General features: G+C 35.2%; 4 protein-coding genes, 1 non-coding gene and 2 pseudogenes across 5 annotated transcripts; 3 read left to right on the top strand and 4 right to left on the bottom strand.

Annotated features, from left to right (window-relative positions):
- Positions 1 to 3,644, bottom strand: part of LOC148952320 (glycerol-3-phosphate dehydrogenase [NAD(+)], cytoplasmic pseudogene) — a 21,458-nt pseudogene extending 17,814 nt beyond the window's left edge.
- Positions 3,645 to 24,441: 20,797 nt separating this feature from the next.
- On the bottom strand, positions 24,442 to 24,996 carry LOC148952319 (zinc finger protein 862-like). Its single transcript, XM_089089174.1, has one exon. The coding sequence runs from the start codon at positions 24,994 to 24,996 to the stop codon at positions 24,442 to 24,444; it is 555 nt and encodes a 184-aa protein (XP_088945300.1).
- A 2,372-nt stretch (positions 24,997 to 27,368) lies between these two features.
- Positions 27,369 to 39,690, top strand: LOC148952318 (nudC domain-containing protein 2-like). The gene is made up of 3 exons (XM_089088929.1): positions 27,369 to 27,573; positions 37,435 to 37,638; positions 39,305 to 39,690. Exons 1-3 carry the CDS (start codon positions 27,382 to 27,384, stop codon positions 39,398 to 39,400), a joined length of 492 nt encoding a protein of 163 aa, XP_088945055.1. The 5' UTR covers positions 27,369 to 27,381; the 3' UTR covers positions 39,401 to 39,690.
- Positions 39,691 to 44,764: 5,074 nt separating this feature from the next.
- On the bottom strand, positions 44,765 to 143,759 carry LOC148952317 (mitochondrial disaggregase-like). Its single transcript, XM_089089760.1, has 12 exons — positions 143,597 to 143,759; positions 105,995 to 106,141; positions 104,782 to 104,836; positions 100,599 to 100,789; positions 66,953 to 67,027; positions 62,628 to 62,773; positions 61,153 to 61,354; positions 57,964 to 58,142; positions 56,597 to 56,758; positions 52,938 to 53,094; positions 50,786 to 50,979; positions 44,765 to 45,146 (listed from the first exon to the last, which is right to left on the bottom strand). Exons 1-12 carry the CDS (start codon positions 143,718 to 143,720, stop codon positions 44,811 to 44,813), a joined length of 1,968 nt encoding a protein of 655 aa, XP_088945886.1. The 5' UTR covers positions 143,721 to 143,759; the 3' UTR covers positions 44,765 to 44,810.
- Positions 143,760 to 155,119: 11,360 nt separating this feature from the next.
- On the top strand, positions 155,120 to 276,328 carry LOC148952314 (uncharacterized). The gene is made up of 19 exons (XM_089089759.1): positions 155,120 to 155,219; positions 177,375 to 177,942; positions 189,371 to 189,441; positions 191,409 to 191,486; positions 193,738 to 194,128; positions 206,215 to 206,337; positions 212,397 to 212,637; positions 213,755 to 213,944; positions 219,306 to 219,483; positions 220,926 to 221,059; positions 229,650 to 229,804; positions 239,686 to 239,902; positions 247,033 to 247,198; positions 250,940 to 251,105; positions 252,484 to 252,641; positions 256,349 to 256,493; positions 262,128 to 262,237; positions 263,455 to 263,588; positions 271,180 to 276,328. Exons 2-19 carry the CDS (start codon positions 177,396 to 177,398, stop codon positions 271,507 to 271,509), a joined length of 3,534 nt encoding a protein of 1,177 aa, XP_088945885.1. The 5' UTR covers positions 155,120 to 155,219; positions 177,375 to 177,395; the 3' UTR covers positions 271,510 to 276,328.
- Positions 196,962 to 203,009, bottom strand: LOC148952316 (protein kinase C, brain isozyme pseudogene; annotated as a pseudogene).
- TRNAM-CAU (transfer RNA methionine (anticodon CAU)) lies at positions 248,968 to 249,040 on the top strand. The gene has a single exon. It is a non-coding gene; the product is annotated as a tRNA-Met (tRNA).
- Positions 276,329 to 288,358: the final 12,030 nt, after the last annotated feature.

Raw genomic sequence — 288,358 nt, 5'->3', positions numbered from 1 at the left:
TCAGCGTAAAGAGCGAAGCGTTGAGGAGGGAAGAACCCCTTTCGTATACGGAATAATTTCTGTTCGTTTTAAGTTTTAATATTGCTCCTTACTTTCAGTTAAAAAAAAACTTTTTTTTATTTATTTTTTTTTATTTTTTTAGTTTTTTTTTATTTATTTAATTTCTGAACGTTTATGAATTAATGCAGGTTTTGAACTTGGTTCACCGTACATGAATAATTAAAACAAAATTTACATATTAATTTTAACTCTTTTTTTTAACTAATAATAACCTTTAATAACCTAAGTTTGATTTTTGTTCCAGTTATTTAAGTGACTCTTGAATCTCAAAGGCTGTTTAAATAGAATAATAACCTATTTTAAAATTAAAAAAAAAAGCTTTATCGTAAGAGCGAGCTATTGAGGAGAAGCAACCCCTCTTATATACTTAAAAATTTCTTCTCGTTATAAGCTACAACGTTACTTCTTATTTACAATTGAAGAAACTTGTTTTTTATTTAATTTCTGATTGTCTTTTATATAATGCTGGGAATTCCAGCACTCCCATCATGGAAATTCTCTTCCCCCATGAAAATTTCCTCAATGGAAAGATCCTGCCTCGTACCTTCCTCCTTCCAACCCGTCCCCCCCCCCCTCACCGGGAAAAAACCCTGACTATATGAAAAATCTCCCATACTATATGTAAGCAATGGGCTAGTTTATAACTTGCAGCCCTTCCCCCGGGAACTGTGGAAAATTAAGTCGTCCTCAGAGACATAGTCATTAGATTTTACAACTACACTGAACAAAATGACCATCAGGAAATTTTGATCCGGTGACTTTGGGATAAAAATGAGCGCGGGAGGGTGCCTAGTTGCCCTCCAATTTTTTTTTGTCACTTATAAAAAGACCACTAAAACTTTTAATTTCCGTTCCAATGAGCCCTCTCGCTACATTCTAGGACTACTGGGTCGATACGATCACCTCTGGGAAAAAAACAAATAAGAAAAACAAATAAACTGCAAAAACTACAAAATTCCACATTTTTGCGGATAAGAGCTTGAAAACTTTACAGTCGGTTTATCTGATACGCTGAATCTGATGGTGTGATTTTCATTAAGTCTTAATTCTATGACTTTTAGGGGGTGTTCCCCCCCTTTTTTCGAAAATAAGGCAAATTTTCTCAGACTAGTAACTTTTGATGGGTAAGACTAAACATGATTAAATTTGTATATTTAAAATCAGCATAAAAATACAGTTCTTTTGATGTATCTATTGGTATCAAATTCCGTTTTTTAGAGTTTCGGTTACTATTGAGCTCCTTGCTTACAGTTCGTTACCACGAACTGTTTGAAAAGGATTTTTACTGAAACCTGTACAACATTTAAACATTTGGATATAACAAGGGGGGGGGGTTACTGTTTCATATAGCTGGCATACAATTTTCAGTAAACATAGGCCTATGTCAGAACTGAAGAAAGTTGTCGGAATAAGGTTCCGAGGATTCTTTTTTTCTTTTTTGTCGTCCTGGTCGTTCATATGAGACCCCCCCCCCCAAAAAAAAAAAATTGATTGGCATCGTGTGACTTACTGATTAGCATGTAAAAAGGTCGACATTCGCTTTTTTTGAGCATTTTCTTAGCTAGCCGCTTGACTTCACAAATCTAATGGGGGGGTTAGTTTAGGTTGGTTCACATGGGGGGATTTTTATTTTGCGTTTCCAAATTGGGGTTTTCTACTTCTGTATAGTGAGGCTATATAAACTTTATACCATAGTTTGAGGGGGAATTTCGTGTGACGGGGGACAAAAATAGCGGGTCAAACAGGGAGAGTATGTTAATGGCCATACTGAGTCGAAATAAGAGTACTAGGATTCAGGTTCCCTAGAGAGCGGTTGGAGCCACAAGGACTAATTATCTTGAGAAATACTAACATGGAGAGATAAATTCAAGAAAGTAATGTATTTATTTTTACTCACATTAGCAATACAAAGCTGATTCAGGGTCATCAAATTATCTGCAATTAATTCACTGTCATAGGCACTTGGATAAAATTATATACTGAGATGTATGTAATGCAACATGGGTCTATCAATGATCTCAAATAAATTGTCAAAAGTTATTAATAGTTAGATCATAGGTTCACTTACATTAGACTGCTCTCGACTGCCCTAGACTGACGCCTCTAGACTGCTCGAAATTGCCAAGTTCTAGCTAACTATACTATCCAATTTCGCCAGAGGTGACATCAAGGTGTTTCTAAAAAGTGTATTACGTTGGACCTATTGGTCAAATAGCATGTCCTATATTCTTATTGGACAAGGAATACACCAATCGGCTGCATGAACTTTCATACGATTTATAGCTATAAGATTTGCATTTTTGAATTTTTCTTGACAAAACAAAGTATTACTTTTGTAAATTTATTGCTGACGACTTGTCACTTAGTTTCCAGGTAGCTTATAATTTATCGCGATGAAAATTGTTGCAGGACAATACAACTTGGTTACATTGGAACACCTGACTCTAAACTTAGTTTCGAAACAATGTAACTAGATTATGTAAACATACTTTGTATCTCTCATGGCTATTTTTTTGTCCAATAAATTCTACCTACTCTTGAAAGTTCGGAAATTCAAGCTCTTAAAATTTAAATATATTGTTGGTCACCTGTCGCATAACATTTGGTCACACTGATATTTATTGCATATTTTTGTGACACAGAGATGGATTTATTTATTGCTACTACATTTTCTGTGGGAAAGATTATACAAAGTTTTTTCAATCAAGATACATCTGTTTGCTTTGTTTAAAGCAGCCAAAAAATCGAGAGTTATTTGATCTGTGGGTTACTTGAATCTTTAGGTTCATATTTTGGGTGATTCTATTTTACATGGGTAACTTTAATTTGGAAGGTTTGAGTTTTTTTTTATTTTGATCCCGTTACATATCATCCTTCCCATTGTTAACGATGTCCTCATCTGTCGATGTCCTATCTGTATTCCTTGGGCTTAACTTTGGATACCGTTATGTGATGATATTGTCCTAGATTTTCATCTTCAGGGGATTCAAGGGTCCAAGGTAAGGTACTTTGCCTTGTTATTATAGGATAATTGATTATGTCCATAGCTTCTCTCAAATTTTTCTTGTTTGTGTCCTTGGGTGGAGTTTTCTTTATTTTTACACCAGGGGTTTCCATAGCTTTATTTAATTCATCCTGTAACGATAGGGGTCTCTCTATCGGGGTTGCTGGTGACACCATATCATCTGGAAACCTTTTGGTGGGACAAGGGGTCGAAATTCTATCGGGAAAAAATTGGGTTTTTGGGGATAGGGTAGTCTAACTCTTCTGAGATTTCTGCCCATGAACTTTTTGAACCCTTTGGGGTTTTTATTGCTACTGGTATTAAATATTTTCTCTCGGGGACAACTAGATTTTTCATAGCTAAGAACTCTTCAAAATTTTCCTCGTCACTCTCATTTTAAAAAATAATATTGTTTGAAATTGAAAGATTTTAACTCGGCTAGCCTTGACTTGGGGAATTCGTCTTCCGCGTCTGACAAATCTGTAGATAAGGGTCTCGATACCCATCTTTCCGGGTATTTGGCTCTTTTTATACGGCTAACTTGTGCCTTATATGTTCTTCCGTTGTCGGGGTTTATCATTTTAAAAGTAAAATCATTGTCGTATTTTTTGATTATTCTGTAAGGTCCAGCATATTTATTGTAAAAGTTTTTTGCCTTCCACCTTTGCCTCATTTTTTAGATAGACACAATCTCCTATCTTAAAATTCATATTCCCTTTGACTTTGGGTTGGTTTCTCAACTCTTGGTTTATTTTACATTTTTCTAACTCTTGTCTAACGACCTTATAGGTTTTCCTCATCCTATTTATAAACTCTTGTTTATAATCCTCTGTATTATTGTAATACTGTATGGATTCTATAACTTCCTGATACGGTATTTTAAAATCACGGCCGAATAATAAATAAAAGGGGATTTCTCTAGTCACTTCCGAAAATGCGGTATTTATCACGTTGGTTAAGTACGGTAAGAATTGGTCCCAGTCATTTCTTTTGTCTTTTGTATAAATGCTTAAGACATTAGAAAATATTTTATGCCTGTTTTCGATTTTTCCATTAGCTTCTGGATGATAAGGAGATATCACCAATTTCTCTATGTTAAGGAAACTCATTAAATCTTTGTTACCTTGGAAATAAAATTACTTCCATTATCGCTTATAACCTTGTTAGGAACGCCAAATTTTAAAAATACTTTCACTAACGATTTACTCGTAGCGTACGCGCCTTGATTTCTCAATGTTTTAGCAAAAGTGAATCCGGAAAAGTGATCTAGAACTGAAAGAATGCGAGTATGGCCCCTGTTGGAAACAGGTACGCCTCCACTGGTTCCATATAAATCAAATAAAACAATATCGAAAGGGAACCTCGCTACCGGGACTCTTCGAATTGGGGGGGGGGTTAGGATAAGCTTGGGGATTTTTTCTTAAGTTACACGCTTCGCATGTACGTACAAAATCTTTAAGTTTTGTTAACGCCGACGGTACATAAAAATATTGTTTTAACTTGTGGAAGGTTTTAGTTATCCCTAAATTTCCACCTATATCCGAATGAAAATATTCAAAGGCAGGTATTATTAAGTTTTGGGGTAATACTGGGATTATTAAGGTTCGATTTTTATTCGTATCGCCTGTTACTATCCTGCAAAGGATTTCTTTGTCTAAATCATAATAAAAATTATCTATTTCCCTTCTCAGGGCTTTGAACTTATCGGGCAGGTTATCAAAATTCACAAAATAATTAATGAGAGTCAAACACATTTCATCCTTAATTTGGTTTCTTTAATGTTTGCCAGCGATAAGGGGCAATGATTAACCTCGTTTTCTTCTATTTGAGTTTTAGGTTTATTCTTCTTGTGTTTTCGTTTACTGGGATTGATGGCATTTATTTCTTTGTTTTCATTATCTAAGGAGTTATTTTCGGGGTATCTACTCAAATAATCCCAGGGGGCATTTTGTTTACCCGTCAAATGTTCAAATTCTTAATCCAGGTCTTAGATTTTCATTATCCATTTAGCTAAAATTCCCGTTGGATTTTTGAATGTGCTTAGGTACTGCAGGCATTTATGGTCCGAACGCAGCTTAAATTTTCGACCCACTAAATAATGTCTAAATTTTTCTAATTTGTAGATTATAGAAATTAGCTCTAATTGTGTAGCAGAATAATTGCTTTCGACTTTTGGTAAAATTCTACCTAAATAGTATATGACTCTCTCTATATACCGAGGGGGTTTCTTTAGGGAATCGGGGCTGTCTTCTACGGCGATTAACTGGGAAAGGATTGCACCGATGCCTAGAGCCGAGGCGTCATTGGTAACCACAAATTGTCCTTTTTCAAAATCAAGTTGCGACAATACTGGCTCAAAAGTAGGTGCTTTCTTGAGAGTCTTTAAGGAGTATTGAGCTTCCTGCGAACAAGTAAAATTTCGGGGGATCCCTTTAGTTAGGTACATTCGAGATTTTGAAATATTGGAGTAATTACGCATAAATTTTCTAAAATAATTTGTACAACCAAGAATTACTCACAACTGTTTTATAGTTTTTGGGGATTTGAGATTTTGTACCCATTTTATCTTGTCAGGGTCTGGTGATATTTGACCTTGGGTCACTATCATTCCCAAAAATTTTATTTTAGGTAGAAGTAACTTTACTTTTTCAGGTCTACATTTCAGGTTGCCTTCCCTGAATTTTTCAAAAACTTTGGCTAATGTGGCTAAATGATCCTCCGGGTTTTCTCATACGTAAATTACATCATCCACAAAATGAATAATGTTCTCTACGCCTCATAATATGTGTAACAAAAGTCTACACAGTGCATTCGAACTAGTTTTAATCCGAAGCGTACTCTTCAATATTCATAAGACCCGAATTCAGTTGTAGAAAATGCCATATTATTAATGCCATTATCTGTTATCTCGCTCTGATGATATCACTTTGTAACGTCAAGAAAAGTAAAATTATTATTTTTGTTTGAGACGATGTCCAGGATCTTGTCGATTCGGGACAAGGGAAATTTATCACTAACTACTTGCTTGTTTAGGGCTCTATAGTCCACTACGAGCCTAAGGTCCTTGTTCTTTTTTGGCACTAATATAACAGGGGCTGAATACAGGCTTATACTTAAGCGTAGAATATTGTTTGTCTTTAATTTGCTGGTTTTACTTTTTTAACGGTGTTTATAGGGATGAGGGGTGCGATAGGGTTGTTCAGCCACAGGCAGCACTGTGTTTTGGGCAGAGAGTTCATAAAAGGGTAATAACCCAATATCTCCTTCACACGTAGAAAATATATCTCTAAGGTTCCAGAGCAGTTCGCATAATTTTACTCTTAATTCCGCATCTTGGATATGATCTAATTTAAATTTTTGCAAAAATGGGGTCATGTTAGTGGGTACCTATCTTTTGGATTACCAACACTAATGCTATTAACTAAGTTCCTTTTGGAGTTTTTCCACTCGTCTAGCTTGCGCTCAGAAATAACTTGTATTTCAACGAGACATGTTCCCTTTTTTAATGTAATTGTATCATTTTCATGGGTATTTGTCAACCAAATAAAACCTTCTCCTTTCTCATATAGAATGATTTGTTCTTCAAAAAACAGATTTTCAGGGATTTCTTGCCACGGGGATGCAAACTAAATTTCGGAATTTTCAATTACGGGTTGGACCATTTGGGAGGATTAGACAATTTGTATTGTTTTTGGGGGAGCCTTTGTCTTACGCATTACAAATCTATAATGTTTTTTTTCCTGATTATTTTCTATTAAATTAAGATTGGTATTTGGTTGCGCCAAATCTTTCGCTAGTGGGGCTTGTTGTAATGGAACGGCGTTGAGGTTGATCACCTCGTTCCACAATTCTGCTATTTTCTTAATATCTCTTTGTTTATACTTCTGCATTTTCCCTTTTTTCGCTTTTATTGACTCGATCCATTTGTCGCTGAAGTATCTCCTAGAGTACAAGAAATGGGATACAAAAGTTTTTGTTCTATTCGCTATTGTTTCCCTTATCTTCACGCGTCAGAGAATAGGATTGGATGAATATACGAGTTTGTGATTGGCTATATCTAATAAAACTTTCTTAGATTTTAAAAAATTGGCACCGATTATAGCCTCGTACGGAAAATTCTTACATATTATGAAGTTGGTAGGAAAGATTCTATTATCTTTTGTCACATCTAGGCGTATCGAGCCTATTACTTCCAGCCTATGCACTGTAACGCTAGTTAAATTGAGGATACTAAAATGATTCCGCCGCTTGATATATACTGGTAATTTGTTGAATATATTCGAGTTTATTATGTTAACTGACGCACCGGAATCTATTAGCGCCTTGAAATAAGTATTTGCAACACCAAAATCATTTAATATAGGTAACATATCATTATTATCACTTAAAGAAGATACGGCTACTGGAAGGGACATTTAAAAAATACTGGCCTCAGGGGCCCCTGTTGGTTTTCTTGGGGGCCAGATTCGTTTTTTTGTGTATTGATTCGATAAGTTTGTGTTTAACATTGGGGCTTTGTGGGAAATTCTCTAGTATGCTGCTTGACATTTGATTGTCTTGATTGCCAATTACTATTGCGCGGGTTGGCATTTCTTGTGCCGACGGCTCGCGGCATTTGTTCATTTTGCATTGACTAAAAATTTCTACCGGTCGGGAAAAAATATCCTCTGTTATCACTCGTATTCCTGTTAAATCTAGTAGGGTACACTGTCCGTGAATTAAATTGGTATGTGTTTTGCCACGTATTTGGGTTGGGGAATCGATAATTATTTTGTCTGTTGGGGGGAAGATTTGCATATTCCAATCCCCGTTGGTAGGAGTTGAGGAACGATGGCAGGCGTGGAGGTTACTCCTATAACTTCCTGACCCATTGGCATTTAAGTTTGTTCTTCCGAACAAACGCTTGTTATCACTGGGGGTTATTAGTGCGTAATTGATTCTATAAGGGCACTCCCTGGCAATATATCCTTGTTTATTACATGCATAGCATATAATTGGGGGGTTATTTACGTATCTTGTCTTGTCCGTGGGTTCAAAACGCACAGTTCTTCGCCTGGTGGGGGTTGAAGGTCTATTTTGATTCGGTTTTGGTGAATGATCTCTTGAGAAAAGTACGGGTGAAATGTTTCGTGATCGTCCCAGCATTGATTCTCCTACATTATTTATTCTTGACTTATTGTGGTTGGCCACAATCGTTTCGATTTCAACTATTCTTTCTACTTCTTGAATTGCTAGTTCTAATGTTTGAATATTCTTAGATATTATCATGCGGTATAGTTTGGGGCTCATTCCTTGTAAGAAGGTGTTTAGCACAATTTTATCATATAAACAACCAGATTCTTTCCCATATTTTGCTTCTATTGATACCATTACATTGTGTAGGTATTCCCTAACATTTTGGGTTTCGTCAAAACATACTGTCCCGTGTTTTAGTTTGTGTGGTGAACTGGTCTCAACAGATCTTTCTCGGAATGTTTTTAGCAATTTTTCTAAAGAGTTTATTGGAAGGTTGTTATCTTTTCCTATAGTGTTCTCTGCTTGTTTTAAAAATGTTAACGCTTGCCCTTTTAGTCTCATTAACAGCATGCCCACCAATGATTTTAAGTCCGTTTGAGTTACTTCTACAAATTGGTTTAATTGGATACTAAATTCATCTACGTCTGAATCTCCATTGTATGATGGAAAAGCTTTTGAAATTTCCACTGTTTTAACAATAAGTTTTTGTTTTAGCAATTGCTCATTTGGATCTAACGACATATTGGCAGTTATTTCAAAAACAATCAAAACTTAGCACTTGTTTTTTTTTTATGTTACTTAAATTTGATACTTTCAAATTTCGCTTAGCTTATGAGGGGATTCTACTTCTTTTTCTTATGGGTGTTCTATTTTTTGCTACTATCTTAAGGAAACTTAGGTTTAACAAAATATTGCACTTTCTCTATGCGTAGTATTTCTCAGTAATCTACAAATTTTTTTTTTAAGGGAAAATTTTGTCCTTGTGTTTTGCTCCGTTAAACTGAGCCGCGTCAATTCTAATGGGGGGGGGGGTTTGTTTAGGTTGGTTAACAAGGGGGGATTTTTATTTTGCGTTTCAAAATGGGAGTTTTCTACTTCTTAAGAGTGAGGTTATATAAACTTTATATCATACTTTGAGGGGGAATTTCGTGTGACGGGGGATTAAAATAGCGGGTCAAACGGGGAGCGTATTTTAATGACCACACTGAATCGAAACCAGATTACTAGGATTCAGGTTCCTTAGAGAGCGGTTGGAGCCAAAAGGACTAACTATCTTGAGAAATACTAACATGAAGAGATAAAATCAAGAAAGTAATGTATTTATTTTTACTCACATTAGCAATACAAAGCTGATTCAGGGTCACAAAATTATCTGCACTTTAATTCACTGTCATAGGCACTTGGATAAAATTATACACTGAGATGTATGTAATGCAACATGGGTCTATCGATGATCTCAAACAAACTGTGAAAAGTTATTAATAGTTAGATCATAGGTTCACTTACATTAGACTGCTCTAGACTGCCCTAGACTGACGCCTCTAGACTGCTCGAAATTGCCAAGTTCTAGCTAACTATACTATCCAATTTCGCCAGAGGTCACATTAAGGCGTTTCTAAAAAGTGTATTACGTTGGACCTATTGATCAAATAGCATGTCCTATATTCTTATTGGACAAGGAATACACCAATTGGCGGCATGAGCTTTCATACGATTTATAGCTAAAAGATTTGTATTTTAGAATTTTGCTTGACAAAACAAAGCATTACTTTTTTAAATTTATTGCTAACAACTTGTCACTTAGTTTCCAGATGGCTTATAATTTATTGCGATGAAACTTTGTTGCGGAACAATACAACTTGGTTACATTGGGACACCTGACTCTAAACTTATTTTCGAAACAATGTAACTAGAATATGTAAAAATACTTTGTATCTCTCATGGCTATTTTTTTGTCAAATAAATTCTACCTACTCTTGACAGTTCGGAAATTCAAGCTATTAAAATTTAAATATAATGTTGGTCGCCTGTCGCATAACATTTGGTCACACTAATATTTAAAGCATATTTTTAAGACGCAGCGATGGATTTATTTATTGCTACTACATTTTCTGTGGGAAAGATTATACAAAGTTTGTTCAATCAAAATACATTTGTTTGCTTTGTTTAAAGCAACAAACAAATCGAGAGTTACTCGATCTGTGGGTTACTTGAATTTTTAGGTTCCTATTTTGGGTGATTCTATTTTACATGGGTAACTTTAATTCGGAAGGGTTGAGGCTTTTTTTGAATTTTGATCCCGTTACACATATAGTTCCAGGATTGTTCCTCCCGTAGCTAAAACCTTATTCATGGCCAAAGCCACAGAAACGGTTTAAGGGAAGAAGTCCGTCGACATTTGGAGACGCCACAGTTCGGAGTGCACTTATTGAAATGGAGGTAATTGATTTTGGAGGCGTAATCACCCATGGTGATGTTGACTTTGGGATCTCATCATTCAGATGAACAAGGATCTAAAATAGAAGATTTTGTGACAAACATAAATATACTAGATAGCTAGTTTATTAAAAAGACCAACTCAGTTATATTTATTGTAACGCTGAACATTGCAAAATTTACAGTTAAAATTTCTGAAAGGGAACTGGTAAATAAAACATTTATAGTTAAAAACTAGCTAAATTTGCTGCATTTTTCAAAATTTTGAGTAAAGTAAACAATAAATCCCAGGGGAAAGAGAGGGGAAAGGTTAAAAGTTTTTGCTTCTCTCATGTTATGAATGATTTATTTTTGTTGATTTATTTATTTTCCGGCTTTGCTTCATGTGAGAAAACCTATTCTTTAATTTAATCTTATCCGATTAAAAGAAAAATTTATGATAGGTAAATTACAAGAACAGAATAATAATTAAGCATCGCCTAAGTGAGAGCATGCCCTTAGAAATCAATATAATTTTATAAGGCATGTCGGTATTTTAAGCTTAACACCTTTCTTTTAGTTTTTATCCGGTGATATTTAAGCCATTTTAGGATAAAACTAGCGAAAGTGACTTTTATTAATGCAAGGTCTATTTTCCTACCTAAAAAGGACGCTAATATAAATACCACTGCAGCAAACCCTCTCTTTTCCCTATTAGTTTGATGAGGTCGTGTGTGTGATCATTCTACATCTGAAAATTAACAAAAAATTAAGAGATGAAGTGACACCCTAATATACAAAAAAAGATTTCTAATAATATCTAAAAATAAAGTAGAAAAAACACCAACTCAAGATGACAGGAAAGAAGTAATGAAAGTAGACTGATGGCTTAGTGCATAATAATATTAATTCCTGGAAGTCACAGCAACTTTTTATTTTATAGTCTTATAACTATAACAGAGAAAACATATTCAGCTGGAATCGTCCGCGAGAAACTTTTCTAGGAGAATTTTCAGCTAGAATGGAATTTTCCATGGAAGAGTTTTCTGTGGGGGAAGGAATTTTCTATGGAAGGAGAGCTGGATTTCCTGATATTATTGAAAAACAATCAGAAATTAAATAAAAAAAATTCAACTGAAAGTAAGGAGTAATATCAAACCTTAAAACGAACAGAAATACAAATACAAACAGAAGTACATGAGTGGGATTGCCCCCTCTTCAATACTTTGCTCTTTACGCTAAAGTATTTTTTATAAATTTTAAAGAAGCTTATTATCAGAGGCAACGCTATAGCGTTGCCTATAGTAAAGGTCATTTGGCTTCAATGTTTTATTATTTATTTATTTTTTTCCCTAGAGGCACTTCATATGGAAGAGGTGGCTGTATAAACTTCGGAGGGGGCTCATTTGATTGGAAATCAGAAGTTCTAATTCACTTTTTAAGAGTCAATAGTGAACGGAGGGCCAGGGACATATAAGGCTCTTATGTAAGGAGTGGTCGTATTAACTTCAAAGGTGGCTCATTTGATTGAAAACTCAAAGTTCCAGCTACATGGCTTGAGTCAAAAGAGATCGGAGGGCATCTATTCCCGCCTGCCACAAACACCTTCTTTTCCCAAAATGTTTTGGTCCAAAATTGTGATATAGCCAGTTTGTTTGAAATAGTCCAACGATCAGATAACAATAACTTTAGGGACAACATACGACCGCCCCCCCCCCGGCGCCCAGGGTAAGGGCAGTAACTTATGCCCCAGGGGCATATAATGTTTTTATGAAGGAATGGTCGCATAAACTTCAGAGGGGACTCGAATGAGTAGAAATTAAAAGGTATACTTCCTTTTTAAGAGTCAACAGTGATACGATGACAAATAGCCCTCCCCCAACTCTCTTTTCCCAAAATGTGTTCGATCGAATTTGTATATAGCCGTTTTGTTCAAATAGACCAAAGATCAAACAACAAAAACTCCAAGGATAATAAACCCCACGAACCCCCCAAGAAGGGGGCTCATTCGATTGTAAATCAGAATTTCTAGTGCCCCTTTTAAGAATAAAAAGTAATCGCAGGGCAACTAGCCCCCCCCCCCGTGGTTGTTTTCCTCCAAATAAATCCGAATAGATTTTGAAATAGTGTTTTGTTCAAAATAGTTTTAATGATCAAATAACAAAAAACTCCGGGGTTGACACAACCCCCCCCCCCCCCCAGAGCCCGGGAGAAAGTTTTGTAAGTTATGCTACGGGGGCATTTAAGGTTTTATGTAAGGGGTGGTTGTATAAACTTCAGAGAGGGCTCATTTAATTGGAAATTGAAATTTATATTGACCTTTTGAAGAATCATTAAAATTGATCGGAGTGCATCTATACTCCCCCCCCCCACCCTCTTTTCCCCAAATACTCCCGATCAAAATTTGAGATATCCATTTTGTTTGAAATAGTTCAACGATCAAATGACAAAACTTCGGGGTGTTGTGACAAAACTTAGTTACACTATTAAGGCTTCGAAATAATAATTCCAGAATTTATCTCTCATCCTGAAGAATTTTCAATTGCATATCACTTATACACTAGAATCTATAGGTTTCATCTATTTGCCTATGTGAAGCCATATTCATTTCCCCTCTGTATCTATTACACTTAGAAACATCTTAAAACTAGGTTTTAATAATCCTTACAAGTCAGGGCTAGGTTTTTTTCACTCCCGTTAGTGTTGTAGCCCTCTGATTGGCCTAGAAAAAGGGCGTGTGGCTGTGACGCCATTCCCCCTGTATCTTTATATCTCCCTCTACTGGTATTTACTCAAGAGGTGTTTGACACGGGTGGAGTTTTTTCAAGAGCGTTGATGAGGATGAAGAGCAATCGTGGCGTTAATTTTTCATTTAAAATATCCGAGAGCCTTAAATCAGATTTTTCAAGGCCGTATTTATTAATTTACGAGTTTTGTATTTGTCTTGAGAACAGGGTTGCCACCCCGAGCAGTACCTAAAGAGCTACAATCTTCCGAATTTGGATGCCACACAGCAATTTTCGGTGCTGCAGTAAAAAATAGACTGTCAGTGTTAAAATAGCACTTTCGTGCTACAAGTGGTAACCCTACATGTGCTACACATAATGAAAAAGTGCTGAAATAGTACTTTTGTGCAGCATTTGGCAACTCTGCTTGTATAGGATAGTTTTTTTTGCACTCCTAGCTCTAGTTCCAATTCTAGCAGTGGCGCCATTTGGGGGGGGGGGGCAGGTTTTTTTACTACTTTTTTGAGGGGCCCAATTTTCAACTCTGAAGCTCTTAGTTTATTCTTTCTTTTCCGAATTTTTTTTGCTTTCAATTTATTCCTGAAAAACCAAAAACCCGGTCCTTTGAAAACAGCAAATTTAAGACACTCAAAGATTTGCAGCGAAGTCACCCATTTGAAGAATATCTCTTTTGGCATGCTTTCGTCTGATTCAGCCTGTCATATTATACTGTCTCCCATAGTTTGTGATATGGCGTGCTAAAGACATAATATCATATGGTATTATGATAAGATATGAAGCAAGAGCATTCATCGACGTAGGATTGAGAAAGTGAAAGACATTTCAGAGCTGATGAGGGAGCACGAAAGCAGTGACCGGCATAAAGCATGTACCATTTCCTGGACCAAATTTAAAGCTATTCAGACGGAGACGGCCGAATCTGTTGCCTCATGCCTCTCCAAAGAACGGGAAAAGGACATATTAGAGAACAGACGCTAAATAAAGGTTCTGCTAAAAACTACAGCCTTACTTGAACGGAAAGGTGTTGCGTTCGTGGCTATGATGAAGGAGAGTCCAGTGCCAATCGAGGAAATTTCGTTGAGACGGTAGGTCTTTTAACGAAAATCAACCCGGACCTGATGGACAAGTCTCGCTAGGCCTATGGCCATTACTTGTCACAGGAGTACCAAAACGAATACATTTAGGTCATAGGAAATAAAATTAAAAGTTCTATCGCGAAAGAAGTCAGAGAAGCAAAATATTTTGCCGTTCTTGCTGACAAAACAAAAGACCTCTAAAAAGAGGAAAGACTTGCGATCTTAGTGTGCTATGTTCATGATATGAAAATACAAGAAAGAGCCATAGGTTGCTACCACATGCGCACGCTGAGAGATTGGTCCGACTTTATTTACAACGAAATAAAGGGTATTAGCCTTGACTAGTCAAAATTTGTCGGACAGTGCTATGACGGGGCGAGTGTAATGAACGGGCGACTTTTTAGGAGTACAGGCCCGTCTCCGGCAAAAAGAACCCCAATTGTTTAACACTCACTGTCATTCCCATAGACTTAACCTTGTTATTGGCGATTGCATGCAGGAAAAAATGAAGAATTTCATTAGTATTTTCAATTTTGCAAATAGTTATGTTTTTTTTCTAACAGCAGCACTCGATACCAGCTGTTTGTCGAGGCTCACAAAACTACCAACGTGTCCGTGCTAACGCTTGAAAGGACATTTGCGGCACATTAATCTTACTGGTAACATAAAGAATCAATAAAGTTCATCATAAATTGTATTAGTCAACATGATTTACACAAGGGATCGTTATAGCTCATTATAAATGGGGACTATGTAAGTTTTATCACATATAGCTGAAATTAATTCGGGTTGTAGCGATAGCTAGTACCCTAGTAAGAGATTATCCAGGTTGCAGTGGTAGCTAGCAACGAAGTAAAAGACGATTTGCGCTTGTAATAAAACCTTAATTTCCTTAAAACTAGGAATATCCATTTAAAATTAAAGGGAAAAATTACCCCGGGTGAGGCTCGAACTCACGAACTTAGGATTATGATACCTACGTTTTAACAACTAAGCCATCGAAGCTTGTATAATATGAAAGATTTCCGGGTTGTAGTGGTAGCTAGCAACGTATTACATAAAGGATCGATATAGTTTATCATAAATGGTGTCAGTCAAGAGAATCTCATGTAGCAGTCACCGCAGTAAGAGCGAGTAAGACGTAGTAAAATACATCAAAGGAATTGAATTTTTATGCTGATTTTAAATATTTAGGTTTCGTCAAGTTTAGTCTTGCCCATCAAAATTTATGAGCTTAAGAAAATTTGCCTTATTTTCGAAAAAAGGGGGAAATAACTCCTAAACGTCGTAGAATCTTAATGAACATCACGACATCAGATTCAGCGTATCAGATAACCTTACTGTAGAGGTTTCAAGCTCCTTTGAAAGGAATATAAGAAGTCCAAGCAACTAGTCGTGAACTATAGCTGACTTTACTGTAGTCAAGTCAAGTACCGTATCCTAGTACAGCGAAAAATAAAATGGAAGCAGAAACAAAACGGATTTATCATCATTCAAAACAGCACACAAAATTGCGTGTTTATTGTATTTATATTTGCATTTTATCAATTTATGCCTCGGTTTCACAGAACAAAGTTGGAAACCATTGAAAAAGAGGTAAACGAGTGTTCACATCTCCAGATAAGGCAACATTTGGACTTAAGCATTTGAGATTTTCTAACGTTAAGCCATTTTATTCAACCCGTTTGCTCGTCTGTGAGCACAATTTCAAAAAACAATTAAGAAAGCTCATCTGGATGCAGTAAACCTGCTGAGCACTTAATAGGCCAGTGTTTTGCAGGCTTCCCATGAGGCACAGCACATTTGGTCCCAAATTTATACAATCAAGTGCAAGAAAATGAGCTGGGCTGAACCGAAATTTAAATGGATCTTGTACGCACCCTATTTCTTCCTTTTTAACAAAGCACTTGAGGAGAACCAGATACGTCTGTCGCGAATTTTACAAAAGCCTGTGAATCAGTGTTCCCTCAGCTTGAAACTCTTTGTTTAGTGCATTGATCTTTCGTAAGACAAATGAAAGAAAATACTAAGTAAGTTTCACAGAGGAATCACGCATAAAAGCAAGAATTTTATTAGCCTTTTCTTTGACTCTCCAGCGGAGTCACCTTCTCCATGGTTGGGAAAGAATAAAAGGAGTGGGTTCCACTGCTCAAGGATCCGCTTCAACGGAAGCTTCAAGGGTGAGCCATCGCGTACTTGAAGTTTGCAAAAGCTTATGGTTTTCCAAACGACAGAAATTTTGGTAGATCTTCATTTTCATCCTATTTTTTTGGGCTATATGCCACATGCAACTACATTACGAATAAAAATGTCAATTCCATCTGGCAATATCTTAGCTGCATATGGAGAACAGAGAGCAAGGGAATGGCTTGTGCAGCCTAGCACAAACAAATCTGGCACATATTCTTTTAATACTACACCAAGACCTTTTTGATGTCCAGTGTTGACACTGGCAGTGTCAAAGCCAATCGCCACTAAGACAGTGTGCGAAAGTATTTCAAGTCTTTCTAAATATCCTGGTATTAGACGTTTTTGCCCTTCTGAACTGGCATCACTTACTGGCAAGATCTCTGCTGCATTAAAGAGCCCTAACTATATTGGTGTAGTGAAACGAGTCCCCTCTGACGTATCGGCGGATGAGCTAACTGCGCTGATCCCCAGAGCTACGAAGTCTGAACAGCTTTGCAGTACCCGCACGTTCAAAGTATTTTTCAGCTGTCGATCGGATTTGGATAAATTTCTTAAGGACTCTGTGAAGATCTATAAGGAAAAACTACCCACTGATGAATTCTTTTTCTTACCCCGTCGTTGCTACTCCAGGACACAACCCCGGTCACATAACTGCCGAGTGCTCCAATAGCCCTGTCTGCTCAAGATGTGGCTCGTCTGACCACGTCTCCAAAAAGAACGATGCAGAAAAGTGTACTCGTGCTATGTCTTGCGTTTCCTACAAGAAAGCGGGTCATACCTGCTATAGCGTAAAGTGTCCAAAAAACCAGCAAAAGGCAACTATGTAACATGATGAATAACGAAATCTCTAACATTTCACTAATTTCTTGGAATATAAATGGAAATTTTTCCGAGCGGTCTCTTGTGGTTGACCAGTTTGTGAATAAATATAATGTGATATGCCTGCAAGAACTTTTCATCACAGAAGCTGGCATAAACCTACTATCTCTCTGGCCGTCCTACTCTGTGTTTTCCGTCCCTGCAAAACGTTCATCTCCACGGGGCCGTCCATCTGGCATTATTGCCACGTTGGTTAGCAATCGTCTCGCGTGCGAAGCAAACGAGAACAGTGACAATTTTCTTCCAACTAGACTAGATAACCTGCTAGTTATAAATGTGTACCTTCCAACTGATTACCGTGACGACAAATCTGATAGTGCTTTTGCTATAAGTGCTGCCAAACTAGCCTGCTGCCTTAAAAAATTCGAACGCGAGTCCCTTGAGTGCATAATAGTGGGCGACTTTTAACTGTAATTTAGAAGTTGATATTAGTGCCCAAAATAGTCGTTGTTGCATTCTAATAGGGATACTTGAGAACTGTTTTACTATTCACTGGAAGAACCAGAACTTTTCGTATATTCACCAATCCGGTTCTACGTCCAATCTAGACCATATAGTTAGTTTTAGTTATTTGTCAGTACGTGATGCTCTTGTCCTTCCGAATAGTTTTACTTCGGATCATTTCCCAGTTCAGTGCATTATCAGTAGGCCTGCCTCGTTTTCCGCTATGAATAATTTGTCGATATTCACTCAGAGGTGGCATGACGTTCCGGTTTGCCGTAAAACTGGTAAAGCCAAATTTCAAGTTTCTCGTGATCTTTATTTGTCAAAAATCCATGTACCGATTAACATAGTTATGGCACTATCTCATCTTCATGAAAAAGATTTGTGTCTACGTCTTTGAGCTTACTACGGTCAACTGACACATGCTCGTCTATTTTTAGAATCTCAGGGAGCACCCGAGTCTCGTGCCAGACAAAAAACTCAATAAAAGGGATGGTCTTCTAACCCATCCCTTATATTAGCATGCGACCGAGCTACCTTCTGGTACGGGATATGGAAAGAATGGGGTAGACCACACTCAGGAGTAGTTAAAGAGATTAGAGTTGCATCTAAGCGTAGGTTTGGGAAGGAACTTGCTCGTCACCGTGTGCAGTTGAAATCAAAGCTTTCTGGAAAAGTCATTAAAAATACTAATCTGTTTTGGAAAAAGTTTGATAAGAAAGAGTCAGCAGGTCCCGAGTCAGATATCCCATCTTTAACATGGATAAACAATTACCTTGATGAGTTTTCAGCCCCAAAACAGGATCTTAACATTTCTGTTCAAGAAAAGCTTTCGTCCCTCCTCTCATCAATTCCAGATACAGATTTCCTAGTTACCCAATCACAGGTTGCGTCCGCGGTTCGACGGTTGAAAAAGAAGAAGGCGGCTGGCATTGACCGTGTATCTGCCCTTCACATTAGCCATTGCAGCCCAACTTTCATGGGGCACCTAAATCTTCTCTTTCAGATGATCTTCACTACTGGACTCGTACCATCGGCATTCAGTACTGGGTCGCTTAGGCCAGTCCTGAAGAAAGGAACAAGTACTTCAGAATGTGCTTCGTTCAAACCGATCACAGTAGCACCAACGCTTTGCAAAATCTTCGAACTTTTGGTCATTGATGATATCCAGGAAAAATGCTGGACACCCCCTTCCCAGTTTGGGTTCCAGAGGGGTCTTGGTTGCGGCAACGCCATTTCTGCTTTGGTTTCAGTCTTGATTGACGCTGATGAATCAAAAGAGTCCATTGTTATAGGTCTACATGACGTCTGCCGTGCCTACGACTCACTTCTCCATGACCAACTTATTCTGGATATGGGAAAGAGAGGTGTACAGAAGGACATCCTACTACCCATTAAAGATATGTACGACCACCTACAGGTTGAACTCCTACTTCTTGGCCATAGTCGATCCCTCACTGAATATACATCAAACGTGCTGCTTTCTTACCGAGGGAATTTCGTTGTCCTGGTAAAAAAGGGTAATCAACAAGAGTAATTCCTCTCTCCTCGTACCTTTATTAGCTTTATTAATGAGCAACAATCTGCAAACGATGCACTATGTATAGCTCGTGGGATAGACGTTTCAATAACAGCCTACGATGACAACAGTTTGAGCCCCCGCCGCACAGTTACAGGTACAGAGACCACCTTCTCCACACTACAATCAAATTAAAGTCGTATTGGCCTTGAATATAACCCACAGAAGTCGGTTGTTCTTCTGTTCAACTGGCGCCAAGAAGAGGTCTCGTCTGTGAGGCTGGGAGAACTGTCTGTAGCCCCTGTCCCAAAAATTATTTACCTTGGTTTACCAATTGGAAAGGATCTAAAAACTACCCGCTCCCTTCTTATTGATCATCTCCGTAAAAACCTGGCTTTTGCTTACAGTAGAGCAGTCTCATCTAAAATTCGTTTCAACCGTTTAATTCTGGCTCGACTTTATAACGCAATATCCCTTCCCCATTTCCTGTATATAAGCCCGTATTGGAGAATTTTTCCCGAGCCAGAGAAAAGAAAGCTCAGATCCACGTTTTTTAAGTATGCGAAGTTCTTGTTGCGGCTCCCGCCGTGGACAAGAAATTCGCGCCTTGTTAAAAATTTTAAAATTGCGGACCAAACGGTTGCTATAACTGAACAAATCAAACGGTACAACGAGAAAGTCTCTTCCCACCCTTGGTACCGTTTGCTAAGGCAGTAAATCCCTGTCCATTTCATTTTATTTGCACATCTCTTGTCATATTTAGTCTTTTTACCGTCTCGTATCATATTTAGACTAGTTGATTGAGTCCGTTGATTATGAATTGAAGTTATCAAGTATTTTGCTGTAGGTTAGGTTAGTTGAATTGAAGTTATCAATCATATTGCTAAAGTTTCTTCAGTTCTTGGGAGTTTAAAAAGTAAAATTTCTTACGTACCTGCAGTGCAGTGTATAATTGAGTTTTTGTTTCTCGTCTTGTAATTTGTTCGATTATGTGTAATGTGTTGTAATTTATTTTTTGTGTGTGTTTTTTCTTTTTAGTGATACTCCGTCTTTTGTACCTTTTTTTGACGGGTAATAAATAATTATATATATATATATATATATATATATATATATATATATATATATATATATATATATATATATATATATATATATATATATATATATATATATATATAATATATATATATATATTCATTCATTCATTCATTCATATATATTCACTCACTTCATAAGAAAAAGGGGAAATACTACATTTTGCAAGTAGTACCTTTAGGTCACTCATACATGTTGTATTTCACTGTATAGTTTCCATCAAGATGGTCCCCTTTTTAGGGATAGTTCCGTTCCTGTTTCCATAAATTATACGACATTTCATGTGCTAATAGCTTTTAATGAGTAACTTTAAAATTAATACATTTTACAACTAAAATTTTTAAAACTTCGGTTTCAATTGACAAGGGTGGCTTTTTAATTACAGTTGTTATTACGGGCAGGTTGACCCAATGATTTTTTAAATTTGAAGTTGAGCTACTACTTCTTTCTTCAATTCCATTTTTTACATTCAAATTTAATATTCATAAAACAGTTTTTGAGAATAATATTAATCCATAAAAAAAATGCATCCCTCGACCATATGTTAAGAGCTTGGGGGTTTGAATGGAAAAAATTATTTATGGGCAAAGTTTCCAATTCTACAGATTTTTTTGTAGATCTACGGAATTAAATGTCTGCAGATTGTCATACCCAAATTATGATACAGTCTAAATCTTTTTTCGTCTGTGTTATTGGACATTTGTACTGTTTGTTGCAAGGGATTTGGACAAAACCCTTGCAGAAAAGAAAAGAATGGAGAACCTAGTATTACTTCGTCTTTTCCCGAGCTTTTGTCATTCCTATGTGAATTTAAAGTAAGTTGACACTTTTATCTTCATAACTTTGATTCTTCTATGTATAAATATATATAAGAAATAAGTGAGGATCCCGTTGAACCTTTTTCTCACTTTCCCCGCTGGTTGCAGGGGAGAGGATTCACTTCGTATAATGTGGGTGAGGACCAGTCATGATTGGGGAAAATACTTGAACAATGTGCTCTTCTATTAAACAGTGGCATTAATTTTCAGAAATTAGGGGGGAGGGGAGGGGGGTATTTTTTCAATGAAAATGCCAAAATCTCATTTTTTTTTTCAATGAAAATTTTGCACCGATAAAAGAAAAAATAAAACAAAAAAGAAAAAAGTTTCAAATCTGGATTAAATTTCTATCTTGTAACCGTGAACGATTAGGATGGAAAAACTGCCTGGTTTTTGCGGTCATGTACTTTGACCATAAGACTTTTGTGGCACCTAATGACTTACTGAAAAATGGCTAATGGCTAACGCCACGAAGACTTCCAACGGTTAACAGGTTTTAAGAAGGATCTAGTGGAAGCACTTTTTATGGGGTCACCATTTCTGCGGTTTTAAAGGCAGATTCATAAGGAAGGACTGTTTAAGGAAAGTGTTTTATAAGGATGTTCCCCATGGAAGCCAGTAGGGAGTCACTGCCCCGGAGAAACAAGAAGAAATTAAACATTGTATATGAATTGGAAATGACACACATTACCATTTAAACTCGCTGAAAAAAAAGTTCTAGCCGTACTTGCCAATCCCCCCCCCCCTCAAAATAAATCTGGTGAGGTTTATGATATCCCGCCCTCCCTTTTCAACCTCTGTGCTGGTAAGCCTTTAAATATGATATTTTATGCTTCATAGAAAAAAGATTGTTGCAACAGAATAGATACTCCCAATAATAAAGGCGTGGACCGAAAATATTCCTGTGAAACAAGATAAATTAAATATCAATTTCTACTCCCCTCCCTTCTCAAAAACTTATTCTGTATTTACCTGGAGGCACAATGAGAGTTAGAAAACTTGAGCATTAAAATGCACTCTTTGAGGCATCCCCCTATCCGCATAATGATCCCGCGCCCATCCTTCGTAATAGCTGATGCAAACTTATACATCTAAAACCAAAAAACTTTTTCGCATGCTGACTAATGGTCTCCGTCACGCAGATATCCATCTCCTGATTCGATGCCTTCGGCTAGGAGTGCAACTCGTGGTTGGGGGTAAATAATCCGATACTTTCTGTGATTTCAATACAGATTTCTCCAGGCATCCATTTGGAATAGGGTCGACTCTGGCTAAGCTTACAGAATCACGCTAATGACCCTCGTTCCAAACCAAACAGCCGGCAATCATCAATGTTTATTGCTTTATGAAATATCAAGCGAATCATTTTATTTCAACGAGGCTTCAACATAAATTTCAGAAATATTTTTTTCTGAAATTTGAAGGGATATATCATTCCATAACAACCTTTTTTCAGATTTAGTATACATGAAGAAATAGCGATCTTTCTTCAGGAAAAAATAAATCGAATTTCCGCATTTTTGTATATAGGAGCTTGAAACCTCTACACTGTAATGCTCTGATACGTTGAATCTAATCGTTTGATTTTTGTCAAGATCAATTGCCTTTTTGGGATGTTTTCCCTATATTTCAAAAATCGCTCAAATTTTCTCAGACTCATAGCTTTTGGTGGGCAGCTTTAAACTTAATAAATTTTACATATTAAGAATCAGCATAAAACGCCAATTTTTCTTATGTAATAACTGTTATCAAAATTCTACAGTTCACTACCAAGAACGTGATGTTTCATCCCTAAGAGCCTTTTTTTGGCATACTGTACCCGTTGGGATAGTACGATGACAATCCTGCTGCAGGGTTGCCAACTGCCGACGTCAAAAAAGTGTGCAAATCAAGGCCAGAAAAGTGTGCAAGTTGTTAAAAGCGTGTGCAAGTTAAAAACTTTCGCGCGCGTGGCTGTCGCCCCGCGCGCAGCCCCTTTCACTGTTCTGCCCATTTTTACGCCATTTAGACATCATTATCAGTACTCCTTCGATCGATAAACATATTATCTTATAATTTTTCAAATGTATTTTAAATAAAGTTAGGAAATCAGCCTCTAAATAAGAAGTTAGATAATGATTATCATTCTTTTCTTAGCTTAAAAGGTAATGCTCTACTTGAAATTTGCGGGTATTTATTTTGATTGCTTAAATCTTTAACTGAACTCTAGTAAACCGCATCCAATGTTTAGTTAAAGTTTTTTCTCCATTTTATCTAAACGTTTTGAAAGGAATATAAGAAGTCCAAGTAACTAGTGGTGAACTATAGCTGACTTTACTGTAGTTAAGTCAAGTACCGTATCCTAGTACAGCGAAAAATAAAATGGAAGCAGAAACAAAACAGATTTAACATCATTCAAAACAGCACACAAAATTGCATGCTTTTCTGCATTGATATTTGCATTTTATCAATTTATGACTCGGTTTCACCGAACAAAGTTGGAAACCATTGAAAAAGAGGTAAAAGAGTGTTCACATCTCCAGATAATGCAACATTTGGACTTAAGCATTTGAGATTTTCCAACGTTAGGTCATTGTAGTCAATCTGTTTGCTCATTTGTGAGCACAATTTCAAAAAACAATTCAGAAAGCTCATCTGGATGCAGTGAACCTGCTGAGCTCTTAATAGGCCAGTGTTTTGCTGGCTTCTCATGAGGCACAGCACGTTTGGTCCCAACTTTATACAATCAAGTTCAAGAAAATGAGCTGGGCAAAACCGAACTTTAAATGGATCTTGTGCTCGCCCTAATTCTTCCTTTTTAACAAAGCACTTGAGGAGAACCAGATACGTCTGTCGCGAACTTTACAAAAGCCTGTGAATCCGTGTTCCCTCAGCATGCAACTCTTTGTTTAGTGCATTGATTTTTCGTAAGACAAATGAAAAAAATACTAAGTAAGTTTCACAGAGGAATCACGCATAAAAGCAAGAATTTTATTAGCCTTTTCTTTGACTCTCCAGCGGAGTCACCTTCTCCATGGTTGGGAAAGAATAAAAGGAGTGGGTTCCACTGCTCAAGGATCCACTTCAACGGAAGCTTCAAGGGTGAGCCATCGCGTACTTGAAGTCTGCGAAAGCTTATGGTTTTCCGCATGACAGAAATTTTGGTAGATCTTTATTTTCATCCTGTCCTTTTGGGCTATATGCCATATGCAACTACGTTACGAATAAAAATGTCAATTCCATCTGGCAATTTCTTAGCTGCATATGCAGAACAGAGAGCAAGGGAATGGCTAGTGCAGCCTAGCACAAACAAATCTGGCACATACTCTTTTAATACTACACCAAGACCTTTTTGATGTCCAGTGTTGACACTGGCAGTGTCAAAGCCAATCGTCGTCAAATTTTGCAAAAGTATTCCTAGGCTTTCCAAATTTCCTAGTATTAGACGTTTTTGCCCTTCTGAACTGGCATCACTTACTGGCAAAAGTCCCAGAAAGCCTTCTCGCACTTTATCTTTGGAGTATTTATACTTTGCAATAAGGACCAAGACCTTCTGCCAAGATTTATCGGTAGATTCGTCAACTAGTAAAGAGATATGAGTTTTCTTCAGTTCACAAGAGAGCATATCTCTTTCTGCAGGGGCAATGACGTGTCTACTTATCCCACTAATTTTAGTTCTGCCCTGAGTGAAGCTTTTACGAAGTTCTAAGTCTCCAAAAGTATTTTTCGGGACTGGGATTAAAATGTCCATTTTTGTAATGGGAAAGTATTCCAAAACGACCCACGACGTAAGCTTCAAGCTGACTTAAATTATAGACTCAGTATATAATTTTTTGGGAAGGTCTTCATGCTGCAGCATTGATGTCTGATTGTTCTGAACCCTGCTCTTGTGGAAGTTTGTCCGAAGATGGCACCTCACGTTTGCCACACATCCGACTATATCTTTATAACACACTTTATAGTAAGCTAAGTCCTAGCGTCATTTAAAAAACGATCAGACATTAAATGAAAAAAACTAGTTTTCTCAACTGAAAGTAAGGAGCAACATTAAAACTTCAACCGAACAGAAATTGCAACGTATATGAAGGGGGTTGCCTGCTCCTCAGCACCTCACTCTCTACGCTAAAGTTTAAATTTTGTCCAAATTCTTTAAAAAAAAGACTCCTGAAACACAAGGGTTGTTTAAGTAAAGTAACAAGAAGCTTTTTTAAAAGGACTAAAAAACTTTAGCGTAAAGAACGAGGTCTTGGGGAAGGGGCGACCCTCTTCAAATACGTAGTAATTTCTGTTCGTTTTAAGTTTTGATTTTGCTCCTTACTTTCAGTTGAAAAAACTTCCTGTTTTTTAATCGTGTTAAAAACCAAGGCTGAAATAATTATGCAAAAAAGGAAAAAGGCTTGGACAGAAAGACTAGCCATCTTTTTTCTCTTTGTCTCTTGTACAAGATTACTTGCTTACTGTATAAACTCTCGGGAAAGTTAAAAGGGGTGATTAGCCTATTCTACAATCAGTTTTGCTTAATATTGAAAATATAAGCACTTAGTACTTCTGCCAAGCTTTGTTCATAAGCCATGCTTGGCAAAGACAAAGCCGTTTTAAACTCAGTCCTACTTAAAATTCAGCAAGTGAAATAGATGTGGTGGATTTTAATACCTGGTCACAGTTTGCCCCCCTCCCCCAACTGAAATTTCGAGTCTTCAAAAATCTTATGAAACCTAAGATAGGCCCGCATAATTCAAGCACCCACAGAAAGGATCATTTTTTAGTATACCTGTATTTTTGATACTATATTTCTCATTTTTTGGTAAATGTTGAGCAGTTCATATTATTGACCTATGAATAAAGTAAAGATACCACTCGATGCCTTTTCTTATGTTCTTTCCAAATATACTAATTGCTTTTGGCGTATATTCACTTTACTCCCATACCCTAGGGTATATATTTACTCATTAGAGGGGGGGAGGGCTTGTAAAGTTCATTTCCGACGCAAAGGAATGTTAAATTTGGATTCAAGAGGCAATTCTGACTATAGAGGTAAGTAAGAACTTCACCCTCACTCCCACCCCAATGTGCAAATATATACCCTGAATTGGTATATTTGGGTGGAGGGAAGTGAATTTGCCCCAAAAACTATTATTATATTCGGAAAGAGCAAAAGAAAAGGCATCAAGTGGTATGTTCACTTTATGCAAAGATCAAAAATATGAACTGTTCAATATTTGACTATTTTCATTGTCATTTTCAATTGGTTCGAATAGTTTTGGCCCTGGATTCATTTCTGAAAGTGTCATTCATCTAACTCAACTGCTTTCCAAGATAGCAAAAAGTGTCTAAAGTCTAACTACAATTTTAGGCTACCCCAGATTTTCCTAATTTACCCTTTTTTATCATTTTGATAGTATGGGTCCCATCTAAAGCAAATTCTTGAACCCCTGGCTGGTAAGATGTTAATTTCAGAAAAAATGGCTATCACAAGAAGATATGGGTCATTCACGCTTTACAATGGTGCACAGGCCTAAAGTCTTTGCAGAACTTTATCAGTTTGAGATTAGACTTTAGTAGGTTTATTTTGGTTGTTGCTTCTACATCTCCTTACTTCATGTTTCATACTCACTTTTCCATTTCCATGAAGAACGGTTGTGCCCAACAGCTTTCAACGTCCTTCTATGAAACTTGATTTGAATTTACCACGTTTTCACTGGTTACCTATGCTTTGATCTACTTCTTGGTAAATGGTGGAAAAAATGAGAAAGACGCCTGGGGGACGGCCTAGAGATCATACTGGCTAACTGTTCTATCTTTTGCACTTAAATTGTTTAATCTTAATTTTCTATTTCGCTTAATACTTTTTCTATCATCATTTCATAAAAGTGTGCAAAAAAGAGTGCAAAGAGCAAATAATGGGCAAAAAGAGTGAAAATCGGGTTAGTGGGGTGAAAGAGTCCAATGAAAAAAAAGAATGCGTTTCACACGAAAAGTGTGCAAGTTGGCAACCCTGTTCTGCGGATGATTTCAGTCTCCAGTGGCCAGCAATTGCATCGCTATACGCAGGCTCTTTCCCCCTTCTCTGTTTTAAAGGTCTTCTCTCATCAATATTAAGCCTAAGCTGAAACAGTCTTCCCTTAACGATAAAAGAATGAAGCTATCCTTTTTTGACGAGAAAGCGGGCATTGTCCGATGTTCAACGCCATGGGGAAGCTGGTCACAAACGGTTTACGATGTAACTATCGAAATTGAATTGCCCGAAGGGACTAAAGGAAGAGATGTAACAGTGACATTACTTTCCAGGAACATTTGTTGCAAGAATGCAGGGAATATTATTCTTCAGGTGAGAGACTCATTTTAACAAGGAAGTACCTATAATCAGGGTTGCCACCCTCCGGGATTAATCCTGGTTTTCCGGGATTTTTTTGCGGGCCGTGAATTTTTTTGTGTCCGGGATTTTCGGGATTTATGTAAGAAAACCTGGATTTTTTGCTAAAAACTGGGATTTTTGCTAAAAAGGGGGATTTATTTTATTAAAAAGAAATTTTCAATAATTTTGGCTGATAGTATACTATTTTTTTCTGTACTGTATCACGAATATTCTCGGTTTTTGTTTGTTGCCTCTGAATTTGCGCTATTACAATGGGACAACGATTTTTTTGCTCGGGATTTGACTTTTGAAAATTCGACTCCAATAAAATTAGTTTTAATTCGGTGTTTTGCAGATGAAACTTCGTGAGAAATTAGTTTTATAAAGTCATGACCAAATGATCTGCCAGCATTCTCTGATTTCCTTAGGTTGTAGCAAGTTTCAATAGTTTAGGTTCAATATAGGTACATTTGTGTTGTTTAAAGAACGTACATCAATTGGTTTAAAAGATCGCTATCAGCGTATTCCACAGATTTTTCTAATATTTTTAGACACTTTCATGCGCATTCCACTCAGTATTTAAGTTCCAAACTTTGAAAATCGCAGATGAATCTCCAGATAAACGAAGAAAAATTGAAAATGTTTGTCTGGAAGACTTGGTGTTTATACTTGTGCGAACCGAGCTTAGTTTGATTTACTGAAGCTCATTTGTCCAATTTCTTAGGGTTTTCATTTGAGTTGTGATTACCGAAATGATTAATGTACCGTACCAATAAATATCATAGAAACTAATTATTATTTAGTTGCTTGCTTTACTTAGTGCTTTTTACTAATAACTCCGTATTAACAGTTTTTTTGGCTGTTGCTTTATAGTTTTATCTTCAATTACCCAAAGGCTGGGTTTAATAATAAGAAATTTGGATTCGATATACCCAGATTCAGGAAAAAGGGGTCTGTTTTTCTTCCGGATTCTTTCGTGTGAAAGCAGCTGATTCCTTTTTTGCACACACTGGAGAATCCGCGGACTGAATGTTTGAATGAAATCGTTTGGATTTTTCTCAGATTTTAGTACGTTTGGAATCCAGGTTTTCTGGGTAGTGAACCTGGATTCCGGGCCTTGTCGGGCCTTGAGATTTCAAAAGGATGCTTTTGTAAGATGAATGATAGTTCCACTGTCCACTTCTTGATTGGCGAGACTTTCGCTAAACAGAAAAGCAGTATGGTAAAAGGGAAAGGGACGTGCGGAGACGTGATAAAAGGCAACTTTTACCACTTGCCCAGCCATATTGAATATTAGTGTGTCCAGACTATCCATTTTCTGGAAAAATGGGACGGAAATCTGGGAGTGTGGACAGGTCCTCCATCCCATTTTTCCGTTTTCTGGGTAGGAATTATCAGACGGCCAGAAAACGGAAAAATGGGACGGAAGCGGTAATGTAGACAGCTTTTCTGGAAAAAATGCTAGAAGAAGGAGACGATTAGACAGGACAAGTGATTAATAAAAATAGCTGTCTAAGATGGTTTTGAAAAGAAAAAAGGTAAATTGTCTAAATGAGGCTCTGAATTTGTTTTCTATAGGTTTTGGCTCAGAAATCAGATTTGATGCGGATGGCTGATAAATTTGTACATATATTTTTTGAAAAAACCACCAAGTTTTTTTTTAAAGAAACCGTCTAGTCTGGACGACTATTTCTTTTTTGAGATTTCCATCCCATTTTTCCAGAGAACGGATAGTCTGGACGCGCTATATGGCTGCGAAGCGTGACGTCAATTATTTGGCGGTAAATTCAAATACGATGAAATGTGGGTGCGTCGACACGTTTTCTCGATCCTTGGCGAATTTTTTGGCCTAAAATGTTCGTCGTTCATCCTACTAATCCACCAAAACGTTTTCACGTCGAAATAATATTAAGAATATTGACAATCAGTTGTTAGTTACAACTAGAAACCACGTTTCACCGTGCTACGTGTTACGCGCCTTGAGTTTTACGTCATCACTGTGTAGTCCTATGTAGTATAATCTAAACACTGTGTTCCAGAATTTTTTTTGAAATTCCGGGATTTTTTTTGAAGAAAAATCGGGATTTTATTTTTGAGCTGGTGACAACCCTGCCTATGATGTAAGAAAGATTAAATTAGTACTTGAACGTATCTCATGTAGCCACAAAGACTGAGTGCAAAGATAATTTTTGATAAATAATTTTAAAAGGGAAAAAGAGAATGCTCGGAGACTAGAGTGTCAGACAAATAGTGACTCGTATTGACAGTAAAGAAAAAAATTTAGATTTTTATCCCTCAGAATACCCCCCCCCCCCATAAAAAAGCGAAGAAAAAATTGTTAGACCTTCAAACTTCTTGAAGTAGGGAAATTAACTAATCATAAAAAATGCTGTATCTAAGGCAAAGCAAATAGGAGACTAAATAGAAGTGGGCACTTAAGACTGTAATGGATAGAATAGTAACTGAAAATTACAGGTGTTGTATGAACTATAGCGTTACTCAATGAATTGAAAAAGAAAGTAAGATCTCTTGAACAAAAACCAGCAGCTCTTTAATAACCACTGCTACTACGGGTATCTATATAAATATCGATATAAGGCTCTACAGACTGCTGTTCTAATACTAGCACCGAATAAAATGAAATAAGCACAGATTACTTTGGTGCATTGATGGGTATGTTTAGACGGAGCTAGTTATTTTTATTTTTTTCATATAGACCAACTTAAGTTTCTACTTTTGTATGCTAATGTCCAGAATTCCTTGACCTCAAGAGCAAAAAAGGCTTTGCAGGTTATTTAAAGTGTATATTTTTTGCTAAATTTTGGTCTTGCGTCTAAATAAGATATAATTACTGTGACTTAGTAAATGACTGCAAGTCCATGACGAATGGCCATAGGGTGGAAATTTTGATTCGAGGTAGCCTACCGTTTACAAAGATCTAAAGCTAAAAAATGCAGTGGGATATCGGGAAAAACTATGGCATATATAGTCGGAAGTATTCAATTCTTGCTTCTAATGTCTTAGTAACTAATTTTTGAGGGGAGTGGGAGGGGGGTTGGTATCATGTTACGAAAGGCTGCATTCCGTTAAAGTCTCCGTTAGTTTTTTTTTATTATTATTTATTAAAAAGTTTCAGATCCTCTCTCTGGAGAAAAAACTTTTTCTCTGGTCAAGTTGACCTTTTAATAAGTCCTCCAAAAAATATCTAAAATCGGTGCTTTGATACCCTGGTAGGACCTCTAGAGATCTAAAATTAAGGCAACAATTTACTAATTTCGGTGCCCAGAAAAATCAGTAAATGTGAATCGCATGACAGTACATACGATAGTTTAGTTTAGTTTTATTAATAAAAAGTAGAACTTGACGAAATGCATACATAGCCTATATATATATATATATATATATATATATATATATATATATATATATATATATATATATATATATATATATATATATATATATATATATATATATATATATATATATATATATATATATATATATATATATATATTATATAATACATGAAAAAAAACAAGTCTTTCAACTAAATCTTCTAGCCTGCCCATGAACCTGCTAAGGCAAGATGTCCTAGAGGCGTGCCAGGAATAGAAAAAAAGAGAAAATTTTAGTACTAATTTATAGCACAAATTAAGTATACCAGAAATACTGATAATATAAAATATATATATATATATATATATATATATATATATATATATATATATATATATATATATATATATGTATATGTGTATAAATAAAATACATAATTCCTTGCTGAGTTACTACTGGAGTCACCGTAACGACAACAAAAAAAAGGAAAAACTATCCAAATAATCCACTGTACTCCTTCACACATCTCAAACAACAAAAGAAGAAGAAAAAAACGAATAATAGCTTAGGACTCATTAATAGAATACATTTTTTCCTTAACTCTTTACTTCTAAATTTTTCCAAACCATTTTATACCATTAATAATCAAATTATTACTAATCCATAAATTTATAAGTCAAATACAAATAAAAATGACAAATAATAATTTAAAACTCATTATTAGAATACATTTTTTCCTTAACTTTGTTTCTAAATTCTTCAAAACTTGTTATGTCATTAATTGTCTTATCATTACTACTCCTTAATTTTATTCCCCGATAAATAAAGGAGGACTTAGACCTTGTAGTAATGGCAATTGGAGCAGACAGTGCCTTGCTTGTTCGAGTATTATAATTGTGGCAATCAGACATAACCTTAAACATGCCTGAGAAGCAAAAAGGTAGATTATATTGTTTTACTTGAACGTAGATAACTGGTGATAAAAATCCCGTAAGCAAGCAGCTGGTAAATTTTTTTGTCTTCTATACTCCAACCTCTAGAAACCACTATAAGATTTATTACGAAGGTAAGCGGACCAAATAATTTTGGAGAACTTCAATTTGATTCACCATTGGCGGAAATCTCCCAAACCTTACCAAAGAACAATACAAAATATACGGAAGTATTATAGAGAAATACAACAACCTTAAACTGCGATGCGGGACAAAGTGTGCTAGTTCTCTAAGGATTCCAATGTTCCGTGATAAAATCGCTGACGTGTTCCCAACATGTTTCCTAAACGACAAAGTTTCATCAAGTGTAATATCTAAATACTTGACACAAGACTTCCTTCCAATCTCGCCATAACTGTATTTTAATCGAGAAATCCATGGGTAATATTTAGCTATTCTTGAGAATATGATAAAACTACTCTTAGCCGGGTGAACTTGTAGTTTATTTACACGCATCCAAGTTGAAACTCAGTCAAACGATTGTTTACCTAATTCAAGTAATCCCTTCTCAGTTCTTGCGGGACAAACAAGCGACATGTCATCAGCTAGCATCAGTACTGTCAGTTCCTGTGGATTACGGAATTATTCACTAAACTTGTTCTTTATATTAGACATGTTTACGGCTACACTATTTGCAAAAACTAAGAAGAATAATAGCAAAAGAATAGAGCAATGTGAAGCTTCGCATGTAATAGAAAAGTTTGATGGAAGCTTTGAGTTACTCTAAACATACTGTCATCACTCGTCTAAAAATACCTAATGAAAGTTAAACCCAGGCTCTCTTATGCCGTAAAAATCACAATTTAGAAGTAGGAGATGATGATCTACTGTGTCGAAAGCTTTAATTATATCTAAAAATATTTCTAAAACACTGTAACCGTCATCCAGCGCTTGATTAACTACGCTGCTTAGATAGGCAACTGCTTGTTCTGTTGTATAACGAAGCCGAAATCCGAATAGGGTAGGATTTTACACATTATGACGCTCTAAATATGCATAAAGACGGGCAGCAAAGAACCTCTCTAAAACGCGTGACAGCACAGAAAGAACAGAAACCGTCCTAAAATTTTCTAAGTTAATTGCCTCATCCACTCTAAAAACAGTAATAACACTGGCTACTTTAAAGCTTAAAGAGAAAAAAACCTATTTTAATAGAGAATTAAATATGGACAAAAATAACTTATGAATTAGTGGCAGAATAAATTTAACCACTCTTAATGATATAACATCACTACCAGAAGCATTAATTTTCGTTTTGTAGATGATCTGTTTCATCTCACTTAATGATACAGGTGCTAAAATATATTGACACCTCAGATTCATAATCACCAAGGTAGTCAAAAATGCTTGGATCATGTAACGTCGGGCAGATTCCTTCGGTATCACGCTTTCCTACCGCTGAGATGTAATATTCGAATATCTCCGAGACAGCATCAGCACTTTTGGGCATTTCGCCTTCTTGGTTTACTATTTCAAGTGGGATCGTTTTCCCTGGCTGCTGGAGTGCTTCCTTAATCATGCGCCATGATTTTGACGGACATCCTGATACTTCCTCGAACTTCCTCGAGTAAAATTCTCTTTTTACTTTTCTTAATAATCGATTTGGTGCAATGCTATAATTATTATATATTCCATCATTTATATCACATTTGTGGTTGAACTTTTTTTGTAAGGTTGTCTCTTAATACGCATTAATTTTAGAAGGTCTTCAGTAATCCATGACTTCTTTGGGGTTGTCCCACGCCGTTCTTTTTTCCTTTTACAATGCTTTTCTAATTCACTTTGGATAATCTGGTAAAACAAATTAAATCTTTTTTCATTATTAGATGCAATTGATAAAATATTATCCCAATTCATTTGAGATAAAACCCTCTTATAACGCAAGATAATTGTTTTATTCACATAATGCCAAGAAAACTCATTCATTAACTTGCTACTATTTCCCAGAGGAGTAGTATATTTAGTAAATACACCAAAATGATCAGAAGTGTCACTAACAATAACACGGGGGGAATCAGGATTAACATTAGAGAATATATTATCAAGACATGTCACCGATATATCCATGACCTTTGTAAGTCAGTCAATTGCTAGAAGTAATACGATTGATATGAAAATATTCGATAGTCAGCTGCTGTTTGTATGTATTCCAATCATGTCAACGTTTAGATTACCTACAAGAAAATATGGGAGATTCACAGGCAACTTCTAAAGCAGTTTCCCAAGAAGATCAAAGAGTTCATTATCTGAGGAAGTCGGTGGGTGGTAGAGAACTATTAAGTAGCAAAAATAATTAACTAAACAAAGATGAAGCACGAGTGACTCAAACACCATCCCCCTATAAATAGTTAAATCGCTCCGAATGGTCACTTCAATATCGGATATAATACATACGGCAAGGCACCATTTTGACGTAATTGCCTATTTTTTGTGTAAAAACTATACCCCTCTAGACCAAGCAACTCTGAATTATGAACATTAAGCCATGTCTCAATTAAAGCTATCACTTGAAAAACAGAAATATTAGCTAAATCTTCAATAAAGTTATAACTTGAATTTAGCCCTTGGCAATTCAGATGAAAAATATTGAAGAAATTGCCAGGTTTACGGAATATAGGACCAACCTCCACGGTAAAACATAATCTGTATCTTTGAGCTGCAAGTGAATACTGCAACCCAGGTCCAAATGTCCACTCGAAACATAAAAATATATACACACAAAATATATTTTATTACTCTCTAATTCCTTTAATTTCTGAAGTGATGAACAAGATTGAAATATACTATCCATAACTAACAGTTACATGCCATATCTTACAGTGACTCAATCTTTGACACAAATAAACACTGAAGCTAAATATATCTATTAATCGTCTAACTACTTCATGAACTAAGAAAAAAAAACTCAAAATTAACTTCGGTATTATTAACAGAACAATACTTTGCTTTTGATTTAGTCGCCAAGCACACATGACTGTTCTAACCATGCAACACCTTCCGTATCCCTTTCGTTTCCTAAATACCAGTATCATTACTTGCAAATCGTTTTTGTGGTAAAAAAAAAAAAATAATATAGAAAGATGAAAGCAAGGAATGAAGACTCGCTTATGTAATAGCTTTGCCCCTTCCTCCAAAGTGCTAGAAATATAACACCATAAGAATAAAGCACTTATTTGTGCTAAAAGGTATCCACGATTGTCACCTTATTGCACTTTAAGATGGGGTTATTTAGACAAGTTTATAAAAAACATTTAGATATAAGGATTAGCTTCAAATGATCTTTTTAACAGCGCTCTACGGGGTTCTAGTGCTCTGATAGCACCGGAAAAACAAAAGAAACATCAGTGAGTCAGAGGCTAAAATACGATTTTCTATGGTTTCCAAAATAGTAGGCTAAAAACACCTAGTTAAATTTTTTAATATGTTGATGCCAATATTGCGCCTTGCATTTTAATTTGATGCCATTTTCAAGAGGTTTTGGCCTCTTTTTTCAAATTTTCGTTTAAATACATTGAGATTAAAATGTTTCTAGCTTTACATAAATGGCAGATATCATTATTAAATCAAATTTAAATTAAAAATTTCCTACTGGTCAGTTGTTGTTTTAATGCAATTTTAAAATCCTGGCTACTCTGGACCATTGTTTGCCCTTAACTAGGCTGCAGCTGCTGCTGCAACCATGAAAATGTGGAAAAGTTGGGACATTCGAAAACATCGTAAAGATAGAATGGACTTGGGAATATGTTCTTTCAGTGATTTTTGAAGGATCACACAAAGTCAAGTGAGGTTGAGTCGTGTTTTTTTTCTTTACTCTATTTCTTTTTCTACTTCAACGCTCTTTTTCGTTCGATCTTTTTTTGGGTTGATAATAATATAAATATTATGTTTTTCGTTTAAAAGGGTGTTTAACCTAAACAAATTTGCGGGTGGTTGATGTATTTGCTTACTTAATTTAGTAAAACCCTTACTGATAAATCGAATCAAAAAAAAGATGAAAAAACTTTAAATAGACACGATTTTACATAAGAATCCCACGATGTTGATTCAGGGGAATCCCTATTTCTAAAGATATTCCTAAGTGTTTCTTTTTAAATACTTTAAAGGTACTAAAATCTATGTAAACACAATCAGCAGACAAATTATACATTTTTCCTTCTCCCACGCCAAAAACAAGATAAACGAGGAACAATTTACTGAAAGATCGCTCGTCTATGCCACAGTTACAGCTGGCTATGTGTCTCAGACCTCGCCTCATGTTCATCTAGATGCTGGTGACCAGATGATACACATCGCCAGTCGGTACTCAGATTTTTTATGTCTATTTCCTTAATTATAAAAGTCAAAAGAACTTGTTTTAATGATTTTTAGTTAGAGGCTTCTGAAAAAAAAAGTAGGAAAGGAGCTTTCAATTGCTTTTTTTATTTTGAAAGTTTATTTTAGGGATTTTAGAAAGTTCAATGAACTCGCTATACCATGGAACTTTGTCCCTATGCATCCAGTCGACTTTTACATGTCCTCATCATGCAAGCACTTCTGGTCCCCACGTTATTCTTCTTGGCTGTTTATCTTGCCCATAAGTTCATCTTTAGCCGACAACATCCCCCATTTTCAGTCAATCGCACTTTGGAACTCCATCCTAGTTGATATATCCCTATCTTTTCTTCTTTCAAAACTATAATTATAATTCTATTTAACTTCTAAGTTGCTCATCTTTCATTCAAATTATTTTCTATAGCTTTTCTTTTCTTCGTGATCTAAAGTTGAGCATGATCTAACGGAGCAAGAGGGCTGCTGCTCGGTTCATTATTATTTTTTCTTTTGTCAATTTTCTTCTTTTTTTTCTGGTGCATATTTGTTTTACTAGTAAATTTGAGTATGCTCTTCTTTAAATTTCTATTTTGGTTTCTATAATATATGTGTTCTCTGTCTCTTTACTTTGCACAGCTTGTAATCAAAAGCATTTCTTTCTCTATCTGTTATGTTTTAGCATTGTGCTTTTAAGACTCCAACAATCTAAATTTATTTGGCCTATCAACCATTAGTGGTGCTAGTTGAATATTTTTCTAGGGTGAATAAATAATTAACTGAATAAATAAAACAAAGATTCAAGTGCTTTGATACTTATGTATGAAAAAGTTTTTTTTATTTTTCAATTTTACTTCTGGACAAGTCCTGACGTGGGGAAGGTGGCAAGAGCTTGGGGCCCATCCCTTCTCCGAATTTGTCCAAATTTCTGGAATTTTTTTATTCAAATTATCAAATAAAATTTGTTTTTATCATCCCCCCTCCAAAAAATAATGTGCTTGCGCCTGAGCCACTGAGAATTTCTACAAGAGCCTCTCTTTTCTTTTAGCTTTTCGTCTCTTTTGGCATTGATGTTTCTCTATAGCTACTATGCGAATGGTATATTAAATATGCCTACTTAGTGTTTTCTTCATGAATCAATTGTGTTTTTATTGGTCAAGATTTTACAGAAGAAATACGTATTTGCTTTTCTTTATAGGGGATTCTATTCGGGCCTGTAAAGGAAAACGAAATAATTTGGACAATAGAAGATATGAAAATTCTTCGTGTTGTTTTGAATAAAGCTGAAGCTTCTGTGAAAGAAAGTGTTTGGACTTCACTGCTGGAAGACAATTTTGAAATCCCCAAAGATATCCAATTTCAAGTGAAGGAAAAATTGGACCTTGAAAGGTTTCAAGCTCAGGTATTAAGGCTATACGGTCAAACTTATGAATTTTATTTTCAAAAATAGGATATATTCGAGTTGATAATTTATAGAATACTTGTCAGAGAAAAAGAGAAGAGAAATATTAGAGCTTCCTAAACAGTTGTGGTTAAATTAATTCACTGGAGAGTGTGAGAAACGAATAGATGCGCTATAACAAATGTTTATTCAAAATTAACCTACTACTGTAGGTTAAAATCAAATTGCAGTTTGCTGGGTTAGTGTAGGTTTAATAATAATAAAAAAGCACTACTAGCATCTCTGACAATACAACAATTCTGGGCAAAACTAGAAAAATTCAACATGATTAAATTTAAATTTTAAAAGAAATTTAAATTAATGAGAAAAGATAGATAAAAATTGTGAGAGATAAAGATTCTAATGAGAGAAGATTTAAACATCTTAAATCTAGTCAGCAGCTCAGTTAAAGTAAGCTAATTATTCTGTTAAAAGAAACCTCGATATTAAATAGTTAAGGCTAGGTAAGTTTGTAAAACTGGCAAGTTAGACAGAAGAGGTATTCTTTCACAATTCTTTCCCTTCATACCCAGGACAAAGCAAAAGAGAAAAAACAGATTAAATCAACAAACAAAAACAAATATTCTTACTTTATACTTCACCTTTTACCAAAGGCATATCTAGAGCAAAATCTTAGGGGGGGGGGGGGCAATTTAACAAGGGCCCCAATAATTAACCGAATTAACAAATTTATTTCAAAAAAGATTGAAAACAGAAAAAAAACACGGAATAAGGGCACCAGAAAAAATCTTAGGGTTCCGCCAGTGTTTTTTGCACCAAAATGGTGATGGTGAATAGTTATTTTCAGTTTTCGGCTAATCCTCTTTGAATTACTTTTGTCCTACACTATTTAGGCTTCGAAGATTAAATTCAGGGGTAAACTTCACAGAAACACGATGATTTTTGGCAATTTATATAGAAATAAAGAATGAGTTATAATTAGAATTGGCTCATGCCTCCATCGCTAAAATAATAAAGATCCATCTAACGCTTTTATTGAAAATGAACTGGAATTCAACAAAGACTTCTGCAGTAAACATTTATCCAGCTGTCCCTTTTTCAGAGGCTTTTTGCTGTTTGGAAGGTAGGAAATCATCAATGAGTAGGATGGACACAATTCAGCAATTACTATCTATATATGAAAGCCAGACATTCAAGATCTTTTCTGCTCTGAACAGAACCAAAGCTGCTTCATTAAGCCATAAACTATAAAAATTGGCTCCTTACCTCTTTTAAATAAAAAATTTATAAAACTGCCCTCCAAGAGAACTAGGAAAAGATGAGCTATATCCTTTCATGTTGTACACAGTGGCGAATTTCCAAAGTTGGATGAACAAAGAATGAAGGTTTTTTTTCTAAAAATTTGAAAATTTTTACCTGTTAGAAAAAATTCAAAAAACATTTTCTGTTTTCCTTTCTCCAACACATCTTTATGCTGATTAAGGTTCTATTTGTGGTGAGAAGTTTAAAACCATAATTTAATTTGATAGCAATTGTGAATTTAAGGTAAGTGGAAAAAAAAATGAAATACACAAAAATAATGAAGCACAATCTAAAGTGCAGCTCATGAAGTGACAAACAAGAGTTCGAGTGTGAGATGAAAGTGAAATAGACTTTTTTTTTTCAGAACCCTGAATACAATTTTGCCAACTGGAAATCAACGTCCTACAATTATCCAATCTCTCTGTCCTTCGAGCAACTGGCAAATCGAACAAATTTATGAAAGAAAAGAACAAATTACTTAAAGTGAAATGAGAAATGATTATACCAGACTTCTTAGAAAGCCAAATGACTTTAGTCCCATGTGTCCGTGTTAAATTTATTTTTGAGGTGTTCAATTGTCAAATCGATTCTATCCATTAGAGCGAATTCTGAAATTGCAATTGCCCATCAACTTAGAGGAAAAAATAAGAATTATTGTGTTTTCTTAGGAGATTGAGAATAGAGTGTTCTAACTAAATTTAAGAGTCGAAATGTGTAAATTGGCTTTGTATAAATATGTTACATTACTCATTGATGAGTTTTTTTTTTCGTTTTACCGAACTATACTTATCTAAGAAAATCATTTTTAATATTTAACGTTAAGGGTAAATAAAATGTATACATATATATATATATATATATATATATATATATATATATATATATATATATACATATATATATATGCGTGTGTGTGTGTGTGTGTGCAATGCGCAAATATATATCCCAAATTATATATTTCCTATTTTGTCACTTGTCCTTGTCTAGTCTCGCGCTAAGCTGAAAGAAACTAACGAAGAAACCGGTTCTACAGTAGGTCAATGGATGAAGAACTTAACATAGGTGCTATAGCAGAACAGTACCTAATTATGTAGAAGAAACAGGAAAAAGCCTAAGGAATTGTCTTATATGGAATCTAGCAAAGATCTTGCTCCAAGCCTGACACCCTTAACCTTCAGAGCCAATCCTTGTCCCAAAGTTAAGGATCCAATTAGCCCAATTCCCCTAACCTAAATGCATCTATAGCCTAGAGGCTGTTCACTTTAGAGACCTGATGCGGTTATCGGCCAGGATGTGATAGGTAGCAGGAGTGGACATGGTGCTCACCATGGTTTTCAGGGACCGACAAGAATGCACAGACGTTGCTCAAGTGCAACGCTCTCCACAAGCTTAACCCTATCTATCTGCGGGAGAATTCCAACGCTTATATCTCCCTTACACAGACAAAAACTCTTCCCGGCTTCCCATGGCCAATTCTCGTTGGCAAGACGAATACGAGGGTCCAAACGTTACCCCAACTATGTTCCCGAATAAAAACGAGGTTCCCTTTGACCCTTACTATAAGTCTCACGATCCCCCGCGTCACTACCTCCCTGTGCTGGGAGCAAGTAACTTCCGCGTCTGCTGCCTTCCTTAGATATGCTTCTCGCAGGGCCCTCTCGCCAGCCTCCCACGTTCCATTCGCATTGCCATGACGGATATGAGGATCCGAACGCTGCCCAAATCGGGTTTCCAAATAAAAACGGGACTCCCTTTCACTCCTGCTACAAGCCTCAAGTCTTGCGATCAACACTTCAACTCATTGTGTCAACTCCGCTGAACGATCTTCTTGTGGTACCATCTGAGATTTGGCTTAAAACCAACTGACTCATGTCCAACCACTGTTCACCAGGAACACTTTCCCACGTCAGGCCTCAAGGATCTCTCTCGACCATTTGCAGCTATCACCAAGCTCTGTGCCACTCACCACTCCACGCAGGTTCATACCAAACCCTTCAACGCGACTGGTGCGACCTCCCTACTCACCAGCGTGACAGTAACGATCACCAAGGATTGACGAGCTCTGCAACCGGTGGTACTGTATTAGCAGAATGCTAAAGCGCTTCCCGCGTTAAGGGCTAGTTGCTTCAGGATTAACAATAAAGAACGATCTGGCCTTTGTGCACTAAGTGGAATCTATAAGATGATATTGTAAGTATTAAGCGATAGCGATGTCAACGATTAAAAAGGATAAAGTTCAAATGGCTACAAGAACAATAAAGATTTTAACACAATTTCCGATAAAAACTCATTGTAAAGTATGTCTCTGTCAAAATCCTCTTCATATGTTCTTGTGTTCAACACCCTTGAACGGTTCAAACCTTTTTTAAAAGGCTTATTGATTGAGTCAGGAACTTTACAAGACATTGGGTGTCCTTCTAAGGACACAGGACAGTGCCATAAGGCGAATTTTCTTTTAGCGAAAATGATTTTTTGTGTCACGGTTGCAACAATACAAACAACCTAGTAAAGAACGAACCACGGTCCATCCTAACCAAAACTTAAAAAATACATTTAAAACAAAACTATCTAATGGAAAAAATTGCCATTTGTAGGTGATTCGGGATATTATTTTTAGACAAGAGCACCAAAGAGACACCAAACATCAAAAACTCCAAGAAAAATAAAATATGCCAGGAAAACCGGCAAGGGCGAAAAATTGCCATTTGTAGTGTATATTGTAGTTTTATCGTAATGTATATTATATAAACTAGTCTTAATATTAAAATGGTATTTTGAAAACAAATTTAAGGGAATTTCAAAAAATAATTTGAAACCCCTAAGCAAGGCGTTGGATCGAAACAAATATTCAACCACTGGAATCGTCATGGCTGAAAACCCTGTTCAGGAAACTCAAGGGTACCCTGGATTGAACAACAGGGAAAATCATTTTTTTCAAAAGTACACAATTGGAATCGCCTCATTTTTTACTTCTTCACAGCTAGTGAGACACTGGAGCATCATAGAAAACTGTTTAAGGGCTCATTTGAAAGAAAATAATTTTTTTTTGGCAAAAGACTGCGCTTGAGTAAACAAGAAGAAAGGGACAGGCAACAATTTCAAAACAAGGTCATTGAAAAGATCTAATAAAGGGAAGGAACAAACTGCGGTGAGCAAAACAAACATCCAGTTAGCCAGTCTCGCTGGCTTAAAATAGCACATAGCCAAAATAGGAAAGTTATGAAATAAAAATAACATGCCGCCCTCCTCCCCTCAATTGGTGCCACTGTTAATCTATGGCGCCATCTTATAAAAGAAGGTAGTTAAATTTTGAAATTAATGAAAGTTAGCATATAACTGCGGTTACCCAAAACGTCCATTACCTTACACTGATGTATTTATTATCTGTTTATTGACCCATATATTCCCCTACTATGTTTTTTAATAATGCAAATTTGTTTGTTGTTATCATTTGGTAACTGATTTTCGCAACGCTGGATTTTTTTGATTTTTTTTATCTTGTCTTGACTAAAATTTAATGTTATGTACAGCCAAGTAATGAGGCAATTTGCTATAATACTTGCCATCATTGGAATATGAATCCAGGGACTTCTCTGACCAATATTGTTTCCGATCATCTCTGAGACGATGACAGTGACATGTCACCATCAATGACTTTCTGGCTAATGACAAATTCTTAATAACAATTTTCGTTATTTTGTGAAGCTTTAACATTCGTAATGATCAACTGAAATGAATTCAACAGACGTATTTGAAAAAATATGTACAAATGCATACTGGTTAAAATTAAACATACTTTAATAGATCATCCTCAACGTGTATTAGCGAATGATTATAGGAGTTGAGCATTCCAACGAGCGAATTCTAGAAAACACAATTGCTGAAAAATGATCTTCCATGGTTAATATCTATATATATTTTTTAAATTACTTTCAAAGCATCGAATTTGAAAAACCCTTATAAAAAATTTCGGGTATAAGTTGTAACCTAGATGGTGATTTTTCTGAAATTTTAGCATTTTACAGGTTCAAAGCGCAACCAAGCTTGTTCGCAGAAAATAAAAATGTACCTGTTTCTTTTTAATGCCGTAGCTTTCATTTCATGACACTCTACTTATAAATAATTTTTCCAATAATAAATGGTATAGAAACTGATAGATAGAACAATTGCATTTTATTAAATTTATAGAAGACTTTGAGAGAAACACTACCAATATTATCTTAAAGGCCAAAGAAGTAAAAAAAAAATTGAAGTGATATATCGAGGACAAACTCAACTTTCTATGCCCCCCTCCCCAAACTCTTTGAAACTCTGAGCGTTCAATAAATTTATTGCTGGATTCAAATTTTTCGCTTTTCAAGGTTAGGTGCTAAAAAAAAAATTATTTATTTAATTTTTTTAGTGCGTTGTGAAGTTCACCCGGTTAAAAATTATTCTTTCAATTTTCTGTTTAAACCACAAGTTATTGATTTCACCTTTCACTTTAGCAAAGGGCCAGCAGTTAATTTGGCTTGTGGTATCTCTCTGGTGAACTGTGATTGACAACATATTATTTATATATTGTTTATAGTTTTTTTTAACAGGTTCTTTCCCTTTTTGATTTACTTTTTGTCTACGGGAATTTTACTTTTCTGTAAACAAGACGCAAATAGTGTCATTCAAACCTCAAGAAGGAATGTCAATGGCAGGTCGAAGGACACGGTCCTGTGTTTATCTATCGACCGTTTCTCTAATTTAAGGACAAAATAAATAGGTCAGTAACGCGGTGCTTATTCAAACAAATGTGTTTGATTGTTAGTACTCTTCTTATTCTCTTACGAATTCCTTCAATACCTTTAACTTAATTTGACAAAGCCATTCAATCTGCCTCAATGGCTTGTTCCAATAAGATCCTAACTTGAGTCGTAAGTGTCCCAAAAGAACTAAATAACGTCCTCTTTTATAGGTATACTCTTCGTTGCGCATTTAAAAAGAAAAATTGTTCTTTGCATGTTTTACATAGTCTTATTAATTTATTGTTACGATTCTACATTTAAAATCAATTTTAACTTAGATTATAGCATTCAATGGTGATCATCAATATTTTTTGTTCTTTTTCTCGTGTCTTTAGAAGTTATTAGACTTTTTTTTTCCAATGCTGCTTATTTTCTAATATTTTGTAAGCGGAATGAGAATAAATTATTATTATTGTTATTATCCCAAAAACATCAAAAGTAACTGACACAGTAGTGAACTTTAAAACAACAGTAAAAATATAGACTTTTACTGACTGTGCTTTTATTCAAGCCATCTTTGTCGTAATATCAGTTATGAAAAGCTCTATTTTTCTTTTTTTTTTAGTTCCTCTTTTACTATTGACTCGCGTAGTTTTGGCATTTTTTGACAATTGCTTTCTAATACCACAATTTCTTTAAAATAAAATTGAATACGATGTCGCATCAAAAATTAATGGATTACCTATATATCCTAAGACCACTTCTATTATCCCTTTGTAATTGCAAGTTGTATCAGCAAAAAGAGGTGCGAGGAAGTATTGACGATTTCAATTTGTGTTCTATTTAATAGCGTATCTGAGGTTTAAAAATTTACTACCCAAAAATTCGTTGGAAACTTGCCAATAAGTGGCCTAACTTTGAATTCGTTAGTAGCATTATACTTTCATCCCTCAACAAGAAAGTAAAACTTGCATCTTCCTTTCTGAACAACAGCAGTTTTTTCTCTTTCCTTTTGTTTGCTATTTATTACCAAGAAGACCTTTTAGAAAGTCCATTAGAAATATAAAACATAACCTTAAATTAAGTATTCCAGGAAATAAGTCATTAAAACATTACATTAATAAAATACAAAACTATAAAACCATATCAAAACTATCACATAAACTCATATTTTGCAGGCAAGCTGCTTTCATCGACATCCCTATATAATTTTTCTCCTTCTCGTTTCACCTTTAGTCCTATTTTAGCCCCACTAGCCAGGATATCTTCAATAGTAGGGTCCTTAATGTCCGTGCCGATGTCCACGAAAATCTTCACTAAACTTCCCCTAGTAATCTGCAAGGACTCATGAGCGGAAGCTAGGAGGTTCACAACTCGTCTTTCTACTTCATGTTTAATCGATCTAGCACCATAATGGGGATTATATCCGTCAGCTAGAGCATCCTCTACATATCCGTCCCACTCAATCGTAATTCCATGTTTCTTCATAGCCTAGAATTCAAATTTAAAGGGAAAAAAAATAATAAATAAACAGAACAAGTAAACATAAGAAACTAACGCTCCTCTTCCCTCAAATATAGAACTACTTACTCCTCTCCCCCTCAAATAAAAAAAAAAATAATAAAATAGTAGAATAAATTGAGACCCAGATTTTTTTTTATAAAAAAAAAAAAAAAAAATTCAAACGATGTACCCTCTTCTCTTGAGAATCGTTGCAGGTTGGTCAAAGCCCGTCCCGACCAGACAATTCAATTTATGTAGAACCAATGAAAATAGCGATTCCAATAAATCTTTAAATAAGCAAATACTAAAAACAGTAAGAATACAAAAGTAGGACAACAAAGTCAAATGATAAACGACATACAACAAAATATGTTAAAATACAATACGAATTATTAGTCCGAATCTTTGGCTTTGGTCCGATCGCAAAATCATATTTCATGTTATAAAGTAGAGCGCTCCTCTATCTAAACATTTTTTAAAAGGGAGCCGGCGTTTACCACCTTGGAAAATACCTCCTCACGGGTCACCCGCCTGAGAATAAGGGGGACGGGCCTATTAAGCTTAGATCGCTTGTTCACCTGCGAGTCCAGGCGACTTGTCGGTCAACCATTTTTTTAATTAATTTTGTGTTAGTGTAACTCAGTTGCCCGCCTGAGACTCTTAGGCTTAGAGACTCGACGAGCCTATTAAGCTTAGGTCTCTGGTTCGTCTGCGAGTCCAGGCGACTTGGTGGTCATCTGTCAATCCTAAAACTCGGTTGCCCACCCGAGACTCTAGGCGGGCAGGCCTCGCCCGCCTAGTATTTGAATAAGAATAAGTCATAGTATTTGAAAACGAGAACCATAGTTACTCTCGCTGTTTCTCGCGCCGTTTCCCAGAACAGTATGACAAATATATTTCGCCCCGTTCGCCTGTGAGTCCAGAGGACTTGTTGGTCACGAATCAATTTGTTTATAGATCGTCTATCATCCATCCTAAGCCAGAACTGAGGCAGATAGGCATAAAGTAAGGGTAATTTAAATGGCCTATCAGTTCTGTGAGCCACTCGAAGGCAATCGGAGACCACAAAAATGACTCAAAGACTTACGACTTAAGACTTACGTAGTATTTGTAAAGAGCTCCCTACCTTGACATTCATTCGTTTTAGGTGATCAGCTTAATTCCAGCCCTGCCTCTTACGACTATCCCCAAGAAAAATTTCGTTTTACCACACATTATTCTAACCAAGCGTTTTTGATTTACTAACAAATAGTTGTAGTGTTTTACCCAAAACTGTTCAAGACAAATTGCATAAATGAAATATCACGACGATGGAAGATTGCACCTACACAAGATTCCTGGGTAGAAAATTGCAAAAACTTCCAGTTGATTACTACCAATGAATATTTCAACCAAGGGAGATCTATGGATAATTGTAACGATAGGTGACTGCAGTCTTCCGTGTGCGCAACACTCCAAAATAAAGTCTTTTATGGGTGCAATTCACCAAGTTATTCGTTTTTGACTCAACCTTCAGCAGGTATGAAAATCTCAGCATTTTTTGTAGCAACTTGTGGTGAAGCACAATATCCCTCTGGGATTTGGACAACAAAACGCACCAGCAAAATAAACTATGACAAATATTAACAAGGTCCCTTTTTGCAATAACCGAGAAAAACAGAGATGCACAAAAATAAATGACATTTTTCTAATGGCCAGGGTAAAAAAAAAAAAAAAAAAAAAAAAAAAAAAAAAAAAAAAAAAAGTATAATCTAAATACGCCAAAAATAAATATACTTTTTACAACGAACGAAGAAAGCTACGGTGTTTACAATGAAATAATAAAATAGTGAAACTTAAAATGAGTAACCTTTTTCTAAGGACTTATAAAACCAATGTCACCCAGAAAGGATTGTTCTGACAAAAGATCTAAACTATGGAAGATTACTACAGAAACAAATGCGGGAATTTTTGGGAGAGGAGTGTCAACACTTCAGTGGAGCCAAACTCAATTTAAAGAATGCATAATATATGAAAAATATAGAAAAACCATGGGAATATTGGAACAATCATGATGCTTCAAGGACAAGGATGGTCTAAAGGCCACCTCCTTGGTATCTTTCTAGTGATCCAAGCCGGAGAAAAGTGCATCCACGGAAGACTATCTCGCCAAAAATCACATTCATGGACAATTCCGGTTACAAATTATCTGGATGGAAAATGGAAAACAGGTGAAGTTTCAATAATCCCCTCACCCCCTCATTACAAATGAGAGGGTGATATCCCTCACACCCTCATTAAAAATGAGAGGGTGATATCCCTCACACCCTCATTAAAAATGCATCCGTGAGTTAGAACGGTATTTGTGGGTGCACTTCTCCGTCCATGAAGATATATAACGCTGTAATAATCCACTGGATCCTTTCTACTGAGGGTGCAATCTTCAATGGTCCCAATCTTCTACGGACGCCAATTTCATGGTTGTCATTCTCATTGTAGCCCTTAAAAATCGTACAATTGATGAATATAACTTGGCATGAAACAAGATGCCCATTGTTTGTGTGAAGCCAAGCTTGACCCCAACAGAAAAAATATACAAATAAAAACGATGACACTTCTTATTTATACGTAAATCAAGATTTTTTTCCAGTGGCTTAAAAAGTCGCCATAGGTGTCCAATGACAGAGATAAATGTTGCCTCCCTTATCGTTAGCACTTTTGGCAACGACACACAGATCATTGACACAAAAAAATGATGAGAAAAGTGGTCTAGAAGTGAAATACGACTAAATGCTAAGCTCACAAAAAAAAAAAAACTAAGGATAATTTCCCCCATGAGTTTGATAATCAAAAGTACCCTCAAAGAGCCAAATTCAGAAGTGGATGAAACACTTTGAAAAAGTGTGGGACGGTGGTGAGCCTCAAGCGAGCCAGTGAAAACAGCGCAAGCCACTTCGGACACCACTGTTCAAGCCAGCAATGTCCAAAATGTTGTGTATGCAATCAAAGTCAATGCCACGATACACCAAGTAAGACTAGAAGGAAAATGACAAAATAGCCACTTGTAATGGAATTCTGGTTCTCAAAAAAGGAGACGGCTTTTACAGATCAAACCTTATTGGAGATTGGCTGAAAGGGAACTTTGGAGGCCATGCAGTCAGTCTCAGGCTGATTTGGGCAGGGAACTCATGTCCCAGCACTTGGTAACCAAAGATTCTATTCATTGGATTGCTTAGAGATTACAATAATCAACTTAGAGATAACTCACAGTGCATCTGAGGAGCATTGTTAGACCCAAGGAAACCATTATGAAAGAGAGCAGAGCTACCCCATAGTGCTTTGCAAACTGGATCCTATAAGTGGGCATTTGAGAGCTAAATTGCGGGTCGTCTTGAACATATGCTCTAGAATGAATATGAAAAGTCCTATGGTTCTCGAATTTCAAGGTGATGATTTAAATGCAATAAACAAGATATTCCAAAAAATTTTACTTAGCCTTGGCTATCAAACGATGGTGCCCGTTTTATTTCCTGTTTTTATTTCGTGAAGCTGTATGAAGCAGCTATGCACAGACCAAAATTTTTGGCAGACTGATAAGAAAAATATAGTCCTTAACATGGCTTGTACTACTGACAGTGTAGCACTACCCACCTACACCCCATCAACAACTACTAGCACTATCCACTAGTTAGACGTATTTTTAAAAAATTTTTTAATTTTTACCTTAATTTCAACGGCAAATTTAGGTTTATGTAAACCTAACCAAAACAACTTTGATAGCACACAAATTGTTTTTCAACTATAAGCTGTAATTAGAAATTAGTCAGCTTTAAGCTAGCAAGCGGAGCTTAGGGCTAGAAACAAAATAAAGCATAAGCCTAGCAATTGTATTCTTTTAGTAAAAGTAGTTCTTTTGCCTCCAGATAATTAGCTTTATAATTGTGTTGGGTAATGTTTGATGTCACTACTTGTCTTCTTTTTCTTTCAGAAACAAACTTGAGCTTCCTCTCATAAGTTTCTATATTTTAAATCTTACGGTAAGCAATGACCAAAGTGAATTTAACAAGCACCCTCGGGCTTAAAATACAAGCTTACTTGACTTACTTACTTACTTGACTTATGTCTCCTGCCGGGCGCTGCTCGGCGTAGAGAGTGACGTCTGCCTCCTCTATCCACTTCGGTCCATGGCAAGCGTTTGCACATCGCTCAACCTGATATTTGCCATCGCCAGGAACTCGGACAGGCTGTCAGACCATCGTTTCTTCGGTCGGCCGCGAGGTCACTTCCAACCGGCTTTGACAGGGTCGAAGTCATGGATCGTTTTCGCAGGTATGTGTGGAGGCATTCGAAGTAGGTGTCCGAACCATCGTAGTGTTCGCTCGGCTGCTTGGGTGGAAAACCGAGACTGCTTGGTGAGCTGCAGCAGCTTCTCATTGCTGACAAAGTTGAACCATCGTAGACCTTCGATCCTCCTCAGGCTCTTCGACTGAAAGACATCAATTGCCTTGAGGGTTGCGGCTGAAGCTTGCCACGTCTCAGCTCCATAGAGCATCACAGAACCGACGAGGGCGTTGAAAATCCGCAGCTTCGTTGTGCGACTGATGTTCGGTTTTCGCCAGAGGTGACGGTTCAGTCTGCCCATGGCAGAAGACGCTTTGGATCTCCTGCCATGAAAATACAAGCACCACATTCAATATGGTTACACTCAGTTATATTAAAAATGCTCTATTGCCTAGATAACTGCATTATAACCAAAAATGGCTACTAGATCACGTTGGTTGGGGATGATAAATTCTAACCACACTTCAAAGCTTTCCAAAAATGCAAATTAGACAGGACCAAAGCAGTCTTCAGAGCACTTTATAGCGTTCTATAGTGTTTTACAATCTTTATAGAATAAGGAAAGTGGAAAACAAGAAGGCCGTCCGAAGATTTGATGGTGTACAGGAAGTATTTAGGATGAGTAATTTCCCTTAACGACCGGAAATCTAATGGCTACAATGACCATTTGAGTAATGAGAATCCTGCATAAGACCACACGATAATGCAAAGTTTCACTGTCTATTCCCTTTCCCCTGGCAGCATTCTCCTTTCAAGCGTCATTGCCCTAATTAACATGTAAAAAATGAATAGTGTTTGACTAACTAGTAATGACTAATTATGTAATGTTTGACTCTCTCTGAGAAAGTAGAGAGTGAGAAAGTGAGAAAGTAGTTGATGGACTAACCCGGATAAGGCAGGAAAAACAAATTAACTGCTCGATAGCTTTTATTCAAGTTTGTGTGGAGTTCCACTGAATAAGGAACAGACACCTATAGCTTCCCTCGGGAAATTTCAATTCTGAGGATGAAATACGACGTGGAGGCATATATTCAAATTATTTTAAAGATAAAATCAGGAAGAGTTTTTGGGAAAAAAGAAAGATCCGATACTAAAATAAAAACAACAAAATACTGAAGAATCAAATCTACATTAACTGAGGAGCTACAACGGTAAACTGGAGCCAAATATTTCAATTTCTCATTTATGAGCCAAATTTACTCTCTTTTCAACCCCCTCCCCCTCCCATCCTGGGAATCAGTTGAAATCCTAGACAAAGACTCAACAGATATAAGAATGTGATATAAAATTCAGAAAGAACAACTCACCTTTTCAGCCCAGAAATCAAGCTCTCTTTTAACTAATAATCTTAGTTCTGATTTTGAGAATGGTAAGAAATAGACAATTTCATTAATTCTTCCAAGGAATTCATCACGTCGAAAGTGTCGCTTCAAAATCGGGCGAACGACATGTTCTCCAAATTCCTTCGATAAACTAATGTCTTCTTCCAGGCTTTCTTGACCTTAAATGGAAAATATACATTTATCATAATTAATTTTGTAGCAACCAGTTCTTCCCTACGACTAGAATTACAACACTTACTAATTTATCTCAAGTTCTAATTAATTAGTTTTGCTGTTGTGTTTGCATTTTTCTTGATAGTGTAGTTGCATGGGCTTTTTCAGTCCCAAAAGTAAAAGTGAAAATTAACGAGCAAACTTTACTCGGTTCTTTTATAAAGCAGTCAAATGAGAACAGAATCTTGGAAATTTGTTTCTTCCTTTTTATGGTCTGTTTCTTATTTCATTTGTTTCTCATTGAGAGATATTCCAACAATTCCCCAAGGGAAACAAAAATCTTTTCATATTAGGAAAATAAATAAGTCAACAGCAATACTTTTTAAAAGGGCCACTGTATTGGATACTCGTTTTTCCAGTATGTACATATCTTTTAGCGGATATCGAAAGGACATTGTAACAAGACAGATAATAGCCAGAAAATTGAGTAGGCTATTACATTTGAATTTTATTTATCAGATTACAAGGAGCAATACCCAACAGCGGACGGTCTGTTTTAAGAGAAGTTTACCTTAATCAGGAGGTCAAGCTCATGTCTTTTCAAGGGCCAATTTACCTTTTAACATACAGGGGAGGATTAGAGTTTAGTTCGCAGTTACTCAGTTTAAAAACAAAAAGGCGTGTTTCATCAATCTTAAGGAAAACATCTTAAGGAAATCTTATTAATCTTAACAATCTTAAGGAAAACAAACATACATGAACTCTAGATATTACACAATTGACAAAAAACTCTGCTGATTATCTACTATACACAAGTGGCGGTGCCGGAAACACTTACCAGCCATTAGCTAATCTGAAAACTATTACCAGTTGCTAAAATGAAAAAGTGAGAGCAAATAACAGTTTCCTCCATGAGCGAAGAGTTACAATTAGATCACTCAACGGGTTTTAGGATGTTCACAAGAGAGCATGCGTTTTTTTTTTTTTACTTTTTTATGCCTAGGGGCAAGAGACTTTATTCTGTTATAGAAGTTAGATTCAGTTGTCTTCTCTCGTCTGCTGGGTGCTGCCAGATACGGTAAAGAGTCGTTTCAGGCTGAAGGTAACAACAAATACCTGATCCTAAATCGATGGCAATTGGCTTCTGGTATAAACACTAATCCCTTTGTTGATTCATGTGACTAAACAAAAATTGTAGACTTAAAACTTAAAAGTTCATCTAGCTTTAATTATAACATAACTCTCTCTTCATTATTTAACCATTAGCATTTTTGGTGATGATGGCAAGGGTATATCCCATGACTAGAGTTTTTGTTGATGCAATGGCCGAGGAAGGTGGGTCACCAGCCCAAGGTCTACATGCAGTTTACTTTCATATGAAAATATCGAGCAACAAAAAAAACTCAGAGGAAAATAAAATTATAATATGCAGTTGAATAATACGGTTTTAATTTGGTAAGATGTAAAACCACCTTCAGAATAAACTGACGTTGATACTTTAAAGAAAGTAGTTGAGCTGAATGAATTAAATTTTCAGAGATTTTCGAAATTTGATCTTTGAGCTGTAACATAATAAATTATAGTGAATAAGCGTAAAATTGCTAAAAATAGCAAATATTCTGTGGAATGGAAGTACTAAAAATATTTTTATCACAACCATTGTTATTCTTACCTACATGTCATGAAGTAAAATGCGCATTTGAAAGCATGACCAGATAACAAAAACTCGGCAAAGTAATTGTTTTGTACCTTCCTTTTGGAATCAAACACATTTTTTCTGTGCTTTATGCGATTGAATGTCTCCAAAATAAAATTCCACTCGCCACGTGAAAATATCACGCTTAGAAAATGCCAAAATCTGAGAAAAAGACTCTTAGAAATGATTTAAGAGCCACTTAACTAGGCTTCCCTAAAATTGTCAAATATGTTTGTACTCACACACCAGATAGGTAGTTTAGCAAACCTTTTTTTTGAGAGTCTCGATGTCTTGCTTGAAGTAAAGCTTCTCGACGTAGATGTTCACCATGATCCGCAATCTCCTCGTTGGCCAAATTAGACGTCATTATAAATAGTGCGTCTTTACATTCAACTGTATCTCCTTTCCCGTCAGTAAGCCGACCCTAGAACCAAAAAACTTAAGCATTATTATTATTTAAAAGCCGTTTTTCTTTCTGCTCTTCCATCTTTGGTTTTTTCTTTCTGCTCATCCATCTAGCCATCGCAAAGTATTTTCTGAAAATAAAAAGCCCTTATACCTATAATTAAGAACTAAGCACTAGAGTCACTGCTTTAAAACATGGAACTGTACCCTGCTGAACGTTGCTCTGGTCGTGTAGGCCAATTTGAATAGAATTAACAGAATCCATTTAAATAACAATAATTAATTTATGTCCTCTATACATGCAAGAATCTACACAGAGGAGTATAGGTTGTAAAGGAAAAGAAAATTGAAAACTACAAAATAGCACTTCTGAAGAAAAGAACGATAATAAATAGCTCACAATACTCATAACAGCTCATGAATATATAACAAATAGCTCGTAATAGCTTGATAATAAATAGCTCATTAACACTCATAATAAATAGTTCAGTTTTATCAAGGCTATGGCGACAAAACTATTTATCCATCAAACAAGACAGTTAAGGGGAAAATCGATTCTATTTTCTCTAGATCACCAAAGAAATCGATCGTATTGTTGATCCATTTTTGCAGTGATATCCAATATTCCATACTTTCGGATAAAGTACCTGTTTCTGAACCATAGTAGGATTCCAAGAACATATTTACAAAACCGGAAAAAGTACACACGGATACGCTTTCTATCACTTTTACTTAAAATCTTCAAAAATGAAACGATGAAAAATACACGAGGTGCGAACATTGAATGATAACTTTTAGAAAGTTTTTGCTTATCAAAACGACCTTTCAACCAAGCTAGCAGGCCATAAGTTTTTCCAATACAGACGATGATACCAACCCACACGTTGCTTTAACCTTTAGGCCGAAAGGCAACCCAAGGTGTTTAATGGATTCTTTTTTAAATAATTCCTGTGATCCGACCCTAATTGAATGACGCTGGAAATCTTTATTATTATTCGCCACTAGTATTCTGTTTATAGTAGGTTCAGTCACCGATCCTACCTCCCGTAAATGTGATTGTAATACAGTAACTGCATTCTGCATCAATACTAATTTTCTAAAAACAACAAAATATTATCATATACGGCATGTGGCTAATGTCAATGCCACCTATCATATATTTGGGTAGGTACCGTATCGCTGTTCTAAATGTGCTCATATATAACGGGACTAAGAACAGACCCTTGTTTAACTCGACAATATATAGAAATTCGGTCTGAAAGGTACCCAAACCCCTGAAAAAAATTCTCACAGACGAATTACTATACCAACCTGTTAAGCACTTGCTTATGAATTGGTTCATTCCTATACGCAAGAACGATAAGAAAGCGTGGTTATGCAACATACTATCGAACGTTTTTGAAATATCAACTCCACACGCAAAAAAGTTGTTGTTTGAGGTTACGGTTGTACTCCAATATTTCTAGAAATTTAGCATGTGGATTTTGAATCCCTACACCACTTCAAAAGCCCTACACCAATCCCTACACCACTTCAAAAGTGTATACTATAGAGCCATCCTTGTGGAGTAAATGACAGAATGAACTTACAATCCTGTCTTACGAGACGTAGGTTCAGCCAACCTCAAGTCCTGGCTTCGAAAGGGAGACAGTGTTGTGACTCTGCAAAAATGGCCACCAGAAGTGTGGAGGCAATGGGCCTTTGATGCCTGACTCTCGATCCAGCTGAGTCCAACCCACCACAAATAAGAAAATACAATACATTTTGTTCCTTCTATGGCTTCCTTGTGCCTTCAGGCGCATTTATAAAACTACTTTTCTGTCTTTGCCTAACTTTTTATGGATATCCATTAAGACCGGATATCAAGTACAACCTAAATTAACAAAATGGTAATTGTAATTGGTAATTGTAATTGTTATGGTAAAATGGTAATTGTTCTCATCTGGAGTAATTGGATATAATTCAGTAACAACCAGGCAGGTTCCATAGCACCTACCCTCTGAAATATTTAAGTTACGCATTAGCATAATTATCCTGTTATTCTTTAGTTTTAAGTCATATATATAAAGGAGAGTCAGATCGATTTTACCTTGTTGTACCAATTACAGCAATGTCTATTTTACCTTATTTATTCATTGTTGCAGCAACAGCTAAAACCTAGTAAAGAATACGAATAAAATAACGAATGATGTTAGGTTTGGTTAAAGAAAAGGAATAGGCAATTATAGCCTAATATTTACAGCATTTGCCGCAACTTGGTAAAGAACGAGCTCTAACCCATTATCATTGAAAAATCCAAAGACACGTTTTGAAGATAAAAGAGAAAATGATCAAGAGAGGGAAAGTCGCCATTTAAGCTGATACAGGAATTGTAGCAATTTTTTAGATTGATCTTAAGTTTAGATGTGTTTATTACAAGATACAATAAAAAAAAAAAAAAAACTGCGTGGGTCATGTCCAAACATACTATAACCTTAAACGTGATGATACACCGCCAATTAACTGTTAACACAGTGCAGTAGTTACGAAATTCTCCTCTGGAAAAGGAGGATCGAAATTCAAGTCGCTCTTTAGTAACAAAGTCTAAATCCGATGTGCTGAAATTAAATACTTTAGCCAAGATTGCAAAATTGTTGCTTTAGTTCAAATTTGCTTAAATTACATATATTTAAAAAATATCAAACAGTGGGGATTAGTAAAAAATGCTGGAGGCCAGACACCATGCAAGAAAATAGTGCAAAAAAATATGTTTTAGTCAGACAAATGAAAAGTATCCCTTTCATCATCTTTTTCTTTCGATGCCGAGGTCATACAATCTGTTACTATTGTTGATCTTTAAGCTTTAATAGGCACAACATAAGCTATAAATCCCCCAGACATTCTAGCTTTGCAGCAAAGGAAAAAGAAATGTAAATAGCTCAAACCAAACAAACCAAGTCCATGTCAACAAATCGCATGTTAATAGTCGGTATTGTGACTCAGCTACTTCTTGCATGTAGCTCCTCGCCTTAAATATTTATCGTACTCTTATATCATACCCAAAGTTAAATATTTGTAAAAAAAAAATAATAAGGATAAAGAAAAAAGAAAAAAGAAAAAATAAGGATAAAGAAAAAAAGATAAAAGAAGAAATAAGGATAAAGAAACAAAAGATAAAAGAAAAAAGAAGGATAAAGAAAAAAAGATAAAAGAAGAATGAAGGATACAGAAAAAAAGATAAAAGAAGACAAACAAATAAACCTAATTTAAAGGTGTTACGTCAAAGATAAAGAAGAAATAAGGACAAAGAAAAAAGATAAAACAAGAAATAAGGATAAAGAAAAAAAAAATAATAAGGATAAAGAAAAAAGAAAAAAGAAAAAATAAGGATAAAGAAAAAAGATAAAACAAGAAATAAGGATAAAGAAAAAAAGAAAAAATAAGGATAAAGAAAAAAGATAAAAGAAGAAATAAGAATAAAGATAAAAGAACAAATAAAGATAAAGAAAAAAAGATGAAAGAAAAATAAGGATAAATATTACCTCATCAAATAGCTGCAAAAGAGTGGTAAGGACCTCGGCATGGGCTTTATCGACTTCATCAAAAAGAACAACAGCATTTGGACACTCTCTAAGTCGGGTGGTCAACTGACCACCCTCGTCATAGCCAACATAACCTGGTGGAGCACCAATGAGTTTCGATACCTAAAATTAATAAAAGTTCAAATATTGAATAAAGGAAACTATTTTGTATTGTAAGTAAGAACATTTGGGTTACTTAAAAGCGAAGATAATAAGGCTGATTTTTTCTCAGTATCAGAGGGAATTTCTGATACTGAAAACGGGTGGGACATGATCATAGAAGCGAACCCTTTATCACCAGTATTTAACGGTAAATTTCACTCTTAAATAATAGTGCAACAAACTTCGTTTTCTATCTTGCATCGATATCTAATTGGTCATAATTTACTTTAGCACTAGAATGTTACTTAATTTCCAATGCGTCGAATCCTCCCCCTCCCCCTTATACGTGCGTGGCTATGTGGCTTTCTCGAGAACTTTTTGAAAACAAACCTTACCTTATAGTCTTTTAATCTCAAAACATACGAAATAATAAAAAAGCCCTTTTCGGGCAAGATTCTTCCCCTTGAGAAAATCTTGTGAACCATCCTGATTTCTTTTTTCCTAAACATGACGCTTCACTTTTATTTTCTTAGCTAAAGAAATTTTAATTTCAGAAACATCCATAGAAAAAGTATTTTATAATAATATTTACTAAAAAAAAATTCTTTAGAATTAAAAGGCTGCATGGTTCCTGAATGCTGCCAATACCATAAATGCCCATAAATTGTACACAGCTGAAATATTTACTTTAGTGAAAATTCCCAGGCAAAACACGACTAATGATTCTTGCCCGATTTGGAACAGAAAAAATTACTCACCAGAAATTGTCTTAAAAAAATATTTATCCTATTTACATTTTCCGTGGGATGAGCAAAAAAGAACAAAAGAAAAGAAGAAGATACCAACTGTATGTCAAACGAAGTAATTTATGTCAAAATGACTAAAAAATTATTCGCGGAACAATATCTAGATATCAGCTAGGGTACCTCACGCAACAATTCATTTATACCTCAAATAAACGAATAAAAACAAATGAACTCAAACGCGGAAAATTTAATTTTTATCTTCTAAAGGCAAGAGCTTGATACCAATTCATGTGTGTTACAACAATCCTAAACTACCCCCCCCCCCCTAGGTAGTAAACTGGTAAACCGTACACTATTTTTATTATTTGGCTTAAAAAACCACTTAATTTTAGATAATGGCCCTCTTCCATAACAAAACCTTCTGATTTCCCTCCATAGGGGGTTGGGGGTTTAAAATGTCAATAGCGTAATGCATAGTACCTCATGCTGTTGCTGATATTCGGACATATCAAGACGTATAAATCCTTTTCTATAGTCCCCGTGTATATGCTTGGCAACCTGTTTGGCCAGCTCGGTTTTACCAATTCCTGAAGAGCCCAAGAATAGAAAGACTAAAGGATGATCTTCGTCCTGCCAACCACTTTCTTTTCTACGAATCGCTGCAACAAAAAAAAACCTTATTCTATAGCAAAGTCTTCCAAAATCCAGGATATTTTGTAATTTTCTAACAGATGTTGGATCAATTGCGCTACGTATGGCTATTGCATCGAAATTCAATGTCAACAAATGAATAAAAAACCACTTGATGTATATCTTGAGTCGTGCCAATGTGAAAGATACTATGTACTTCAATTTACGCAATATGTTGAAAAAAAAGAAAAAGAAAAATTCTTTTGAAACCAGCGTAACAAATATTGTTTCTGTAACCTTGTCCCTCTTCCTACAAGAATAATTCTGACAGCTTGCCGATTCCTTATTCTACTTGCTTTTTTACTAATACCTTATTTCAGTGGTTCTTAAACTGTAGTACGCGTACCCCTTGGGGGTACACAAAATTTTTTAGGGGGTACGCAGCCGGCCAACATGATGCGTAATTGAGTTTCAAAGATTAAGACTTCGAGATTTGTTTAATATTTTAGCTATCAAACAGTTCGTGGTAACGAACTGTAAGTAAGGAGCGACCCGGCTCAATAGTAACCGAAACTTTAAAAAATGGAATTTTGAATCCAATGTATATATCAAAAGAATTGGATTATTATGCTGATTTTAAAAATATAAGTTTTGTATAGTTATACCCATCAAAGGTTACGAGACTGTGAAAATTAGCTGTATTTTCAAAAAAGGAAGGAAAGACCCTAAACGTCATAGAATTTGAATGAGAAGCACACCAACAAATTTAACTAATCCGAGAACCCTTCTCTAAAGGCTCCAAGCTCCTATCTGCAAAAATGTGGAATTTTGTACTTTTTGCCATAAGGAAGATCACAGATGCGTGTTTTTTTTTCGAGGGTGATCATTTCGACTCAGAGGGCCTTGATCATTGGGAGAGGGCTCATTCTAACAGAAATTAAAAGTTCTAGTGCCCTTTTTAAGTTACCAAAAAATTGGAGGGGAACTAGGCCCCCTCCCACGCCACTTTTTTCCCCAAAATCATCCTATCAAAATTCTGAGATTGCTATTTTGTTCAGTATAGTTGAAAAGCTTAATAACTATGTTTTTGGAGATAACATGACCCCCATAGCCCCTGGGGAAGGGTCTTATAAGGTATAAAATTTGTCCATTGTTTACGTATAGTATTAGTATTTTGGAAAGTATGCACACATTTTTCGGGTGAGGAAGGGAGGACAAATTTTTTGCTGGGGGGACTTTCCACGGGGATAATTTTCAATGAAGAGGGAATTATTCAGGGGGTGAACTTTTCAGGGGATATTGTATACTAAGGGAATTTGCCAGAACTCCTCTACGAAATGTCTTTATATGGCATGCTTTCTCTTTACTGAATCAATTTTATGCGTGGAGCTGTTAAGGTTAATTGTCCGGGCTAAATTTTCACCAGGATTGAATTGCCCTGAGGATATTTTCATGGCAGGTGGATTTTTCTGTGGAGGCGGAGCCAGATTTCCTGGCGTTATTTGAAAAAACGATCAGATATTAAATAAGAAAAAACAAGTTTTTTCAACTGAAAGTAAGGAGCAATATTAAAACTTAAAAAGAAAATAAATTATTACGTATACGAGGGGGATTGCCCCTTCTTAACACCTCGCTCTTTACACTAAAGTTTTTTTTTCCAATTCTTTAAAAACAACTCCTGAAACAGAAGGGTCATTTAATTAGAACAATAAGTAACTTCTTTTTAAAATGTCGAAAAACTTTAGTCAATCTACTTCAGAAAACTTAATAACTAGATGGCAATACTGTTTGCACTTTATAATTATATATTTGTCCTATATTACAGTAGATTCTAGTTAAACTATCATTATTTAAAACCAAGGCCACGTTTTAGGTGCTAGTAGATGGAAAGTCAACTTATAAGATAAATAAACAACAAAAACATACAGATGATTGGTCAAAACCATCAAACAAGTTACACTGGTCAGGTAACTTTTGCACTAGTCGTCTATTAGCAATTTAAAGCATTCAATCGAAAAGGATACTTGCATATTTGTAGAATATGCTTCCGCTACTGCAAACCTGAATAAAGGCCAATTGCACCGACAAATCAGATAGCAAGTCAGCCAGAATATACCGTTCTTCTGAAAATCAACGTTATGAACATAATATTCCACTAGCAATCAGGATCGCAAGTTCATAATCCAGATCATGGATTCAGCAATATTGTTGGAAAGTAAGAATGGGGCTCTGGATTTTGGCTTTTCACGGGTATTCGACTGGGAGTTTTTGAATCTTGTTGTTCCACAGTTCGTAATTCAACAATTCAGTGGCATTAATCAGTTTTCAAGCTTCTTTGTACTAGTCACAATTCTAGATCTCGATTGTCAGTTAAAAAGTTAATGTACAGAAATATGCCAATACAAAGCATGAAGCTTGGTTAAGACACTCCTTAAAAATTATTAGTCTCAAATTTATCCAAAGAGTAAATTTGTCTCCAAGGCTAAACTTTCAAGTAACACCGGATTTTGAAGGATAATCTACCCCTAGGGCACCCATAATTTAACGGAATATGGAGCCCAACCAGTACCTTTCGACTTCAAAGCTCAGTCCTAGCGTATTTCGTAAATCAATGTGTTATATTCAAGTAATACCAGCGTAATACTATAGCTTAACCGCGTGCAAGCCTCAACGGCCAAAAGATAAAGCACGGAACAAGAGAAAAGAAACAAAAACCTGTTCCTAGTCATAGTAAAATAACACTATCAGCAAAGAAAAAGAATTATAACATAGATATCAAAAGTTCCTTACTATTACAGAAACAGCGTCATGACTCAGCCTCAAACAGACTTTGACTCAGCTCATGATGGTCCAAGAGAACGCTCGAGTCGCTTGATCTTAAGGACCTCCTTCCCTTAGAAATAATTGTAATATAGTAGTCTAAAATATAGTCGACTATTTCCCAATTATGACATCCCAACCTTCCTCCTCAAACCCCACCATATTTTTTTTTTTTTTGCGAAATTTTGAATAAGGAGAACTGAAAAATCATTCCTGTACCTGAAGTGACAGCAGCAATTGCACCTCTTTGACCGACCAGATTATCTTTCAATCGTTTTTCTAGAGGATATTTTCGTCTTTCTTCAATTTCTTTCTCTTTTTGAATAGTTTCGTATTTTTCAGAAAATTCATCAAGAACAGCGAGCAACTCTTTTTGGTTTGGACTTGCGTAGTCAATAGGCCGATGCAGACTCAAATTTTCCTGAAATAATTTTTAGGCTTGAAAGATCCTAACTTAGCATTTGGTAATAAAAAAGCAACAAGTTACAGAAGCAAAGAAAATATGCATTTCAATCAGGAACATATACACGAGGAATGGGAAACACAGCCCCATGCCTCTTGCCAAAATCTGGAAATTCTTATATTATAATTTCTTACGTTTTCCATATATTACGTTTCTCTTTCTTTTTTAACTTGTGCTATTACACGAAATAACTTCAAAACTATATGTCTGATTTTCTTACATGTGACTGAGTTTAAATAAGGCATTCGTAACATGAAAATCTCAATACACGGTGTCATCAAAGACATTCTCAAGAAAACAGCAAAAAGTACCTTCGACTTCAATGTAAGTTAAAAGTAGAGTTTAAGGCAGCTGATGGGACGTACCAGCTTCCAGCTTACAACAAGCTTACAACGAGAATTACAACGAGAATTATGTTTCGAATACGGCCGAAAAAAAGTAACTTAGTAGAGTTGAAAGTGAAAATAGAAGTTATAAGGATTACCAGCCAAACATATACAATAGAGTACAAGAAAGGTTAAATCAGGGCTATCAACTGATGAAGGCCAGGGGGCACTTTCCCCCTATACCCCCCCCCCCTTAGATCTTGGAAAATGCCTTTATTTGTATTTCATTGCAAAATGCCTTTTTTTTTGTATTTTCCATAAGAAATACCCTTTTCTGGTATTTTCATTAAAAAATGGCCCATTCCCAGATTTTGAAAAATGCCCCCCCCCTACATTAACACAAAGTGGCGTCAGAAACCCTAACACATTCTACAGGTTAAAAAACATCCTTTTCAGAGGTCAGTGAGTAACACGAAGTCTAGCTAATTTTGAATAAAAGTTTTACTTTTATTTGAATAAAAGTAAAATGATGTTAAATAATAAAATATATAAAATATTCAAAACCTAAAATATGGAAAAAAACAAACATTGGTCGAAACAAATATATAGTATTTATTCAACTTTGAAAACAACCCACACTCATTTCTAGTGAAATCGCTCCTTAGAAATATACTTTTTCAAACTTGGGGCAAGCATTAAAAATTATGTATATGAAGTTTTATGATCATAAAAATAAAGTTTTATGAACACAAAATTCGACCATTCTTTTTCACATTTTGACACACGGGCCTTGGATTTAAATTTCAGAAATTCTTTGTAGATATTAATTTGAACTAAATCTTCTATTTTTTGTTTTGCTTTTTTACTTAATGTTTCGTTATTTTTCTTTTCATTCTCACGCTTACCTTGTTAGGATTGGCTCCAGCTTCTAATAAGGCTCTAACAGTATCTAGATTTCCAGAGAGAACACCATAATGCAGAGGTGTAAATCCACGAAAAGAGCCTTCATTTGAAAGTCTTTCAGAAAACTCTTCTTCACGAGTCACTAACACTGCAAGACAAAACAGCTTTAAGCAAAATTAACAAACAGTAATCCACGAATTAGATGTGCAGTATAACGTATATGTTGGAGGGATACATACATACAGATAGAGACGGGTCAAGTAAAAATAGCAAGCCAAAATCTAAGAAAAGGTTAAAAAGAAGTACAATTAGGATAAAGTCTTATTTCCAAAATTTATTCTTATAAAAACAATACATTAAAAAAAACAAAAGTTGAAAAAATACATAAATCTAGATAAAGGAACAACAATAAAAGTTAGTCAGAAAAATGAAAATCAATATGAAATAAAACTTCGTAATATATTTATTAAAAAAATTGAAAATTTTTAAAAGGCCAGTCAATAAGATAATTGCAATATAACAGTCCTAAATCATGACACAGTAATTACGGACTATATTTCCCAAACAGTGTTTGATTTTCATCAGAGTTAGAGCTTTTGAAGTCACTAAGTTCCTAATTAGAAGATAAAATAACAATGTGAGTACCCCTCCCCTCGCCCAAAAAAAAGACAACAAAACAACATAGTATGGTTTCAGATGCTGTTCGATGTTTAACAGAGTTTTTACTATAGGATGTTTATTCTTACTGAATATAAATCAGAGATCAATTTTTTAGCACAGGAGTCCAAAATCACAGCACAATCGACAAAGATTTCGCAAATGGTGTTTCATTTCCAATAAAGCAGGTTTTATGGATCTTTGAAGTCACGAACACTAAATATGAGGATGAAATAGAAATTTGAATATCAAAAAACCGTAGAATGAATAATACTTGGATGCCAAATGGCGTTCAATTTCTGCCATAGATTGTATTAAGGGATTTTTTAATTTCTTGATTATAAATCTCAGGCTAATATCACAATGTAAAAGTCAAGAAGGCAAACACAATGAGTTTAAATTTCACAGAGGGCGTTGGATCTCCAGTACAGAGGGTATTGAAAGGGTTTAGAATTGAAGGGTATCAAAGGCCAAAATTCTTGAAATCTGAGCGTCCTGAAACACAACATAGTATATAACAGAAGCCTTACACTTTCACAAGTGGATTCACATTTCCACAGCCTACTTATATTAAGGCATTTCTTGGCGTGTTGATTTCAAATGAGAGGCTAATACTGTATTATATGAGAAAAAAAACCTAGGCAGAGTAAGTACTTATTTCAAAGTACTTATTCATACACAGAGTAGATGGTATTCAAGGGTTTTCAATTCACTTGCTACAAGCTTCAGGCGGAAATTGCAGCTTCAACATCTTCAAATATTTTGCAAGTCATGCAATTTCTACTATTATAGACTTGCTGGTGTTTGATAGCTGGTGTTTGATTGGATTTTCATTAAAGTTGGATATTTAAGCCAGTTAACAGTCATTAGTCACAGCCAATGCGAACTGATTGGACCATAAATCACAAAACTGGTTGGATCGCAAATTGTAAGATATAGTACCGCTTTTAACGCACTGCTTGTACAGTTTTATTGAACAATCTTCACTCTGTCCTAGACTCCCTTTTGATTCCTACTGCTTTATTTCTGGATGTTCGTAAAGTCTTTGATTCTTTAACCCACAGTATTTCTCTTTCTACAACTTTCACATTTTGGCGTCAGAGGTAGTGCGTTTCTTTGGTTCAAGTTTTACATGTCTGGTAGAATAATTTCTGTTAATCCTCTTTTCCGTTCACCATCAAATGTTGACCATGGGGTCCCTCAAGGGTCAGTTTTAGTGCCAGTATTGTTCTTAATATATGTAAATGACCTAATTTTAGCAGTTAGAAATGAAAATCATATATAGTGTTGTCGTCTATGTCATCCAACATTCTCCGGTGCCCATAACAATAGTTTGAATTCCTAGGATTCTATTGTTGTTTTTGCCAACGATACCACCCTTGCTGCTTCTGGTAGAACAGAGGAAGAGGTTCGTAGAAGATTGGTGGACCTGTTTCAGAGAATTTTAATTTGGTTTGATGCTAACTCTCTTGCCCCAAAATGTGTCTGTCTAGTTTCTTAGTTTTTTCTCTCAGGTTTATCCTTAGCTATCTGAAATTTATCTACCCAAAGGCTCTATTGGTAGACCAAAGAATGGCCATGTCCGTTTCCTAGGTATCCTCCTAGATGAGAATTTATCTTTTAAACAGCATATTGACTTGAAATTCCCAGAAAACTATAACAATAACCTTGGTATTCTAAGAAAACTCAAACATATTTTTCCTGGACCAATTCTGAAAATCCTATTTCACAGCTTAATTCATTCATATGTTTATTATTGTCCCGTCATTTGGATGTCTACTTTTCCTTCTTTTCTCGAACCTCTTTCGAACACTTACAATAAAGCTATAAATCTTATCCAGGGTGTAAACCGTTCAGCAACTAAACTGTTACTTGGTGTCGAAATGTTTTTTTTTTTTTTTTATTCTTTCCTGTGCGTCTTCCGCTTTTCTTTAGATCCACGGTGATATTGCCAGGTCCTATAAATTTCCTGCATCTTTTGTATCTAATCGGTCAGATTATCAGCTCTGTAATTCTCAGAACATTCAAATTCCGCATACACCAACAACAATATCTGACTGAAAATGCACTCTGATTGAAAATGCACTCGTTTGGCACCTTCAAACGACTTACAAAAAGTTTTTTGGTTTCCATATGATTAGTATTTCTTTGACATATTTAGTGTTGTCGAAAGTTTTTTTTTTCTTAGAGGTTTGGTTACTGTTAGCATTAGTCACTCTTTTTAAACAGTTCGTTACAACTATCTGTATGTTGACGTTATCAAATTACCTTACCTTTTTTTTAATTATCTATTATTATAATTTTAGATACTGGGATCAATTACAGTTGTCATAAAGCATATTTAATTAACTCTCTTTCTCTTTGTCTCTTTTCTTCTTTTCTCCATTTTTATATGTAAATGTTACCTTTTTTTTAAATTATCTATTATTATAGTACCAGATATTGGGATCAATTACAGTTGTCATAAAGCATATTTAATGAACTCTTTCTCTCTTTCCTTTTGTCTCTTTTTTTCTTTTCTCCATTTTTATGAGTAAATGTTTTGCATATTATGAGTTTAAATGTTTAATAGTTTAATGTTAAGTTTTATTTCATGTTCCCCCTCCTTACAACCCATGGAGCCTTTGTGGGGTTTTGAGATTGTACTATTGATTATTTTTTATGATTTTTTTTATTGAAACATATCTTATCTTAGCTTATAAATGAAACATAGATCCAAAATTATATACACTAAAATAATTAAACACAAAAAACAAAAAGGAAAAGCCGGGATTGTGACGTTATGGTAACAAGAGAATGACGGCACACTATATATACTATACAGGGTTCTTAGTCTAGAAAAAAAGATGCTGCATCTCAGGCTTTTAAATAAATTTACTTGAAACATGTTGAAAGTCCGTTGAGTGAACAAGAGTTTCAATTCAAACAATCGACGAGGCTTTCAGGTAAATCATTAACAGCATTCTATCTTGTTAGCGGATTTGAAAGGGTGGCAACAACGCACTTACTCGTGCTAATTTATGGTCGTTTGAAATTGGACTTTATTGTTCACTGTAACTGCTCGCTTTAAGTTTTATTGCTTCATTTCTAGTAGTTTCTGTTCATTTATGTTTCCCTTTTACATAATCTCGTTTTAAGTTTAAATTCGCTGTGACTTTCCAGAAAAAAAAGCTTTTTTGTCAGTTTTTTTAAGGATACAATTTACTATTTCAATACTAAAATGAAACTAAAGAAACTTATTCACAATTACACAAACAAAGAAATACAGATACAAGTAAATATTTTGGTCTTTAATATGAATGACGTATGGTACAATCAGCTAGTCGTGTGACTTCAATGTCATAGAGAAACAATATTCAAATATTAAACTCAGATAATACACAATTTACTATCAACATGCGTATCCTTATAGTAATGAATTTTATTGTACTCGAAAATTGTGACAAAAACCAGGTGACACAATTTTATTCTCCTCGGTACATATAAAATATTAAGTACTTGTTCTCAGAGCTTATTTTTTAACTAAATAATTTCTCAGTCAAAATAAACTGTTTAATTAAAAAAAAAATTATTTTGAAATATCTTATTCTTTCAAATAACGTTTCTGTTTGATGAATGTAGGCACAGATAGATTTGATAATTCTTTAAGGCTATAAAACAGCTTACATACCATCAATGGGGCTGATCATCCCTTCAAATACTTGAAAGAAACCACCAAAAAAATTTCTTGTTTGACTTTCAAATCCTATAGCATAAACGAACATTAGTAAAAAAAAAAAAAAAAAAAAAAAAAAAAAAAAAAAAAATGCCGCCAATCAGCTGGAAAACAGGAAAAAAAGAGCAATGCAATAAAAAAAATAATAGAAACAGTTTACAGTCTTAAAAGAATGATAAAAAAAAGTACTTTACATGGAAGAAAGGTTATATTTCCTGAGCATAAAAAGAATAAATGTAAAATAGAATATACAAGACTTTTCGTACTTGCCTTAGACTTGAGCAAACTATTAAATAGTTCCTATAGGAAATTTAAAAGCACGATTATTTATGTTTTTGTCTAATAGATACTATTTAGCCAGGTCAAAACTCATGTAGAATATTGTAAAAAACATAACTTCTCAATAAAATACAATGACTGTGTAGGGGTAGCGACCAAGTAGCAGCCCTGTTATTGAACAAAAGACGCAATTCACAAGATAGAAACAGCATTCAACGTTTCAGGCAAAAAGTCATGACATCAGCTACAGTAATTCAAAAGGCAAGAGAGTAACATTTGTGAAATTAAGATTCGTACTCAACATTTCTATAATTACACGCTTTATTGATGGGTCCAATTATTATGCAATTCAACTTAACAAAAAAACCTTTTTTTTCCGCTCTCTGCTCTTAATTACTTTGTTTCTTGCTCTTTTAGCGCGCAAAATTACTCCATATTGATTTTTCAAAATTTTTCAACCTTCTCTTTTTTTGCAGTTTATATAGTAAATAGCTATTCACAGTCAAACAGACAAGTTAATTGCCAACCAGACAATGAAATTCATAGATAATATATTGTAACAATATAATACGTCAATAGGATATATCATACGGATAATACAAACAATACGATATGAAGTTAATTGTCTGTTTGGCAGTGCATATTTATTCCACCTTACGAATATTTGTACCAGAACAATCAAAGAAATTACGTTGACGAATAAAATTACTCAAAGCTTAAGAAAAAAACAATAAGAAAAATCGTTTCGTCAAACCTAGGGTAATTTATTGCGTATTTATTTAAATTCCAAATGCTGTTTCTGATAAAATTACAGCTATACCACATCAAATTCATATTGTGGATCCCTCCCTTCCCCATTTGAAAAGGAAATGATTAAAGCACCAAACTAAAGAGACACTGAAATGGGTAAAGACGGTGTAAGTGTTATTATGCGTATGTGCACTCTATAATAGGATTATGCCAAAAGGGAAAGGCCGTATTTACATTTTCTAATTTTACAGATAGCGAAAATAAGGGCATTAAGCCTTTCCCAGAAAACTTTTTATTTTCGACGATTTCAATAAGAATACCGGCAAAAATTTGTTGCAAAATAATGTGGCTTCAATCTAATATATACATATTGTCTAAATTATGGTAGATAACCTTTAAGCTAGAAGTGCTGATACATTTGCATCCCTATTATGACCTGATCCCTAAAATCAAATGCCTCTACAAATACGATAAGTAGATAAACACCCAACAAATAAATCTTTCTAACTTCTGAAATTAGTATTAAAAAAAAAAAAAAAAAAAAAAAAAGTTTTCATTTTTCATACATGTAAAAGACACAATACAGAACTGAAATTTCGATATGTTTTCATCATGGATTAATAAAACTTTTTGCAAAAAATAAGTTTTTACAAAAAAAAGTAAAGAACTCCATTAAACCAAAAATGAACAGAAATAGAATCAAATAATCTACCAAGCATACAACAACCACAAATCAGTATCAATAAATAAATGAAACCCAAGACAACAGAAATTAAAATAAGTCTAACTCAAAACGAGCAGAAATTAATCTGAGTAGGGTTCTAAATCCTATGCTTTCTAAAAGCCAGAATACAATTTGTATTTTACTAAAAAAATTCAAAAGAATTTAATGAAAAAAATGTGCATTGTCAGTTTAATATACATATGCTGATATTTATTCCTTAAAATCTTAATTAATTTTTGTTATCTTAAAATTATAAACGAAAACATTTAAAAGAATTTTTTCAGTAAAGTACAAAATATATTCTGGCTTTTAGAAAGCATAGGGTACATAGTCTTTTTCAGGGAGAAAGAATTAGCCTCTTCTGAAGTTAAACAACCATCCCTTCCATAAAAACCTTTAATATCCCCTGGGCATAACTTAAAACCCTTGCCCCTAATCTCTGGGGTTTGTTTCAACCCCAAAAGCCTTGTTATATGATATTTAGACTATTTTAAATAGAATGGCTATCTCAAAATTTCTATTAGACGCATTTCGGGAAAATATGACGTGTGTGTGGGGGTGAGAGGGTAGCTGCCCTCTGATCACTTTAACTCTTAAAAAGAGCACTAGAGCGTCTGATTACCAATCCAATGAGCCCCCTTTGAAGTTTATATGACCTCACTCTTTATAAAAACCCTATATGTAACCAGGGCACAACTTACAACCCTTGCCCTGAGGGCTGGGGGGGGGGGATTTTTCATCCTCACAGACATAATTTTCAGACCTTTCTGATAGGCCTAACAAACTGGCTATATCAAAATTTTGATTGGAAGTGTTTGGGAAAATGATAGACTTGGAGGGAAACATTTGCCCTCTGATCACTTTAGACTAATAAAAAAGGCACTAGTCCTCTCAATTTCCAATCGAATGAGCCCTTTTTGAAGCTTCTACGAAAAAACTCTCTTTATAAACGTCATTTGACCAAACGGTACAACGTACGACCTTGTCACGAGGGCAAAGGGAGGAGGGTTGTCACCTTCAAGGATATAATTTATATACGTTTTAACTACATTAAACAAAATAACCGTATACCATATTTGATTAGATATGTTTTGGGAAGTGATGGGCGTTGGGTAGGGGGGATTCTCCCTCTGATTACTTTAGACTATTAAAAAGGGCAATAGACCTCTTAATTTCCAATCGAAAGAGCACTTTTCGAAGTTTTTATGACAAAACTTTCTATATGACATTGTATATCCCCAGGGCATAACTTACAACCTTAGCTCTGAGGGTTGTTGAGGTTTGTCATACTCAAAAACATAATTTCCGGACCCTTCAACTACGTTAAACAAAATTGCAATATCAAAATGTTGATCGGAAGTGTTTGGGGAAATGATGGGTATGGGGGAGGGGGCATTCGCCATCTGATTACCTTCGACTACTACTAAGGACACATGCCCTCTAAATTTCCAATCGAACAAGCCCTTTTTGAAGTTTCTACGACAACGCTGGCAAAGACCTAATTTCCAGAACTTATAACTACGTTGAACAAAATGTCTATTTCAAAATTTTGATTGGATGTGTTTGAGGAAACGGTAGGCTTGAGAGGGGCGTTAGTTGCCCTCCAATCACGTTCAATTATTAAATAGGGCACTAGCGCTTTCAATTTCCAATCGAGTGAGCCCTTTTGAAGTTTCTACGACAACGCTTTCTATAAAACCCTATATGCCCCCATGGCATAACTTTCAACCCTTGCGCTGAGGGTTGTCATCCTCAAAAAACATAATTTCCGGACTTTTCAACTACGTTGAACAAAATTGCTATCTCAAAATTTTTTTTGGATGTTTTTGGGGAAATGGTGGGCGTGGGAGGGGTGTTAGTTGCCCCCCAATAACTTTCGATATTAAAAAGACCACTAGCCCTTTGAATTTCCAATCGAATGAGCCCTTTTTGAAGTTTCTACGACAAAGACTTCTATAAAAACCTAGTATGCCCCCAGGGCATAACTTACAACCCTTACCCTGAGGCCTGTGGGGGAGTGTCCTCCTCAAAACATAATTTTTATCTGGAAATCAACTACGCTGAACAAAATGGCTATCTCAAAATGTTGATTGGATGTGTTTGGGGAAATGGTGGGCGTGGAAGAGATGTTATTTGCCTTCCAATCACTTTTGGTTATTAAAAAAGGCACTAGCCACTTCAATTTCCAATCAAATGAGCCCTTTTTAAGTTTCTACGACAACACTTTCTATAAAAACCTTATATGCCCCCCAGGGCATAACTTAAAATCCTTGCCCTGAAGGCTGGAGGGGGGGTGTCATGCTCAAAGACCTAATTTCCTGAATTTTCAACTACGTTGAAAAAAATGGCTATCTCAAAACTTTGATTGGATGTGTTTGCGGAAAAGTTTGGTGTGAGAGGAAGGTTAGTTGCCCTCCAATCACTTTCGACCATTAAAAAGGGCACTAGCTCTTTGAATTTCCAATCGAATGATACCCTTATAAAGTATCTACGACAAAGCTTTCTATAAAAACATTATATGTCACCATGGCATAACTTACAACCCTTGCCCTGAGGGCTGTGGGGGAGTGTGCTCCTCAAAAACATAATTTCTATCTGGAAATCAACTACAATGTAGAAAACGGCTATCTCAAAATTTTGATTGGATGTGTATGGGGAAATGATGGACGTGGAAGGGTTGTTGGTTGCCTTCCAGTCACTTTCGACTATTAAATCCTACGCAGAACTTAAACTACGCAAAACTACCAATTGTAATACAAGGCTCCTAAAATTGTCAATCTCTTTTATTTTTGTTACACTACAAAGAACAGCCACGCTATTCCGTTTCTTAGATCTCGAAAAATTTCTCAGATGTCGAAAAAACAAGCTGTGAAAAAGTCTAATCCTTTCGTGTGGTACGCATAGCAGAAATAGTACGCTATCTTATTGACACACTTCACATATGCCAAATGCATTAGATTGAACTTGAACTGTCAACATTATCAGCCTCCGCTCTTATTTTTTCCATTTCATAACTCAGCAATATCTTTTTTTTGGTCTTTGCTTGATTTTTCAGTATTAATTAACGTTCTTTTTTTACTCTATATACCAAACCTAACAAGTCAAATGTCTTCTTAGTAATTCGTACATACTCTGTTCTTAAGAGTAGTTACACCTGTTCAAGCAAATGAATTCGTGTCTAAACAAATAACATTCTCGAGGTAAAAAAAAACAAGTTCTGACAAAATATAATTCTTTTGTCATAACTTATACTTGTGGCAGAAATAGCAGCCTAACTTATTGATCAGCTTCACATGTGCCAAAGACATCATATTGGACTTGAACCTTCGACATATTCAGCCCCCGCTCTTACTTTTTCCATTTCATACCTTAGCAGCAAAAATTCTTTTTCTTTGCCTTTGCTTCGATTTTCAATATTAGTTACCGTTCTGTATTTTTATTTAACTCTATGTACCAAACACAGCTCATATAATTATCCAGTAAGCTTATCGCAGATCATTTCTGGTCTTCGTTCTCGGTGCGAACAAAAAGCTCCTCCCACTTCTTTCTGCATTAGCGGGTTAGTGTGTTGACTCAATGAGAAATGGTTACAACGTGCATTATTCGTAATTGCGAAAGCAGAAAAAAACTTGGTGAGCCAGCCAAGTGGTTTGCAAGTGTCCCATCTCAGAGGTATGACTTAATTTATATACAAATTATGACTTATTCTATTATTTACATACAGTGGACTCAAATGATTGGCCTATGTAGGATTTTGTAAAAAAGGAGGCGGGGGGTTGATGAAATTTGTGAAAATAAGGAATTTGTTTTTCTTCTAATGACTGGTGGAATAGGTGTGATGTTTTCAGGGGCGGATCCATGATTTTTTTTAGGGGAGGGGGGCGCAAAGTAGGTTGATCCGACAAACTAACGTTAGGAGCAAGTCTAATTAATTCAAACTTGCGTTAATTAGGTGATTTACACTACTTTAGACTACTATGAGGGAGTAACCTTTGCCCCCCCTCTGGATCCACAACTGTATAGTTTATCATTTTTTTTTCACGTTATTATATTTATTTTCTCAGATAGTAGTTCCTGTGATATTTGAAAAGTCTAGTTACCTGTTTTGGCGGAGAGCCTAGATAAGACTAGTTTTGTTTTCAATCAATGTTTTCATATGAAATGGGCAGACCTTGCCTGAACTTTAAACAATAAACACCTCTGTTTGAAAATCTTTGCACTTTCTGAGTTTAGATAGCGATAAGGGTTCCTGACTGAGACCAATTTTAGGAATTGGGTTCTGATTATTATATAACAATGCGAAGCCCCAAATATCATAATCAAATGTCATCGCTTTATGGCATTGTTCAAATAAATACTTGATTATCGTCGTAAATTTATTCTTTGTCTTTCTTTCCATTCTTAAACCAATGTTATATTTACCTTTTGCATTATTACAGCCCACTATATATACATTCATATAAATTTATGTGCAGTGTTACCGCCATACCAATTATTCTCCTTTCCTTTTTTATTCTTTAATAATAATTTCTGGTTGTTTTAAGTTTGAGTTATTGTAGGCTTCTATTTCAACTGATCTTAAGTTTAATATGGCCTTTACTTTTCTTAAAAAAAAACTTTCTTTTTCGTAAAGTTTTCGTAGTATATAAATATATATATATATATATATATATATATATATATATATATATATATATATATATATATATATATATATATATATATATATATATATATATATATATATATATATATATATATATATATATATATATATATATATATATATATATATATATATATGTATTTATATTGGCGCGTACAAACAGCTCCTCTCATTTGATGTGCCATCAGCGGTCCAATTACCCTGGAACACGTATTTTAGCAGAAACTTTCTCAAAATGCCTTTGAAACCAACTTGAGACTTCGAAACCTATTTTTAATTCCTAAAAACATCTAATAATAACATTACACTACTAACTACCGATTTTCATGTATGTATTGGAATAAATTAATTTAAAATTAATTTCTTCAAAATTAGTGTTCCAACGTTGAAGCCAAGTTTCGCGTCCAAGAGAAATCTGACTTGTCTACCCGTGAAAAGATCTGATACCACCTATGTTTCTATCTGCAAAAACGTTCTCCGGAGCGCTCGCACCCCGGTCCGGGTTTTTATAATGGGTGAGATAGGGAATGATCATACTGGATAATTATATGAACTGTGGTACCAAACCATCAAGTTAAATGTCTGCTTGGTAATAGTACATACTCTGCTCTTACGAACATGTACACCTTTTCAAGCAAATAAGTTCCTGTCTGACGAAAATAAATCCTCAAAGCTCAAGAAAGAAGCTGGGGAAAAAAGTACAATCCTTTCGTCAAAATTGGTGCCCATAACTGAAATAGAACGCCATCTTATTGACACGCTTCATACACGGCAAAAGAAATATATTGAACCTGAACTATGGACATATTCAGCCCCCGCTCTTACTTTTTCCATTTCATACCTTAGCAGCAACAATTCTTTTTCTTTGCCTTTGCTATGATTTTCAATATTAGTTACCGTTCTGTTTTTTTTTTTTTAACTCTATATACCAAACCTAACAAGTCAAATGTCTGCTAGGTAATACGTAGATACTCTGCTCTTACGACTATGTACAGTTGTTCAAGCAAATAAATTACTTTCTGACGAAAATTTTTTCTCAAAGCTTAAGAAAGAAGCTGTGGAAAAAAATAAAATCCTTTCATCAAAACTAGTGCCCGTAAGTGAAATGAAACGCCATCTTATTGACACGCTTTACACATGGCAAAAGCATTATATTGAACTTGAACTATCGACATATTAAGCCCCCGCTCTTACTTTTTCCATTTCATACCTTAGCAGCAAACATTCTTTTTCTATGCCTTTGTTTTGATTTTCAATATTAGTTACCGTACTGTGTTTTTTTAACTATATGTACCAAACCTAACAAGTCAAATGTCTGCTTGGTAATACGCACATACTCTGCTCTTACAAGTACATACACCTGTTCAAGCAAATTAATTCCTGTCTGACGAAAATGTGTTCTAACACCTCAAGAAAGAAGCTGTTGACAAAAGTACAATCCTTTCGTCATAATTGGTGCCCGTAACTGAAATGGAACGATATCTTATTGACACGCTTTACATATGGCAAAAGCAACATATTGAACTTCAACTATCGACATATTAAGCCCCCGCTCTTACTTTTTCCATTTCATACCTTAGCAGGAAACATTCTTTTTTATGCCTTTGTTTTGATTTTCAATATTAGTTACCGTTCTGTGTTTTTTTTTAACTCTGCGTACCAAACCTAACAAGTCAAATGTCTGCTTGGTAATATGCACATACTCTGCTCTTACGAGTATGTACAAATGTTCGAGCAAATAAATTCCTGTCTGACGAAAATTTATTCTCAAAGCTCAAGAAAGAAGCTGTGGAAAAAAGTGCAATCCTTTCGTCGAAATTGGTGCCCGTAACTGAAATGGAACGCCATCTTATGGACACGCTTCATATATGGCAAAAGCAACATATTGAACTTGAACTGTCGACTTATTCAGCCCCCACTCTTACTTTTTCCATTCTATACCTTAGCAGCAAAAATTCTTTTTCTTTCCCTTTGCTTTGATCTTCAATATTGGTTACCGTTCTGTATTTTTGTTAACTCTATGCCCCAAACTTAACAAGTCAAATGTCTGCTTGGTAATACGTACATACTCTGCTCTTACAAGTACATACACCTGTTCAAGCAAATTAATTCCTGTCTGACGAAAATGTGTTCTAACACCTCAAGAAAGAAGCTGTTGACAAAAGTACAATCCTTTCGTCAAAATTGGAGCCCGTAACTGAAATGGAACGCCATCTTGTTGACCCGCTTCACATGTGGCTAAAGCAATATATTGAACTTGAACTATCGACATATTCATCCCCGCTCTTACTTTTTCCATTTCATACCTTAGCAGCAACAATTCTTTTTCTTTGCCTTTGCTATGATTTTCAATATTAGTTACCGTTCTGTTTTTTTTAACTCTATGTACCAAACCTAACAAGTCAAATGTCTGCTTGGTAATACGTAGATACTCTGCTCTTACGACTATGTACAGCTGTTCAAGCAAATAAACTCCTGTCTAACGAAAAAATTTTCTCAAAGCTTAAGAAAGAAGCTGTGGAAAAAGTACAATCCTTTCATCAAAACTAGTGCCCGTAAGTGAAATGAAACGCCATCTTATTGACACGCTTTACATATGGCAAAAGCATTATATTGAACTTGAACTATCGACATATTAAGCCCCCGCTCTTATTTTTTCCATTTCATACCTTAGCAGCAAACATTCTTTTTCTATGCCTTTGTTTTGATTTTCAATATTAGTTACCGTACTGTGTTTTTTTAACTCTATGTACTAAACCAAACAAGTCAAACGTCTGCTTGGTAATACGTACATACTCTGCTCTTACAAGTAAATACACCTGTTCAAGCAAATTAATTCCTGTCTGACGAAAATGTGTTCTAACACATCAAGAAAGAAGCTGTGGAGAAAAGTACAATCCTTTCGTCATAATTGGTGGCCGTAACTGAAATGGAACGATATCTTATTGACACGCTTTACATATGGCAAAAGCAACATATTGAACTTGAACTATCGACATATTAAATCCCGCTCTTACTTTTTCCATTTCATACCTTAGCAGCAAACATTCTTTTTTATGCCTTTGTTTTGATTTTCAATATCAGTTACCGTTCTGTGTTTTTTTAACTCTGTGTACCAAACCTAACAAGTCAAATGTCTACTTGGTAATACGTACATACTCTGCTCTTACAAGTGCATACACCTGTTCAAGAAAATTAATTCCTGTCTGACGAAAATGTGTTCTAACACCTCAAGAAAGAAGCTGTGGAGAAAAGTATAATCCTTTCGTCAAAATTGGTGCCCGTGACAGAAATGGAACTTCATCTTATTGACACACTTCAGATATGGCAAAACAACATATTGAACTTTGAACTGTAGACATATTCAGCCCCCGCTCTTACTTTGTTCATTTCATATCTTAGCAATATATATTCTTTTTCTTTGCCTTTGCTTTGATTTCTAATATAAGTTACCGTTCTGTATTTTTTGTTTTACTCTATATACCAAACCTAACAAGTCCAATGTCTAGTTGGTAATATGCACATACTCTGCTCTTACGAGTATGTACACCTGTTCGAGCAAATAAATTCCTGCCTGATGAAAATTTATTCTCAAAGCTCAAGAAAGAAGCTGTGGAAAAAAGTGCAATCCTTTCGTCGAAATTGGTGCCCGTAACTGAAATGGAACGCCATCTTATGGACACGCTTCATATATGGCAAAAGCAAAATATTGAACTTGAACTGTCGACATATTCAGCCCCCACTCTTACTTTTTCCATTTCATACCTTAGCAGCGAAAATTCTTTTTCTTTGCCTTTGCTTTGATCTTCAATATTAGTTACCGTTATGTTTGTTTTTTTTTACTATGTACCAAACCTAACAAGTCAAATGTCTGCTTAGTAATACGTAAATACTCTGCTCTTACGAGTACGTACACCTGTTCAGGTAAATAAGTTCCTGTCTGACGAAAATATATTCTCAAAGCTCAAGAAAGAAGCTGTGGAAAAAGTACAATCCTTTCGTCAAAATTGGAGCCCGTAACTGAAATGGAACGCCATCTTTTTGACACGCTTCACATATGGCTAAAGCGACATATTAAACTTGAACTATCGACACATTCAGCCCCCGCTATTACTTTTTCCATTTTTATACCTTAGCAGGAAAAATTCTTTTTCTTTGCCTTTTCTATGAATTTCAATATTAGTTACCGTTCTGTTTTTTTTAACTCTATGTACCAAACCTACAAGTCAAATGTCTACTTGGTAATACGTACATACTCTGCTCTTAAAAGTCTGTAAACCTGTTCAAGCAAATAAATTCCTGTCTGAGGAAAATTTATTCTCAAAGCTCAAGAAAGAAGCTGTGGAAAAAAGTACAATCCTTACGTCAAAATTGGTGCCCGTGACAGAAATGGAACACCATTTTATTGACACGCTTCACATATGGCAAAAGAACATATTGAACTTGAACTATCGACATATTCAACCTCCACTCTTACTCTTTCCATTTCATGCCTCAGCAGTATACATTCTTTTTTTTTGCCTTTGCTTCGATTTTTCAATGTTAGTTCCCCTTCTGTTCTTTTTGGTTTTACTCTATACACCAAAACAAACAAGTCAAATGTCTGCTTGGTAATACGTACATACTCTGCTCTTGGGAGTATGTACACCTGTTCAAGCAAATAAATTCCTGTCTGACGAAAATTTATTCTCAAAGCTCAAGAAAGAAACTGTGGAAAAAGTAAAATCCTTCCGTCAAAATTGGTGCCCGTGACAGAAATGGAACACCATCTTATTGACACGCTTCACATATGGCAAAGGAACATATTGAACTTGAGCTATCGACTTATTCAACCTCCACTCTTACTCTTTCCATTTCATGCCTCAGCAGTATACATTCTTTTTTTTTGCCTTTGCTTCGATTTTTCAATGTTAGTTCCCCTTCTGTTCTTTTTGGTTTTACTCTATACACCAAAACTAACAAGTCATATGTATGCTTGGTAATACGTACATACTCTGCTCTTGGGAGTATGTACACCTGTTCAAGCAAATAAATTCCTGTCTGACGAAAATATATTCTCAAAGCTCAAGAAAGAAGCTGTGGAAAAAAGTGCAATCGTTTCGTCAAAATTGGTGCCCGTGACAGAAATGGAACACCATCTTATTGACACGCTTCACATATGGCAAAGGAACATATTGAAATTGAGCTATCGACATATTCAACCCCCACTCTTACTCTTTCCATTTCATGCCTCAGCAGTATACATTCTTTTTTTTGCCTTTGCTTCGATTTTTCAATGTTAGTTCCCCTTCTGTTCTTTTTGGTTTTACTCTATACACCAAAACTAACAAGTCATATGTATGCTTGGTAATACGTACATACTCTGCTCTTGGGAGTATGTACACCTGTTCAAGCAAATAAATTCCTGTCTGACGAAAACATATTCTCAAAGCTCATAAAAGAAGCTGTGGAAAAAAGTGCAATCCTTTCGTCAAAATTGGTTCCCGAAAAAGAAATGGAACGCTATCTTACTGACACGCTTCACATATGGCAAAAGCAAGATATTGAACTTGATTTATCGACATATTCAGCCCCCCTCTTACTTTTTCCATTTCATACCTTAGCAGCAAACATTCTCTTTCTCTGCCTTTGCTTTGATTTTTAATTTTAGTTACCGTTCTGTATTTTTTTTAACTCTATGTAGCAAACCTAACAAGTCAAATGTCTGCTTGGTAATACGTACATACTCTGCTCTTACGAGTATGTACACCTGTTCAAGCAAATAAATTCCTGTCTGAAGAAAATATATTCTCAAAGCTCAAGAAAGAAGCTGTGGAATAAAGTACAATCCTTTCTTCAAAATTAGTGCCCGTAACAGAAATGGTACGCTATCTTATTGACACGCTTCACATATGTCAAAAGCAACATATTGAACTTGAAGTATCGACATATTCAGCCCCCGCTCTTACTTTTTGCATTTCATACCTTAGCAGCAAACATTCTTTTTCTTTGCTTTGATTTTTAATTTTAGTTACCGTTCTGTATTTTTTTTTAACTCTATGTACCAAACCTAACAAGTCAAATGTTTGCTTGGTAATACGTACATACTCTGCTCTTACGAGTATGTACACCTGTTCAAGCAAATAAATTCCTGTCTGAAGAAAATATATTCTCAAAGCTCAAGAAAGAAGCTGTGGAATAAAGTACAATCCTTTCTTCAAAATTAGTGCCCGTAACAGAAATGGTACGCTATCTTATTGACACGCTTCACATATGTCAAAAGCAACATATTGAACTTGAAGTATCGACATATTCAGCCCCCGCTCTTACTTTTTGCATTTCATACCTTAGCAGCAAACATTCTTTTTCTTTGCTTTGATTTTTAATTTTAGTTACCGTTCTGTATTTTTTTTTAACTCTATGTACCAAACCTAACAAGTCAAATGTTTGCTTAGTAATACGTACATACTCTGCTCTTACGAGTATATACACCTGTTCAAGCAAATAAATTCCTGTTTGACGAAAATATATTCTCAAAGCTCAAGAAAGAAGCTGTGGAAAAGTATAATCCTTTCATCAAAATTGGTACCCGTAACAGAAATGGTACGCTATCTTATTGACACGCTTCACATATGGCAAAAGCAACATATTGAACTTGATCTATCAACATATTCAGCCTCTACCCTTATTTTCTCCATTTCATATCTTAGCAGCATATATTCTTTTCCTTTGCATTTGCTTTGATTTTGTTCTTTTTGGTTTTACTCTATACACCAAAACTAACAAGTCATATGTCTGCTTGCTAATACGTACATACTCTGCTCTTGGGAGTATGTACACCTGTTCAAGCATATAAATTCCTGTCTGACGAAAATATATTCTCAAAGCTCAAGAAAGAAGCTGTGAAAAAGTACAATCCTTTCGTCAAAATTGGTGTTCGTAACACAAATGGTACGCTATCTTATTGACACGCTTCACATATGGCAAAAGCAATATATTGAACTTGATCTATCGACATATTCAGCCTCTACCCTTATTTTCTCCATTTCATATCTTAGCAGCATATATTTTTTTCCTTTGCCTTTGCTTTGATTTCAGCCTCCACTCTTACTTTTTCCATTTCATACCTCAGCAGAATATATTATTTTTTTTTGCCTTTGCTTCGATTTTTCAATGTTAGTTCCCCTCTGTTCTTTTTTTTTACTCTATACACCAAAACTAACAAGTAAAATGTCTGCTTGGTAATACGTACATACTCTGCTCTTACGAGTATGAGCACTTGTATGAATTTCTGTCTGACGAAAAGACATTCTCAAAGGTCAAAAAACAAGTTTTGAAAAAAAAATACTTTTGCCACAACTGATGCCCGTAGAGCAAACAGTTGGATTACTTGTTGACGGGCTTCATATGCGTCAAAGCGTCATATTCAACGGGTATTTCTGACATGTTCGACCTCCACTCTTACTTTTTTCATTTGATACCTCAGCAATATACACTTTTTTCTGGCCTTTGCCAAGATTTTTCCAAATCATCTAAGGTTCTGTTTTGTGTGTTTTCTGCAGTTCATAAAGCAAACCTAACAAGTCAAATGTCTGCTTTGTAATACGTACATACTCTGTTCTTACGAGTATGTACACCTGTATAAGCGAATGAATTCCTGTCTGACGAAAAGACATTTTCAAAGGTCAAAAAACAAGTTTGGATAAAAAAAATAATAATCCTTTCGTCACAACTGATACCCGTAGCAGAAATAAGTTCGCCAACTTATTGACACAATTCACATGTACCAAAGGCATCATATTGAACTTGAACTTTCGACAGATTCAGCCAATGCTCTTACTTATTCCATTTCGCACCTCAGCAATACCTTTTTGGGTATGTCTTCGCTTTTATTTTTCAACATGAGATAACGCACTTTTTTTTTTTTTTTTTTTCCTTTTGTCTTTTTTTTTTTTACTAATGTTCGTTTATGCTATAGGATTGATTGCAGTTTATGTCACTATTCGCTTAGTCTTTGAAATATAATGAACAAGTTTTTGAATACAATCCGATTATCTTTTGTATTGTGATAGATTGCACAATTAACTTTTCGTGGAAAAATCCAGCTGATTTAATTGTGAAGAATTGCTCATTTCATACCGCCGCTTGTGTTGGCACGCCGTGTCCTGAGCGTTGATTCGTCTAAATCAGAACCCGCTTGATAACTCTAGTGTCGGAGCATATTGCTGGCACATTCTAAGGCAGACCCTTCAATTTTAGTAGATAAGCTAAAATAAATTATAAAAATCAATTGGAGGCAAACCAATTAATATTGGCGAAGTTGGAAGGTTTTCACTCTTAGGTTAATAATTGACAAGTGCCTGAGTTTTCACACACCTTTGGTCTTCAGTTTTATAGATTATGAGGAAGCGTCTTATATTTGTATGGTATACCAGACAAATACATTAAAGTTATTAGGGCTATGGACGAGAATAACACTGCTGTGGTTAAGGTAGGAGGAAATGAGGTTAGCAGCTGGTTTTGTATTAAATCAGGAGTTAAGCGGGGTTGTGTTCTATCCCCCTTTATATGGATTATTTTGATAGACTTTGTCTTAAGAAGCACAGGAAAGGCAATGGGAGAACGCGGACTCAAATGCGAAAGAAAAACTCCCCTGGGCTTTGAATACTATGACGATTTAAATGCCGTGGATGAAAGTATGATCAAAATTTATACACTTTTAGGTGTTTTGGGGGCTCTGGGTGTTAGATTTGGACAAAAAAATAAGGTTAAAACCACTAAATCATTTAGGCCAAGAATAAGTGAAGAGAAAAAGGTTACGCTGGGTAACGAAAAAATTGATCAGGTGGACAGCTTCACTTTCCTTGGTAGTAAAATTAGTAAAGACGGTGGGAGCAGTGAAGATGTTAAAAGTAGAACAGCCGAGGCTCAGGGTGTTTTTTTTTTACAGTTAAAAAAAAAGTTTGGAAGAATAGGAGGATAAGTCTGCAATCCAAGATTAGAATATTAGAAGCTACAGTGATGACAGTGGTCAAATATGGCTCTGAAGCATGGGCGCTTCGAAAAGCGGATGAAGATTTGCTAGATGTTTTCTAGAGAAATTGCCTTCGTCCTTTTCGGCCAACAGTCTAGGGCTAAACGGAAAGCAGGTCGTCCTCGTCTGAGGTGGGAGGACGTCATAAAGAAATATTTAAAGGAAATGGGAACTACCTGGGAAGGTTTGAAAAGGGAGGCTTTGAATATATTGGGGTGGAGGAGGAGCGTTCGTAGCTGTGTTGGCCTCAGGCGGCTTGGTGCTTTGGCGAGTTGTTAGTAGTAGTAGTAGTAGTAGAAGTTAGAAGGTGTGGAAGAAAAGTTAAAATCTCTTAATCCGATGTCTCATTAAGTTGATAATTTATTGTAAGATTTCCAAAGCATGGCTACAAGTTTTTCTGAACAAATTAGTGAAGTAGTTCTGCAGTAGACGCAAATGCAAAACGAATCGAGAGCCCTAGCAGGGAACTAGGGTCAAGCATTTCAAGAATGGAAAGAATAGAAAAAGAACTTTTACTTTTCTCCGACTGTAAGAGGAAGATATTTAAAAGAAGATCTTATTACGTGTTTTACCCGTGCGGTACCCATATAAGGATAACACAAACGATATTATTGACGCATTTCGTTTACCATCACAAAAAAGCGTCCGACCTATTGTGATAAAAATTATATATCAAAATAATAGATTCCTTCTATAGATCTTAAGTTCACGATCCTGAAATCATTTCAGAATTTCCAAAGATATGGTTTCACCGTAGCTCCCGGTTATACAGCTAGTGAGCGGCTCGCCCCAGGTAAGCTTATACTAGTTATGATACAAGCCAGAGAAGAAGGTCATGCAGAGGTTAGGTTTAAGGGTGTGACACTTTTTCTTCGAAATTATTTATTTGTGCACGAAAAACTAAACAGCAAAGTGAAAGAAATAAAAAAGATTGATGAAGCTACAGCCCGTGTCAGGGAATTCGGAGGAGAATATAGGTGATTTTAGGATAGCAGACGGAGAAAAAATATGAATCTGCATCATCCCAGGAATCAGATTCTACGACCACACCTAAAACCAGATGAAAAGAAGCAGTGAGATGGTGGTGCGCCCAAATGACCAGGATAACCAACTTAGTGCTGCATTTATTCAACGGAACAGTGGGGGCGACCGTTGTGCGTTGGAGTTTGGAGACCAGGACCCCGGTGTTGGACGGTATTCTGATGATCGAAGTTTCTCTGTTGGATATTATGAGGGTAATTTCAGGGAAAACATTAGTCAATAGCGGGGGCTGGGCCATGGGCAAAGTAGTACGTGCATTAAGTCGTTGCATTGGATCCAAGGTCATAATAATGATAAATGAATGATTTATTTCGGCTAGAAAATTATTATGTTATTAGCACAGTTGAGACATGGCAAGATGTGCCAGTATTTAGTAAAGTTTTTTTTTTAAGTTTTCATGTTTCAAGAAAGAGAGGTAAGAATAATCGAATTTATGTGGTGTTACACTGTTGATTAGGAAAATATATGTAGTAAATGCGAATGCGATAGGTTGAAATTGCAATTAGAAAATTTGATTTGATTGAAGACTATTATAGAGATTGTTAAGTTCATGATATGTGCGGTGTATATCCTTCCGGAATGAATTAGTTATAGTTGGCAGGAGGATACGTGGGACATTTTGTATTCAGATGTGTTTCAAACAGTTCTTGATAACGAACCGTAAGTAAGGAGTGATGCGGCTCAATGGCAACCAAAATTCCAAGAAACAGAGTCTTGATAACAATAGATACATCAAAAGAATCGAATTTTGATGCTTATTCAAAATATATCAAATTCATCAAATTTAATGTTATCCCTTAATAGTTACGAGCCTGAGCAAATTTGCACAATTTTTGAAAAAGGGGGTAGCACCCACAAATCACCAAGTGATCTTAATGGAAATCACACCATCACATTTAGAATATCAGAGAACGTTACGGTAAAGGTTTAAAATCACGTTACGGTAAAATCACGTTTGCGTGTTTATTTCTTTGTTTTCCCCCGGGGTGATCGTATCGAAACAGTGAACATAAAAGATCCAGAGAGGGCTCATTTGATCGGAGATAAAAAGTTCTAATGCCCTTTTTAAGATGCTAAAAATATTGGAGGGCAGCTAGCCCCCTTCCCATATCCCCTTTTTCCCAAAATTTACCCGATCAAAATTTTGAGATAGCCATTTTGTTCAGCATAGTCAAAACATCTCATAACTATATTTTTTAGGATGACTTGACCCCCTACAGTCCCCGGAGGAAGGGCGGCAAGCTATGAACTTAGCCAATTGTTTACATATAGGCTAGTATTGGTTATTAGGAAGTATATACATATTTTTCTGGGGGGAGGGGCTACGTGAGAAAATCTTTCCATGGGAGAAGGGAATTTCCTATGGAGGGGGAGCCATATTCCCCGACATCATCTAAAAAACGATCAGAAATTGAATAAAAAAAACAATTTTTTCAACTGAAAGTAAGAAGCAACATTAAAACTTAAAACGAACAGAAATTATTACGTGTATGAGGGGGGTTGCCCCCTTCTCAATACCTCACTCTTTGCGCTAAAGTTGTTTTTGAAACTTTTTAAAAACCTCATTATTTTAATTAATCAGCCCTTGTGTTTCAGGATTCATTCTTAAATAATTGGAAATAAAGCTAAACTTTAGCGTAAAGAGCGAGGTATTGAGGAGAGGAAAAACCTCACCATATACGTAACAATTTCTGTTCATTTTGAGTTGAAATGTTTCCCCATACTTTCAGTTGGAATTTTCCTTTTTATTGAATAAGTAATAAGAGGTTGTATAAAGATTACAAGTGTATACTTTTAGGTGAATTCAAAGCATATACAAGCGAGATTTTGGTGAAGTGGATTGATCCATCACTAGCTGAGGAAACGGAAGATGGTAGTAGTACGGGAGCCAATAGACAAAAAGATGCTTATTTTCAGGTCGTCATGACACATCTGTTTCACGCAATTTGAAAGCAGTTTCTAGTCATATCAAACACGCTGATTACGATAATACCTGGAAAAAGGTTCCTCAGAGGGTTGCTTGACCCTTAAAAATGACCTGAAATATTAGGAAAAAACTATCTCGAGAGTTTTGTTTACAGTTTTTTCAAGTTTGTAACGCTATCTGTTTAAGGCTTATGCGACGCGTGCAATTTAAAGAAGAAAGAGAAATAATGGTCAACAAATAAAGTTTTAAAGTCAACAACAATAGCAACCTTATAAGAAAATCGAAATATATTTTCTTGTGATTATTATCTCTTCTAATCAGCAGTTGTACCAAACCTATTCTGCTCAAGTCATCCTCAGGGCTATACTGTGGTGTTTATCCTCCCCATAGTATAGTGCAGACGCTTTGATATCTTCTATTTTCCCTCCTTGTTTTAGTTTTATTTTGTGTTTAAAGCTTTTTCCAATAGGCAATGATTAGAAGTCCTCCAAAAAAAAAAGTCCCCCCAGATCCCAAATCAAATTCCAGTGAAAGTGTCATAGTGAAAGATAACCATCCTGGCTGGTCAAGCACCCTATCTCAAAGTTTTAATGATAGCTCCAATTCGGAGAATAGGACAATGATAAGTGTAGGGGCTAATGTAACCATAAATGATGATAATGGGTTTCAAGAGGTCCTCTCTAGAAGTTCTAAAAAAAGAAAAAAAATCTCCCCAATTAAAAGCATTTCCCCTCTCCCTGCCCAAGATTCTCCCTCCAAAAACTTAGGAATTTACATTAAAATTACTCTCACTACCCCCTTTGAAATAAAAATTATCACTGCAAAAAGGGTTGCAATTTTTAAATTGCTAAAATCAATGTTCTCTCTTAACATTAACCGTGATGGATCTCTACTAATAGCTGTAGAAGATCAGAAATCAGCAGATACAATAATTAACCTTAAATCCCTTCTGAATACCCCAATTATTGAATCTAATTGGAACCCAAAACAATCACCAACAAAAATAGTAGTTTATAATGTTCCCCCAGAGATATATACTCAGGAGTTAAAAGAAGGGCTTTCAGATAGGGCTGGAAACACAACCCCAGTTGAGGATGTTACCCAACTTGGAAAACCTAACTCTAATGGCCTAAAAACTAGTAGATCCTTCTTATTCACACTGAAGGATAAAATTGATATCCCAGAAAAATTATTCCTATCTTCAATAATACACTCAAAATTACACCATCTTCTAAGCCCCCTAGCTCAAATCCCTATCAGAAGGAATCACCAAGCCAACAAGCCTCCTTGTCCGGTGAGATGAGGCCAGCCTGGCCCTCCCTCCCAAGAAGAAACAAACCAGAATCACTACCAGGAATCAATCCCTTAACCAACAAACAGGATGCACTACCAAAAATGCAATCCCCAAATATATACTTATTCATTCTAAACTGTAATGCAGTTCAGGCCATGAACATACATCAACTACAGAAAACAAGAATTATTGAAGAATTGGCAAAAATCTACATCCCAGATGATATGCTCATTAAAGCAAAAGAAGATCTTGCTTTACTTTTAACAAAGCTGAACATTGATACACAGTCATATGAAGAATAAATCAACAACACAACATTTATCAATACTCCAATGGAATGTAAGATCACTCACAGAAAATAAGCTAAATGAACTAATATCATTTATGAATAATAATTCCATTAATATTGCTTGCCTCCAGGAAACTCATTTAACCCAAAATCAACAAATTAAGTCTCTGGGATATACTATCCTGAGAAAGGATAGATCTTCAGAGAGAAAAGGAGGTGGTGTAGCTTTATTAGTTAATAATAATATAAAATTTTGTGGCATCAATTTTCCAGATTTTGAAAATGATGTTGATGTCATTGGTATAAGTGTTTGGCTGAATAATTTAAAAACCTACATAATAAGCTTTTATAACCCTAATGGCCAAACTACAGATGCCAAGGATTTCTTTAATTATATAAATAATTCTAATATGTTAAAAAATATCATTATTTGTGGAGATTTCAATGCCCACAGCCTTTTGTGGGGGAATAAACCAGCAAATAAAGCTGGTAAATTGATTGAGCATATGACTTCAAATAATAATGAATTAGCTGCTGCTACTCCTCCAAACCTGAATACTTATTTCAACCCCAAAAGTGGCAATTTCTCCACAATTGACCTACAAATTGTGTCTTTAAATTTTTTGAACAAAATTTACATAAATAAAATTGATAGTCTATGTACAGACCACTTTGCTATAGTTTGCTCCCTAAATGAACCTGCTGAAACTTCATCTCATACATCCAAATATATCTACACTAAAGCAAATTGGTCTATTTTCCAAAATAAGCTAAATGATGAAATTACAAGTTTCACCCAAAGTTCATGCATTTCTAACACAACAGTTGACACACATGCTGAAGCATTGACATCTTTACTAATAAATTCAGCTAATCATGCTATCGCCAGGACAACACCTAAGAAAACATTCCCTAAACAAATTCCTAAAGCATGGTAGACAAATGAGTGCCTAAATAAATGGAGGATAAAAAAGACAGCTAGGACAGAATTTATAAAAAAAACCATCACCTACTACATATTTAAAAAAATTACAAGCAGAATCTAATCTAAAAAGGACTATAATAGATGCTAAATATAAATACTGGAATAATATTGCAAATAATCTCTCCAAAGAAACAAATGAGCCAATTATACATAAAGTCATAAGCCACATATGTGGGGAAAAGACTTCTCCCAACCCACTCCTGTATGAGCTTATACATAATAATACCCATTATGACAATGATAATGAAAAGGCTAAACTATTTGCAACTCTTTTTGTTAATAAGCTAACATCAAATAATCAAAGCAAACTGTCCACAATTCCTATGAACCCTAGTTACCAACCACGCCCAGGATCCGAGTACATAACTAATCCATTTTCAATCCAGGAAATTGAATAATGCAATACATCATATTAGGTCCAAAACTAGCAGTAGCTATGACAATATACACCCTACATGGATAAAGAATCTCACACCTTCATACAAACAAGAACTGCTAAATTGTTATAATCACGCTTGGGCATCTTCTAGGTTCCCCAATATATGGAAATGTTCGTCCCTCCTACCAATCCTAAAGAAAAATAAACCAAAAGATAACCCTGAGTCTTATAGGCCCATAATGATTACACCTGTGATGGGGAAAATAATGGAGAAAATGATTTATCACAGACTCCTCTGGTTTGTTGAGAAAAATAACATGATCCCACACACTCAAACTGGATTCAGGAAATACCACTCCTCAACAGATGCTTTCATTTTGCTAACAAATGCAATAAATGAATCTTTCTCAAAAAATAATATCCTAGTGGCAGCTTTCCTAGATTTTGAAGGAGCTTATGACAATGTGAACCACCAAATACTTTTAAATAAACTTGCAAACCTTGGAGTACCTCCTAAGATAGTATCCTTTATTAAATCCTTCATAGAAGTGCGAAGTTTCATTGTTTGTGTTGGTTCAGCCTCTTCACCCCAAAAGACAATATCCAAAGGCCTACCTCAGGGAGCAGTCCTCAGTTGCCTCCTTTTTGCCCTATATCTCTGGGACATGAGCCTCCCCCACCCGAATCTACAATGTACTGATGATCTGGTGCTATGGTCATCTGGCAACACCTTTCAGATAGCACAGTCAAATCTGCAAAAGTCACTTTTCCAATTTGAAAAATTCTCTCAATATTCAGATTTAGCCATTGCACCTACCAAGCCAAAAATAATCCAATTTCACCGGAAGCGAAACCATGTTAATGCAAAACTAACTCTGAATAAAACAACTATTCCAGAAGATAATAATATTAATTACCTAGGTCTCATGCTTGACCAAAAACTTAATTTCCACCTCCACATTTCAAACACAATAAAAAAATGTTATAGAAAAGCAAATATACTAAAAAGACTTCTTTCCACACCCTGGGGTTGTAAGGAGAAAACCTTACTCCAGTTTTATAAATCACATATAAGACCCCATATTGACTATGGGCTCATTGTATATGGTGAATGTGCAAAGACACAGATACAAAAAATTGAAACAATAAAAAATGATATAATACGTCTCATATTTGGTATTAGGAAACCCACAAGCAAAAAGTTTCTTCTTATGGAGAGTGGATTAACAACAATAAGTGAGAGACGTAGCTTTCTCTTGATAAAACATCTTACAAAAATTTAATCAAATAGCTCACACACATTACATAATTGGTTAAGAAATCCAGCCATGTATAGAGGTATTGCAGATGAGTATGCCAATATTCAAAAGAAGTTCCCTGTACCAGCAAAGTCTATTGCACCTACTTTCCCCCAACCCCCTCCATGGAATTGGTCATTTCCCATAATAAATACTGAATTTTCAAAATGGAATAAAGATTTAACCCCCATTGCTTTTGTCCAGAAAAAATTTGCAGAACTTAATACAATTACCTATAAAAATCACTTCCAAATATTTGTTGATGGGTCAAAAATGAATGAGAAGGTTGCAAGTGGTGTTTTCCTTCCTCACCTGAAAATTACAATGGGCGAGAGATTATTTAATAATTTATCTATATTGTCTGCTGAGTTAAATGCCATAATCATGGCATTAGAACACCTTAAGCAAAACCAACCTTTGATTGAAAGTTCGAATAATATTATCATATATTCCGACGCTTTATAAAGCCTTGAGTTGCTGGCCTCAGCTCCTCAATATAAGTTGAACATTTACACTTATCATTGTCACAGTATTATTGATAATCTTGCTTCAAGTGGCATAAAAAATTACTTTCAGTACATTCCTAGCCACTCTGGCATAAGTGGTAATCATCAGGTTGATGAAATAGCAAAAAATGCTATAAATATTGACCAGCCAAGTGGGAGACCAATCCCAATTAGAGATATGTACCGATGGAGGCTATCAGATATTAATTTTAATAAGATTAATCCTATCCTTTTCCCCTTTCCCAATAAGTATCTTTCTAAAATTTATCATAGAATTCGTTCTGGAACAAATGGACTAAATTTCCTTGCATTCTCATATAAGCTTTCTAATTCAAGTGGTTCAATTCCCCTGTCCCCTCTTTGCAGGCTTTGTAATATGAATAATGAAACAATTGACCATTGCCTATTTGAATGTAATATGCTGACGTCTGCACAACATACCTTGCTTTGTAAACTGTTAAAATACATCAAACACCACAAAATCTCACTATCAACCAAGAGCCTAGCAAGCTATGCCTGCACACAGAGCATAGAAATCGACATCAATCATCCTATATTTGAACTCTTAGGGTCAAAAGATCTGCTGAAAGATATCTAAATATATCTAACAAATATTAAGCAATCAATCCAGTAGCTCTGTACCCCACAGAGTGAAGCAAACGGAACAGGGATAAATAGTACTACTGAAAAGCCCGCCTGGTGTTAAATAGAAGAAGAATTTAAAGTTGTTACAGAAAATTAGTATTTGGAATAATCATTATATTTGGATAGAGAGTATTGAATTCCGAAGAAAAAAGTATGATTACTCCTTAACCATCGAATTTAAAGGAACTATTAACAGGTTCAGAACCCTCTAGGCTATATCAGTCTTAGGCTTTTTCTTAAATAGGAAATTATCAGTCCTTTTTCTTTTCGGAACTCGTTTCTTTTCAACAATAGACAGAGTTATAGATGAGTTTTTTTCTATCCTGTCAAATAGCAGTTAGGCAGGAATATGAGATAATCAGGACTGAATTTAGGGTGTAGCCTAATATAGGCCAAACTAGGCTATACCCTTGGGAGGTTTTTTTAAGAGACAGGCAATGTAAATTTTGACAGAAATTATCTACCTTAGTTTTGGCTCTTTAGCTTATTGATTTCTTTGGGTCTAAGTTTTCAAAGCACAATTTTTATTGTGACTACATTATTTGAAGTTATATCAAGGATCAAGAAAGGCTCAAAATGCTCTTTTAGTGCCTTTTTTGGTCAATATTTACCAAATCATATTAGGCCTATTGAGTTTCAAATTAAGTGAATATACCATTCCATGCCTTTGTTTAGGCTTTTTACAAATATAATAATCATTTTTGTCAGAAATTGATTTTACCCTCCCCCCCCCCTGTTTATACAATTCAGGGTATATATTTGCAGATTAGGGGGGTGGGGGTAAATTTTATTTCTAATGTAAATGAGAGGTAAGTATAAACTTTCCCCCACCCCCCTAATGTGCAAATATAGGTCAATATATACGAAAACATATTATTGATTTAGGAATAAATTTAATACAACATTCTATTCCTTTTTTTTATGCTTATTATGAATATAATAATATTTTCTAACGGAATTGAGTTTCAGCCCCCCCCCCCCCTATACTGGATATACCTAACCTAACCTAACCCGGAATTGGCCTATATAGGGGGGGGGGCTGAAACTCATTTCCAATAGAAATGCTTATTATATTTGTAATCAGCATAAAAAAAGGCATGAAATGGTGTATTCACTTCTGTCCTACCTCAATAATATGATTTTGTAGATATTGACCCAAATATATACCCTGAATTGGTATATATAAGGGTAGGGGCTAAAATTCATTTCCGACAAAAATGATTATTATATTTGTAAAGAGCATAAAAAAAGGCATCAAGTGGTATATTTACTTTATTCATAATTCAATAATATGATTTGGTAAATATTTACCCTTTCAGGAATGGGTCTACAGACTAAAGAATGTCCCGGGAAGGTATTTTGAAGTACCTACTTCCACTCCTTCTCCCTCTAGAGTGTTCTGAAATTTGTCTACATGACAGGTCTATAAATATTGAAATTTTGACAAAACAACATTTTACCTTAATTGTCAGTTATCAGTTTCTTTTTCTCTGGCTTTAGTTCCGGAAATGCAATTCCTGTCATTTGAGTAGAATTTTAAGCCTTATCACTGTTGTTTTTTTTTAAAAATTTAGGAAATGTATTTGCATATCTTTAAAACCTTATAAATTGGGACTGAACAAAGTTGTGAAACTGAAAACAATTTTGTTGTACTTCATTTTAAGCAGAAGATCTATTTAGCAAGGTTTCACTTTTGTAAAACACAGATTTTTAAAGGTCATTAAAGGCCAGGACCCTCCAGTGGGAGAAGAAGTGGAGGTAGATACTTCAAAATGTCTTCCCAAGTCATACTTTAGATTGTAAACCCATCACTGAAAGTTTCATTTTCCTATTTTATTTTGGAGCATCACACATACAAGAAGTAAAATAAGACAATCAGTATTTGGATTGCTAATCACTGTTTCCACAGTGCACTATAGAATCTCTATTATACCACATAGAATGTGGATTGTTAACCATTAGATTTGTCTAAAAATTTCTTTGGAGGATTTTCATTAGCTTAAATCATTTTAACTATACATAACAGTAACCATTTCAAATATACTAGTAATCAAAAGTAGATCCATTTGAATCTATAGTTATATTATTACAATCTAATGTTGCATTTTATAGTATATTTCTCTGTTTAATTTTATTTATAAAGTAAATCCTTGCAATATCAGGTAAGGGACAAAAGATTTATTCTGCTCTAACAGTATTTTAACTTTTGAGTTCTTTAAAAAGGATGGATTAACTAGCTTCAACAGGCCTGAAGTTAATGCATTGTCCAAAGCACACATTATTTCAACCATAACTATGCCTATTGTGTAAGCAAACTGGAAGTGGTCCTTTACATAAATTCATATACATTTCATGTGTTATTTCCTTCTTATCACCAAATTGCTCTTGTATATTTTGTTACAGAACATTGCAAAAATTTTAAAAAAAGCTCCATTTCTCTGAAACAGGCCTGTTCCAGCACAGAGTGTGCTGCCAGAAGTTCTAGTCCTGCAAAAGTTACCAGGAGTCTTCTGACCAAACTATATCACATTGCTTGTCAATTAAAACAATGCAAATACTTTGCAGACAGCAACATGCATGGAGAAATTTTTGAATACAAGTCTTTAGGACACAATTACTGTTGATGTTATACACTTAATGCACTGTTTGATTACTTTAGGACACAGGTCACTTGCTACTAAATTGTTGTTGCTAAGAAATTTCAGACGAAATTGATATTTTGACCAAAGTTAATGCAGTAAAATCATGGTATAATATTAACTTCTCTGGTTAATATTTGCAATTTCTTGGGAATACCAGAGATTAACTGTAAAGCAAGAATATTGTATTGGAGTTACAGTGCATACAAGTGCATACATGTTACAAGATTGAATATATCAAGATTAAGTATTTAATTCACTTATTTGCTTCCACAAAAACAGCAAATTCTGATGAAATCTTGTTTAATTCTGTATTGTGATGTTTTTATTAAGATTAATCTAGTGGTGTCACCTCATGGTCCCTTGTTACCATGTTATTCTGCAGGTTGTGAGCTTACTGTGATAACTTACCCTGGTAGGTGGGTTGGAACTCAGCCTAAGAAATAAACACACCATTAAATTCAAAAATCAATACTCTATCCAATTATAATAATCATATCTGTTTTGAGCTTTTTTCATAAATCTGTAAAATCTTATTCAAATCTTTTCCTTTTTTAAACAAAAATTGATTTCTGTCAAGTGGCACTACATGGTAAAAAAAGGGGCTTAGTATCCTGAAAAATGGCAAGAATGTTTGAATCTAGCATTACAAAATATCTTTTTCTGTTACATTCTTCTCTCTTCATAAATTGTGACCTTACAATTTCATGTAACAGGATAAGATTTGAACTACTCCAGTAGTATTAAAATGAGATTTATTTCAGAAGAATGGATCAACTTGCTTCAAAAAACCTGAAGCTGATGCACAGTCCAAAGAATGCAGTATTTAAACCAGAATCATGCCTATTGTGTCAGGAAACGCGAAGTGCTCCTTTCCATAAAGTTACAGACATTCAACATGTGATTTCCTTATTGGCATCAAACTGTTCATGTACATTTGGCTACAGGGCATTGAGAAAAAGTTTTACAAAGCCTAACTTTTCTAAAACAGATTGTTCTGGCACAGAGTATGCCGCCAGAAATTCTATTCCTGCAAAAGTCATCAGGAGTCTTCTAATCAAACTCAATCACAGTGTTTGTCAACTAAAAGGACGCAAACACTACGTAGAGACAGTAACTCACATAAAGGTAACTTTGAATACAAGTCATGCTGTCTTTTTTGTAGCTTAAAAGGCAGCACAAAAAAAAAGAAAATGAATGTAAAGCAGATAACAACTCTAGAAAGGCAGAATAATATTCAGAAGCAGGTAGAAAGACTGAAAGATTTGGAACCTCAATTGTGGATGAGGTGTAAAGATGCTCCATTAGTGAGACTTGAGTCTAAGTACCATCAAAAGTGCATGGTGCTCTTCATGAAAAGACAGTCTGAAAAAGATGAAAGACTGAATATGGAGTTGTGGCTGTGAAGGAATAAAAAATTGTAGCTTGCTATGTAGTTGTGGAGGTGCATGTGTGTTGGATTCTGATAACTAATTTTGATTTTATTATCTATTAATATATTTTCATTTTATGATCTATATCCAATAAGGATTATAAACGATTTCTCAATAGACTAATTATGACAGTTTATTCAATTTTTTTTTTTTTTTTTTTTTTTTTTTTTTTTTTTTTATCACTAATTTGCTTACATTTTTGCTCAGTTACGTTAAGTTGCAGCTAAAAGGACCGAAACGTATTGAGCTGCAAGTGAAACTCAATAGATAGTACTATTTAATATTTCAGGTCATTTTTAAGGGTCAAGCACCCCTCGGAGGTAACTATTCCCGGGTATAATCGTAATCAGCGGGTTTGATATGACTAAAAACTGCTATCAGATTGCGTGAAATAGATGTGTCATGGAGGTGTCACATTTTTAGGTCTTGGCCCCTGGACTATAGGAATGATGAGAATATGCAAGGAAATTTGAATATGTATGGAAAAAGGGCAAGTAAGGACCGGTCGCGGATGAAGAATAGTTGGAACTAAACTTTCAGATTCTTGTGGAATTGAGAAGTTAGTAATTTTAAATGGGAGGTTGGAAAAGGATGAAGATAGGCGGGATTTAACATGTTTTGGGGTTGAGAGTCCCAGTGTTATTGATTATATTTTAGTTGATGAAAGCCTTTGGTCGGCATGTTGGGACTTAGGAGTTCTGGGAGTTGTTGGGTTTGACCATCAGCCAACTGTAGCGGATTTAGGATTTATCGGCTGAAGGGGCTATTAATAAGAACGAGGGGAATATTTCTGATAAGAATAGATCTAGTTGAATTAAGAAAATAATTTATGTAGATAAAATTGGGGAGGATATGGTAGTTAAGTGGCTAGGAGAAAGTTTAGTTGAGATGAAATTGAAGGAACCCAAAGAATCATAGAGAATGGCCAAGTAGATAAAAGTTTAGAACAATTATGCTAGATAATAGAAAATTTAGAGACTTGTAGTTTAGTAAATAAAGGAATAGCGAAAAATACGAAGGAGAAGGGGTTGTTTTGATTATGAACGTGCAGGGAAAAAAATGAAAGCGGTGGAAGCAATAGGGAAGCTGAAAAACAATATCGGGGAATCTACGTATCTGGTATATCGACCGAAGCGTAGGGAATACAAACAGACGCTTCGAAGTAATAAGAAGGAACAAGATACAGTCAGGAATTTAGAAATTGAGAAAAATTATGTAACAAAGAAACAAAAACAGTTCTGGCAACTAGTACAAAGACCTGTTAACCGTCCTACAACAGAGCAAATACGTGGAGCTGATACCTGGCCCGATTACCTTGAATCACTGGATAACACGAAGGATGGTGGACTGGAGGATCTATCACAGAATTTAAGCCAACAGGCGTGCTACCCCCCTCAGAGAGAAGAATTAAGAACTTCTCTCGCCAATTAAGCATGAGGAGATTGGTAAAGCCCTGAAGCCTAAGAAGGTGGGATCTGCACCGGGGAGAGATGGGATCCTGATGAAAATGTGGAAGTATTTTGCTACAATTTTGATTAGTTTATTTCCAGCTTTGGTAAGTTCGTGTAAGTAGCCTGAATTGAGTGGAGTTTGTCAGTTATGATACCATTATTAAAGAAGAGAGATAAGTCTCATCATATTAATTATCAAGGAATTCATTTTGAGAATAGTATACCGAAGTTATTTTTTAAGGTGCTAGACTTAAGACTAAGGTTAGACTAGATATTAAAAGAGCTTTTGATAATGCTTTAGATATTAAAGGAGCTTTAAACTACGGTTAGACGAGATATTAAAGGAGCTTTTGATTCTGTTTGTAGCTTTCTATTAATGGATGTTTGGTGTCTATTAATATTTGTTAGAGATAGGTTTTCTGATCCCGTTTGTTTTAGCTTTAGTTCAAATGTATAGGTTTTCTAGAGTGGGTTTGAGATTTGGTAGGCAGGTTTCAAGGATAGTTTGATGATATAAAGGTAATAAACAGGGTTGAACATTGTCGCCAAAATTATTCGCCCTGTTTATAAACTAGGTAGTGGCGTTAATGAGAGACAAGGAGGCGCCGTTGGTGAGTTTAGATATTGTATCCATTTGCATGATGTTGTGCGAAAATGACATAGTTTTGGTTGCAGATTAACAAAGGAACTTTCAGAAATTATTTAATAGTATAGGAGATTATTTGGATAAGAAAACGTTAGAACTTAATGTGAGTAAAACCGTAGAGTTAGCATTCCGTAAATGTGGTAGACTTGAGGAGGATGTTAAACTTGGCTTTAAGGGTAGAAGGGTTATGTCAGTGGTGGAATGGACATATTTAGGAGTTAAGTTTAAGATGAAAAAAAATTTAATTAGTAGCCATTAAGCAATTAGGAATGAAAAAAAGTAAGGTATGCTGTAATATGGTATTAAGAAGTCAGCTTAGGGATATTAAAAAGAAGTAGTTACAGAGGTTTTCAGGGATAAGATTGTAGGTGTTATGCACTACGGATCTAAGGTTTGGGGGTATGAAAAGGAAGATAGGCCAGAAACAGTGCAATTAGGATATTATAAGAGGTGGCTAAGGATAATTAAGCATACAAATAGTCTGGTAATTGGAGGTGATTTACCTTTCTTTTTTTAGGTTTCGTAGGCCAATTAACATAGTTAGGCTTTGGGGAAAATTTTTAGGGACGCCTAGGGTACGGATGATGAAGCCGTTTTTTTTTGTTTTTTTTTTTTTTGTAATGTTGAAGTATTGCTCAGGTAAGGGGTGGCCATACCAAGTTATTATACAAAAGTATATTGGATCAATATAGATTAAGTCATTTTTTGGGGGGATGGTTTCATTTTTGGGATGGTTTAGGGATTGAGGATATGAGGGACCAAGCAAGTGAATAAGTTGAAAGGATTTTACAGGACCAGGAAACTGATTGGATAATTGAAGTGTTTGGTAGGGACGACTTTGATGTTGACTGGTTGGTGAGAGTGTTTGCGAATGAATGTTTTAGGGGTGTCAGAAGTTGGACACAATTTTTCCGTCTCGCGATGGATCATAGAGCTATGTTTTCTGTAGGATTTTGTTGGGATTTATGTAATTTCTGTGTAATTTTTCTTTGTTTTATATATTGTGCCATGGCCTATAGGCTTTAAGCGTCAATTAATTCTATTCTATTCTAAAGAAAACCTAACAAGTCAAATGTCGGCTTGGTAATACGTACATACTCTGTTCTTACGAGTATGTACACCTGTACAAGCGAACGAAATTGTGTCTGACGAAAATAAATTTTCAAAGCTCAAAAAACAAGCAGTGAAACAGAAATCTAGTCCATTTGTCAAAACCGATGCCCATTGTACAAATATTACGCTAACTTACTAACATTTTTCAGGGGTGTCGAAGGGATCATATTTAACTTGAACTTTTGACATATGCAGCCTCCAGACTTGCTTATTCCATTTCTCACCTCAGCGATATTCGTTTTTTGCTTTTTCTTTTACTACACGCGTCTTGTTTTTGATCCCTCTATGGAGATTTTCTACAATGTCCGAGCGTAAGATAATTCAATCTTTATCCTTTCATTTTTGTAGCAATTTTCTCCAGTTTCCACTATAGTCTAGTAACTGATATAAGCGTAGATAAACTAATGTTGACTCTATACTTAACTGTGCATTTAAGCACTTGAGATTTGTTCTCGGATTTGTTAGTTTTCCCTCGAGCGTTTTTCGTCAGTACCTTCATTCCTATTTCATTTTTGTTCTCTGTATACCTCTAAGTCCATTCGTTTTTACACAGAGGGTTGAAATAAATCATCACCATCATCACAACCCATCTTACATGGAAGCTTCCATTTATAAAGTCGACTCTAACGAAAGAAAATACCAAATGGAAGCAACACATGGGAACACAGCAACAGCTAGTTGTAATTCGAGAGAATTCATTCTGTTTTGCTTACCAAACTAGCATCAGAAACGAAATTACCCCAGCTTGGATCAAGCCAAATGTAGAAACATCACCCACAGATAACCAATAGATAATAACACAATCGTATTTCAAGTTTATAATGGTCACAAGTTAATATTGCATCCGTTTCTTCCCCTTTTTTGTATAAAAATCGGTATTTAATCTTTATAAACATTTGAGTTTAAATGGGAGCATTAAGCTTCAAGGGAAACACGAAACTAACTTAACATAATTTTAAAAAAGAAGAGAGAGAGAGAGAGAAATAGAGGGAAAAAAGGGTGGCCGGCATTTACCCCCCCCCCCTCGGAAAATACCCCCGGCAGAAAATCCCAGCCGGAAAATACCCCCCTGGGAAATACTCCCCCCGGAAAATACCCCCCCCGTGGAAAATAAGGCTTTCCAAATTTGAGAATTTTATTTGAGTCTTCTTTTTTTTAATTTCCGTAGGGGGAAAGAATTTTGGTAATTGTGTATTATGCGCCACTCACTCAAGTTTGCTCTGTGTAAAATTCGAGAACGTTTTTTCGTTAGTTTCTCCGTCACTTTAGAAATAAATTTGGGCTATATATTTGAACATTAGGGGGGAGGGGGTAAAGTATAGCGGTTCTGCATGCAATATTTGTTAGGTTCAATTATTCCGCATATTAGATAGATAAATAAGTGTATTTTAAAGCCAAATTATACGGCCATGAACACAGCAAAATAACATAAATGAAAGGCACAAATAACATAAAACTTTGATCAGTGATCATCATAAAACACTTAAATGAAACACTACATTAACCTAATAATAGTACTTAATAATCGGAAAAACAGTCATTTAAAAAAAAAAAAAATTTAACACTTGGAAAAAACTCTTAAATGAAACTTTACATTTACTTTATACTGGGATTTTTTTTTTTTAATTTGGCACCCGCTACAGCCAAAAATTGCAGAAGTTCATATGGAAGTCTTTTCAACACAAATGGATTCGTGTTTTTTTTCTAAGTTTTTAAAATACTTCTGGTGTTTAAATTCCTCTTTCTCCCGGTCCTTAGCACTTTTCAACGAAACTAAAAAAAAAACTCAAACATAAGTTTAAAATTTAGAAACCTTGTTTTCCAGAGGGGGGGAGGGTATTTTCTGCGATGGTATTTTCTAAGGAGGGGGTATTTTCTGCGGGGGTATTTTTCATGGGGGGGGGTCCGATTTGGGGTATTTTCCGGGGGGTTAAAACACCCCCCCACCACCACCACAACCCCGCTCCATTCACTATATTCATTTATGTTATTTTACTGCGTTTATGGCCGTATATTTGGTTTTAAAATACACTTATTTATCTATCTATCTAATAAACAGAATAATTGTACCAAACACACTTTGCATGCAGACCCGCTATACTTTACCCCCCCCCCCCCCTAATGTGCATATCTATAGCACAAATTTGTTTCTAAAGTAACGAAGAAACTAACAAAAAACCGGTTTGTTCTCGAATTTTACACAACTTAAACTTGGGTGAGTGGCGCATAATACACTAGTACCAAAATTCCTTCTCCCTACATACATTAAAAAAGCAAAGCTCAAATATAATTCCAACTTTTGGATAGCACTTTTTCCACGGGGGGGGGGGTATTTTACGGGGGGGGGGAGGTAATCACCGGCGGGGTAAACGCCAAGAACCACAAAGAGAGAGGATGAAACCATCAAAACGTCAATTTTAGTTCATTTTTGTTTTGCTTTAAAAAAAAAATGAAAAACCCATATTTGGCAACACATTAAAACCTAAGTAGAAATAGTTGTAAAATCAAACACGGCCAAATTACCATGAACAGAGTGAGACATCCTTTCGCGTGCCATTTGGAATGGATTGCTGAAATCATCACCAGCGTCAGCGTCCGCACCGGCCTCAACTAAAAGTCTCACAATGTCAGAATAACCGTTCATCGCTGCTACGTGAAGTGGAGTCCAACCAAGAGGATGACGGACATTTGGATTCACACCTCTTTTAAGCAAACTAAATAAAAGAATCAAGTCAAGCAATCCAATTATAACGATAAAATGCATAAAAATGACCATCAAAATCTATAAAACGTAGATAGCAAGGTAAAGATACAGAAAATGACAAAAAATTTCACTGCTAGTGATGGAAAATGAAAGACCATCAGAATAATAGCTCTAAACCTTTTAGAGCCTTCGCCATGAACCTTCTTTTTATCAGTTTGACCAAGGCTTTCTTCCATAATTAAGGGTAAGCGCCTGAATTAGTTATCAAATAAGAAATGCATACAAGGGGGTCAGACAGCATATCAAGGAAAACTTTGAACACCGGAGTAGGAATATCCAGTGGATAGGCACAAGTTGTTTTTAACAAAGTTACTTTCCCTTTTTATTTGAGAACGATGCTCAGCCTAATTGGATAAAAACAGGACAGACCTGCAGAGGGAAAAATTAGTCATATTTCCATACGTATTATTAAGTGACTAATCATCAGGCAGTTAGCAAAATTTCGAATTGAAGTCGAAACCAAGTGGTACAGCATATCAGTCACGAAACATAATTCTTTCGTTTTCACACACGGCGGCAGATCTATTAACAAATCCAAGATCAGCAGAATATCGTCAGTCGGCTATCAAAAGGTCGTATCTCCATTTTTGGTAAAACGAGTTAGTTGGCCCACCACATTCTCCGTTCAAAAAGACGTAAGCAGGTCGCATGAGAAAAAATCTAGCTTGACTCAAAGTTACATCTAGTGACCACAATCAGAACGACGCATCTAAATCAGCCGTTTGGACACGATTCAAAAAGTCGTATCTAGATATAGGTCTTTTTGACTGGTAAAGTGTTCCATACATAAAATACGGCTTTTGAAACAACATCATTTAGACTTTTTTCTAGCAGAAGCTTGTCATTCGATCCTTAAAGATTGGTGTTCTGCATTCATTTTGTTAATAGCTGTGTGCTCCTTCGTTCAAGTAGCAAATTGGCCAGAAAAAGCATTCAGTACTGACGTTTTTAGATGTTAATATTTGCCTTTTTCAATCTGAAAGTATGAACCAAAATTAAGTACGTAGTCAACATGCCAATAGCGCCATCTTGAATAAATATTATTTTGTCAAGTTTATTTGTGCAGTTATTTTACTAAGGATAAGAGACACTATTAAAGGTGAAATATGTCTGTATTGAAGGCCTTTGCGGTGAATTTTTTTTACAGATGGTAAGTGGAAACAGACTGAGCGTGAAGGAGTTAAACTGAAGCCGATATGTGGCTCGACAAAATCCCTGATCAGCACGATGTTTCATTGCAGCAAATTTAAAGAAGAGAGACAAAAAATTGATAGTAGATTTTAGACGATGGATGGAGGCCAGAAAAACCCTTGTATGGCCGGCCTTGTCACTTTGAGCAGCGCGAAACGAGATCGAACCCAGGAAGACAGTTCAAGAAGAAGTCTAACCTTTGAGTACAGTTTAAAAGATCAGTCTGGAGCAACTTTCTGTGTTTATAAGAACATTTTTCTAAATATGTATTCGCTCGGAGAGAAACAAGTCCAAAACTGGAGCGAAAAGGTACAGGCAGGACATAAAACCCAGAGATCCCCACATCTTTATCAGATAGTTCGGGGAAGGAATCGTGGAAAGGAGAAGCTCAGCAGCTCTGACAAAGAGTTCCTTGAGACATTCCTTGACAACTTGTCAAAGCTTCCCAGCCCTTACTACAGGGCAAATACTTTAAACCAAATCTTGAACTCTGCTTAAGTCCAAATCGGAAGTTTATGCATTCTAAAAGGAAAGTTGCGTCAAAAGACTTGAAACCACTAAGTGTGAGGCTATTCGATGACACCTTTTAGCAGAAAAATATCTCGATTTTTTCACCTAAGAAGGAATGCTGTGATACTTGTGTTGCACATGAAAAAGGAAACATTTACCGACGAAGTATGGAATAAGCATTTTTGCACTGAAAAACACAGTACATGATGCAAAAAAAGCAGACAAGACTACAGCTAGCGATGTTACTATTGTCTATATGCAAGACCAACAAACTTTTTTACAGCTTCCGAAGAGCAATGCTGGAATGATGTACTACCGGAATAAACTGGACATAACAACTCTACATTCTATGATCTAGATACACAAAAGGGCTATTGTTACATCAGGATCCCCACATCAAACTCAGGTGAAATAACTAGCTCCGAGTTTACGAGTATTACTGTGGATTTCATGAAACGACAGATTCAGATAGAAAGAATGTTCTTATCTTGTGGTCCGACGACTGTGGTTACCAAAATATGAACTACACCCTCTCTAACGCCTTGGCCATGCTTACTGTCAAATATAAAGTTACTATTATCCATTAGAAATTGATTGCGGGAGACACGCAAATGGAATGCGACTCCATGCACGCCTGTATGGAAAAAAGAATCCGGAAGGAGGAGCTGTGCCTCCTGTGCGAGCTTGTGAGCCAAATCAAGAGAGCCTGTCAAGACAGTACAACTACAAGGTCCATAATCATGAATTTATCAAGAATTACAAGACTCTCGACTTCATTCAGTCCCTCAGACCCGCAAGAAAAGCCAGCGATCCTGAGGTACGGGGCCTAAGACACCTATGTTATCATAATAGAAACATCAAATACATCCTTGACTTTGACCAGGAATGGCGTTCCCTTACTAAGAGAGTCAGAAGAGAGCCGCAAGCTGTTCTACGCCTATATAATGACAGACTGCGGCTGAATCCACTGAAAAAGAAGCACCTCCTTAAATTACGCCACATTACGCCTCCTGAGTCATGGTCTTACCATGAGCGCATAGCTGGCGAAGAAGCCGAGTAAATGTGGTGAGTACCAATTGTTTTTTCCTTTTTTGATTCTTCTTAAGCATTTCATAAGCGAAACGATTAGCTTTTAATTTTTTTTTATGATAATTCAAAAAGACATATCTCCTTGTTTTCTAGATTCACAAGGTCGTATCTCCCTTGCCAACTGTTCAGACTGAATTTTTGCTTTTGATTGGCTCAGTATTAACAGAAATTTTTTTTTCATATCAGTCCGTTTTTGTTTAACGGTTATGACAGGGGAAATAAAAAAGTTGTGAAGTTTTTTTGCTCTCCTGAATTTTTACAATTATGGAAACACTACCTTTTCATACCTGACTGACAATATTGGCTTTCGGACAGCACTCTATGTAGAGGGGGGAATTCCATCACCCTAAAATGAACTTTACTACTCCGCCTGCCCTCCTGTTAGCGATAAATACATAGAAAAAATAGATATGAAAATAGGGGCTAGACAGGAATTATTGTTTCTCTTTTGTAGTCTAAACATAATTCTTCTCATTCGATCTGTATAACTAGTAATAATTCCGGTAATAATAACTGGTAATAATTCGATCTGGTAATAACGATCATAATAAATTCTTATTCGATCTGGCTTTAGACAGTTTAAAATATTCGGCAATTCTATTTCAATTAAGACTGATGTGTATAGTTGCTATTGGGCTTAATAAAGAAGTCAAATAGTTACTTAACCAAAATATTCCAACTAGTTGCAAGGTTTAATGAATAATGCAAAGTTACATGATTTACTCAACCAGTATTAAATAATTTTATGTTCAATTTGATTTTAATCCATACACGTTTGTAACGTCAATATTTTGTTTCTAATTTTGCCAGTACTATCAGCAGAAAATAGTTTCTTTTGCATTCTTTATACTTGTGAAGACGACCTTCATCAGATGTGTGAGGGGAAACCTATTTTGAGTCTGTCAAACAACATTAGACTGGTGAATTAACGGAAAATATAGGTAGTGAAGAAAAATCACAGGGTTTTTTTGGGACACAAACATTGGGCAAAAATTTGCCAAAGCGATTGCCTTGGGGCTTTTCATATTTTTCTGGCCATAAAATGAAGTTTTTGAGGACCTTAAGCAAGGATTTGAGGCTTTATTTCATTGTCCGCGGAAATAAAGATCAAGTATTAAAATGAACGCTTAAAGATGAGTCAATTTTACGTACCGCTTGACATCAGCAACATTACCAGAGCGGCAGGCATGAAGAAGAGCTGATTCGCCTGAAAAGAAAGAAAAGAGAATCAAACTGTTGCTTGGAAAACGAAAACAGTATTTTCACAGGGTGAAAACTTGAAGGAAATAAAAACCACTAGCAGTACATTCTTACAACTGCAAAAAAAACTGGCATATGCATGTAAAAATTATTGAAAACAGTAAATGATGCAAGAATTTGAGCTCTAACGTCCGCTACCACCACGCACCCATGAGTACATTCAAAACATCCCTTCTATGGTTTTGGATTTGGAGGTCCCTATTGTTAAATTATTCTAAGAAGACATATTTTCATGGACATCAACAATCTATGAAAACGATTTATTCAATATTTGGAAATAAGCTCATAAAAATATCAATTCTGCACGGTGTGTTCTGAGTAAACATATGATCCATTGATTTTTACCTTGCTCTGAGCAGACATATTTACTATAGACTTACTTTTTAAAGAAAAACTGTAAAACCTCGACTCCACAAAAAGGGAAAATTTTCTGGATAGTTTGCAGTAGAACGAATTATTGAGAATTTCCTGCAAGACCGTCTATCTATTATAACACATACTAATTCTTATACAACTAATTCTATAGATTCGTCAGTTATACGTTTTAATGAAATTAGCAGATAAGCTAGGAACCCTTAAAACAAACATTCTCAAAGGAAGATAGAAAAGGAAATAAGAAAAGAGATAGAAAAGGAAAAAAAAGAGATAGGGAAAAAAATAGAATCAGAAAAACTTCGTGGTCAAATTTCAACGTTAATCCAGAGTCACACTATATGCGGTACCAAGAATAGAATTCTTGTTATTCTTGTTAAGACGACCCTCGATTAGGGAGATTTTGGCCTCTACTTCTTTTTCTAGGCCCATGTTTCTGACTGAAAAATAGCTTATCGAGAGGGTGATTGCCTTTCAGAAACCGATAATTCTAACCAACAAACATGGCCATAATACAAGAAGCAACAAATTTGAAAGCAAAAACAAGACATGATACTTTAGGATATATTTATCTTCTACAGTATTCTTGACGTAAGATATAGGTAAAGAAAAACAAAATATTTCTACATTAAGATATCGCGCTATTACTCAATTCTTCATGGAAGTTCCTTGGATAAAGAATGTTTTTGAAAATTCTCAAATTTTTACTCATAAAAATTACTGCAAGACTTACTGTGACTAATTTGTTTTCTATCATCATCCTTTTTTGATGCACAAGCTGCAATTATTCCAAATGCAAGAAGAATAGATTTTCCCTTGAAATCATCTTGATCGAAAGATTTAGGAGGTGACATTTGGGTTTCAAAGGAATTACATTTTCCTAGAAAAAAAAATATAACATTAACATAAAAACAAAACCTAAGATTGGCTATAATAAGGTTCCTTGGAACTGGTCATCTACCTTTCACAGTATTGTTTTTTTCTATGGCATTTTACAAAATAACTGGAAATAATTTTTTTGGGAAATTTTACAGAAAAGAACAATTACATGCCATTAAGTCTTTGTGGGGTCTAAGGATCTTATAGATCCTTATGAATAAAACATTAGCAAATCTTCGTTTTATACAACAGTAGTATCCTAGGTGCTGATTTGACGAGCACATTGACGAGCACAAGAATTTACACTACAGTTTCAATTGCACAAGGAATTGCACAAGAATATACACTACAGTTTCAATTGCACAAGGAATTATACAAAACCTACCAGACAAGTTTCCGGGCCAACCAGACATGCAAGCAGACAAGTTTCTGGGTCAACTACAAGTTTCTGGGCCTTTACGTTCCATGGCAACTTTCCAGAGCATGTACCTATGGATTTGGTTTGGTGGGTATAATCTGGTTTGGTGGGTATAATATGGTTTGGTGGGTACAGTCTGGATTGGTGGGTATAGTCTGGTTTGATGGGTATAGTCTGGTTTGGTGGGTATAGTCTGGTTTGGTTTTTCAAAGAGAGTGACTATGTTATTTGCTTGCGTGTATAGGAATTCCCATGTTATTTGCTTGCATGTTTAGGAATTCCCTTGTTATTTGCTTGCATGTATAGGAATTCCCATGTTATTTGCTTGCGTGTATAGGAATTCCCAAGTTATTTTCTTGCATGTATAGGAATTCCCAAGTTATTTGGTTGCGTGTATAGGAATTCCCAGGTTATTTGCTTACATGTATAGGAATTCCCATGTTATTTGCTTGCATGTATAGGAATTCCCATGTTATTTGCTTGCGTGTATAGGAATTCCCATGTTATTTGCTTGCTTGTATAGTAATTCCCATGTTATTTGCTTGCTTGTATAGGAATTCCCATGTTATTTGCTTGCTTGTATAGGAATTCCCTTGTTATTTGCTTGCATGTATAGGAATTCCCATGTTATTTGCTTGCGTGTATAGGAATTCCCATGTTATTTGCTTGCATGTATAGGAATTCACATGTTATTTGATTGCTTGTATAGGAATTCCCAGGTTATTTGCTTGCATGTATAGGAATTCGCTTGTTTTTTGCTTGCTTGTATAGGAATTCCCAGGTTATTTGCTTGCTTGTATAGGAATTAACAAGTTATTTGCTTGCTTGTATAGGAATTCCCATGTTATTTGCTTGCGTGTATAGGAATTCCCATGTTATTTGCTTGCTTGTATAGGAATTCCCATGTTATTTGCTTGCGTGTATAGGAATTCCCATGTTATTTTCTTGCATGTATAGGAACTCCCATGTTATTTGCTTGCGTGTATATGAATTCCCACGTTATTTTGCTTGCGTGTATAGGAATTCCCATGTTATTTGCTTGCGTGTATAGGAATTCCCATGTTATTTGATTGCGTGTATAGGAATTCTCACGTTATTTGCTTGCGTGTATAGGAATTCCCATGTCATTTGCTTGCGTGTATAGGAATTCCCATGCTATTTTAAGGGCTTATGTCCCCTCCCATGCTATTATAAGAGTTTATGTCCCCTTCCTATGCTATTCCAGGAGCTTATGTTCCTTCCTATGCTACTATAAGGGCTTTTCCGTGTGGTTTTTCTTTCCTTGGTACCCATTAAAAACAAAGTTTTTGAGTTAAATAAGTAGTTCTTATATCTTTTATAAGAGCTTTACGGGGTTTGAGAGACTCTATTGACTGATTCCGTTTGGTTATTCTTTATTTTGTGAACATTATAAAAAAACTTTATAGATTAAATAAGTAGTTTTTGTATCTTTTAAAAGAGCTTTACGGGGTTTGAGACACTCTGTTGCCTGATTCCGTTTGGTTTTTCTTTACTTAGTGCTCATTAATAACGAAATCTTTGTGTTAAATAAGTAGTTCTTGTATCTTTTAAAAGAGCTTTACGGGGTTTGAGAGACTCGGTTGTCTGATTCCGTGTGGTTTTTCTTTACTTTATGCCCATTAAAAAAGAAATTTTTGTGTTAAATAATCAGTATTTGTATATTTTTAAATATCTTTAAGGGGTTTGACAGACTCTTTTGCTTGATTCCGTGTGGTTTTTCTTTACTTAGTGCTCATTAAAAACGAAGTTTTTGTGTTAAATAAGTAGTTCTTGTATCTGTTAAAAGAGCTTTAAGGGGTTTGAAAGACTCGGTTGCCTGATTCCATGTGGTTTTTCTTTACTTGTTGCCCATTAAAAACAAAATTTTTAGTAACACATTCTACACTCTGAGCAGTGGAAAAACAAATCCTCTTGATATTATTTTATGAAATCATTACATAAAATTTTTTTTATTTTTTTTTTTGTACGTATCAATGGCAAAATATTATTACGGCTCTAACAATTGGGATCTATGATTGGTCAGAGACACGATGTGGCTTTCCCACTGGTATTTTGTGTCCGATTATCGACACTATCTAGTCTATTGCATGTATTAAATCAATATTTTTTACGCAGTGGAACGACAAACACATAAGTCATATCTAAAAAAAAAGTGAAGATGGAGCATTTTAATAAAGTGTGTTCACATTAAAAGGTTATTGTAGCATTGATTGTCGACAAGGAGAAGTATTTAAACTATGAAACAAGTACAATGAGATCTCCAGAGATGATTTTACTCAAAGAGAATGCCAAATTAGAAATATTCATTGATGATATAGGACAATTCCTTGCTACTGTTTCTGGTAACACACTACCTACTAGTACGTCCAATTATCAGCTTTCGTGTCTTAGTATTCAATTGAAGGTCAATAAAACACAGACCTACTCTTCTGTCAATAACTTAGGCAATATAATGTCTTTATTTCAAAACTGTTACCTGTGTAAACATAATTTAAGAATAGATAGTGAAATTATCAGAAAAATAAACAGTGCAATGTCAGAAAATATCACTATGAAATATAAAGATGAATCGATGAAAAACAAAGCACCAGCACAAGTTACTGCCATTGATCGAACAGTCAATGAACCAAATAATACCAAAGGCAAAAAGCATATTGAGCCTGTTGATGAGACACCAGTAAAAACTGTGTATGACTCAAAACGAAATAATGATTATTCTACTGATTACGAACTAAGACAAGACAATAGCTACAATATCAAGAGAGAACAAGGTGAACTATTTTATAGAACAGATTCAAAATGTCCAAAGTTAATCATTGATATTAATAATGTATCATAATATATTTTTGTATTAATATTCTTCATAGCATTATTTCATTAAAAGTATTACATTGTTATGTGTTCATTATTTTTAGAGTAAGCTAAGCTAGCCTATCGAACGCTTAGAATCTCTATTAAAACATTGGAGATGTAAGAAAAGGAATTTGCATACATCTATTGTCAGACACATGGGATACCATTGACAAAATCTAGGTATCAGAATGAATAAATTCATTATCAACATCCTTTATTGGATATGTCGGATAAAATTGATAAAATATAAATGTCAGAGTGAATAATTTTTTTTATCAACATCCTTTGTCAAATACATCAAATAAAATTGACAAAATCTAAATTTCAGAATGAATAAAGGCTTTAAGAACATCCTTTATCGGATATGTCGGATAAAATTGACATAATCTAAATATCAGAGTGACTAAATTCTACATCAACATCCTTTTCTCAGATACCTAGGATAAAATTGACAAATTCTAAGTGTTAAAGTGAATAAATTTTTTTTATCAACATCCTTTGGCAGATAAATCGGATAAAAGTGACAAAATCTAAATTTCAGAATGAATAAATTCATTATTAACATTCTTTCGTTGGATATCTCGGATAAAATTGACAAAATCTAAGTATCAGAGTGAATATTTTTTTAACAAAATCCTTTGCCAGGTAAATCGAATAAACTTGATAAAATATAAGTTTCAGAGTGAAAATTTTTTTTACTATCAACATCCTTTGTCAGATACATCAAATTAAATTGACAAAATCTAAATTTCAGAATATATAAATGCTTTAACAACATCCTTTATCGGATATGTCGGATAAAATTGACAAAATCTAAGTGTCAGAGTGAATAAATTCTATATCAACATCCTTTTCTCGGATACATAGGATAAAATTGACAAAATCTGAATTTCACAATGAATAAATTCATTATCAACATCCTTTGTCGGATATGTTGGATAAAATTGACAAAATCTAAATTTCAGAATGAATAAATGCTATAACAATATCCTTAATCGGATATGTCGGATAAAATTGACAAAATCTAAGTATCAAAGTGACTAAATTCTATATCAACATCCTTTTCTCAGACACATAGGATAAAACTGAAAAATTCTAAGTGTCAGTGTGAATACATTTTTTTTTTTATCAACATCCTTTGCCAGATACATCAAATAAAATTGACAAAATTTAAATTTCAGAGTGAATAAATTCATTATCAACATCCTTTATCGGATATTTCGGATAAAATCGAAAAAGTATAAGTGTCAGAGTGAATAATTCTTTTATATCAACATCCTTTGTCAGATACATCAAGTAAAATTGACAAAATCTAAATTTAAGAATGAATAAATGCTTTAACAACATCCTTTATCGGATATGACGGATAAAATTTACATAATCTAAGTATCAGAGTGACTAAATTCTATATCAACATCCTTTTCTCAGATACATAAGATAAAATTGACAAAATCTAAATTTCAGAATGAATAAATTTTTTTATCAACATCCTTTGGCAGATACATCGGATAAAATTGACAAAATCTAAATTTCAGAATGAATAAATTCATTATCAACATCCTTTGTCGGATATGTCGGATAAAAGTGACATAATCTAAATTTCAGAATAAATAAATGCTTTAACAACATCCTTTATCGGATATATCGGATAAAATTGACAAAATATAAGTGTCAGAGTGAATAATTTTTTTTATCAACATCCTTTGGCAGATACATCGGATAAAATTGACAAAATCTAAATTTCAGAATGAATAAATTCATAACCAACATCCTTTGTCAGATATATTGTATAAAATTGACAAAATTTAAATTTCAGAATGAATAAATGCTATAACAATATCCTTTGCCAGATAAACCGAATAAAATTGATAAGATATAAGTGCCAGATTAAATAATTTTTTTTTATTATCAACATCATTTGTAATATTCATAAAATAAAATTTACCAAATATATATTTCCTTATAAATAAATGCTTTAACAACATCCTTTATCGGATATGTCGGATAAAATTGACAAAATGTAAGTGGGAGTGTGAATAATTTTTTTTTATCAACATCCTTTTCTTGGAAACTTATCGGATATGTTAGATAAAGTTGACATAATACAAGTATCAAAATGACTAAATTCAATATAAACATCCTTTTCTCAGATACATAGGATAAAATTGACAAATTCTAAGTGTTAGAGTGAATAATTTTTTTTATCAACATCTTTTGGTAGATACATCGGATAAAATTGACAAAATATAAATTTCAGAATGAATAAATTCATTATCAACATCCTTTGTCGGATATGTCAGATAAAATTGACAAAATCTAAGTATCAGAGTGACTATATTATATATCAACAACCTTTTCTCGGATACATAGGATAAAATTGACAGAATCTAAGTGTTATAGGAAATAAATTTTTTTATCAACATCCTTTTCTCGGATACATAGGAAAAAATTGACGAAATCTGAATTTCAGAATGAATAAATTCATTATCAACATCCTTTGTCGGATATGTCAGATAAAATTGACAAAATCTAAATTTCAGAATGAATGAATGATATAACTATATACATTATAGGGATATGTCGGATAAAATTGACAAAATCTAAGTATCAGAGTGACTAAGTTCTATATCCACATCCTTTTCTCGGATACATAGGATAAAACTCATAAATTATAAGTGTTAGAGTGAATAAATTTTTTTTTCAACATCCTTTGCCAGATACATCGGATAAAACTGACAAAATCTAAGTATCAGAGTGAATAAATTCATTATCAACATCCTTTGTCGTATGTCGGATAAAATTGAAAAATTATAAATTTCAGAATAAATAAATGATATAACAATATCCTTCATCGAATGTCTCGGAAAGAAATTGACAAAATTTAAAAATCAGAATTAATAAATGCTTTAACAACATCCTTCATCGGATTTTTCGAATATAACTGACAAAATCTAACTATCAGACTGAATAAATTCTATATCGACATCCTTTACTTGGATACATATGATAAAATTGACAGAATCTGGGCGTCAGAGTGAATAATTTTTTTTTATCAACATCCTATTCTCGGAGCCATAGGATAAAATGGACAAAATCTGCATTTAAGAATGAATAAATTTATTATCAACATCCTTTGTCGGATATGTCGGATAAAATAGATAAAATCTAAATTTCAGAATGAATAAATGCTATAACAATATCCTATATCGGATATGTTGGATAAAATTGACAAAATCTAAGTATCAGAGTGACTAAATTCTATATCAACATCCTTTTCTCGGATACATAGGATAAAATTGACAAATTCTGAATTTCAGAATGAATAGGTTCAGAATGAACGAGGTTACGTGCGCGCACGTAACCTCGTCTAAATTAACCTTAAAAAATGAAATAAAGCTATGTCGACTTTGCAAGTCTCTCTCACTATGTATGCACCGTCGCGGTGTACACTCCATGTCTTTCTTGTCAATTTTATCCGATATAGCCGACAAATGATGTTGATAATGCATTTAAAGGATGTTGATAAAGCATTTATTTACTCTGATATTTAGATTTTGTAGATTTTATCCCATGTATCCAAGAAAATGATATTGATATGGAATTTAATCACTCTGATACTTAGATTTTATCAATTTTATCCGACATATCCGATAAAGGATGTTGATAATGAATTTATTCATTCTGACACTTAAATTTTATCCGATGTAACTGGCAAAAGGATGTTTATAAAAAAAAAATATTCACTCTAATACTTAGATTTTGTTAATTTTAATCTATGTATCACAGAAAAGGATGTTGATATATAATTTAATCACACTGATACTTATATTATGTCAATTTTAACCAACGAATCCGATGAAAGATGTTGTTAAAGCATTCATTCATTCTGATATTTAAATTTTGTCAGTTTTTATTCGATGCATCCGACAAAGGATGTTCATAAAAAAAATTATTCACTCTGACACTTAGATTCTGTCAATTTTTTTCGATGTATCTGGCAAAGGATGTTGATAAAAAAAATTATTCACTCTGATGCTAAGATTTTGTCAATTTTATCTGACATATTCGACAAAGGATGTTGATAATGAATTTATTCACTCTGATACTTAGATTTTGTCAATTTTATCCTATGTATCTGCCAATGGATGCTGATAAAAAAATGTATTCACTCTAACACTTAGAATTTGTCAATTATATCCTATGTATCCTAGAAATGGATGTTGATATATAATTTAGTCACTCCGATACTTAGATTTTGTCAATTTTATCCAAAATACCCAATAGAGGATGTTGTTAAAGCATTTATTCATTCTGAAATTTAGATTTTGTCTATTTTATCCGACATATCCGACAAAGGATGTTGATAATAAATTTATTCATTCTGAAATTCAGATTTTGTCAATTTTATCCTATGTATCCGAGAAAAGGGTGTTGATAAAAAAATTTATTCACTCTGACACTTAGATTCTGTCAATTTTATCCTATGTATCCGAGAAAAGGATGTTGATATAAAATTTAGTCACTCAGATAGTTAGATTTTGTCAATTTTATCCGACAAATCCGATGAAGGATGTTGTTAAAGCATTTATTCATTCTGATATTTAAATTTTGTCAATTTTTATCCGACATATCCGATAAAAGATATTGTTATAGCATTTATTCATTCTGAAAATTAGATTTTGTCAATTTTATCCGACATATCAGACAAAGGATGTTGATAATGAATTTATTCCCTCTGATTCTTATAATTTGTCAGTTTTATCCGATTTATCCGGCAAAGGATGTCGAAAAAAAAAATATTCACTCTAACACTTAGTATGTATCAATTGTATAAGATTTATCCGAGAAATAGATTTTGAAATATAGTTTATTCAATCTGATACTTAGACTTTGTCAATTTTATCCGACATATCCCGATAAAGGATATTGTTATAGCATTTATTCATTCTGAAATTTAGATTTTGTCAATTTTATCCGGCATATCTGACAAAGGATGTTGATAATGAATTTATTCATTGTGAAATACATATTTCGTCAATTTTTTCCTATATACCCGAGAAAAGGATGTTGAAAAAAAATTTATTCACTATAACACTTAGATTCTGTCAATTTTATCCTATGTATCCGAGAAAAGGTTGTTGATATAGAATTGAGTCACTCTGATACTTAGATTTTGTTAATTTTAATTGACATATCCGATAAAGTATGCTATTAAGGCATTTATTTATTCTAAAATTTAGATTTTTTCAATTTTATTTTATATATATGACAAAGGATGTTGATAAAAAACAAATTATTCCCTCTGGCACTTATATTTTATCAATTTTATTCAATGTATCTGGCAAAGAATGTTGTTAAAAAAAAATATTCGCTCTGATACTTAGATTTTGTCAATTTTATCTGACATATCCGACAAAGGATGTTGATAATGAATTTATTCATTCTGAAATTTATATTTTGTAAATTTTATCCGATGTGTATGCCAAAGGATGTTGATAGAAAAAATCATTCACTCTAACACTTAGAATTTGTCAATTTTATCCTATGTATCTGAGAAAAGGATGTTGATATAGAATTTAGTCACTTTGATACTTAGATTTTGTCAATTTTATCCGACATATCCGATAAGTGTCCGAGAAATGGATGTTGATAAAAAAATTTATTCACTCTGTCACTTAGATTTTGTCTATTTTATCTGACATATCCGACAAAGGATGTTATTAAATCATTTATTTATATTGAAATTTAGATTTTGTTAATTTTATTTGATGAATCTGAGAAAGGATGTTGATAATAAAAAAAAAATTATTTACTCTGGCACTTATATTTTATCAATTTTATTCGATGTATCTGGCAAAGGATATTGTTATAGCATTTATTCATTCTGAAATTTAGATTTCGTCAATTTTATCCGACATATCCGACAAAGGACGTTGATAATGAATTTATTCATTCTGAAATTTAGATTTTGTCAATTTTATCCGATGTATCTGCCAAAGGATGTTGATAAAAAAAAAATTATTCACTCTGACAATTATATTTTGTCAATTTTATCCGACATATCCGATAAAGGATGTTGTTAAAGAATTTATTTATTCTGAAATTTAGATTTTGTCAATTTTATCCGACATATCCGACAAAGGATGTTGATAATGAATTTATTCATTCTGAAATTTAGATTTTGTTAATTTTATCCGATGTATCTACCAAAGGATGTTGATAAAAAAATTTTATTCACTCTAACACTTAAAATTTGTCAATTTTATGCTATGTATCCGAGAAAGGGATGTTGATATAGAATTTAGTCACTCTGATACTTAGATTATGTCAATTTTATCCTATGTATCCGAGAAAAGGATGTTGATATAGAATTTAGTCACTCTGATACTTATATTTTGTCAATTTTATCCGACATATCCGATATAGGATATCGTTATAGTATTTATTCATTCTGAAATTTAGATTTTGTCTATTTTATCCGACATATCCGACATAGGATGTTGATAATGAATTTATTCATTCTGAAATATAGATTTTGTCAATTTTATCATGTATATCAGAGAAAAGGATGTTGATAAAAAAAAAATTTATTCACTCTGACACCTAGGGTCTGTCAATTTTATCCTATTTATCTGAAAAAAGGATGTTGATATAAAATTTAGTCACTCAGGTAGTTAGATTTTGTCAAGTTTATCCAAAAAATCCGATGAAGGATGTTGTTAAAGCATTTATTCATTCTGATATTTAAATTTTGTCAATTTTTATCCGACATATCCGATAAAGGATATTATTATAGCATTTATTCATTCTGAAAATTAGATTTTGTCAATTTTATCCGACATATCAAACAAAGGATGTTGATAATGAATTTATTAACTCTGATACTTAGATTTTGTCATTTTTATCCGATGTATCTGACAAAGGATTTTGAAAAAAAAAATTATTAACTCTAACACTTAGAATTTGTCAATTTTATCCTATGTATCCGAGAAAAAGATGTTGATATATAATTTAGTCACTCTGATACTTAGATTTTGTCAATTTTATCTGACATATCCCGATAATGGATATTGTTATAGCATTTATTCATTCTGAAATTTAGATTTTGTCAATTTTATCCGACATATCCGACAAAGGATATTGATAATGAATTTATTCACTGTGAAATTAAGATATCGTCAATTTTTTCCTATGTACCCGAGAAAAGGATGTTGATAACAAAATTTATTTCCTATGACACTTGGATTCTGTCAATTTTATCCTATGTATCAGAGAATGGGATGTTGATTTAGAATTTAGTCACTCTGATACTTAGATTTTGTCAATTTCATTTGACATATCCGATAAAGGATGTTGTTAAAGCATTTATTTATTCTGAAATTTAGATTTTTTCAATTTTATGTGATTTATATGACAAAGGATGTGGATAAAAAAAAATTATTCACTCTGGCACTTATATTTTGTCAATTTTATTCAATGTATCTGGCAAAGAATGTTGTTAAAAAAAATATTCACTCTGATACTTAGATTTTGTCAATTTTATCTGACATGTCCGACAAAGGATGTTTATAATGAACCTATTCATTATGAAGTTAATGTTTTTTCAATTTTTTCAAATGTATCTGTCAAAGGATTTTGATAAAAAAAAAGTTATTCACTCTAACACTTATAATTTGAAACATGTATCAAATGTATCTGAGAAGAGGATATTGATATAGAATTTAGTCAATTTTATACTTATATTTTGCCAACTTTATCCGACATATCCGTTAAGTTTCCAAGAAAAGGATGTTGATAAAAAAAATTTATTCTCACTCCCTCTTAAAATTTTTCAATTTTCTCTAACATATCCAGTAAATGATTTTATTAAATTATTTTCTTATATGTAAGTTTAGATTTTGTCAATTTTATTTGATGAATCTGACAAGGGATGCCAATAATAAAAAAAAAATATTCATTCTAGCCCTTGTATTTTATCAATTTTATTCAGTGTATCTGGCAAAGGATATTGTTATAGCAATTATTCATTCTGAAATTTAGATTTTGTCAATTTTATCCGACATATCTGACAAAGAATGTTGATAATGAATTTATTAGTTCTAAAATTTATATGTTGTCAATTTTATGCGATGTATTTGTCAAAGGATGTTGATAAAAAAAAAATTATTCACTCTCATACTTTTATCTTGTCAGTTTTGTCAAATTCAATAAAGGATGTTGTTAAAGCATTTACTTATTCTGAAATTTAGATTATGTCAATTTTATCCGACATATCCGACAAACGATGTTGCTAATGAATTTATTCATTCTGAAATTTATATTTTGTCAATTTTATCCGATGTATCTGCCAAAGGATGTTGATAAAAAAATTTATTCATTCTAACACTTAGATTTAGTCAATTTTTTCCTATGTATCCGAGAAAATGATGTTGATATAGAATTTAGTCACTCTGATACTTAGATTATGTCAATTTTATCCGACATATCCGATAAAGGATGTTGTTAAAGCATTTATTCATTCTTAAATTTAGATTTTGTCAATTTTACTTGATTTATCTGACAAAGGATGTTGATAAAAAAAAAATTATTCACTCTGACACTTATATTTTGTCAATTTTATCCTATATATCAGATAAAGGATGTTGATAATGAATTTATTCACTCTGAAATTTAGATTTTGTCAATTTTATTTGATGTATCTGACAAAGGATGTTGATAAAAAAAATGTATTCACACTGACACTTAGAATTTGTCAATTTTATCCTTTGTGTCTGAGAAAAGGATGTTGATATAGAATTTAATCACTTTGATACTTAGATTTTGTCAATTTTATCCGACATATCCGATTAAGGATATTGTTATAGCATTTATTCATTCTGAAATTTAGATTTTGTCAATTTTATCCGACAAAGGATGTTGATAATGAATTTATTCATTCTGAAATTCAGATTCTGTCAATTTTATCATATGTATCTGAGAAGAGGATGTTGATATAGAATTTATTCACTCTGATAGTTATATTTTGTCAGTTATATTCAAAAAATCGGATGAAGGATGTTGTTAAAGCATTTATTCGTTCTGATTTTTATATTTTGTCAATTTTTTTCAGAGAAATTCGATAAAGTATATTGTTATAGCATTTATTCATTCTGAAAATTAGATTTTGTCAATTTTATCCGACATATCCGACAAAAGATGTTGATAATGAATTTATTCACTCTGATTTTTAGAATTTGTCAGTTTTATCCTATTCATCCAGCAAAGGATGTCTAAAAAAACAATTATTCATTCTAACACTTAGAATTTATGTATTTTATCCGATGTAACAGAGAAAAAGATTTTGATATAGAATTTAGTCCCTCTGATACTTAGACTGTGTCAATTTGATCCGACATATCCAGATAATGGATATTGTTATAGCATTCATTCATTCCGAAATTTAGATTTTGTCAATTTTATCCGGCATATCTGACAAAGGATATTGATATTGAATTTATTCACTGTGAAATTAAGATTTCGTCAATTTTTTCCTATGTATCCGAGAAAAGGATGTTGATAACAAAATTTATTTCCTATAACACTTAGATTCTGTCAATTTTATCCTATGTATCCGAGAAAAGGCTCTTGATATAGAATTTAGTCACTCTAATACTTATATTTTGTTAATTTTAACTGAAATATCCGATAAAGGATGTTGTTAAAGCATTTATTTATTCTAAAATTTAGATTTTTTCAAATTTATTTGATGTATATGACAAAGGATGTCGATAAAAAAAATTATTCACTCTGGCACTTATATTTTATCAATTTTATTCATTGTATCTGGCAAAGAATGTTGTTAAAAAAAAATATTCGCTCTGATACTTAGATTTTGTCAATTTTATCCGACATGTCCGACAAAGGATGTTGACAATAAACTAATCCATTATGATGTTAATGTTTAGTCAAATTTCTTTAAGTTCATCTGTCAAGAGATACTGATAAAAAAAAATTATTCTCTCGGACGCTTGTATTTTGTAACATGTATCCAATGTGTCTGAGAAAAGGATGTTTATGTTGAATTTAGCCACTTTGATGCTTAGATTTAATCAACTTTATCCGACATATCCGATAAGTGTCCGAGAAATGGATTTTGATAAAAAAAATTATTCACTCTGCCAGATAGATTTTTTCATTTTTCTCTGATATATCCAACGAAGGATGTTCAAAAAGCATTTATTTACATGTAAATATTTATTTGTCAATTTTATTGTAGATATACGAGACTGTATGCCAATAATTAAAACAAAATTATTCATTCTGGTCCTTATATTTTACAAAGTTTATTCGGTCTATCTGTCAAAGGATACTGTTATAGCATTTATTCATTCTTAAATTTGAATTTTGTCAATTTTATCCGACATATCCGACATAGCACGTTGATTATGAATTTATTCATTCTGATATTTAGATGTTTTCAATTTTATCCGATGGATCTGTCAAAGAATGTTTATAAAAAAAAAATTATTCACTCTGACACTTAGATCTTGTCAATTGTATCCGACATATCCGATAAAGGATGTTGTTAAAGCATTTATTTATTCTGAAATTTAGATTATGTCAATTTTATCCGACAAAGGATGTTGATAATGAATTTATTCATTCTGAAATTTAGATTTTGTCAATTTTATCCGATGTATCTGCCAAAGGATGTTGATAAAAAGATTTATTCACTCTAACACTTAGAATTTGTCAATTTTATCCTATGTATCCGAGAAAAGGATGTTGATATAGAATTTAATCACTCTGATACTTAGAATTTGACAATTTTATCCTATGTATCCGAGAAAAGGATGTTGATATAGAATTTATTCACTCTGATACTTAGATTATGTCAATTTTATCCGACATATCAGATATAGGATATTGTTATAGTATTTATTCATTCTGAAATTTAGATTTTGTCTATTTTATCCGACATATCCGACATAGGATGTTGATAATGAATTTATTCATTCTGAAATTCAGATTTTGTCAATTTTATCCTGTGTATCCGAGAAAAGGATGTTGATAAAAAAAAATTTATTCACTCTGACACTTAGATTCTGTCAATTTTATCCTATGTATCCGAGAAGAGGATGTTGATATAGAATTGAGTCAATCTGGTAGTTAGATTTTGTCAATTTTATCCGACAAATCCGATGAAGGATGTTGTTAAAACATTTATTCATTCTGATATTTAAATTTTGTCAATTTTTATCCGACATATCCGATAAAGGATATTATTATAGCATTTATTCATTCTGAAAATTAGATTTTGTCAATTTTATCCGACATATCCAACAAAGGATGTTGATAATGAATTTATTCACTCTGATACTTAGATTTTGTCAATTTTATCCGATTTATCTAGCAAAGGATGTTGAAGAAAAAAAAATTATTCACTCTAACACTTAAAATTTATCAGTTTTATCCTATGTATCCGAGAAAAGGATGTGGATATAGAACTTAGTCACTCTGATACTTAGATTTTGTCAATTTTATCCGACATATCCCGATAATGGATATAGTTATAGCATTTATTCATTCTGAAATTTAGATTTTGTCAATTTTATCCGGCATATCCGACAAAGGATGTTGATAATGAATTTATTCATTCTGAAATTAAGATATCGTCAATTTTTTCCTATGTATCCGAGAAAAGGATGTTGATAAAAAAAATTATTTCCTATAACACTTGGATTCTGTCAGTTTTATCCTATGTATCCGAGAAAAGGTTGTTGATATAGAATTTAGTCACTCTAATACTTATATTTTGTTAATTTTAACAGAAATATCCGATAAAGGATATTGTTAAAGCATTTATTTATTCTGAAATTTAGATTTTTTCAAATTTATTTGATGTATCTGACAAAGGATGTGGATAAAAAAAAATTATTCACTCTGGCACTTATATTTTATCAATTTTATTCAATGTATCTGGCAAAGGATGTTGTTAAAAAAAATATTCACTCTGATACTTAGATTTTGTCAATTTTATCTGACATATCCGACAAAGGATGTTGATAATGAATTTATTCATTCTGAAATTTATATTTTGTCAATTTTATCCGATGTATCTGCCAAAGGATGTTGATAAAAAAAATTATTCACTCTAACACTTAGAATTTGTCAATTTTATCCTATGTATCTGAGAAAAGGATGTTGATATAGAATTTAGTCACTTTGATACTTAGATTTTGTCAATTTTATCCGACATATCCGATAAGTATCCGAGAAAAGGATGTTGATAAAAAAAATTTATTCACTCTGTCACTTAGATTTTGTCTATTTTATCCGACATATCCGATAAAGGATGTTGTTAAAGCATTTATTTACATTGAAATTTTGATTTTGTCAATTTTTTTTCAGAAATCCGAGAAAGAATGTCAATAATAAAAAAAAAATTATTCATTCTGGTCCTTGTATTTTATAACTTTTATTCGGTTCATGTGGCAAAGGATATTGTTATAGCAATTATTCATTCTGAAATTTAGATTTCGTCAATTTTATCCGACATATCCGACAAAGGATGTTGTTAAAGAATTTATTCGTTCTGAAATTTAGATTTTGTCAATTTTATCCGATGTATCTGCCAAAGGATGTTGATAAAAAAAAATTATTCACTCTGATACTTTTATTTTGTCAATTTTGTCAAATCCAATCAAGGATGTTGTTAAAGCATTTATTTATTGTGATCTTTAGATTTTGTCAATTTTATCTTAAATATCCGGCAAAAATTGCTGATCATGAATATATTCATTATGAAATTTTTATTTTGTGAATTTTATCCGATTTATCTAACAATGGATGTTGATAAACAAATTTATTCACTCTGAACTCTAAAATTTGTCAATTTTATCTTATGTATCTAAGAAAAGGATGTTGATATAGAATTTAGTCACTCAGATACTTAGATTATGTCAATTTCATCCGTCATATCCGATAAACGACGTTGTTAAAGCATTTATTCATTCTGAAATTTAGATTTTGTCAATTTTATTTGATGTATCTGACAAAGGATGTTGATAAAAAAAAAATTATTCACTCTGACACTTATTTTTGTCAATTTTATCCTATATATCCGATAAAGGATGTTGAAACTGAATTTATTCTCTCTGAAATTTAGATTTTCTTAATTTCATTTGATGTATCTGACAAAGGATGTTGATAAAAAAAATGTATTCACACTGACACTTAGAATTTGTCAATTTTATCCTATGTGTCTGAGAAAAGGATGTTTATATAGAATTTAGTCACTTTGATACTTAGATTTTGTCAATTTTATCCGACATATCCGATTAAGGATATTGTTATAGCATTTATTCATTCTGAAATTTAGATTTTGTCAATTTTATCCGACAAAGGATGTTGATAATGAATTTATTCATTCTGAAATTCAGATTTTGTCAATTTTATCCTATGTATCCGAGAAAAGGATGTTGATATAGAATTTAGTCGCTCTGATACTTAGATTTTGTCAATTTTATCCGACATATCCGATATAGGATGTTGTTAAAGCATTTATTTATTCTGAAATTTAGATTTTGTCAATTTTATTTATGTATCTGACAAAGGATGTTGATAGTAAAAAAAAATTATTCACTCTGGCACTTACATTTTATCAATTTTATTCGATGTATCTGTCAAAGGATGTTGTTAAAAAAAAATATTCACTCTGATACTTAGATTTTGTCAATTTTATCCGACATATCCGACAAAAGGATGTTGATAATGAATATATTCATTCTGAAATTTAGATTTTGTCAATTTTATCTGATGTATCTGTCAAAGGATGTTGATAAAAAAAAATTTATTCACTCTAACACTTAGAATTTGTCAATTTTATCCTATGTATCTGAGAAAAGGATGTTGATATAGAATTTAGTCACTCTGATACTTATATTTTGTCAATTTTATCCGACATATCCGATAAAGGATGTTGTTAAAGCATTTATTTATTCTGAAATTTAGATTTTGTCAATTTTATTTGATGTATTTGACAAAGGATGTTGATAAAAAAAATTATTCACTCTGACATTTATATTTTATCAATTTTATCCGAAATATCCAATAAAGGATGTTGATAATGAATTTATTCATTCTGATACTTAGATTTTGTCAATGTTATCCCATGTGTCTGACAATAGATGTATGCAAATTCCTTTTCTTACATCTTAGAGATTCTAAACGTTTGATATGCTAGCTTAGCTTACTCTAAAAATAATGAACACATAACAATGTAATATTTTTAATGAAACAATGCTATGTAGAATATTAATACAAAAATATATTATGATACATTATTAATATCAATCATTAACTTTGGACATTTTGAATCTGTTCCATAAAGTAGTTCACCGTGTTCTCTCTTGATATTTTAGCTATTGTCTTCTCTTAGTTCGTAATCAGTAGAATAATCATTATTCCATTTTGAATCATACACAGTTTTTACTGGTGTCTCATCAACAGGCTCAATATGCTTTTCGTCTTTGATATTTTTTGGTTCATTGACTGTTTGATCAATGGTAGTAACGTTTGCTGGTGCTTTGTTTGTCATCGATTCATGTTTATATTCCATAGTGATATTTTCTGACAATGCCCATTTTATTTTTCTGGCAATTTCACTGTCTATTATCACATTATTTTTACACAGGTAACAGTTTCGGCACGTAGAAAAGATATTGTTTACGACATTAGTAGCAGAGAAGGCCTTTCTTTTTTTGACCTTCCGTTGAATGCTAATACCCGGAAGCTGATGATTGGATATATCAGTAGGTAATGTGTTACCAGCAACAGTAGCAAGGAGTTGTCCTCTATCATCAACGATTATTTTTATTTTGGCATTCTCTTTGAGCACAATCATCTCTGGAGATCTCAATCTCGCATAACCACCAACATAAGAGTTGAATTTTTTCGGTATTCCAAAGAAATTTAATTCCTTACTGTCATGACAATGCATGCATACATTTCCAATAGTGCTACCACTTGTAGTTGTTTCATAGTTCAAATACTTCTCCTTGTCTGTATTCAATACTACAATAACCTTGTAATGTGAACACACTTTATTAAAACGCTCCATCTTCATTTTTTTTTAAGATATGACTTATGTGTTTATCGTTCCACTGCGTACAAAATACTGATTTAATACATGCAGTAGACTAGGTAGTGTCGATAACCGGAAATAGAATACCATTGGGAAAGCCACATCGTGTCTAAGACCAATCATAGAGCAAAATTTTTAGAGCCGTAAGAATATTTTTTAATTTTAATATAATTACAAAAAAAAAAAAAAAAATTTATGTAATGATTTCTTCAAATAATATCAAGAGGATTTGTTTTTACACTGCTCACAGTGTAGAATGTGTTACTAAAATTTGATTTTTAATGGGCAACAAGTAAAGAAAAACCACATGGAATCAGGCAACCGAGTCTTTCATACCCCTTAAAGCTCTTTTAAAAGATACAAGAACTACTTATTTAACACAAAAATTTCGTTTTTAATGAGCACTAAGTAAAGAAAAACCACACGGAATCAGGCAACAGAGTCTCTCAAACCCCTTAAAGCTATTTTAACAGATACAAAAACTACTTATTTAACACAAAAACTTCTTTTTTAATGGGCACCAAGTAAAGAAAAACCACATGGAATCAAGAAACCGATTCTCTCAAACCCCTTAAAGCTATTGTAAAAGATACAGAAACTACTTATTTAACACAAAAATTTCGTTATTAATGGGCACCATGTAAAGAAAAACCACACGGAATCAGGCAACCGAGTCTCTCAAACCCCGTAAAGCTCTTTTAAAAGATACAAGAACTACTTATTTAACACAAAAATTTCGTTTTTAATGAGAACTAAGTAAAGAAAAACCAAACGGAATCAGGCAACAGAGTGTCTCAAACCCCGTAAAGCTCTGTTAAAAGATACAAGAACTACTTATTTAACACAAAAAATGTGGTTTTAATGGGCACCAAGTAAAGAAAAACCACACGGAATCAGACAATCGGGTCTCTCAAACCCCGTAAAGCTCTTTTAAAAGATATAAGAACTACTTATTTAACACAAAAATTTTGTTTTTAATGGGTACCAAGTAAAGAAAAACCACACGGAAAAGCCCTTATAATAGCATAGGAAGGAACATAAGCTCCTGGAATAGCATAGGAAGGGGACATAAACTCTTATAATAGCATGGGGGGACATAAGCCCTTAAAATAGCACGGGAATTCCTATACACGCAAGCAAATAACATGGGAATTCCTATACACGCAAGCAAATAACATGGGAATTCCTATACACGCAATCAAATAACATGGGAATTCCTATACACGCAAGCAAATAACATGGGAATTCCGATACACGCAAGCAAAATAACATGGGAATTCCTATACATGCAATCAAATAACATGGGACTTCCTATACATGCAAGCAAATAACATGGGAATTCCTATACACGCAAGCAAATAACTTGGGAATTCCTATACATGCAAGCAAATAACATGTGAATTCCTATAGACGCAAGCAAATAACATGGGAATTCCTATACACGCAAGCAAATAACATGGGAATTCCTATACACGCAATCAAATAACATGGGAATTCCTATACACGCAAGCAAATAACATAGGAATTCCTATACATGCAAGCAAATAACATGGGAATTCCTATACACGCAAGCAAATAACATGGGAATTCCTATACATGCAAGCAAATAACAAGGGAATTCCTATACCTGCTAGCAAATAACATGGGAATTCATATACAAGCAAGCAAATAACATAGGAATTCCTATACATGCAAGCAAATAACATGGGAATTCCTTTACACGCTATCAAATAAGAAGGGAATTCTTATACATTCAAGCAAATAACATGGGAATTCCTATACATGCAAGCAAATAACATGGGAATTCCTATACATGCTAGCAAATAACCAGTGACTACCTATACATTCAAGAAAATAAAAAGGGACTAACTAAAAAAGAAAGCTACTAACATGGTAATTCATATACATGAAAGCAAATAACTTTGGAATTCCTATACACGCAAGCAAATAACATATTCACTCTCTTTGAAAAACCAAACCAAACTATGCCCACCAAACCAGACTATACCCATCAAACCAGACTATACCCACCAAACCAGACTGTACCCACCAAACCAGATTATACCCACCAAACCAGATTATACCCACCAAACCAAATCCATAGGTACATGCTCTGGAAAAGTGCCATGGAACGTAAAGGCCCAGAAACTTATAGTTGACCCAGAAACTTGTCTGCTTGCATGTCTGGTTGGCCCGGAAACTTGTCTGGTAGGTTTTGTATAATTCCTTGTGCAATTGAAACTGTAGTGTATATTCTTGTGCAATTCCTTGTGCAATTGAAACTGTAGTGTATATTCTTGTGCTCGTCAATGTGCTCGTCAAATCAGCACCTAGGATACTACTTACAACAGAGGTTTGCCGATTTCAAAAAAAGAAAAAGGGGGGGAGATTTCAACAGAGACACCAACAACTAATCAGAACCAACATTCTAGCGCTACCTTTAGTTAAGAGTCATATGTAGTTTTTGTCTTTCCATGTATATCAGAGCCACCTCTAATGGAAAAGGTGGTCATAGAAACTCCGGAGTTTCAATCATTTGATTGGAGCTTGAAAGTTCTAGTACCCTTTTTAGGAATCAAAATTGATTGGAGGGCAACCATCCCCTTTTCTCACCTTTTTTGCTACACAGTAGCCTCCAAAGAAACCCGATCAAAATTTTGAGACAGCCATTTTGTTCAAAATAGTTGAAAGGTCCCATAAATTTAAATTGAAACTTCCAATAATTTTTTTTTTTTGGGGGGGGGGGATGTTGAAATAAACCAAAAGACAACATGTGTACCCAGGTTATCCAACATGTGTACCCAGGTTATCAAAAAAACGTATCTTCAATATCTCAGGAACAACTAGGAGTATTAAGTTGATATTTTCAGGTTTAAACAAGTTTTTTTTAATGACTTGTTGCTTTCCCGGGTGCTTTTACTCATAACTTTGATATAATAGCATGCCTGTTGTCACGAAGCATTTTCTTACATAATAATTTTTGCAGAAAAAAAAAGATCTTGAGCCTGATATTAGACTAATTTTTTATAATACTTCAGTAGGCTACTAAAATAGAGAGCCTAAAATAGAATCAAAAATTACTTTTGATTTTTTCATTTACCAAGAACTTCAAATAAATAGGCAAGAACTGTAAATCACACCATTTGAAAGTGCAAAGATGAGAGACAATTCCAATAACTAAATCTTTATCTTATATCCAGTGTTGACTTATAGGTTGGTGTTTTAGTATTTTCAGAAGAGAATACCATCATTTCCTGGAGATTGCTGCAGAATCAGCATCTTTGGTCAATGTTGTGCATCTTGTGTTGATTCATATGCAGGCCTAATTATCTTTCCTTTTAACTGAATTTAGCTTACTATTGAGGTTAAGGTCTATTTTCAGGAATTAAGGAGAGGGGAGAGATGCAAGACAACTGAAAGCGGATATACTACTATTATTAACAACGCACTTCAGCACCAGGCCACCTGAAGCCGACACAGCTGCGCATACTCCTAATCCATTCCAATCTATGTATAGCTACCCTTTATATCCTCTCCCCAGAAGTTCCAGTTTCTTTTAAATCCTTACGACCTCTTCCTATCCTATTCGAGATGACTCGCTTAGCCCTAGATGACTTTTCGTTTAGCCCTAGACGGATGGCCAAAAAAGGAACAATCTTTGGCAATCTATCATCCTTCATCCACAAAATGTGTCCTAGCCATCCTAACCATTGTTCCTACAGCTTGTTGTTAGGAATGCAGTCAGTACAATGGGTATCCAAAACTATATGTACAGAATTTCTCTGGAAAACATCTAAAAATCCTCTTCCATCTTCTGAAGCCTCCACATTTTAGAACCATACTTGACCACTGCTTCACTGTAGCTTTCAATGTTCTGATCTTGGTTCAAACAGTTATTCTTCTAAAATTTTTCTTAACTGTTAAAAAACATTCTGGGCCTTGGCTAATATACTTTTTCCATCTCGACCACACCCGCTATCTTTATTAACAATAATACCCAGGTAAGTAAAGTCATTCCCTTAATTGGCCTTCTTGTTGGCCAACATTACCTCTTCACCTTCATTTATTCCTAGTCAAGTGACTTTGTCTTCTTAACTTTAATTGTTATACCTATTCTTGCACCCTGGAATCTCAAAAAACCTATAAAAATCCTTCATTTTGCTAGCTTTTTTATCTAAGAGACAAATCATCTGCATAATCTGAGTCTAGGAGAGTTTTACTTTCCCATTTGATTCCATGCTCTCCCATAGTCTTCGCGGCATTCCTTGGGATAAAGTCCATTAAAATAATTCTTCTAAATGGGGATACAACACAACCCTGTTCAATTCAAAGCAAAAGCAGCAACAAACATCATTTTCTACCTTAACCACAGCAATATTATTCTTGTACATACCATTAATCACTTCAATATATTTACTGGGAATTACCATACAAGCATAGGACCTTCACCAAAGCTCTTTTACTAGCTATATCAAACGCCTGTTCGTATTCTATAAAACTGAGTACTAAAGAGGACTGATGATCCAGGTACTTCTCAATTATTTTTAGTCCAAGAGTGAGAATTTGGTTCATGTACTCACTCCCCTTCCTAAGACAACCCTACTCTTCTCTTAAAACTTTACCTACAGCCTCTTTATGTTAAAAAGTATCATCAAACAGATTATTTTGCTCCCTACAGAAATTAGGCTAATGCCTCTATGATTACAACATTCACTCTTGTCATCTTTCATGGAAAGGGGTTTAATCAACGTTTTCTAAAAATTGCTAGGTGCTTCCCGTTTCTGAAAAATCGCATTCATAATCTTCAGTAATTTATCCCTAACTTTGCAACCATCATATTTCAAATTCTCATTTACCCCCTTATCAGCACCTGAGGCCTTAACATTTTTTAATCCTTTTAATAGCCTACTGTCTCTAATTCTTCTAGACCAAAATATAAATCAGTTCGTAGTAACGAACCGTAAGTAAGGGGTGACTCAGCCCAATAGTAACCAAATCTCCAAAAACCAAAATTTCAACAACAATAGATGCATCAAAAATTTGATTTTTTATGTTAATTCCAGATATATAAAATTCATTAAGTTTTATGTTATCCATCAATAGCTACGAGCCTGAAAAAAATTGCCTGGTCTTGAAATAGAGAGAAAACACCCTCAAGAAGTCAAAGAATCAAAGTGAAAATCACACCATCAGATTCACCATATTGGTTCCACAGGGAAAATTTTCCAAGGGGAGGAAAGTTTCCTGGGATGAACTTTCCCAGATAAATTTTACATGGGAGAATTTGTCAGAATTCCTGTACAAAATTATTTTTGTTTTCCTTATTTTCTCTTTGGCAAATTAATTTTATACTTGGAGATGTTCCAGGGAAATTATCCAGGATAAATTTTCAAAGTGGCTGGAATTTCCTAGGGTATTTTACTTTGAGAGGGGGGGGGGTCCACAGAGCATGGTTTTCAGACATAATTTGAAATAGATTATTAATTTAATGAAAAACAAGTCTTTTTTCAAATGAAAGTAGTCTAAGGAGAATTTTCCTGATAGAATCATATGCAAGAAGTTTTCCAGAGGGGGGGGGGTCTTCACTGAAGACGGAATTGTCCAGGAGGAGGGGCGATTTTACAAGGTTGGAACTTTCCATGGATGAATTTTTATGGGGGGATTTTCCATGGAGGGGGAGGTGATTTCCCAGCATAACACAACCCTTTTATTATTATACCATCTGGATACATCTACAAATCTTCAGCAATTTTATTCATGGTCTCCACTTCACACCATCTCAGTTCATATTTTAGTACCTTCTCTACTTCCTTTACTTCTCCCTTATTATCATACAATCTATCACTCCTATACTTTTCATACAATCCCCTCCTCTTTTCTACCAAGCTTAAAGCATTTTTGCAAACATTCCTAAAAGTATTTCTCATTTTCATCCCTAAGAAACCATGTGCTACTTCACAAACTATATTCCTTGTTCTATCCCATCCATCGTCCTCATTGTCAAATTTTAGACTCTACAATTTCATATTCAACTCTTCCTCAAAATTTCCTCTCAAACTCTCATCCTTGAGTCTACCAAAGTCATAACTTCCAGGAAGGTGCTTACACTTCCTAAATTTAACTTTTATATTAAATCTAGACCCTGCTAACTGGTCATCTTTACTTTTAACATTCAATAACAGCGATCCTTTACGCTCTAGTATCTTACATTGATTCTGCCAGTCTTTGATTTACAATAACATGATGGGTAAGGTTGACCATCTTACCAACATTTGAGTACTGCATTACTTATGGGCCCTTTTATGATCAAATTCTGCATTAGTTGTGACTAGATTGTCATACGTACAGAATTACAGTACTCTATAACCATTGCTATTTTCCTTTCCTACACCAAACTTATCTAGGTTAGAACTCGCCCTCGCGCAAAAACCAACTATGTGGCTTAAGTGTCAGTTGATTCTTATTAAGAATAATATGTGTTTTGAACAGTACTGTTTTTCTAAATCAAAACATCAAAAACAAATCAAACATAATCAAAAGCCTGTAAGCTATTTAGAAGGTTTAGGGGCAGTAACCCTGCTCCTGCTTGCATCAATTCCTGTTTGTTTTAAGTTTGATTGGATTATTCATTGTATTTTCTGTTTGTTTTAGGATTCCAATGTTCATCTAGCCTATTGCAGTATCTTTCACCTTTATGTTTAACATGATTAATTACTTTAATTTCTTTCTTTTGGCTTTCATTTGTTCTTTGATAATAATTTATGTTTGTTTCAAGATTGAATTAACATAGGACTTTATTTCCAGTTGTATTAGGTTTAAATATGGCTCTTTACTTTTCTTCGAAAAACATTTTTTGGGAAAATGTATTGCTTTAATTAATAGGCTATAGGTAAAACCAGAGTGCTGTAAATTCCTGTTCATAAATTTTTTCAAACAATTCTTGGTAACAAACTGTATAGTAAGAGCGACTCGTCTCAATAAAAACTCTAAAATTTTGATACTAATAGATACATCAAAAGAATTGGATTTTTACGCTGATTTTAAATATATAAGTTTCAGCAAGTTTAATGTAACCCATCGAAAGTTACGAGTCTGAGAAAATTTCCCTTATTTTCGAAAAAAGGGGGGAAAAACCCTAAAAGTCTTAGAATCTTAACGAAAATCACACTGTCAGATTCAGCGTATCAGAGAACCTTACTGTAAAGGTTTCAAGCTCCTATCTGAAAAAAGTTGGAATTTGGTGTGTTTTTGCCAGAAGAAAGATCACAGATTCGTGTTCATTTGTTTGTTGTTTTTTTATTTTTCCAGGGTTGATCGTATCGACCCAGTGGTCCTAGAATGTCGCGAGAAGGCTCATTCGAACGGAAATTAAAAGTTCTAGCGCCTTCTTTAATCAAAATAAAAAAAAATTAAAATAGAATCACTTTTTACAAAATAAATTCCTTTTTGATGTCTTTTCATACTGCAGGTTTTTCAAAGCTAGTTGATTTTTGAGGCAATCTAGCAGTTCATGGTAACGAAATGCATAGTAAGAGCGATTTTTCTCAATAGCAATCAAAGGATTAAAAAACAGAATTCGTATTAAAATAGATTCATTGAAAGAAATAAATTTTTATGCTGATTTTATAAAAATAAGTTTCGTTAAGTTTAGTCTTACCTACAAAAATTTAACAGCCTGAGAAAATCAAAAGAATCAAAAGAATAAACCGGCTCAAAAAAGGGGGATAAAAGTTCTATTGCCTTTTTCATTAAAAAACCAAAAAAATAAAAAATAGAATCACTTTATATGAAAAAACTGCATTTTTGATGTCTTTTCATACTACACCTTTTAAGATTTCATGCTGAATCAGGATATTTGATTTTTGAAGCAAGTCTGATTTGTAACACCAAATGTCTACTAATAATCATATATGACGTAATAAGTGACGTGACGTAATATCTAACAGCGATTGGGTACTAATCATAGGCAGCGCAGTAGTTTTCCAGACCAGCGCACTTCATATCAAAGGAGTTGTCGTAGAAACTTCGAATAGGGCTCATTCGATTGGAAATTGGAATGGCTAGTGCCCTTTTTAATAGTTAAAAGTGATTGGAAGGCAACTAACACCCATTCCAAGCCCACCATTTTCCTCAAACACATCCATTCAAAATTTTGAGATAGCCATTTTTTTCAACATAGTTGATTTCCAGATAGAAATTATGTTTTTGAGGAAGAGACTCCCCCAGCAGCCCTCAGGCAAGGTTATTGTAAGTTATGCCTTTGGGGCATATAAGGTTTTTTATAAGGCTTCGTCGTAGAAACTTCAAAAAGGGCTCATACGATAAGAAATTCAAAGGGCTAGCGCCCTTTTTAATAGTTGAAAGTGATTAGAGGGCAAGAAACCCCCCTCTCACGTCCACCTTTTCCCCAAACACATCCAATCAAAATTTTGAGACAGCCATTTTGTCCAAAGTAGTTGAAAGCCTGAAAATCATGTCTTTGAGGATGACAACCCCCCTCCCCCCAAAGCCCTCAGGGGAAGGGTTATAAGTTAAGCTCTGGGGGCACATAAGGTTTTCATAGAAAGTTATGTAATAGAAACTTCAAAAAAGGCTCGTTTGATTTTAAATTGAAATTGCTTGTGTCCTTTTTAATAGTCAAAAGTGGTGGGAAGGTACCTAACTTCCCTCCCATACCCACTATTTATCAAAACACATTCAATCGAAATTTTGAGATAGCCATTTTCTTAAACATAGTTGAAAGTTCTGGAAATTAGGTCTTTGAGGGTGATAACCCCCCTCAGAACTCTCAGGGCAAGGGTTGTAGTTTATGCCCTGGGGGCATATAAGGTTTTTATTGAAAGATTTGTCATAGAAACAGGAAACAGGGCGCATTCAATTGGAAATTCAAAGGGTTAGTGCCCTTTTTAATAGTCGAAACTGATTGGAGGGCAACTAACCCCCTCTGACGCCCATCTTTTCCCCAAACACATCCAATCAAACTTTTTAGATAGCCATTCTGTTCAACGTAGTTGAAAGTTTTGGAAACTAGGTCCTTGAGGATGAAAGCCCCCCCCCCACAACCCTCAAGGCAAGGGTTGTAAGTTATGCCCTGGGGGCATATAAGGTTTTTTATAGAAAGTGTTGCCGTAGAAACTTCAAAAAGGGCTCATTCGATTGGAAATTTAAATGGCTAGTGCCTTTTTTAATGGTTAAAAGTGATTGGAAGGCAACTAACACCCCTTTCAAGCCCAGCCCTCATTTCCCCAAACACATCCAATCAAAATTTTGAGATAGCCATTTTGTTCAACTTAGTTGAAAGTTCTGGAAATTACATCTTTGAGCAAGACACTCCCCCCAGAGTCTTCAGGGCAAGTGTTATAAGTTAAGCCATGCGGGCATATATGGTTCTTATGGAAGGAATGCTCGCATAAACTTCAGAAAGGGCTCATTTGATTGGAAATTGAAAGTTCTAGTTCACTATTTAAGCATCAAAAGATATCAGAGGGTAACCAACCCTTTTTTTCCCAAAACCCATCCGTTTTTTTTTTAAATAGTTCAAAGGTCAGATAACAAAAACTCCAGTGTTGACACCCCCCAGGGTCTGGGGGCAGGCATTTTAAGCTATTTCCTGGGGCCGTATATGGTCAATTGAAAGGGAAGCTTAAATAAACTTCAGAGAGGGCTCATTTGAATGGAAATTAAAAGTTCTAGTTCATTTTCTCAGAGTAAAAAAGATCAGAGGGCAACTAGCCCCTCTCGCCTTCCCTGCCTTTGGGTTTATCGGATGGATAAACCCATCCAACAAAATTTGAGGAAACCATTTTGTTAAAAATAGTTCAAACATCAAATATTAAAACTCCAGGGTCAACTCAACCCCCCAAGGCCCAGGGACAGGCTTTGGAAGTTATACTCTGGGGGCACATATGGTACTTATAGAAGGGATGCTCGTATAAACTTCAGAGAGGGCTCATTTGATTGGAAATTGAAAGTTCTAGTTCAATTTTTAACAGTCAAAAGATTTAAGGACAACTAGCCCCCCCCCCCCATGCCCTTTTTCCCAGAACCCATCCACTACAAATTTTGAGATAGCCAGTTTTTAAAGACATTAAAACTTAAAACGAACAGAAAATTAATCCATATATGAAAGGGGCTGTCCCCTCCTCAACGCCTTGCTCTTTACGCTAAAGTTTGACTTTCTCACAGCTCTATTTTTTTAAACAATAGAAACTTTAGCGTAAAGAGCGAAGCGTCGAGGAGGGGACAGCCCCTTTCATATACGGAATAATTTCTGTTCGTTTTAAGTTTTAACGTCGTTCCTTTTTTTCAGTTAAAAAAACTTTTTTTTTTTTTATTTAATTACAACAAATAACAGAGTAAACTCAAAACGAGCAGAAATTAACATAAGTTGGGCTCAAAACCCCTATGTCTTCCCAAGGCCAGAACATAATTTGCACTTTACTGAAAAAAACATAAATGTTCTTTCTTTTAGAAATTTGATAAATCTAATAATATTAACATTTCTATTACTAGATATCAGTGCATATAAATATCAGTATATTAAACTGACAATGCCAATTCATTTGTATTTTAAGGACCTAATTTCCAAAACTTCCAACTAAGTTGAACAAAATGAATATCTCAAAATTTTGATTGGATGTGTTAGGGGAAATGGTGGGCGTGAGAGGGGGGTTAGTTGCCCTTCAATCACTTTCGACTATTAAAAGGGCACTAGCCCTTCAATTTCCAATTGAATGAGCCCGTTTTGAGGTTTTTACAACATTGCTTTCTATAAAAACCTTACATCCCCCCAGTGCATAACTTAAAACCCTTGCCCTGAGGGTTGTGGGGGGGAGGGTTGTCATCCTTAAAGACCTAATTTCCAAAACTTTCAACTACGTTGTATAAAAAGGCTATCTCAAAATTTTGATTGGATGTGTGTGGGGAAAAGGTAGGCAGGAGAGGGGGGTTAGTTGTCCTTAAATCACTTTCAACTATTAAAAAGGGCACTAGCCTTTTTAATTTCCAGTCAAAAGAGCTCTTTTTCAAGTTTCTATGACACAAATTTCAATAAAACCTTATAAGCCCCCAGGGCATAACTTAAAACCCTTGCCCTGAAGACTGTTGTGGGAGTGTCCTGCTCAAAGGTATAATTTCCTGAGCTTTAAACTGCGTGAAACAAAATGGCTATCTAAAATTTTGATTGGATGTGTTTGGGAAAAAGGTGGGCATGCGCGGGGGTTAGTTGCCCTCAAATGACTTTTGACTGTTAAAAAAGGCACTAGCCCTTTGAATTTCCAATCGAATTGGCCCTTTTTCAAGTTTCTGCAACAAAGATTTCAATAAAAACCTTCTATATAACCCCAGGGCATAACTTATAACCCTTGCCCTGAAGACTGTGGGTGGAGTGCCCTGTTCAAAGGTATAATTTCCTGAACTTTAAACTGCATGGAACAAAATTGCTAGCTCAAAATTTTGATTGGATGTGTTTAGGGAAATGGTGGGTGTGGAAGGGGTGTTAGTTGCCATCCAATTACTTTTAACTATTAAAAAGGGCACTAGCCATTTCAATTTCCAATTGAATGAGCCCTTTTTGAAGTTTCTACAATAACGTGTTCTAAAAAAAAACCTTATACACCCCCAGGGCACAAATTAAAACCCTTGCCTTGAGGGTTGTGGGGGATTGTCATCCTCAAAAACATAATTTCTATCTGGAAATCAACTATGCTGAACAAAATGGCTATCTCAAAATTTTGATTTGATGTGTTTGGGGAAATGGTGGGCTTGAGAGGGGGGTTAGGTGCCCTCAAATCACTTTCGACTATAGAAAAGGGCACTAGCCCTTTGAATTTCCAATTGGATGAGCCTTTTTTGAAGTTTCTACAACAACACATTCTATAAAAACCTTATATGCCCCCAGGGCACAACTTACAACCCTTGCCCTGACCTCCTCAAAAACATAATTTCTATCTGGAAATCAACTATGCTGAACAAAATAGCTATATCAAAATTTTGATTGGTTGTGTTTGGGGAAATGGTGGGCATGGAAGGGATGTTAGTTGCCTTCCTATCACTTTTGACAATTAAAAAGAGTACTAGCCATTCTGATTTCCAATCAAATGAGCCCTTTTAAAGTTTCTACAAAAACATGTTCTATAAAAACCTTATATGCACCCAGGGCATAACTTACAACCCTTGCCCTGGGGGCTGTGGGGGGCTTTGTCATCCTCAAAGGCCTAATTTCCAGAAATTAAAACTACGTTTAATAAAATGGCTTTCTCAAAATTTTTATTTGATGTGTTTGGGGAAAAGGTAGGCATGAGAGGGGGTTAGTTGCCCTCCAATGACTTCCGACTATTAAAAAGGCCACTAGCCCTTTGAATTTCCAATTGGATGAGCCCTTTTTGAAGTTTCTACAACAACACATTCTATAAAAACCTTACATGCCCCCAGGGCACAACTTACAACCTTTGCCCTGAAGGTTTTGGGGGAGTGTCCTCCTCAAAAACATAATTTCTATTTGGAAATCAACTACGCTGAACAAAATGGCTATCTCAAAATTTTGATTGGATGTGTTTCAGGAACTGGTGGGCGTGGAAGGTGTGTTAGTTGCCTTCTAATCACTTTCGACTATTTAAATGGGCACAATCCATTCCAATTGAATGAGCCCTTTTCAAAGTTTCTATGACAACTTCTTTGATACAAAGTGCCCTGGTCTAAAGGAAAAAAAATAATAAATAATACATTGTGCCAACATCGCTCTTATATGCCCCCAGGGCATAACTTACAACCCTTGCCCTGAGGGTTGTGGGGGGGTATCTTCCTCAAAAAAATATTTTCTATTTGGAAATCAACTATGCTGAACAAAATGGCTATCTCAAAATTTGGTTGGATTTGTTTGGATGAATGATGGGTGTGGAGGTGGGGCTAGTTGCCCTCCAATTGCTTTCAACTGTTAAAAAGGGCACTAGCCACTCCAATTTCCAATCAAATGAGCCCTTTTTGAAGTTTCTACAACAACTCTTTTGATACAAAGTGCCCTGGTATGGAAAAAAATAATAATAATACATTTAAAATAATAAATATAATGTGCATAATAAAATACAAAAAATAATAAAATACATTGTGCATACATTGTTCTTTACTTAGGCAGCACTATTGTGCTGCCTATGATAGTCTACATGGCCTGAAGTTTTAATCAAATCAAGATTATAAAAATTCAAATTTTTCACACTAAGAATCAATATAACCACAATTTTTTCTTGTCATTGTCTTCATTAAGGTATCCTCATTCCAGTCTACTTAGACTTATATATTCAAAATAATCAGAGAAAACCTATTTTTGACACATTTTAAGGGTTTTCACAAATTGATAGAGCTGAATTATTTTTTTTTAATATTGTTTTCTTTTTTAGGTTTGTTTGCCCCAGCATACATGCCCAGTAAGTTGCTATCCTATCAGAGAAGAAACAAATTTATGCCAATTTTTGGCATTAAAAATCAATATTGTACAACAATTGTTTCCACAGCCTTTTCTTCATTGAGGTCTTTTTGTGTCTAACTATATAACCTGTTTAACCCAACCTGAGAAACCAAAATTTGTTAGCCCAGTGTTAGGTATTACATATGCAGCCAATTTTCAAAACATTTTTGTTTACACTAAGGTCTACCTGGCCCTGTCTACACGCCCTTTTAGTTGTAAGTTCATCAGAGACAAAACAGCTAGGGGCTAATTTTTGGAAATCACATACTGATATAGCCCAAATTAGTTTCAATTTTTTAAACTTGGCCAGGTCCATTTGGCCAATAAACTTATGACTGTCATTTCAAAATCAAATAGAGAAATGAAACTTAAAGCCTTGTTTATATATGTCTTGAATCTTGTAGTCTTTTGGTCTCAAATTATCACAAACATTCAAAGCCAAAATATCTGGGCTGAATATAAGTATTACAAATCTTGAAATACAGTTTAGCTGTGACAACTAGAAAAAAATTTGCACCATTTTTGAGCAAAACAAATTTTTCTGCAAAAGGGTCCCTTTAACTCAAAAATTTATGGATACAAATTTTAAGCTTTTGAGGAAAAACCGCCAGTCCTTTTTTGGATGAACCAGTATTTAGGATATCCATTTCTTGAAATATCCTTGCCCTCTCCCCCAAATATACACTCAAAGTTTAACTCGATCCTCCTGGTCACTTCTTAGGTACTAGATACACACTATTTTGGTAACCTTGATGAATATACTGTCTTTGGATTGGCCTCACCACTCTGCTATGAATAGATCTCAAGTTCCAAAAATTTCCCAAAGTACTGATGTGTAATTTCAAGACTTGGATACAAAGACAAAACAACTACCTTTTCTTCTAAAATCAGTCTTTGAATGGTGGGTATTTTATATAATTTAAAGCTATTGCTCCTGGGGTTGTAGGGGTGGAAAACTTAAAAAGATTTTTCAATGTATCTGAACAAAATGACAAATCACGAAATTTTCTTCCAATACCAAAGTAGTTGTGATGGGCCAGGTAAAGAAAAGGGCACAGAAGAGAAGATGGTTGTCTTTTAGCTGCTTGTGGCCCTTGAAACTTTCATTTTTGAAATGAATGGGCCTTCTCCACAGCTTCTACAACTACCACTTCTATACAAAATTTCTTGGGGAAAGAGTTCTTCTGCTTTTTTTGAGGGAACCAATATTTTTTCTTCTGTATTGATGATTTTTTAGCCTAATTACTTAAAAATACAAGTTTCCAGCTGATCAGGAAAAAGTTTTGGCTCTATTTTTGGTATTTGTCTAGAGAATTAACTGGAAAGAAGTAAACATGTTAAGAAATCAATGCTTACTACATAAAATGCAGAATAATCATAGTTAACACACCTTGCATGAAGCCTTGCTATACTTTATCCCCCCTCCCCCAATGTGCAAATACATAGCCTAAATTATATATTTCTTATCTTAAAAAAACAATTCCTACTTCTTAAGTCATTATTTCATTTTAGTCATTACTCAGTCACTCAACAAAACTTGTATAAACTGTACAGTCACTCAACAAAACTTGTATAAACTGTATCAGCTGCAAGTGCACAAGAAAACAGGTCAATGTAGCTTTATTAACCAAGCATTAAAACTTTGGAATAGTTTACCTTATACTGTAGTTTCTGTGTAAACAGTGCAAACATTTAAGAGTGCTCTCACTGAAACTGAGTTCTATGGAAAACAGTTGTTGTATAGTTCTTTTTTTACTGATTAATATTTTTTGTTTTGTGTTTTGCAGTGTTGCTGTTTGAGCTATAATTTTTTGTGTTTGTATTGTGACAAGCCTATGGCTTTCTCCTTTATTGAATGAAATAAATAAATAAGTAATATGCAAAATATTCATAGTTAACACATTTTGCATGTAACCCTGCTATACTTCACCCACCCCCCTGATGTGCAAATATATACTCTAAATTATATATTTCCAATCTATTTCCCTGATGAATTTTAGTTGTTTCAAACCATGTACCTGTAAACTGAAACAACTGTGATGAAACAAAACTGGAAAAACAAGTTGAGGAGGCAGAGTGCATTAAAAATGTAGCCTATAACTTGGGCTATATATTTGCACATTAGAGGTAGGGGGTTGGGGGTAAAGTATAGCAAGGCTGGATGTGATACATGTTAACTATGATTATTCTGCATAGCCAAGTTATTATGGAGTAAGAATTGTTTTATTAACATGTTTCCTTCTCTCAAGTTAGTTCTTAAGGAAAATACTCTGTTTTTTAGTGAGGTAACCAGGCCCTGAAACAATTTTTGGTATGAATGGTATCTGCAAGTTTTACTCATCAGGGGTGTAGCCTATTCGGCAATAGCCTAGGCTATCTTCCAACAGTATGTCTTTGGCCTTGGATTAAAAAACTTAAGACTTCATTTTCCTAACCTAACCCCCTTCCAAGATAGCCAAGAGTAGCTTATCTATAATTTTCCTTATTTCAATTCTTTCCAATTTAAACTTATAGGGTAAAAAAAAAACAGTATCTAATTGAGCAAAATTATGTAAAACTAAAACCCTTACATCTTGTTACCAAAGAGGAATTGGGAAAAATTGTACATATCAGCAAAAAGCTAAAAATCTAAGCTATGCATCAATATGGTTATTATCATAATTGTTTAAGATCAAGCACTTGAAATTATTAGCTTATTGACTTGTCTACAAGGACCTCTTTTTGGAAATACCAATTATTCTACTTTGATCTATATAATTTTATTGTTTCAGTTTTATTCTTATATTAACAGAAAGCTGACTTTCTTCTGATTCTAAAAATTGAACTTATTGCTTGACATTTATTCTTTAAATCATAAATATCAAATATATTTTTCTTTTAAATTGCTTGTCAAAACAGAGACCTCATTTTTAATCAATGCTGACAAATTATTGGTGAAAATTTGTCCCAGAAGGTGGAGTTCTTGTTACAGTAAATTTTTCATTATTTGTATTATTGTCTTACAAATAAAGTGAACACACCACTTGATGCCTTTTTTTATGCTCTTTCCAAATCTAAGAATCATTTTTGTCAGAAATGGATTTTACCCCCACCTTTATCTATACCAATTCAGGGTCTATATTTTCACATTAGGGGGGTGGGGGTAAATTTTATTTCTGATGTAAATGAGAGGTAATTTTAAATGGTAAATTTGCAGGTGGCACTAATTTAGCAAGAATGAAAGTAAAAACATCATTTGATGTTTTTTTATGCTCTTTCATAATACAATAATTGCTTCTGTTGCAAGTTGCATCTTGAGCCCTTAAAGGGGCCCCAAAGGTATTTCATTTTTGTAACCACATAAAAAAGCCATCAATACTAGTTAAGTTATTAAAAAGTGGTTAAAAACATATTACTAGTTTATAAATAAGTTGTTCAAGAGTAATGTATTCCAAAAATACTTATTTATAGAAATTCAGATCTCATTTATTAAGCAACTGAAATATAAACTGTTTTCCTACTGTTTTACTGAAGGGTGTGTTCTCAAATTTTAGGGGCAATTTTTCACTCATCAATGAGCTAAGATCTTACATCTTTTGTCAGAAAACACTTAAAAGTAAAATCTTTGAACAAAGATCTTACATCTTTGGTTGTTTATTGTGCAAATGCCTTTCATCATTCTGCTCTGATCAGCAGTCTGAGAACAATGATGAGTAGATCATCAAAGTTCTCTCATCATTATTCTATATGGCAGAGCAATGGCACTCTTCACACTTTTTGCTAACATCAGTGAGCTGTAAGATCTTAGAACAAAGATGAGTTAAAAAACAATAATCTTTGCAGAAAGATGTAAGATCTTAGTGCTAAAAAACAGGCCTTTTATTGACTAAAAACAGCACTGAATTCCAAAAATTGAGCATTGAATAGCAAAATTCAAATAACATACCCTTCAATAAAAACAGAAGGAAAATGGCTAATATTTCAGTTGCTTAATAAACAAGGTTTGAATTTCTATAAATAAGTGTTTTTGGAATATATTACTCTTGAACAACTTATTTATAAACTAGTTACATGTTTTTAACCACTTTGCAATAACTTTACTAGTGTTGATAGCTTCTTTGTTTGGTTACAAAAATGAAATACCTTTGGGGCACCTTTAAGGGCTCAAGATACAATTTGCAGTAGATAATTTCAGAGACCACACTGTCTTTCCATGACAATAAAATAAAAGTCCAAAATAGGGATAAATTCCTTTTTAATAGACAGTGTATAATAAATTTCACAAAAAATACCAGATATTTTGGTCACATATACAGTGACCGTCATCAGTAGTAAAACTAAGCAAAACCAATTTAAAACAAAAGCTTATATACAAAATCAAATAAAACTACATATTGTGTAATTCTCTAATTCTTTACAAAGCAATAATGTAAGCTAGCCTCTGACCTTCATGAAATCGGTTCATTGGCGTTTAATGGTATAAAATTTGGACAGAAGTCAACTACATTTGGTAAACTGAACTTTATTCTGTAAGATTTTAATAAATTATCATAGATTTCAGCGCATATTCACCTGTATCCTGATTCAAAGCAATATTCTTGAATAAGATTCAAGAAATTCATTCTCATAGAAATGATTATATATTTGTAATCAGCATAAAAAAAGGCATTGAATGGGGGATGCCACCAGATGGCTAATTTGACAGTGTATATATATACAAATCTTTAAATTAGCCAACCGGCCAACCAGTATTTTAAGCCTAGGAGTCCACCTTCAAAAGGAAACATTAAGAAAACAATTCTTACTCCATATTATGTGGAATAATCCTAGTTAACACATTTTGCAGGGGGGGAGCCTTTATTTTCACTTCTTTGCTTTTTTTTTAGTTTTTCTAAGAAATTCATGAATTTCTTAGATCCTAGCCTATATATTTACAGAATATATGCCCCCACCCCCCTAATGTGTAAATATATACCTAGAATTGCACCCCCAATCTAAATAGCCTATAACTTCCATTTGCATCACAAATGAACTTTACTCCCACATTAGCTATGTGGTGGATGTCCATTGAATGGTGTATTCACTTTATATCCAACTCAATAATATGATTTGGTATATAGGCTAGGCTATTTACCTACCCAATTTGCAACATTAGTGAGTAGGCCCTATTGTATTATTAAAGAGCATAAGAAAGACATTAAACAATGTTTTCACTTTCATCCTAGCCTAAAGTATTGTGCCACCTGCAAATTTACTGTTCAAACTTTCTCCCCCCCCCCCCCCTAATGTGCAAATAGGCTATATACCCTGAATTATTATATATAGGGGTGGGGTTAAAATATGTTTCCAGCAAAAATGATTATTATATTTGGAAAGAGCATAAGAAAAGCCATCAAGTGGTATGTTTACTTTATTTGTAAGTCAATAATATCATTAACATAAAAATTACCCTTGTTACTGCCCTTGCATTCCATCATGGTTATGGTCACATGGTCCAAATATTTTTCTTAAATGCCAAGGAAAAGTGGTCTTTCCCAAAAAGAGGTCTTTTACCCTAGCCTACTTGGAACTAGGCCTTAAAAGTAAGAATGAGTCTTACTAAGCTGTAAATCAGATCTGATAACAGAAAAAGTCTTCGAAAATTCAAAAATTTTCTTTGAACCGTTTGAAATATTTCCTAAATTGACTCCCTGAAGATACTTCAACGATTTTTTCAGAAACATCACGAAAATCTAAGCTATGCACAGTTTTTAAAAATGCCATATATGATTCCAAGTTCCCCGCGCATTGCCAATTATTATTTTATTTTATTTTTATTAACTGAAAACCCGTCTACAAAAACTTGAAAAGGACGGAGCAAAATATAAGAAAAAAAGAAAATAAAACAATAGTACGAGACAAATATCGACAAAACCAATAAGAATCAAATAAGAACGCTAATTATAAATAAATCAAGGATAAAATAGGAACAAAATCAAACAAAGCAAAAGCAAATTCACACATACAACATCAACATATTCGTGCATAATTATATATAAAAAAAAATAAGATAAAAAGAAATAAAAAAAGAATGGAAAAAAAATAAAAAAACTATCAAGAACAGACGAAGTTATTGCACTAGAAGTGGGCCTAGCTCATGACCAGCTACTTTTCTATTAAGTTTTCCAATAATTCGAGAGATAGCTATTTCTGGGTCTGCAATTTTGTATATTTTAACTATAGGTGAATTTTCGTGCCAAGGGGTAGACGTAGTAAATATTTTACAAAACGGAAAAACAGCGAACGGATTTTTTACTTCTCAGATTTTGTAAATATTTTCCAAAATGGAGCGATGCACAATATATGGGGGGGGGCTACTGCTTTGAACAGAATAGCTAAGAGATGACGATTGAAGCGGAACTTGCAAGTGACAATAGAGCCGTAAGATGCTGAAATTCGACGGTTAAAATGCTCGATGAGAAGAGATCTTGTGTCACGTAAAGAGGACCCGATGGGGAGCCCTAAGTATACTATATGATCAGCAGGCTGAACCGTTGAGCTCCCAAGTGCTATTGAAGGGGTGTAGGACTCTTCCAGTTGAAAAGAGCTATTTCGGACTTCGCCAAATTGAACTAAAGCCCAACCTTGAGGTATTCATCTTGAAGGATAGCAACAATTTCCCTGATTCGTGGTAGCGTGCGACTGAGATTCAGAATACCATCCACGTATTATTAAGTTGTCTGATTGTTTTCCCTTTTTTTCGACTTCTTACAAGAAAAACCACAGACAAACCATTTAGTCGTATTCTTATTATACTTATTATAGTCGTATAAAATTTATTAGTAAAAAAAAATTGCTCCTCCCTAAATACTGATAAAAATTTTGAAACAGTAACTTTGTTTGAAATAGTATAAATGTCTAGTAGCTCTGCCCACTGATATGCAATGCCTCCAAAGCCTTCAGTTAAAGGCTTGTAAATTATGCAATTTCCCCATTGTTAACGTTTGGGAAAGAGAGGAATATTTGATCCTCGATGTATCTAAAAAGCTAAGGCATTAACATAAAATTTCAGAAAATGTTTTGGGGATTGTTGAACCAAATTAAACGACATTATGTGTGTCCAGGTTATGAAAAGGACGTATCTAAAAATCTTAGGAACAGCTAAGAACATTAGCTTAGAACTCTTAGGGCTGATATTACTACTACTCCTAATGTGACAGCAACTGCGACAGTGACTATCTATGACTGTGACTCCGAATATTTGCGACTGCAACTATGACTACTTGCGACTTAGACAAGGAGTGCTTGCGACTGAGACTGTGATTATTTGTTGCTGCGGCTACTTGTTACGGCGAATTGTGACTGCGACTGCAATTGCAGCTAGACTACTTGCGACTGAAACTCTGACTAGTTGCATCTATGACTGCAACTGCGACTGCTTTCAAAAATAACTTTGACTATTTGCGACTTAGTCTACAACTGCTTGCGACTGAGACTACTTGTATCTGTGACTACTGGTGACTGCAACTACTAGCGACTACAAAAACTTGTGACTGTGACAACTTGTAACTACGACTGTGACTACGAATCCGAATACTTACAATTACGACTACTTGCGACTGTGACTGCAACTATTTGCGACTCCAATACTTATACTAGTGACTGCGACTACTTCTACTGGCAACTAATTTCAGGGAATGTTGAGGAGGATATAAAAAAAACAATATTTGCATTCTGGTTATCAAAAGCATACATCGTTAGTGTCGTAGGAATGACTGAGAATATTAAGTTGAAACTTCCAGGGCCTGTTGAGACAAATAGTGCAAAGTTCTTGTAGGAAAAAGGGGCCCCTCGTACTTTATAGATATCCACTTTGTTTGAAGTAGTCAAAAGGTCTATTATCTATGCCTCCTCTGGGTATACCATTCCCCCATACAGGGACGAGTCTATAATATTTACATTGGGTGGGGGGCAAGAGGGGTCTACTTTCGGATATTCAAGGAGTATGGGCTATATAATAATTTTTTCTCCACATTGCTAGGGGGAAAACTACCCCCCCCCCCCTTGCCCCTCTCAAATGACGCCCCTGCCCCCAGAGTTCCAGTGAAAAGGGTCGTTAATTATTTAATTTCCATATTTCCCCGTTGTTTACATGCAGAAATAATTATTGGAAGAGCAGAAAGTTCAATCCTGGGTGCTTTCAAAAAGGTTAAAGTTATTAAGGCGAGACTTCAGGGAATATGAAAGGATGTTGAACTAAATCAAAAGACTGCTTGTAACTGCAACTACTTGCGATTTCAGGTACTTTCGACTGTGACAACATTCGAACTTGACAACTTACGACTGCAACTACTTGTGGCTACGATTGTGACTCCGTGCAAATATGACTGCAAATACTTGTGATTACGAATTCTACAACTTGCGCAATAAATTTAATTAAAATAACCACATGTTGTCAATTGGCACTGCTGAAGTGCCTCAGGAACCGCTGGGATTGTTAAGTTGAAATTTTCGCGAAATATCCATTGAGATGTTGAACTAAATCAAAAGATACAATCCTGGCTGTCAAAATGACATATCTGCAATATCTCACGAGCAGTAAAAGGTATTAAGTTGAAACTTTTGGCGAATGTTGAGGGTGATGTGGAACTTAGGAAAAAGGCAACAATTGCATCCCAGTTGTCAAAAAGAGCGCAACAGCACAACAGCAACCTTATAAGAAAATCAAAATATATTTTCTTGTGATTATTATCTCTTCTAATCAGCAGTTGTACCAAACCAATTCTGCTCAAGTCATCCTCAGGGCTATACTGTGGGTTTTATCCTCCCCATAGTATAGTGCAGACGGTTTGATATCATCTATTTTCCCTTCTTGTTTTTAGTTTTATTTTTGTGTTTTAAAGCTTTTTCCAATAGGCAATGATTAGAAGTCCTCCAAAAAAAAAGTCCCCCCAGATCCCAAATCAAATTCCAGTGAAAGTGTCATAGTGAAAGATACCCATCTTGGCTGGTCGAGCAACCTATCTCAAAGTTCTAATGATAGCTCCAATTCGGAGAATAGGACAATGATAAGTGTAGGGGCTAATGTAACCATAAACGATGATAATGGGTTTCAAGAGGTCCTCTCTAGAATTCCTAAAAAAAGGAAAAAAACCTCCCCAATTAAAAGCAGTTCCCCTCTCCCTGCCCAATATTCTCCCTCCAAAAACTTAGGAAATTACCTTAAAATTACTCACACTACCCCCGTTGAAATAAAAATGATCACTGCAATAAGAGTTGCAAATTTTGAATTGCTGAAATCAATGTTCTCTCTTAACATTAACCATAATGGATCTCTTCTAATAGCTGTAGTAGATCGGAAATCAGCAGGTACAATAATCAACCTTAAATCCCTTATGAATACTATAATTATTGCATCCAATTGGAACCCAAAACAATCACCAACAAAATAGTAGTTTATAATGTTCCCCCAGAGATATCTACTCAGGAGTTAAAAGAAGGCCTCTCAGATAGGGCTGGAAACACAATCCCAGTTGAGGATGTTACCCAACTTGGAAAACCTAACTCTAATGGCCTAAAAACTAGTAGATCCTTCTTATTCACACTAAAGGATAAAATTGATGTCCCAGAAAAATTATTCCTATTTGGGCAAATCAAACCACACAAGGAATACAAACCTAAGCCTATTCAGTGTCAGAAGTGTTTCAAACTGGGACACACGACAAACAAATGCAATTAAACTCTCCAAGAGTGTAGTAATTGTAAATCCTTCCATCCTAAAGAGCTGACAACTTGCAACAACACTCAGCCTACATGCATCAATTGCAAAGGCCCACATGAATCTACAAATAAATCATTATGCCCTGCATACAAGAAAAGAGCTCTAACACTCCAAATATCAACGGAGAAGGCCATCCCATACCCCTTTGCAGCAATGGAAGCAAATGCTGCCCAGCAATACCAAATAAAGCCTGTAATGAAACCAACCAAAACCCCCAAGTCAAATGCCCCCAATGCATCAAGCACCCCATATAAAACACCATCTTCTAAGCCCCCTAGCTCAAATCCCTATCAGAAGGAATCACCAAGCCAACAAGCCTCCTTTTCCGGTGAGATGAGGCCAGCCTGGCCCTCCCTCCCAAGAAGAAACAAACCAGAAACACTACCAGGAATCAAACCCTTAACCAACAAACAGGATGCACTACCAAAAATGCAATCCCCAAATATATGCTTATTCATTCTAAACTGTAATGCAGTTCAGGCCATGAACATACATCAGCTACAGAAAACAAAAATTATTGCAGAATTGGCAAAATCTACATCCCAGATGATATGCTTATTCAAGCAAAAAAAGATCTTGCTTTACTTTTAACAAAGCTGACCATTGATGTACAGTCATATGAAGAATAACTCAACAACACAACATTTATCAATACTCCAATGGAATGTAAGATCACTCACAGAAAATAAGCTAAATGAACTAATATCATTTATGAATAATAATTCCATTAATATTGCTTTCCTCCAGGAAACTCATTTAACCCATAATCAACAAATAAAGTCTCTGGAATATACTATCCTGAGAAAGGATAGATCTTCAGAGAGAAAAGGAGGTGGTGTAGCTTTATTAGTTGATAATAATATAAAATTTTGTGGCATCAATTTTCCAGATTTTGAAAATGATGTTGATGTAATTGGTATAAGTGTTTGGCTGAATAATTTAAAAACCTACATAATAAGCTTTTATAACCCTAATGGCCAAATTACAGATGCCAAGGATTTCTTTAATTATATAAATAATTCTAATATGTTAAAAAATATCATTATTTGTGGTGATTTCAATGCCCACAGCCTTTTGTGGGGGAATAAACCAGCAAATAAAGCTGGTAAATTTATTGAGCATATGACTTCAAATAAAAACGAATTAGCTGTTGCTACCCCTCCAAACCTGAATACATATTTTAACCCCAAAAGTGGCAAATTCTCCACAATTGACCTACAAATTGTGTCTTTAAATTTTTTGAACAAAATTTACATAAATAAAATTGATAGTCTATGTACAGACCACTTTGCTATAGTTTGCTCCCTAAAGGAACCTGCTGAAACTTCATATCATACCTCCAAATATATCAACACTAAAGCAAATTGGTCTATTTTCCAAAATAAGCTAAGTGATGAAATTACAAGTTTCACCCATAGGTCATGCATTTCTAACACAACAGTTGACACACATGCTGAAGCCTTGACATCTTTACTAACAAATACAGCTAATCATGCTATCCCCAGGACAACACCTAAGAAAACATTTCCTAAACAAATTCCTAAAGCATGGTGGACAAATGAGAGACTAAATAAATGGAATATAAAAAAGGCAGGTATGACAGAATTCATAAAAAAAAACCAACACCTATTACATACTTAAAAAAATTACAATCAGAATCTAATCTAAAAAGGTCTAAAATATATGCTAAATGTAAATACTGGAATAATATTTCAAATAATCTCTCCAGAGAAACAAATGAGCCAATTATACATAAAGTCATAAGCCACATATGTGGGGAAAAGACTTCTCCCAACCCACTCCTGTATGAGTTTATACATAATAATACCCATTATTACAATGATAATGAAAAGGCTAACCTATTTGCAACTCTTTTTGTTAATAAGCTAACATCAAATAATCAAAGCAAACTGTCCACAATTCCTATGAACCCTAGTTACCAACCACGCCCAGGATCCGAGTACATTACTAATCCATTTTCAATCCAGGAATTGAATAATGCAATACATCATATTAGGTCCAAAACTAGCAGCAGCTATGACAATATACACCCTACATGGATAAAGAATCTCACACCATCATACAAACAAGAACTGCTAAATTGTTATAATCACGCTTGGGCATCTTCTAGGTTCCCTAATATATGGAAATGTTCGTCCCTCCTACCAATCCTAAAGAAAAATAAACCAAAAGATAACCCTGAGTCTTATAGGCCCATAATGATTACACCTGTGATGGGGAAAATAATGGAGAAAATGATTTATCACAGACTGCTCTGGTTTGTTGAGAAAAATAACATGATCCCACACACTCAAACTGGATTCAGGAAATACCACTCCTCAACAGATACTTTCATTTTGCTAACAAATGCAATAAAGGAATCTTTCTCAAAAAATAATATCCTAGTGGCAGCTTTCCTAGATTTTGAAGGAGCTTATGACAATGTGAACCACCAAATCCTTTTAAATAAACTTGCAAACCTTGGAGTACCTCCTAAGCTAATATCCTTTATTAAATCCTTCATAGAAGTGCGAAGTTTCATTGTTCGTGTTGGTTCAGCCTCTTCACCCCAAAAGACAATATCCAAAGGCCTACCTCAGGGAGCAGTCCTCAGTTGCCTCCTATTTGCCCTATATCTCTGGGACATGAACCTACCCCACACGAATCTACAATATGCTGATGATCTGGTGCTATGGTCATCTGGCAACACCTTTCAGATAGCACAGTCAAATCTGCAAAAGTCATTTTTCCAGTTTGAAAAATTCTCTCAACATTCAGATTTACCCATTGCACCCACCAAGTCAAAAATAATCCAATTTCACCGGAAGCGAAACCATGTTAATGCAAAACTAACTCTAAATAAAACAACCTTTCCAGAAGATAATAATATTAATTACCTAGGTCTCATGCTTGACCAAAAACTTAATTTCTACTTCCTCATTTCAAACACAATAAAAAAAATGTTATAGAAAAGCAAATATACTAAAAAGACTTCTTTCCACACCCTGGGGTTGTAAGGGGAAAACCTTACTCCAGTTTTTTGAATCACATATAAGACCCCATATTGACTATGGGCTCATTGTCTATGGTGCATGTGCAAAGACCCAGATGCAAAAAATGGAAACAACACAAAACTATATAATACGTCTCATATTTGGTCTTAGGAAACCCACAAGCACCAAGTTTCTGCTTATGGAGAGTGGATTAACAACAATAAGAGAGAGACGTAGCTTTCTCTTGATAAAACATCTTACAAAAATTGAATCAAATAGCTCACACGCATTACATAATTGGTTAAGAAATCCAGCCATCTATAGAGGTATTGCAGATGAGTATGCCAATATTCAAAAGAAGTTCCCTGTACCAGCAAAGTCTATTGCACCTACTTTCCCCCAATCCCCTCCATGGAATTGGTCATTTCCCATAATAAATACTGATTTTTCAAAATGGAATAAAGATTTAACCCCCATTGCTTTTGTCCAGAAAAAATTTGAAGAACTTAATACAATTACATATAAAAATCACTTCCAAATATATGTTGATGGGTCAAAAATTAATGAGAATGTTGCAAGTGGTGTTTTCCTTCCTCACCTGAAAATTGCAATGGGCGAGAGATTATTTAATAATATATCTATAATGTCTGCTGAGTTAAATTCCATAATCATGGCATTAGAACACATTCATCAAAACCATTCTTTGATTGACAACTCGAATAATATTATCATCTACTCCGACTCTTTATCAAGCCTTGAGCTGCTGGCCTCAGCTCCTCAATATAAGTTGGACATTGACACTTATCATTGTCACAGTATTATTGATAATATTGCTTCAAGTGGCATAAAAACTTACTTTCAGTACATTACTAGCCACTCTGGCATAAGTGTTAATCATCAGGTTGATGAAATAGCAAAAAATGCTATAAATATTGACCAGCCAAGTGGGAGACCAATCCCAATTAGAGATATTTACCGATGGAGGCTATCAGATATTAATTTTAATAAGATTAATCCTATCCTTTCCCCCTTTCCCAATAACTATCTTTCTAAAATTTATCATAGAATTCGTTCTGGAACAAATGGACTAAATCTCCTTGCATTCTCATATAAGCTTTCTAATTCAAGTGGTTCAATTCCCCTGTCCCCTCTTTGCAGGCATTGTAATATGAATAATGAAACAATTGACCATTGCCTATTTGAATGTAATATGCTGACGTCTGCACAACATACCTTGCTTTCTAAATTGTTAAAATACTTTAAACACCATAAATTCTCACTATCAGCCAAGAACCTAGCCAACTATACCTGCACACAGAGCATAGAAATGGATATCTATCATCTTATATTCGAACTCCTTGATTCAAAAGATCTACTGAAAGATATCTGAATATATATAATAAATATGAGGCAATCAAGCCAGTAGCTCTGTAGCCCACAGAGTGAAGCAAAAGGAAAAGGGCTAAATAGTTTTACTGAAAAGCCCGCCTGCTGTTAAATAGAAGAAGACTTATCTATCAACTTATATTTGAACTCCTAGAGTCGAAAGATCTGCTGAAAGATATCTGAATATATCTAATAAATATGAAGCAATCAAGCCAGTAGCTCTGTAGCCCACAGAGTGAAGCAAAAGGAAAAGGGCTAAATAGTTTTACTGAAAAGCCCGCCTGCTGTTAAATAGAAGAAGAAGATCTCAGGAACGGCTAATATCATTTAGTTCAAACTTAAGGGACTTTTGAGGGGATATTAAGGCAAACCAAAAGACACTATATTTCAAACAAGCTGTCAAAAGGACGTATGTGTTGTATCTATGAAACGGATAGGATATTAAGTTTGAATTTTCAGGGAATTTTAGAAGAGACGTTGTACACAACCAAAAATTTATGTACATAAGAAGTTTATTATCTGCACAAGTTTTTAGAATAATATATTTTTGCACCCCACCTAGCAAACACTCACGTAAAAGCCACAAATGAAAGAGTTTAAAAAATTGAAAAATGAAGAAAACTGAGTGAAATACCTAATATGTATTTAATCTCCTATTCTATTTTCATTCATATGTAATATTTTGAAATTCTTCCAAGAGGACCTTTAAATTACTCTTGAATTTAAATCTTAATTCAGGAACCGTTCCAAACTTTGATGTTAAAATAAACGAAATTTATACAATAATTCTAATGAGTAGAATCAAAACCAATGTTCAGATAACTTTACGCTGCTTAACAATTTAAATTGAAATCGGGTTTTTCTAACCTTAAGCCGAAAACCTGAAAAAAAACAGAGAAATGTTCAATTAATTAACCGATAATAGAACTTAAAATTCAAGAGCGATCAAAAATTAATGTTAAAAGAACTTTTCAAAAAAGGAAGTTTTTCAAAGAAAAGTTATTCAGTCCTATTACTTTTGTGATGGGCATAAATATGAATGCTATAATAATTTAAACTTAAACCGACTAGAAATTGCTATCAAAGAACAAATGAAACCAGTAAAGGATAAAACTGATATACATAAAAACTAACATACATGATATCATGTCAAACACCAAGATAACAGATACTGATCTATATGAATAAGTACAACCTACAACTATTGAAAATTAAATTGAACACACAAGTTAAATTTAAACCGAACAAAAATTACTACAGACAGGAGTTTTGCTACTGCCCCATCCATTTCTGTCAACCGTAAAAGTTCTAAAACCGATTCTGTCAGTTGTGCTTTACTGAAAACAAATTATAATATAAGTATTTCTTTATATTCCTAGAATAATTGCAGTTACAGAATATTCTATATTGCTGAGAGGTTTTTTTTAAAAATTAATCACCTAGAAAGAAAACCTAGACATATTAGTTTTCAATCGAGTCGGTCCTCTTCTAATTTCTCGACAATCTCTGGTTCAGTAGGACCATTCGGTGGGTAAACAAATACCATGAAGGACCATCTCTATAAAAATAATGCAATTTTTTTCACGGCTCTCACCCATAATGCATTTCATTGTTCAACTTTATCCAGCACTTTTAAAAAATGTATTGTATGAAAGGGGGGGGGGGGGTTGAAGTATAAAAATTGAACTTGGGATCATTATATATAAGATATTTCAGGGGGAGCAAATAAAATTAATCTTTTTTATTAAGTAGTCCTCTCCAAACCTATGCTTTCTGTACCGGCAGGCATATAGATGTAATATTTTATGTTATGTATTTTTGCAAAATGAAATGAGCGGTCCAAAAATAGGCGATTTTTTAAAATGAGCAAAACTAAAGAGTAAATTTTATTTCCCTAGCTCCACATTCATCTAAATAACCCAATATTGGAAATAAGAAAATGATGGTCTAAAAATACACTTTTTGAGGTTGAACCCATAAGCCCTCCATCAACTCGAATATCCACTTTTCTTCATTGTTGATGCTTGGTGTCCAACTATAAACCACTAAAGATAAATTTATGAAGCCTCAAATGGATGAGCTCAGTCAAATAAAGGTTGCAAAAAATTGTCCACACTAACCATTCATTTTGTGAGGACTACGTATATCTTTGAAAACAAATATAAGCCACCGCAAAAAATTATGTCTTTTTAAAATTGAAGGGTATATACATAGTTTTTTGCTAAATCTAAAGTTGTTCAGCTATTTATTTTTTCACTCGATTGTATTTTGACCTTCTTTGGGCCAAAATTGTAGTTTAGCACCAAAAAATGACGGAAAACACCAGTTCGCTGTGATGTAAATTACTCCTGAGCTTTTAATTTTCATCCTTATTATTTAAGACTATTGGTTCGACATGGTCACCACCTCAAGAAAACAAAACAAAAAGCATACACCCTTCACATTTTTCAAGACAAAAACTGTATTTATTTTTTCAGTGAAATGTTCCTGAAAACTTTTTTTAAAGGGTCTATATGATGCCCAGTTTGCTGATTTACTATTAACGTACGTTTGCCGGTTTCCCGACATATACCAATTTTTCTCATTTTTCTTTCTTTAGATATATACTTGAAGCCTCTATGCCATATATTATGTGCTGTGATACTATGATATTACAAGCTTGACGGCAAAATCTCAAGCAAGATTGCTCCTCGTTTTCTTCTTTTTTTTTTTTTTTTACATAAAATTTAAATAAAACTTGCGAAAAAAATTTTCGGACTTTTAACTGTTGATGGACATAACACATGAAGTTTAAGCATATACAATTGAATGAATTTTAGATAATATATCATTGAGTTTAATAGTAAGAAAAACACTAATTTGACTGTTTGAAGCAAAGTTGTTTAGGCTCCTTAATATTTAAAAATAAACCATCATATTTCAGGCTTACATTCGTTGAAGATGCTGAAGCATAATCTTCATTATCATTATTTTGGTGTTTAATGCGACATCTGACAGTGACGATAGGCACGTGGTTAAAACGTGCTAGGCTATTGTCTGATAGTTAGATTGGCTTTGCAAATTCATACAAGACATTCTTCATGGTAAAATTCATATGGATCTTTTAGATGTATTTCTTTGCATTGTAGTCGCACACACATTTAAAAATTTCATTATAGTGAAGGCCTAAGTTATTTGCTGAAATTTAAGCCAAACAATCTAGGTTAGCTTAGTTATGCTCCACTTATCTAGGCCTAATTAAAATAAGAAAGACAAATGTACTGAAGTAAAACTTAGTTTAGGGCTACCCTGAAACTTTTCAATATTTTGAAAATTGCTCTCTGGTAGACTAACATAGGCTAGGCTACTATTCAGTGGGAATTTAAAGAAATAAATTTACATCCTAGTCTAGAGTAGGGCTTTCAACACTTTCTTTCTACTCCCACCTTAGGAGACAGGTAAATGTTTACCAAATCATATTATTGAGTTATGACTTAAGTGAATATAGCCTACCACTCGATGCCTTTTTCTATGCTCTTTACAAATATATTAATCAATTGTGTTGAAAATGAATTTTAGCCCCCACCCCTATATATGCCAATTAAGGATATATATTTGCACATTAGGGGGGTGGTGTTAATTTTATTTTTGATGTAAATGAGAGGTAAGTTTAAACTTTCCCCCCGCCCCCCTCCTGTGCAAATATATACCCTGAATTGGTATATATAGGGGTGCGGGCTAAAATTCATTTCTGACAAAATGATTATTATATTTGTAAAGTGCATGAAAAAAGGCATCAAGTGGTATAGGGTAAGACACCCAGTAGTTGGCCACCTGCCTATTCTTGGAAAGAATCTTTTATACTATTTTAATAACCAATTTACAATGAGCTGTTTGTATGTCCAAGTTTAGGCAGAATTGTCACTTGTTAGTAAATTCAAAAATAGGAGGCACTGTATAAGTGAAATTATTTGAATTAGTAACCTACTTGTTCAGAAATTCTTTGATACAAAAATTAAGTTTCTAGGTGGTATAATACAGTAATTAGAGTAGTTTAAATGTCAAAAAGTTTTCATAGTGATTGAAGTGTCTAACTACTGGGGGTCTTACCCTATTAACTTTAATTGTAACTCAATAATATGATTTGGTAAATATTTACCCAGAGACATAGGCCTAGACTAGGCTAGTGTACTTTTAAAACTCCTAGGCTATTACAAATTTCCTTTCATCAAGCTTGCTATGAAAGCCAAGTAAAATTTAAAAAGCCTCTAACAAGCTTGCATCAAGCCTGAAAGTTGACTAAGTTTAGCTTGGTGAGCTTAAATCAAGGCTTTAAAAAGTCAATAGCAAGTCAAATCCTCAATTTAAGTCTCTAATTTTGAAAACAACCTTGGAACAAGCCAATGGGAATCCTTTAATCAAGCTTTTTTAAAGTTTAAAATACTGGAATAGGCTAGCCCAAGCTTGCAAATCAAGCCAGTGTCAACAGTATTTGGTAAATTTGCAGGTGGCATAATAATTTAGCCAGGATAAAAGTGAAAACATCATTTGATGTCTTTTTTTATGCTCTTTCAAAATTCAATAATTGCTTCTGTTGCTAATTGCATCTTGAGCCCTTAAAGGGGCCCCAAAGGTATTTCATTTTTGTAACAACACAAAGAAGTCATCAACAGTAGCCTAGTTAAGTCATTGCAAAGTTGTTAAAACATCACTAGTTTTTAAATAAGTTGTTCAAGAGTAGCATATTCCAAGAACGCTTATTTATAACAATTCAAACCTCATTTATTGTGCAACACAAATATAAACCATTTTCCTAATGTTTGAAGTTTTTCAAATGCTGTCAACAAAAATAGCACTGAATTTTGCAATTCAAAAGTTTGCTGTTGACAATACAGGGTATATATTTGCACATTAGGGGGGTGGAGTAGGTAAATTTCATGGTAAATTTGCAGTGGACCATAGAATTTAGCCAGGATGAAAGTGAAAACATCATTTGATGCTTTTTTTATGCTCTTTCATAATTCATATAAAATACCTTTGGGGCACCTTTAACAGCTCAAGGTGCAACTTATAACAAGCAATTATTGAATAATGAAAGAGCATAACAAAAGGCATCAAATGATGTATCCACTTTCATCCTAGCTAAATTATATTGCCACCTGCAAATTTACCCAGTTTTTTAACCCTAGAAGTGTAAGCATTTGTAAATTTTATGGCACCCAAACATGTTTTTAGAGTTATTGTGAAAACAGATACATTATACAAACCCACCTCCTGTATATGCTAATATTATAATTAGACAATCTGCTTGTGAGCCAAGGGAGAATTACAGGAACCTCAATGTTCTGTTATGATCAGGAGCTGACTCTAGTGTCTTATCTTACTAATGCATCAAAAATGGTCCTGCTTCTGTCAACTTGCCATGAGGGTATGAGTATCATGTATCCAATCCAGAAGTCTGATATAATTGAATATTATAATAACACCAAAGGCAGTGTTTGCACATTTGACCAACTGTGTAGTTCAATGTTGGCCACTTGGAAAAGTAACAGGTGGCCCATGTGCATGTTTAATGGGCTGATCAACATCCCATACATCAACAGTTATGTCATCTACTCCTTCACTATTTCTAAATCTGATAGAAAACCACTTTCATGAAAGACTTGTGAATGTTTTGTTCATAGGGCTGACCCAGCCATATATGGGCAATTGTTTAGAAACCTCAACTTAGCAGCACTTGATTAGACTCAATGCAAGTCAAACAACAGAAGTGACGGGGGAAATATGTTTAATGACATCTGTGGAAGGGAAAAGAACAACCTGTAGCCTTTGCCCAGCATGCATTTGCCAAATGACTACCAATTTGTACAGCCACTTCAAAAAACCATTTTGCAGTGAAAACTGCATGAAGTCTTGCATACCATATGACTCCAAGAAATGACACCAATCTTTTGTGCTGTTTAAAACATTTTTTGAAAATCTGTTTTTGATAATTCCCACTTACTTTTAAAACATACTTAAATGATGAGTTTTAGAAGTCCATGTTTCTTCAAGTAGTAATTTTTACAAAAGCTTACCATCTATGTTACTTTTTGGGAAGGTTACCTTTCTAGGGTTAATAATCTATCCTAACAGTTTCCTATTATTTTGTAGAACATGATTGGATTCTCAGAAAAGAATTTTTGTTAAGATGGCCAAAAAACTCCAAGAACTAGTGGTTAAATGAAAAATTTTAAGCACTAAATTCATTTATTAGGCCTATACAGTGCCATACTTATGTGTACAAGGGTCATTTCTAAATAAATTATGTATTGTGCTGGCTGCTGGCAAATGAACATGTTCTTCTGCTCAATACTCTGCTACAATTTTCCATTGCTCAGTCATGCAACTTTAAAATTTTGACTGCAGTTAATGATTCTGCCACATGTGTGGTTTGTAGTTTTATAAGAATTTGAATGTAAGAAAACTGTAATCAGTAGAAATTTAGAGACAAATCAATGAGCTGTATAGAAGTCGGTCTGACAAACAAAGCATCAACTCAAAAATAATGCATCTTTTTAACAGTAGATAAAGAAATATGAATGATGAGAAATGCTTGAGCTGACCTTATCTTGTAACCAATGAATGCAAAGGAATATTCAAGAGGATGTACTTCAGAATTGATAGCTATATTAGTACGAGGCATGTTTTTTAAGTAAGTACCGTTTTGCAATTCCGCCACTGCAGCGCTACGGTTGGCATTCTGTGCATGCGCGTTGGTTATCTACATCTCTTGTCTACGCACTGACGCCATTACAGTCTGATTCTTCATTGTATACGTTGTTTACTGAGTGTTTAAGATGCCTCAGACAATCGTGATTCCCGCCAAATCTGAAGTATGGGCTGTTATTCAATTTCTTAGTGCTAAAGGCGTAAAATCGATCCATATTCGTCGTGAGATCTGTCAAGTTTACGGACAAAACATTATGAGTGATGGAATGGTAAGGAAATGGGTGAGAGCATTTAAAAATGGCCGCACAAATGTGCATGATGAAGAACCAAGTGGATGTCCTTTGGTCTTTAATGAAGAGTCTCTTTAATGAAGATTTGGTGCAGAAAGGGGAAGAAAATGTGAGAGAAAACAGACGCTTTACAATTTCATCAATATGCGACTGGTTTCCTCAATATTCTCGTAGTGTCTTGTATTGCATTTTGTTACATTGCGTCTTCAAGACGATAACGAAGTCAAAACAGTTGTGATGCAGTGGTTAACAAGTCAGGTGGCAGAATTTTATGAAGAGGTATTCAAAAACCGGTGCCACATTATGACAAGTGCCACAATATTCATGGAAATTATGTAGAAAAGTAGATTAAGGCACAAGCTTTCATGTAAAAATTAAATTATTGCAATATCTTCGCACGTCTTTTTTTAATTCCAAAATGGTTCTTACTTATAAAACATGCCTCCTACTTATGCATTAGCTGGTACCCATGCAATATATTGTGCTAAAGGAAACTAGTCAAATGGGTATCTGTCAATAGAGAATTGCATTACAAACAATGGTTTGTCATTATGATTACAATATTTAAACTATTGGTTCTGGGGTTTGGGGGGAAAGGTACCTAGGTTAGGTTAAAAATTTAATATATGCTATGCTTTACCCTCCACCCCCTGATGTGTAAATATATAACCCAAATTTGTTTCTAAACTGTTATATTTTCATCATATTTTGTTTTATTAGCATTAATCAAACTTGACTTATTGCATGGGTACCAGCTAATGCACAAGTACTGCTATATTCATTCTTTTCTGAAATTTCTATGACTCTTTTACAAAATAGTCAGTGGTGAACTAGTCTACAAAATTCTACAATGCAGGTTCCATGAATATTATCAGAAAACTCAAAACAAGGCATGTATTGACTTTTATTTATTTATTTATTAATACCAAAATACAGTTAGCTTTAACAAGCTTGTCACACTAAACAATTATAAAAAAGTCTATAACAATGTCAATGATATAATACAGTAACTGAAAACATTGAAAACATAATAACTGAAACAAACAGTAGCATACCAAACTAAATGAAACATATCTGTTAATAATTGAAACATACCAAAAAGTAAGCCTACAAAATAACTGAAAACACTGTGTCACAAATCAGCTAATACAAAAGTAAAAATATTCTCAAAATGGATTGTGATAGGACCCAGTATAGAAATCTGTAGAGACTAAACTGCTTTTGAAAGACTGGACTGTGGTACTTGCAACTATTTCTGATGGAAGTGAATTCCAAGTCTTCCACACTCAGCTGGACAAAGAGTATTGGCCTATTCGTTTCTGTGAACATGGTGGGTAAATTTTGTATTGATGTTGACAGGTACTACTGTATTCTGTAAAAGTGAAAAGTGAGCTGGGGTGGTATTATCAATATTCCTAACAATGCAGAATGTATTTATTAGGTTGGCTCTATCATGTCTGAACTGGAGAGTAGGCAATTATAGTCTTTGTATTCTCTGGTGGTAAGGTAGATGACTCAGGTATGGTATGAGGTTGGTGGCCCTACTTTGCACTCTCTCAACCCTCTCTCTATCTCTCTCATTAATGGGATACCATACTGATGAGCAATACTCAAGTACTGGACATACAGTGGATACATAAAGTGAAATCAGTGAATGAATATTAAACTTAGAAAAAGTACACCTTAGACATAGTAATTGGTAATTCACCTTATGGGTGATATCCAATACATGTTTATTAAATTTGAGACTTGACTCAAAGCAAATCCCAAAGTCACAAACATATTCCACACTTGAAATGGATTTACCAACAACAAAGTAATGGTAATGTTGAGGGAGTCTACACAAATAGTGCACAGTATTGCACTTGGTTTCATTAATGAACATAGATTTCGCAGCACACCACTGTCCCGAAGCAACCAAATCCTCTTGAAGTAAAGAAATCTTATGTTCACTCATGACTGACCTGTAGATTTTTATATCATCTGCAAAAATTTTTAAGGTCGAGTTCCTAACAATGCCTGGCAAATCATTAATAAAAAGGCAGAAGAGTACTGGCCCAAGACAACTGCCTTGTGGAACTCCACTTATGACAGACATAGGTGATGACAAAAAATCACCTACTGCAACCTCTTGGGTTCTATTTGTAAGATAATCCATTATCCATGCTTTAGTTTGTGGGCCAATACCATATAGTTGACATTTGTTTATCAGAAATTTTCTTAAATGCTTTGGAAAAGTCAATATAAATACAATCAAACAAAATACCATTATGAGCCATCAATTGAAAATCATGAATCACCTCAAGAAGTTGCGTGTTACAAGATTGTTGTTTATGGAAACCATGCTGAGCAGAATGCAATAAATTATTTTCCTCAAAATGGGCTTGGATTCTACTCATCACAATTTGCTTCATTTTTCAGGAAAAGATTGATGTATTTGTAATTGGTCTGGAATTATTGAAATGGGACTTTGAACCATTCTTGTACAATGGCCTAATGATATTAAGGCAATTTTCTAATTGCAGGTGACTTCAATCTGCCTAACATCACCTGGAAAGACCAGTTTCCCTACATCTCATCTGGTCCTATTAGCCCAATCATTGCCATTATTCATGATACCCTTCTCCACCAAATTGTCAACCACCTGATGCATTTTAGGGAGGGACAGCAACCAAACCTTCTCAACCTGGTATTTCTCAGGAGACCAGAAACTCTCCTCTCTACCTTTTCCATGCCCCCAATCAGAAAGAGTGATCATGTCACCATAGACATTAGAACAACATTCCTCAAAGTAACAAATTGCTACATCAAGAAGACCTTTATTAACTATGAGAAGATTAGAATGGATCTCAACAACATTAGATGGGATGATGTCTTATCTGGTTCTCTAGAACAGCAATGGCAGTGCTTCAAAGAATTACTGATAAGCAAAGCAAATCAGTACACCTCAAGCAAGCTTGTCCCCAAACCAAGAACACTTCCGATAATGACAAAAGAGATTAAGAGGGAAATCAACCGTAAAAGCAGACAGTGGAAGAAATATAAGAAACACCACTCCCCTGAAAATAGAGAGAAGATTTAACCCCCATTGCTTTTGTTCAGAAAAAATTTGCTGAAGTTAATACAATTACCAAAAAAAAACATTTCCAAATATTTGTTGATGTGTCAAAAATGAATTAAAAGGTAGCGAGTGGTGTTTTCCTTCCTCACCTGAAAACTACAGTCGGCGAGAGATTATATAATAATTTATCTATATTGTCAGCTGAATTAAATACCACAATCATGGCATTAGAACACCTGAAGCAAAACCAACCTTTGATCGAAAAATTGAATAATATTATGATCTATTCCGACTCTTTATCAAGCCTTGAGTTGCTGGCCTCAGCTCCTCAATATAAGTTGGACATTGACACTTATCATTGTCTCAGTATTATTGATAATCTTGCTTCAAGTGGCATAAACACTTACTTTCAGTACATTCCAAGCCACTCTGGCATAAGTGGTAATCATCAGGTTGATGAAATAGCAAAAAATGCTATAAATATTGACCAGCCAAGTGGGAGACCAATCCCAATTAGAGATATTTACCAATGGAGGCTATCAGATATTAATCTTAGTAAGATTAATCCTATCCTTTCCCCCTTTCCCAATAAGTATCTTTCTAAAATTTATCATAGAATTCGTTCTGGAACAAATGGACTAAATTTCCTTGCATTCTCATATAAGATTTCTAATTCAAGTGGTTCAATCCCCCTGTCCCCTCTTTGCAGGCATTGTAATATGAAAAATGAAACAATTGACCATTGCCTATTTGAATGTAATATGCTGACGTCTGCACAACATACCTTGCTTTCTAAACTGTTAAAATACTTCAAACACCACAAAATCCCACTATCAGTCAAGAGCCTAGCCAACTATACCTGCACACAGAGCATAGAAATCGACATCTATCATCTTATATTTTAACTCCTAGAGTCGAAAGATCTGCTGAAAGATATCTGAATATATCTAATAAATATGAGGCAATCAAGCCAGTAGCTCTGTAGCCCACAGAGTGAAGCAGAAGGAAAAGGGCTAAATAGTTTTACTGAAAAGCCCGCCTGCTGTTAAATAGAAGAAGAAGAGAGAAATATTCCAAAAGCCAGAACAAACTTAAAAACTTGATGCAGGCCTTGTACACAAGCTTTGAATCCAAACTTGCTGATGAAGCCAAGACAAACCCAAACAACTTTTGGTGGTACGTCTCTAGCCAGAACCACAATAGATGGTGTATCAAAATACTGATAACAGAGCAAGGTGAAGAAACTACAGACACTAACAAGCTTACTGAACCTACAATTTGTCTCAGTTTTCACCACTGAACCAGATGGCCCTTTACCTTCCCCACCAAAATATGATGTAAAAGCCCCAATGGAGAGTACCATGGTATCATCTACAGATGTCCTTAAACGTTTACTGAAATTAGATGCTAACAAGTCACCAGGGCCCAATAATATACATCCCAGGCTATTAAAAGAAACTGCAGAAGTGATAGCAGAGCCTCTTGTGAGAATCATCCAGACATCACTTATCTCTAGAGAGCTACCAGCAGACTGGAAAGTAGCCAACATAACACCAGTATTCAAAAAAGGTGATCACACCAAATCTGAGAATTATTGACCTATTAGCCTAACTTCAGCTGTTGTTAAGATACTTGAACACATAGTCAATGATTCAATTCTCAAACATTTAACCAAAAACAAGATCTTGTTGCCCAAGAAGCATGGATTCCAGTCAGGAAAATCAATCAAAACAAACCTATTGGATTCATACAAAGAAATTACAAATCTGATTGACCAAGGACATCCAGTTGATCTACTGCTACTGGACTTTGCCAAGGCTTTTGACAAGGTACCACACATTTGATTCTGCTCCAAATTATCTGCCTCCGGCATCAATTCAGCTGTGATAGACTGGCTAATGAATTTTTTCACCAACTGCAAGCAGAAAGTCCACTTATTTGAGATGGGTGGCCAGCCAATCTACTCCCATGAGCCATGGTAATGAGCAGGGTACCACAGGGAACTGTACTAGGCCCAACCCTTTTCTTGAAGTACATCAACAAAATTTTCAATCATGTAGATAATAGTATGCATTTGTTTGCTGATGATGCCAAACTGTTCAGCATTGCAAATCCACAGACCATCCAACATGACATAGACAGTCTACAGGATTGGGCTTAAAACTTGCTCCTTCAATTCAGTACAATCAAATTGTTTATTTTGTACCTTGGACTTAGAAAACCAAGGACCACCTATTCAATTTACAATCCCTTCACAAAATCAAGGGAGCATCTATAGAAAAGAGAAGAAGAAAGGGACTCTTGTGTCATCATCGACGAAAAGTTGGAAGTTCCACAGCCATGTTCAGCCTGTTGTTTCCCGTGCAAATTCCAGCCTTGGCCTATTAAAACAGACCATCAGTAGCTGAGAGGCAGCAATATTCATAAAATTATATAAAGCTCTCATCAAACCCCATCTTGATTTTGGCATGTGCCTTGCAGGTCCTTCTTATTGGCAAGATGTAAGGCTCCTTGAATATGTTCAGAGGCAAGCAACAAAGTGTATGAAAAGCCTAAAATCAACTTCATATGAGGACCACCTCAAGCAACTTAAGCTATCTACCCTCGTCTACAGATGCATGCATAGCAATATGATGCTGACTTACAAACTTCTAGAAGAAAACTCTACCATCTTTAGCAGCAGTCATAGCACAAGCCATCATTACACAAGAGCTGGCAAAGTTAAGCTCCCAATTGAGAACCTGTCAAATGTACTTCTCAAGAAGAGTCATAAACCATTGGAATCAATTGAAGGACTCAACTGTCAGTGCTCCCTCCATTCAGTCATTCAAATGCCACCTTGACAAGGAGTGGGAGAAGAGGCAGTGGAGGTTCAATTGGGAGTAGTTGAATCAAGAGCACTACAGGTCTGGAGGACCTTAAAGCTCTCAAATGGATTAAGGTGATAGCTTCCAAGCTGAAGGATATTTACCAGATGAGAGACAAAGATTAAAGAGATATGTGAGTGGTCCAGCTAGCACTGATGCAAGTTCACATAACATCACATTGGAAAATCCATCAATATCTGGTGCCTTTCCTGGATCAATGTTTTGGAGTGTCAGATAAACCTGCTGGATTGTAAACTCTGAATCATCAAATTCTTTTGTTAAATCTGGAGGAGTAAACTGAGTGTGTTTTTGAGTAAAAACTGAACCAAAAACCTTATTGAAAAGTTGTGATTTTACAAAATCATCATCTATATGTGAAAAAGTTTTAGGATCTATAAATGAAGTGGATGATGGGGATTGTGAAACTTGATTCCTTCTCACATATTTCCAAAATCTTTTTGGGCAAATTTGGACTGATGCTATAACATTTGTCTCCACCTCTTGATGATTTAAACAAAGAAATTTAGTTGCTTTATTTCTAGCTCTTTTATAATTTAACCAAGAATCAAAGGTTTTAAATCTTAAATGATCACGCCACCTATCACCTTTTTCTTTTAGCATTTGTACAATATACAAAGGAAGGATCTGTCTATTTTTGAAAAACTGTCTACTAGTATATATTGGTACATATTGATCTTTACCTTCTATAAGGGCCTGCTTAATAAAATCAAAGGATGCATCAACAGTAGCATTACATTGCTGTAACTCCTCTCGTATAGAAAGAGATGAAATATAATCTGAAAATGCAATGTAATTTCCTCTATCATAACCATATTTGGGAGAATGATTTGGAATATCAGAAAAACCTACAACACAGTTTAGTGATATCACCAATACCAAATGATCACTTTTTCCTAGTGGTGGCAAAAACTCAACACTAGCAACATCATCTGGGGATTTTGTAATTACAAGGTCTAAAACTGAAGGGGTTGAATTAGTGCGCAAATGAGTAGGGTTTTGAATGTGCTGATGCAAATAATGCTCATGTAAAGTTTCTAGTAATTGATTTTCAAATGACTCATCAGAAAGTTGTACTTGATGTCCTATCAATAGAAGGTAGGTTAAAGTCACCAACTACTAGAAACTTAGAACTAGATAAAGAGACAGTGGATAAATACTGCAATATTTTTCTATTATTAAATGAAGACAATTCTGTTGTTTGGGGTAATGGCTCCCCGTTTTAGCACGTTTTTTGTCACTATACAACCATTTTTAATTCCTAAATTTTGCTCACCAGCAGCAGCTCTTTTCTTGATTTCTTCTACTAATTCTATTCTGTGTAGCTGGTCTTTTTTTTGAGGTATTGGCGTAGAAACGAATGTCTCCCTTTTTAATGCAGGACTGTATTAGGATTTCAATTTTAGTTTTAAAGGAACTGGCTGAGAACAGTAATGGATCTGGTCAATTGGATGAGCTGGGAGCATTTGAGTTGGGGTTAGTGCTTGTCAGCCTTTGCAAATTGGTCACTGCACCTACATCAATTTGAAACCTGTTTTTAAGAAAATTTTGTAAGAACTGTAAGTCATTGGTTTGGGGTAGAACACCATATGCAACTAAATTCATACGTCTTTTCAGTCTGTCATTTTCTTGTAGCACCATCTTTTGAACTTCAGTTTTTAGCATATCAACAATGGTATGATTGACTATTTCCTCAACATTGGCCATGGACACCTTAGATGAGATAATATTTTCTAGACTCTGAACTCTAGCATTAATACCTTCAAGAGAGGTACAAATTTCATTTTGAAAACCAACATACATAGCTTTCATTTCACTACAGTGCTCATTAAGAGCTGACTTCAGCAGCTGGGGAAGTTCTTGTTGGGATGAACCTCTAGATTTACACATGGGGCATATCCAGGTGCTACCAAGTCAGTCATTCATTTTTACAAAGATATCATATTCAGAGGAGGACATTGATAGGCATTGTGCACACAATCATTGGTCACATTTATCACACTGTATAGCACAAGAACTGTCGTCAAGCAAACACCCAGCAACAGCACATTTATCAATGCCTTTTTCAGGAGTAATTGGTTTCTGACGTTTGTTACTTTGTGGAGGGGGCATCACACTGGTAATAGGCTACTAAACTGGCTGTAATTTCAAAACTGCCAACAGGTGTGCATATTCTATAATCAATAATCAAGTATACTGAGGCTACCCAGACTGCTAAGGTGAGGGGTAATGCAACAAAGTATAAACATACACTTGTATAGTTAGTAGTGCTCAGCTGTCACAACTGTAGGCTACTAGTAGACATAGCCAACAATAAGTGAGAAATAAAAATCCAAATAAGCTCACTCTATGGAACTAATCAAAATGTAGGAGAAAAAAACAAACCTTAGCCAATTATCGTTTGGTAGGCTGTTATTTTTATATATAGGCTATTTCTGCTATCAACTGCTTTTCTTATTTATATAATATGATGATTGTGGATGATTTTCTCAGTGTAATCCCTTGCATGCAAACAATAAGGATGATCATAAGCTTTTGAATCACATTGCTATTATTACAGATATTTGGATTGGCACATTTTTCCTAAAACAGAGCTCCAATCAATAGAAGAGTATACCATTCTTCATTACCAAAAAAAAACAACTAAAAAGCCAAATATATTTTTAGTATCAGAAAAATGAAAGCTACAGTGCCTTGGGATCAAAAGGATGTTTTTTCTTGTTGGCTAGAAAGAAGTTGTAAATTTCAAAATTTTGTCCTTGCACTTTATAATTAGTTTAATCACACTTGCCAACAATAAGGACAAATCCTACAGATACCAGTCAGTTGAGATGATGACTGCTCATTAGGTGTTTTCTGAACTATTAACCATGGCTTGGTGCATTAATCTCTGTTAACTGCTGACTTAACGATTCACTACTAGGGGACATGACAACATTGTGGCTAAGGGAGTTTGGTAGATTAACTGGATGGTTAGAATAGAACTTGTTTTGGAGTCCAGTATTAGCAAGTTTATGGTAAAGTTGAAAGGGGTGTCCTCTTGTTCTAGAGGTACTGTCTAACTGGAGCAGACTAGGATTACCAATGTCCCTAGATATTTTTATCATTTGCCTTCTGTTACCAGAAATTGCATTGTCCAATTAGAGAATATCATAATTAAACCCCATTGCATAGAGTTTGGAACTTAGTCTTTTAAATTCTCACCCAACAATTCTCTACTCTGATTCCAGCACCATTCACCCCCTCCCCCCATCATGTATGTCATGCATCACTTGAGATGGAACAATGCTCACAATGGTTCTAAAGGAACTTATGTCCCTTGAAACTAATAAATCTGCTGGCCCTGACTATGTTCATCTTTGTATCTTGTGTGAATAGTGAGGAGCCTTGTCCCAACCACTTTACTTGCTGTTTGATTTATCATTGAATCCTTCCAGCCTACTGCTGGGCTGAAAAATTGTCCAGCCTACCAGGGACAAATCTCCAGCATTTTTATTGGGGAGGGGGCAAGAGGGGTCCATATCCAGATAGTCAAAGGGCATGGGATGTATAATAATTTTTTTATTCACATTATGGGGGGGGGGGACTGCCCCCTTGTCCCCTCTGACTTTTTTCACATTAAATTACCTTAAATTGCAGCTTGGAGCAATCTAAGGATTTCTCCTTGTAGAGCTCCAGTGTTGACAAGTTGTATTAAGGATTCTTTAGTGACCATGTGCACTGTGCTGATCCATAGCTTCCCACTTGAGTTTACATTTAATGGAGGACCCCTCAGCATCCAGTCTTTGTTTGAAGATGTCCAAATATTCAACAGTAGCAGTTTATTCCAACTTTTGAAAATTCTTGAGGAAAATAATTGAGTGTACACTTTGGATAGGGTGGGCTGCTTAACAAGTTTCAACTGATACCCTCTAGTTCTTGAGTTAGGACCAACAGTGGCAAATAAGGCTGGGAGCATATTAGCCCTCATTAAGTTATAGATTAAAATGGCATCACCTCTATTTCTCCTGTATACAAATGTTCGGAGTTTCAGCTTTGCTAGTCTTGCAGGGTAGGAAAGTTCCTTGCAGGGTAGGACAACATCAAATTTGTCTATATGGACATATTCTATATGGACTGATACATAAACAAATAGCAGGGCCATCTAACAAATTAACATACTAATTCATCACCAGATTAGTCATTGTGTATACATCACATTCATCAATAGCCTATTATAGGCTATCAAAGACCCAAGAATAACTGCTGGAGCGAACTTGACAAATTGCAAAAATCAATTAACCAAATAACTGGAAAAATTCTGCATCTAATGATGTAGCTTAATATATATATATATATATATATATATATATATATATATATATATATATATATATATATATATATATATATATATATATATATATATATATATATATATATATATATATAAATGCTCTATATATATATATATATATATATATATGTCTCCTCATGTGAAGGTCACACCCTTTTACAGAATAATCTTGATTTGCTTGGCCAATAGGCTGATGCTTGGCTTCTTGAATTTACTGTTGCCAAGTGCAACATCATTCACTTGCCCCCCGCCCCCCTGAAAAAACTACTCTTACTTTCCTTCTGGTAATCCAATCTATTCTATCAATATTGAGCTAAATATTGGTGTCATTATTGACAATGAATTAAAATTAAAAAAAAAATTGTCTTGATCAAGTGCACCCTTTCCACTTGCTCACCCCAAGTCATTAGTCTTCTGTACAAAGGACTTGTCCAGACCAAGCTTTAAGTTGGAATGTACCATTAAAATGGTATCTGTGATGCATGAACTCTTTTACTATGTAAGAATAGCTAAACTACAACTCCCAACACTTGCATACCATCAGCAGAAACTTGTATAGCAGTTTACCCAAAGCAGAGTCTGTACTCAATTCTTTTCTTCAGGAAATGTCAATGATTGGATCAAATTCTCTGAAAATACAGTTATTGCTGACACTGTTGATATTTCCAAATGAAGGCTGGAGCTTCACAAGAAAAAATCCTTAGTTTGCTCCAAACTGTAATTTAAGGCAATGACATACTTTGACTAGGTCCAGTAATATCCATGTCAACCAGAGATCACTTTAATTGGTAATTTGGAGTAAAATAAAGTACTTGTGTGCTCTATGTAGGATAAATAAGAGATAAAATAAGATATTTATTTTTAAAAAATCTCTATCACAAGGCCACAAAGGGCCGAATTCAGACTTTGGAGTCGAAAATATTAATGGTTTAACTAAATCTGGCAAAAATGCAAAAAATAACAACGAAAAAGAAAAAGTCATAATGAACAACAATTAAAAGTCAATAATTACACTGTAAAAAGTCAAGTAAAAAAGTTAAAACGATAAAAACCTGTCCAACTGAACTTACAAAAATACAAATCAGAAAAATAATTAAAAGGGACATAAAAAAGGGGGACAAAATAAGCAAATAAATACAAACAAGACATAAATACATATCATAGGCAGTACGATAATGCTGCCTAAGTAAAGAACAATGTGGGCAAAATGTATTATTTATTATTATTTTTTCTTCTCCATACCTAGGCACTTTGTATCAAAGGAGTTGTCATAGAAACTTCAAAAAGATCTCATTCAATTGGAAATTAGAGTGGCTAGTGCCCTTTTTAATAGTCGAAAGTGATTGGCGGGCAACTAGCCCCCTTCCCCCCACGCCCATCATTCCCCCAAACACATCCAATCAAAATTTCGAGATAGCCATTTTGTTCAGCATAGCTGATTTCCAGATAGGAAACATACTTTTGAGGAGGACACTCCCCCACAACCCTCGGGGTAAGGGTTTTAAGCTATTCCCTGGGGGTATATAAGGTTTTTATAGAACGTTTTGTCATAGAAACTTCAAAAAAGGCTCATTTGATCGGAAATTCAAAGGACTAGTGCCCTTTTTAATAGTCGAAAGTGATTAGAGGGCAACTAGCCCCCCCCCCACCTCCATCATTCCCCCAAACACATTGTTCAGCATAGTTGATTTTGTTCCCGCCATTTTGTTCAGCATTGTTGATTTCCAGATAGAAAATATGTTATTGAGGAGGACACTCCCCTACAACCCTCAGAGCAAGGGTTTTAAGTTATGCCCTGGAGGCATATAAGGTTTTTATAGAAGGCGTTATTGTATAAACTTCAAAAAGGGCTCATTCAATTGGAAATTCAAAGGGGGTGTGCCCTATTTATTAGTCGAAAGCGATTGGAGGGTAACTAATGTAGTTTTAAGTTCTGTAAATTAGGTCTTTGAGAATGACAACCCCCTCCCAGCCCTCAGGACAAGGGTTGTAAGTTATGCCCTGGGGGCATATAAAGTTTATATAGAATTTATTGTCAGAGAAACTTCAAAAAGGGCTCATTTGATTAGAAATCGAAATGGCTAGTGCCCTTTTTAATAGTCGAAAGTAATTGGAAGGCAACTAACACCCCTTCCATGCCCACCATTTCCCCAAACACATCCAATCAAAATTTTGAGATAGCCATTTTGTTCCACAGAGTTAAAGTTCAGGAAATTATACCTGTGAGCAGGACACTCCCCCCACAGTCTTCAGGGCAAGGGTTATAAGTCATGCCCTGGGAGTTTTACCGAAATCTTTGTTGTAGAAACTTGAAAAAGGGCCCCTTCGATTTGAAATTCATAGGTCCCTTTCAATAGTGCCCTTTTCAATAGTCGAAAGTGATTTAAGGGCAACTAGGCCCCCTGTCTTGCCCACCTTTTCCCCAAACACATCCAATCAAAATTTTTAGATAGCCATTTTCTTCAGTGTGAAGAATGATCTGGGCATAATGTATTTGTTTTTCTCCATACCTGGGCACTTTGTATCAAAGGAGTTGTCATAGATTTTGTTCCCGCCATTTTGTTCAGCGTAATTGATTTCCAGATAGAAAATCAAGGGTTTTAAGTTATGCCCTGGAGGCAAATAAGGTTTTTTACAGAAGATGTTATTGTAGAAACTTCAAAACGGCTCATTCAATTCGAAATTCAAAGGGCTAGTGCCCTTTTTAATTGTCGAAAGTGATTGGAGGGCAAATACCCCCCCCCCCCCCGCCTACGCCCATCATTCCCCCAAACACATCCAATCAAAATTTGCAGATAACCATTTTGTTCAGCATAGTTGATTTCCAGATAGAAAATATGTTTTTGAGGAGGACACTCCCCCACAACCCTTGGGGCAACAGTTATAAGTTATGGCCTGGGGGTATATAAGGTTTTTATAGAAGGTGTCGTAGAAACTTCAAAAAAGGCTCATTTGATTGGAAATTCAAAGGGCCAGTGTCCTTTTGAATAGTCGAAAGTCATTGGAGGGCAACTAACCCCCTTCTCACGCCCACCTTTTCCCCAAACACATCCAATCAAAATTTGAGATAGCCATTTTATTCAACGTAGTTTTAAATTCTGGAAATTAGGTTTTTGAGAATTACAACCCTCTCACAGCCCTCAGGACAAGGGTTGTAAGTTATGCCCTGGGGCATATAAAGTTTTTATAGAATGCGTTGTCAGAGAAACTTCAGAAAGGGCTCATTTGATTAGAAAGCGAAATGGCTAGTGCCCCTTTTAATAGTCGAAAGTAATTAAAAGGCAACTAACACCCCTTCCATGCCCACCATTTCCCCAAACACATCCAATCAAAATTTTGGGATAGCCATTTTGTTCCACACAGTTAAAGTTCAGGAAATTATACCTTTGAGCAGGACACTCCCCCCACAGTCTTCAGAGCAAGGGTTATAAGTCATGCCCTCTGGGCATATGAGTTTTACCAAAATCTTTGTTGTAGAAACTCGAAAAAGGGCCCCTTTGATTTGAAATTCAAAGGTCCCTTTCAATAGTCGAAAGTGATTCGAGGTCAACTAGGCTCTGTCGCCCACCTTTTCCCAAACACATCCAATCAAAATTTTTAGATAGCCATTTTGTTCAGTGTAAAGAATGATCTGGGCATAATATATTTTTTTTTCTCCATACCTGGGCACTTCGTATCGAAGAAGTTGTCATAGAAACGTCGAAAAGGGCTCATTCAATTGGAAATTGCAGTGGCTAGTGCCCTTTTTAATAGTCGAAAAGTGATTGGAGGGCAACTAGCCCCCCCATGCCCATCATTCCCCCAAACACTTCCAATCAAAATTTTGAGATAGCCATTTTGTTCCACAGAGTTAAAGTTCAGGAAATTATACCTTTGAGCAGGACACTCCTCCCACAGTCTTCAGGGCAAGGGTTATAAGTCTTGCCCTCTGGGCATATGAGTTTTACCAAAATCTCTGTTGTAGAAACTTGAAAAAGGGCCCCTTTGATTTGAAATTCAAAGGTCCCTTTCAATAGTGCCCTTTTCAATAGTCGAAAGTGATTCGAGGGCAACTAGGCCCCCTCTCTCGCCCACCTTTTCTCCAAACACATCCAATCAACATTTTTAGATAGCCATTTTGTTCAGTGTAAAGAATGATCTGGGCATAATGTATTTTTTTTTCTTCATACCTGGGCACTTCGTATCGAAGAAGTTGTCATAGAAACGTCGAAAAGGGCTCATTCAATTGGAAATTGCAGTGGCTAGTGCCCTTTCTAATAGTTGAAAAGTAATTGGAGGGCAACTAGCCCCCCCCCCATGCCCCGCCTTCCCCCACACTCATCCCATCAAAATTTTGAGATAGCTATTTTGTTGAGCGTAGTTGATTTCCAGATAGAAAATATCTTTTCGATGAGGACACTCTTCCACAACCCTCGGGGCAAGGGTTTTAAGTTATGCCCTGAGGGCTCCGACTCCAGAAGCTCCTTAACAAAGTGAGCGTTAAAGTGGAGAAAGTTGGCCTAAACATCAACATAGACAAGACTAAATCAATGGCAACATCAGGCTCGCCAGTCGAGCTCCTGTACAAAAATCGTAGAGTCGAACAATTCCATGAATTTAAGTACCTTTGAAGCTGGGTCGATTACACAGGAAAAGTGCAAAATGAGGTCAAGAGAAGAACTGGCATGGCAAACGCTGCTTTCAACAAACTTGAGTCAGTATGGAAATCAAAGAAGTACTCGCTTGGACTAAAGCTGCAACTTCTTAATAGCAACGTTTTGTCCTCGCTACTGTATGCCAGTGAGTGCTGGAAACTAGATGTTGGGACAGAGAAAAGACTCACAGCTTTCGAAAAATATTTGTTTGGGGAAAAGGTGAGCGTGAGAGGGGGGTTAGTTGCCCTCTAATCACTTTCGACTATTAAAAAGGGTATTAGCCCTTTAAATTTCCAATCGAATGAGCCTTTTTTGAAGTTTCTACGACAACGCCTTCTATAAAAACCTTATATGTCCCCAGGGCATAATTTACGGTCCTTGCCCTGAAGGCCTCTAGGGGAATGTCCTCCTCAAAAACATTATTTTTATTAAGGAAATCAACTACGCTGAACAAAATGGCTATCTCAAAATTTTGATTGGATGTTTTTCAGGAAATGGTGGGCGTGGAATGGGTGTTAGTTGCCTTGCAATCACTTTCGACTATTAAAAACAGCACAAGCCATTCCAATTTCCAGTTGAATAAGCCCTTTTCGAAGTTTCTGCGAAAACTTCTTTGATACGAAGTGCCCTACTCTGAAGCAAAAAAATAATATATGATATTCCAGCATCTTTCTTATATGCCCTCAGGGCATAACTTAAAACCCTTGCCCCGAGGGTTGCGGAGGAGTGTCCTCCTCAAAAATATATTTTCTATCTGGAAATCAACTATGCTGAACAAAATGGCCATCTCAAAATTTTGATTGGATGGGTTTGGGGGAATGATGGGTGTGTGGGGGGGGGGGGCTAGGTGCCCTCCAATCACTTTCGACTTAAACAGGATACTAGCCCTTCGAATTTCCAATCGAATGAGCCTGTTTTGAAGTTTCTACGACAACGCCTTCTATAAAAACCTTGTATGCCCCAGGGCATAACTTAAAACCCTTGCCCTGAGGGTTGTGGGGAGTTGCCTCCTCAAAAACATATTTTCTATCTGGAAATGAACTATGCTGAACAAAATGGATATTTCAAAATTTTGATTAGATGTGTTTTTGGGAATGATGGGCGTGGGGGGGGGCTAGTTGCCCTCCAATCACTTTCGACTATTAAAAAGGGCACTAGCCACTCAAATTTCCAATCGAATGAGCCCTTTTCGAAGTTTCTACGACAACTCCTTCGATACGAAATACCCGGGTGTAGAAAAAAAAACACTGTGCCCACATCGTTCTTTACTTAGGCAGCGCTAGCGCGCTGCCTATCATTTTTGTTTGTTTCAAGCTTGATTTGCATATTCAATTTAAGTTTGGCTCGTTTTAAGATTTATTTATTCATTTACATTAATATCTATTTTATGTTTGTTTGCATTGAATGTTTATTTAATTTCTGTTCGTTTCAAGTTTCATATATACTTCAATAGCAAAACATTTTTTTTTTCGTTTTAACCTTGATTTTCATATTCAATCTAAGCATTACTCGCTTTAAGATCTATTTATTCATTTATATTATTACTTGTTAGATGTTTTTTCCTATGATTGTTTATTTAATTTCTGTTTGTTTTGGGTTTCATTTATTCTTTAATAGTAATTTCTGGTCGTTTTGAGTTTGAATTTTAACTGGTATTTGTATCTGCTAAGCTTTAGTTTAAAATGGCCTTTACTTTTCTTTGAAACACTTATTTTTCGGAAAGTTTTTTTTTAATAAACCTTGGAAAGTGATGAATTATGGTGGGTGAAACTTTCAAGAATGGATCCAGAGCCTAAACTATGTCCTGGGTTGGTCTTTGGAAGTAACTGCCTCAACTGCTTGCATCTTCAATGAATATGGACATTCAATGAATTTCAACAATTTTTTTTACATAAGTGAAGCTTGCAATAATAGATCTACAGCACAAATTAGGCCCAATAAAAATTTATTTAGCCTCATGCCTTTGCTAGATCCTTATCTGTAAGGTTTTTTTTAACAAAAATGAAAAATATACTGTGCAGTGAATTAAAAAAAAATCGCTTAACATACTACCCAAGTCATGAGAATTGTGTTTTCAGATCCTAAGTGAATGACAAGTAGATTCAAACTAATTAAGGTATGAAATTTAGAACAAGTGTCCTACATCTGTCCACTATGGGGTCAATCTATATCAGATCAACACAGCTCACAGTTCAACCATGTCAGAAGTACATTCTACATTTTTTCTAGGCTTTTAAGTAACTACCACAAATCACCATCAATAAATAAATGGAACTAAAAACGAACAGAAATTGCCATAAATATTTGAGTCAAACTCAAAATGAGCAAAAATTAACATGATAGGGCTGACAACCCCCATGCCTTCTCAAGAATGAATATAATTTGCACTTTACTGAAAACAAAATACATTACAAATGTTTTCACTTTTTTTACTTTCTTTAATAAAAAGCTATTAAAAATTTATGGAATAAATATCAGTTTTTTTAAATTAAAATGACAATCCATGATCTTTTTTTTTTTTTTTTTTTTTGGTGAAGTGCAAATTATGTTCTGATATTGAGAAAGCATGGGGGTTGTCAGCCCTTCTTATGTTAATATTTGCTTGTTTTGAGTTTGACTTGGTTGTTTTTTGTAATCTCTGTTTGTTTTGTTTTTCTTTTATTTATTGATGGTAATTTTTGGGTAGTCTTACACTTGGAATATTATTTAAATTTATTTCTGCTCATTTTTGCTTAATGGAGCTCTTTAATTTTCTTTGGAAAACTTGTTTTGTGGAAAGAGTTTTTAAGATTAATATATACCTATGTCCAAAATGTTACCATGAATGTTCAAAATTGGTGAATGTCCAAAATAGCTTTTGTTTTCTCTCCTTGGATTTAGTCAGCATTGTCAGTCAACTTTTTCAGTTTTAGACAAGGTTTAATGGTGACAGGTTAGGTTAGTTTAAGTTGGGTTAGGTTATGTTAGATTAAGCTTTTATCCCATTTCTGAGATTTACAACCTAATTTAACCCAACTTTTACCATCAAAGCTTGCATAAGACTGAAAAAGCTGATTCACAAAGCTAATTGAATCCGCGCAGAGAAAAGGGAATTTCAGACATTCATCGGTGAATGTAGACATTAACCAAATTTTGGACATTCACAGTAACATCTATATATATATATATATATATATATATATATATATATATATATATATATATATATATATATATATATATATATATATATATATATATATATATATATATATATATATATATATATATATATATATATATATATATATATATATATATATATATATATAAGTATCATTTATACATTTTCTCTTTTTATAGGGAGAGGTTTAATTTTAAGAAATGACGTCTTATGCCTCAATTGTTGGGCCTGCTCAGGCTGAAGAGCATCAACAAGAGTCAGTAAAGGTGAAACCCGAGGTGACAGTGAAAGGGACTGGAAGTTATGCAAATGGCACTTCTTCCAGTCAAGACGAACATTGGGAAGAAGTAAAAGGGAAAGCAAAAAAAGAAATTCGCAGCAAACAAAAGTCACGAATGAATGATAGACAAGGCCGTGGTTATAGACGTTATGATCAGCCAAAGAAATCTGAAAATGGCATTAAAAAAGGAGAGACTAATATTAAAAAGCCTGTGCCAGAAGGTGAGAGAAGTGGAAATGACGATGCTAAAGTAAGTGAAGTAAAAAGTGAAAGTGAACTTGATGAAAATGAAAAAGCAACAGAGCAAAAACAAATAAAACCTTTTATTCCAGCTCCCCCTCCATCAGTTAACCCATGGACAAAAAGGCAAACAGAGACTAATGTACCAAAAAGGACTACATCTCCCAAAAAAGTGTTGGCTCCTTCAAGTCAACAAGTTGTGTACCTTGGATCTAGAAGCAAGAATGGTATGATTCTTTTTTTTCTGAAAAATAACAAACAATTTGATGCACAAATATTGTATTTAAATATTGCAGAGAAAATAAACAATTCTGTCAATTTTAAGTATTAAATAATGAAGAGGTAAAAAAGGAGGTGAGTCACCCCTTTATGTATGTAACGGATCTTAAATCAATGATTATAATTTTAATGTTGACTGAAATAATGGCATCTATATTGGTCACCATACCTACAGATAGGTAGGATAATTCTCTCCCCCTTCAAGATTAAATGAAAGAATCCCCTCTCCTCTGCCAGAAAGTAACAAATCTACTGGTCAAAAACTTGGGTTTGGGTGCAAATTTTTTTTTTCTGAGGGAGATATTGTTATGCGAGAAATATGCTGTCCCAGGTCACCACTTTAAATTTTTCCAATGTGGGGGTCCTTTCAACTAGTCTGTTTTTTATGTTATTTTCTACAGTAAAATCTACTCAAATAAAGTAATTTTTAATGTAGAAACAATTGTATGAACCTATTGGTAGTACAATTTCCAATTTTTGAAAATAATCTATATAAGCTTCTTGAAAAATACATATGTATTTTGTTTAAAATTTTGCATATTTCAAAAATAAATTGAATGTATACATAAATATACCTACACATACATAAATATACCAATATACCTACAGAGGATAGGAGGACTCTCCCCCTTTTCAGATTGTTATGAAGACTCTTCCCCAATCCTGGGAAACTGTGATAACCCAAATTGTTATTAGTGCAGTCATTTCTGACCATTAATGGAGGGGGGGGGGGGGGTGTTGGAGGGTTTTTATGCTAGAGGAAGATTAAATTACAATTTGTGCAAATTCTAAACCAAAGGGATACCTTGAAACAAAGCAAGAAGGTATTAAAGTGTGACTCTTGAAATATTGTTTTTATCTGTTACATTTTTTGGTTACAAGTTTTTTTGCACCTCTTATGATCCCTTTTTATTGAGGTTGGTTTATTCTTTTGCTTGCTTTTTATCCAGTTTTTTTCTCTGCTTCTGTTTTCTTTGTTTTTAAAACCTTTTTTTTTTTGCAATGACAGTTGCTCAGTGAAGGTGTTTGCCCAAACATCTGCATGCCCCTTGTTTTTGGTTCCTTGCCTTGATTCCTTTTGCTTAATTAATTGCAAATATGCCCTACTGACTTAAGTTACAAGGTTACAGTTCGTGTAAAGCCATGGTAAATTTATCAGCAGGCTCCGAAAGCAGAAAAATACCCACACAAGGGGAGGAATAAAAGGCAGGTTTCACTCATAGAAGTCAGGTTTCACTCATAGAAGTCACTCTAGAAGTATTTGAAAACTGTCTTTTTGTTTTATCAACCCACCCTCCCCTCTCCTTCCTCAAAGGCCACTGTGTGCATGTACGAGAAAAGGTGTCACCCGTCAAATGTTCTGGGTCCTGATTGAAAAAAGAAGCAAATTGGTGTAATGGACAATAAGAGGAATTCCTCAATCGAATCTCATTTCATTATTTAATCTGGAGCACATTTGAGGACCTTCTAAGTGCTTAGATTGTAAGTATATGTAAAAAAGGAGAAAACTCCAGGGTTGACGCGCAGTTGTTGAATGAAAAATTTGTTTCTTCAAAGAAATTTGTTTACTCACACATGTAGACAGAGGAGGAGAAAGAACTCATCTTAGAACCGGTTCGAAGTGCTCTCTGAAGGAATCTTGTGGCTTGGGCCACTTGATTCCTTTGGTGCACCTTGAAATTGTGGCAGCAGCTAAAAGTGTTTAGCTTTGCACACGGGTGAACATATGGACGGTCCTTTGGACGGTTGAAGAGGGGGCTTCCCAATGTTGGTATGTGTAGTTTCATCTTTGGTAACATGTACTAGATAAATGAGTATCTGTAATTTCAACTACAATTTACGGGTAAAAAGCTCCTGTGTCGAGTATTAATCATACATTTATGGGGAATAATTGAATGCTGTTTGTTCTGAAAACAGTTTCAGTCTAATTGAATGAATGGATTTTGATAGGACATGTTAAGGCGAGCTTTGACGTTTGAGCACAAAAGGAACAGTAGGCCTACCTAAGAGTTATTAAGTATCTAAAGAATAATTGTATTTCACCTTTAAGTAAGGAGCAACATTGAAACTTAAAACGAACAGAAATTACTCAGTATATGAGTGTTTATGAAGTATATTATGTTTTATAGTACTTTAAAAAAGCTTCTTATTCAAATTAAATGACCAGTGTCTTTCAAGAGTCGATTTTCAAGTATTGAGACAGGGTCGAGCTTTGGTGTAAAGAGCAAGGGAAGAGGAGGGGTAGCCTCCCTCATCTGCGGAAAAATACTCTAATGCTCATATAGGCCTACTTCTGTTTGTTTTAAGTTTCAATGTTGCTTCTTATTTTCAGCGGAAAAAACTTATTTTTTCTATTTAGTTTCTTGCCTTTTTTTCAAATCATACCATGAAATTCTCCTTCCCCCTGTGTTTAATTTCCCCTGGAAAATTCCCCCACGGAAAATAGCCGCTCCCCGAAAATTTCACGAATATTTCCCCCGTAACGAATACTATAGATATATAGATAGATAGATAAGTGTATTAAAGCCAAAAATACGGCCATGAACACAAAAAGAGAATAAATATAATAAACTTACATTGGCAATCATCTTCAAAAGCACAAATATAATGAACTTGCATCAGCCATCATCAACAAACACTTAAATGAAACATACTATTAAAAACAAGTTTTTTTTTTAACTGAAAGCAAGGAACAGCAATACAACTTAGAACTAACAGACATTAATCCATATATGTGGGAGAGAGGTGCTGCCCCTTCGTCGACCCTCTCTCTTTACGCTAAAATTTGACTTTTGTCATAATTCTTTAAGAAAGATGGCTCAAACACAAGAGCCGTTGAATTTTAATAAGAAGTGTTTAGCGAGAACTTCAAGACAGCCCCCCCTCATTTTTTTTCTTGCTGTTGGCTGAAAAAATTACGTTTATTTAAATATATGTATCATCACTGGATAAGTTGCATAACTTACAGCCTTTTTCTGGTGCCGTACGGGTTCAAGTCATCCCCAGAGCCACCGTGCAAAAAGTAGGATAGCATAGTAGCAATGCTACTTGGCAGTTTTCATGGCCTAGTGAAAGCTATCGGGAGATTTTGTCTGAAAATACAATTTTTATATATAAAAATACTTTTTTTGCTCAAAGAAAAGCTGTGAAAACACAAATTGTGCTGCCCAAGTGTCGGCAGCTTTTGGAAATCTGTCGAGTTCTGCTACTGGTAGCTTTGGAACTTTTTCTATACCTGTCCAGGAGGCATAGTTATTAGACCTTTCAACTAGGCTGAACAAAATGGCGGTCTCAAAATTTTGGTCGAATGTCTTAGGGGAAAAAAGGGCGTGGGAGAGGGTCTAGTTATCCTCCAATCTTTTTGGTGACTCAAAAAGGGCACTAAAACTCTTAATTTCCTTTTGAATGAGCCCTCTCCCGATCCTCTAAGACCATTGGTTTGATACGATCATCCCTGGGAAAACAACAACAAACAAATAAAAAGAAACTAATAAACCCGCATTCGTGATCTTTCTTCTTTCCTAATCCACATTTATGTAGATAAGACACTGGAACGTCTACAGTAGTGTTTTCGGAAATACGGGATCTGATGGTGTGATTTTCATTAAGATTGCGTGACTTTCGGTGTTTCCCCCTGTTTTCAGGCAAATTTTCTCAGGCTCATGGGTTTTGATGAGTAAAATAAACCCTACTGACTTTTATATATTAAGAATCAGCGTAAAAAGAGAATTCTTTTGATGCATTAATTGTTATCAAAATCTATTTTTTTTAGAGTTTCGGTTACTATCGGGAAGAGTAGCTCCTTACTTACAGGTCGTGACTATTAAGGTTTTGAAAATCTAGGTAGATTCAAACTATTCTTGTAACAGGCCTTCCTTGGAATATTTACGAAAAATACAACGGAAAATGCAAAACATTTTCTTTTCGTTGTTGAGCTTCACTTGGAGGAAGAGTTGGAAATACTCATAAGGCGAAATTCCTTTTACACCGCTATCTTTGTTTGCCCTTTTACGTACTTAAGTACACACTTTATAGGTGTAATGTAAGAATAGATTGGCGAGTCCTGACCTTTAGCTGGGAGGGGGACAGAAAAATTTTCAATATAGAGTTAGATACCTCAAAAAGTGCATTTATGGGACCAAAATCCGTAATAAGGGACCCTTTGCACCAACTCTAGGAAAGCTTTAGGGTTCTTACTGCTCGGCGTTATAGCCTCTGAAACGGGAGACTATAAAGATAGTTTTTTGATAATTCTAAATCAGTTGCCTAACACAAGATTTTCAATCAATAAGATTTTGGGCCTCGGGCCGAAATTATTGTTGCCACTTTTCTGTTGTACGACTTTTTTTTGTAACTTAAAGCAGAACTAGATTTTCGAATTTCGTCCAGACGACCCCGTTCTTAATAAAGTACAACCACTTTTTTTGTTATGCAATACTGAAAAAAAAATATCATATAAGTGCACATTTCTTATTTTCTTATTTTTTTGTAGATAATTGCTTGAAACCTCTGTTCTTGAGATCTCAGACGAGTTTAATATCCAGGTGGAATTTTCACCCTAATAGCGCCCCTTTTTGGAAGTATTTTCTTCTAGTTTCCAATTTCAGACGCTACGCTTTAGCATTGCCTATAGTAAAGGCCATACGGCTCTAATGTTTTATTATTTTTGTTTTTCCAGAGGCGCTTCATATGGAAGGGGTCGTCGCATAAACTTCGGAAGGGGCTCATTCGATTGGAAATAGAAGGGCAAATAGCCCCTCACGTCCTTTTTTCCCAAAAACTGCTGATAAAAATTTTTAGATAGCTTATTTCTCATGTGGAGGTCAGTGATGATATTACTAAACTAAGGGATTGAATAGACTCCCCAGGAACCGGGGGCAGGCGTGGCACGGCGTGCCTTGGGTACATAGATGGCTCACCTGGACGAAGTAGTAAGGTTCATTACAAAGAGGGCTCATTTGATTGAAATTGAAAATTCTAGTTCACTTTTTAAGAGTTATAGTTACCTTTTTAAGGGTCAAAAGAGATCGAAGGGCAACTAGCCCCCCCCCTCCACGCCCTTTTTTCCTCAAACCCATCGATAAGAACATTGAGATAGCCACTTTTTATAAATAGTGCAAAGATCATATCACGAAAACTCCGGGGTCGACATAACCCCAGGGCCCGGGGGTAGGCGTTGTTAGTTTTGGTATATATTACAGGCATATATGCCCTTGGGGCGTATATGGTTCTTATGGTAGGGATTCTCGTATAAACTTCAAAGAGGGCTCATTTGATTGGAAATTGAAAGTTCTAGTTCACTTTTCAAGAGTCAGAAGATATTCGAGGGCAACTAGCCCCCCCCCCCCCACGCCTTTTCCTCCAAACCCATTCGATAAAAACTTTGAGATATCCATTTTGTAAAAAATAGTTCAAAGGTCAGATATGAAAAACCCCAGTGTCGATACAACCCCCCAGGCCCCGGGGACAGGCGTACTGAGTTATGATCTTCGGGCATATATGGTTCTCATGGAAGGAATGCTCGTATAAACTTCATAGAGGCTCATTTGATTGGAAACTGAAAGTTCTAATTCACTTTGTAAGAGTTAAAAGAGATCGAGGGACAACTAGCCCCCCCCCCACGCACTTCTGTCCCAAAACACAAGATACAAATTTTGAGATAACTATTTTTTTTAATACTTCAAAAATTAGATAACAAAAGTTCCGGTGTCAACACAACTCCCCAGGGCCCGGGGGTAGGCGTTGTAAGTTGTATCCGGGGGTGTGTATGGCTCTTATGAAAGGGATGCTCGTATAAAGTTCAGAGAGGACTCATTTGATTGGAAATTGAAAGTTCTAGTTCAGTTTTTAAGAGTCAGAAGAGATCGGAGGGCAACTAGCCCCCTCCCCCATGCCCACTTTTCTCCAAATGCATCCGATACAAGTTTTGGGATAGCCATTTTGTTAAGAATAGTTCAAATGTCAGACCAAAAACTCCGGTGTCGACACAACCCCCCAGGTCCCAGGGGCAGGCGTTGTAAGTTATGCCCTAGGGGTATATCGGGTTCTTATGGAAAGGATACTCGTATAAACTTCAGAAAGGGTTAATTTGAATTGAAATTGAAAGTTCTAGTTCAGTTTTTAAGAGTCAAAAGAGACCCGGTGGCAACTAGCCCCCCCCCCGCCATTTTTCCCCAAACCCATCCGATAAAATTTGAGATATCTGTTTAGTTAAAAATAGAAAATTTTGTTTAGTTAAAATTAAAAAATAGATAATAAGTGTCTGCTGAGATCAGACACTTATTACTACCATTATTTCTCGCATTATACTGATTAAATTAATTATTCTTATTTTTACACTGGAAAAAATATCAGGTGTCACCAATTGCTAGATGGCGTTGAATTTGATTTTGTTGTTAACACTAATTAGTGCATGTTAAATACCCAGCATTTTATTTAGCTAAAATATTCTAGCAAATCATATACTTATTAGAAAATTCAGATAAAGTCAATGCAGAAACCATCTAGATTTAGCGGCAATTTAATTTCTGAAGTGGTGATTAGCCGCGAGGGGCTAATAACTGACCGTCGTAGGTGTCCCTTCCTTCGTGCCTCTGGCTATGCCTCCGTGCCTCCGGCACGGAGGCACGTGCCTCCGGCACACCTGAAACAGCGTGTTCCTGGAAGCGAAGGAACACAGTTTTATCTTTGGCTTATGGAAAGCGTACGGCGCGTTTTTTACGACGGCAATTTTTCTCCTCTTGAGAGGTTATCTTTATTTGGTCGTTTTGTTTACTGCGTTCGACATTGGAGATCCTGGGTCCTAAAAAGTGGACATTATGCTTTGAACGAGAATTTTATTACCACAAACCTTTACCATTGCCTAGAGATAAATATGCATTCACTAGTGTTTCTCATTCGTCGATTCAAACGTCTTGGGCTAGGACTTCTTTTCAAACTCTCCGACATGAATAGCCAACCGTGTGAAGATTTTTTCAGGAAGATATGGTCTCAAACCAGCACTTATACTACTGTAATAAACTTTTCGTTCCTCCAACTTCTACATCGAATTCGTCGATATGAAAGTATAACGGATTTTGAAGCTCAATATTCTAATGAACAGTTGTCCTTGCCCAAGGCCAAGCGAGTTAGATCCATTGGTGTTGTGTCTGTCAGTTCCGATTTTTCTTTGCCCGGGGACGATGAAATCAAGCTCGAGCTAGGGCGAGCTCGTATTGAAACCCAGCGAATAATGAAAGCCTTGATACCCGACGACGTACTTTCTGCTTTCGGTCACCAAGTACCTAATGTTCGTCTTTCTGTGCTTCACGACAGTGACTCAGAGGAAAATACTCTGTCCGACAAGCAGGAAAAGGCTTCCGTGACTGACACTGAATCGGGCTCGGAAAGTGACGGCATCTTTGAAGATTTGCCAGTGATTGCTCACTGTGTGAAATACCAGGTTGAGAAAAATTGGGTTAGTGAGCCTGTGACGAACATGAAGAATTCTAGGTTTTGTCTTGTCAAGATTTCTGACTGCTCCATAACACCAATAAAAAAATCCACGCCGTTGTGGCTTCTTAGGGAAAGCTCTGAGAAGCTGAGTAGTGACCGATTAAAACGGGTGATGGTCCACGGCCGACGAGTAGGACTACGTGAGTCGTCACAAACCAATGCAGAGGTCGGTGTGAAATCGGTATTGCGTATCGGTGAATGGTGCGTTTACAGACCGGTTGGCAGGGGAAAGAGAGTATTAGTTGGGCGGGTCTCACAGTTTGGCTACTTGTCTCGGTGAAGATGCCACTCTGTTGACACGCAGAATATGGCGATGCCGTTCCCTGACGACATGGGAATTCTGTGCCAGGGGTTCCAGCTGAATGCTGATCTCACATTAACTGCCGCATTGGTAGACCAGGGTTACTGTGACTCCAGCCTGTATATCATGTATTCAGCAGAACCCGTTTCTATGGAAATCGGCACCATCATTGTCTTTGGCTTTGACTCAGACGTCTTCACAAAGCTGAATTCATTTATCCAGAAGAAAGGGCTCCACTTTTTTGATGTCTCATCAGCATCGCAATCATCATGTTAAAAATGGCACCTAAACCCAAAACTGACAAGACCATAACCACCACCATCGCCACGTTATGTGTGTCAACAGAAGGAATGTTGTTTAAAATTTTTCAGAGGTAGTTGTTATTTTATTTCCCTCCCCTCCTCCTCTCCACTCGGTGATATTTCAATACAGAAACATATATATATTACAACTTTATACATTATCATATCACCTAAACTTCAAAAAAAAGAAAAAATATTATATACTAGTCAATGTATTAGTGGACATGAAGGCACACTCCCATTTAACTTTTTTCTTGCCAAATATCTATCGTTCCCCCCGTTCCAAGGTGTCCTTCCCCCTCTAGGAGACGCTTTTCCGGTGACATTTTTTCTTCAATTTCTTAAAATTCATATCCTTCAATTTTCACTAATACGAATTCGAATTTTAAAGGTGGTCTTCCAAAAGGTTTACTCTTACAACTTTAAATTTTTTAACACGAAAAAAAACTATTTGCTCTCCCGTAGACTGGGCGTCCTCCGTCCACAAGAAACCCATTCTTGCGGTGGCACTTTTTTCCTTTTTTTTCTTTTTTTTCAGCCCTTTTTACAACCAACCTTAATCAACAAAAAAAAGAAAATACAACCAACCCATCAACAAAAAACCAAAAATAACCTTAATACCGACGTGCATGAGGGCACAGAACTGAACAGAATCTTGAACCAGGTCTCCTACGGAGGAGGAGGCCACCCACGGCGGGGATGATCCTTCCAGCTCAAGTGCGTGTGCCCCTCGTCCCCCGAGCGCTTGAGTTCTTGATATCATTTTATGAGTCTCGAATGCATTCCGAGATCTTGGGCAGCGGAAGTTATGAATACCATCGAGAAACTTGTTATGCTCAGTAGAAGACTTAGTGTTTATACTTGTGCTAACTGAGCTTAGTTTGATTTACTGAAGCTCATTTGCCCATTTTTATAGGGTTTTCTTTTGAGCTGTGATTATCGAGATGATTACTGAAATGTACCAATAAATATCTGAGAAACTAGTTATTTTTTTTAGTTGGTTCCTTTACTTAGCGCTTTTTACTAATGTAACTCGGTAGTAACAGTTTTTCTGACTGTTGCTTTACAGTTTTCTCTTCAAATACCCAAAGGACTGGGTTTAATACCAAGAAAGTTGGATTCTAAGTACATTCGGGAAAAAGGGTTCTGAGTTTCTTCCGAATTCTTTCGTGTCAAAGCAGCAGATTCCTTTTTTTTAGTACAATTAAGAATCCGAGATCCAAGGGTGCTTTTTGGCACAGCCACTAAACAGAAAAGCAGATGTGATAAAAAGGAAAGGGACGTGTGAAGACGTGATAAATGATAGCTTTAACCACTGGCTAAGCCATATTGAATACGGCTGAAAAGCGTGATATCAATTCTTGAGCGGTAAATTCAAATAATAATGAAACGTGAATGCGTAGATATGTTTTTTCTGAACTTTGGTGATTTTTTTTGACCTAAAATATTTGTCGTAGATCCTACCAATCCACCAGAACGTTTTCACGTCACAATAATACTAGGAATATTGGCAATCAATTGTTAGTTACAACTAGAAACCACGTTTTACGGTACTTTGAATTTTGCACCTTGCTTGTTACGTCATCACCACGCAGCCCTATGTTCTATAACTTAAAAACCGCATTCCGGGATTTTTTTTGAAGAAAAATCGAAATTTTATTTTTGAGCTGGTGGCAACGCTGCATGCGTAATAGGAAAAAGTGACATCATCAGTGCCATCGTAGGGTTACCTAGTTTTTGCAAGGATATCAACAACTTGCAGTCCTCCGTTCTTCTTCTTTAGGTACATATCACTTGTTTTCAGTCTTGGGGGTTCTTTTCCTTGCCAAATAAACCCGTAAATGATTTTTTCCAAGCTTTAAAAGATCGCTTTTGAAGGTGCTGAAATATTCTACAGATACCGAATAACAGGCAAGCTGTATATATTTACATATTGCACACTTTAGAATATTTTATAAGTTTCCTTCCCTGTCCATTTTTAATGCCTCCGGCGTGCCTCCGTGCCTCATGCCTCCAGGTGTCCCTCAAAATGCCCAGTTGTTAACCCATCGATTAGCCGTCCAACTATTGGGTATCTTACCCGAATTTTAAACTTAAACGATTTTGATGTTCTTGTATCGAATTTGTTATATTTTTTTTTAGTGGCACTGTTGGAAATGGAATGTCAGTATAAAATTAAAAAGATATTACAAAATTTTCTGCAATAATGTTCAGTCATTTATAAGTTTTCTTTTAGATAGGTGCAACTTTAAGCAATATCTGGCCATACTTACGCTTTTCTTTTAATTCACTATTCATCGGAGCCAATGTTTTTTTTTTATTATTATTGTTGCGTATTTGGCCGAGTACCAGCGTCTATGTTTCGGAAACAGATGCCTAGTATTCCAATTGGGAGTTATAGTTGCTAGTGCACTTTTGTTTACAAATTTTGTATGGTGAGCCAAAAACTTACTTATTAACCGCCAAGGGGAAAATTGAATTACGTTTATATTTCTAGTTTGGTTAGACTATTACCCTGGCAACTATAAAGTTTATATTGCGCGATTTCGGAAACGAAAACAAGTCTTCTCTCAATTTTAAGGCAATTCTTATAGTTTAGTTAATGTATCTGGGAACAAGTGTCGATTTATTCTTTGCTCAGTGTAATGATCACCATATTATAACGTGACTGCTGACTACTTTTTCGGTAAACTTATGAATTGCGTTTAATGGATGATGTTTAGTAGACTAATATTTAAGACCTAAGTGTCATACAAATGTTGTGTTCAAAGGAATAAGTGGAAGCCAGCACCGTATGTCTTCATATTTTTTTCTAGTAATTTAAGATATATGACTAATAACTGGAGTAAAAAAAAAAATCGCGAAAAAAACTGCGTGATTTCACCCTAACCTTTAAACGGTGCCTGGGTCCCAATTTCGAAGGGCGGGGTTCTCTAATGCTTCAGAAAGTACATTTTGGGGCCAAATGTTTCAACTCTTGGGTCATTTATAGAGTATGTTCCCCTTATCACAAAGAATGTGTAATAATAATAAAAACACTAATTGATAAGTGTCTTCTTAGTATGATGTTGGCAAGTATTGCTAGTCTTTTTCATAATTGCACCTATCTCCTTTTTGTCTTAAGTCTCGAACTTGTCATATCTTGTACTATTTTATCTACTAAATTTTCTTGAAAGAGACTGGTTCCTGCGATAAAGATGAAGAAAAATGAGTGTACAACAATTGTGCGTAACCTTGATAAAAATAAGTAGTTTTTTAATCCCACTGTTTCTGTTTCAGAAGTCCCTAAGGAACCCAAGAAAATCGTTGAGACTAAGCCAGAGATCTCCAAGCCACCTGAAGCTAAATCGGTAAGTTTCTATCATTTAATTTCATTTCAATATTTTTTGCTTGTTGCGAATCCTTTCCTAATGAAATTTTACTAGTATTGAGATTCAGCAAGCGCTAACTTTTTCTCAGTCAGAATTTTTCATAAAATTTTTCAGCCAATCAGCAAACTACGAAAAATTTGATTGGCTCTGATTGGCGCTAGCTAAATCTTGGTGTCAGTAAATCTCATTGTGAATGGACTTTGAGTTATTACCTGATCCTAATTCATCGTATACCTATTATTTAATGAATTTCAAACTTTTTTTGCTTTTATAATAAGAATGTACTGTTGGAAAGTGGAAGCTCGATTTAAAGTTTTTATTTCTTCCCAATCAAGTCACTCTGTGTGTTAAATGTGTTAATACACAATCATTAGTTTCTCGACCTCTAAAGAATGACTCGAATCCTGTATCCTTTGAAAGGAATTGTGAAAGTATTTTAAAACCATTATTTGCCTTAACTTTGTTTCTGAATGTGATCTATGAAAGACCTGCGAGTATTTAATGTGGATTTAGTATTTCTGTGCATTGATATATGCCCGGGTTATAAGTGGGAGGGGGGGGGCTGCTGAACTTGGTCCCATAGAATTTCACCAAATAGTGCTCCAACCTACATGAAAAGCAAAGGAGAGAAAATTCGGAAAGAGGACATAAATTACAACAATGAGAAAATGAAAAAAGCTTAAGAGGAATAGATCAGAAACTATTGACTAAGCTGTTTTTTGCATTTATTCAAAAAGAATACGGTGCTCTAAATTTTGCTTAACAAAGCTTTCCCCTATCTGCCCAATTTGGGAGGATTTCCTTCCATAAGGGGTGGGGGCAAAATTTTGTTAGATCTGCAATAACACTCGTTCTATTCAGAGGAAAGAAAGAAGAGGAAAACGGAAACATAATCAATCATATTTCTGAAAGTAGACATGCTGTTAACTATCTTTGATTCTTCATCCTTCTTAAAACTGCTCCTTTGGCAGTTTTAAATGTTGAGAAGTATTTAGACATTGAGCTCTTTGGAGTGTGTGTTCCTTTCATAAGTAATCAAATTTTTCTTCCCATAGACGTGTTATATATGCTATGCTATACAGTATTCGGCAAGAAAACAATGATTTTAGCCTATGGGAGAGCCAAGAATTGTTTTACCCGACGTGCAGACAATAAGTAATATGTTCTTCCTGCTGGAAAAGAAAATGTCTTAAGTTAAATTTAATAGTATTTGGTCCATTTTGTAACCTGTGTTATCCTATTTTTTGCGGCACTCTTCCAAAATATCATGCCTCCATATTTTTTGGATTTTAACTTTGTTATTTGTAGTAGGAAATACGCCATTCTTGAGATATTTGATTTTTTTCAAGATGTTGAAGTACCTAGGTTATTATATTTAGTTAGAGATGTATGGTAGGCTTTGCTCAGCGGAGAGGCAGGACTCTATCATTATGTCAAAATTATTTAGAAACTATTAAACCAGGTACGTACGACGATCTTTGGACCAGTGTCTCCAAAAATCACGAAAAAAAACGTTTCCAATTTGTCCTCTAGTTTCTCATATTATCCTGAAAATTACCCCCCCCCCCACCACCACCATCAGAATAAATACTGCATATGTGTTTTTTTCAGTCTGTATAAATTAGACTAATGTTTATAAATACAGCGTTTTGTATCAGTGTGTTTATGTTACGTAAGTAAATGAAGACATTTTTGTAAAAAAGTTTTGTTTGATTCCACCTTTTTGCCATAAGGACATAGTTTGCTATCGTTATTTTTCAAAAAAAAATATTTCTATCAGAATTGTATTTGTTTAAGATACACCTGATAAAAAAAAATGTTTATCTTATTTTTTGGCAACTCTTATGCCTGTTGCTAAGAGACAATTTTTCGGCTAGCCAATTCTCTTCTGTTTTATTTGGAAAGGCTGAACATTTTAACTAGTTTTTTTTTTTCTTTTTTTTTAGGCGGTTGCAAATCTTAAAGACTGGCCTCAGCTTGGAGCTGAAAAAGCCGGGGCTAAAGAGCAAGCAAAGCCACAAGAGGTGACTTGTAATATTTATTTATTTCCTTTTGTTTAGTGTTGTGACTGTCTGCTCTCCTGGCTATAATTCACTCCAATCCTAGGATGATCCTGCCAGTATAAATTGTTTATAATCATAAAAAAATAACATTTTTTTAATGGCTTGTATCGTGCTCAAAATTAAACTGCCTACATATCATTTTTAAATTAAAATAAAATGGGAATATAGAAAATAATCAATAATACCCAGGGTCTTATTGAAAAATTATACCACTCTTGTATAGTTTCATTTTATTTGAATTGTAAATGGGAAGGCAATATGGTCTAAGAAGTTATTTATCATTTTTGTATTTAAAAGACGATTTTTTTTTTCGTTTTTGTGCGAGCAATTTTCTGGGGATTTAAATTAGACGATAAGTTTCCTAATAAAACTGTACCTTTAACGATTTTCGTACTATTTCTTAAGAAATAGGAGACGATGACCCCACTGCTTCCTTCAAAGGGGTGTCCTTGTGCTAATGACAATGTAAGAATATATTTTATGCTGTTCTTGTAAAGTTAGGATCTTTGATACTAAATATTTGTTAGCTGTGCTCTCCCAATGTAAAGGATTAATTGACAAAGAACTCCAGCGTCCGAGTGGGCTGTTGTGTGAAATGGTCATAAGCACCGCTGAAACAGTTTGTGTTTTGATAATTTTTGATGCCATATTTTGCTCTTTCATAAGTAAAATATAGAGTATTTTTTTAATGTATCTACACATATCTGTTATAATTTGACTTTAATCTCCAAACAATTGCAAAATACAAAAAATATAAGCGTAACCTACATAAAAGTAGTTGAGGCCACCCCTGGCCCTGAAGGTAACATTGAGTTTTCGCCCCAACTGCCAAAATTGAACTGATGGGCACGTTCCTGCCTTACTGTTCATGACCCACTTTATTCACAACCGTTTAAGGTTACTTAAGGTAAACTTCAAGTACAGCCTCTGGTATGTCTTTTGTTTAATGTTTCTTCGTGTTTCTTTAGCGTAAGTCAAATACAAGTTTTACTGTTTACATTAAGCTTTATGTACTTTCTGTATGCGGTAATTCGTGTTTTAAGTATAATCAATAAATTATTGCCCTTTTATATGTTTAGGTAGAGAATCATGTTATTAGTGATCACTAAATAAGTAATGCCTCAATTCCTTTGTATGATTTCTCGTAGTCTACTTAGTCTTAGTTGTTCTAACATTTTTCAGGCATCCAAAATTAAATTTGTCAAAACACTAAATCACACCGCGTATTCTTGAGTTATTATAAAACTGACCATGCTCTTGAAAATCTTGAAAGTACAGGAATTATATACAAAAGTTCACCTCTGTATCATTGTTTTCGAGGATATAATGAAAGTGGTGATAAGTAACGAGTCAGAATAGGCAGAGAATTTGCATCAAACGAAATTGTTTTTGATTGGAGACTTTCGGCGTTAAAACTGATAACACTCAACAACCCAAAATGTCGTAAAAGAAATAATCAACTATGATTTGGCCTGAAATTCTTGTGTTGTAAAAAATAGGATAGACTAAGTGTATGATACAGCATAGTATTTTTTCATGCATATAAGGTATTACAATATTAAAATAGTTTTATTTTCTTAGAGGTAAACTTGTAATAAGTTTTATCGAAAGAACGTGAGAAACTGAGAATTTAGGAAACTTTCGATCTTCTCTGAGGAATAAAGCAACAAATGTCACATAAAATTACCCAGCAAAATCATCAGCTAATTAAGAAAAGGAATAAGGATGTTAGTTGGAGTTTTTTTTTTAATATACTCTTTTTTTGCTTTTGCTTTACATTGAGTTGAAGACGAAAAAGCCACTTCTGCCATAAGAGCGCATCAGGTATAATTTCATAACATTTTTCTTTGAATTAACCTATCCTCTGTGTGCTGAACTAGCCCTAAAAATTTGGTAAATAAAAAATAGTTTAAAAACAAAAAGAACCGGTCTTCTTTTATGGAATTAAAGGTTGGATTGCAAGAAACTTGGTTGTCTAATTGAAGTCCAAATTTCAATAAACCAAAAACAAGCTTGAATAGAGTTTTGCTAGTTCTGCTGGATAGCACTGCATTGTCAGTTGTGCTAGCAATTTTCAATCCCTATAAAACCCATTTTAACCCGCCAAAGCTCCCTCTTATTAGTTTACTAAACTCTTTAGTTTTCTTTTTCCTGATGACTTGTTCTTTTTTCTTTCTCTATTTCTTGCTTTTAATATGTTCTTGTTTTACAGACAAAACAACCAGAAGTTGTCCCTCCTCAACAACCGAAAGTTGTCCCTCCTCAACAACCAAAAATTGTCCCTCCTCATCAACCGATTGTAAATGAAATTGTCCCTCCTCAACAGCCAACTGTAAAGGAAATTGCCCCTATTTTAATTCCTCTTCCTAAGCTTTCACTTGACAATCCATCCAGTATTGCCTGGGATTCTATTGTTGAAGAAGAAGAAGCATTGGAAGAAGGTGAAATACCTCCGACTCCTCCCCGGCAGGCTGTTCCAGTAGAGTATCCTGCTCCAACTTTTGCAAAGAATATTGAAGCCAACAGGGTGACAGGCAAGCCCTTACAAAAGAAAGGATCGATTGACGAAAACAAAGAAAATAAAGGAGCACCAAAAAAGAAAGGTAATGAATTTACACCAAAACTCTCGTGGCAAAAAATAACACTGTATTCCAGATATCAAATGTACACATTCCAAAAGATGATAACCTATCCTTACTGTGTTCTTACCAGGAGAATAGATCTGAGTCAATTAAATATTTACTTATTCCATTCTTCGCTTACTTATTTCTTTGTTACTATATTTACTTATCCCATCTTTTAATCCATTCTTTGGAATATATAAGCAACATTTGTGTCACTTCATAAAATATATAATCTCATGTAGGCTTATAATTATTGGTGACAGGATGATGCCAAAATCTTTCTTGGTTCAATGTCGGTTCCCTGTCATAGTCCCGATTCTGATTCGTGGTTGTATTGATTGCCTCTTCTTATCAATAAATGTTTTCCATCCTTAGGGTGATGGGAAAGGGCAAAATGTATGTGATAGCCAACCTCTAATGAAATTCTTATTTTTGTACATTTAGCATGACTTTATTTTGAAGTGGAATCTAGATTTTTATTTAATTTATGGTTGTTTGATTTTTACATCTGAAAAAATGTCATTCCCTTATTTAGATATAGCCTAAGTAATTACTGTTTTTTTTTTTTTTTTTTTTTTTTTTTTTTTTTTTTTTTTTTTTTTTTTTTTTTTTTAATCGTAATATTTGGTATCATTTTGGTCATTCTTTTGTATCTATTTTAATTCTTATAAAACATAAAATTTTGAAAAGCTACTTATTAAATCAGAACATAACTAAAAAAAGTGGAAAATTAGCTCGATCTGGCCGCAATGCCTTAAATAAGCCATCGTAGGTAAAAGGAAAAATAAGTTTGATTAAAGAAAGAAAATAACAAAGATAAACAATAGGCCTTAGAAAAACAAATTTTTTTCTGAAATTAATTTGAAAAAGCTTTCCGAAAAAGAAGTTTTCACGGAAAATTAAAGAGCTATATTGAAATTATGACCAGCAGAAATACATTCCTATAATAATTCATACTCAAAAGGATTAGAAATTCCTATTAAAGAATAAATGAAGCCCAAAAATGAACGGAAATTAAACAAAGAATCATAGGAAATGAAAATACAACAACTGCTAATATAAATGAATAAATAAGTCTTAAAGGAGGGAACTTGAATTGAACATTCAAATCAAACTTAAAACGAACAAAAATCACTACAAATAATTGTCTGGCTACTGCCACTTTCCCTAACTATAAAAATCTAAATCCTACTGCGTCATTTGTGATTTATTGAAAACTATTTTGTCTTGAAAAGCTCCTGGGAAGAACTAATAAAATTAGACTGAGTATTTGATATATAATGATATCAATTGCTGAAAGCTGAACAGTTCAAGATTTTATTTCTCTGTAATTTTTATTTTTATTCTCAATGTTTTAAGTACAAAAGAAAATATATGTAATATTATTCGTTTTCAGTAAAGCGCAAATGAAACATTAGGCTTTATACTTTTACAGTTAGGAAGGGGGCAGTAGCCAGACTGTTGTTTTTAGCGATTTTTGTTCGTTTTAAGTTTGATTTTAATATTCAATTCAAGTTTACTCGTTTTAAGATTTATTTATTCATTTATATTAGTGCCTTGTTGTATGTTTGTTTGTTATGATGTTTTTTTTTGAAGTTTTTGTTCGTTTTGAGTTTTATTTATTCTTAAATAGGAATTTCTGGTAGTTTTGAGTTTGAATTATTTTAGTAATGTATTTCTGGGGGTCTTAAGTTTAATGTGGCTCTTACTTTTCTCTGAAAAACTTCTTTTTCGGAAATTTTTTTAATCAATTTATTTTGGTTTTTGATTGCCAAAGTTTCAATTTTTTCCAACATTTTCCCTTTTCAACATAATTTTTTTCCAGATCACAGTATCAACCCATCGAATTGATTTTTTTTCTTTTTTTTTTTTTTTTTTTTTTTTTTTTTTTTTTTTTTTAGATTTAAGTTTCAAAGATCAACATCCAATATATATTTTTGTATACAATTCTAATATAGATTCTAATCCTAATACATGGATGATGGATGAATGAACCTTTTTATGCTAGAAGGCACTTACGAAACATTTCTGTAGCCCTGTTTTATTAAGAAAGCGAAATTCCAATTAGTTTGTCACTTTCTACGTTTTAAATGTTGATAACTTTAGTTAATTAATAAAAAAGAATAGACCTGAAGTATGCAAAGAAATACTAGAGCTATTAAAAGAAAATTTCAAGATCCGGGAGTTGAGCCAATTCTATTTCAGAGATTCCATCGTCATCTTGCATTGCTAAGAAAGATAAGGTGACTTGTATACACCCAACCCCTATTAAATATTTTGCCTCTAATGGTGTTTGTCTTCCTTATATTTACCTAATGATTACACTTTGGAGTTGAAGACGGAGGGGCATTCTCATTAGCCCCACTTTGAGCCTCCCCCCCCCTTAGATTTTAAAAATAACTTTTTTCCTGTTTGTTCATTGATTTTTTTTTCTGGTTATTCACTGAAATATTAAAAGGACAATAAAGTTGCTCTTGATTTTGAAAAATACATTTTGTCCCCTCCTCCAAATTTTTGTGAATTGACGCCACTGCTAAGGCCCAGCATAGGCACCGAAGAACTGACTTGAGTTTTACCAAAAACCTTGCTTCCTTAAAGTATCTGATATCTGACCTTCTAACTGTTATGAGTCTTTCTCTTTGTACTACTTCTTGTTTATATAATTTAAAACATTTGGGTTCTTTGTATATTTATTTAATATCTTTTAACACAAATAAAAGAACAAAACATTTAATTTCAACTAATTCAGTTCACAGAAATTCACTCTTGAGATATGCTCCTGTCACTTCACTACAATGTAAAAAAAATTGATCTAATAGTTAGGATTAACATAGTCGAATCCCTCAAATTCATCACCGCTAAGCTGCTGCACCATACGATTTTCAGGCTCACTTAAAGCAGTTAACTCTGGCTTCTCCTTTTTAAAGCTTTTATCGAAGTTCTCTGCCTTTTTCTCATCACCAACTTTTGGCTTGAAACGGGGGTTTGGATTGTCTAGTTTCAATTTTTGACCAATCAATATCTTGGAATAAAAGATTAGTTCTAATGTCATCTTTCCCTTTTGGCCCACAGCCAAGTCTTTTATTTAGATCTTTCGTGAGGAACCCTTCGCAAGCATCTTTGGCGTCTTTTGACACGAATATGGGAAAGGAGACACTTTGCCCAACGATTGCAGAAAAAAGTTCTGACCGAGATTCACCCCTGAAAGGTAGTATCCCAGTAAGCATTTGGAATAGAATAACTCCATATGCCCACCAGTCGACCAACTTATCATACGGCTTGTGTAATATTATCTCTGGTGCAAGGAAATAACGTGTACCGCAAAATGTGTCGGTTTTTTTATCCCCTAGAATGCCAAGCTTACATATCCCAAAATCTGCCACTTTTATGTGTCCGTCTTGATCCAGCAGCACATTATCTAACTTCAGGTCTCGGTAGATGACTCCTTTAGAATGTAGAAAGAACAAAGCTACAGCAATTTCAGCTGCATAAAAAGTTGCAACTTGCTCCTTGAATTTACTGCTCTGTGAAAGCTGAAACGCAAGATCTCCACCACTAACATATTCCATAATGAAATATAATCGATCATTAGTCTGAAAGCAGGCATATAGCTCGACTAGGAAATGGGATTTAGAGGAAAATGATAGGACATTTTTCTCTGCCATAGCGAATTCAATTGCATCATCTAAATCTACACCGTCCTTAATCTTCTTGTAGGTTTTCACTGCATAAAGTTCTTCAGTTCCTTTCCTTTCAGTTAAAATAATTTTACCGAACCCTCCTTTGCCAATGATTCGCAAAAAATTAAAATCATTAAAAAAATCACAAGGAGAAAAATCCCAAAAACAAGGTTCAAACTTTTCGATTTTCTTTTTCGATTGACCAGTCCTTCCTGCCAGATCCACTTCATCTGTCAAGTTATCGATGGTTGAACTCAATTTTTTCATTTGAAAATAAAAACTAGATAAGATGCCATTTAAATTACGTTGTCAAATTTCACTTTGATATTTTTCCAATTTTTCCGAAAGTGAGTTTGTTTTTCGCATGGAATCCATTATTTTCTTCCGTAATCTGAATCTTTTCTTCACTCCTGGGGATCTATAAAATATCGATAGCATTTTGGCAATTGTGGCAATCTCATTGGCTATTTTCTTGAACGGATCAATCTGTTTATTACCAGTTTTGTTTTCAATTTTGGAAACAATGTCAACCTTTTGTTCCATCTGTACTTTTTTAGCATCAGGTCCTACCTTAGAAATTCCAATAGGTACAACGATATTCACCTTCTTCACCACTGCTCTCTTCTCTCCTACAGGACACCATACACCTTTTTCCTTCCCGAAACTTTCAAGAACTGTACTGGGCATGATATATTGTTTGCTTTGAATTAACTTGTTAAATAGTAATAAATTCACTGGAAACATTCATTTATATGCAAGAAGCAACGTCATAGAAAGCCAGAATAGGCAAGCTTGTGGTGACGTCATTCAACACCATTCTCCATTTTATCCGTCAAATTAGAAAATTCATTTGTGATGACGTCATGTAAAATCAATGGCTTCTCTATCCGGTATTAACAGTAAAAGAGAAAAATGCTAGCCGGTGTCATAGATGACGTCATCTAAAGGGGTTTGGGGTTAACGGTTCAAACCTCAAATATTTATTTGACTGTTAATATTTGCATTAAAAATGCTGGTGAAAAAAAATCTACTAAAAAACTAAAAAGTATTTCTCCAACTAGTAATTTGGTTGGACAAATGCAGGTAAAAAAAAATCGCCTCCCCCCACAGAAAATCCTCTAGACAATTCCAACCCCGCTGAAAATATCCCAGAAAATCCCCCCCCCCCCCAAAAAAAAATGTCGGCATACATCCCAATAAAAATACTACACGTAAACAATGGGCAAATTACGTGACTTATAGCTCTTTCCCCAGTGGCTTCGGGGGGTTATTTTATCCCCAAAGCCATAGTTATAGGATCTTTCGACTATTCTCAACAACATGGCGATTGCAAACTTTTGATTGGACAACTTTGGGGGGAAAGTGACGTGGGAGGGGGCCCACCTGTCCTCCAGCCTTTTTGTTCACTCAAAAAGGGCACTAAAACTTCTGATTTCCATTCAAATTAGCCCGCTCCTGGTCTTCTAGAATCACTTTAGGGTATGGTTCTCTGAAATGCTGAACGGGTCGTTGTGTTTTTCATTAAGACTACGAGACGTTTAGGGGACCTTTCCCCTAAAGGACTTTTCATATTATAAATATTTTCTTTTCCAGTTCTTACAAAATTGAAAATAAAAATACAATTACAGTGAAATAAATTCCTGAACTGATGGATCTTTCAACAATTAATATCATTATACATCAAATATTAAATTTGATGTTGTTTATACTTTCCAAGATTCTTCAAGACGCATATAGTTTTCAGTAAAGCGTCAATGACGCAGTAGGTTTTGGACTTTTACAGTGAGAGAAGGAGGTCATACCCAAACTCTTGTTTGTGGTGATTTTTGTTTGTTTCAAGCTTGATTTGCATATTCAATTTAAGTTTCACTCGTTTTAAGATTTATTTATTCATTTACTTTAATATCTATTGTATGTTTGTTTGCCTTTATTGTTTATTTAATTTCTGTTCGTTTTAAGTTTCATTTATACTTCAATAGGAAAATTTCTTTTTCGTTTTAAGCTTGATTTTCACATTCAATCTAAGCATAATTCGCTCTATGATTGTGTCATTTTATCTATATTATTTTTTTTTCTATATTATTGCTATGATTGTCTATTTAATTTCTGTTCTTTTTGGGTTTAATTCATTCTTTAATAGTACAGTAGTGTGTTGGCCGGTCGTGATTAGTTTGAGTTCTAAAAGATATTAGTATATGCTGAGCTTAACTTTAAAATTGCCTTTACTTTTATTTTAAAAAAATATTTTTTCGGAAAGTTTTTTTTTTAATTAATTTTTATTCGTTTTTGATTGCAAAAAATTTCAAGTTTTTAAAAATTCCATATTTCAAAATCAAACTTAAAAAAAAAATAAAAAAAAATATTCATCAAAGTATCAAAACGGATATCAAAGTAAGAACATCAAAGTGAAAAAATGGGTTTGTGTCAACGTCGGAGTTTTTATTATGTGATATTTGAACTATTTTTAACAAAATTGCTATCTCAATATTTTTATCGGATGGGTTTGGGGAAAAAGGGCGTAGGGAACTAGATTAAGCTTTGGTCTCTTTTCACTCTTTAAAAGTGAACTAGAACTTTCTATTTTAAATCAAATGAGCCCTCTCTGAAGTTTATACGAGTATCCCTTCTATAAGAACCATATAAATCACCAGAGTAGGCCTATAAATTACAATGCCTGTCTCTTGGCCCTTGGAGGTTGTGTCGGCCCTGGAGCTTCAATATCTGATGGTTGAACTATTTTCAACAAAATAGTCCCCTGAAAATTTTTATCGGATGGGTTTATCCATCCGATACGTCCAAAGGCGTGGAGGGCGGGAGGGGCTAGTTGTCCTCCGATCTTTTTCACTCTGAGAAAATGAACTACAACTTTTTATTTCCATTCAAATGAACCTTCTCTGAAGTTTATACGAGTATACCTTCCTTAAGAACCATATATGCCCCCAGAGCAATACTTACAACGCCTGCCCCGGCCCTGGAGGGGTTGTATCGACACAGGAGTTTTTCTTATCTGACCTTTGAACTATTTTTAACGAAATGACCATACGTAAAGCAGTTTTGTTATATGATCTTTGAACTATTTTTAGCAAAATGGCCACCTCAAATTTTTATCAGATGTATTTGGGGGAAAAGGGCTTGGGGGGCCAGTTGCCCATGATATAACCAGTCGATTAAGAAATGAAAACCTGTATACAGCCTACAATTTTCAGGGACCGTACTGCCACACAGTTACACATCCGTCCCTGGATATAATAAAGAAAGAAAGGGTCTAAAGAAAGAGGCTTTGAATAGATTGGGATGGAGGAGAAGCGTGCGTAACTGTGTTGGCCTCAGGTGGCTCGGTGGTGCGATGAGTTGTTGTTAGTAGTGGGAGTAGTATAATAGATACAACTATTGAGATTGTGATTAGGGAGACCTGCATTTGTAGTTTCCTTCCCATTCATTGCTGTTGATGTCTGAAATAGGTTTCCGTCCTTTAATTTGACACCTCCGAGTCTGCTCCTAGTTCTAGTTATTAGTATCCTAGTTCAAGTATCCTAGTTATTACACCTCCAGTGGTTTTATAACAAATAAGGAAACATTAGTTGTCCTCAATGTTAAATTCAGAATTTGACAGTTGGCAACTTGAGAATTTTCAGAACCTACCGTTTTAAGTAACGCTGCTATGTTACGGAATCAAAACCTCAGTATTTATAAATACCTGCCTATTGCAAGGACTGTGTAAATACTAATTTTTTGCTATACCAGGGTATCTTGAAATAGAGAGGTCCTTAAATTTCAAGCTCCTGCCTGAAATTTAATCTGGTATCTGATCAAAAGACAATTGTCTATTCAATGGATGTGCTGCAAAAACTAGTACCGAATAAAAACTCACCCTGGAAGCACAAGGAATTTTTGCAAACTATTTGTGTGCGCACTTGTTTGTTTAATTTTGAAAACCACACTTGATTTCTAAGCAGGAAAATCGAAATCCTTATCCACATGAGAAAAGAAAAGCTCCAACATAACGGTTGACGTTGTGAAGAATTGGCGCAAATTAATTCATAGTCAGCCGAACACCGCCGCCTCGTCTGGTGGCGGCTCGGCGGCGGAGTTACGACACTTTGACGGCGGTCGACCGGGCGTCTCGTCGGTGGCGTTCGATGCATATGCCGGCGCGGCGCAGTGGTCTATCTGAAACCCTGTTTTATTAAGAACGCGTCATTCCAATTCATTTCTCACTTTCCACCTTTTTAATTTTGTTCATTTTAGTTAATTAATAAAAAGGAATAGACCAGAAGTATACAAAGAAATACTAGAGCTATTAAAAGAAAATTTCAATGATGTTTTTTTCTGGTTATACGCTGATATATTAAAAGGACAATAAAGTCGCCAGCCCCTTGATTTTGAAAAATACATTTTTGTACCCCTCTCCAAATTTTTTTCAATTGACGCCACTGCTAAGGCCCAACATAGGCACCGAAGAACTGAATTGAGTTTTTCCGAAAAATTTGCTCCTTTGAAGCATCTTATATCTGACACAACTCTTATGAATCTTGTTCTTTTTACTACTCATTGTTTGTATAATTTAAAACATTTGGCTTCTTAGTACATTCATTTATATCTCCTTGAATGCCAAGCTTACACTGCCCAAAATCTGCAAGTTTTATGTGTCCGTCTTGATCCACCAGCACATTATCTAACTTCAGGTCTCGGTAGATGACTCCTTGAGAATGAAGAAAGAACAAAGCAATAGCGATTTCAGCTGCATAAAAAGTCGCAACTGGCTCCTTGAATTTACCGCTCTGTAAAATCTGAAACGCAAGATCTCCACCACTAACGTATTCCATAATGAAATATAATTGATCCTTGGTCTGGAAGCTGGAATATAGTTCGACAAGGAAATGGAATTTAGAGGACAATGATAAAAGATTTTTCTCTGCCATAGCAACTTCAACAACAACATCAAAATCTACATCATCCTTAATGTTCGTGTAGGTTTTCACTGCATAAAGCTCTTCACTCCCTTTCCTTTCTGTTAAAAGAACTTTTCCGAAGCCCCCTTTGCCAATGGTCCGCAAAAAAGTAAAATCCTTGGAAAAATCACGAAAACATTTGCATCTAGGGTTTTTCGATACGCCGTTTCTTCCTGCAAGATCCACTTCTTTTTTCAAGTTGTCTATGGTTGAACTCAGTTTGGTCATTTGAAAATAAAAGCTGGATAAGATACCATTTCAATCACGGTTTCCAATTTGGCTTTGGTATCTTTTCAGTTTTTCCGAAAGTGAGTTGTCTGTCGTATAGAATCCATTATATCCTCCGTAATCTGAATCTTTTCTTCACTTCTGGAAATGTATAAAATATAGATAGCACTTTGGTAAACGCGGCAATCTCTTTCTCTAGTTTTTTGAACAGATCATTCTGTCTATTACCATTAGTGTTTTCAATTTTCGGAACAATGGCGACCTTTTTGTCCATCTGACCTGAATTGTCTTTTTTCAATTCCTCTTTTTTAGCATCAGGTCCCACCTTAGAAATTCCAGTAGGTATAACGGTATTCACGCTCTTCACTACTGCTTTTAGGGGTATAAAGAAATTCCAGTAGGTATAACGATATTCACCTTCTTCACTACTGTTTTTAGGGACAACGCTTTCCTGAATTTAAAAAAGAAAATTCTCCTCTGTTTCATCGAAAAAAAAATTGATCAGATGACATTGCTTTTGAGGTTATTTTTGGAATTTTTGTAGTAGGTATGCTAGAATGTGTTTAGGGACAACTCTTTCCTGAATTTTAATAAGAAAATTCTCCTCTGTTTGATCGAAAAAAAAAACTAAACATCTCCATCTCCGGCACAAAACAATAGAAGTTATAAGATTTTTCTAGAATTTCAGGGAAAGTAGATTTTGGTTTTTAGTTTTCTGTCGTTTATTCGGATCGCTTACGCAAGCTCTACAAGCTATGGCAAGACCGCTCAATCAATTCTAAATAATTTGACGAGACAAACTAAAAAAGTTTATAATGGACGAGATAGGCTGATTTTTTATGGTATCGAGACCCCTTTAGCTTTATTAGCTGTAGTACCAGTAGTAATAGTAGTAGCAGTAGAATTATTAATACGCTTAGCTTTAATAGAAGCAGTAGTAGTAGTAAAAGTAGCAGTAGTATGATATAAGCACTGCCTCTTGGTTTATCCAACACCCCCCACAAAAAGCCCTGTAAGTTTCAACTTCACTCATCTGGTTGCTCCTAAAATATTGCTAGTACGCCTGTTTGACAACCTGCATGCAGACGGCGTATTGCAATTCAGTTCAATTTCCTCTCTCAATATTCCTTGAAAATTTCACTTTCACTTAGCCATAGTTGTAATAGTAGTCAGGGTAGTAGTAGTAGTAGTAGGGGTACTAGTAGTACTAGTTGCAGGACTTGTAGTGATACTAACAGTAATAGCACTAGCACTATTAGCTGCAATAGTATTAACATGTTGCCTTTTGGTCAGTCGAACACCCCCCCTTATCATTCCCTGGCTGTATCTACATAATACAGTTAGCCGTTGCTATGATATTGGTTATTTGGGCTTTTAATGACCTCTATATCCATAGTGCGTTTTAATTTAGCTCAACTCCCCCCTCAACACGTCCTGAAATTTCTATCTTAATTCGCTTAGCACTAGTAGTAGTTGCAATAGAAGTAATAGTTGTAGTTGTAGTAGAAGTGGCGGTGGTAGAAATATTAGTTTAAGTGCGCACACACTGCTGTGATTTAGATCAAATTCTCTTCTATATTTTGCTTTATTTTCACCTTCATACCCTTAGACTTAATAGTACTAGCATCATAGTAGTAGCGGTAGTAGTAGGAGCGGTAGTAGCAGTTGTAGTGTTGAATTAATAGTAGTAATAACAGTAGTAGCAGTAGTAGTATGCACATGTTGCTTTTTGGTCAGTTGAGCATCCCCCCATGGTGCCGTTGCATGTTTCAGCTTGATATCGGTCAGCCGTTACAAAGATATTTTTGACCCCCCCCCCCCTTTTTTTTTACCATCTGTATGTGCATATTGTTTTGATTTAGTTCAACTTTGCAATCAACACTTCCTCAGATTTTCATTTCAATATCTTCAGCCTTGGTAGCAGTAGCTACAGAAGCAGTGGCTGTAGTGGTAATACTAGTAGTAGCAGTAGTAGTAGTAGTAGTAGCGTGCAAATATTGACTTTTGGTGAATTGATCTTCCCCTTTAAACATTCTCTGAAAGTTCCAACTTAATACCCTAATTTATTCCTGAGATACTCCAGTTTGACAATTTGTATACAGATATTGTGTTTTGATTTAGTTCAAATTTTTCCCTCTATTTTCTCTCAAATTTTCACCTTCCTACTCTTATTCTTAATATTACTAACATCAATATAGTATTAGTAGTAGTAGGAGCAGTAGTAGCGTTGAATTAGTTGTAGTAGCAGCATTATTAATAACAGCTGTAGTATACAAATCTTGCCTTTTGGGCACTTGAAAATCTCCTTCATGATGCCCTGGAAGTTACAGCTTGATAAGGTAAGTTGTTCCAAAGTTATGACTAATACGCCCTTTTGATAATGTATATGCAAATAGTGTTTTTTTATTTGGTTCAACTTCCCCTCAACATTTCCTCAGTTCTGCATTTCATTGCCCTCATCATTGGTTGTACTCGCTACAGAAGCAATAGTTGTAGTGGTAGCAGCAGTAGTAGTGGTAGTAGTTGTAGTGTGCGAATATTGCCTTTTTTGTCAATTGACCGTTCCCCTTATCATTTTCTGAAAGTTCGAACTTGATACACTCAGTCACTCCTTAGTTACGCCTTTTTGACGAATCGTGCGCGCATAACGTGTTTTGATTTAGCTTAACACTCCCCTAAATATTATCTGAAATGTTCACCTGAATGCCTTTCGTCTTTTTGGACACTAAACATCAAACATTCCCACCTTTCTAAATTACAAATTCTATATGTAAATAATAGACGAATTGCATAACTTACAGCCCTTTCTCCGGGGACTGTGGGAGGGGAGGGGGGTTGATATCTCAAAAGACATAGTTACTGGGCTTTTCAACTATGCTGAACAAAATGACTGTCTCAAAAAAATTTTGGGACTTGTTTAGGGAATTGATGGGCGTGGGAGGGGGCTGGCTGCCTTCAATTAGTTTTGACTCTTAATAAGGGCACTAGAACTTTCAATTTACAATTGAATGAGCTCCTTCCGAGGTTTCTACGACAAATCCTTTTATGTGAAGTGCTTTGGTCAAAAGAAAAAGTCATTGTGTTAACATCGCTCTTCACTTAGGCAGCGCTGTCGCGCTGCCTATAATGTTCAATATATTCAACTGTATATTTGTTAAGAAAAACTGCTGTAAACCCTAAAATTATTACTTTAATTCTTTTGAAGGACCTAAGCAAAGATGGAAGCCCTTAAACATTGAACCGGGTAATTCAAGGATAGGCAAGGAAAAATCAGGAAGAAGGCGCAAGCGCGATAATATTTACGATTCAGATGATTATGAGCCCCGTGGTAAGTTTTTTTCTTTCCCTTGTTGCATTAGTAATTTCAAAGTGTACTCTGCATTATTTTTTAACAAATAAAAAACGGCTCTAATATTTCGTGAATATTTGATACTATTTTGTGGCTTTATAATTATTGTCCTTTTATTATTATTAAATAATAAAAAAATAAGTTTTTTTTTTATTCAAAGTAAGGAGCGACATTAAAACTTAAAAAACGAACAGAAATGATTCCGTATATGGAAGGGGCTATCCCCTCCACAAAGCCTCGCTCTTTGCGCTAAAATTTGATTTCTCACAGCTCTACTTTTTAAAGCAATAAAAAACTTTAGCGTAAAGAGCGGGGCGTTGAGGAGGGGACAACCCCTTTCATACACGGAATAATTTCTGTTCGTTTTAAGTTTTAATGTCGCTCCTTACTTTCAGTTAAAAAAAACTTGTTTTTTTTTATTTAATTTCTAAACGTTTTTGAATTAATGCAGGTTTTGAAGATTGCTCACCGTACATGAATAATTAAAACGAAATTTCCATATTAATTTTGCTTCTTTTTTTTTACTAATAATAACCTTATAAAAACTTAAGTTTGATTTTTGTTCCAGTTATTTAAGAATGGCCCCTGAATCACAAAGACTGTTTAATTAGAATAATAACCTTATATAAAAGTTAAAAAAAAATTTAGCGTAAGAGGGAGCTATTTAGGAGAGGCAACCCCCCCCCCCCCCTCATATACGTAATATTCTCTGTTCGTTTTGAATGTCGCATAGAGTTTTAATGTCGCTCCTTACTTTCAGTTGAAAAAACTTTGTTTTTTTATTTAGTTTCTGATCATTTTTAAATAATGCTGGGAAATCTGGCGCCCCTTTCATGGAAAATTCCCTTCCCCCATGAAAAATTCCTCCATGGAAAGATCCTCCCATGTAACCAGCCCCCCCCCCACCCCCAAAAAAAATCCCACCAGAAAACGTCAGTATACTTCCCAATAACCGTACTATGTGTAAATAATGGACAAAGTTCATAACTTGCAGCCCTTCCCCCGGGGACTGGGGGATTAAGTCATCCTCAAAGACAGTTATTTGATTTTTCATCTATGCTGAACAAAATTGCTATCTCAAATTTTAATGGGGTTACTGTAGGAAAAATGAGCGCGGGAGGGTGCCTAGCTGCCCTCCAATTTTTTGTCACTTGAAAAGGGCACTAGAATTTTTAATTTCCGTTCGAATGAGCCCTCTCGCGATATTCTAGGACCACTGGGTCGATACGATCACCCCTGAAAAAAAAAAACGTATCCTTGATTTTTCGTCTGGTAAAAAATACAAAATTCCACAGTTTTGTACATAGGAGCTTGAAACCTCTACAGTAGGGTTCTCTGATACGCTGAATCTGATGATCTGATTTTCATTAGGATTCTATTACTCTTTGGGGGTATTCCCTCTTTTTTCGAAAATCAGGCAAATTTTCTCAGGCTCTTATCTTTTGATGGGTAAGACTCCGGCCACCATATAAATCACAGTCAAATTCTTTTTAATCCCTCCGTGTTATTACTCACGGAAACGGAATGATCCAAAATAAAACCTAATTAGCTATTTTTAACCGTTTCCAAAAAGATCAAAATTACCTTTATTATTTTAAAAGATGAAACTTATGAAACTTATGAAACTTGATGAAACTTATATATTTGAAATCAGCATAAAAATGCAATTTTTTTTATGTATCTATTCGTATCAAAATTCCGTTTTTTAGAGTTTCGGTTACTAATGATCCGGGTCGCTCCTTACTTACAGTTCGTTACCACGAACTCTTTGACAGTTGTTATTGATACCAGGGCTACTGCACTTACTTTTTACCAAAGTTTGGTTAGAGAAAGAGTAAATTGGACCTAGGATGTCAGTGGATGTGTATGTGTGTATTAGGGGGGTTGGGTACAATATAATTACAATATTGTAGTTTAAGCACCAATTTCAATCAAAACATTGTTTTTTTTTTGTCTTTTGGCACTTTATGAAAATCAGGGACCACCCCTTCCTCTGACGCTATGAAACTGGTTTAAAAAAAATTTTGGTTTCCTCAATATGCATTTAGATCGTCCAGGGTCGTGTTTGAATAACTTGCCCTAAATATTTAAATAATAATTTTGAATTTCATTTTGTTATCATGAAAAAAAGAAGAAATCGTCATATTGTTTTTTTTAAACTCCGCATTGAACGTAACCTTTGATATAGTTGTTTATTTTATCCAAAGATCCTTAGGAAGTACTACTTTCCCTATCTGATTTCCTTGGAAACAGTTCCCGAGACTAGAACAGAAAGGACTTGGATGGGGTGGGACATGACAGTTCTTTTTAGCACGTCATGGATAGTGAGTTTATTTTTTTAAAGTCCTGTGAAGTTTTTTCTGCTTTGCTTGGATAAATGCCAGATAAGATAACTTCAATTTGGAGTTGAGATGGAAGTTAAATTTTAGTTTGATTTAGGATTTCTTTAGCCATTCTCCGATGCTCCGTGAGAGCTAAGGGGCCGTGGTGTCTAAATTGGACACATTTTTGTTCGAGTTTGACATGAATATAACCTGAGCTTAATTACCGACTAAAGTCTTTCAATCAAAATTCATGGTCTGCTACCAAAACTTTTTTTGATTAGTTTTCTTGGAATATTATTCGAGTTTCAAGACCAGTCTCCACTTAGAAACGTCAATTTCTGTAAGGTTTTATGGGGGTTTAGGCTTTCCATAAAGTGTAAGGAGATTTAGACTGTCTGTAAATTTATTGGGGGGGGGGGTGTCTCTACTATCAAAATTTGTTGGAGTTATTGCAATGTACATTTTATTAATTAATCATATAATGTACTGCTACTAGTTGTATATAATGACAAAGTTATCCAAATCTTGTATCTGATTCATGGAATGGTTTGTTCTTCTTTAATTTTATTCTTTGTCATTGACAGGGGGGGGGGGTGAAAGAACTAAATAAGAGTACTACAGTAGACTCTCAGTAACTAAAACCTCGATAACTCGAGATCCTCGATATCTTGTAATATTTTCTATACCGTTGGACAACCCTGTCGAAGACAAAACCATGCCTAACTCGAAGTGATTTTGCGGTTATATTTTACCTCTGTAAATCATAGTGACCCGGAAATCACCTCTATAAGTTGAAATTTAGTAGATACGTCGTCATTTAACTTAATTTACCACGTTTACCCCGGTATGCAAAGATCGGTGTATCTCGAAGTTTTTTCAATTGACATCTGTTTGTTGAAACCTCGGTATGCAGGTTGCAACATGTAAACTTGGATACGTATTAATTTTGCGTAACATATTTTCGTATCAGATTCGGTTAATGTTCAGGTATCTATTGCCGAGCAAACTAAATTTATTATTGACATTTGAAAGTCAAGTTTTGACATTTGAAAGTCAAGTCTTTTTATGCCAAGTCTAATACACTATTAAGGTTATTCTTAACTCTTTAGTAGATGAAGGGGGTAAATATCGCGATTTTGTACTTCTATAACTCGAATTTTCATTTGGCTTACTCCTTATCTCGCTACATTTATAAGTCAAGTTTTATGTAGAATGACTTATAACTCAAACTGTACACAAGTCGAACTAGGCTATGCGTAACTTGAAGAAAAATCGAGGTCCCGTGGATTTCGAGTTACTGAGAGTGGATTGTACTGAGACATAATGGAGGTATTTATTTTGAAATTTAAACAGCTGTAACATGTACTACGAGCCTGATTATGTCATTCTACAGAAATAAATATTCTTTCTTAATGACTACTATCGCAAGGCTTTATTTTTTATTTATTATTATTATTTTTTATTTTTTTTGATGATATATTGCTGTATTGATAATTGCGATTTATTAGCAACACTGCGCTACGATTCCGTTATAACTTCTGACCAAATCCAATGTTGATTAAAAGCTTATTGATAATTTCTCAAGCTCTGTGCACTAAGCAAATATTTTGGAAACAACTTCCCAGGAGTAAATAAATAGTCCCTCTATCAACTTTGCAAACGGCCTTTCCCTGAAAATTAGGTATTCTAATCCTCAGACCTTAAGAATTTTTTTGTACCCCCCCCCACCCCCTCTGAAAATTGGCTCGCTCCCTTATACCTGAAGTTGTGGCTGAGAACTAATGGGAGACATAGTTGAAATAAATGCTTTTAGCCAAAAACAACAGTGATTTGATTCAACCTAATAGACCTTAAAGCTCAAATTAGCTGAAAACCACCTATCTATACTAAAAGTTGTCAAATTTAGGCGTTTCTGGTGGTTCGGCATCGTATTACGCTCCCTGTAAAAGATGAAATCGAAGCAGTACTTCACGCCATTGTCACAGAAAATTTCATTTTATCTGAACCCGCATTAATAAAATCAATTACACACAAAAAAATTAAATTTTCACAAAATCGGCCTTTAGGAGTAATTAAAAGATCTGGCTTTAGCTGGCAACCAAACGTAGATAAAATCAGTCTCAAAGCCGGTCATCAGCTTTTCCTCCTCTGGCTTTCATCAGCTTTTCCTTTTCCTCTCAAAGCCTTTTCTGGTCATCATCAAACTTCTCAACAAATTTTGCCCCCGCAAAAACAACTTTTTAGGCTTTTCATCTCATCTATTCGACCTCTATGCTTGTCCTGTCTGCCACCACGCATTCACCAAAGCACAAACATAATAAATAGAAAGACTACAAAAAGGGGCTTTAGGATAATGTATGGTCAATTTAAGCTCTCCTAACACTTTCTCCGGGAGAAGTTCAAACAAACCACTCTAGCTGGGAGGAGGGATGCTTTGTGCGGATGATTTGAACTTCAGGATCTTCCTGATCATCTTACTGTTTACTGTTTACTGTTTATTTGATTAAATCAACATAACAAAAAACATATACCCCCAACAGAGAGCAAAGCTCGTAAAATTGGGTAAAAAAAAAAAAAAAAAACAACAAAAAAAAACATTTTCACATCATAACAAAAGAGATAAATAAAATAAAAAAAAAAAAAAACCTGGTTAAAGAAAAAAACATAACAAACATAAAGAAAACAAACGCTGGACAAGTGAGGCACGGAAGGCTATCCCAACATGGGTAACAAATATAAAAAAAAAAAATAATAATAATAATAAAAAAATTTCTATTCCACCATCACAGGTCAATACATAATTTTAATATTTTCTTCCTTAGAACTGATATTTGCCGAAATGATGCCTCAATTTGAATTCTATCTTTCAACCTATATTTATTTGAAATAAATGGTATTTGGTATCTAATTGAAAATCTGGATCTTTCACAATTAACAAAGGGAATTCGATATGTTCCAGAACACCTAAGAGCCGAAGGAGGGGGCAGAATCAACAGAGATTTTTCATAAAAATAACTACTAGGATCTTGTATTTTAAAATGCCATATTGATATATTAAGTTCTCTTTAATCTTCTCCTCGGGTATTTTCCATCCGCCTCTGGAATCACCGTCAACGCAGGTAGACAAGTCCTATCCCGCGTCCCATGGTGTCTACCCATGACAGGTATAGACAAATCTTTTATACCCTCATTTGTCGAGTGGTACAATACAATCAGATAGTGGGAAATAACCTGCTACTATATTTTTCTCCCAAGTTTTCATCAGAGATTCAGTTAATAAACTTGTATAGCTAAATTATTTTGCCTGAATACTAGAATTAAAAGTATACAGTATGACAGTATTTAATGTTGCTATTGACCTTGTCATATTTGATCTTTATATTTATTTGGCGAGAACGCCATTTTGACCATTAGAGCTTGTGAGTAGTCATTTGGAATAAACTATCCATTGATTCAGTCATTCAAGACATAGCTACCTATATTCAAGTCTGACTAGATACCATTTGATAGTAACAGATAATGTAGAAGCCAATTTGGTCGGGAGTAGTTATAGACCACCAATCTGCATACAGAACTTCCTTGAGCTAAGCATATCGTTGGATATTGAATGCCACGATTAACCATGGACTTATAACATGAAACAAGTACAAATAAGAATATGAAAAAGCTGTAGATAATATATCGTCAAATTTAATCAGTTCCTTTCTGTTTCAGCTTCAAAACCTGCCAAGTCTCGCTCAAAACAAAAGCAAAAAGGCTCTGCTGCTACAACGACGATATTCTCAATGAGACTTGAGGATTACCTTGGTCTTCCTGCAACTTATGCTCCTGTACCGGATTACGGAACGCCGGAAACACCATTTGTAACACCTTTTATTTCACCATATTATATGCCAGCTGTCTTTGTCCCGCCATCAAGCGAGTCTTATGTTAAGGACCTTTGCAGAAGACAAATGTAACTTTTAGCTTTATTTTTTTCAGCTAAAAATAGACATAATAGAGATATATGAGACCAAGTCTCCGAATTATTTCATTATTCCCTGTGTAAGTAGTCACTTACACAGGGAAGGGGGGGGGGATGTGCTACCTGAAATCTGTAGATTTTTATGATTGTTTCTATAATTTCTTTTATTTTCTATATATTTTTTCTATTCTTTTATACTTCTCGGAGTCGGGCCCTCCTCGCTCCTTCTAGAACAAAATCTGCCTATGTGCCTGCCATCAAGGTACAACTTCCCAGTTGCATGAACATGTTTCACGTTACTATGGTCCATGCGGTAAAATTGTTAAATTTTCATATGATCTAAATGTAACGGGCGTTTTTTGTAGTTTTCTTGTCAGAATATAACAATTTTGTCTGCTTTCTTTTCTCATCTGGATTCTGGATGAAGACATGATGATTGGGGTACACCTTGAGTCGTGTTGTCTGTATATCTGCATCTAAGTGTTTTGTTTGTCCTAAATCGCTGCATTCCTTATTCTATATTTACTCAGTATCATTACACTACCCTATATGTGATGTTAAATCAACTGGTATGTTTATATGGCGGTCTTATGAAACGCACTGGGATTTGTGTGCTGTTTACTAGACGTTCTATAAAATTTTAAACGATGTTCTGTAAATTTTGTGATAAAGAAAGTAAATATGTTAGTATTCACTCGTGTAAAGGTTGGAAAATCAGATTTCAAAACACAATATACCAACCGATTGGAACAGTTGGTGTCGGTGTCATCTGTTTATTTAGATAATTAACAGCAGAAACTGACGGACGCCAAGCGGAAAAAAGTAATAATCCGACGTATACTTTCTTGCGAGGATTGAAAATCTACTGACTCTACCTGTGTAATGAAAACTAATCGCTTAAGGTACCGATCGTATAACATCATGTGATTGTTTTCAGAGCTGAAGATTAGTGATTGGCTGGGAGTTACGGACATTTGCCAAATATATTGGCAGACATTGTCCGTAATCACTGATGAATAGGAAAGTAATGTTTGGTATTTCATAATGAACTGTTTTGTGAATCAATTACTCGCATAATAGGATGAATCATTTTTAATTTCTATTTCAGCGAATACTACTTCAGCGACGAAAATCTTCAGAAAGACTTTTTTCTTAGGCGAAGAATGGATTCAGAAGGCTATTTGCCCGTATCACTGATTGCCTCTTTTCACCGTGTACAAGCTTTGACTCAAGATGTATCCTTGGTCATTCAATCAATTAAGGATTCTGGTGCCTTAGAGTTGCGTGATGGTGTCAAGGTAATTTATGCTCCAATTCAAGTGTATGGTTTTAGCCTAAATGAGTTGATTAAATTCATAATTCGCAGTATCTATTTTTGATAGAGATTGTGCATATTTTGCTATAACATCTCTTTCAACGCAGTTAAAAAACCGTTTAGGATCTAAAGAGTGAAACTTACCCACTTTATTTTCTTCATTCAAATTGTATTTGATTAAAATCAAAATAAATCATAAAATTAAATGAACCTATTGACTGAGAATAGAATTCTCATTATATCAAATTCTTGGCGCGGGTATAACTATGGGCTGAAGGGTCGAAAACACAAAAAAAACAGCATTTTATGCGTCAACAGCTTTTCGGCGTGACGGTATCTATTATAGAGGGAGGTATTCCATTTTCCTTCCAACCGGAGTGTCAGTAAAGCTCCTAACTTCAATCACACCACGATATTTTATAGTATAGTTACTCGCAATAATGCCAAGGAACCCCCACCGCTGATATTTGTCTTAAGACTGCTATAGTTAAATATCTGTTCTTAAAAATGTTTTCTTAAAATCTCCTTCAGAATGGAATGAATTAGAATGAAATTCTAATTCACTTATTTTCCCACTTGATACGAACGAGACTGCAGACATGGTCCTGGTGCGTAGACCATAATGTATATTCTGGAACGGGGATAAATTGGTTAAAACTGGGAAAATTGGGAACTGTATCGACATTCTAAAGAAATCTAAATTTCATTACATCCCAACAGATTAAGGATACTACAACCCCTTTATTGTATCTATCCCTTAGTTCATTCAGTAATGAAATCCCTGATTATTCTGTGAATAAAAGTAAAACATTATGTTCAAAGAAGGGTCAAATCTGTCAAAAGTTACATGCTGTGTAATTTCAAACTTACATACGTAAAACCAGTCACTAGTCGCATAGCAACAAAATTTAACGCTCGTTCATTACGTCCCTAATTGCACAGAAATAAATAAATAAAAATGGCACAAGTTGGCATTGTATTTCTTTTTTCTTAAAACAAGTAGTCTCAGAATCAGGAATCATGATAAAGTTTTTGCTTTTCTGGGATTGACTGGCAAACTTATCTAATAATACCCATTTCTAAATTCTAAAGGATTTCTTGTATTAAAAACGTTTTCGTTTATAACTTCTTATTTAATTTTAAGCAATCGATAGGCTAAGTGTAAAAATTCCAATAAAATAGCGGAAGATCTTTAAGACGCAGACATACGGCATAATTGTAAAATAGTGTATTTGAATGTTACAAAATTGAGAGGGAGCAGTCAATCTGGACTTGTCCCAGCTAAAGATGGGAATGGGATGACAGATACTGATAAGAAGAGATGAGCAGAACAATTTGAGAATGTGCTAAACCGTGGTAAAGTTCCAGGACATTATATAGAAAAAAACGAAATAGTTGTGGCACTTTAGAAGTTAAGGAAGATTTATTCTGTGAGGAAGAATTAGAGACAGGGCTAAAAGGATTCAAAAATAGCAATACTCAAGCTGCTGAAAGTGTGGTAAATAGGTTCGTTAAATATGATGATTTTGAAGTTAGAGATAAATTACTGAAGATTATCAAGGATAAGGGGGAGTAGCCAGCGATGTAAGCGAAACTTTAATTAAACCATTCTTTGAGGTAGTGAGTGAGTTTAGGAATTATAGAAGGATTAGCTTGGTTTCTCTAGGCAGCAAATTACCTGCAATGATGATACTTTCTAGACTTACAGATGCTGTAGACAAAGTTTTAAGAGAAGGACGTGAATTAAGGAAGGGGAAAAGACGTGTCAACCGAAATTTTACTCTTAGATTAATAACAGAGAAGTGCCTAAGTCATAAGACCCCTTTAGTCCTTGGTTTGATAGACTACGAACAAGCGTCAGATTTAGCCGATAAAAGAACGTAAGCGGGCATCGTATGGTATACCAAATAAATATATTAAAGTTATTAGTGATATGTAGCACGAGAATAACATTTCTGTGGTTAAAGTAGGAAATGAGGTTAGTAGCTGGTTTCGTATTGAATCAGGGGTTAAGCAGGAATGGGTTATATTCCCATCTATAGGGATCATTTTGATGGAGTTTTTAGTAAGAAATGTAAAGGCAATGGAGAGCATGAAATCAAATAGGAAAGTAAAGCTATCCTAAACTTAGATTATGCTCATGATTTGAGTGTGCTAGATGAATATGTTTGCAAAATGAATATTTTTTTGGAGGCTTTGCGGGTTCATGGTTCAAGAATATACTTGAAAATTAATGCTAAGAATGGGAAGTCGCTTAGACTGACTATGAATTAGTTCAGGTTGGATGGTGATGTAGGCCCAGGGTGTTCTTTTTTTTTTTTTTTTTTTTTTTTTTTTTTTTTTTTTTTTTTTTTTAGTTGAATAAATTTTGGAAGAATGGGATGATGAAGTCTGAGCTAAGATTAGAATACTGAAAATTGCAGTAATGACAGTGGCTAAGTATGGTCTGAAGCTTGGGCGCTCTGAAAGACGGTGGCGTATTTATGGGGGGGTTTTCAGAGTAATTGTGTACGGATGGTTTTTCGTACTCCTTTGACTGACCGTATCTCAAACAGTAAGCTGTACAAATAATGGGGTTCTATCCCGCTTTTTGGAGCTATAATGAGAGAAAGGTTGAGATGGCTTGGACAGGTTCTGCGAATGAAGGATGAGAGAATATCAAAGATCATCCTTTTAGGACAACCATCTAGGGCCATACGAAATGCAGTCCATCCCCGAATTGGCCGAAGGAGGTCGTGAGAAAGGATTTAATGGAAATGAGAACTTCTTGGGAGGGTCTAAAGAAGGAAGCTTTGAATTGATTTGAGTGAAGGAGGATTGTTCGTAGCTGTGATGGTATCAGCAGGCTTGGTGCTACAGTGATTTGATTATAGTAATAGTAGTTTCAGTAACTACTGGAAAGCAAACATAGGCGTCGATTCAATGAAAAATGAAGCTCTGGCAAAATAATGAAATGTAAATTGTATTTGCCCTCATAATCGTATTTGGGCTATGCAAACATTTAGCCTGTTTTACGATAAACCATTCTTTAGACGATCTAAAGCACTCCATTTACTTTAATTTGCACCTTTGTGACTGTTTAATTTAAACTTGCGTTTTACGGCCATTGCTCCTTTATATGACAAGTCTTTTTATTGGTTAATTTCGAAACAAAAGAAGCTTCTGGGGCCTAAAATCTTTCAACTGTGCTTGTTAAGTGCCAAGGGCATTGAAAATCAATTCTGATTGGTTTATCCAATCGATTCTGATAGTGGAAACTTACACAACTATGGGTATCATTGAAGAAAAGGAAAAGTAGGGAATTCAGTTTTTTATAGAAAAGACCTCCATATACTGGTATGCAGTTTTTGTTAGTAGATGCCGCCAAATTAAAAAAACAAGAACTGTGGGCTAAAAATCACCAAAATGAGCTAAGCTTTATGGGACCAAACAGCTCAAGTATGTGTAGCTTTCATTTGAAGGTATATTTGTCTTGGGAATCAGAGCAGATTCCACAAGTTTGAATTTTTACGAACAAAAGGTGTTGTCAAATTGAACTAATTAGTTGTGCTTATTTAGTTTCACGGTTGGACGTGGCAATACAGGTAAAAATCTGATACTACCGTAAGAAAAATGGTAGAAAAATGGCTATTTTCAGATTTGAATAGACTTAGATGAGTCGAGGGGATAAAATGTTGTAGTTTAATGTCCGGGATACTTTGAAAATTTTCTATTATAAATAAAACGATTGAAGTCCTCAAAATTACGTTTGAATTAGCTTAAAATTCTACCCGTTACATGCTACTCTCCAGATGATCTGAAGTAGTACATGCGTTTTTGATAGTACTCATATAATATACTATGAATAAAGGTAACCAAAAGTATATTGTTTTATGTATTTAATTTAATTTATTGGCTTGTTTGTCATTTTGTTGAGGCCGTTACTATTATGTACGACATCTTCATCGGTAAGTCTCTCCAACAATTGTTGCAAGAATGTTCTCTTGGTTTGCTGAAACATATTTGTTAATCGAAGTTGTTTGTGAAAACTCCATCTTAGGACGGTGGAAAAACGTCTTCGATGTTGATCGTCACTTAGCAATTTGGGTGGTTCTACTTAAAAATGAAGTAAAATAGAGTTTTAGTCGGATTTTTACAATGGGTGATCTACAATGAGTAAAATAGAAATAGAAAACAAAGACAGGTGTTTAAATCTCGTTAAACACCTGTTCTCGTGTCTGAACTACAGAATCACATTTAAAACGACAGATTTACAGCCAAACAATGTAATAAGAGAGTAATAAATGTATACTTTTTTGTTTATTTGACTAGAATACTGGTGATGATAGAAAAGAAATGATGTTTGGCCTCTCAGTTGCTCAATATTGCTTTGAAGAAGAGGTTTAAAATCGGGTTTCCTTTCGGGAAATAAAACCAAAAGCATGTGCAAATAAGATGGAACCATTTATTTGGCGCCACTAGTTTCAATAGTATTGGTAATTATGCTCTTCAGACTGTTTCACGTCTAAATATACTAGAGCTTCACGGAAAGACTGGGATCAAGTGAAGGACGCAAATAAAGCACTTACAGGATTTCTAAGGGACTTCAATGCATTATTTTTTTTTAATATATATATATATATATATATATATATATATATATATATATATATATATATATATATATATATATATATATATATATATATATATATATATATATTAAAAAAAATTCATTGAAGTCCCTTAGAAATCCTGTAAGTGCTTTATTTGCGTCCTTCACTTGATCCCAGTCTTTCCGTGAAGCTCTAGTATATTTAGACGTGAAACAGTCTGAAGAGCATAATTACCAATACTATTGAAACTAGTGGCGCCAAATAAATGGTTCCATCTTATTTGCACATGCTTTTGGTTTTATTTTCCGAAAGGAAACTCGATTTTAAACCTCTTCTTCAAAGCAATATTGAGCAACTGAGAGGCCAAACATCATTTCTTTTCTATCATCACCATTTCTAAGGGACTTCAATGCATTATTTTTTTTTAATATATATATATATATATATATATATATATATATATATATATATATATATATATATATATATATATATATATATATATATATATATATATATATATATATATATATATATATATATATATATATATATGTATATATATATATGTATATAACAGGGATAGGTAACAGGCCTGTGGCCCAACCTTGCAGTAGCGGAAACCGAAACCTGGTCCCCGTGCTTCCAAGAAGAGTAAAAATTCATTGTGCCACCACATGGTACTTAAATGTATACTGTGCTTTTTATTTATTCAAAGTAGTATTTCCTAATAGTATGCAAATTCTCAGGTTAGAACTCGTGCAAATCCGACCAAGTGGCCTATTTTGGAAGAAGTTCAACGTCAGGACGATCACTCTGTTGGTAAAACAGCACCTAAAGCTGAAAAGACTGAAAAAACTGCTAAAGAATCGGGTAATGAATCAACTAACTTGCAAATGGAGTCAAAAATTAACCCAAAACTTAAAGGTATTTTATCACTGTAATTATTACTCAAGGTTGGAAGTTGATCAGGATTGAAGAAATTTCCACGAAAGAGAAGAAATTAAAAAAAAGAAATTTTTTCTAACTATTACAGTAAATATTCATAATCTGTAAGAAATTAGGAGATCAAAATAAAATTTAGAATAGTATATTTAAAAATTGATTAAAAGATCACTCAGAAAACCCATACCAAATGGCCGTAGTTTCCCTTCAGCAAAGTTTTGCACAAAACTTAAAGACTATGGGAAGCCTATAAGACAGAAATCAGAAGTCAATTTCAATTTTAAAGAAATCACAAAGGCAACTCTCGCTTTGGTTGCAATACAAAATTTGCATTTTGCATAACTTTCTTCGGTATCGCTTGTAACATTCTTGTTATATGAACTTGTATCTTCATAAACGACATTATTTTTGTATTTGTTAGGTTTTATCCATTTGTATTATTGAATAGAATTATTTAGTTTAGTGTTCTTGTCTATTGAATAATTTCAGAGATCACTTTATTTATATTAATTTGTGGGTTTTTTTTTGTAAATGGCTAGTACAAGGTTTTTTTCAGTGTTTTCGTCAATTTGTATGTCCAGAAGTTCTAATTGGAAAATCTAATTGGAAATTGGGAATTTCCGTTATCGAATTTCGTGTTCTCTTCTTTAGAAGAATTTGGAAAGATCGCTTCATTTATAGTAAAAAGTCTGAGATTTCAAAAAAAAAGAAAAAGGCAAGCATCCAAGTCTCCTAAAATGCTACTACGTGAACACCCCAGTTTTCTTGAATAACGGCTAATAAAAGCTGAAGAAAAATACCTAGTTGTGAGCTGAGTTGTGTTCAATGTGCATGTATCACTCCTTTTTTTTACTGAGTTCGAAAGAAAAACAAGAAATTTCTTGAAAAAAGGACTGAAGGCGGTATCAAACATTTCAAAACGAAAAAAAAAAACGATGAAAATGCTTGTCTTTTTACTTATCAGGCTTGCCACTGTCAGGAGTCTCCTCATGCAGTGCCACTTTGAATTTATCAGCTTTTTAGCATCTCTTTGTGTTGCTGCAACACAGTGTAATCTATAGTTAAATAACTTTTGGAATTGATCTGCTAAACCTAGATTCCAAAGCGTCTTTATGTAGACGAGCTGAATGAAAAATTGCTCATTTTTTCAACTCTTACAGACTATATTTAAAATCATTTACTTATTTCTTAATAATAGTAATCTACAATTTCTTGGTTTATGGCTATAACCTCATTCTTTCTCTCCCCTCTCTGCCCCTTTATCTCTCCTCTCCCCTTCTCTCTCCCCCTCCCACTCTCTCTCTCTCTCTCTCTCTCTTTATTTCTCTTTCTGTCTATCTTACTTCTCTTGCTAAGTTTCCTCTTAAACTCTTCCTCATTGGTCCTATCATGTATTCTGCCATTTTTGATTAATTTAATATTAGTTCCAGATTCAATGAAAGTGAAAGAGACAACTAAGTCATCTCAAAAGTCCGAAGAACTAAGTGTTAAACAGAATGTGGAAGAATTGAAACCTAAGGAATTGCCGAAGAAATTGAGTACAGAGGAGTGGATAGAGGTAGGTATCATGAAATTTCGCTGAGAAAAGAGAGGGCAAGAAATGAGAAGATCATACTTGGCTATTATTAGTCCAAGTAGTCACATGCAATTCTGTCTCTACTTTGAAATATGCAAACTGAACTGAACCTAGTTTGGATGCCATTTTTACGTAGTTTCAGGTTCATCAGTATTAGCTGTCCTACCCTTCCCTGTTTTTTTTTTTTTTTTTTTTTTTTTTTTTTTTTTTTTTTTTTTTTTTTTTCTCGAAGGATTCAATTAATTTGTGTCACAACCTTTTCCATGAAATAGAGAAATACAGTTTTCTTTGATTATAGCATGATGAAAACGTAAATGTAAAGGAAAACGACTTTTATCGAAATTTTCTCATTTTTTTGCCATGTCTTACAGTCTTAAGAAAAGCATAAGTTGCAAGAACAAAAAAAAACTTTGTCTAATTAACAAAATTTCATTGAAAAGGCTTAGGTTTTTCAGTAGAAAAGGCTATAGAATCTCAATCAAACTTCGTGGAAAATATAGACAAATGGGCTAGTTTGGCCGTTTCTGTGTCCGGGCACAATCCAATCTCAAGTGGAGGAGCCAACCTCTATGGGAGAGTCATTCATGTCATCAGAATATCCAGAAGAAAGTAAGGTCGGGTCTCAACTAAACTTTGCGGAAAGTAAGAACTAGTGTCCTAGATTTAGACCAGAAGGAATAGGAAAACACTGGACCAGAAGGAAATCGGAAGAAATGTGAAGAATTAGCTTACTCCTGATTTAATATATCTTTGGCCAGATAAGTAGAGAAGATCTGAGACAATGTCTATCCAGTTTTTGGTTCATTCCGGCTTGTCAAGGATCTTGGAGCAACCAAAGTTCTCGTATGTCCTATATATAAAATGTGTATAACACGCATCACATCTGATAATCATAAATTGAAAGATGAAGTCGCTTATCGAAGAGATGGCGATCTCGAGTTTTTGTCCACTGGTATCTGGATCATTGTATATCTACCGTTATTCTTAGTTTATCTTTGAATTTATTTTGTTATTTGTTGTTTTCCAGATATCGGTTGTATTAGAACATCTCTGCCACCGATTTGGCTATTGCATGAAAGAATGTGTTATTCTGTTTAGCCAAAATTTGCTAAGCACAAGAAAAATCTGTGTTTTATGTGAAAATAGACGTCTTTGACCTTGGATTAATCCTTGTATTTCATTAAGGTAGTTCATAATTTACCCCTCTCCCGCACCCTCTTCCCCCCAATAAAGAAACAAATTGACTTACAGAGCTCTTATTCCGCAAACAAAACTGATCTCTATGTTTTGTTTCAAGCATTATATCGTAATATTTACATGTGTGAATATCTTAAATCCTGTTGTTTGTTCCCGTGCAACTTTCCAAGCTATGCTTCAGGTTTTGTTATGTTTATTGCTGATGAATAAACCCTTTCTTCTTAAAAAATAAAAGAACAAAAAACTCAACTGAACTAAATCAATTCAGCCCTTATTTAACTGGACCCCATTTAACTCGATCCTATTCAACACAGCCCTCATGCAGCTTAACCCCTGTTTGATTCAAACCCCATGCAATTCAAGCTCAGTGCAATTCAACTCTACAACGGGTTATGTTAGGTTGAATGGAGGGAAAAATTTATTGTAGTTGATCATATCTAAAGGAAGCCTGCTACTAATATAAAAGTAGTATCATTCGATTCCTTTTTATGCTCTTTCCAAATATCATGGTCACTTTTCTGATAATGACCCACTTCCCCCTGAAAGTCACAGTTATAGCCCTAGAACCAATATAACTTATTTTGTAATTGCAGTAAGTTTCTATTAATCAGATTGCCATGTTTCAATCCGTTTTTATCCACGTTTTTAAATCATTACAAATAATGCTTTTATTTGTTAATTATATTGTAATATCTTGGACAAAAGTTTTCCACCGGGTCAAGAATGCGAGAAAACTGGTTATCAAAGAAAAAAAGACATATAACGAGTCGGAGAACAATAGAGAAATATATTAGTAGGGCTATGTATGAAACCCTCAGGAGGGGGGTGCATTGGCAAAAAAGCGACCATGTTCTTGGGAAAAGGCATAAAATATGAATCTAATGGCCCTGCTTTTATTGGCCTGTTTCTTTTAGATTTAGTCAACCACACAAAATCCGCTGAATGACGTTAAGTTGAATGGAGGTTGAGTTTCATGGGGATTTAGTTCAGTGGGGGTTGGGTTAAACGGGGCTTGAGTTAAGCTGAGCTCCATTTGAATGGGGGCTGAGTTGGCTGAGGTGAGTTAAATGGATTGAGTTGAAGTGGGCTGAGTTATATCCACACCCATTTTGTTTTATTCTTTCATTAGTTGATAATATCTCTTATTTTCTTATTTCTATCTTTTCCTCTCTCTCTCGTAGACATACTATTTCTTTGTATTTCTTCTATTCCTTTTGTTTCTCACAATCCCTCTCTCTACTAAGATACGAGCTATTCCTTCGTAATTTCTATGGAATTTGATGTATTGTAAAGCAGAACAAAGAAAGGTTACAAATATAACTAGATAGAAACCAAATAGAGATTCTTATTCGGTCAAAATCAATTTTCAGCATTAGAGAGGATAATATCAGAATATCTTATGCTTCGAGTAGACATAGCTACTGGTACTAACAACTCATTTCAACACTGCCGCTTGAGAACTCAGCTAGAAACCCTCCTCTTCTATCGCAATCTGTTCAAAGCTTCATTCTTTGCTCCCTTTCATGAGGTTCCGATTTACTTTCATTTCTTTCTCATGGCCTTTTCCCACCCCAATCGAGGACGACCTGCTTTTGTTCCAAAAATTACAACTTTTGACTCTCATCATTTATCCGTATAGCTCGGCCTGGCCATTTTAATCTTTCTTTCACAATAGCCATAGAAATTGGAATCGAACCGCATCTTTTGTTTAGCTTATTGTTGAACTGGAACAATGCTTACATAATTCCTCTGGTAAACATGGAGCATGTCTTTCTCAAACTTTCGAAGTGCCCATGTTTCAGAGCCGCACTTGACCCTTGTCACTACCGTGGCTTCCAATATCTTAGTCTAATGTCGAAGACTGTTCTTCTTATTCTTCAAAACTTTTTCATCTGCAAAGTACATCCTACTATTTTATTCTTTACTTCTTCACCATTTTTACTAATAATGCTAACCAGGTAAGTGAAGCTATTCACTTCATCGATTTTCTCGTACCCAATGTTATCATCACTTGGTCCTTATTTATTTCTAGTTTGAGACATTTCATCTTTTTTATATGAATTTTCAAACTTGGTGTCACACCTTGAACTCCTAAAACTTCCTGCTTAACACCTGATTCTTTAGCGAATCAACTAGCAATATCACTTCCTGCCTTAATCGCAGCAATATTAATTCCCGTACATAATACTAATCATTTAATATACTTATCTAGTATACCAGTAAAGATCGGACCTTTAATTAACAATAAAGATGTTCTATTAGCTGGATCAACGTAACCTGGGCAAGTAGTATAAATAAATCTTGACGTTTTATTTTATCAAAACTTTTATCTTCTTTAGAAATCCAATTAAATAGAGCAAGAATGCAGTCAATAATTGCCAAAATAAAGTTTAATCTTTGGAGTTCGTGACCCTCCACTCAACTCCCCCTCCTCAAACCCATCAAAAGGCTAAAGCGCAAATGACGTTCTGACCTTTAGAGGGTTCAGAAGGGCCGTAGCCCTACCCTTACTTGTGGTGATTTCTGTTCGCTTTAAATTTGTCTTGATTTTTCCTATTTTTATTCCAGTTTGTTTTAGGATTCATTTATCTGTTCATAGCATTTTCTATTATGTTTATCTTTTATGCAATTATTGAGTTTCGTTTATTCATTTATAGTAATTTCTGTTTGATTTAAGTTCGAATTATCGTTTTCATTGTAACTGAACCCCGTGAAAATCAACCCATCTAGCTGAATACTAATGGCTCGTGCAACTGACCTGAGGAATAAGTATACAATAAATAAATGACACTAATCCCCACAAAGGATATTGTTCTTCAATCAGAAAGTATATATATTCACAGTAACGCCAATCCAAGGAAAGTCAACTAGAACAGAAAAGACAGGGCCTGAATAAATATTTTCCTTAACGACTTTGAAAATGAGGCATGAGAGGCACGAGCACGTACGCAGGAAAGAAACTACATTTTTCTAAGTTATCGAATAAGATTTTCATTGTCATTATTGAGTCCCCTTCAAATAAAAGCCCTGTTCGAATACGTGTCTTGACAGGCAAATACATACTGCAGAAATATTTACCATTTTGTTGTAGAAACCACTACTTCCAACAAATCACTGCAGCATCAAGTGGCCCGAGGCCTACAAAACCTTGCTCGCTCCTCCATCCCAATCTTTTAAAAGCTTCCCTCTTTACATAGTCACAAGCAGTTCCAATTTCCTTTAAATCCTTTTAACGACCTCTTCCCATGCCATTCGTGGATGACCGAATTCCCGTTCGGCCCTAGATGGATGGTCGAAAAGGACAATCTTTGGCAATCTGTTATCCTTAATTCGCAAAACGTGTCCTAGCCATCACAATCTTGCTCTCATTATAGCACATAGAGAGCGGAATAGAACCAAATTTTTTTTACAGCTTACTCTTTGGAATACGTACAGTCAAATGGGTACCCAAAGCTATCCCTATAAAATTGTTTTTATTTTCTATAGCGAACAAGATAATATGATATGAAAGTAGTTTTGCGAAACAGATTAAAAAAAAAACAAAAAAACTATCTAGCTTTTCACCGAGCGAGGCTCGGTCCCTTGCTACTAGATTTGATAAATAATAGTCGCTAACAATTCTTTCCTTAGAAGTGGGAAGATAACCACCGCTGCTAAATCAGCTGCTAACTTACAACAAATATTTATCTAGTAATAGATTCATCAATCAATATACCTTTTATATATAGGTCAATAAACTTTCAGGTTTTTAAGTGTAGTCCCTTGATCTACTTTATCGCTTTTCGAAATAACTTAATTTTAGATGCTTTGGATGCATGCTTTGAAAGCGCAAAATCAAAGAAATTCACGTTTTGAGAAGAAAGATTTTTTGTTTTATCTTAAGGACCAAAAACACACTGAGAATTAAGAATTGCTGCCAATTTAAGATGTTCAAAAATATCGGGAAGGGATTCCAGTTCGAAGTACTTGAGTTTAAATTACACATCATCTACAGTCATTTTTAGACTTTTGTTATTATGCTGTTGTGTGCATTTGTTATAATAAAACGATCGCTCTTCCTATAGCCTATCATTGCTCCCTCTGGCACTTCTTGATTCCATAATTTTGCCAGATTGTTTCTATCCTATGTTATAATAATGATATTTTTGTGTCAATAAAATCATATCATACCAAGTCGTTGTTTGAGAACAAATAAATATTGTAATTTCAAATGACGTACCTGGCAGATGAATTATCAGTGCAATGTAGAATAATAAGGGAAGAAAAGGAAGACAACCTTTAAAGGCCCATTAAAAAAAGAGGAAAAAAACAAGAAAACTAGCGTCAGAAAAATGAAAGCATAGAATAGTTTGATATCCTGTGGATATTTTGTCAATGAAAAATAGTAAGAACGTGACGCCTTTCCAATGACTTTGCCACAGATGCAGCTCAAACCCAAATATTAACCAAGCTTCAAAAGTACTACAGATTCGGATGAAAAGGTCAGAGCACTCACCTAGGGATAGATGTGATTGTGATTTTGTTATAATGAGGAAGAAGGTGGACTTTAAAAATCGGTCTGTCGGGTCTGTCTGACTGCAGGTACGTACTCAGAGAGGTGGTGACGGGTATCAATTTTTATGATCAAATTAAGGATTATTCTGAGTCTTTTATGATAAGTGGATAATACTTCCTAATTTTGTTTGTTTTGGTGGACTTTCTTCGGGCTGAGTAACCTTTTCCTAGTTATGTTGCTTATAACGGTTTTCCCTTTGTCGTAGCATGATAGTAGACACGAATATAAAGGAATCGGAGATAATAGGCTTAAATATATGTCGCGCCTTGTCAATTTCTGTTGAAAGATAAGTATTGTTAAGTGTGCAAAGCAATGTATTGCCCAAAAGGGACCCAAAAAGCCTTCATTTAGTCGGATGTCCTCGAGACTTCTTGCTCTCCAGTTCTAAACCGGTTTAAGCGCTCTGTTTAGCCTTAAGAAGAAGTTATTAGTGCCTGAAATGCATTGGTAAGCCCCATTTCTGTTCATCAAGCAATAACAGTTTCGGTGATATAATATGAAAATTTCGACATTGAATGTTACGACGTTTAAAGTGACATTTTGACTGGCCATTTCAGACGCTTTGAACTAGACTTGTTAGGAGTTTCAGATACTCAGCATAAAATTAGGGGATATACAATTTATTTATTCAGGTAGGAAGGATGGGGTACATAGGTATACATAGGTAGAGAGTAGTGCTCATCATGAATAAGGAAGCTTCTAAGTCTTGACTGGGCTTGAAAGATATTAATAATATAATTCTTATTGTTCACTTATGGCTAAAAAGTGCAAGTTATCAGTCATAGTGGTATATACTCGTGTAGAACTATGTATAAGCCAAGGTGCAGGGTGTTTTTTTGCTGTTTAAAACAAAATTGGAAGAACAGGAAGATGATTCTGCGAACTTCCATTAGAATGTTCGAAACCATGGTAATAAAAAAGGTCAAGGATCACTCTGAATCGTGGGCGCCTCGTAAGGTAGAAGAATGCTTATTTCCCAGAGAATTGTGTAAGGGTTCTTTTAGGGATCGTATATTAAACAAAGAGCTATACGAAAATCATGGCTAGATCCCGTTTTCTAGGACTATAGTGAAAGAAAGGCTAAGATAGCTTGACCACATTTTACGGACGAAGGATGACAGTTTGTCAAAGTTTTTACATTTTTGGCAATCTTGGACGAAAAGAAAAGCAGATCGTCCACAAACGGGGTAGGAAGAGGTCCTGGGAAAGGATTAAAGGAGACTGTATTTTCGTAGGAGGGGTTGAAGACTAGAAACTTGAATATGTCGAAGAGGAGGATTTTGCGTCTCAACGACTTTTGCGTCTCAACGACATTTTTAGTCTCAACGACTTATTAGTAGTAATAGCAGTGTTGTTTAGTGTTTATATCCTGCATTTCGGGTGTAATAGGGAGGGGGTTGAAACCAGGGACGAATTTTGCGTCTCAACGACATTTTTAGTCTCAACGACTTATTAGTAGTAATAGCAGTGTTGTTTAGTGTTTATATCCTGCATTTCGGGTGTAATAGGGAGGGGGTTGAAACCAGGGACGGTACGACACGTACACTGGAATTGCCTACGGTGATGGAGGGCGTATATTCCCGAAACACCAAAAACTAAATTAATTGTGGGAAATATTGAAACTTGCTATTAGAACCGTATAATTATGGGTACGTGTCGGTATTCATGGGGCAGCCAATGAGGCTGATGCCCCCACCCTTAGGTATGGAAAATTATTTGAAAATACAATGATCTCTTCGGGATAAGAATGAACCTTTGGTCCCCTCCTCCAGCTTCAAATTTAATGTATGGCAAGGGTAAACAATTTATTTCTGCACAAAATGTTTTTCAGAGAAGTTGTCCTAGGGGAGTTTGGATGGGGGTAACTTCTTGGCCATGTTTTACGAATGAATGATGGCATGTTGCCAAATATTTTACTTTTTGGCCACCCATCAGGGGCCAAACGAGAAGCGTCCACGAACGGGGAGGGAAGAGGTGGTGAGAAAGGACTTGAAGGAAATTGGATCTTTGTGGAAGGAGGTATAGAGTGGTACTTTAAATATATTGGGATGAAGGTGGAGCATGCTCAGGTGGTCCTACTAAGTCAGTGAGTTGTTATTAGTCTTAGTAGTAATATATATAATTCTTAAATTTTTGCTGAGAAGGGGGCCTTGAAAATCTATGCACGTCTTAAAAAAAAAACTACCAAATTCAACTAGTAATCTTTGGAAAATTAAAGAATGTTGTTTGTATTCCGGGAAGCGACTGGTGACCCTATATCTAGGTATTCAATTATAATTTATTCTTAGAATCATTACTGAATACTGTTTTGAAATTATTCAGATCGGTGTCAATTTTGCTTATACACGGTAACCTTCAGAAAAATTGGATTTTCATCAACGTAACTGATGGTATTTCTTGCCGGGTAATTTTTCAGTTTCAGTGTCATTATTGCCAAGAATTATGAAAACTTAATTATTTTTTTTCGACTAAGTTTCTGACCTCTTAAAATAAAATACTGTTGAAACAAACTGTTAAATCTTGTTTAAATTTCCCTCCTGCCTTTTAACACTGCAACCATACTTTTGCCCATTTTCCCCCGTAATTGCGAAGTTATAGTTCTCTATTTTGTCTGCTGGTTTACACCCAAATGTGTTCAAAAAATTATATGAGTTAGTTTTTTTTTTTTTTTTTTTTTTTTTTTTTTTTTTTTTTTTTTATCTTTATTTCAGCTACTGAGATCTTGAAATTTGTGATGTTGAAGAATCTTCAAAATATCAAAACTCAGTAAATCCTGTTTATCCCCCTGATTAAGTGGTGCTTATCACTTCTGTGTCGTAGGTAAAGAAGAAGCTAAAAGATCGTTCAGAGAAGCCTCGATTGGATAGTAATAGAGGACCACGAAAAGTGTCCGAACTCCAAGATGAAATGAACTTTCAGTTTGATGAAGAATTGGAAAATGTTCCTGTTGGAAGACAAAACACATTCACGGACTGGTAAGTTTTTTTTTTTTTTTTTTTTTTTTTTTTTTTTTTTTTTTGCCGTTGTCCTACCAAAAATACACTTTTGTGCTTCAAAAAAAAGGGTTATTTCTCAGTAGCCCATGCTCTCTCCTCAGGACTCGCAAAGATTTACAGGAGACCATGAGGTTTGTTTATAATTTACTATATTTTAGTGTAATTGGTTTGTTTTTTATTCGAGAAGGGCCTTTTGTGTCTTTGCTTTTCCTCTAGGTAAATCTATTTACAGTAAGAAGTATTCAAAAGCAGAAAGGTAAAGTATTCTTGTCATAGGGATGCCTGAATGGTACCTCGCTATTTCGAAAGGGTAGATTTCGTTTACTTTGACAGTTTTAATTTGTAAAAAGAAAAAGTAGCATAAAAATAGACATAGCTATTCTAATTTTTGTTGGTAGAATCTGCCAGGATTTCGAAAGAAAACATTTTCGTAAATTGTTTCCATAGCTAAATTGCAGCCGCTCTCCGAGGTTTCAAGATCAATAGCAAGAGAATTCTTCTCTTTATGTTATCAGCTTCTTTTTCTTCCTCTTCATCCTTTAGGTGCTTGTCTTTGTTCAGTGCTTTCTTTTTTTATTAGATATGTTTTGGGAATATTCAGAGTTGGAATACGAAAATTTGTAATGATTGCAGCAGCTTGTGCATCACTCTCATCGTCACACACTAATATCCCTGTTGCACACGTTAATTCAATGCCATTTGTCAAGGAAAGTTCTGTTGTTTGGAATTCGTCAAGAACTAAATTAGAACGATTTTCACAGTAACACATTGCTATGTCGGCTTCACTCGAGTAGCTGGGTAAATGTAGCACTTTCATCGTTGCTAAGAGTAAAAGCGTCATGATTGTAACGACGCTGATTGCAAACACACTTTTGGTTTTATTACTAGAATCACAGGTAGTTTCTTTCTCATCGGCTGGTTCAACTGTTTCTTTATAAACTGAATTATTAAGAAAAGATACTCCACTCTCGATGTCGATATTTTTGTTGCTCGTCATGATGCGCGTTCGAATGTAAGAATTAAACTGGCTCAGTAAATTGAAAGCTTTTGCTTTTATGCTTCAGTGAAATAACCGGCAAAAATACACCTTTGAAAATCCCAATGTTGCGTTAATTTGGGTTTTTTGTCTTCAAGTTACGTCATATGGAAAGAATTTAGCCGGGTATTCCTCTAAACGGAAGAAGATTTTCTGATTATTGTCTAGCTTTTATATTGGTGTTGGTAGGTTATTAAGCATTGATTATCTTTAAGAAGACTTTTCAGGAAGTTCTGTTTATTTAGGCTTTAAAATATTGAATTTACTGGTATTCTGGTGGAGAGAATCAGCCCTGCCATTCGTCCTGAGCGTCACATGAGTCGTCATTTCAAAGCATTCTTATTTCAAGGGGTCTCTGTGAAAATGCCGTTCTTTTAGTAGTTTAGTGTGGGCTTAACGGTCTGGTCTCGCTGACTTTGTTTACAAGTCCCTTTCCTGTGAATTGGTTGGGGATTTTGGTCTTGAACTCGGCTTTCGAAGTATAGAATCTTTATTGTCTTGGTTTAATTAATAATTTAAGTAAATCATCAGCCGTCTAAAAGCTGTTCAGTATTTTGATTATATCCTGCTTATGTTTCTCCTGTGATGTAAAAAGACTTTCTGTTTAGTCTGATGGCTTTATTAAACTTTATGGTATCGTTCAGCACAACTTTCGCAAAGTCAACTATGTAATTTTTTAACACTTAGTTATTGATATAGTGCTTTTTATTTCAAAACAACAATACTAAGCAAGCAAACGTACTTGCCGATGCGGACATATTTCAGTGGTTCTCACAAGATTGACAAACGCTTATTAAATCTATATATATACAAAATCAAATGTATGTCAGTCTGTTCTTTACGCATTACTACACTGTTAATACGATCGCTAAGGCACTAAGAAGTTGTTGAGTACACTATTGCGAAGGTTTTAGGTGTAACCCCCCCCCCCCCCCTCCCGAGACCCTCTTAATACTTTTCGCATCGAGTAAAGTATAGACCCTGCAATAAAAATAATTTATAGTTATTTCCGGTAAATTATTCACATTTTCTGGGTATTCAATTAACGCGTTTGTTAATTATAAATTCCGTCGAGGCCATGGATAAAATTGCCGAGGATCTGGAAGATGCAGCTAGACGGCATAATAGTAATATACGGTACTGGCATGTTAACAAATTGAGAGGGAGTAGTCAATGCGGACTTGACCCAGTTAAAGATAGGAATGGGGTCGCGAAGGAAAAAACTAAAGAGAGATGGGCCGAACATTTTGAGAATTTGCTTAACCGAGATAGAGTTGAAGGAAGACAATATAGAGGAAAATGAAAAAGTTTGTGATACATTGGATGTGAAGGAACATTTGTTTTGTGAGGAGGAATTAGCGACTGTACTAAAAGGACTAAAAAATAATAAGGCTCCAGGTGGTGATAGGGTGGTAAATGAGTTTCTTAAATATGGTGGCTCTGAGGTTAGAAATAAGTTACTAAAGGTTATGAATATGATTTTTGAAAAAGGGAAGTACCTAACGATTTTAGGAAAACCTTAATTAAGCCACTTTATAAGAAAGGTGATAAAAGTGAGTGTGGTAATTGGTTCCATTGTAACTGAACCCCCGTGTAACTGAACCCCAAGCAACTGAACCCTCGTGCTACTGAACCCTCATGCAACTCAACCCCATTTAACTAAACCCCCGTGTAACTGAACCCCCGTGCAACTCAACCCCATTTAACTAAACCCCCGTGTAACTGTAACTGTGTGTAACCATGTAACTGTGTGTTAACAGAACACAACTGATGAGCGAAAAGTGATGAGAGAGAGGGGTAATACCGAACTCTCAGCTAACATTCTTGGGAGACATCTGACAGTTTATAAGTGACCATGGAATTCCTGTGTTGTTTTAAAGTCACTTTTCTGTGAATAGGCAGCGCGGCGGCAGAGTGCACCTGGCGACGATAAATCACATCAGTCCAGTTTTTGTCAGCAAAAAATTACTCACTGATAATTTATTGCTCCCAGTAGAATTTTGCGCTTACTAGGTCCTGGCCTAGGGACCTAGTGGTAAATCCAGGGCTGAGCGTGCTCATATTTCCTTTTGGTAAAATGACTTTCCTTTTAAGCACTCTGAAAGTTCCAACTTAATACACAAATCCCTTTTTGAGATATGCCATTTTGAAAATCTGCATGCACATAGTGTCTTTGGATTTAGTTCAAGTTCCAACTCAAATACCTCATTCTGTGAAATCTTCAACTTGATATGCGTATCCTTAATAGTGCTAGTTTAATAGTAGCAGAGGTCGTAGTAGGAGCAGTAGAAGTAATAATAGTGTTGAATTAGTAGTAGTAGTAGTAGCAGTATTAATAGCAGTAGTAGCAGGTAGATGCCCCAGAAGTTTCATATTGATACGCTAAGCTGCTCCAGAAAAAATTGCTGATGCACCTGTATCTGCAATCTGTATTTTATTGCAAGTTAGCAATTGTTAAAATTTAAGGTTTTTATAGAAGGGAAGGAAACTTTGAAGGAGGCTCTTTCGATTGGAAATTGAAAGTTCAATTTCGAAGAATCAAAGGTAATCACAGGACAATCAGCCTTTCCCTCTTAACTGACATCCCCCCCCCCCCCAATACATCCGATCAAAATAAAAATAAACATTTTTTTCAAAATAGCCTGAAAATCTAATAACCATGCCTTTGGGGTTAACAACCCCACTAGCAGCATCTGGGGCTCATTGCTAACACATAAGGTTTTGTAGAAATTTTTTTTTATGAACTTTGGGAGGGGGGGCTAATTCGATTGGAAATCAAAATTTCCAGTGCACTTTTTCAGAGTTAAAAGTGATCGGAGGGCTTCCACCCCACCCTATTTTTTCCCCAAATATGCCCGATTTTAATTTTGGGACGACCATTTTATTTAAAACAGTTCAAAGGTTAAATAACTATACGATAGTTAAATAACTATGGTTCATAACCCTAGTGTGTTTTACCCAATGTAAGTACGGTGGTTGAGTTGCGCGAGGGTTCAGTTGCACGGGTGTTCAGTTGCAAGGTGGTTCAGTTGCACGGTGGTTCAGTTGTACGAGGGTTGAGTTGCACGGGGGTTCAGTTACATGGGGGTTTAGTTAAATGGGGTTGAGTTGCACGAGGGCTGAGTTAAATGGGGTTCAGTTACACGGGAGTTCAGTTGCACGGTGTTTCGGTTATGCGGGGGTTCAGTTACACGGTGGTTCAGTTATACGGTGGTTCAGTTACACAGGGGTTCAGTTACACACACACCGTGGTAATTATCGAGGGATTAGTCTGGTCTCTGGTGGTAGTAAATTACTTAGTAATATGATGCTTTTTAGACTGAGAGATGCCGTAGACAAAGTTTTAAGAGAAGAGCAGTGCGGTTTTAGAAAAGGTAGAGGATGCGTCGACCAAATTTTCACTCTTAGGTTAATTATTGACAAGTGCCATAGTTTTCAAACACCTTTGGTCCTCAGTCTTATAGATTATGAGCAAACATTCGATTCTGTTGATAGAAGAGCTTTAGCAAAGGTTCTATCCTTGTGTGGTATACCAGACAAATACATTAAAGTGATGAGTGCCATGTACGAGAATAACACCGCTGCGGTTGAGGTAGAAATGAGGTTAGCAGCTGGTTTTGTCTTAAATCTGGAGTTAAGCAGGGTTGTGTTCTATCCCCCCTTATATGGATCATTTGGATTGATTTCGTCTTAAGGAGCACTGGAAAGGCAATGGGAGACCACAAAGTTAAATGGGGAGGAAAAAGTCTCCTTGAATTAGATTATGCTGATGATTTAAGCATCCTAGATGAAAGTGTGAGCAAAATGAATGAAGATTTAGAGGTTTTGCGAGTTCAGGGTGCCAGAATAGGTTTGAAAATTAATGTTAAGAAGATTAAGTCACTAAGGATAGGAGTAAGTGAAGATGAAACGGCGAAGTTGGGTAACAAAAAGATTGATCAGGTGGACAGCTTCACTTACCTTGGTAGTATTATTAGTAAAGATGGTGGGAGCAGTGAAGATTTCAAAAGTAGAATAGCCGAGGCTCAGGGTGTTTTTTCACAGTTTAAAAAGTTTGGAAGAATAGGAAGATTAGTCTGCAGACCAAGATTAGAATATTAGAAGCTACAGTGATGACAGATGTCAAATATAGTTCTGAAGCATGGGCACTCCGAAAAGCGGATGAAGTTTTGCTAGATGTTTTCCAGAGAAATTGCTTAAGGATTGTTCTGGGTACCCGGCCGACTGACTGTATTTCAAACAATAGAATAGACGAAAATGTGGTTCAATACCGCTCTCTAGGGCTATAATGAAAGAATGGTTAAGGTGGCTAGGGCACGTTGTGCAGATGAAGGATGACAGATTGCCGAAGATTTTTCTTTTCGGCCAACTGTGTAGGGCTAAACGGAAAGCAGGTCGTCCTCGTCTGGGGTGGGAGGACGTCATAAAGAAAGATTTAAAGGAAATAGGAACTTCCTGAGAGGGTGTAAAAAGGGAGGTTTTGAATATATTAGGATGGAGGAGGAGCGTGCGTAGCTGTGTTGACCTCAGGCGGCTTGGTGCTGCGGTGAGTTTTTAGTAGTTGTAGTAGTATTAGTAACTCTTCCGGTAATATATTTATAATTACATGAGCAATATTGATTAGCAACCCTGTTTTGTATTATTCAGCACCAGTCCATAAGCGTCAAAGTCTGTTAAGGGGACTAGAATCCAGAATCACTGCCAACAAGTTTGAAAGCATTATAAAATCCTATAAACTTAGACTTGTAGTGCATTGGACCTTATCAGTTCATAATTCAGCCTAATCTTCTCTAAAAAAAAAGAAATAGCACCAAAAAAAAACATGGCATTCATCCATTTTTGAATGCCTAAAGGCCCGTTTCCAACGATATTTTACTATTATTGATGTTTAGCCAGCACTAATTTGAACCATTCAGAATTTTACCTATCAGACTTTTTCAGCTAATCAGAAAACTCTATGAAAAATCTGATAAATCTCAGCATTAATAAAATCTCAATGTGAGTAAAATCGCACAAGCTATGTAGACATTTTCCTTATTTAATTCCGCTATCTCGTTTTAATTTATATGCAGGAATTGTTTACTTTCTTTCCGGTAGTATTAAATCCTCTTGGCCGACATCCTTAGAATTTTAAACAGTTAAGTCATGATTTTAAGTTTTTGTCCACCTGAAGGTTAGTTTAGTGCAATCACATCCTATGTAAACTCATTTCCAAAATTGCGGTAATGTATAATGAGAAATGTTGCGTGCATAATGCAAGACAGTATTTCCTGGCTCCTCAACATATAGAGACCCCTCCCCCTGTAATAAATGTTTTAGACAAGATTCGAATGTTGTTAAAACTTGCTCTGCATAGCAGTGTGCTGATCAGGGGAAAAAAACTTGTTAGGAAAGTAAAATGCCGCTGAATGGTAGTGAAACCTTTTTTATGTGTTAATCGGTTATACTTGTCTCATGAAAGAATTTTTTTTAGCTTGATTTTAAATTTGTGGTTACTATGAGCCGTGGCTCTTTTTTCATTAGGTTGAAGCTGTTGCTGCAACCAAACAACGGTTGTGCTTTTAATTCAATACATTGTGAATCGGACACAGAATTTGGGCTACAAAACCACCTCAAAAACTTCATCACAAGTTTACCATCAGTATACCCTTAATAGGGACAGATGAATCCAGTGTTTCAGACATTAAAAAGGAAAACTTGAGAGTACCAGGTCTTACGTTGTGATCCTAGAGTGAACGATGATAAGAATGTGTTTTATTTTGTTTATAAATCATCCCGAGGCCAGTATCACGGGCTGCTTTGCAATCAACACTCTTATCCCTTTATGGGTGACCTTTGGAAGTACCATTTCACCGGGGAATGTGGTCTCAAGAGCAAAATCATAACTAGCTGGAAAAAAAGCAGGATCAAGAATGCTTTTCTTTTTTTTTCACATTTAGCTATTCGATTACTTTGTTGCAGAACCATGACCAACGAAAATACCACACTCCATAGTGCTCCACTTCAATTTTGAACCGATTTTTACAGAGTTTTTAATAGAATCTTTCATGGATCAATACTAAATAATTTGCCCTTATATGTAGCTATAATACACATAATGTATAAACGGATACTGCCCAGAGGGAATTAATTTTGGCTACAAAGACGACCTGATCTGTCCTGGACTTCAACATTGCAATCAGATGTGTCACAAGGCAAAATGTTGAGAGGGGGTTGCAAATGGAATTCACTGACTAGCAGGAAAGTCCTACATACTTTTTTACTAATCAAAATCGAGATTTACGCAAAGTCGCTGTGAGATTGGTGAAATTGTGGTGCTTGGTAACCTATTTTGTGGATGCAGTACTTTTACAGGTTACCGAATGCATCGAGGGGGAGGGGTGGCTCACCCTTAGCCATTCCATAAGTGACGCTTTTGGTGGCAGGTAATTGACCAGTTCATTATGTTGAAATTGCTATGAATCTTACGCAATTTCTAGAATATTACCGATTTACGCAACCACAAATTTGAGATGATTTAAATTACTTTGTTTGAAAATATAGGAATTCCGTATGAAATTATTAAATTAGTACCAATAGAAGATTCCCAAGTATTTGTTTTTACTAACATTATCAGTTTTTTCCTTCAATAGAGGGTAAGAGCTGGGTGTTTGCTATGCATAAATCGATTGTACTGGTGTTCGAAATTACTTTTTTCGATTATCGATTGTGCTCTTGGCAGGTCTATCTGTGGCCTAGCCTGTTTGACATTGCGAAGTATATATTACGTTGCATTTAAACAGCCCTGTTTCTAACGCTAGAATTTGGCTAAAGCTACCTTTTCACTCAAACAATCAAGAATTTTCATCTCAAGCTACCGCGGCGAACTTCTAACTCACCAATAAGCTGGGCGTTGTATGTGGACTTTGAGCGTTGTCCTTTATATAGCTACTGTCAATCTTCGTGATTAGAGAACAGGCAAGAGCGAAGCTTCGAAAATAGTCTTATGTTTTGAAATCCAGGAACCTTCGACAGGATTCTTCTTAAAGTATATTATAAAAGATAAAGCAACTGAAACACATGGCTCAATAATTGAGCCATGTGTTTCAGTTGCTTTATCTTTTGAGTTTCCATAAAATTATCGTTGCCTTTGTCAGACTTTTAGTTTTTTTTTTTTTTTTTTTTTTTTTATAAATAAACCGTTACGAAGTAATGTTGATTATTTCAATATCGTGTGCAAAGGAAAAAATTCAAATCGGCCCACAATCACAGAAAGCAGGAGTTTGTTATTTCTATATTTTCTAATCAGTGATTTGGCCTGGTCACGATTGGGAAATAAAATCCGGGAGGAAGGGTCTGAAATGCCAAAAAGTGAATTTTCAGATAAAAGTTTTATAATTGAATTAGAATTTTAGCCAATCGTGCCTAAATTGTAATTTTCTTTTCTTTAGAATTAAACATATGGGTTTAACCTCCTATTTCAGTTATAGATCTCCACCACGAAAGGACCCATTTTTAACAATTAATCTAAAATACTTTCCTCTAATAATTTTCAGGCTTGGTCCGAAAGGGTTGAAAGGTTGTCCATATCCATGTAAAGGACCTCTAGTGAGAAGTTGATGTATTTAGCTTTTAAAACGGATTTTAGAGGTTCCCCGCCCCTCCAGACTGAGATGCAAACAAAGGAATACTAACCAAACTCCCTGGTTCAAACTGTTGTGTGTAAATTTGATGTTTTACATAAACGAACAAAGTCTTAAAGGAATGAACTCATTCAAGTGAAAACATTATTAGGACGGAATGGGTCGAGACTTTGACGGAATACGCCCCTGGGGATAACATATTAATTTTACCTGGAGTTCTCTGATGGTTTTTTAGTTAGGGAGGGAGGGAGATGCCTCAAAGGGTGCATTTTAATGCCAAAACATCCCAACTCTCATTAAGCCTTCAGATAAATACAAAGTTAGTTCTAAGGGATAGATGAGGGGAGCATAGAGGTAGAAATTGATATATAATCCTCAGGGCCGTATCCAGAACTTTTGTTTGAGGGGGGGGGCACAAAAACCTTGAAAAGCGCATCCAAATATGAAATTGATATTTAATCCCTCTTGATTTCTGGGAATAGTTCGGGTCTACGCTGTTATTACGAAAGTAAAAGAGTAACATTAAACATCAAAATGAGCAGAATTTATTCCGTATATGAGGGGTACTGTCCCTTCCTCATCCCCGCCTCTGCCTCATGGTCGTAGAAACTTCGGATGGTCCTCATTCGATCAGAAATTGAGGGTTCTAGTTTTTTTACTATATGTTGAAAGGGGTTGGAGACCAATCAGCCGTGGGGGGGGGGGGGTTCGGAATCAGTTTTGGAATACTATTTCAGGGTCTCTCTTTACTCACTGCTCTTATCTTCTATTCTTTTCAACCCCCCTTTTAAAAACAATTTGTTCTTTTAAAAAACTAAAAAACAAAAAACATCATTTAGAAAAAAATAAAATATTCGTGACACACGTAGTCTTTATTAGTTTAATGCTCAAGTCTTTTGAATTCTTTGTTTTACATACTAACTTTTTTTTTTTTTTTATGTGCACATACACGACGTATCTAACCATCTATTAGTACAAAGGGCTTGAAACTATCAATTAACTTCACGTTCACATTGTTTATAATTTTGAAACCTAATATGATGATTTGGAATGTCGATATTTCATAATAACGGAGCATTGATTTTGTGCAAAAATTACTCTTTGTTTTTTCTCTTTTTTTTTCTTTTTTTTATTTTGTTTTGTACAATCGCCCTCTCATCACTATGTTTTTAAGACTGCTGAAATTTCGTGTGCACTTCTAGGTCAGATGATGAAGAAGATTTCAGTGATCAAGAGATCAATAAATTGCTCATTGTTACGGCACCAACTGGTACCGGACCTAGTAGTTCTCGGCCGTTAAAACACGAGGGCTATGATCGAACTGGTGATTACACCAGTCGTGTTAAAATGACTCAAGATCTTGCAAAAGCGATTGAAGACGGCCTTTTCTACTATGAAAGTGAATTGAAAAAGAAACAGGTAAGATATTATTTTTTAGCCTGACAACTTCAGAATCCTGGTGAAATGGTAAATATTGTAGAGAATTTACTCATATACCACCTACATTTAGTTTGGTCTACTGCTAAATATGAAGCATCGCTGACCTTGTAATTAATTTAATTAAAAAGAGGACTTGCAATTAATTTTTCTTAGTGCTATTAATCCTCTTACTTTCTATGCCTTTCTATTCTTCCTATGCCCCCGCCCCCTCCTTAACGGACTAAATGTTTACATACAGGGTATATTTAATTGTGTTTTTTTTTATTATTATTGTATTGTTGATTTTGCCACCTCATGATCAGAGAGCCGACAAAGTTCCAGATTGCGCCGAATTATTGGTCTAAGATTTGCTTTTGTCCGTGCAGCTGAATTATATTGCGTGAAGGAAATCACGATTTCATCATCCCATGATAAGGGAAAATGAATTGTTTTCCTCTGCAATAGTTACATAATCGTTACTAGTGTCTGTAACTATAACACATTAGCACCTATTTCAGCAAGGCCGTATTCAGGAGTTTTGTTCGGGGTGTGAGGGGGGGGGGGGTTACAAAAAACAACAAAGCGAATCAAAGTGTTGTCACTTGGGATTCGTTAGACCATATGGCTTAATCAGATACCATAAGAAGAGACGCAACTTCAATAATTGTATAATTTATTTAAATATATTTTAATAATTTAATTATATAATTTTAATTATAGAAATAAGTTACCTGAAATAATTGAAATTGCTTTCAGGAAAACAAAAGAAAAGAAAATTAAATTTCTTTGAATTGGTGTTTTACTGACTTCGTCATTTGCTAGCTTTGAACACTCATTAGTTGTTTTGTCCAAAGCTTAACCAATAAAAAGAAAAAAATCACAGAATAGTACCTGGAAGAAAACACGTACAAATGTGTAACACGGTGGGCGGGGTTTACCCCCCCCCCCCTGGAAAATAAAGCTTTTTATTTTCTTAATTTCCGTAAAAGGAAGGAATTTTGGTACTTGTGTATTATGCGCCACTCACATAAAATTCTCAAATTTGGAAAGCCTTATTTTCCACGGGGGGAATTTTTCGGGGGGGGGGGGGGAAAACGCCTAGAACCAAATATAATGTTTCGACAAGAACGAAGAATCAAAAAGAAAATAATCAAACGGTTCGTGCTAACGAACTATAAGTAAGGAGTGACCCGGCTCAATAGTAACCGAAACTTTAAAAACTGAATTTTGATACCAATAGGTATCAAACAGTTCGTGATAACGAACTGTAAGTAAAGAGCGACCGGCTCAATAGTAACCGAAGCTCTAGAAAACGGGTTTTTGATACCAATAGATACATCAAAAGAATCAGATTTCAATGCTGATTTCAAATATATAACTCATTAAGTTTAGTGCTACCCATTAAAAGTTACGTGCCTTAGAAAATTTGGTTGATTTTCAAAACAAGGGGGACAGACCCCCTAAAAGTTATAGAACCTTAATGAAAATAACGCCATCATATTCAGCGTATCAGAGAACCCTACTTTAGAGGTTTCAAGCTCCTATCTACAAAATGTGGAATTTTGCATTTTTTGCAAGAAGAAAGATCACGGATGCGTGTTTGTGTGTGTGTGTGTTTTTTTTTTGTTTTTTTTTATCCAGGGGTGATCGTAGTGACCCAGTGGTCCTAGAATATAATGGGAGGGCTCATTGGAACGGAAATTAAAAGTTACAGTGCCATTTTTAAGTGACCAAAAAAGTGGAGGGCAACTAGGCCCCCTCCCACACTCATTTTTTTTCCAATGTCACCCGATCAAACTTTTAAGATAGCCATTTTGTTCAGCTTGGTTGAAAGTATGATAACTATGTCTTTTAGGATGACTTAATCCCCCGAAGTCCCCGGGGGGAGGGCTGAAAGGTACGAACTTTACCCAATATTAACATATAGTATTGGTTATTGGGAAGTATACAGAAGTTTTCAGGAAGTTTTTTTCTGGTAGTGGGTGGTGGGTGGGTGGGTCGGGGGTTATGTTGGAGGAGCTGTCCATGAAGGAAGTGTTCGTGGGGGAAGGGAAATTGCCATGAAGGGGGCGCCGGACTTGCCAGCATTATTTATTGGTTATTGGGAAGTATACAGACATTTTCAGGAAGGATTTTTTTCTGGAGGGTGGGGCTGGAGGAGGGGGTTACCCGGGAGATTCTTTCCGTGGAGGATGTTTCTTTGGGGTAAGGGAAATTGCTATGAAGGGGGCGCCGGAATTCCAAGCATTATTTAAAAAACGATCAGAAATAAAAAAAAAAAAAACAAGTTTTTTTCAACTGAAAATAAGAAGCAACATTAGAACTTAAAACGAACAGAAATTATAACGTATTTGAGGGGGTTCTCCCCCAAGTCAATACCTCGCTCTTTACGCTACAGTTTTTTTTAGTGTTTTCAAAAGAGCTATCTATTCTAATTAAACGGCCTTTGTGATTCAGGGGTTTGTGAATAAATTTTTTTTTTAGCTTTTAACGTAAAGAGCGTGGTATTGACTTAGGGGAGAACCCCCTCATATACGTAATAAAAAAAACAAGTGATACGGCTCAATAGTAATCGAAACTTTTAAAAACGGAATTTTGATGTCAATAAATGTATCAAAAGAATGGGCTTATAATGTTGATTCTAAATATATAAATTTTATTAAATTTCGTATTACTCATCAAAGGCTACGAGCCTGAGAAAATTTACCCGATTTTTTAAAGAGGGGGGAAACATCCCCTACAGGTGAACTAATTTTAATGAAAATCACACCGTCAGATTCAGCGTATCAGAAAACCCTATTACTTAGGTTTTAAGCTCATATCTGCAAAAATCTGCAACTTTGTATTTTTTGCCAGAAGAAAAATATACGAATACAGAAGTTAGTTACGTAAGTTAATTCGTAAATTACGTCATAACCAAATTTAGAGACATCCATTTAGTAAAAGAAAAGTAAAATTTTTATGAAAAATTTTGTTTACTTATTCAATGACGGTGAGCCAAAATAAAAGCTGCGTTAACTAAAAAACGATCAGAAATTGAATAAAAAAACAAGTTTTTTAAACTGAAAGTAAGGGGCGGCCGTTTATCTTAAAACGAAAGGAAATTATTCCGTATATGAAAGGGGCTGTCCCCTCCTCAACGCCTCGCTCTTTACGCTAAAGTTTGTCTCACAACTTTATTTTTTGAAACAATAAAAAACTTAGCGTAAAGAGCGAACCGTTGAGGAGGGGACAGCCCCTTTTCATATAAGGAATAATTTCTGTTCGTTTTAAGTTTTAATGCCGCTCCTTACTTTCAGTTTAAAAAACTTGTTTTTTTATTTAATATCAAAAGAATCGGCTTTTTATATGTATAAATTTCATTAAGACACACGTAGTCTTTATTAGTTTAATGCTCAAGTCTTTTGAATTCTTTGTTTTACATACTAACTTTTTTTTTTTTCATGTGCACATACGCGACGTATCTAACCATCTATTAGCACAAAGGGCTTGAAACTATCAATTAACTTCACGTTCACATTGTTTATAATTTTAAAACCTAATATGATGATTTGGAATGTCGATATTTCATAATAACGGAGCATTGATTTTGTGCTTTTTTTTTCTTTCTTTTTTTTTCTTTTTTTTTAAGAGGGCGACCCAGTGGTACTAGAATATCGGGAGAGGGCTCATTCGAACAGATATTAAAAGTTGTAGTGCCCTTTTTAAGTGACCAAAAATTAGAGGGCAACTTGGCCTCTGCCCGTTTTTTCCCAAAGTCGTCCGATTAAAATTTTTAGATAGCTATTTTGTTCATCATAGTTGAAATACCCAATAAATATGCCTTTGGGTACAACAAGAACCCCCCCCCCCACAGCCCCAGGGGAAAGGTATAAGTTTTCATTTTCGGGTTGGGGGTAGTGGGACCTATTTTCTGCTGGGGGTTTTTCTATTGGGTAATTTTCCCTGGGGAGGGAAGTTTCCAAGGAGTGAACTTTAAAGAGGAATTTGCCAGAATTCTTATACAAAATTCTTTTTATACGTCTTGCTTTCTCTTTTCCGTCTCAATTTTACGTGCAGAGTAGTTAAGAGTAATTGCCCGGGGTAAATTTTCACCGGTATTGAATTGTCTAGAGGATATTTCCGTGGGGAGGGGGCTTCTTTGTGGAGGTGAGGTCAGATTTCCTGGTATTATTTAAAAAAAAAAACGATCAGAAATTAAATAAAAAAACACCCTGAGACACAAGGGTCGTTTAATTAGAACAATAATACGCTTTTATAAAGGTTCTAGTAAACTTTAGTGCAAAGAGCGAGGTGTTGGGGAGGAGGTAACCCCCTTTGTATACGCAATAATTTCTGTTCGTTTCAAGTTTGAATATTGCTCCTTACTTTCAGTTGAAAAAACTTGTTTTGTTTTTTTATTTAATTAATAAAAAGACAAAAATAAACAAGGCTTAGTCTCATCTAGTGAATAAAACGAAAAGACAAAGCAGATATTTCGGCAAAGACTTCCGCTACGCTGATCCCAGTGCAAAAGGAAAAAAACTAACCTTTGAAGTAACCCGTACACAAGGAAAAAAATGACCAGTCATTTTTGGTGATTCATTTTTTTTCTACAGGTTATTTCAAAAGGTTAGGTTTTTCTTTTGCACTGAGGATGGTTTAGCGGAAGCTTTGTGCCGAACTATCTGCTATTCAGTGGCTGAAAATTACCCTCGTTGGGTTTTTTCTCTTCCAGTGTGTTCTTGGCCGTATTGCCAGTGTTTTCTCAGAGCATATTTGTATATAATATTGATGAGAGAGATCAAGGGAGGGGTCAATGGGCTTTTGTGGCGTTAGGATGATGGCTCAAACTGTGCATTATAGGTATATTCTAGATGAGAAGAAGGGGTTATCTTCTAATCTGCCCTCACTTATAGAAGCTGAGGTTGTGAAAGTAGAAATATTTGTAGTAGAAATATTGTAGTAGAAATATTTATATAAATACCCCCTTGTAGTAGAAATATTTGGAGTGTTAAGCAAAAGATTATATTCATATTTTATTTGCCCAGTGATGAGAGTGGTGGGGATATCCCCTAACAACAGAATCTATTCTCTCCAGTGAAGAATCTTGCAAATATGATATGAAAATACTTTATTTGGTATTTCAGACCTTCCACCCTAAGAAATCTTTTGAAGTGCCGCAGTTTTTCCAGGGATTTTTGTCATTCTCGAAGCATAGTTATATATAAGGGTAACTTTAGTGTGGACTTTTAGAGGATGAGGAGGTAGCTTTTCTCAAATTTGGAGTAATGTTGAATAGGATTTGAAAAAAATAGAAATTAAAAACGTATATATATATAAATTTTTTTAGTGCAAGTAAATAGTGATGTGCAAACTTAAACCACCCCCTGTGTGATGAAAGCTGCCGTCTTTCAATCATCGCTGTTCACGAGAAAGCTTGGCTTTTTTATGTTGATGATTTACGAATAAATGATTTAATCAAGGACCAATATAAAGGATGTCATTTTTTTTAAGGTTTCATCATTGAAACAAACCCCACTTGGAAAGAATAGTAAAGTTCAAGAATTTTTATTTAATTTATTTATGGTATCAACAATTACTGATTTAATCACAGGTAGAATAGTGGGTCAAAACTCTTCCTTAAAATGTGTAATTGAGTGTATGATTTGACCAAAAGCTTTCAAGACGTTTCTGAAAAACTCTATTTCAATTTAAACTTAAATCTAAAAGCATGAAATTTAAAAATGTGCCTAACAGGGCAACCCATTTCTGGGTATGCATCCTAGCTTTGAACTATTTTACCCCTTTTGCCAGGGAAGTTATATACTGCTAAGCTATCGTCTATTTTGTCGTCACTTTATCATTCAGGTTTCATCACCCGAGTTCTGAGATTTCCAGAAGCGGCTCCTTTGGGTCTCGTGGAGAAGAACATAGTATGTCTTGAAAAGATGTATAATGAGCTAAACTTGGGGAATAACCTTAAATAATTTATGTTTGTGTAAATAAATCCGTTTTGTTGCAATACAATTTACGCAATACAGCTGTTGCAATACAATTACTGCTAGTGAAGAGAGATGTCTTGTGAAATTGGTGTTGCTTGAAGGATGATGAGTTTGGAAAATACAGTCGAAGATTTTGCCAAATTTTGCCAGCTTACTTAAACCAGCTCTTAAATTGATTTATAAATTTATTTTTGGTGTGAAGCAACTGGGGTCTCTAACGCTTCATAGCACGTTGCTTAAAGACTTTTTTTTATCAAAGATAAAGAATCGAACTTTATGTGTGTTATTCAATGAAAATTAGTTATTTATTAGAGTTCACTAACTCTGGTATGTATATACTGAATTTGGAAGGGGTGAGGTTATATCTATCAATACTGTCAAGAGAAAATTGGCGTATTATTGAAAAATAGATTAATTTTTGGGAACAATTTTGAATATTTGGAAATATCCAGGTTACAATGCTTACAAATATGGTAGCTGTATAATATTTTTCTTTTCGTGTTTATTACTCCAATGATCCAACAATATTAACCCGGCTGAAATTTAAGGAAATTTTCGATTTTCCAAAATTGGCAGTGTCGTGAATTTTAGCGGATATTTTAAATTTCATGTCATAATTTTAGTGATAACAATTAAAACTATTGTCAGGCCCAGATTTACGACTAGGGCTGGGCCTGGTGGCGCAATAAATAATCCCTGAGCGAACTTTTTCATAACAAAAACTGGACTGATGTGATTTATTGTCAAAGTGCCAGGTGCACTCCGCCATCGGACTGCCTATTCATAGAAAAGTGGTTTTAAAACAACATTTAGCTACTTATAAATTGTCAGATGTCTTCCAAGAATGGCAGCTGAGAGTTCGGTATCGCCTCTTTCTTTTATTACTTTTGGTTCATCTGTTGCGTTCTGTTACGTGCTTCTACTATCCCCGATTTTTCGGGGATTTTCTCAAAAATCCTCGCAAAAATGGAGCGGCAAAAAAACCTGGACTTAGAGGTGTCAAAGTTTTAAATCCGGCCCTGACTACTATTTGAGCATCTTTTTTATGAAAATTTCTTTCTATAGTTGCCATTCATGTTGTTACGATTTTGACTTAATAATTTTACATTTCATGAAGTTGTTAATTCAATCCTCATTTCATTGCAGGCGGGTGTACCTGCCAGTTCTTTCAAGACTATCAATCTTTTATCGAAAGATGAATTTGATAAACTGCAGAAAATCGAAGAGTCGAAGAAGAAACAAAATGTTGGATCCTATGCCCCACCCCCGCCTTTGAATACACCTGCACAAACTAACATACCAATCAAATCCGGAAGTACTTAATAAAATCATTCGACACTGGCTGTTAGTTCCAAAGTGGGAATTGACCAAATTTTCTAATTTAAACAATTTATAAAAAAAAAAAAATTCTATTTAAGGTCTCCGTGCAAACTTGACCAAATTTTTTATGATTTTGACCAAATTGTCTAATTTAAACAATTTCTAAAAAAAAAAATTATATTTAAGGTCTCCGTGCAAAAACAAGATGAACGAGCCAAGGCTTGTTTTGAACCACTGTATATAAATAATACAACAGTAAGATCACGGCTTAGTGATTTTTGGCTACTACATCCTCGGCGCGTACAAACAGCTCCTATAATTTAATCTGCCATCAGCGGTCCAGTGTATATTACCCTGGAACGCGTATTTTCGCAGAAACTTTCTCAAAATGCCTTTGAAACCAACTCGAGACTTCGAAACCCTACTTGTAATTCCTAAAAACATCTAATAATAATATTGCACTACTAAATACCAATTTTCATATATTTATTGCAATAAATTAATTTAAAATTAGATTTTGTTAAATTTAGTGTTACAAAGGTGAAGCCAAGTTTTGTGTTGTGCTTGTTTAAATGTTCTCCGGAGCACTTGCATCATGGTCCGGCTTTGTATAATGGTTGAGATAGGGAATGATCATAGTGTATTATATTCATATACAGTGTTTTGAACCGTCTCTTTTCTGTTACAAAGCACAGTTTATATATTTATTGATGATACTTGGTATAGTTATCAAGTTGTATTACATTTGTTTTATTAAACATTTTGGCAAATATGGTTAAGAGTTCTTATATAGAAATTGTCAAGTTTATAGCAGTTTTCAGAAGAAATATTGAAATTTAACAAATTTTCTGCCAGTGATACGGTAAGTATAAATTTTAAAAGGGGGAGGGCTAAAACAACAAAGATGAAGAGGAAGAAATTGTGGGATCTTTCATTTGGACAACTAATGCAGATTTGAAATTTCTAATTACTGCAGAATCCTGATGGTTTTTTCCTGATAATATTTGACTCACCTCTGCTGCTTTCTCCATCATGGTCAGACTGAGCTGGTAGCTCCGCCCTCAAGGACTGGACAAACAAAAATTACCTGAGGAAATCTGGCGTCATCTTGTGGATAAGTTGCGCATTCAAAAAAAAAAAAAATATCGGGCGATATCCGACATTTTTTTCGATATTCGATAATGAAACTGACCCCAATATCGGCTTGATTGGTCGGGTCCTACTTATAAATGTTTTATCGGAATCAAATCAAGTTTGGACCCCTCTTCTCTTGACTTCTAAGTCAATTAAGTCGTTTTTGTCCGCAGAGTGATGTCTATCCATCATAGGCTAGCTTTCAAACATAGTGCGGCTCCGATTCCTCATTCTACGCGCAAAAGATTCTAAACTATTATTTCTCTTTTTTCTCATCGGCCAAAATCATAAAAAAAAAAAAAATTTGAGACCTGTGAAAATCCGCAAATGGTAAATTTCACCCCTTAAAGACCTCTAAACCCCGATTTAGCAGGCAAATCCCTAATATGGAGACATTAGTGCATGTTCCTCGTGCTTTTGCTGCGCATGCTGTATCTTTGGCGAAAATTTCAGAATTTGTATGAAAAACAGCGGGTGTTCTGTTCTTCCTGCTGGATCCATCACTAGTTTCAAACCTTGCTCGAAGTCTTAGATACTCGCTAAGCTTTAATTTGCTCTTTACTTCCATCGAAAAATCTTCTATTTTTTGGTATTGTCTCCATTTGTATAATCCATCTTATTTTGTAAGCCTCGGTGGCTCAGTCGGTAGAGCGTAGGTCTCATAATCCTAAGGTCGTGAGTTCGAGCCTCACCCGGGGCAATTTTTTTTTATTTTTAAATGGGTAATGCTGGTTTCAAGGAAAGTAAGGTTTTCAAACTTTTAGTCAAATATTGCCCCAATTGTTCCTAGTAATTTCAGTAGAGGGGATATTTTAAAATGGTGTTGTATAAATACCATTAATTAATAGAAAGTTGAATATGACTGTATTAATTAGACATAGACATAGACATAGGTTTATTAAGATCGAACAGCGTAGCCATGGCTAATTTATGTCGTCTTTACAACAATATGAGAAGAAAAAAAAAAATACAAAGAACACTATAAAAACACTAACACGTGAATTCAAATAACACTAAGTCTTGTTGTATGCTTCAACGAAAAAGGGGACAAACGTGTTTTTGTAGCGGTTGGTCCTGCAGACAGGGGGTTGTAGCTTCGACTGGGATCTGGTTCTTTGGTTAACAGGAGCATCAGGTGGGAGGATCAGTCTGTGATGGGGCGAAGATAGCAGTGACTTGCCGAGGGACATGATCAGTGATAATCGTCTGTCGCTGAGAGATTCAAGGTTCAGTTCTTGCAAGAGTTTGTTGTAGTCGTCACTTCTGTTACCAACGATTATGTTAACAGCTCGTTTCTGCAAAGATTCAAGGTCATCGCAAAGGTAGTGGATGCTCTGGACAAAAGGTCCCCAGACAGCGACGGCATATTCGAGTAGAGGTCTCACATACGTAATATAGGCATTTTTTAGGCTTTGAGTGTCGCAGCCAAACCTGCGCATCAGGACTAGGGTCTGAAGTGATGCATTGCCAGCCTTAATAACCTTCTCCACGTGTTCGGTGAATGTGCAGTCCATCGATAATGTGACTCCGAGGATTTTTGCAGATTGAACAATAGGGAAAGGGACTTGCGGGAATTCCAGATCACGTTTTAAGGGGCAAAACCTGAGGATCGTTGATTTATCTGCATTCAGTGTCAACTTCTAACGTTCACAGTCCTCAGAGAAGGATGCCAGAAGGGTCTCGCTGAACTGACGTTCGATTACACCTTCTCTCACGAGGTATTTGAGGACAAATGATAAATCGTCGACGAATTTGAGTCGCTCTTCGAAATTCTGAAGGAGGAAGTTGATGAGGGAGATAAATATGAAACCAGCAAGTCTTGTACCCTGAGGGGCTCCACAGGTAAGTTTAGACCAGTATGAGATCAAGTCACCTTCAAACAATGGAAATACACACTGCGTTCTGTCCTGAAGGAAGCTCATCACTAATGCAAGAGACCGCTTCTGTGCGCCCATTGCTCGCATATTTTTTGCTGCCGTAAGATGACAAATCAGGTCAAATGCCTTCCTGAAATCGGCGAGAGCTAGGTCGATGAAGGTACTGCCCTTGTCAAGCCACTTAAAGATAATGTCAACTAGGCGCACGAGGTATATCGAGGTATTGCAACCTTTGAGGCCGCCATACTGGTAACGGTCTATGTTTTCCCGCGTTTGCTTGAGCAATTCACGCAGGATGAATGACTCGGTGACTTTTGCAAAGGTAGATGTGATTGATATCGGTCGTAACTCGTTGCAAGATTTGGGTGTTTTAGTCTTCGGTATAACACGCACAAATGCGCGTTTCCAGCACGACGGGAAAGTTGACTGGGCGAAACATTCGCTGATGATGTGTCCAAGTGGCTTGGCAAGGAAAAGAGAGAACTCTCGTATTAACCTTATAGGTAGCTCTTCAGGAAAAGAGCTACTGGATGGACACAACTTGTTCAGCTCATTGAAAACTTGATACTCAACTATTTCGATTTCACTTTTCGATTCAACTATTTCGATTCACGATTAATTATAGACTTTTCAATAAATATTGAGACGAAAAAAAGTGCGACTATCCAGAAATGGCCAAAATGATAGAAACATCTTAAAGATTATCTTTTCTCTCTCTAAGGATTTGAACCCGGACGCTCCTCGCTTCTTCCCAGTTACAAAACTGGCTGGCAAACCTACAGGCGACAGCAGAAAAAGAAAAACTCGACATAGCAGTAATCCTCCCGCGGAAAGTCATGTTGGCTGGGTTATGGATGTTAAAGAACATCGGCCAAGAACGATCTCAACGTAAGTACGCTTAATTTTCATTTCCTCTCTTTTTCCTTGCTCTTTTATCGAAAAGTTACTATCGGAATCCGGGCTTTAGGAAGCTGTGTTGGGTCTTGGAGTCAGGATTTATTCTTTGGTCCTTTACTAAATTTATTGATCAGTTGGTGGCGTTTGACCCGCAACTAGGACACTGTTTTTCTGTATAATTAGATAGGTAGCTGTTGCTCTTTTCTTACTGTCTTGATTTTATCCCATTATAATTGCCGTTTCACTATATTTAGAAATTTAATGCGTAAAATTTTCAAAGTAAAACTTTAGCTCCGCTCCGGCCCGCTGGTGTCAAATGTTCCAGAATAAGCTGTGTATTTAGATTTATTGATAAGGGCCTGGTAAAAAAAAAATGCTATGTGTTTTTACGTGGTAAAAAATTGATAAGGATGTGGTAAAAAAAAAAAAAAATGCTGTGTTTTTGCGCAAGTTCATGACAGCTGTCTGTTTTATTTCTTTTTTTGTTTCTTTGTTTTGTTTCAATATTCTAATTAATTTTTTTAGTTCTATTTTTTTAAAAATCATTTTTTCAGCTAAAAGTGATAAATGTAGGAAAATCTGACAATTTTTTCTTTTTTATTAAGTGACCTTGATCATATGAACAATATAATGTGTAAGGATCCTCAGGTAAATCAGTTGTTTGTTTCTAAGCTGTAAATTGATCCAGGGAGGAGACCAATGAATCAATACTATAGCCTGGATTATTTTTTAAGTATTTTTAAGATTTTTAGAAATATTACTTTGACCATACGCTGCTAACGTTTTTGCTATGTAATTGTTAATTTTTATAAAAGGCGATTTACTTTTTTTTTTTTTTTTCAAGATTCAAGAACAAAATATGGATCGGAAGGAGGTCGTTATATTGCAATGGAGATTCTAAAGACCGGGACAGCAAAAGCGTCTAATGAAAATAAAAAAATTTAAATTTTAGCTCTTATTAGCCTTAAGACGGAGAAATTACTGCTATGAACAAGATTGTTCATATAGATTTCATCGATAGTGCTGGTTATTTAAGCGGTTTCAAATCTAAACAAAAACTTGACGCCGATTGGGTGACATATACGCACAAAGGCTAGGCCCGAGAGAAGAGTGAAACGACTTCGGCTATGAGTTTGCGGATTAGGTTTCTCAAGAATTTTGTCTGACTTGAATTCTCACGGACTTAGATTATAGAATACCCCAAGGTCTACCTGCACAGTGAGCCTAAGGCAACCACTTGTGGTGTAACTTGGGACATTGGAGCTATTGTTAAGAAGATTTGGACATCTAAAAAAGACGAATGACTATTCACCAACCTAGATCTTGTATCTTATCGTATTGGTTTAAAGTTATTTAATTTGCTTTTTAGGAGCAGCAATGCCGAGGCTGATTACTACTCTACCAGTTATGGCAGCACTCCGGGTTCCTATTCAAACTCTTGGATGCAACATCCGTCTCATACTCTGCTTCTTGAGAACGGTTTCACTCAACATGTCTACCACAAGTACAGAGCAAGGTGTCTCAAAGGTTAATAGCCTTTTATGCTGTTCTTTTTTTATCTAACAATCTAATCCTGTGAATACACAACCAAGTTGTCTTTTCCTTAGCTCTCTCTCTCTCTCTCTCTCTCTCTCTCTCTCTCTCTCTCTCTCTCTCTCTCTCTCTCTCTCTCTCTCTCTCCCTCTCTCTTTCTCCCTCTGTCTCTATCTCTCTTTCTCTCCTGTTTTGCATGGAAGAAAAGCCTCAGTTTATGATTCAATATATATTTAATCCAGTGCGAAAGGTATATGACATAAATGATTACCCAAATGTGACGAAACTAATATTAATTCTCGGACTTTTGATATTTCCGTATGTTTTTAGGATTATGCAATAATCCTAAAAAAAAAAAAAAAAAATACTGCTTTACTTAAAATACAAACCCACGCATAAGATACAAGAATACTTTAAATTTTATATCGTAATCAAAAATCCTAAAAGGCTTTTTTTTGTACTGTACAAAAATCCTGTGTTGTTTTGTGTTTTCTGTAGCACCAGTTTTGCATAATCCTACTAACGTAGGGAAACATCATCAGTCGCTTAGCTTTAGATGGATGTCGCATAATTTCTGTTCGTTTTAAGTTTCAACTCTGCCCTCTACTTTCATCTCAAAAACTTTGTTTTCTTTTATATCAGCTTTTGCACGTTTTTAGCAAAAAAAAATACTATATAAAACTTGCACAATAAACCAATATCATAATGTATAGTAGCTTGAGAGAAATAAGAGCGAACTATAATAACCTTGTTTCTATACTGAAAGCAAGGCCGTATTCAGGGGGGTGTTGGGAGTTTGACCCCCCCCCCCCCCTGAAATATTAGTCCGACTCGTAAAAAGGTTACGAAAATGTATATAAACAAATTTTTGATGAATTAAAAAAAAAAAAAATTTTTACCCCCCGCGCATAAAAAAAAAAAAAATCCTGGATACGGTCCTGAATGAAAGTTTCGGCTATTAAATTCGTTTCGTTGTCATATAACGTCTGAAGCGCACATAAGATTAAAAGATTATGGGTTATATACTGCCGTCCAATTTTAACTAAAAAAAAATTAGCTGCTAATCTTCTGTTAAGCCCGTGGAAATAAAAGTGTTAGCTAACATATCTCGGAAACTTATTCATCGGGTTGGGAGCACTAAAAAACTGCAAGCTCGAAGAAATCCCAGTATAGACTACCAGGCACGCTTATACCTGAAGATGTTTGGAAGAAATGAAAAGAAGAATTTAGCCGTTAGCTATCTCTGTATTTTTCATTGGCCTCTAGTGCTGAAAAAAAAAGTTTAGAGGTCAGTGCTATCCATGCAAAAAATACGATTGTATTTGTTGATCAATGTGGGACACAGTCAACCTCTAGTTAATAGGTTTATGACTATGGCGATTTCAATGTTGCATGTGCTAAATTACTGTTCACTAGTCAGTTTCTTTGAAGAGCATATTTTAAATTTTGGCTCGCATTAGCCGCGCTTCCCTATTTCCTATGTTGCTGCTAACACTGCAACAACGATGGGAACCTCCATACAAAGGGGTTTTGACGATAGTAATTTCAAAGGTAAAATGTGTGTGTTTCCTAGGTTTCTATTTATTTATTTTTATGTTTCCTAGCCTTCTCTGCTTTGGAAATGGCAATAAAACTGCTATTTTGGGTGCTTTACTTTGTATCATCTCTGTGATCCTCAAATAAGAAGCTAGTAGGTGCCGTGCGCATCACTGCTACTCAGACAAAAAAAAAGTGGTTTTCATAGTTTTCAAGATGGGGGGGGGGGCTATAAGCCGATTTATTGGGTTTATAACGATCGTGGTTTTAGTGGTGTACTATTTATTTATATTTGATCTCCTACGATTCTCAAAAATTTTGTTTGCTATTGCTGTGTTTGAATTTGAATAATTGTCATTATTTCTGAATCATGGTTCATGATTCATGGAATCATGGTCCCACTGGAAAATATTTCTTACTTGATATTTTCTTAGAAAAAAATCTTTCTAAAACGTCTTAAAACGTCTTTCTAAATTTATGGTTACTATGGACCGTGGTTCTCTTTACTAGGTTGTAGCCATTATCGCATACCCATATGAATTTGTCTCCATATTTCCGATATTCTTTTAACTATTAAGTTAAATTTTTAATAAGCCATAAATTCAGCTTGAAATTTACCATACTTACAATTACGAATGAATGTCATTTCCTTTGCTTGGAAACGCTTGGATTTTAATTATTAATCACGCAATGAATTGATGACGGAAATCAGGGTTTCTTTAACAGAATCGTTAACATAATATTTCCAAGTCATTTCCACATGGGGATATCGTGTTTCCCCTTGGAAGAGCTTTGTGCAGCGATTTTCCCAATCACTGTGGAGTTTACTGCAAAAGGATTCCGCTTAAAACTTAGAAATAAATGTTCAAATGGGGAAAAGTCCATTTATTAGACCGTGAAAACATATAAAAGTCTGAATATTTCGACTACATATGCAGCGACCGTCATCAGCAGAATTACTTTGTATCCATTTTCACTGTCTAATAAATGGACATATCCCAAATTGAACGTTTATTTGTTCGTCATAGAAAGGCAGTGCAGTCTTGGAAAAAATTACTCAATTTAAGGTATGACGTCGAAAATAAGATTGAAACTTGGAAAGTTTCTAATTAAAAAATTAATTGAGAAGAAGGGAAAATGTTTTGAAGATTACAGAGGATTCTATGTTGTCAGAAATGAGGCATTATTTGTATTGAAAGCATAGTCTCTTATAGAGAGTAGCGTCCATACATGTATGTATGTAAGCATTATGAGCTGATGCTGATTCATATAAATATGGTATTTGACGATTTTTATGGTAAGAGGTTGAAATGTAGTGCAAGTGAGTGTTTTGAGGCTCTAATACTATAGGCACCAGTTGCTCTCGCGTTTTTTCCCCGATATTACCTGTAGGAGAAAATTCTTGGATCATGGTTGGGAAAATATGTTGACAGTTCGGTTGATTTAGACCAAGGAGTTGAGGCGTGAACCCAGTCAGGGTCGAGTCAATTTAAAAGGATTCAAAGAATTAAGAACCCTTGCTGTAAAACTGTTTCAGAATAACGCCTGCTCTGTATTAGCGTGAGCAATAATTGAATTATCTCTGTATTTGAAATTAAGTGCCTTATCCCTCGAACATTGTTACCGCATACCCTTTTTTTGCGTAATAAAAATAAAAAAACATGACGTTTCCATTTTGACTCTTGTAATTTCGTGCAATCAGCTCTTATAATTTCGAATATGCATCTGAACATAGGAATTTTAATCGCGTTTAATCATTCGGAATGCATAAAGTTTAAAGGATATATTCAAGATTTTGCATTGCTACCCATATGACGTGATAACATTTGGTGACTGCGTTAATGAAGTCTATTTCTATATAAGAAAATAAAGGTTGACAAAAATTCTACGTACTTTCTTCTCTTAATTTTTTTTTCTTATGTTTTGCCTGTTTTTTTTTTTTTTTCTCTCTTTTTTTTACCGGTAATGCTGTTATAATTGAGGGCTATAGTAGTGACTTTACTTGACTTGTGGGCTATAATAGTAATGATATACCAAATAGTGTTAATTCTTCTTTCTTTTTTTTATCAAAAATTCGCCTAACATTGTGTTTTACTCTCTAGCTTTTTGGCTTCTGCCCTCTTTGCTTATTTTTGTTAGATGGACCTTAACCCAATTTATTGCAGAGAGGAAGGTGCTTGGCCTTGGAAAATCAGCCGAAATGAATACGCTTTTCCGATTTTGGTCATTCTTTTTGAGAGATCACTTTAACAAGAAAATGTACAACGAATTCAGACAACTTGCCAAGGAAGATTCAGCTGCGGGTTTCAGGTACTTTTTATACCTTGATTGCTTTTCACTGTTTTCATGATAGAAAAGTTCTATTGAGCTATTAATGACCTATGTCATAATCAACCCCGTTTATGGGACATCAAAAGCAACATAGACATCATACTCAGTGGTCTGCGTCGTGCAAAACACTGCTGTAGAAATTCGCTAAAATTCTATAATAGTTGTTATTATATTATAGTTGTATATTACTGTTATTATATTATATATAATTATTATAGTTGTTGAACTAAAGAGTTCCTAATGCAACATTTTTATGATTGGAAATCTTTCAACACTATTCTCGGAAAAAAGTATAATGACAGTCAAAAGTCAAAGTCGGCCAAATCTCAATAATGACGAAAATCACCGCAGACTTTGTGCCAAAATGAAACTAATCAGGAATAGAATTTTTCTAGACTGTTATTTACTAACTGGATGTTGTGATAGCGCAGTTGAATTGCTCGGTAATACGGGACCCGGAGTTGGATCTCATCTGCAGCAGCTTAACTCGATTCTGGTGGCGAGAATACGCCAGTGTCTCCATAATAACTCAAACAAGAAGAAGAAGTTTCCTCGCCCTAGTGCCCACCAATAAAGAAGAAAATCTCCTTAGATAGAAGATGGAGTATTCAATCATGCAAAGCATTACTTAAAAGGTGATTTGGGACGCCCAAATGGTTTCAGTTCATTTCTTCCTATTTCTTTGTAGCCCTTCGATGTACATATTCGAATCTGGGTTAGATACCAAATGATATAATGGTTAGAAGAAAGAATAAATGAAGTTATAAAGTTTAGGGTGGTAGACCGGACTCAATCATATGATATTAGCGTTCTAGTCATGCGTTAATTTCTTCAAAGGAAGATCATGCTGATATATGCTGCTTAGAGGTAGGGATAGATAAAAAGATTAAAAGTGAATTGGAAAGTTTGGGTGTGCCTAGTATCAGAAAAAAACATGTTCATGCCTCTTAAATTCTGTAAAATTATCACAGCCGCTTCTCATATATGAGAATATGATCTCTTATATGTTTTGTCATATTCTCATCGGTCCGATATAAATCATGTCTTGAATGTGCAGAGCTTAAGAGGCCTGATTCTTGTCAGTAGCAATATAATAAATCGCGCGATATTCATTTGAACACTGTATTTAAAAGATTGTATTTTTTCAACCAACGAAGTTTCAATTATTTATCTCAGTCTAATCGTAGTTTTCCTTGTCACTTTTTAATGGTTTAAAGCCTACTGGTTTTGTTTTGCTGTATTGCTAGTCACATCTATGCTAGAAATTAATAGAAGGGAAAGATAACCCACTAAAGTAGGGTCCCTTTTAAAGGAAATTGATTTTTAAAGGTGAAAAAAAGGAAAACCAATGGAAAAATTTTCCGGTTGGTACCAGGAATTTTTCTATGAAAACTATAACATATGCAAGGAATTGATATGGGTTTCAAATAAGGGTGCTCTCTTTTCAAGGATTAATCCCCCTTCTCAGTTTCTGTTTGCATGTGCCTATTTTGGCAGCTGCTGTAAAAATAGCAGATATTTTTCGTTTACCTTTTATTTCAAGAATTTATCTCTCAATGTGTATGTTCCATGTTAATTTTTTTTTTACATTATTTTCTGCTCTTGTGCGATTTGAACACATCAAAGAAACCCGAAAATTCAGCTTTCATTCCACAGCTATGATTCAGCTCTGCGCTAAATTATAGTTGTGAAATTTGGTGGGCATTGTTTCTTATGTTGGAAACATGTTTCTTTGCTATGTTTCTTTATGTTGGAAATATGTTTCTTATGTTGGAATATGGGCTGAAAGTTGTTGAAAAAAGGATAATTTTCCTGTTTTTTTTTTTTTAAGCAAGTTTAGATCCTTCTCCAAGAAAAAGTCTAAGTAATATCATTATTCTGGCTAAGTGAAAGGACAGATCTGAGAGTAATGAATCTAATGATATAAATATCTTGTCCTCTTGGTGCAGTTACAGCTGCAGGCTTGTCGCAAAATACTAAATCGGAACATAAACCAGGGGTGCCAATTCGGGGGGGGGCATGCCCCCCCCCCCGCCTAGACTTTGAAAATTACCTTATTATTTATATTTCACAGCTATTTTCTATTTTAGCTATGTGCTATATTAAACCAGAAACTGGTCCAATAAATACGATCAACAAACTGGTGCCCTAATTATATAATCTTGTTTTGAAATGTCTAAGAGCGAGCGCGTCTACACTATTTTATTTCCGAGGAGGGTTCATTCAACACTAAGCTTCATGTGGTCAGTACCCGTTTCGTTATTGTTCTTGTGAAGAATTCTTTGTAAACTATGAGTTTTGTATATTGCCTTTTTTAGTAGCTGGGAAAGGAAATGAGTTCTAGGGTTTCAAGGGGGTTTTTGTCAGCAGATTCTTGACGTTGTTGAATAGTTTATGGGATGACTAGTCCCAGTGGAGTGTATGGGACTGTCGTGAACAGGAAATGTAAGTGATTGGTTTTTGGGGTTTCTAAGCGGGGTAGTTTCACCGTGGAGTATGGGAGTGATTTTCTAAGTGAATTTCTACGTGTTTCTTCAGTTCTTCTCTTGCCATGTCTGAGTGAAGTCCTTGTCTACTAGTCGTTTAACTGTGAGTAAAAAGCGACAACAAACTTTGGATTTTTTTTCGGTGAAAATGCGGAAGAAAAATGAAGAAACTTTAGTGCAAGAAACTGGCAATAGTGTCAGCGCCCAAAGTCTCGGGTTAGTTGAGATAAATTCCCCAACCTGTGACAGAATTTCGAAAACTAGCGGAACAATAAATGGCTCAGATCAACATGAAAGGTCGGTCTGCATCGCTGAACCCCATGTGGGTTCCAGTAGTAGTCAACAAAGTCTCTCAGATATCTCTAGAACGCGTCACGACAAACCAGCTCAACCTATTCTTGAGAGATATCCGGCTACCACTTCTAACGGAAGGAAATTTAGTGCACATTACTATAAGACTTATGAATGGATTGAATACTCAAAAAACTTGAATTCCGTGTTTTGTTTTGCTTGCCGCCATTTTTCTATGGGGACTCTAAGGGCTGGAGAAACTGCTGGAAAAAGGGCTTTCATTGAGTCAGGATTTTACAAGTGGAATAAACAGTTCTGCTCTATTAAAGCAACATGATGGTTCTGAAAGACATAGGCATTGTATGTCAGCATGGACGGAATTTAAGATAATGAGTACTGATACTTCGAAATCTATAGCGAATGCCTTAATTCAATCCAGATCTCAAGACGTTCAGGAAAATAGAGATCATGTGAAGTACATTTTTCGCGCTATTTGCTTTCTTGGCCGCCAGGGTCTTGCTTTGAGGGGTCATGACGAATCAGAAACATCTGCAAACTGGGGTAATTTGGTTGAATTGATGGAGGAAATGTCTAAAGGCGACGAAAAGCTGAAGGCCAAGTAACAGCGCCGATATGGTCACTATTGCAGTCATCAGTACCAAAATGACACAGTTACACTGATAGGAAATGCCTTGCGCCAAGATATTATTTCAGAAGTAAAATCAGCTAATTACTTTGCTATTCTTGTTGGCGAGACAAGAGATGTTTCTAGAAAAGAACAGTTAGCGATCCTACCCAGGTACACATCAAATGGAAAAGTAGTGGAGCGACTAATCGGCTGCTATCACATGCACAAATTAGACGCCGAGAGATTATTCACCTTGATTTGTGAAACTATAGAAATGCTTGGTGTAGATTCGATGCTGTGTATTGCCCAATGTTATGATGGCACATCCGTTATGAGTGGGAAATTTAACGGAGTTCAAGCAAAGTTTAGGGAGAAGGTGCCTCATGCAGTTTATGTAAACTGTCGCGTCCACAGATTAAACTTGGTTTTGACTGACTGCCTAAAAAATATCAGCGAGCTTTCTGAATTTTTCTCTGTGGTGCAAAGACTTTACGCATTTATATTATGCAGCAATACTCGTCACGAGCTATTTGTGGAATCCCAGCGTATTAGCGGGCAAAAAGTCTTGGAGCTAGAGAGGACCGTCCAGACTCGCTGGTTTTACGCAGTTCGCTCTATTTCGAAGGTGAAGGCCAGATTTGATTGTATTGTTGCTGTGCCTGCCGCAGTCTCTGATAGTTCCAACGGCGAGGCAGCGTGTGAAGCAAAAGGACTACTGGACAAAATCAACTCTGCCTCTCTTGTTTCAACTTTACACATAACGGAAAAAGTGTTAGTCATTGTAAATTGTTTATCAGAGCAACTTCAATCCGGAAGTTTGTGGATTTATAAGGCACTTGCACTGATTTCTGGGACATATGAGACACTCCAAAAGCTGAGAAATGATAACGAATGGAACAACTTACGCAAAAACATATCTGAATTCTTGGCTTTAAATGATATCCAGGAATCGAAATCTCCACAATCTAAGACCAGAGCTCGAAGCAAGAGAAGTCAAGCCATTTCGATTCGTCTCAAAGACTTTCTTTCAAACTCAACAACCGGTAAACGCAATATCAGTCAGCCAGTTGAATCAGACTGCGATAAACTTCTGTACTTTGAGGTAATAGATCGTTTCACGAGTGAGATGGACCAACGTTTCATGCAGAATATGCCTCTGCTTGACGCTTTATCTGCCTTCGACCCCTCAAGTTCAAATTTTTTCGTATTTTCGAAAGTGGAAAGAGCTTTGTGTCGTTATCAAGGGATTCTCGGTGTCGATGACCATGCCATAGAATCCCAGCTTTCTATTGCACAGCTGCGTCTATCAAAAGTGATATTTCAAAAATAGATCTTCTCCGAGCTATCAAAATCTCATCCGACCTCCCATTTGCTTATTCTTCAGTTCTAAAACTGATGAAGCTAGTTGCTACTTTGCCTGTGACCACTACTAGTAATGAACGATTCTTCTCGGCATTAGGGCGTGTGAAAGACTATCTGCGATCGACGATGGGAAACGACAGACTCAGTGATCTCATGATAATGGCCGTTGAAAAAGAGGAGGTAAAGAAACTGGATTTGGATAGATTTGTCAACGATTTTGCCAAGCAGCGACCTTGCCGCTACCCCCTGTTTTAGGTATGTTTGCTAAATGTTGTTCTTTTTTTTGCATCTTAATTTTTTTTAAAAATTCTTGCCCCTCCCCCTACATTTTCGTGAATGGGCGCCACTGACATAAACCTTAATTTTATATTGGGCTTTTATTTTAATACCTGGCGTTTTTGGAACTCTTTAGGGTTCGGGTGTATAATTGATGAGAACAAAATGGTTCCATTTGACAAACTTGTGTTAAGAGAAACTTTAACATTAAGAGCAATGTGTTTAAAATTGCTTTCCGTGTTAAATTCTAGTTTTAATGCTCTCATTCTTGTGTACGCTTGTTAGAAATTTTTCAGATTTTGTTTTCGATATTTTAAGAACTTACCGTGTGCGTTAACTTCTCATTCTTTCTGTCGTGCTCGGACTCACTGTTTTAAATATATTCAGATTGTAATTTGTCAAAAGTTATTATCTATTGATTTGAGTCTCTGAAGCTGCTATAAGAGCGTATGGATAACCCCTCTATTGAGATTTTGTGATAGCTCTAGTCCCTAACCCTATGTATAATAACTTCTTCTTCGCTTTCTCTTTTTCAAACTTTAGAATTAAATTTCCTTTCTTATTTTCTAGATATGGCTATGAATGTTTGTTCAGGCTTTACAGTTATGGTCTCGAAAGGAAATTCCGCCCTGAAATCTTTCAACATTTTGAAGAGGAAACAATAGCTGACTATGAAGATGGTATATATCTTTCTAACTTTTTTCCCCTTGTGTAGTCTTGGATTTCCCTTTCAGGGAATTAGACGTAAACATTTAATTTTTGGCTGGGGCACCAATGGGGAGGGAGGAGGGGACAATTCCCTCTTCTTGACTTTGAAAAGTGTTTCTTTGGTATTATCATTTAAAAAAAATGACCCCCCCCCTATACGTTGAAAATATTTTGTTGTATCCATGGAATAATTGAAAAAAATCCTTCCTCCCCCTTCCCCACACGTATACACACATTTTTACAAGTTTGGCATCCCCCGTTTGGGATTGGATTTAAAATCCATATACTGGTCAGGTTGTCTGTTTCTCTCCCTGAACCTTACTCCTCCTCCTCCCAAAAATTCTTACGATTTTTAGTCTAGTACCTGTCTTTCAGACAAGATCACTAATTGAACTTTTTGACGAAAAAATCGAGAATTTTTTTATTTTTGTCGATAACACATATTTCTCCTACTGGGTTTCAGAACAGGACATTGCTAATGTTCACTGTAATTAATGGTAATCATAATAAATAAAAAATTACAGAAATCATTACCTTTCAAATCTGAGCCTACTTTTTTTTTTTTTTTTTTTTTTTTTTTTTTTTTTTTAAGTTAATGTTTAAACTAATGTGAAAAAACATGAATGTGAGTTGACCAAACTAATGCTGAAGAAACGTGAAAATAATAGAAGTACCTTATATATACAGCACTAATTTGCCACACCTTGGTTTTCTACCAATCTACTTCATTGAAAAAAAGTCTGTATGTTATTTCTAATAATATTAAGTGCAAATATTGCACTTCCTGCTACAATCATTTATTTATTTATTTAATTTTATTCAATACAGGAAAAAGCCACAGGGTTGTCGCAATAGAAACGGGACGAGATCATAAAACAATGAAACGGGAAATAAGGCAAAATCTGGTAAATTTTACTATTCTGTATATTATTTTGTAAAATTCTCATGCAATTTTCCTCTTTTTGTTTTGCATGAATTCTCAAAACCTTAGTTTGCTGAAAACGGTTGTCAATCAGAATAATGTTAGCTCTGATTGTATTTGGATCATTGTCTTCCGAAAATGTCTAATCAACCTCTTGTGTTTTGTATTCTTTTTATCTATCCAGGTATTCAAGGGTCAATTCTTTCTGTGACAACTTGTTTTGTTAAGTGCATCCTATGGATGTTTGACGCGTTATTACTTTTCCAGGTCAACTATATGGTTTGGAAAAATTTTGGGCATTCTTAAAGTATTACAAGTATGCTCACAAGGTTAAGGTGTGCCCCAAAATTCAAGAGTTTCTTAAAAAATTCAACACTGTGGACGACTTCAGGGAAAAATATGTGAGTTTTTTTTAGTTTATTTATTGGAATCTTCCAGTGTTGAAATCTGGGATGCCAAATGGACACTTTTAGTGCCTTTTGGACATTTTTTCACTCTGAAGGACACCGGGACACTATTGGATCAAAAAAGGCAGCTTTTTGAAATAAAGGACACTTTTTGGACATTTTTTTAATTTGTACTTTAGTTTTAAACTTTGGTAACGGCTTGGGGATTTTTCTTAGATGTTTTTGTGCCCTGCGCAAGCACCATTTGTCAACCGAATAGGACCTAAAGTCTTAAATAATTTCTTAGACCACAATGCTTTTCCATTTACAAAAAATTAAATAAGAAAAACGGGTTTTAATTTCTATAAAGCAGTGAATACATAAAATTCTATAAAGCAGTGTCTATAAAGCACGTATTCACTGATTTATAGAAATTAAAACCTATTTTTCTTGTTTAATTTTTTGTAGACCTAAAGTCTTAACAAATGTTGTATGCTAGAACTATCAAATCCATCTTTTTCTTCTATCCTACGGTTGTCGTTTGTCATCAAGTCGGTCAACTTCAAGGATCTACCTACTGCTTGTGGCAAAGTCACGAAGGCCGCTGAAAAGACTGGAAAGAATAAGAGATTGACCAGTCCCTGTTTGCAGATTCTGCGTAAATCCGTGTGGCGTGTAGCCGTGTGCTTATGGCTGATATTATAAGCCTTCTGAAACCTATTACTGAGTCTAAGTGGGAGCAAAGGGGTATCTAAGCCAGTAAATTTCGACGGCGGTGGTGGGCATCCCGGCAATGAGGCTTGACTCTTCGTCCCAAGGCTGCATAGGAAGTCTGCTAGTGCATCTCACAGTGGTGAAGGGATGTAAACATCACCGAGCTCCACGCCGAGCAAGGTGATGGCCAACGCGCTTTGGGTGACCGCAAGACAGGAGATCTTGTGATGTACCTTATCCCCATAAAACTCTCAATAATGATGACAAATATAATTAGTAACAGTTTGGCTACGGCGTCCTGGGTATTATGCAATGCGACGAGAATGGTGTTCTCGCCAAAAAGTAGGATAGCTACCGTCTTATCAAGAAGACAAAGCCTGAATATCGGCTGCTGGAACCTGTGCTCGATTAAATGTTTATTGACACAATCTTTTGTAACTGATGAATATTATCTTTATAACATTGATAATCTGTGTGTTCCTGACACGAGACTAAATCGACATGACATATTGACCCTTGAATTTTCGGCTGGGAAGGCGGTCTCTTTTTTAACTCGGGACCATTAGATAGATCTGGCCGGGCAGGAGTAGGTATCCTGTTGTCCCCCAAAGCAATCACTGGGCTCATTGAATATGAGCCTGTGTCTGAGAGAATCATACGGGCAAGAATTAAAGGTCGCATGAATAATCTGACTATCCTTAGCGTTTACGCCCCAATAAGATATGCCACTGAACAGCAAAATGATCAGTTTTTCAATGACCTGCAGTCAGTCGTTGATAATGTTCCCCGGAAAGATATCCTTCGACTTGGAAGCGTCTTCAATGCTAGAATCGGCAGAAATCTGAATAACTTGGAACAGGCGATCGGCAAGCACGGCCTCGGAGACCGGTGCACAAATGGAAACAGGCTTCTGCTGTTAACAATGCAGAACAATCTTGCAGTGGCTAACACCTGTTTTAGACACAAGTTGCGTCATACTTATACTCGGAAGCTTCCTGATGGAAGAGTAAAAACCCAAGTAGATTATTTCCTTGCATCTCGATGATGGCAATCTATGGTGTTGGACTCAAGAGTGTGCAGAGGTGCTGACACGGAATAAAAAAATGGATTCTGACCCCTTCTTGCTGAAGACAAAGCTAAAGTACAGACTTAGCTCAAGGAAGACTACTATGCCAAACCAGAAAATAGACGTGTTGAAGCTGAAAGTAGATGAGTACCGAGGAGTATTTGTCCTTGAACTCTCAAACCGATTCGATGTCCTTCAAGATGACACCGAGGAGGCGACCCCGACTGATCAGTGCCCAAACTGCCCCAAGATAAAGATTGAGAAGAAATGGAGCAAACCCAAGGACCACATCAATGAAGCTGCCTCAAACATACTTGGGTTTGCCAAGCATAAAACCAAGAAATGGATCTCAGAAATGACACTCAAACTCTGCCAAGAAAAAAGAAATGACCGACAAGAAATCCCCCACATACAAAGTGCTACGACAAGAATGTCACAAATCGGGAAGAGCTGACAAAAAAGCCTACTGGTTTAATGTTCTCAGTGACATGGAAAGCGCTGCATAACGGAACGATACACGAAAACTCTATAAGATACTTGGAGAATGCACTGGGAAGAAGAAGCAAACTACCATCCTCTCGCTTAAGGTGAAGGATGGGAAAATACTCACAAGCAGTGAGGAGCTTATCCAAAGATAGCCAGCTCACTTCCAAGGGCTATCGAGACCAGAAGACAATAGTAATCGAAAGCAACCACTTACTGCAACGCAGAACCCCCCACACAACCAGGCTTATGAAATGTATATACGGACCCAACCTCCAGGGGTGAATTAGTTAAGGCGATCCAAGTTTTGAAAAACCAAAAAAGCCCGGGTATAGCTGGGATTACTGCCAAGCCACTGAAAGCTCTCCCTGGTGTGGTGATGAATAAATTTCATAGCCTAATAACTGAAGGCTGAGACAATGAATATATCCCAGATGAGTGGAAGACCTCAATAATTGTCCTACCTTCTAAGAAGAAGACCTAATCGACTGCAAAAACTACCAAGGTATATCCCCTATCCCCATTGCTGCCAAGCTGTTCGCAGTCATACCTTTAAATAGATTCAGAGACACCCGAAACAGACGAACGGGACTCAACCAAGCAGGATTCAGGCTGGACATGGGTTGCTGTGACCAGATTTTTAGCCTGTGACAACTCCTTGAACACCGGTTTAAACACCAGCAGGAAACAATTCAAATCTTCATAAAGTTCATTAACGTGTTTGATTCGGTCCATCGTGATGGAATATGGGAAGCAATCAGAGAGGACGGTGTGCCTGAGAAGATCTTCAATCTGATCAAGGCATACAATGCTGGAACAAAGGACCAGGTAAGAGTCGATGGCCATCTTTCAGATCTGATCCTGATCGAGGAAAGTATACATCAAGGTTGTGTCTTTTCACCAACTTTGTTCAAATTCGTCATCGATTAGATCCTCAGGGTCCTGGACAAGCATAAAGGCGTTGCAGTGAGTCCGTCCTTCTCCGTCAAAGATTTTGACTGTGCTGGCGATGTGGACATGCTTGCTGAATCTGTTGCAGAAGCCCAGGCTATGGTAAATGGCACGACAGTCACGGAACTCTCGACTGGTCTCCAAATAAGCATACCAACAACAAAATCCATGCGAACCGCTGGGATGGATGGAACCCCCTGTTGACCTAAATGTTAATCAGATAGAGGACGTCCAGTCGTTCAAATACCTCGGATTGATGGTAAACCTTGCCGGCAAATCTTCAGGAGGAATCCAGAGCCGCATATCGTCAGACTGGAGTGTCTTCCTTCAACTACGGAAGCAGAGCAAAATATCGCCACGCACAAAGTTCCGAGTGTATGAAGCTTTGGTTCTCTCTGTCCTCCTCTATGGATGTGAAACATGGTCACTTAAAGTAGCCGAAGCGTTGAGCTTGAATATATTCAACCACAAATGCCTGCGCTATGTCCTTGGAATCCGCCTCTCAGATAGAATCTCGAATGAAGAAGTCAGAAGAAGATATGGGGTTCGCACACTTATCTCCGACATTGTTAATCAGCGGGGACTAAGATGGTTTGACCACACAATGCACAGACCAGATGACTATATGAGCATAATATGCTTCAAATGTCTACCACTACCGACATGGAAGAAGAGGGCAGGAGGCTTGAAGAAGACGTGGCTAGTAATAGCTAAGTCTGATCTGGAGCCAATCAGAGGATTCCGAAAATACGGCCGTCACTGGGATCGCTAGTTGGCATGAAATGGTGGAGCCTGCCACTCTCGAGCGAAACCTATGGAAGGAGACATGTCGTCATCTGCTGGGTGCCACGATGAGTCTGGATACGGCTTGAACGTGCAACAAGTACAAGTAAGCACAAGGTTCTTATTATACTGCTGTCATAGAAAGAAAGAAGTTTCGCAGAAAAGCTGTATTGCGGCTTAATTTTATTTATAGCCGCTAGCGAATGTTTCTGTTTTAAATTCTATACTTCCAGCTGTGATTTTTTGTCTAATGCTTGTCGCCAGTTTCTATCGAGTATAACTCAAGCGAATTAATTTCAATCAGCCTTGTCTTCTCACTTTTTTAGTTCTCGAAAACGTCATTTTTTTCTCCTGGCTACTTCTAAATGTTCAGAAAACGACAAGATAGAGGAGTTGTTAAATGATTTTAACCCCTTGACCAACCAGTTGACTGAGTGGGTAAGGAGATTGACGTATTTTGTTGAACTTTAAAACCATGTAGGTCAAAATAGAGATTTTGTTGCTACAGCCGTTTGGACCTTGTCGCACCCCAAGATCCTTAATAGCTACCTAAGATCAACGAATCGCATCTTTTTCGCATAACTTATGAAAATGCCGAAGTGAAAATAAATCTCTATGATTGGTTCTTTACTTTTCGAATAAGATAGGTAGCGGCATTGATAATCGGTATAAAATTTCGCTCTGTTGACATTCTAATGACGATTTTTTTTATGCCATATCTTCAAATTCAACTAGTATTATTGGTAGCGTTAAGGACAAAGATGGAAATACTTGCAGAAATCATGCAGGTAACAGACCGCGGGGTAGCAGAACAAAGAAGGACGAATTTCACAGATTTTTGGCACTTTTTTCACAGGCTTTGAAAATTCATAGTGGCAACCCTGTATATTGGCTAGTTTTCTAGAGGGACACTAAAAGTGTCCATTTTTGGCTGATTTGGACACTTTTGTCCCTAAGAGTTTTGGTAACCCTGGTTGAAATGGCATTATGAGCAAACACATTTTCCGTATATTATAAGATAAATTATGGAGCTCCAGTAAATATAGTTCTTGTGAATGTTTCTCAACTTTAACTTTACCTGTGATGCTGCGAAGCCATTCCGCCTCGTCACCATCGAAAAAATATAAATAAAATACCGTTTCCAACAGAGTTCTAACGCATATTTTCTGGAACTCCCCCAACCTTGCCTCATTAAAGTCGCTGTATAGCCAATCATTTTTCTAAAATTATTCCATCCGTCTTCTACGTTGCCAAGTTTTAGACTCTCCAGTTTAATATTCAATTCTTCCTGGAAATATTTTCTCAAATTCTCATCCTTGAGTCTACCAACGTCAAAACTTCCCGGAAGGTAGTAACCTTTTCAAATTCCAGCTTTAGATTAACCCTAGACACTGTAGATGGTGATCTTTACTTTTAACATCGATAACAACGGTAGTATTTCACTTCCAAGTTCCTTAATTTTGTTCTATAAAAAGTCGATTTCTGACCCAAGAGTTTAGGACAGGGTATCCTGTGACATATCATTTGGTGGTTATTTATATGTATAATTTGTATTTGAGTTTCGGGAACGGATGTTGGGGAATTTGATTGTTTAAAGTTTTGTTTACGTTTTTAAGTGACATTGATACGAGTAAAGATGAATCTGAATGCGAATTAGTTATGTCGTTCAATCAGGCATTGTTTAGAAAGAAAAAAAAAATCAAAAGCTCTCCACTCTTTAATATTTTTGTGGGATCATTCTTGTATAAGAATACATTAGCCCTATTTTTTCTTCATTTCAGGATTTCAATAATGTTGCCATCTATATATTCAGCACCTTTTTAAACTTTGAGCTTCTTAAGATAATGATATTTAATTATTGTTTAGGAAAATAATTGAACTAACCGGTAAAAAAATTTAAATGAAAACTTCGTCTGATTGTTAAGTCCAGTGTAAGATAATATAAAAACAAGGTTTTTCATTTGGGTGTATATAGGATGCTAGTAAGTTAAAAAGAGGGAAGAGGATGTATGGTTAACAGAGGGATTTTTGATTGAAAATAAAAGCGTTTTTGTTGGAATTATCCTGGTCCCACCATGGAAGGGTTATAACGAAAGGGCACACTGCAAAATGGCTGGGCAGATATTGGATATATCTAGATGCATATGTACCCGGTCAGAAGGTTGTACAATGCCGATATGTCCAAGACCTGCCCAATAAATGTTATAGAGAAAGCTTTGGGTGTAAGCGTATAGGTGTAGGCTTGAGCATAGATTTAATTATTTAATTAAAATTATGTCTGGAAAGTTTTATCTGCTTAAATTTAAAGAGTAATTGACATAGAAATGTTTTAAATTTATTTGCTTTGGAGGTGGGACATAAATGCAGTCATTAGTTTTAAAAAGCTAATATGTTGGTACCACAGAGACGAGAGAAGGTGGGATTTGTATTAAAAAAAAAGGTTGAACACAACCTTTTTGTAGCTTACAATCAAAAAGGTAAAATGAAGAAAAAGAAAATGCAGCTAAGTTTTGTTCATACTTTGGTCATAATTTTGGATATTGTCATTATAAAAATCATAATATAATTTCTCTGTGTTAGGATAATACCACTTGTTTGCTGTTCCAACACCTGAGAGAAATCATTCAAAGCCGTGCCCAAATGATCAGACTTGGCGTAGTAACCACACGGAAAAACAGTAACCATAACAGAAAAACAGCAAAAAATCGTCGCCTAGAAAAAACGGCACAAAAAACAGTAACCAAACAGAAAAACAAGCACAAATTTAGATCAGGAGCTTTCAATCAGAGTCCACAAGCCTGAAGCTGTTTGCCATTAGTTCTCAACTCCATTTTGTACAGTTAGAGTACAATTATAACGAGTGACTTGCCTGTTTGGCCCAAGTTCATGCATTTACTTAGTTCATTTAATTACTTAATTTGCGTTTAATTGTGTTTTTGGGATTCATTCACCAAATTATGACTGTCTAAAATTTCAACTCTGAATCGCTGTAAATTGTTAACGTTTAAATAATCCTGCAAAATACTAATATTTTTGCAGAAAACGTTGCTGCTCATCTCTCTCTCTCTCTCTCTGCTACTCTCTCTGTAATGACTGCTACATTATACTAGGTTAAAACGACCTTACGACTAAATAAGTTACAAGTCATTAGAAAAAACAACTTTGTAGTATTTTCTTGTCATCACTGTCATTAATATCTATAATGAAATTTTTAAGGGACAGTAGAAAAAATAACTTCGCAGTATTTTCTTGTCATCACTGTCATTAATATCTATACTGAAATTATTAAGGGACAGTGTCCTGAGATATGCAGATAAAAAATCAATTTTCATGGTTTTTGTTGTGAATGTTCTTGCCACATGTTCAGGTATGAAAAGTAATTGAGTTATAAAAATTGCTGTAGATGTCTGCTGGAATTATTGAAAGTAAATTTTTGGTTGGTTTAAATTAGTTTTGGTTAGGTTAAATTTATTTTTTCTATTTCTACTAGATTTCCTTTTTGGTCATGATTTTAACATATAATTACTTAATATTTTGTTGAACCGATTGCTCATAAATTCCTGTGAAAATGCTAGTATACTTGACCCTTTTTTGTTCTTCCTCTTTCAGCCAGAGAATTATTTTGAAGGTCGGCCATGGTACAATCCTCGCCGATTCCGCTCCGATTCAGAGAATCATGGTAGGGTTCTAAGTGATCGTCCTAAAAGAGACAAAACTCGTCATGGCTCAGAAATCGTTGAACCAGTTAATCGTGACGTTGCCAAACTTCGTGCTCAAAGTCTGAGAGAAAATCAAAGACGCACTCAGAGCTACTCGGAAAGTAGAAAAGTTCGGCTGACACCGCCGAATAAAGTCGGCAATGCTGCTTCCACCTCTTCACAAAAAGATACAGTCGTTTCTGCCCAGAATGGATTGAATGAGAGTAAACCAGTGGCTTGAACTTCTTGGATTTCGTTGAAAATTTTGCTCAGAAAGAAAGGATTTATTTGACTAATTCATGTGATTTAAAGTCGTGATTGTTTAAGTGCATTTGGAGCTTTTTAGTGAAGGGTAGTGTTTTCCCCATCTTGTGTAGTTGCCATTATGTGTAAGAACGTATCCTGTCAACAGTTGCCTTGTTTCTTTTCTCATTTTTTTTTTTTTTTTCCTTTTTTTCGACGAAGCCTTTTTCACATTGCTGATGTGTTTTTACCAACTTTTTTATATCTTTGAATATCGAAGCAGGCTTTGTGTATATCTAGTGCACCCTGCTTGGGGGCTTTTTTGAGGGGTTACACATACCCCAAAGACTCAGGAAATGTTAATTTAGGATTTTTCTTTTTCTTTATTTTGAAAAAGAAAAAAAACTTTTAAGCTATGCAGGAAAGTTAAAATCCTGTGCTACCTTTCTGCATAAAGCATTATCTCATCCACTGTTCTAGAACATAAATTATTTAAGAAATGTATCTTGTTAACATTTGCCTTAATTTTGATATAAATGCTACCTCTTATTCCTCTGTAGTTTTGTTAAAGAAATGATTGTTTAAGGATAATAGTTATTCTTTATGACCTTTTGTAAAATAGTGTTTTCTCATTTCTGCTTTCATTTGACGAATGTATTCTTTTTGTTGTCTATCAGGATGCTCTGTAATTATTAAGTTAGTTAGTAGACAGACATATCATTTTGCCCAGAACGAAAGGGCTTATCTGATATTTATTTCAAAAATGAGTCGGAAATTGAGAAAGATTCCTTATCTATCCATTTTTTGCAGTTACAGATCTATATTTATTTCCTTGTTGATAAGGAGTTTCGTAGCACGTATCAGTACCTCTAGCTGAAAAACTGCCAAACATAAATTCATGTATTTAATTGTACTAAATTTTTGTGTACTAAATTGCTACTACCTTGTGAATTTTTAGAGGTTGTTTTTTTTCCCTTGAAAAAGAAACTATGAACAAACTATAAAAGAAAAATTGATTCCCTTCTCGTGCTTTATGACTTATTTTCATTATCATGTTAAAATTTTAAGGTCACGCCGTTTTGGCTATGACAATAAGCTTAGGAAAGGTCCTAGCAGCTTTAACCTCAATGAATGGGCAGGTATAGCGCGTATACAATAGATCGACCTGTGGATAATTGTTGGGAAGTTAATGGGAATGATATATCATATGTACTTTTTAAGCACTAAAAATGTTTCTCAACTGACTAACAATTGACAACTTTGCCATTAACGAGTATCCAAAAGGGATGTATATGAGTCACAAGTGAAAACAGTTTAGTCTGAATAACTAAGGCTCTTATATACTAGATCTATACCACCTGAATTATTTGAGCTAGAGATGTAAAATATGTGTGGAAAAATTGTCGAACCATGAAAACCGTTGTAAACAATAGAAATCTAAAAAAAAATTAGAAGTTTGACGATGTCTTGTGAGACTTGAGCGCCCGAGGGAATTTAGTACCATTTCCGGTGTGGGGGGGGGGGGAGTAGAAGAACCTGTTAGAAGCCAGCAAAGCTGACTCTTGTTCGTTAGTTATCGCTATGTACACAGTAGTTTTAATTTTATTGTCACTGTCAAACATAAGTAATTGGTATGCAAACTCAAGGGAAAATTATTCAAGACGAAACGTACATTTTCTCATTTTTGTGAGTCGGGGGTTGAGGTTGGGGCAATAATAATAAGTCAATAGGTTGCTAAACCGTTGACCTTACTGGTGAAATCTAAGCTTTATATAAAAAAGATTATTTTACATACGGTACTACTTTTGATATAATCATGCCCAATATCAAAGAGCGTGTCTGACACATTTGTGGAAATTTGTCTTTGTTTACTGGCTAAACTTTCATAACTATATTTATTACATTGTAGTTAAAATAGGAGATTGACCGTGATTATGACAAAAAAAAATTTTTTAATTCCTTTAGTTTAAAGGCATTAAAATGAAATGATCATCAAGTGAAATGAATTAAAGGATCAAATGTAACATTTCATCTACTTTATTCCAAAATTAGATTGAATTATTCAGCCACAAACTGTGGTTTTGCTTCTTTTACTATTATTCTAATTGCAAAAAAAAATTATTCCCACTAAAAGCATTAAAAGTAACCTTTGTTTGGGGCCATGACATTATTATTGTGGCTAAAAGTCTCTATTGTTAGGAATAAAAATAAATGTTAAATAGCACAGTCCTAATCAGTGGAAATACATGGTTATCCCTAAAATTGTTTTAGAGCTAGCTATAACGTATCACTATGTTTTATTTTGCTGATGCTACCTTTCACTTGACAATAACGGTTAACAATTATTGACATTCTTTTTAGTTGTTGTTAACCTTAGGTCGTTGTTAATAGTTGTTTAATGATTGAAGAAACATTTTTTCCGTTTGCTCAAGATTTTTTTTTTTTTTTTTTTTTTTTTTTTTTTTTTTTTTTTTTTTAACTTAGTTCTGTTGGAAATAGTTTCTGTATTTTACTGTGAACATCCGTTGGAAAAAATAGAATGCTTTATTAGAGGTTACTAAGTATAACTAACCAATTTGCCAAAAACACATGCTAGAAGCACGCGTGCAGGACTTTTCGAGGGGAGGCAAAGGGGAACAATTACAAAAAGACGCAAAATGGGGAAAAATTATAGAAACGGTGATGAAGATTTGAAAAATCCGAACTAATATGTGAAAAGGTCTATTCCTGGTGGAGCAGATTGTACATCAGTTTCTTCTACGTGTATTATCTTAATTGCTGGCTAATGAATCATTGATTGCTGGTATTAATTGCTGTTTTTACTCATATGTCCTTTCTTCTCATTCCGTGAAAACTTTTATAGAAAATAATATCTCACTTTAATTGATTGTTTTTTTTTTTTTTTCTTTAAGAAGATTGAAGAGATTCGGCAGCGTTGTGACTAGATTTTCAAGCAATCCAAATAATATAATTTAGGTTTTTAGTCACAAGCTAATGGAATTCAGTGTACAGGACTCTTATCAAAAACGGGAAGCATATTTGGACCAATTGATCCACGTAAACAAAGCTAAAAATGTGCTTTTGATCAGAAAATCGACTAGGCAACACCTTTTTTAATGGCACATTTGTCTTTAAAAAAAAGACATCTGAAAATAAATCATTTTATCAATTGTTCACTGCCAATTCCATGTCATTCTGACTAACACTGAAATAGCGCTCGACCTAAAATGCTAACCCTCTCGCAATTTATTTTTTCTCTTACGCAAATTTTTTTCTTATCAATTACTTGCCGAACTAATTTGAAATCTCAGGGATGAGTTGAATTATCTTCAAAATATCGTTTTTTTTTTGTTTCTTTTTTATTGCTGAAATATTTTAAGGTTTGATAGTCTCTAGAGGCTGCTAAATTTGTTATAGATGAGTTTCGGTCACTTCTCGATCAGAGTGGCCCAAAGAGATGGCAACTATGTCCAAGTATCCCAGGCCCAGAAGATCGAGGTGCCCGAGATTAAAGCAATAGTCTTACCGAATGTAATGTTAATTTTGCTTGGTAAAACTACAGACACCAGTAATTAATATGAAGTTTTATGTTGGCTCAAAAGTGCTCTTTGCCAGATTCTTTCTTTCTTTTGTCGAGGAAAACTCGTTTAAAAATGCTTCTGTCTTTTTTATATTAATTACTTCATGTTTTAGATTAGCCATTTATTTTTCGCTTTTAATTATTTAGCAGCAGAAACCAGTTGATAAGAAAGTTCAGCGGGTAGGTTAATAGTCGTAAAAATTCTGTTATTTAATAGAGATCTTTTTACTGCTAATATGAAAAACTAGTGAATATATACTAATAGCCTCTCATGTCATTCACTTCTCCATGGCCTAGAAATGATTGTATGCTTATACCTTGTAATAACAGACATTTAAAGTTTTTCTCCGAACAATAATGTAGCCATGGTATTTCTACTCTTTTAAAGTGGTCTTTTTGTATTTTTGGCATTTTTATAACATTTAAAGAACGTGTAACTTATTTTTATTTCAAGATTTGTAATGCAGGAAAGATGCATAATGTACTTTGTTTTTTGTCAACTAATTACCTTTCCCTGGTACAAAATTTTTAAACTTTTTTACAAATTGTCTGTTTTGGATATATTTATATTTGTTAGCAACAAAGTCATAATGTGACCTAATTCGGATAGCATTTTTTTTTCTTGTTAATTTTATTGTTGGCAACTGCTTTGAGATCGATACGTTTTAGTGCAAATGTTTCGAATGTTCATGACCGGCAACTTCTTTTCCCTTTGTTTTATAGTTGGCGCATTATTTTGCGTATGCTATTTTGGAAATGTGCTTTTACGTGTAGAAAGAAGAAAAAAATACACTAGAGCAGTGACGGATCCAGGGGAGGGGGTGCCCCCCCCCCCCTAACGTAGTCTAAAGCAGTGCTAATTTACTTAATTAACGCAAGTTTGCGCTAATTAAACTTGCTCCTAAAGCAAGTTAATCGGATCAACCTATTTTGCACGCCTCCCCCCCCCCCCCTAAAAAAAAATCCCGGATCCGCCCTTGCACTAAAGGTTAGTTTTGATGCTTTTCTTTAACTATTTGTCTTATTCTGTTCTTGTTTCTGGTTTCTATATAAAGGATAGTGAATAATAGTGTACTTTTTCCCAGTTTATAATGAAGTGTTCTAGAGGCATTTAATAACGGAGAATATTACATCAAAATAATTAGAGCAGATTGCTTAGTTGGCTTGTGTATATTTGCAGTGACCTTAGCTTTTTGCGTTTGTTATAGTGTAGTAAATAAAATTGTTCAAAAACCAACATTTTTGCCGAAATTTTATTTTTACAGCGCTTTACGTAGGCAGCGCCAGCGCAATAGCATTGCATAAATAAAGGGCCAAGTGGGCTCACAGCACTATTATTAGTTGTTTTTTTAAACGGCTTCGTATGGAAGGAATTGTCGTAGAAACTTGAGAAGGGGCTCATTCGATTGGAAATTGAAAGTACTAGCGTTGTTGTTTTTTAGAGTCAAAAGTGATTGGAGGGTAGCCAGTCCCCTCTCACGCCTTGTTTGCTGCCCTCGCCCCAAAGACATCTGAACAAAATTTTGGGATAGCCACTTTGTTCATGTAGTTGAAAAGTCTAATAACTATGACCCCCCGCATGCCTTGGAGCAAGAGCTGTAATTTATACAATTTGTCGATTGTTTACTTATAGGATTTGTTATTGGGAAAGGGGGGAAGGCTTGATTCTGCCAAAAAGGTATTTATGTGAGGATTTCAGGGAATGTTTAACTAAATCAAAACATTTTATGTGAATGCAGGTTTTCAAAGGGGTGTATCAACTATCCCTCGGAAACAGCTTAGGGTGTTAAGTTGAAACTAACCAAAAGCTTCATGTAGATACTATTACTACTATTGCTAAACCTAAAGGTGTTAAGACAAAACTTTTGGAAACTATTTAGGGGATGAGGAACTAAATCAAAATACACTATATACCTGCAGGTTGTCAAAAGTATGTAGCAAATAACATTGTTCAAAAACCAACATTTTTACCGAAATTTAATTCTTACAGCGCTTTACCTAGGCAGCGCAATAGCATTGCATAAATAAAGGGCCAAGGGGGTTCTAAGCACTGTTATCAGTTGTTTTTGTTTTTTTTCAAGCGGCTTCGTATGGAAGGAATTGTCCTAGAAACTTGGGAGGAGGCTCATTCGATTGGAAATTGAAAGTTCTAGTGTCGTTTTTTTTAGAGTCAAAAGTGATTGGAGGGCAGCTAGTCCCCTCTCACGCCTTGTTTGCAGCCCTCACCTCAAAGACATCTGAACAAAATTTTGAGATAGTCACTTTGTTCAATATAGTTGAAAAGTCAAATAACTATGACTCCCCGCATGCCTTGGAGTAAGAGCTGTAATTTATACAATTTGTCAATTGTTTACATATAGGATTTGTTATTGGGAAAGGGGGAAAGGCTTGATTCTGGGTCTCCAAAAAGGTATTTACGTGAGAATTTCAGGGAACGTTGAACTAAATCAAAACATTTTATGTGCATGCAGGTTTTCAAAAGGGTGTATCAACAATCCCTCGAAAACAGCTTAGGGTGTTAAGTTGAAACTTCCAAAGCATGTTTAGGGAGATGCTGAACTGACCAAAAGCTCCATGTAGATACTATTGCTAAGCCTAATGGTGTTAAGGTGAAACTTTCAGAAACTAAATGAGGAACTAAATAAAGATACACTATGTACCTGCAGGTTGTCAACAGGGCCTATAAGAAACATCTCAGGAACAGCTTAGAGATTAAGTTGAAACTTTCAGGTTGCGTTGAGAGGGATGATGAAGTAACTAAAAGAAACCGTGTGTATACTACTGCCATCTGTATACTACTACTATCGCGATTACTTGCGACAATGACTCCAGCTACTTGTGACTGACTGAGACTATTTATGCCTCCCTCTGTGACTACTTGGGATTGTAATTGCAAATACATGTAATTGCGACTACTTTTGACTGCGACTGCAACCAATTGAAATTTCAGGGAAAGTTAAGGGTGATGTAAAACTAAATTAAAAGACACTAGGTGTATCCAGATATTCAAAATGCCCTCTGTGCAATATTCTAAGATTGTAACTTTCATGTACTGCTATTGAGGGTGTTTAACTAAATCAAAAGCCAATACGTGCATATAAGATTGTCAACGGGCGTATCTGTAATATTTAAGGAACGGCAAAGTTTATTAAGTTTAAAGTACCATGGAATTCTGGGGGTAGGGGGGGGATGTTGACCTAAATCAAAAGCAACTATGTGCATCCAGATTTTCAATAGTATGTTTCTACAATATTTTAAGAACCTCTAACGATATTAAGTTGAGACTTTCATGGTATGTTGAGGGGGATGTTAAGCGGAATCAAAAGGCACTGCATCCAGATGGTCAAAAGGGTGTTGCATCCAGATGGTCTGCAAAATCTTAGGAGCGTCTAAGGGTATTAAGTTTAATGCTTTCATGGCATATTGAAAGACGTTCAATAAATCAAAAGACACTGTGTGCGTTTAAGGTTGTCAAAACCGTCTATCTGCGATTTCTCAGGAACGCCTAAGGGATTTCAGTTGAAAATTTTAAGGAGTATTGTCATTCGTTGTTCAAAGCGAAAGGACCTGTGTGTGATTTGTATTACATTATCTAAAACCTGTTATCTACAAAAGCGCAGTGACCTATTGAATGAAATTGGATATGATTTGTGGGACATAATTAATGAATAATGAACTAGATATTGAATGAAATTGGATACAACAATTTTGTTGGATATTTGGACGGATGAACCGATCATAAGGTGATTCATAAGCTCAAGTTGACCTACCTATTCAAAGTTAAGTGTAGTTTTTTGTCTATTTGATAATACATTTCAATGGTTCAGTTCGAAAAGGATGCTGTTGTTCTAGCAAAATACAGAAGTTATCCACCATGGCCCTGCCGAGTGTTGGACATAATTAAGGCCAAGAACAATAAAATATCTTACGTTGTATTTTGTTACAGAAGCCATGAAATCTTGACAACAAGAGCGTCACAGTTTTCGAACTTGGTTAGCATTTCAAAGGAGGCTAAGAAGAAAAATGAATTAGGCATTGCGAACGCTTTTGCGGAATTAGCTGATTTTCCTCATAAACATCTTGAGATTACTGGTTCGAGTTTACCAAATACATCGGTGAATTCAGTAAACTCTGTTTTTATCGGACTTGGACACACTTAAATCCAGTATCCGGAATGATATTTAAAAAGAAGTTTGCAAAAATGTTGGAATGTAAAATTGTGCGGATTTGTTTAACTCTATCGTTTCTCAGATTCACGACTCTATACTCGTTCAGTATTCGGCTAAGTTTGATGAGATTGAAAACAAACTACGGGCTCTTCAAAACACAAACCTAGCCCTGGAAAATAGGTTTGAACAGCTTGAAACCCTTATTGATGATATAGAGCAGGAAAAACGACTGAATCAGCTCGTATTTCATGGTGTTGACCACAGTGGGGGTCTTCCCATCTCTGAGTGTGTATTGAATGTGATTACAGATAAAATGCAAATTTCTGATTTTTCTTCGACCGCAATAGTTTCTGTATTTAAATTTCGAGCAAATTATACTGATTCGGACACCATTGTAAATGCAAAAAAGCGTCCTTTGCCTGTGTTGGTTACGTTCAAATCTGCTGAAATTGCAAGAAAAGTGTTTTCATGTAAGTCAAAGCTTGCTCGGTCGGGACTTTTTGTCACCGAGTACCTAACAACAAAAAAGAAACAGATTCTTGACTTGGCTAAGAGTAAGCTTGGAAAAAGAAATGTTTAGTCGAATAACGGGACGATTTTTGGAAAAAAACTCAATGGGAGGGATCCGTAAAATTCGAGCTATGGCTGAAGTGGTTCGTTTGTCTAATCTGACCATATAATTTTTTGTTGTGTAATTTGTGTTGTTTAATTACTTCTTTGCTTGTTTTTCCTTTTTTATTTTATTGGCAAATTTTCCGTTCCTTTTTTTTTTTTTTTTTTTTTTTTTTTTTTTCCTTCTTCTTTCTGCCTATCAGTATGTTTTTTTGTCGTAAAGGTAATCACCCTCTTCAATGAGTGCGAATATACGAATATATATTATGACCCTTTGAATGAATTTGAAAAAAACCGGTTTATTCTTGGAAGCCAAGCTCGTGACACACTTGCGGGGGATGATGAATGCATAGATAATTTTTCGTCGAATTGTCGCCCTAGTAATTATGTGAATCCAAATAATCTTTATGAGTATTCAAATCCTGCGATTGCAGAAAGAGCAATAGTTTTCTGGAATTGTCAAGGTCTAAGAACGGCATATTCTTCTTTATGTGAGATTTTAAGTTCCCTAGATAAGAAACCGTGCATTGTAGGCCTTTGTGAGACATTTGTTTCTAGCAAGTCACCGCCATGGGATTTTTCTTTCCCAGGATATATTTGCGAGCGAAGAGAACGGACAACCATGGAGCGGGGCGGTCTAGGCCTTTTGATTAGTGAAGGTACCCAATATTGGGTTAGGGATGACCTTTCCCTGTGGCTTGAAGGAAGGATCGAAACACTTTTCATTGAAATAAAAAATGAAGGGGAAAGGAACTTGATTTTGGGATTAATGTACAAAAATCCATCATGTGATATTAGTTTTTTTCTTGATGAATTTGAACCATTGTTAGATAAAATTAATAATGAAAATAAAAACAAATTTATGATGGGAGATTTTGATATAGATTTACTATAAAAAGAGCGAATAGCTTAGATTTTGTTAATATGATGGTGTCACATGATAGTTTTCTTCTTGTGACTATTCCAACTCGGATTTCGCATCTCTCGGCATCTTTAATTGATAATTTTTTCTTTAATGGTGGATTGCTTGAAAGATCCCAAGCAGATGTGGTCGTGTCCGACGGCTCGGATCACCTTCTTTTAATAAGTAAAATCAAGCTAAATCAGTCAAAGGAAAATAAACGAAATGAAAGGGCTTCGTTTTACCGTGAAATGAATAATAAAAACCTAAAGAATTTTGCAAATATGATGGATGAAACAAATTTCTCGAGTGTAATAAAGGAAAAGTGTCCAAATACTGCATATAACCTATTCAGTGAGATAGTGACGAATGTAATGAATGAAACATGTCCCTTGCGAAGAATAAACCCTAATAGAAATTTTCCCAAGAAACCATGGATATCAAAAGCTATTCTAGTTTCAATAAAGCAGAAAAACGAACTATATGTGAATTATTTAAAGGATCATTCAGATGATAATTTCATAAAATTCAAAAGATTTCGGAATATTTTAAATTCAGTAAAACGGAATGCTCGGAAACTTTATTTCCAAAATGAATTTCATGAAAATCAAGGGGATATGAAAAATACATGGAAAACAATAAGTAAACTTTTGGGTGAATTTCAGAGTAAAGAGGAGGTGAGAGTCATGGAGACAGCAGGAGGTCGTCTTACTGATTCTCAAGACATATCTGAATTTCTGTGTGGTTATTTTGCAAATGAAGGAAAAAGACTTTGCGAACAAGCGCGGGCTAAACTACACACATCTGCGAGTTTTGGATCTGTCGTTAAAAGACAGCCTGTAAGTCAGAATTCCTTTGAGTTTGCAAGATATTCGGAATAGGAAGTGGCATGATTCTTGGGTACGATGAAGTCAAGCTCTAGCGGGATGGACGAGTTTTCCCTGAAACTCATAAAGGCCGAAAAAACGAGTGCCTTACCTGTGTTGACGCACCTCATCAACCTTTCTTTAGATCTTGGAGTCTTCCCCGAAGCACTAAAGAGTGCAAGAGTGAGTCCTCTTCATAAAGGAGTGAAAAAAGATGATCCATCGAATTGAAGACCTATGTCTACTCTCTAATTTTTCTCTAAGTTATATGAGAAATTGGTATATGCCCAGTTCAACTATTATATTGAAAATAATAAAATTCTAATGGAAAATCAATTTGGGTTCAGATAAGGCTTATCTACGGATATGGCAGTTCTGAAATTGGTTGATTGGATTAGTGATGCATTTGAAGCTGGTCTCATACCTGCAGCTGTGCTTTTGGATATGAAAAAAGCGTTCGATACGGTGGACCACTCAGAGCTTATTCAAGCTCTTGACTCGATTGGGGTGAAGGGTTCAAGTCTGGAGTGGTTTTCATCGTATCTAAACAAACGGTATCAGATAGTTCAGAATGGGTCATCTTTATATTAAAAAAATAAAATAGAGTGTGGGGTCCCACAAAGGTCAATCTTGGGACCCCTACTTTTCATTATTTTAACTGATCGAGTGAAACATTACCTTTCAGAGGCTGGTGTCATCCTGTTTGCAGATGACACTTTGCTCTTTCTGGCAGCGCCTTCACTTGATGTTTTATGTAATAAAATTCATAATGCAGTTTCTGAATTTCTAACTTTTTCTCAGCAAAATATGTTAACCCTAAACTTTTCTCAAACCTTTTTCATGATATTTTCTAGACTTTCGTCTAGTGCTGGAAATGACCATATCACGGTTCAAGAAAATGTGATAAAGAGAGTAGCAACAACGAAGTATTTGGGGTTTTTAATTGATGAAAACCTGTCGTGGAAAAACCATTCAAGTGCAATAGCTGAAAAATTAAGCAGAGGCCATGGGGTGATGCGAAGAATTAAAAATCTAGTCCCAAAAAAGATCCTGAAAATGATTTATTTTTTTTTATTTTACCCATATATTAGCTACTGATGCTCTATATGGGCAAGTAATTTTGTTACATGTTTCAAAAGAGTACAAAAACTTCAGAATAGAGCTGTAAAATTATTATCTGAATTTGATGATTCTGATGAGGTTCCTGCTTATGAGCATTTTAAAAAGAATAAGTTAATGGATGTATCCCAAATTCGAGATTACCATGTCGCGATTTTCTCGTATAAATATTTGAATCAGCTGCTCACCCCTGCTTTTGAAAATATTTTTACTTTTAATAGAGACCTTCATGATCATAATACAAGAAAAGCTGATGACTTAACTCATGAGTTTAGGAGCACCACTCGGGCATCTTTTGTGATTCACCATTATGGTCCCCATGTTTTGAATATATTGACCGAGTGTGTGAAAAATGCGCCAAGTCTTCCGGCTTTCAAGTCACGGGCAAAGAAGTTTCTTTTATCTCTTGAGTGAATTTGGTGTTATGCTCACTCCAGGTTGTCATTCTATTTAAGGTATTTCCCCGATTTAGCTTTCTTTTTTTCTTTTTTCTTTTTTTTTCTATCTACTTCTTGTCTTTTCCTCTTTCTCTCTTTTTTCCTTTAATCCTTTATCAGATAATTTTCTTGTGTGTTGAGAAGCAAGGTCTGAATGTTATTTTAATTAGCTGAGAGTGATAACCTCGCTTGCCCTTTCAAGCTTATTGTCTTTCTTGGCAGGCGAAAGGCGAATAGTGTTTGTTTTCTTTTTTAATAAATGTATATCTCATCTCTCATATATCTCATCTCATGATGGTTGATCAATATTTGTCTATATTCAGGGTTGTGACATGATAAGGGCCAGAATGGCTTCACCCTATAAAAGATCAAAGATTATCCAAATTTTCAATCCGTTTATTTGGAAAATATTTATTTATTTAATTTCTAAACTGTCACTACAAAAAACAATACAAAACAAATACTTAAAAGCACTAAATCGATACTACTGCCGCAGGAGGGACGGCCACTCGTGCGACAGCCTTGTATTAAAATTGCCAATCTGTTTTATAACGGCCTGACATGGTTCTGTAACTTTATAATGAAGGCTAATATATGAGTTACACGTTAACAGATACTTTGTATAACGAAAGTAGTAGGACCGAATTTGCTTAATGTCTGATTTCTGAAGCATTCTCCAGAAAGGTGCACTATGCAGAATATGCGGCAGCGCGGTTGCGTTATACAACCTAGCTAAAATCATGCGATTAAACGGAGTTTGTTTTCCACAATGTTACCATAAGACACCAAAATACGCTTTTGCAGGTGGCTAACTATGAGCGAGTGGGTAGTTCGCGCGGAAGTCCCAACAGGAAGGCCCAAATACGTTAACGAAGACACTGGCTAAATGGTAATATCACTTAGTCTAATAGATACATTAGTGGAATCATTCCAATTAAAAAGAACAATCTCACACTTAGCTGCATTGAAACTAAGACTAATGTTCTGGTATTCATTATTTGAAATTTTAAAATTCTCCTCGAGGCGCGCAATGGTCCGACAAGGCATAACACATCATCAGCATATCAAACTAGACTTAGATTCAAACCGCGAACTATGCATGAACATTCAATTTGCGATTGTGGGTCTATTATTGCACTGTTGAAAAAATCAGGGGAAACAATAGATCCCTGTCTCACTCCCTCCTAAACCGGTAAGACAGCATAAATATCGCTCAGACCAGGAATATAGATACGGACCACGAAATTACCATATAAATCCCGATACGCTCCTATCACCGAAGGGTTGACCCCCCTCTTATATGCCGAATATAAATATGTTCGTGGACGAGCGAATCAAATGCACGGTGCACATCGTGGCTACCAAAAACTAGAGATTCACTAGCTGCTTCAGCATCCAAAAGTTTAGCACATAGAGCTGACAGGACATGACCATACCCTAGTCCCTTCTGAAAGCCAAATTGCCCCGAAGGAACGTAACATTTTGACCGAATTTCATCGCATGTTAGCAAATCAAATAACTTACAAAAAATATTCGACACAATAATGGGTCTATACGAACTGCGTTTACCTCGCTTAAACACGAGGATCAGTTTACCTTTGCAAAAAGATTTTGGCACTATTCCAGAGGAGAATATCATTTGGTACAGTAAGCACAGGTACATACCCTTACTGAATTTCTTTTTCAACTTCATTATAGCAGAGATAACCATAATTCGTGTCACAACAAAATCACTATTTGTATAGCATTGTAAACTACAGTTAAGCTTTTCAGCATGTTCTGCACTAATATTGGAGGAAGGAGGTGCAAACTCTCGGCGGTAATGGTCTTCCCAGAGATCTTCACCAGGAACAGAATCCGCCATAGCTTAGAGTTTGGGTCGTAGGGCATGTTTCCACAGGGTACTAGGATTTTGGTTCACGCTTTCAGAAAAATTTGTTATGCAATCGCTCCTGTGCTTGTTTACAGCTTTGGCAAATACACGGTTTGCGTGTTTCCGGGTACAGTTAACCCAGCCTGTTCGGGGTCTGTCACAATCAAGCCAGACTTGGAACCAAAACTAAGAATTCTGACAGATTTCAGTTCGGACTTCCGAGACCAACCTTGAATTCGTGTTCCACTCCTGATTTTCACTGTCGGCACAGCAGCTTTTATGCCGCATTTAATGGCATGACAAATAAGAACACAATAAATGTCCATAAGCACACGAGCATCGTCACGAGAAATAACTGCAGATTTTTGTATCACAGACCGATCGGAAAGATGATGCGTCTGTCTTTTGCCATTCTTCTTTGACAAACCAGACTGTAATCTTGGCTGTTGGGGCAGCAGCAGAAATTTTTACGTTGACAGCTATTGGAAAATGGTCAGAAGTGTATGTTGAAGACAGGACTTTCAGTTGGTTTTTGGACAGATTCCCTGATGCTAAAACGTGATCGATATTGGTAGTGGCCCCAGTATGATGAAGATAAGTTGCGTCACGATTTTTCATTAGAACTTCTAGATCACTGGTAAGCTGCAGGATAAGATTTGATCGACTTGAAATCAAGTCACATAAGTCACAATTAAAATCACCAATCAGGACCTGTTCGGGTATAGCATTGCGGGTAACACATTTTGCAAGACGTTTGGCCGCGAGAGCAAGGCATTTTTCAAAATTTTTGGACTTGTAATCTGTTGGAAGGTAAGTGTTAATAACGGTCAGATTCGAAATTTGAATAGCGATATGATTGGCTGAGGTTTCCACGAGGAAACTGGGAAATGCTTTGTGATATTCGATGTACCCATCCATCCAAAGCTCTATGATACAGCTATTTTTGAGAAATGCTACAATATTTTGTCCAATATATAAATAACAAGCTGAAATCTTGCTTCTTAAGAAGAAAAACCGAAAAAAGTTTTACAAATATTCCTTGGATTTACCAAGAACAAAAAACAATGTCAATTAAAATTGATCAGAAATTTATTATGAAAAAATTCAAGAAAATAAGTTTTCAAGGAAAAGTGAAGAGCTACATTAAACCTACGAATAGCGGAAATAAAGTTAGATAGGAATTCAAGTTTAAAACGAACTGAAATTACAATAAACTATCAAGTTAAACTTTAGAAGAACGGAAACTACAGCAAACAGGAGTAGGGATAACTTTTCGTGGATAATGCTACCCAGGTAAGTAAAGTTATTCATTCAGTCGATTTTATCGTTATCTAACATTAAATTTTCAGCCTCATTTCTATTCCTAGTTTAGGTGACTTAGTCTTATTAGCATTAATTGGACATTCAAAATATTGTAGTGAAACTAAATGAATATAAAGTGGATTGTTCCACTTTAGTAGGGCTTTTTTTTGTAGATAATCTGTTTAAAAATATTTCATCTAAAATTGGAAATTAGTTTCTAAATGGAAATAATTATGCAGATTCTCCGCTTTTTTCTAAGATCATCATCAATGTTAGTTGGGGTGCTACTGAGAACTTAGCAGTATTCCAAGATTCGCTTAAGAAGAATCCTAAGGTCTGAAAATATACTAAGCGCTACAATATGTACTTAATACGTTTTTTGACGGGAATGTTTGATGTGTACATTAAATCACAAGATGAGAACCTGAAATTTCAGTATCTTAGTAAAAATCCCCAGGAGTGACAGCTGTGGTTATAAATTGGAATTCATAGCAAGTTTTATTGCTGCACGAACAAACGTATTTACACAAATAAAATTTTACTTTTTTATAAATATCTGTCACGTATCCCTTTAAGAAAGCACCCCCCTTTGCAAAAATTAAATTGCCTGTTTTTGAAGCCGCAATCGAGAGAAGAGGTTCTTGAGTAAAAATAAAGTCTGCCGAAGATAAGCATGGAATGTGTCTTGGTTTTGGACGTTGACGTGTTTGGTCTTTCCTCTTACATTTATCCATAAGAGAGGCCGTTGCAATAGAAAAATCTGAAAAAAAAGTTCTTTGGTGAGGAGAGAATATGAGAGTTTCTTCCGTAATAAAAATTAAACGGCCAAGTAGAGAATGAGGTCACTTGGGATGAGAGCGAAATCGCAGTAACGGCTAGCCTGTACAAGCCTATTTATGCGCTTGTCTCGTTTTTAGTTACTAGTCTTATTAATCAAGCTCTATTGCTAGTCTTCTTGCTCGATAATTTTTTTTTACACCCATTGGGCCATTACAGCTATTACAAAAATCCAGCGATAATAAAAAGTGAGTAATAGTCTCACCTTCTAACCCCGCCACCCTTTAACCCGAAAGTAAAGTTTTGTTGGATCAAGCTAAAAGTGATGGTGACAATGAAACAGACCATTTACTACTACTGACAAGTCACTGTAGCATCAAGCCGACTGAGACCAAAAACAGCTTCGCACGCTCCTCCTCCATCCAAATCTATTCAAAGCTTCCCTCTTCACTCCCTCCCAAGAAGGCCCAATTTACTTTCAATCTTTTCTTACGACCTCTTTCCCACCCCATTTGGAGATCGTCTGCTTTTCGTTTGGCCCTAGATGGTTGGCTAAAAAGGATGATCATTAGAAATATCTCATGCTTCATCTGCACAACGTGTCATAGCCATCTCAACCTTTATCTCATTATAGCCCTAGAAAAAGGGATAGAGCCATATGTTTATCACAGCTAACTGTCTGAAATACGGTCAGTCTGACGGGTGCCCAAAAGAATCCGTAGACAATTCCTCTGGAAAACATCTAACAAATACTCTCCAGTATTGGAAGCGCCCACGTTCCAGAACCATAGTTGACCACTATCATCACTGTAGCTTCCAATATTCTAATCTTGATCCTCAGAGTATTTAATGTTATTCAAATTTTTTTTTTCGATTGTGAAAAAAATACCCTGGGTCTTGCCTATTCTATTTTAACATCTTTACTGCATCCACCATCTTTATTAATAACCCATGTAAATGAAGCTACCGATTTTCTTGTTACCCAACATCACCCCTTCACCTTCATATATTCCCAGTCTAAGCAACTTAGTATTTAAAATATTAATTATCAAACCTATTCTTGCGCACTGAACTCTCAATACCTCCGAAAACTCGTTCATTTTGTTCACATTTTCATACAGAACGCTAAAATAATCAGCATAATCTAAGTCCAAGAAAATTGGTGGCAGATCCAAGATTTTAGCAAGGAGGGTGGGCTCGTTGAGTAAAAT

This window comes from Artemia sp. Qi Xiang Cuo, chromosome 5, assembly GCF_049724085.1.
Source record: "Artemia sp. Qi Xiang Cuo chromosome 5, ASM4972408v1, whole genome shotgun sequence".
Lineage (NCBI taxonomy): Eukaryota > Metazoa > Arthropoda > Branchiopoda > Anostraca > Artemiidae > Artemia > Artemia sp. Qi Xiang Cuo.
The sequence above is the reverse complement of the archived record's forward strand: the minus strand, read 5'-3'. Positions and strand labels throughout refer to the sequence as shown.

What these genes read in the sequence shown, in the direction of transcription:
- LOC148952314 (XM_089089759.1), top strand. Translation starts at nt 177,396, where the DNA reads ATGACGTCTTATGCCTCAATTGTTGGGCCTGCTCAGGCTGAAGAGCAT. An exon ending in GTGAATTGAAAAAGAAACAG is followed by an intron (nt 239,903 to 247,032) that starts GTAAGATATTAT and finishes ATTTCATTGCAG; the next exon opens with GCGGGTGTACCTGCCAGTTC. An exon ending in TAACATACCAATCAAATCCG is followed by an intron (nt 247,199 to 250,939) that starts GAAGTACTTAAT and finishes CTCTCTCTAAGG; the next exon opens with ATTTGAACCCGGACGCTCCT.
- LOC148952318 (XM_089088929.1), top strand. Translation starts at nt 27,382, where the DNA reads ATGAAGCTATCCTTTTTTGACGAGAAAGCGGGCATTGTCCGATGTTCA. An exon ending in CAGGGAATATTATTCTTCAG is followed by an intron (nt 27,574 to 37,434) that starts GTGAGAGACTCA and finishes TTTTCTTTATAG; the next exon opens with GGGATTCTATTCGGGCCTGT. An exon ending in TTGAAAGGTTTCAAGCTCAG is followed by an intron (nt 37,639 to 39,304) that starts GTATTAAGGCTA and finishes TTTTTTTTTCAG; the next exon opens with AACCCTGAATACAATTTTGC.
- LOC148952317 (XM_089089760.1), bottom strand. Translation starts at nt 143,720, where the DNA reads ATGTTTCTGAAAAAATCGTTGAAGTATCTTCAGGGAGTCAATTTAGGA. An exon ending in GATGTCTCACTCTGTTCATG is followed by an intron (nt 67,028 to 100,598) that starts GTAATTTGGCCG and finishes TTTATGCTATAG; the next exon opens with GATTTGAAAGTCAAACAAGA. An exon ending in TTGATTTCTGGGCTGAAAAG is followed by an intron (nt 45,147 to 50,785) that starts GTGAGTTGTTCT and finishes TTTGAATTCTAG; the next exon opens with GCTATGAAGAAACATGGAAT.
- LOC148952319 (XM_089089174.1), bottom strand. Translation starts at nt 24,996, where the DNA reads ATGGACATTTTAATCCCAGTCCCGAAAAATACTTTTGGAGACTTAGAA.